General features: G+C 44.3%; 5 protein-coding genes and 3 long non-coding RNA genes across 20 annotated transcripts; 4 read left to right on the top strand and 4 right to left on the bottom strand.

Moving 5' to 3' along the window:
- Window positions 1-11,703: 11,703 nt before the first annotated feature.
- On the top strand, window positions 11,704-38,773 carry KCNS1 (potassium voltage-gated channel modifier subfamily S member 1). The gene is made up of 3 exons (XM_027829524.3): window positions 11,704-12,143; window positions 18,172-19,164; window positions 35,421-38,773. Exons 2-3 carry the CDS (start codon window positions 18,199-18,201, stop codon window positions 35,874-35,876), a joined length of 1,422 nt encoding a protein of 473 aa, XP_027685325.2. The 5' UTR covers window positions 11,704-12,143; window positions 18,172-18,198; the 3' UTR covers window positions 35,877-38,773.
- A 157-nt stretch (window positions 38,774-38,930) lies between these two features.
- Window positions 38,931-44,937, top strand: LOC122462754. Its single transcript, XR_006285503.1, has 2 exons — window positions 38,931-40,584; window positions 44,158-44,937. It is a non-coding gene; the product is annotated as an uncharacterized LOC122462754 (long non-coding RNA).
- Window positions 44,938-58,051: 13,114 nt separating this feature from the next.
- Window positions 58,052-134,244, bottom strand: STK4 (serine/threonine kinase 4). Of its 2 annotated transcripts, none has more exons than XM_007067297.4 (11): window positions 133,938-134,244; window positions 128,301-128,381; window positions 124,951-125,079; window positions 123,192-123,306; window positions 122,482-122,646; window positions 121,857-122,024; window positions 120,654-120,791; window positions 118,968-119,096; window positions 115,142-115,328; window positions 100,854-101,011; window positions 58,052-61,582 (listed from the first exon to the last, which is right to left on the bottom strand). In XM_007067297.4, exons 1-11 carry the CDS (start codon window positions 133,967-133,969, stop codon window positions 61,424-61,426), a joined length of 1,461 nt encoding a protein of 486 aa, XP_007067359.1. In that variant the 5' UTR covers window positions 133,970-134,244; the 3' UTR covers window positions 58,052-61,423. The 2 variants fall into 2 exon arrangements, with proteins under 2 accessions (XP_007067359.1, XP_043382614.1); XM_043526679.1 differs by lacking the exon at window positions 133,938-134,244 and adding an exon at window positions 133,427-133,513.
- LOC119567874 lies at window positions 98,848-118,969 on the top strand. Of its 3 annotated transcripts, XR_006285320.1 has the most exons (5): window positions 98,848-99,458; window positions 101,510-105,948; window positions 106,311-106,423; window positions 116,656-116,757; window positions 118,108-118,969. It is a non-coding gene; the product is annotated as an uncharacterized LOC119567874 (long non-coding RNA). The 3 variants fall into 3 exon arrangements; XR_005227819.2 differs by lacking the exon at window positions 98,848-99,458 and having other exon boundaries at window positions 101,011-105,948; window positions 118,347-118,969; XR_006285319.1 differs by lacking the exon at window positions 98,848-99,458 and having other exon boundaries at window positions 101,011-105,948.
- A 4,885-nt stretch (window positions 134,245-139,129) lies between the features above and the next one.
- On the top strand, window positions 139,130-149,956 carry TOMM34 (translocase of outer mitochondrial membrane 34). The gene is made up of 7 exons (XM_037915505.2): window positions 139,130-139,349; window positions 140,666-140,765; window positions 144,341-144,493; window positions 145,740-145,909; window positions 146,724-146,871; window positions 147,831-147,957; window positions 148,806-149,956. The coding sequence occupies exons 1-7, from the start codon at window positions 139,199-139,201 to the stop codon at window positions 148,908-148,910; spliced, it is 954 nt and encodes a 317-aa protein (XP_037771433.1). The 5' UTR covers window positions 139,130-139,198; the 3' UTR covers window positions 148,911-149,956.
- A 3,470-nt stretch (window positions 149,957-153,426) lies between these two features.
- Window positions 153,427-181,027, bottom strand: PABPC1L (poly(A) binding protein cytoplasmic 1 like). 9 transcript variants are annotated; one of them, XM_043527532.1, is made up of 17 exons: window positions 180,861-180,940; window positions 175,989-176,120; window positions 175,241-175,452; window positions 174,048-174,241; window positions 173,347-173,462; window positions 172,213-172,352; window positions 170,944-171,038; window positions 170,405-170,542; window positions 169,693-169,788; window positions 168,731-168,997; window positions 167,135-167,225; window positions 166,585-166,713; window positions 164,079-164,218; window positions 160,982-161,075; window positions 158,383-158,513; window positions 155,354-155,444; window positions 153,427-154,354 (listed from the first exon to the last, which is right to left on the bottom strand). In XM_043527532.1, exons 3-16 carry the CDS (start codon window positions 175,431-175,433, stop codon window positions 155,361-155,363), a joined length of 1,908 nt encoding a protein of 635 aa, XP_043383467.1. In that variant the 5' UTR covers window positions 175,434-175,452; window positions 175,989-176,120; window positions 180,861-180,940; the 3' UTR covers window positions 153,427-154,354; window positions 155,354-155,360. The 9 variants fall into 9 exon arrangements, 8 of the variants coding, with proteins under 8 accessions (XP_043383467.1, XP_043383466.1, XP_043383469.1 ...); XM_043527531.1 differs by lacking the exon at window positions 175,989-176,120 and having other exon boundaries at window positions 180,861-181,027; XM_043527534.1 differs by lacking the exon at window positions 175,989-176,120 and having other exon boundaries at window positions 153,427-154,370; window positions 180,861-181,012.
- Window positions 181,028-188,878: 7,851 nt separating this feature from the next.
- Window positions 188,879-207,552, bottom strand: YWHAB (tyrosine 3-monooxygenase/tryptophan 5-monooxygenase activation protein beta). Of its 2 annotated transcripts, none has more exons than XM_037915517.2 (6): window positions 207,320-207,552; window positions 196,590-196,891; window positions 195,358-195,481; window positions 192,982-193,145; window positions 191,301-191,396; window positions 188,879-190,768 (listed from the first exon to the last, which is right to left on the bottom strand). In XM_037915517.2, exons 2-6 carry the CDS (start codon window positions 196,881-196,883, stop codon window positions 190,712-190,714), a joined length of 735 nt encoding a protein of 244 aa, XP_037771445.1. In that variant the 5' UTR covers window positions 196,884-196,891; window positions 207,320-207,552; the 3' UTR covers window positions 188,879-190,711. The 2 variants fall into 2 exon arrangements, with proteins under 2 accessions (XP_037771445.1, XP_037771447.1); XM_037915519.2 differs by lacking the exon at window positions 207,320-207,552 and adding an exon at window positions 201,024-201,073.
- Window positions 207,553-218,435: 10,883 nt separating this feature from the next.
- Window positions 218,436-225,897, bottom strand: LOC122462807. Its single transcript, XR_006285615.1, has 3 exons — window positions 225,811-225,897; window positions 225,371-225,415; window positions 218,436-218,552 (listed from the first exon to the last, which is right to left on the bottom strand). It is a non-coding gene; the product is annotated as an uncharacterized LOC122462807 (long non-coding RNA).
- Window positions 225,898-268,550: the final 42,653 nt, after the last annotated feature.

Raw genomic sequence — 268,550 nt, 5'->3', positions numbered from 1 at the left:
TCTAGTTATAGGGAGGGCCTGAAACAGGGGAATATTGTGGTTATTGCTATTAATGTGTACAGATTTGGATTTTCAAAGGAGCCTAAAGGAGTTAGGTGCCCATCTTTGGTTGAACTTCAGTGTGATCTGGGTGCCTAACTCCGTTAGGGGCCTTTGAAAATCTCAGCTCTATGGCATAGTAAGAGCATAACGGGTAAAAGACATCCAGCCAATAAGAGGGCCATGCCCCAAAGAGCTCCAACTTTGCAGGGCAAGACGAACACCGTGAGAGTGGGGAGGGATGCTTCACAGGTGGGCCATCAGGTGGTTTTGGAAGGAGAAGAAGGAGGTTGGTTTGTCAGTGTGATTGAGAAACTGTTCCAAGTGCAAGGGGTGGAATGAAAGCAGGTGCAGCTGGCATGGAAAAAACAGGAAGGGGCTGAGAGAGCTGCATAGTGGGAGTTGCGATAGTCCGGATCTAACAGGCCCTGATGTTGATTTTCTGTTGTGCTTTTTCTCGTGGGAAACAAGTGAACTGAGAAAGATTCCAGGATAGACTGGAACTGACATTTGGTTTAAATTTGGCAATAGTTAAAGAGCAGAGCTGGGTTTCAGCACACAGAGAAAACCTGGAATAATCGCCATTGAAATGTCAACCCCAGGGCAAAGTAATCTTAGCTGCCTTCCCTATACACCGCCGCTCAACAGGGATGTACCATGGGGCAGCCCTGGCCAGCCACCATGCACTGTGGGGTAACGCTGCAAAGCCCAGGGGGCCACACTGTGTGGCTACCACCACATCGCCTGAGCTGTACTGTGGGACTGAGCTTCGGCAGCTCTGCTTTTCTCCTGCTGCTTGTGTCCAACTCCCAGCACCACCTCCCTGTCTCCTCCCATTGGGTTGTATTCCCCTCCTCAGCTGCCAAAATCTGCAGCTCTCTCCCCACCAACCCCTTCCAGGGACAAGTCCCCCACCACCCCTGCCTGAATCCCCCAGAGCCTCTTGCAGTCTCCAGGAGAAGCCCCCTGAAAGTGGTCTGAAAGAAGGGAGGTGGGGGGGGGGGTCTATCATCACATGGAAGCAGCAGCTTTGGTAAGACAATGCTTAAAGAGCCAGCTCAATATTTATGTCATTGACTTTTTGGCTGGGCCTGTGACCCCTTGAAGCCCTGCCCCCATACACCCTTTTAAGCACTGCCTGATCTCTCCCCCAACTACCAAACCCTAAAACAGCATTTCTCAAATGCGGCCATAGTGGCTGCATTTGGCTGCGAGGGGCTTTCCTTGCGGCCACAGCTCCCTGGGCTGTGTGTGTGTGTGTGTGTGGAGGGGGGGGGAGTAACAGCGCCTCCCTCTCCCTGTTGCTCCTGGATTCACCACCTTGGCGTTGGTTGCTGGGGCCGCCAGCAGGGGTTGGGCCCTGTCCCCCCTGAAGACACCAGGGGCACAACGCTGGAGGAGCAGGCAGCCAGTGAGTTCCCCACCTTCCCAAGGGCGATGGGACTCAGGCTTTGGGGTTCAGCCCTGGGGTGGCAGGGTCCCAGGCTCAGGCTACACGGTGGCAGGCCCCAGGCTCCAGCAGTGGGGCTTCAGGCTCTAGCCCCACACTGCCTCCCCAAGCCCCTCATCCAGGGCTTAATTTGTCCTCAGGCTTGGCCGGGCTGCGTACGTCTACTGTGAGAAGTGATACTTGTATGTGAGAAGTGATACTTGTATGTTTGTTAATGTCACTTTTCACAGAAGACTTAGTAGCTAGCAGTAAATAAATTACAATGATTTGGAACGTGTCTATGTGTACATTTATTTGTTTTTCCTGAAGCTAATTAAGTATTTTAGGGAAAAGTGTGAGAGCAGCCACCAGCAAGAGTTGGTGGCCACACCCTGAGGCCACCAAAAAATCTGTCCTGAGAACCCCTGCCCTAAAGCATGTGCCCATGGCAAGTGCTCTCCCACAACTCCCTTGCCCCAGACCTATCAAACAGCCCCCTAGAAACCAGTCTCCTAGGTACAAGGCTTTGCTCTGTGTGAGGTCTGAGTGATGACCAGACACAAGGAAGGCATCTGGGGCCTGAGACAACTCCCCTGGCAACTGATCAGCCTTCAGAAACACACCAGATGCTGTCTGCAAGTACCTGCAGCCTGCTGATAGGCATTTGCAAGATCTCTTCCAGGTAGTTCCCAGCCAGAAGGCTTTTGCTGCTGGGCGACGGCAGGACTGTGTGTGGACACAGATGTTCTCCCACATGTGCGCCGCATTTCCACTTTGCCGGCATCAGAGCTCGTATGTGAGGCCTGTCCATGCTCCATGTGACAGAGCAAACCTGTCTTTGCCTTTGTCCCCGCTGGGTCCATCTTGCTGCTCACAGCAGGGGCCTCCTAGCTGTCAGAGGCTCTGCCAAACTGACTCAACTGGGCTTCAGCAAGTTCCCTATTTCCTGCTCAGGTCCTAGTTGGGGAAGTTCTGCAAGTAGGAAGGTAAAACTGACAAGTGATGGGGTTCAAAGCCAATTTCCAGCAGCAGGAGGAGATTATCCTAGCTCTGACACCTAGCAGGGAAGTCAATGCCTCCCTCTGCCTCCCTGGAGGAGTCTCCCTCCGCTGCTGTAACACAAATGCCATAAAGCCATGTCCCTGCTGGCACACGGGTCCTTTTATGAAAAAAGAACAGGAGGCCTTGTGGCACCTTCAAAAAGTCCTCCTGTTCTTTTTGCGAACACAGACTAACACGGCTGCTGCTCTGAAACGGGTCCTTTTACGGAGCTCTCACCAAACCTTGCTTGGGATTTGTAAACATGAAGAGAGAACTGATCTGTCAGCAGACAAACTAAGATTAGTAAGAGCATGGCCCTTGCCCAGGGCAGTTAACAGCTGACAATCTCACACTGCAGACTGAACCACCAGCACATGGGGAACATCATTGCTAGCCCTCCATTCACCCCCTGCATCCTGCAGCTGCTCTGCTGCTTCCTGATGCAGTTTTGCTTATGCACCCTAACCCAGTAGCCCCTGACCCTCCTCAGCCCTGGGATTCATATTGATGATACAGTTACCTGTGGTGCTGGACCCAAGGCTTTGCAGAGAGTTGGGAGGTGATGCTGAGTCCTCCTTATCAAGCTGCCCTGCAGTGGCTCAAGAGCATAAGTACCAACCTCAGGGCAGACTGTTAAGAGGCAAGGTACAAATCCCAAATTGGCTGTGAGTTTTATATTTATTTCACCAACCAATTTTCAAGTGGAAACTCCCCAGGCCCTATAACAGCCTTAATATGGAGTCACTGACAATCCCCTTGGGTACTTCCATTCTATCTTGCCACCCAGGTAAACTTACCTTTGTGATAGGTGGTTCTTTATACTAAGAATCACAGCAATATCCCAGTCCCAAAGGACCAGTCACTTACCCTCAGTCAATTGTATCCTAGATCCCGCACCAAAGATAATGCTTGTAGCCAATCCTATAATAAAATGTACACATATTCCTTAAATAGGAAAAGGAAATAAGAGAGTTATTTATAAAGTTAAAGCACAAATGATACACAGATACACAAATGAGTTACAATCTTAAGTTTAACAAATTTATTTGAGCATAAGCTTTTGTGAGCTACTCGAATAAATTTGTTAGTCTCTAAGGTGCCACAAATACTCCTTTTCTTTTTGCAGATACAGACTAACACGGCTGCTACTCTGAAACCAATCTGAAATTTCAAAAGCTAATAGAAGCTTCTATAGTAAGCAAGCTCTATATGTCCTTTAGGGCTAACCCAGGCTAAGCACTGGGGTTCGCTTGCTTATACCTAGAAAACCTTGCTCCCTAGAGTCCAAGCAGCATAGAGATACCATTCCTTCTTGTGAGGGGTTTTTACTCCCTTCCCCACATGTGCTCTGAGCTGTAAACTCAGCTGATGGGAGGAATCCACTTTCATGACTCATCTCCCTGAGGTGAGGGGGAAGAGATGAGCAACAAAGTCTTTTGTCCTCTTTAATGTTCCCCAATGGTATGCCTGGTGTCAATGGGCCTTCCTTGTTGGCCAAGATGTAACACCTTCTGTTGGAGATCAGCACTTCACACTCCTTAATGTCTCTCTCCTGTCTGGTGAGTTTGTTACATAGTCACAGAGGCTTACAACACAAATGCTTAAATATTACCTTACAATATGGAATACAGATGCTATAAGTGAGATTAATGCAGGCAGCAACTCACAAGCAACAATAAAGTCTAAACACTAAACACATTATTATAATTCTAATATCTATTTTAACAATAGGTCAGGAAGGAATTTTTCCCCAGGTCATATTGGAAAAGATCCTGGGTTGTTGGTTGGTTGTTTTTGCCTTGCTCTGCAGCACAGGGCAGAAGTCACTTGCAGGTTTAAACTAGTGTAAATGGTGGATTCTCTGTAATTTGAGGTCTTTAAACCATGATTTGAGGTCTTCAGTAACTCAGCCGAAGGTTAGGGGTCTATTTCAGGAGTGGGTGGGCGAGGTTCTATGGCCTGCAATGTGCAGGAGGTCAGAGTAGATGATCATGATGATCCCTTCTGGCCTTAAAGTCTGTGAGTCTATAACAATGCTTGCACCACAGAGGTGACCCAGACTGGCTCCAGTTATGTATTTGCTAGTGTTCATTTGAGACATGCAGACCTGGGCATGAGCTGGCATCTGGTCTGCCAGCTTCCCTGCATCTACTTCTTCACTGACAGTTGTCAATTCCGCTGCTCCTTTCACAAAGGAAACTTGCAGGTGGAGGCCTTTGCTGGTGCTGGCAGTATGCTGGGCTCTCGTCCTGTCTTCCCCCCTCCCTGCTCTGCTCCCTCTTTGCCTTATTCATTTTGTGGGCAGCATCAGTGGCAAGGACAAGGACTGAATGGGGCCATGGAGTCTGAATGCCCCTCTTCCCCAGATGGAGTGTCTCCAGGTCCAGTGAGGCTCAGAGACAGAGAGGATGGTATGCGTGGGAAAGATAGTACATCCCTTGCACTCACTGTGCCTGTGTCCTGCAGGTATTTATCCATAAGGGACGTCTTTCATCAGCTCTGAATCCACTGAAAAGTTGCTGTAGGAAGCACAAGTGGGGGATGCATTTGGCAAAATCTATCCAGGGGAAAACAGCTGAGACTTTCCTCTTGGATCTGTGCTCTGGGGCTCCATTAATCTTTAGACTGTAACAGAGTCTGTTTTCAAACATACAGTCAAGCACCAAGTTAATTGGAGGCAGTCCTGGAACAGAAGATATGAGCTTATTGAAAACATAAAACTACTGGGGCATTTCCCACTTGCCAAATATCAGGATCAGTGACAATTAATTAGCAATTAATAATTTTAGTTTGAAATATCAGACTGCATCATCACAGATAGATAGGCATCCTCAGGCTGTAGACATGACTAACTGGGTGAGGAGAGGTGAGATTTGCACTGGTTGCACCTGAATAAACTCAGAGTCGTATGAAAATTGCCAGGGGATATTCCATAGGCCTGTCGATAGAGCTCAGCAAATAATTGATTTTGCAGTTGCGACGGGAGCTTGCAGGGCCCCTGCAGAGAGAACACTGGTCACATGGGGTCACATTTTCAAAAGGGCTCAGCAGCTCTCCCTTCTGACCAGATTTTCAAAGGGGCTCAGCATCCAAAGGGGCTAAGTTTTTTTTAAAAAATCTGGGGTACAATCTTCAAAAGTGCTTAAGTGACTTAGAAACCCAGTTCCATTGACTTTCAATGAGACTAGGCTACGTCCCCTTTTGAAAATGGAAGTCAGACTCCTGAGACACTTAAGTGCTTTGGACAATTTTACTCCTACTCCCTTATTCTGGTGCCTAAGTGGGAGCCATGAGCTTTCAAAGATACTGGCCGTGCTGCAGGCTCCCTTCCTTGCCTCCAGCTGCAAGAAAGAACAGATGGGAGAAGGAGACTGAATGAAGGGTAAATGTAGACATTCCAATCTACATATTTTCCAAAAATGATAAAACATTTATTGTGCTACAGACAAGCAAAGATACAGGAAATACTTTCCTATCATTACTGTTGTAGGCAAGGAATTGCTGTAGGTGCCCAGGGATGTTGTGCATTTGGGACTGGAAGGGGAGGAATACGACATGGTCCAGACTTTGGAAAAGTTTAAGGCCCTGTGATCCATGTCACAGCTATTGCCAGTTGCCAGGTAACAAGTCCAAGCGTGTCCCATGCCCATCACATCTCACTATTTGTACTACAGGAGGAGAAATGTCATTGATGCTAGCAGACGCTCTGCCTCTAATAGACAATCCCGACGAGAGAGTCTGAATGGATTTATTGATGGCCTCTCCTGTGGTTTCTGGTAATACTCTTCTTTCTCTGTGTTAACCGATCTCCTTACAACTGGCCGCTGAGCACAGTGAGAGCCCGTCATCTTCATCATCATCATTACACTGAAGGCACCGCAGATGGCCCGAAGCACTGAGGCAGGCCAGAGAGGAGCGAGCAGGGTTGTGTGGTGAAAGCTCCAGCACTTATTAAGGTTTGTGGCTTCTTCCAGCTTGTTTCCATTTCCTGGCTATTTATTCTTGTGGGATTTCCATTTATTTATGGTAATCAATCCTTGCAGCTTTGACGTTTCAAGGTCACCTTGGAGGCCCTAGTGCACTAATCCTAGCCAGGGCTTAAATTCTCAAAGAATATTTCCGAGTCCCACCATGGGAGGTGCCTGGGTCCAGGGTGTCAGCCCCACGGGTTTAAAAATATGTATCGGAAGTGCCACTCCGGACAGCTCCAGCTGAATTTAAGCCCTGGTCCTGGCCCTATTGAAGTCAATGGGAGTTTTGTCATTGACTTCAGTGGAACCGGGGCTTGAGCTTGGTCGGCTTGGAAGGATGGGTGGTTGAGCAGGTAAACTACTGGACTAAGAGTCAGGAGACCTGGGCTCTATCCCGGCTCCACCCCAGACTCCCTATGTGACCAAGGACAAGCCCACCGTGTGGCCATTTGCCTCTTCCATGCATTTCTGCATTTTCAGAAGGGGAATTAAACTCAGGGCCTGAGGAAGGCAGCTTAGCTGTGCATGGTCTGAAATACGTTATCTTCTGAACACTGCAGTTTCACAGCCTGGCACACAGGATGCCTCCTGTAGCCATAACCCCAAGAGACAATGAAGTGAGTCTCTAGATAACGGCATGGGGAGAAGCAAGTCTGCAAGCAGGCAGCAGATGTGTGTGTGGGGGGGGAGTAGAAGTGCAGAATATCTTTTTTTTTTCCAGAGCGATGCCCCATCATTACAGAGTGTGAGGGTTCCCCTGTGGAAAAGGCTCATGACAACACAAGGGGGGCAAACTGGTCTGTTGGTGCAGAGCCCAGCTGTCATGCGCTGAGAAGACTAACAAAAGCCATCTCCACTTCTGCCCTAATTTAGTTTTCTTGAACGGAAAAGGATTACTATTATTTTTACACCTAGATGTTAAAACCCAGTGTGCTAACTGAATGCCAGTTTGGTGATGGCTCTCTTCCTCACAAACTCCTCCTGCATTTTCAATTAGATACAGGATCCTTCTTCCCTTCCTGTCTTAAACTGCTGGGTTGTGGAGCTACATGCTGTCAAACGGTTGTGGCCTTTAGCCCCAGAGGTGGCTGCTTTTCCGTGATCCCTGTGTGTAGTTGGTAGGTCAGTTTGTTGCTTGGGAAGTGCTTTAGGATCCTTCTGTGCTGAAAGGAGTTATACAGATGCACTAGATTCATTTTTATCCTCTCCCCTGTATTTATTTACTGCTACATTACCATCGGCAATGGAGAGGCAACAAAGCCGACGTAAGCCAAGTGCTTTTTGCAGTGACTCATTGCATTCTTGTGATGGCTGCTTGCTTCAGACTATCCCTACCTCTGTGATTTGCTTCTAAACTGTAGAGAACACACAGGAAAAAGGCTTCTTCTCTCATTTCTGTGCAGGGAATTTACCATCCCTGGGGATAGCCACGCAAAGCCAGTGGGCATTGGTGGGAGGAGAGACACCTGTCCGCACAAAGGAAGAAGGGGGCAGACTTGCAAGGAAGAGACGGTAAGGCATTTTCAGCTGACCTGCTTTCGTGCCTATTTCCATCTCCACATCATCCTGAGTTAGTTCAGAAAAGTCATGCTCAGTACACATACCCACGCTGCACTGCTATACACAGTGGCATCTGGAGTACGCAAATAGAGAGCTCACAACGGAGAGGGGGGCCTGATTCTCAGTGACACTGTGGCCTCTGTTACCTGGCTCTGGCAGCATAAAGGGCCTGAAAGTGGGAGTAACTGAGTCCTGCTCACTGCAAGGCCCCTGTGGGGTGGGGTGAAAGGGCTTTGTGGAAAGAAGAGCTCAGACCTTGGTTTGCTAACAGGGGAGAACATTCTCGCCCACATCTGAGGCTGTGCAGCAATAGGGAATTTCACCTCAGCACAAAGTCTGTGCACCACTTAAATCCCAGTTAAGCCCTCAAGTCTCAGTTAAGTCCTTTGAGGGCTTGTGCGGGCCTTCTGCACAGGGGTGACTTTCACCCCAAATGTGCCTTTTCCTCGTCAACTTCTTATGCTCAAAGGGTCCACAGGGTTGTTGGCATCAATAGAAAGTATCAAGAAATGCCCAGGATTCCGGTGGCCCTTCCCAGCTTGAATCCACTGCCCCTTCCCTAGCTAGAAAGATCAAATGAAGGCAAGATGAGTCCTTTGCGGCACTCCAGAGTCCCTGATTTCAGACTGCAAACTCCTTGGGGCAACAATTTGCAGTGAAATCCTGCCCCATGGAAGTTGATGGCAAAACTTCCATTGACTTCAACAGGGCCAGGATTTCACCCCTGACATTTTCACTTCTCCGCAAAGCCCTGTGGGCACCGATGACTCTCCATAAATAAATAATAAGGGACCTGCCCCTCTCCACAAGAGTCACTGCCTCATCTGTCAGCTGGAGTGTTAGAAAGGGAGTTGGGGGGTGGGGCTTATTCTGGGCAGGGCTTGACGTTCTGCTTTATGCTGGAGGACTCTTGTCATTGACGGTTATCTTTGCTGGACGGTGGTTTTTAAGTAAATGCACCAGAGGCTACTGATGGGCAGTGCATATTTTACAGCTAAATACAAGAAAGAAATAAAACAACTCAATCTGGAGTATTCCCTCAAAGGGTCATAAAGCAGGGGCTTCAGGGCAAACTTCCTCTCCAATAAAATGGCTGTCTAAAAAATATTTGGAGGAAAAAGAAAATCCAACTTGACTATCACGTGAAAAGGAGACGCTGAGAAAACTGAATTTAAAATACATCCCTGATCCCACTCTCAGGGCTGGGGTATCTGCCACCATAATTAATTATATGTCCACATATTTATTCTGGGATGCTCTGTTCAGATGAATTCACATACATTTACTCCCAAGTTTCCAGGCTGCTGAGCCATCCCTAATTACCATAAAAAATAAATAACTTTTGCTTCATATCACAGCAGAGAGGAATTTCCCTTTGTCTTTTGAGGCCTCCCTTGAAGACTCCCTCCCCCCAGCTGCCTCCTTCCCACGTAAACAAGCGGGTTGAAACACACAGAGACACTGACACATCACACACGGAAACACACAGATCCCCCAACAGGAACGAGCTCATTCTGCTACACAGAACCGTTACACTAATGACTAACCCAGCAGAGTGAAATGTGCAAAACCCAGGCAGGCTCCCACCAAAACTACAATCCAGGACCAGTGGGACATGAAGCACACTGCAAACACAAAAAGGAGAGATGGCACAAAAAACGTGACCCAGGAGACATTGACAGAGATTGACTTTCTGCACAAACTACTTAGACTGTAAGCTCTGTAGAGCAGGGACCATCTTTTCATTGCACGCCTGTACAACACCTAGCGGCATGGGGCCCTTGTTTGTGTCTGAAACACAAGGGAGCAGGAGGCAGAGGTTTCCTCAAACAACCAGGAAGATACAAATACATTTTTTATCAAAAAGCAATAAGAGAAAACTGTGTCTAACCTGGAAGAAAGGTGAGAGAGGGCAGTGACCTGCCACCAGACTTGGAACAAAGAGGACATGGGATAAAATCCCATAGTATGAAGTCTCATTCTGGGCTGGTTGTGTAGAGATCACCTGTACAGACTCTCATAAATACCGACACAGCCACGTTGCATTCAAATGTAACCCCCAGCCCACACCTGATGGAGTGCTAAGATTTTTCTTTTCCCATCACTCTACCCTGGTAACTGACCTCTGATATAGGGTGTGGGAGTGTAACAGTTTCTGGGCCCTCCTGATTCATAGAGATTGCTCTGGGTGGCAAAGGCAGCCCAGTGAGCTGAAATGGGATGACTGCTATGCCTGGGGCTTTTCTGGATTCATTCATCCTACAACAATCTCTTCTTAAAGAGACAATGTCCTCCTAAGCCTCACCGCCTAGGTCATTCCAAGTCAGTGAAGATGCCTACCAAATGTCCTGTCCTGAGAGCATCTCAAACATGAGGCATAGCCTGGTTTCCCAGACATGCACAATGCTGCCTCATGGTTCTGCAAGATTCTAAATGCATTTTGAAGATTGCCCGCTGTCTTAACTCTCCTGAGATCACCTTTCCACCAGACACAGAGTTTAGCAATACATGGACAAGAACTGCTGCCAGGGTCACATCCTTGTGCTGGGTGTGCCAGTGAACGATGGTGACCATGTGCCTGGAGCCTGAACACTCTGGGATAGATGCATCCCTGGCATAACTGCAAGATAGTTTCACCCAGGATAAATTTGCTCACACTAGCAAAAGTGGGTGGAGGATTCCTCCTCCACCAGCACTAGACTAGCCCCTGGGTGATGCTATCTCATCCTGCTCAGAGCAGCCAGTCTATGGCAGCACTCCCAGTGCTGGGAGCTCAGGAGAGCTGCACTGGTGGTAGGAGGTTTTCACAAGCTAGACAAGCTGTAGTGTAGATGGCGGGTCAGATGACAGTATTAAAATGCCGGGCCATGCTCCATCTCTCACTGCTAGTACCACCTGCAGCTGTGCCAAGGGGGAATTATCTGTCCTAACCTTGCCAGAGCAGGCAAAAGTTTTATATCCTCACTGGGAATACTTAATCCAGACCTTTAATATTCATTGAATGTGGGGGTGGTGGGGGAGGGGCTGTCATTTCCCCTAAAGCCCCTGCAGGTTTGTTCACACATCATACCTGGTTATGCTGCCAGTGCCCCCGGAAGAACATGTTGAATGTTATGCATGTTTAGTTTTTCCAATGACTACTCCACTACATGCGTGTCTTATCCCTGTAGGGCCTGATCCAAAGCCCACTGGCACCAACGGGCATTGACTTTGGTGAGCTGTGGATCAGCCCCAAAGTCTCTCTGCCCCTCTCTCCTCCTCCTTTTGGTCGGTCGTCCCAGCAGATGCCCTGCCTGTTCCAGCCTGGGGAGCTGGCTCCTGGGGCTGACTTTTATGTCTGACACTTATTGGGGGCCGTTTGGAGACCGCAGCTTGGGGAATCTCTTTCTCTCTCGGATGCACAATCAGAAACAAATGCAGCAGCTAATGACTGCGGGGGGTTATTCTGCCAGAGACCCCTTACGGGGCACTTTCCCGTTCGGACACCCCCTGTCCGAATTAATTGCCCCCCTCCCCCCGGGGGGTCCAGGCTGCCGCCCGGGCACAGCACAGCTGTAATGCAGCAGGGGGCCTGGGCACCGGCTCCCGAGCAGCCTGGGTTCCTCTCGGGGATTTGCTGCTGAGCTCACAAGGGGAGATCCGCGCTCGGCCGAGAGGGGCAGATGGCAGCTCGGAGCGCGTCAAATGCCCCCTGATCCCTAAGGAGTTTTTTCTTGCAGTGGATACAAGGGGAACTTCCAGACGGTGCCTAGCACAGAGCTGTCCGCTGGCTCCTGGGGCGGACGGGCTGGGCTTCAAAAGGCAGAGGATGGGCGCGGGCAGCCCGCTCCCGGGGAGGCTGGGCAGGTGCCTCGCGCTCACCCCTCGCAGGAGCGGCCGGAGGGAGCCCGGAGCCGGCACCGCGCAGCCCCGGCGCTAGGAGAGCAGGAGCGAGGGCCGGCCACCTCCCAGCTCCGCTTGCCGGCCGCGCGGGGCGGCCAGACAGAGGCAGGGTCCCAGCATGGAGGCGCCAGGCTCTGCCCGGGCTCCCCGGAGAGGGCGCAGGGGCTGAGGGGCTGGTCCGGGAGGCGCACACGCAGCGCTGCGGCTTGCTGGGCTGTCAGGTAAGAGAGGGGCACGCGGTGCCCAGCGCCTCGGGGAGGCTTTAGGGGCATCCCCACCCCCCTGTGCCAGGGTCTCTGCCTCCCCTCCCCCGGGTGGCACCCCCCCACACACGCACCCTGTGCACGGTCTCTGCCTCCCCTCCCCCGGGTGGCACACACCCCGTGCCAAGGTCTCTGTTTCCCTGGGTGGCACCGCCCCACACACGCACCCTGTGCAGGGTCTCTGCCTCCCCTCCCCTGGGTGGCACCCCACACTCACCCTGTGCTAGGGTCTCTGTTTCTCCTCCCCCGGGGTTGTTCTCCCCCTCCCCCCCACACACAGATCCTATGCAGGATCTCTACCTCCCCTCCCCTGGGCAGCACCCCATGTGCCAGGACACCCTAGCCCATTCCCCAGGCACAGGTGGGCTTTAGTGGCAGCATGTTTTGCCCTCCCCTCTTGCCCAGGACTTTCTGGCTGCCCGGGGCTGTGGACCTTGAGTCACTCACATGCTTTCCATGCAGAGCCGCAGGCTGAAGGAGGAGGGGGCTCCCACTAGCAATCTCTGGCACTGCTGCTTCCCACCTGGAGCAGAGGCTGAGTAGCGGGGGGTGGCTCTGGGCTGGGGAATCCTGCAGTTAATGTGGGGATTCCCAAGCAGGGTCTGGTGCTTCCCCATTGCAGTGAGGTTGATACACATTTGCTGCCACAGCCATCTGGATGGGACCCCAGGGAGAGGGGAAGCCTCTCTGAGCTGGGGAGGGAGCAGGAATGCGGATCCCCAGTCCTTGGCCCTGGGATTTTGCAGAAAACCTCAAGCTGCTCATCCCCATCTAATGCAGCAGTCTGAGCACCTCTGCCCTGGCCCCTTGAGGCACCTGGCTGAGCCATAGCATCAGCCCCTGGGAGACTGCTTTCTCCACTGGGGTCCAGGGAACCTCCTAGGGCCTGATCCCAAAGCCCATTAAAATCAATGGGAATCTTTCCACTGATTTCAGAGCAGCAGGCCTCCAAAGAACAAAGAGGGTGCCCAGGAGGGCAAAGGTTGCAGCAGGGACTGTGTCCCCCTCCCGTCACAGGGAGTGCCCATTAGAGGCAAACTGCAGCTCTCCAGGCCAGGCTCCCAATGGCTTGTTGTGCATCCTTTGACAAAGAGAAATCAGTCAGGGGAAGAGGCAGAAGGACTCTGCAAAGGCACTTTGCATGTAATAAAATTATTGCTAAGAATTCCATGAGTGCTGCTGGACCCAAAGTGCATTTCCCCCAAATAGCCCCTGCAGATCTGTTTCCTTGTCTTCACACACTAGAAAAACAGCTTAAATATTGCGGCCATGTGTTTTAATGCAATCAGCACTACCGCCCTCTCCCCACCAAGGGACATTTTACAGGTGACTTTCATACCTACTGCATCGTAATTCACGTACCATGTAAACGTTTCTAGGATTCGACTGCAGCAGTTTGTCAAAAATATATTCACAGAATTTGCAGGAGTGAGGATTTAGAAGTGAGCTACAATGAAAGGAAGTGTGCCTTAAAACTAAAAAATACCAGCCTCGCTAACTGCTTCTGTTGGGGAAATTTGCTTTTAATCTCAGTCAAAATGGGAAGCATCCATGTGCTGGGCAAAGTTTTGAAAGCTATTAATCTAAAGCACACTTTACACTTCAAGAAAAATACATATATGCATTTACTTCAGGGCTGCGATTCAAGTTTTAAGCTTCTCAGCAAGTGCATAGTACAAATTTCATTCTTCCCAATATTTTCAGAGAAAAAAGATCTTGGCCATTTTAGAATAAATGTATATACCTTCTATTTGAAAGTTTTATTTGAAAAAAGTGTGTTGTCCAAGGAAACTGTTTTAGCATGTTGTATGGATGCACTTCATATATGTATATGCGATATATATCTACTGCCTCAGACACCTGCTTCAAAAAGAGAATGTTTTCACAAGATTGTTTTTTATTTAAAAGCACAATGCATTTTTAGCATCCATCTATATGAAACTGATGACTGTCTCCTTAAAACATTTGAAATACAGTATGTAAATTTAGCAAGAAGAGACCAGCATTATCCCAATGTATTTTTCCATTAAGGTATAGATTTTTGAATGAATACTTTAAACTAATGGGGAAATTTTGCAAATTTACACGTAATTCCAGACAGTCTCATTCGTATTCATTGTCCATTGTGCTGTAAAAAAGCTCTCCAAAAATCCACGAGAAAACAAAAGCTTATTTCTCTAAGTGTAAAACAGCTCCATGTCTTATTACCTGATATTGGAGATAGTGCTTAGGTCTTGGCTCAGGGCTTTTTTTTTTTTTAAGCTGAACATTGTCACTAATGTAAGTGCAAGAAAAAAAACCAATGAAACCCCCCAGGGAGAGCCATCAAAATATTATTTACCATTGCATTTCTAGACAGTAGAGTTAAATGTGGGCAGAACTAATGTCACCCATTAGAAAACTAACATCAGAAGAGACCAGTTCAGATTGTTCATGACACTCCCCCTACCCCAATATTTTCAGTGCAAGAATGGGGATTTTCCCTCTAATACAAAAGGCTTGTGATCTCCACAGGCCCATTTTTCCCAAGCTGGGAAATAGCCAGGGCCAGCCTATCGGATGCTTTAAAGGGTGATGCATACATCTCATATCTGAAGATATTACTACAAGAAGTTATCACGTGTAAAAGGAATTCTAAGATGGAGCACAGCATTCAAATGCTTTTGACACCATCCCTGACTGCAGATGCAAACCTCTGAGCCGGCACAAGTTGCCTGTTCCCCCGAGGGCCTGATCCAAAGCCCACTGAAGTCAGCTGAAGTTTCCATTGTTTTCAGTGACCTCTGGCTCAGGACCTCTGAGCTGCTGCTTCATGGGGTGTATGCAGATGCTCAGGCACGATGTCGGGCTATGTCTCTTCCCCACAGAAGCTTGAATTCACAAGCATCCTTCTGGAAGGAACCTGGATTAGTCATCACTTCGCCACAGATGGACTGCTAGGAAGTGTTCCATGGAGAAGACTATAGGTCATGGAAATTCCATTTTCTCCCTTAAAAGTAACATACCCCCACCACCTCCCCATGTTCATATTTTTTTTTAAATGTTGATTTTGAAAGGACTCGAAAGGAAAGACACTGATGCAATTAAGCTCTGAGGCTTATCACAGACAATCGCTTCCTCCAGACATAGTGAAATGTGAGCGTTTGTTTTATGCATTGATGAGCGTGTTTCTTTAAGGAGCTGTGGCTCAGAGAGACAGTAGAGTTAAAGGATGCCTTTGCTAGGCTGTTTAGCACAAATCTGGCATTAGTCTCTCTCCCGGACCCTCCATTTCAAACCTGCCTCTGGGTTTTATTCCTATGACTAGACATGACTTGTGAAAGGGGAACTTCCAAAGTCCCTTTCAGCTTTTTTTGTGCCTACATCTCTGTTAACGGGCACACCGTTACCCACCCAAGACAAAAAGGATCCTTCTGTAGCAAAAGTTGCAGGCTCCCTGCTCAACTCCAGGCTTAGGCCATGGCCATACGTGCAGTGGCACAGCTGTATCAATGCAGCTGTGCTGCTTCTGCAGCACATCTGGCGAAGGTACTCGCTGATGGGAGAGAGCTCTTCCGTCGGCGTAACAAAACCACCTCCATGAATGGCTGAAGCTCTCCTGTCAACATAGCACTGTGCTCACAAACGCGTATGTCGGTGTAATTTATGTCGCTTAGAGGGGTGGTTTATTCATACCCCTGAGCGACATAAATTATACCAACCTAAGCTTTCGTGTAAACCAGTGGTTCTCAAGCAGGGGTACGCAGAGGTCTTTCAGGGGGTACATCAGCTCATCTAGATATTTGCCTAGTTTTACAACAGGCTATATAAAAAGCAGTAGCGAAGTACGTACACAACTAAAATTTCATACAATGACTTTTTATACTGGTCTGTATACATTGTACACTGAAATATTTATATTCCAATTGCTTTATTTTATAATTATATGGTAAAAATGAGAAAGTCAGCAAGTTTTCAATAATAAAAAAGTGTGCTGGGACACTTTTTTGTATTTTTTTAGGTCTGATTTTGTAACCAAGTCGTTTTTAAGTGAGGGAAACTTGGGGTTACGCCAGACAAATCAGACTCCTGAAAGGGGTACAGTAGTCTGGAAAGGTTGAGAACCACGGGTGTAGACATAGCTTTAGAAGTGAGAAACATAAGCAATCCCTGCCTGACTCTCAAAACATTCTCACTGGATTTCGGAGACCAGTGGAAGCCACGTCCAGCCACTCCCAGCCTTGGTGTTTTGCCCAGTGACCTATGAACCCATTAGAAATCTAAAAATGTCAAGTTCTCAATGTTCTAAAAAGCACATGTCCTGGGGATGCAGTTGTGTAACGTGGCGGTGAATAAAGCTCGGCAACGTGGCTGAAGATGTCAAGGAAGAGCTTGTGTATAAACTTCCAATTGCAAACTCTTTGCTCCTTCCCTGTCGAAAAACAGGCTCCACACTCAGAGGGTTAATATTTAATGGATATTACTTGATCTCATTCAATCCATTTCACAGAGAGAAATCACAGGTTGGCAGCACTTACAGGAACCTCAAAGCATCAGTAGCTCCACTTTGAAGCCAGCAAGCTTTGGAATATTACATTGAGATCTTTTGAAAAGAAGTTCAGAGCAGGAAAAATACCTCATCAGCAATATCCCTGGAGTTGAGCCTCTACTATCGTCACTGTGAAGTGCTGTAAGGGAATCTCTCTCTGATCAGAGCTCCAACCATTGTGCTGCACAGCAGCGTTCACTATTAGTGCCCTGTCTTTCACAGGGTATATGGCCTCTGTGTGTGGTGTGTTTTGTTTTTGTGCAACTTGTGTGTTTTGAGAGATTCACCATGTGACTGAGGCAGAGGAGCAAAGGGACTTTTTTAACACCAGGCTGATCAAAACCATCAACGGAAAACCCTGAGAAACTGTCTGTCCATGGAGAAATTTTAATCTCTGAAACTGAGCACCAATCTAATGTCTGTTGGCAAGGAGACCAGCACTCCTGGCAAAGAGACCAGCACTCCCATCCCACCAAAGGACTACTTTGAGATAGGGTGGTGTGCATCTTGCAATGCAAACCCTTGCATGTAAGCTTGAAAGAATTCTAGTGTTAGATTTTGTGCGCAAATTCTGTTTGCCCTAGCGGGCTTTATGGGTGCAGATTCGGATACCTCTGGAATCTTTAAAAGATTCTGCAGGTGTTTGTACCAACAAAGGGCAGGTGCACAGTTTTGAGAGTTCACAAGCAGAAGCCAGGTAGCCATCCCTCTGAAAGTGTGTCTAGATGACTTTAATATCTGCACTTTCGTAATTTCTGATGTTAGTGGCAAATTTTCCACCAAAAATTTCATTGAAATAGGCACATTCCCATGAAACATTCTGATTTTGATTAAACTTTATTTTCTGATGGACGAGGACATTTTTTTCAACCAGCTCTAATAAGAAAGTAAAGAGTTCTTAAGGTTGTAAGGCTCTCTGACTGGAGAATTGATGAAATGGTGATGCTACAAGAGCTGACAGTATAAACTTTAATCTACAACGAGGAAGAGGGTTTTTAGTCATACTGTTTAAAACTCTTTTCTTTGGGGGGGGGGGGAGAGGAATAAACCCTATCCAGCGTCAATTGCTAATTATCACTTTGAACAGGGGAATCACCTCCATCCTTTCAGTTAAGGTGCTGGAGGTCACAGTTAACTCCCTTATGTCTCAGTAGTCCTCAACAAAACTGGAGGCTCACATTTTGAGGGTAAAAAGAAACGTGGGGGAGGGGAGGGAGGAGGAACCTCTCCAGAAGGGGGAAAATCTTTTCAGGCCTTCTGGGTAACATTATGCAACCCCCCCCCCAATTTTAAGTCCTTTGCAGATCATCTTTAAAAACACAGGGAAAATTAATCCACTGCCACCCAGGATGTATCTGGCCCATGACTTTTAACTGAACTGCACTTTTTTTTTTTTTAAGACCACTACATAAAGAGACCGTACCTCTTTACTTCAACTGCACTGTCTATTATCTACAGGCTAAACCAGCAGCAGCTCCACTGATCATGGTCAACAAGACCTTAAACTACTGGGATCCTGATTTTGAGGACGATGTCATCAACATTAACGTTGGGGGTCTGCGAAGAAGGCTCAGCTCCAGTGCTCTTTCTAAATTCCCCAACACCCGGCTGGGGCGTTTGCTGTCCTGCGACTCGGAGGAGTCCATCCTGCAGCTCTGTGATGACTATGATGTAAGCGCCAGGGAGTTCTACTTTGATAGAAACCCAGGCTTCTTCCTATACGTGCTGCACTTCTACCAGACCGGGAAGCTGCATGTCATGGAGGAGCTGTGCGTCTTCTCCTTCTGCCAGGAAATAGAGTACTGGGGCATCAACGAGTTCTTCCTGGACTCCTGCTGCAGCTACCGCTACCACGAGCGTAAGCTGGAGAGCCGGCACTACAACTGGGACGAGGAGAGCGAGGTCAGCAGCGTGGACACATCCCCCGACGAGATCTCTGACTTCAACCACGACCTGCTCCGCTACAGCACCCTGCGCTGTGGCAACTTGCGCAAGCGCCTCTGGCTCACCATGGAGAACCCAGGCTACTCCATCCCCAGCAAACTCTTCAGCTTTGTGTCCATCAGCGTGGTGCTTGTTTCCATAGCCACCATGTGCATCCACAGCATACCCGAGTACCAGGTACTGGACAAGGATGACCACTTGCTAGACGACCCCGTCCTGCACAACCTGGAGTATTTCTGCATTGCCTGGTTCACCTTTGAAGTGTCCTCCCGCCTGCTCCTTGCACCCAACATGAAGAAGTTCTTCAAGCACCCGCTGAACCTGATTGACATTGTCTCAGTGCTGCCTTTTTACATCACCCTCTTGGTGGATGTGACAGTGGGCAGTGAGTCAGAGCTGGGGAACCTGGGCAAGGTGGTTCAGGTGTTCCGGCTCATGAGGATATTCCGGGTGCTGAAGCTGGCTCGGCATTCAACTGGACTGAGGTCACTAGGGGCCACCTTGAAGGTAAACGCCACTCTATGTCCTTATCTATTGCTGTGGTGTTTAGGTGTGAAAGATATGTTTGGTATTGCAATAAGGTGTAGCTGGTAGAGGTATCTACAGTACTTCCACTGGGGTCCCAGCTCATGGAAGCTGGAAGGTTCCTGAGGGTAATGTCACAAATCTTGCAGTATACTAAAAAAATCTGGCATGCTAGACACTGTGTGCTCCCCTTAAAATGCCTGTAGCACTTTACATCCACACACACACTGCTCCCAAAGGTACACAGGCATTCACACTTGGATTTGTAGACATGCTTCAAGGAAAGCTAACGGCCATATGATACTCCACTATGCCAGTCTCTGCCAATAAAGTACCAGAGTGGTCAGAAAGCACAGGTGTAATGGAGCCAGCGGTGTGAATCGTTCCTGGCTTCATCTGGCCTGTGTTCTACGAGCCACACGGGCCAAGCTAGCCAGAAGCCACTTAATGTTCTAATAATATGGCACATAATGTGGAGCTCAGCTGTGTGATCTACTCCCAAAACCCAGCTTCTTCAGCTTCATTCTACTTCTGTCTCCAGCATGGCTGAGGGGGGGCCTTCCTAGGAGCAGGCTGCCAGCTTGCCTGAGGCCAACGCTCAAGCACTGGTGTCCCTCCCTCTAGGGAGATGAGGAGATCCTGGGCCAGGTCAGCTCAGTCGCTCGCAATGCTCTAGTGGTCTGAGTGACTGGCTGAGGTGGGCTTTGCTTGGAGTGGCAAGCAGGTGCCAAGAGAAGGCCAAAAGACTGAAGGTACATCCAGTATAACAGGGCCTGGGACACAACAAGAGGCCCAAATCAAGGCAGAAAACGTAGCTTTTTGACAAAGAGCTGGACTGAATTCTGGGCACTTTCCCTTCTACACAGTCTGTAGTCTCTCAGGCTGCAATTCTGAGGGCTGAGCTGGAGAACGCTAGCACCCTGTCCTGAGCAGGCCAGCGGGACACAGTCCAGACAGGGAGATGCTTGAGACACTGGCAGGATCTCTTTGAGCGGACCAGGATTCAGACACAGCAGAAGAGACAGCAGTTAAGCAAGTCTGGCAGGAAGAGGAGTCTGCAGACTAGGGGCCCTCTACAGAAGGTATGCAACTCTTTACTGTTCAATGAACTGATGGGGGCTGAGGAAGAGTTTTCGGAGGTCATTACAAACCCTGCTATTAGTGTCCGTATTAGGACCCTCACGAGGCTGAAATCTCCATCCCTAACCCAGTCTCCACTCTCCTCTTGGCCATACCAGTTCCCCCCTGCCATTCTCCGTTCACCACCACATAAATAGCAGCTGCTGAGGCCTGGCCCAGCCCAACCCAGTCAGTTCAATCCTGCTGTAATTCCTCAAGGTCAGCTCCCCACTTGCCTCAGGCTCCCAAGCATTGCTGCAATACAAACAATTAATCATAATAATAGCAATCATGTATCGTCTAAACAGTAGCGACTCTTACTGTAAAAAATTCCATATTGGGCACTGTGGCCAAAACCTCTCCTTTGAATTCCATCAGCCCACATGCCAGACAGAGGCACCTAAATACCATGCAGCTGTTCTCTTTACTTGCAGACACACTTCATTGTCTTTCTAGTTACTGTTCAGAAAAACAGTCCTACTCCCCTTTTGCCAGCAAAGTGATATACATCTAAACTACCACATCCCAGGAGAGTTAGGGGAATAACTATACTGCCCGCCCCACCTACTGTCGGACAGCAAATACATCTTTAGAAAGCTAATGGAGATACCAATTAATTTCAGCCTGTATTTTTCTCCAGGCCTTGGCAGCTATGTCCAAAAAAAAAAAAAAATTCATAAAGATTCCTTGCTATCAAAGTGTGAGGCTATGAGCATATTTGCTTCCACTCCCACAGAAAAACACATACGGATGATCCTCCTATATCCTCATCCATGTGAATAGTTCACCAGTGCAAATTTATCAGACTTCCCCCTTGTTTTCTCTCATTCCCTCTTGATGGGCCCCTCTGCAAAGAGTTGTTTTCAAAAGTCTGGTCACCATTATTAGTCATACAAAATTACCATCCCATGCACCCCATATTAACTTGTCAGTACCACATACCTTTATTTTCCTAAGTGTCTGTTAATTGCTATTGTATGCCCTTTATCTCTAGCCAAGGAGACAGTCAGTACCTTCCAAGAAGGTATTAGAATTCAAATCTGAACTGAAATTGTCACTTAGCATGTTTTTACAGCACCTGGTCCATGAGTTGGACTCATAGACCCACCCCTGCAATACAAATCATAAATCCTGGAATTCCTAGGGATAGATGGGGTATCACTGTGGCTTTTAACCCTTTTCATTTCTTATTTTTCAGTATTGTGGTCACTCCAGCACAGCATACACACCAAAACCAGCCTGGGGTCAGGAGGACTGGACTGACAGTGGTGGAATGGCTGCGAAACCTGAGAAACTGGGAAGACTAATTCTTGGACATGCACAGAGACAAAAATAGTTAGTGCTAGGGTCCCAGGGACCTATATTATGATCCCCATATGTGGTTCTGCAGTGTATGGTCGAGAGGCCCCGTACCCAGACCAGCACACTTGAAAAGTGGCGTGATTTAAAATCACAAACATGTTTAAAGGCCTGAAACACAGCACATGTCTTAAGGCCCATGTTTTCAAGTGGTTTTTAAGATTGCTGTTTCTAAAGTCATAGCTCTTCTTACTTAAGTAGATAAAAATTCCATTTCTTTCTGAAAACCTGTCTCAAAAGTGAGCATTTAGCTGAGGAATCTTGCAAAGGATGGCTACAAACATAATGTAAATTGTTACTTTCTTGGTTGCAGAATTCCAATAAAGCTGTAGATGTGGGAAAGGCTCCCTGAACTCTTTCAGTATTGCAGCTAAGTGTGAATGACAGCACAACAGAGCGGGGACTGACAGGCTCATTGTATGTTATGCAGGGGGTAAAGCCTGGGGAACTAGGATTTTCCTGTGCTTTGATTCAGCCTGAGCCACTGATTCGCTGAGCAAAGTCTCTCTTGATCTACTTGTGATCCCATCAAGTCCAGCTGTAACATTTGGGAGAGATTGAAATCTCACTGAAAACACCAAACTGCTGTGTCAGATTTTAAGTCTTTTTTTTTGCTGGGCACATAAATTACAAAGTATTGTTAACATTAACTTCCTCCCTTCTGCAAGAGCACACAGCATCAGAGGAATGAAAGCCCATTGACATAAGAGGGAAGTAGGGAGTTGGTATCATCTTTGGCAAGTGGACTGATTAGCATTAGTGCCACAGAGACATGAGTGGTGAGATTTCTGCTGTTTGTTATTGTAAAGAAACTCTGGATGTTCATCAAATCACCTGGGGCCTGATCCAAAACCCATTAAAGTAATGAGCCTTCCCATTGCCTTCTGTGGTCTTTGGATACAGCTCTTGGTTCTGACAAAGCCTCTCCAGGGGACAAAGGCCCATGGGAAAGAGGATCTGCTACAAGCCAGCCCCAGCCCCACTTCACCCCAACCTAATTGTCTGCTCCTAGCTATTGTACTTTATTCTGTCCCTCCAGCCTCTTTTATTTTTATTGGCTTTCTGAACAATTGGCCCTGGCATTCCATGCTGCGAAGAGGCTGCCTGCATGAAATTGACTTCCACAAGATGCTGCCAGCGAGGCAGCAGTGGCAGCAAACATCAGAGAACCTCTCTGCTCTAATTAGCCCCTTTCAGGGTTGGAAGGCCAATTTGTGATCTGGGATGCAGCTATCATGCAATACAGGGGAGGTGCTGTATCTCATTGAAAGTCAGTGGTAATGCCTAACTCAGGCACTTTTTAAAATCCCAGTAGGCATCTATCTGTATCTTTAAATCCTAAATACCCTGGGCAAGTCACTTAGGGCTAGGTTTACAAAAGTCACACAGGAAGCCTACAGCTAAGCCAGGAAGTGCATCCAAGTCTCCCGAGTGTCAGTCCCGTGCTCTATCCAGGAGAACATCCTTCCTCCCCTTAATTCTCACTTGTGCCTGGGTGGGACCGTGATTCCAGAGTCTTTTGCCACATGGGCACAATAGAATATGCCAAGGAGTGACTTCCAGTCTTCACACTGCAGTCCCTTTTGTTTATTCATTTGTATCATCACCCTAATGTCCTAAGATGGAAGCTGAGCTTGATTTGATTTTCCTTTATTGCATTAGAGAAAATATCTTGTGTGCTCTTTTGAAAAAGCACTACCCTGACTCACGTGAAGGCCAGTTATGGGCAAACCTCTCTGGCTTTAGGGCTCCAATTTCATCAGAGCCAGTTAGTTTAGCTCCAGTAGTTGCATAGTAGGGAGTCTTCTAAAGCAGCTGGTATTGGGGTGATTATAGTAATTTCTTCCAAACCGACCGTCTCTCGTGCACATTCACTTACTAGAAGCAGCTGTGTTCTTATGGAGTTACCAAGGAGCAATGCATTTTGAAAACAAACGACTGTGCGCAGGCAGCTGCCAATTTCCAAACATGACAATCTCGGATTCCTCAAGCCCCTGTGTTCTAGTCCTGGCCGCGGTTTGTAAAACTGAAATGTCTGAGTTACAGAATCACTCAACTCCTACTTTTGTTGCCCTCCAGTAACTCCCAGTAGCTAAACAGATACTCTTTTAAAATGTGTAAACAATTTTTCTCTTGATTGCTGCCAGGCTAGGGCTGTTGAAGGTGCTGCTATGCTCCAGCCTGGAGCAAGTGTTTTATAGCCAGTTGGTAAGTCCCTGAAAGTCAGGGGCTGCACTGCACACTCTGACCTAGCTTTCCCCACAGGATGTCACGTTGGCATCCACAGCTGCAGGTGATGATAGAGGAAGATTAGCTTGTTCCTCCTTGGAATTCTTGTCAGGAGCTGTGCAGTTTCTGATCGCACTCTAAGCAAAGCCTTGTTTGTACCCTGTTGTGGGATCAGCCTCCTTATTCTCTCATCTGGACCATGGACGTTCTTTTCCCAAGTCGCTTGCTCTTCTATGTTCTTTGGGAGCATCTATATCTGTAAACACTGTTTAATGACTAAATAGCACAGTCCAGTAAAACGTGTGTAAACACACACACCAGCTGCTGGACACCTGAACATCCACATTCTGATTTCCTTCCTCCAACGGGTGAAAAGCAAGTTGGCAGGTGCCACATCACTGCGCGCGCGCACACACACACACACAAAATCTGCTAAGTACAGTCACTAGTTACAATCAGAAAGCTACTGAACTGCACCAGGAACCCTCGCATCTGAGGCATTGGGCACTCTGACTAGCATCAGGTAAGTATACCTCTTAACTCAGCTAGTTCTTAATCGCTTAATGTTTAGCTCTAGGTTGGCTGTTTTTTCGTTTTCACAGTCTGCACTGATTCATGCTGGTTTTGTCCATCTCTGTGGGTATGTCTTCACTGCAGAGCTAGCTCAGGCTCTTACCCAGGTGTTGCCCATAACCATTCTCCCATTCTCACACACACACACACACACACAACACACACACACACCCCTACCTCTCACCTGAGTTTAGTGCTTTCAACCAAGGCAAGCTGGCCTGGCTGGGGGTTTGGGTTACAGCCCAGGTTCCACTTTCAGGCTGCTAACCTACCCACTTTGCACTGAGAACATAGGCTGACTCATGTGAATGCTGATAATCCTCCAGTGCCTACCCACAATTCCCTCTGTGGGCCCAGAAGGACAGAGAAGTTCTCCCACTATTCACTGGGAAAGGATCAGAGCAGCTCAGCTTACTACAGCACAAAGAATCATGGGATATGTCCCCAAGTGTCCTAGCAACACATAATGTGGGTGGTGTGGTACAGCTACAGTAACTCAGGTAGGGCTTTGCAGTGTGGCTGCTCACATCAGGCCCAGGCTAACTTGGGTGCTCAGACCCAGTTGCCAATCACCTGAGTGAACTCTGCAGAGAGAACACCCTAAGTTTCTAGCCTCACATTTTGAACACGTGGTGTTATGAGCAGCACTTTCTCCATAGGCAGAGTTTGACTTCTGCACTAGGGTGGGGGACAGCTCCAGTCAGGTCAATGAGGCCACCCATGAGGAGGAAAATTCCGTGCCTGCCCAAGGCTTGCAGTTCAGGGGGGAGCAATGCCCCCCACTCCTCCAAACTATGCCCATGACCTTATCTATAAAACGAACACACACAAATAATTTGTGATGCAGTTAGGACTGCTGCACTCAGAACATGTCCCTGGGTTTTGTCATCTGGCTATCCACCTGCACACACATCTCTGTACTGTCCCACATTGAAAACATGTCCCTTTTAGCAGTTGGGTGAATTTATATAAGGTAAGAAAACCAAGTGAAATTGCTTCCTTTTTGCTGAATTGTCCTTGCTATACTGACTGGCTTAGCTCCTTCTCTCAGGGCTAGAAGACAGAGTGGTTGCCATCTGCCCTGCATGCACAACTCCCAAGGTGAAATCTTGGCCCTGTTGAAGTCAATGACAAAACTCTCATCAACTTTAATAGGGTCAGGATTTTTTCCCCCCAGTTTCATTTGATTTTGGAGGTCTTCACTTACTATCATTTCTGCTTCCAGAATGTCTTCCCTTTCTGACCTGAGCCTTTTGAGTTGTAGTTGTTTTTACACATTCCCAGCAGATGGACAAACCACTTCAGAAGCCATAATTGGCTCAAATTGCCAAGCAAAGAAAATCCAGTCCTATGAAGGATCAACCATCTTGGATTAATCCTTCTTTAGTCTTTGGCATTTCCATCCTATAGGAAATTCCAATATTTTAACATTTGTTTTTGTCCCAAATCAATCTGTTGACTTTCAATCCTGAAATGTTTTGTGGAATGGAAAATTCTGAAATTCAGATATGTCAAAATGTTTTGGTGTTGTCTTGATTTGACATTAATCTGTGTCACTCCGAGCTGTCATGGTACCTCATGGGAGTTGTAGGTTGGGTAACTCTTGTCCCCATGGTCCTCTATAGGCCCAGCTACCTGTCCAGACTACATCTCCCATGATACACTGTGGTTAGGTGTAACTCATGATGTCCTGCAGCAGTCCAACCAGAGGAGATGACAGTGCACCATGGGAGATGTAGTCAAACCTTGGCCTACTGAGGAGAATGGGGGCCATGAGGCACTGCAGTAGCCCAAGCACACGTAGATCAATGTAGAACTGACCAAACATTCCAGTTTGGTTTGACCAACCAAAGTGTATCGATTCAGGTCAACCTGATGCACAACAAAATTTTTCATTTTGATTTTTGTAATGGAAAGTTGCATTTTTTTGGCCAGACATCCCATGGAACATTTTAGTTTTGTGGAAAAGGCATCTTCTATTTAAAAAACCAAAAAATTCAAAAATGTTGACAGAAAAATCCTGATCAGCGCTTGCCATCACTAACCCATCTGCCCTTGTGGTCACCCTCCTGGCCTCTCCTATCACCCATCATTAGGGCCCTACCAAATTCAGAGTAATGAAAAATGCATCACAGACCATGAAATCCAGTCTTTCGTGTGCTTTTACCCTATAGCAGGGGTTCTCAAACTTTAGTAACCCGAGGACCCCCATTTTGATTTTAAAATTTGCCACAGACCTCCAAGCCCCCTACTCAGCCCCAGGCCCTGGCCCCACTCCACCCCTTCTCCCAAGGCCCCTGCCCCACCCCACCTCTTCCCCCCCTGCTCAACCCTGCCTCTCCTCTGCCCTGCCTCTTTATGCCACCTTCCTTGAGTGCACCCTTTCCCCCTAATCCCTGCCAGCGCCTCCTGCACGCTGGGGAACAGCTGTTCCCCAGCACTGGGAGAGAGGGGGAAAGAGTTGATCAGTGGGGCCGGTGGCCCCAGATATGATTCCACCCGTTCCTCCCCCTCCCTCCCAAGGCCTCCTGCACTCTGTGGAACAGCTGTTCCCAAGCGTGCAGGAGGCAGGGGGAGGAGTTGAGGGGGAGGGCCCTTGGACCCCCTGGAGTATCCTCGCAGACCCCAGTTTGAGAAATGCTGCCCTATACTATACAGATTTCTTGTGGGAGACCAACGTTTCTCAAATTGGGGGTCTTGACCCAAAAGGGAGTTCCAGGGGGCGGTCACGGTATTCCCACCCTTACTTCTGTGCTGACATCAGAGCTGGGCAGTCAAAGCGGCTGTTGGCCGGGCGCCCAGCTCTGAAGGCAGCGCCCCACCAGCAGCAGTGCAGAAGTAAGGGTGGCAATACCATACCATGCTACCCTACTTCTGTACTGCTGCCTTCAGAGCTGGGCAGCTGGACAGTGGCAGCTGCTGACCGAGGACCCTGCTTTGCAGACAGCAGCGCAGAAGTAAGGGTGGCAATACCATGCCATACCATGCCAGCCTTCCTTCTGTGGTGTGCTGATAGCGGCTCTGCCTTCAGAGCTCCTGGCCAGCAGCTGCCGCTCTCCAGCTGCTCAGCTCTGAAGGCAGTGCTCCCGCCAGCAGCAGCGCAGAAATAAGGGTAGCAGTACCGCAAACCCACCTATAATAACCTTAAGAAGAAAAGGAGGACGGGTGGCACCTTAGAGACTAACCAATTTATTTGAGCATGAGCTTTCATGGGCTACAGCTCATGCTCAAATAAATTTGTTGGTCTCTAAGGTGCCACAAGTCCTCCTTTTCTTTTTGCGGATACAGACTAACACAGCTGCTACTCTGAAACCTATAATAACCTTGTGACCCCACCACAACTCCTTTTTGGGCCAGGACCCCTACTATTACAACACTGAAATTTCAAATTTAAATAGCTGAAATCATGAAATTTATGATTTTTAAAATCCTATGACCATGAAATTGATCAAAATGGACTGTGAATTTGATAGGGCCCTACCCATCATCATTGATCCATCCTCCTTCAATCACATACTGGTGCTCTCTTGCTAACCTAAGTGTTCAGGCAAGCAACAGCTGCTGAATGCTATCCTTACAGATGGTACAGAGATTGACTTGGTCAGCTACACTGGGAAGTTACTGTTGTGTTAGTTTTTCCCCATGTCTAAGCTACTGGGGCTATTCCGGTAACACATAGGACTGGAATGGAACTGCTTAGTCATTAAGTCCAGCCCTCTGCTATCACAGGTAGCCCTGTCATATAATCATGTTCATAAATTGCTCAAGCATTAGCAGTGAGCTCTTGAGTCTTATGTGACCAGTGCATGTTTTCAAGGTTGCTGAAAAGAGTTATTCTCTACTGCCATGCACAAAGACCTGTTAACAGTAAGGCCCAGCAGAGGCAGCTGTGTAATCCCCAGCACAGCACTTGATATTTAACACCAGGGCCTCCTCTTTCTTCAGCCCCCTTTCAGATGCTGGCTATAGGTTCTATCACGTGTACAGCACCATAGGTTAGCATGATGGTTGCTGCTTTCTTCCCTTCATTTATACCCTCAGGACTCAGTCCTGTTCCCAGGGCATGGACGCACATCATGAGCCCCTTGTAAGATCAGCTGCTGCATGTTTGTACTGTGCAGGCCCTGGGGTGCAGTGAGGTGCATGACCTGGTTATTGGAGAGCATGATCAGGCTCTAGATGGAGTTGGTCAGTTGTTACTGCAGAACAGGAGCATTGGTCATTTACTCTAATTCAGGGGGGGCGGGCAACTGCAGTTGCAAGGTGTTTCCAAAACAGCTGCACAGAGTTAAGGTGACAGCTACATTAAGGAGGTGCCTGGTGTATTTTGTAACTTAAGAAGCAAGTCTGGTTGCTGTACACAGACACCTGCAATAATGCATGTTGGGGCCCTTTGCTTTCTGGTATCTTGCTTCTCTGTGCTCCAGATCAGAAGGAAACACATTTTAAAACTCAGTTGTGTAAAAACCATTTCCTCCTGTGCTTACCTTCTGAGGAGTGAGGTTAGGGTCCTGGGATTCTGCAGCAGCTGATGATACCTGCCTACAATGCTGTATTTTAGCTATGAGTGAGAAACACAACACCCTGTGGGCATGAACACTGGCTTTAACAGATCAAAAGCCTTCCTGAGCATGGACAGGGGAAGTCTCACACTTCCACAGTCCCCAGCTGGTGTTTCTGCACTGTTGCCTTATCATTGATTTTCTGATTTAAAAAGTCAGAGCATAAAAGGATCCATTTGAATGAGCAGTTCTGTTGCGCACACATGCGATACTGACACACACACGAGTGATGCCATCACCTCTAAGTATCTGGGGTGGTGAAGTGGCACGGATTCCTCAGCATTGCATGGAAACCCCTGGAGAAGTCATGCTTCTTTTCCCGCGTCAGCAGGCAGAAACAGGGGGGAGTGGCTGTTGTCTCAGTGGTGGCGGTCCATCCAGTCCTCGCCAGTTCTGTGTTAGTTCAGTGTCTGATACACACTCTTCTCAGTGACAACAGTCGAGCGGGCATCGCCTCTTCTTTGGTTTGGAGACCTGAGCAAGGCAGAGCCAGTGTGCAGGTTGGATCACAGAAACCCCCTTGGGAACTGCCAACTGATGTGCCGAGACTACTTCTGCCCCGGCAGCTTGGGACTTCAGTGCCCTGCTTAGTTTGAGCCAGACCCGCTAGCCTGGTGCAAACCCAGATCCAGGTCTGAACCACATTCCACAAACTGCAAGCTTCATTAAAAGCAGCTTAATCTTTAACACTGATGCCCGACTGCCAACGGGGTTCAAACCCCAAATAAATCCATTTTATGATGAGTGGGAGGGGAGGGGAATTTCTTCTGTTTTAGCTACTATCTAGTGCTTTACTGGGGGTGGGGGGGTGTCAACTTCACAGGACAAGGAGCGTCCTGTGAGAGCCTCCCATTAGGAGTGATTCTGTTCTTGTGCTTAAGGCATCAGAGAGAGTCAAGCAGGGGTGCAGGAACAATTTGTAGCGTGGGGGTGCCAAGAGCCATTGAACCAAACTGTAAACCCTGTCTATAATGGAAACCACTTCATAGATGCTGGAACTAGGGGTGGCTTGAAGTCAAGTGGCAGTTTTGCTTACTTCCAGGGACATCTGGACAGACTAGGATTCTCTGACTTCTTTCTGGCTGGTTTCAGGCCCCGGAACAGCTTGGAGATGACGTTGGTCTGTGTGATGGATGGTCTCATTTGAGTGATGGATGGGAGACAGTTTTCCATACTGATAATGCCAGGTCTTTTGAGACCATTGATCGCTAGCCAACGTTGAGCTGCCTGTGTGGAGTCTGAGTAGCTGGGGGTGGATGGTGCTGTGCTGTGGCTGTGAGTGCTGCTCTATGGATAAACCGACTCCAGGGCTCTCAGGTCAGCACCTTTCACTGACACTAACATAGGAAAGAGCAGTACTGAATAAGACTGAGGGGGAGTGACTCCCAGCCTGAGAGGGGCTTGGAAAGTTGGGGACTGTGTTTGCGTCAGGGGAGCAAGTGTGATGCAGGGGGAGCAGGAAGAGAAGAAAAGCGAATGGAGATTAATCTCATTTTGTTTAATATCATTCTGCTGAAAGGTGTTAATAGATGCCATTCAGCAGGTCTCTGATCTATAAACTGTTACAGACCTGGTTAAAGCCTAGGCATCCTTCATTCAGGCAAAATGGAAGGAGCAATTAAATACTTCTTTATGTTGTGATAACTGAAACAATAGGAGGCTACTGTCCAAAGCACTGGGACACGCTGCAAAGCTTGAATAGGGCTCAGGCCATGTCTACATTACAGGTGCTGCAGCATAGCATAGGAGACACTTCCTGAAGCGACAAAGGGGTTTTCCCATTGCTGTAGGTAATCCACCTCTGCAAGCAGCAGTAGCTAGGAAGACGGAAGAATTCTTCCATCGACCTAGCTGTGTCTATATGGGGAGTTAGATCACCATAGCAACAGCTCTCTGTTGTGAATTTTTCACACCCATGAGCATCGTAGCTATGTCAAGCTAACTTTTAACTGTAGACCAAGCGTAAGCCATGTGGTCTGAGGGATTGCCCTAGGACTGGTTGCACATGCAGGGGTTCAGGGATTGATAGGCGTGAGAGAGAAAGCCAGCAGAGAAAGCAATGTTTCCAGTGTTTAATTACCACATTGTTAATAATTTGCACCTTATTTCCAAGCTGAATTTGCCTATCTTCAACTTCCAGCCATTGGATCATGTTATACCTTTGCTAGACTGAAGAGCCCATTATCAAATATTTCTTCCCATGTAGGCACTTAATGATTGTAATCAAGTCACCCCTTGACCGTCTCTTTGTTAAACTAAATAGATTGAGCGCCTTGCATTTATCACTCTAAAGCAGATTTTCTAACCCTTTAATCATTCTCATGGCTCTTCTCTGAACCCTCTCCAATTTTTCAACTTCCTGTCTGAATTGTGGACATTAGAACTGGATACAATATTCACAGAGCCAAATACAGAGGTAAAATTACCCAGATTATCCTGTTTACCTTTTAAAAAATATTGGCACACCATTAGCTTTCTTCCAGATTTCTGGAACTTCCCCAGTATTCCAAGACTTATTGAAAATCAACATTAATGGTCCAGTGAACTCCTCAGCCATCTTATTTAAAACTGTGAGATGTAAGTTATCTGGGTCTGCTGATTTACAAAGGATTAACTTTAGGAGGATGTTAAAACAGCAGCTACTGAGTAGAATGGAAAGAGTTATCATATGATATGACAACATCATTTGGTTCCCCGCCCCCCAGAGAAATATTTAGTGAACACTTCTGCCATTTCTGCATTATTAGTGATAATTCTATCGTTTCCATCTCGTATTGGATCAGTACCATTGTTAGGATTCTTTTTGTTCCTAATATACTTGGAAAAAACTCATTGTCCTTAACTCTGCTGGCCATAGAGTTCTCCTGGTTAGGAAAATGCTTTATTTCTGTCCAGTGAAACCTATTTCCAATCGACTTAAGCTAAACCAAACTAAACCACTCTTACACTGAAATGAATGTCCCACATGGCCTTTGGTACAGGTTTAATTATCAGTTTAAATTCACATCTTAAGTGATACCAGTGTGACTACCTTGTGTAAACAAGCCCAGTAGAAAACATCCCATCTTTAAAGATTTCCATCTTTTTCCTGTCCTGCCTTGATCTACCAAGACTCAGGAAAGGACTCCAGATCAGTGCAAGGTAACTATCCCTGGGGGCTGGTAAGTGACAATAGATGACATGCTTCTGTCAAAAGCAGCCTGCCCATGTTTAAGGAAGGAGGTTGTTAAAAGGAAGAAGCTGTCACTCTGCCTGTCAGCTCCCCTTGGGATCATACAGCAAACATTGCCAGGTGAATAGAAATAAATCTCCACCAAAAGCCTGAGCTTATTCAAAAGGTTTGAAAATGTTATCAGCCTCAGTTAGAGGAGCAAAGTGGGTTCATCAGTTCAGTCAGTACAGCTCTCATTAGCCATTTCTCCAACACCCAGTAGGATGGGGGCTTTCTCAAGTAAACAGCCCTTCCCTTGCTAGGTGCAGTCCCCCTCACTCCTATTCCTTCCCAAGAACACAAGGCTTCCTCTCCTGCCAACAACACAAGAAAATTATTTCAGTGGGGGAGAAACTTCCAATTAGAAGATATCCAGAGTCCTGCCAAGATAAAAGGAGAATGTGTCCAAGTGTAATTAGAGGAGACCGTATTATCAGGGGTGATGGGGGAAGGAGTGGGAAGCCCCTCTATTTAGAAGCTTTTCTGGGAAGAATATTTTTCCTCTCCTCCCCAAAGGCCGAGGAGTAGAAGCTGAAAGTAATGTAATGATTGCTATAAAAAGGTTAGAGTACAGTATTGATTCAGGAGGCTGCGTCCCATTAGCTCCAGGTGTAAATTACATACATATCCAGAGAGTTTATTTCCTGTAACCCTTTCTCTGCTGCATTGACCTCTGGATTCTTGTGCCTTGATTAGTTCCTCCTGTAGCAGCCTCCCCTCACTACCCTCTGTCTCCATGTTGTGTAGGATGAGATCTGTATCTCTGAGCTGTCTGCACTGCTCTGTGTTTTGACTTCCATGTGCTGTCGCTGTGCTACTGTCCCTCCCGATTTGTCACTTAGTCCCTGCCTATAAATAGCAGGCTGCCCGATAGCTCTCGTTCAGCCCACGTGACTCTGTATTCCTCCCCTCTGTTGAATCGCGCCCGCTATTTCCCACCTGACATGTGACAGCACGACATGCAGCGGTGACATTGACGGATTGACACGCTACGGACCTGGCCTGTTGGCATGACAGCAGCTCAGAGTGGTTGGTGCGTGTGCAAGGCGCCCTGCCCACAGCAGCCTCTCTTGAGACGTGCACATGGCAGTTGCCGAGCAGAAGAGTCCTTGTCCTCGACTCTTCTTTGCCCGAATGTGGCAGCAGTGCCAGGAGCACTGCCAAACCGTGCTGATGAAACCAAACCCTCAGCCCGCGGAATTAACAGGGCTCCAGCCTTGAACCTTGACCACCCCTTGTGCTTCCCACAGCAGAGGCAGCGACCCCAGGCCACAGTGGACCCGGGTTTGACTGTAAGTTGTCAGCTTCCAGCCATCACTCACTTTAAACTCCAGTGGAGTGCCAAGTCCAGGGGAGTGGTGGATACCCATCACCTCTAAAAATCCAGCCATGTACATTGAAGGCCTAAAGCTGCAGGTGGGAGCCTAATTTTAGACCCCCAGGTTTGAAAATGCCGGTCAGTGTTATCTGTGCTAAAGAAGTGAAGCCTACAGCATTTAAACCTCCTGTGGCCTTCACTCGCAGCCTACGTCCCACCTCTAAGCCTCAGGGGGCAGAGGAAACTGGAAGCACTGATAGGCTTGACAGTGGTATGGGGTGTATCGTACGGCTGGACTGAGTGGGTCAGGGGGCAGGACTGAGCTGCTGGTCGTGGAAAAGAGTCTCTGGGGCTATTCTGATCTCTGCCTGTGCCCCGCCTGCCTTCACCCCCGCAGTTGCACCTGCGCTTCTTTCACCCTCCATCCTCTTTCCAAGCCCATCACAGCTGCCCCGTCCATCTGCAGTTCCTGCTCACGCTGCAAGTTGCAGTGTGGGACCTTTGGAACAGCAGCAGTGAGCAGATGTTTGTGGGGCTCTAGAAAGCACCAAAGTCACAGAGACCCCATTAATCTAATGCAGGGGGCTTGCATCAGTTCTAAACTCAGACACAACTCCCCTCCCCCTGGCCCTCCTAGCTTGGGAGTTCTGTGAAGGCAGAATGCTCTGCTCCCGAGGACAGGGAGCACCCTGCATTGCTCCACAGCTCCCCAGGAACCTAACTTAGCAATGGTGACACACTGGCTCTAATCTTCTTCTGCCAGAAGGATGGATCCGTCCCTCATGGGGTCTGGTGGTATGGAGGGGGTACAAAGAATCATCAGGAGGCTCCCAGACAAGCCTCCCATGAAATGGCAGTGACAAACAATGAGAGAAAACCACACTAGCCTTGCCTGGCTCGTGCCCTTCTCTTGAGCTGTACAGCTGCTGGCAGGGCCTTGCTCATTGCCCAGCATCTGGCTCCATGGAGGTGCTTCCTTCCTATTATGAATGCAGGCTTACAAGTGGTAAAAGGGAAGAGAATGACAGATATTGATTCGCTACTGGGAAATCAATTGTGTCCCTGACAAATGCTACAGACCCCAGACAGGTTCGCATCTCAGCTGCATACAAACCAGAGTCTAGTCTAAAGCATCAGTGGACACTCGGGCCATTTGGACTCCAGTAGCTCAGTGCAGAAATTCCATGAGCGCTAGGCAGGAGACTCACTGGTCCCTCCCTGGTTCATTCCTCCTTCACAGTAACCCCACTGGAAATGGCCAGGGCTTGGCTGGTTGATCCTGCAATAGGCAGGAATTGGAATCAGCAGCGCAGCTCGAGTCAGAGCTGGAGAGGTGCCCCAGCAGGGCATGGATTTCAGGGAGCCTCAGTTGCCCCCATATGTAGCTCAAACTGGTGCCAGCTCTTGGATAGACGGCAAGTGAACACTCTACCCAGCAGCTGGCTGAAGACTGCCAATTGCAAACAATTAGAATAGCACGAAGCTCCCGCACCCAACAAGTGCAGAATTCTGTCTCCAGCTCGGCGTCCCACATTCCCAAAGAAATGCCTTTTCCCCATATGGTGGGAACCTGAAATCCTCTACTGGAATATTTAAGGTGCCCACACACCAGAGAGAAGGGAGAGAGACTGCTAGTTCTAATTCAGTGGGATGGATTCCCGCCTTCCCGTGACACCAAGGCAAAGAGCAAAGTTCCAGGGAAAGAACATGAGACACAAGGCAGGAGAGCCAGTCGGAATATTAGAGAACGAGAGGGAGGGATGTCGGAAGCAAGCCTGGTTTGTATTCATGCTCATTAGGTCTTGTTTTCTGGCCCCGTAGACAGCGTCAGGGCCTCTGCTGACTCTCCCTTTGCTTTGCCTTTCAGCACAGCTACAGAGAGGTGGGCATCCTGCTGCTCTACCTAGCGGTGGGAGTCTCCGTGTTCTCTGGAGTGGCCTACACAGCTGAAAAGGAAGAGGACGTTGGTTTCGACACAATCCCTGCCTGCTGGTGGTGGGGGACAGTCAGCATGACAACTGTGGGCTATGGCGACGTGGTGCCAGTGACCGTGGCCGGCAAGCTGGCAGCTTCGGGGTGCATTCTGGGCGGGATCCTGGTGGTGGCTCTGCCCATCACCATCATCTTCAACAAGTTCTCCCACTTCTACCGCAGGCAGAAGGCCCTCGAGGCTGCTGTGCGGAACAGCGACAAGAAGAAACCTGAGAACTCTGAGAATTATCCCAGCCAGAACCATGACTCAGAGGCTCTGGGGGACGCCTTCCAGGCAGAAGGCAGAGAGGATTTCCATGACCTGACCAGAGACGCCCTTCCTGCTCACTGACCGTACTGAGGCTAGAGAGTACGGCTCCTCTCTGGCACCTTCTGTCCTGGAGACGCATGGCAGCAAGGATCTGGTTTGTATGGTACTGTCCCTTCTCCCCTCACCGCCTCTCTCACTGGAAGTGAACAGGAGCGGAGACTGCAGACCTGCTCACACAGTGCATCGTCCTTCTGCCAGGATGATGAAGCTACCAGAACTAGAACAAGAGTGACTCTGTGGTGCCCAAGCTATCCGGACGTTCATCTGGCCTTCCTTAGCACTCCACACAATGTTGGACTTCATCCTCTGCCGAGCAAGGGCCATTCAGAGCCAAGGGCTCAAAGCAGTATGCTCATCAGGTGCCAGCTGTTTGTCATCTTGAGTGGGGCAGCACGCAGCAGCTGTACCCATTTGGGCACTTCTTGAATTAACCATATTTACTGTATTAATGGCAATGCTGTCAGTGCCCCCAAAAGGACCTATAAGCGGGTGCCAGGAAATTTGGAATTAAACATAATGCACTTAGAAAAGGAAACCAACGGAAGAAACAGGGAGACCTCAATGTATCCAACTAGCCTCCAGGAATGGTTCCCAAAGTCCTTGGTTAGCTAAGGGCAATCATCCTGCAGCCTAACGTTCTGTCACTGTCCATCATAATGTTAATGCCCAGCCCCTAGTCCCCTTCCCCGCCCTCCCCTAGAGAAGAAGTGAAATCCAAATTGCAATAGTGTTCACAATGGATAAAGTTGCCAAAGGAGGGGGGTGGAATTCATGGCCTCACAATGTCTTCTCTGCAGCACTGAAGTGCGATGAGTAAGCCCATCTCAGACCTGGCTGGTTGCCTTGTGGGTATACAGTCAGGGCTGATATAAACGCTGGGTCCCATCCTCCTTACAGCTTCAGTCCCGGGAAAAGCCTAAGCTGGTCATATCCTTTCAGTGAATAAAGAGGAAAAATAAGGGTGATAAAGTTAATGGGGCCTAGATACCATGGTGAGGGGCGTACCAGGAAAAGAGAGAGAGAGAGAGAGAGAGTTACATAGGATGTTCTGTTTTACTCCTAATGCATAGCTGAAGCTGGAATCGTCCTCAGGTGCCCTTGGAAGGACCCTCATCTCAGCGCATGCATTTGCTTTCATTAGTGACATGCAGTCATGACACTTGCTGTGTTCAGAGCATCACCCCCCCAAGGAGCAATGTTCTGGAGAGAGGCAGAAGGCTGGGTTTGCCCTGGGCTCTCTGACACCACATGGGAAGTCCTAGGAGAGATCTCAGTAAGGCTGTGAGATGACTTCATGTTTGCCAGCATTTCCCACATGTTCCCCAGCCTGGCACTGAGCCACATAGCATACCTGTGTGAAACTGGCATGGTGTGCATTGGCCAGACAGCCAGCAAACCCACTGCTCACACCAAATCTGCCCCAAGAGATGTGTAGAGAGTGTGTTTGTTGGCAGAGGTTGCCAGTGCTCTGATAGGAAAGCCCAGGAGAGAGCAGCTTTGCAAGAGATTTGACAGATGTAGCAAGAAGAGGCAATGTCATTGCTGTATGCGTGATACCCTAAAGCAGAGTGATAAACCATGTCCTGTACCTAGACACATGCTCCATGATCCCTATAGGGTTTTTTGCCTTCATTCTCACAGCTTTCTACCTCTGGCGAAATTGCCGAGTACTGGCCATTCCGCTGTGTGCAGTGACTGTCTGCTGCAGGCTAGTTACATAGTGAAACAAAACTCCAATGCACTGAACTGCTGGACAGGATAGTCTGCTGTGTCTGGGCAGGGCTTGTGAAATCTCCACACTTAGTTTTGGTTCCAAATTCAGCCATCTCTCGCTGACCCTCCCCACTGCTCTCCGCTGCCTCCTTGGATGTGCTCCAGTCCTTTCTAACTCTGTTACCCTCCAAGGCTTTTCAAACACCTCTGTGGCCCTTCCAGCACCCACCCCCCTGAAACTCCTCATTCACATGGTCTTGCTCCACTCCCCGCTCCACACCTGCATACAGAGAGTGGCTAACGTCCATCCCCAGATCTCTGCCGGGATGTGTTTTTGGTTCCAGAGACACATTTTCAGAAGCAGCCAAGGCCTTGTTTTGCTCATTCCGATCCCTAACTTTTAGAATGTAAGTTGCCCAGCACGTTCTTGCACCGTCACTATCTCCCTCCTGAACCCTGCTCACAAGCACAGGTGCTCATCGCTTAACACTCCTGCACCCCCATTCCTTATAGCAGAGTTTATCATTTAGCTTAGCAGAGCCCAGCTGGGAGCTAGCTCCAGAACACAGTGTGGACGTCCAATGGGTGATCTGACTGACCCCAGATTGAAACAAGAAACCAATGACTACCATGTGTGGCCTCCGATTTACCAGCTCACTAATGGATAGGAAATTGGGGTGGGGGGGGATTGCTGGCAGTTCCAGCCCTCAATAAGGCTAAGCCCGGAATGCAGAGGGGGGGAGTAAACCATCCCAGAAACAGTCCTTGTGGGTTAAGGAAGGTTGAGACACGTTGGCAGAAGGAAGAGAGCACATGATGAGGGTGGGGGGAAGTTCAGACACTGGTTGTCTGTGCGTTTAGCAGAGTTTCAGGCTCTGCCAGGCTGCACCTTTCACCAGCCACAACATTACTTGAGAAAATGCTAACTTGATTATGCTATTCCAGCCCTGGACTCCCTGCCCCCAGCTCTGCTGATGCCCCTCACTTCTGACTTGTACCCCCCTGCTATTCCATTCCTGGGCTCCAGCATGCAGCGCAACCCATCCTCTGCAATCCTGACCCGGACACACACACCCCATTGCAGTTCTGCAGTGTCCCTGTCCCAGTTGCCTGCACTTCTCAGGGCTGGGATGTGGTGCCAGGGCAATGAAGACATCAGTTCTCTAGTATCTCCTGAAAACTCATCACTAAGGCTAAGATTTTGTCTCAGGTACTTTTAGTAAAAGTCATGGACAGGTCACGGGCTGTGTGATATTTTATTGCCCGTGACCTGTCCGTGACTTTACTAAAAATAATCGGGGGGCGAGGGGGGCAGGGCTAGGTACGGGGGAGGAATGGAATCCCAGAGTGGGGGACTGACAGACCAAGCCCCCTGCCATGGCGGGGGCACAGCCCCGGCTCCAGAGCTGGTCACAACTGCAGGACAGGGGTGTGCGGCCCAGCTGCAGCCCTCAGCAGAAACCGCAGGGCTAGAGCTGCAGGGTCCTGGTTCCAGCCAGCCCCAGTTTTAGGGCAGGGGCGCACAGTCCCAGCTCTGCCTCCTGAAGCCGTAGAAGTCATGGAGGCCCGGTAAAGTCACGGAATCCATGACTGCTGTGACCTCCGTGACTAAATTGTAGCCTTACTCATCACTGATCTCTGCCCTGCCCGCCAGCAGTAAACAGGAATAAACACAGACAGAAGCAATTAAAAACACTCAGGGACACACATTGATCCTTGGTGTAACTCTACTGACTTCAGCAGAGTCACACCAGGCTGGGATTTGGCCTGTTGACTCATGTAAAAGATTTTCCATTCACTCCCACCAACTATAAGGCAAAAGAAATTATTGATAAAACATCTTAAACAGAATTTCCAAAAAAGGATCAATGACTCTCCAACAAGAGATGCAGTTCTGACACATCTGATGACATAGGTCAAGACACAGAAAATGCAGCTCACCATTGGACCAAATGGGAAACCAGCCAGTTACAAACTGGTAAGGGAAGTTCCCTGCATAAACCAAACAAGCCCACTATTAGCTCTCAGAAATAAATGAAAAATCAGAGCTGTGTGAGGGGGCTCATTTTAATCTGACCCCCGGTGAGTTCTCGGTGCCTTTGAAACATCCACTACTTTGGTTTGTTGTTTTAAGTGTAATGTCCCAGCCAGGATTTATGCACTTGCTTACCTTTGCAGGCTGTGAGTTGCTCCACTGATTTCCTTGGGGTAATTCACAGTGCATAGAGTTAAGCATGGGCGGGACTGGGGCCTAACTGTTTGAGTTTGACTAGCTAGGTGTCTTGTGCATAGGGGGAAATCAGGAGCAGAAATGATATAAACTCATGTCAACTGATGGTATATCAGTGCTAACTGCCTGTGATGGGGTGTTCACCCCACACCAACTCTGAGAGATTAAAATGGTACAGATAGGTCAAATTAACCCTGCAGGCCACACCTGGTGGAGAGTGGGCTTGATTGAAAATGACTAATGGCTGATGGGGAGGGGTGACTAAGGTATACAGCTAGGAAGTTTGTGGTAGAAAGGGGCTGTAGTGTGGAAGGTGGTAGTTAACCTATGGGTTAAAGAGGGAAAAGAAAGAAACCTAGAGAGAGAAGCCCTAGGATCCTGGCCCTGAAGGTAGGGTTTACCCAGAAGCATGGAGAAGAAAGCCTGTGGGAGGTGTAGTAGGAAGGAGCCCAGGGAAGGAAAATCAAGGTGAAGGATTGTGCAGACCTTGGCTGCAGATTATAGGGTCCCTGGACTAGAACCTAGAGTAGCAAGTGGGCCTGGGTTCCCCTACCAGCTGCTGGGAAGTGGCACAGGATTGTGGGAGATATCACCTTGCCAGCTGGTCCGGAGGGACTCTGTTGTCCCTGAAGGGGAGGACTATAGTGACCTGCCTGGAGGGCTGAGTCACGAAGAGGGAGTAACCTGAGTCCAGAGGCCAAGCCTATGGGGTGAGCAGCCAAAGGAGGGGGCATCAGACTGGATGAGAGCTAATCCCTGGATGAGACTCAAGGAGGCATCTCTGCGGTGAGTGTACCTCCAGGATACTGACATAGCTGGGCTCTCTACAGATCTGCCTTGTTTCCAGGGTGGCTTTTGGGTTTCTAGGTCATGTTTCTTGGTAACGTCATCAAAGGGGAAAAAATAACCAATTTGTCTTTCTAAAAATAAAAGCACTCCCCTCAAGCCACGTTCGAGTCCCCTGCGCTGGTCACGGTGTCAGACGCTGAGCTGCCTCTTCTGCTCTCCAACAGCATCAGCAGGCTAGGCTTCCTGCTGGGAGTGGTTGGGAAAACAGCCACTCAGACTGACAGGCCTCCCAGCGTGATGGAGGGTCTGAGACAGCCAGGCTGGCCCAGGGGTTTCTGAAAACGCAGTGCTAATCTCTGTCCCTGTTCGGGGCCTGACCCAAAAACCCACTGCAGTTGAGGGGAGTCTCTCCATTGGCTTCAGCAGGCTCCAGAGCAGGACCCCTGAGTGACTGTAATGAATTCAGTAGTGTTCCCCCTAACAAAGAACCTTACAGCCAGCAGATGGAGATTAGTTTGCTCACAAAGACAAGTGGTGCTCACGTGAAATTGTGCTAAAGGAAGCCAGCAGAGTTCAGGGGCTGGGGCTCGCTGCAGGCAGCCAGAGGCGGGAATGCTCCACCGCCCCTGCTCAGGGGCCTTAAGGGCAGGGTAGGCGAGACAGAACGGGGCTCCTCTGGGCCCAGCGGTAGGAGAAGGGGTGTGGGGTCCATTTGGACTGTATGGGTCATAACTGCTTAGAAGCTGCCCCCTTGGAGACTGCACATGGCAAAGGAACCCAGGCTGGCATGAAGCAGCTGGTTGGTGAGGGAAAGGCTGCTGTGTGGGTGATGGCGGTGAAAGGGATGCTGTCGCCCTCCGTGGGCTGCTGCAAAGCCAAGCAATAGGCCAAGCCCTCCTTGTGAGGCTAAAGTGAGCTGGGCTGGGCCCGGCCTTTGCTGCATTGGAGTAGACGGCGTGCTGTCTGGGATCTGGGCAGAGCAGTGTTCTTCTGGGCACCATGCACTGCAGAGGCCTCTGCCAGAGGCGCTCAGCTTTAACCCAGCCCCACTGGCCATGCTTTCTGGAAGCTTCTAGAGTAAATCTAGCCAGAAAAGTCCAAGTAGGAACAGACCCTCCGCAGCTGTAATCCCCCAGAAACCGGAAGTGGCAGGTACTCCCTGCACTGTCCCTTCCTGGGACTTCCTAGTCTTTGAAAGCAATTCCTTATGTCCCGTTCGACGTAAGGCTGGAGCCAGCATAGGGTGTATTGTACCACACATTTAGCTATTAGGGTCTTCAGTATCAAGAGCAGAAAATACAATTATGTGAGTGTCTCTCCCTCTACCCCTCCTCCCACCCAACGGGCACAACCTGTCCCAAACCAAGCCATTAACAAACAGCAAGGTTGACAGCTCTGGAAAGGCACCAACGTTTCTTGTTCATGGCCTGGGTAAAGGTTCATTCTTTCTTTGTAGAAGCCAGGCCCCCTTTGTAACATTTAGGGATCTGTAACCTGGGGCAACAAGCTAACTTGGTTCAGTTTGCTTTATAAAGGTTAGCAAAGATTTCCCTTGAGAGCCTCTTGTTCCATGAGACCCAGGGACAGACCGCCAGTGGGCATCAATTTGACATGGCTCCCCTGAGTTCAGAGCAATGACACTGATTTACACCAACTGAGGCTCTATCCCATTGTAGTTAAGTGCAGAAAATAGCTCTTCTAGAGCTTCTCTGCCCTCCTGTAACCACAGAGAAATGCTAATCTAACTCCCTTCAAATGAATGGGATTTGATACCCTTGCAAAGCATTAGAAGGGAGCATATCTGCACTGGACATGGAGACAATCATCTTTCTCAAGTGCAAAAGTAGCTTCTAGGCAGCCCCGGTGCCTACAGAGATGGGAGGAATTTGGGAAACCGCTAAAAGATTTAAAAAAACAAAAAAAACCCACAACCTGATTTAGGGCATTCCTTGCCCTGTATTGCAGCAAAGCAGGAGGCTTTATCACACAAACCCCAGCTCCGCATTGCTCAACTGCTAGATTAGTTGTTCTGTTTGTGTCCAAAGGCAACGAGCATTGTGCAAAGCTTAGAAGGTGGGGGTGGGTCGGGATGGAATGAGACTTCTGTGCTACTCCACACTGAGTGTATGAAGATGGGGGTGGGAGGGGTGTAACTGTATCTCCGTGCACTGTTAACACACCTATGCATATTGGGTCAATGTGCAGGTGACCAGAGCCAGCCATTTGTTTGCAGTGACCTGAGTTGCAGGAAATGTCTGTGCCAATCAGGCCTGCAATTGCTTAACTATAAGCCTTGAAAATCTGCCCTTAATGTTATAAATGGATTATATGCAAATGGAAATACTTTGATTGCATGCCCTCCACTGGAGCATACCAACAAGCATCATTTTCTGAGCCAGTATGGCCGGGGGGATCAAGGGAAGGGGCATTGGGAAGGTCAAAGCTCTAAAAATTTTCTTGTCGCTGCAGCCAATTTGTTTCCATGGCCTCAGCCAAAAAAAATTACATTACATTTACCTTCAATATTGACTTCTAGGGATGATTTAATCACTCTGCAGCCACCAAGATCAGGAAAAGCAGGTTAGAACTAAAGGGGAAAGTGACGAGACTAGACCTCAGGATGCATTAGAATTAATAAGTGGTTGTTGTTTTAACCTGAGATGTTCTGATTATAATTTATTGCCATCCATGGTGCATGGGCCTGGGCTCCCTGCCAAGCCTCCTCCTAAAGCCTGGGACCAATTGCTATATGAGCTCTCACCATCTACTTGTGAATGAACCATTGCTACAGGGACTCCTTGACCGGGGAATCTGCTTCCCTTTTATGGTCCCTGATCACTATAGTATCTGTGCACCTTGATGCTGGGGAGAGGGTGTTTCCCTGGAAACCAAGCAGAGCCCTGTAGAGAGGGGACTCTTCATGTAGAGGCCAAGGATGCTGGGTTTTAATAGGCAGCTTTCTTGCTGCAGAAACAAAGGCTGTAAATATCAAGCTGTATCTTTGGGTCTGGCTGAGCTGGGCTCAGTGTGGGATGTGAGGAGCTGGGAAAGTTGATTCTGAGCCACCTCTTTGTTCCTCTGATCCCAGGGTGGGCTGGGGAGTGGTCCAGCAGGGACCACTCTGCCAGCTAGAGACTGCTGGAGTGTCACATCCCTTCCAGCTCCTTACACTGGTAGAGAGGTGGGAGCTGGGAGTAGACGCCATAGAGCCAGCTTTATGCCATGCCAGAATTCCCCTCTGTTAGGGGACCCCAACTACCAGGGAGGGGAACTGAGGACTTGGCCTGTTATGTTTTGAGTTCACTAGCACAGGGAGCTGCCATGAGTTCAAGCCTAGAATCACTTTGGGTGCTAGGATGTTGCAGATTACTGACTGGACAGGAAATACAGTAAAGGCTGCAGACCGAGGGATCAAATAGACACACACACACACAGGGGTTTCCTATTAGGGTTGCTGATAGAAGAGCTCCTGGCTCAGTGTTAATCACACAGATATTTTTCTTATCCCAGGCTCTACAGTTTGAGTATTTGCTTGAATAGTGAAATGTATGTATTTTTTTTTTTTTAAAGTCAGATTTTTGGAGGACAATGTGGATGCTCCAACATTTAAAGGTCTCAGAACATAATATGGTCACAAATCCATGAAGCCCTGGTTGTCGTATCTGTGCAGATGAATAACCAAGGTGTGTAGTTTCTGCAATGAGATGTCCCAACTGGCCATCTGTGCACGCAGCTAGGGTAGCGCACACGGGCACACAACTGCTAACTGATTCAAAGGGATCAAATGTGCATGTGCACACTTATGCCTGTGCATGTGTGAAAATCTGGGCCTAAAACCCCTGCTAACAACCCCTGCCGATTTTCATTCAGCTGTAGGGATGGCAGCTCTCAGCAACACAGCAGCATAGGAGCAGCTGCTCAGAGGGAGGAGTTAGACAACGAGAAACAGCTGTTTAGTCCTTTCAAATCCACGCAGGAAGGACAACATGAGTGCATTGTAAACTGGTTCCAAGAGAGACACTGAGCGATGAAAGGCAGCTAGACTGATATTATTCATCAGAGTCTTCCAGTATGAAGAAATCAACATCGCTGTGATCCAAGCCTCACTCATTCTCCCAGAGAGAAGTGATCACTGAGGGATTACCCTTCTGCTCTGGGAGTCTACCAGCTCCTACTACACAATAAAAGAAGGGGTTTCCCTTCATTCAAATATTCCAGTAGCAAAATGTATTTAAATGTGAAAACCGTGTTAACTGAAAGAATTATGCAAATTAAAAAGCATGTAAAGTAATTTTATATCTATGCATGGAATGCAAACTGTATATTTTATTAAAGATCTAAGTGACCCACTCTGCAGCCTGGTTCTCTTTCTGGGGCAGCTCAGAGCTTTAATGTTATGCAAAATTAAATTGGCTTGTTTGGGCTGGGACCGTTAGGTTGGCTGAAACTTCAATAGCTGGGGGCAAACTTCCTATTTCCAGAATGACTTGATGGATACAGCAAACCAGCATATTCATGGCAATGCCCTGTTGTGTACCACGTGGTACACGGGTCTGATTCCTGATTTGCAGAGAGTCACAGAAGGGGGGTGCCTGTGACAAGCTCCTTTAAAAGCAGCCTTAGACATTTGTGAGTATTTACAAGGGAATGTCAGTGAGCTGGAACAGAGTGAGGTGTCTGTTGCTGACATCTAAATAGCTTGGAGAATCTGGGCCCTAGTCCTGACTGGGTTAATTCATCTTTTTCTTGCCTTCTTGCTAGGCCCCCTCTCTACACAGACACACCACGCACCCCAAGCTGTTTGGGCTAAACACGTCTAGTTCCATAGCATGGATACCTGTAAAGTGGAGTTAACATCCTGAGAGCTCTCCTAGGGCAACTGAATTAACTATAAAAAGAAAAGGAGACTTAGAGACTAACAAATTTATTTGAGCATAAGCTCACGAAAGCTGACTAACACGGCTGCTACTCTGAAACCTGAAGTAACTGTGTCTCTCCCACTGCCTTTCCCCTAGAAGGCAGGCTAAGGGACCTTACACATTGCTGAGATACTTAGAGTTTACCTCCTGGTAAATTTAGGATCAGCCACCCCACCAGTAATTTACACTTAGTTCATTAAACTGTCTGTGTCGTATCTGCAGGGTGTGAAATCATGGATTAGTAGTTCCAAAGCCTTGTGAATAGGAGTGAAGGTGTGCCAGGCACCTGGGTGTGAGACATGCATGGAAAGGATCCTTAACATTAAAAACTAATGTTGCATTTCCTAGGTATAAAGCAAGCCCCATTTGAACTCTGGCTCCCTCATCCCATGAAAAGGCTGTTCTGACTTCACAGGCCTATCAGAAGCTGTTGGAAACAAAGAAGCAATTTGCAGGGTTGTGTTCTCCTGGGGCTCTGTAAACTATCAGGAATGGAAGGCTTTAAACTGAGTGGTGGCTTCCTCCTTCTCCATCTGGTAAATGTGGTTCCAGAAGGCTGCAACTGTATGTAGCTGTTTCTCCTAGTAACCTGCCCTGCTTTAAAATCAACCTTTTATCCCAAGTCTGGTGGGAACCTTCTGACCTAAAAATAGAAAGGGCTAAATTTAAAAACAGACATTGTTGTCATAACCTCTGTTTCAGCTACTTAAACATAAGAACATCCATACTGGGTCCATCTAGCCCAGTAGCCTGTCTTCCAGCAGTGGCCAATGCCAGGTGCCCCAAAGGGAATGAACAGAACAGGTAATTATCAAGTGATCCATCCCCAGTCGCCCATTCCCAGCTTCTGACAAACAGAGGTGAGGGATACCATCCCTGCCCATACTGGCTAATAACCATTGATGGACCTATCCTCCATGAATTTATCTAGTTCTTTTTTGAACCCTGTTATAATCTTGGCCTTCACAACATCCTCTGGCAAGGAGTTCCACAGGTTGATTGTGCATTGTGTGGAAAAAAAATTACTTCCGTTTGTTTGGGTTTTTTTGTTTTTTAAACCTGCTGCCTATTTTTCATTTGGTGACCCCTAGTTCTTGTGTTATGAGAAGGAGTAAATAACACTTTCTTATTTACTTTCTCCACACCAGTCATGATTTTATAGACCTCTATCATATTCCCCCTTAGTAGTCTTTTTTCCCAAGCTGAAAAATCCAGTCTTATTAATCTCTCCTCATATGGCAGCCGTTCCATACCCCTAATCATTTTTGTTGCCCTTTTCTGAACTTTTTCCAATTCCAATATTTTTTAATTTTTTTTTAGATGGGCGACCACATCTGCACACAGTATTCAAGATGTGGGCGTACCATGGATTTATATAGAGGCAATATATTTTCTGTCTTATTATCTATCCCTTTCTTAATGATTCCTAACATTCTGTTAACATTTTTGACCACCGCTGCACATTGAGTGCATGTTTTCAGAAAACTATCCACAATGACTCCAAGATCTTTCTTGAGTGGTATCAGCTAATTTAGTCCCCATCCTTTTATATGTATAGTTGGGATTATGTTTTCCAATGTGCATTACTTTGCATTTATCAACATTAGCAACCTCTTTAAAGGCATCTTTGCAGTAAAAGACTAGTGGGTTTTATAGAAGCCACTGGCTCTCAACCTTTACAGACTACAGTACCCCTTTCAGGAGTCTGATTTGTCTTTCTTGCATGCCTCAAGTTTCACTTTTCTTAAACTACTTGCTTACAAAATCAGACTTAAACATACAAAGTGTCACAGCACACTATTACTGACAAATTGCTTACTTTCTCCTTTTTACTGTATAATTATAAAATCAACTAGAACTAGAATATAAATATTTTACTTACATTTCACTTTATAGTTTATAGAGCAGTACAAACAAGTCATTGCCTGTAGGAAATTTTAGTTTGTACTGACTGCTCTAGGGCTTTTTATGGAGCCTGTTGTAAAACTATACAAATATCTAGATGAGTTGATTTTACCCCCCAGAAGATCTCTGAATACCCTCAGGGTTGTGTGTACCCCTGGCTGAGAACCACTGCTCTGTTCCCAACTATTTCTCTCTGCGATGTGCTTATGTGTGAAGCTAGCAGATTAACCACTAATGGCATAGCTACAGTTTAGCAGCAAGGAGGCAAGAGCTCTCAGGCCCTCTGTATTCAGACCAATTAAGGAACTGGTCCCCCTGCTCCTGAACCATACCAACATAAAGGAAAAACTGTTGTTCCTTTGAGCCATGTGCCAGTCAGGCTAAGGTTTGCCTGATGTCCACGACAGGAAAAATACCTGCTGCCTTTCTTGTACCTCTTACTGACCTAGGGAGAATCACAAGATGGTAGGTAGGAAACGGAGAAAATAATACACATTGACATTCTCCTGCAGTACGTAGGCCTGTGAGAAGGCCTTGGATTTTTGGTGATAATAGTTAAACAGAGGAAGGATTATCCCGTGAGAGGAAGGAGATCCCACTGGTTAGAGCTAGCCTGCAATTTTTTGTACCTGAACCCAGGTCTGCCAGCCGCCCTGTGATACCTTGGGCAAGCCACTTAGGCCCAGATCCATAAAGAGACGTAGGCACTAAAGTCCCAGTCTTGACTCCGCTGTGATCCAAACTTCTGTCAAACCCCGTGAGTCTCTCCACTCACTCAGCACCTATGTCTTCAGTGGAAAAGTTCCCTTGGTGCCTTTGTTTCGGCCACTGGGCGTGTGCACTGCTGCCTCCCTCCAGGCAGCCAGATGCCCATCTCCCACCTAAGCCCCAGAGCAATCCACAAACGTGGGGGAGACAGGTGTTCGGCCACCTAAGTTTCCTGTGAGTAGGCATCCTCTGAGCGCACCTGTCGAAGCTGTTCCCGTTCAAAACCTGGCCTGAACAGGCGGTGCTGCTGCCCACTGTATGTGCGGCGTTTAGCCCAGGGCTTAGAACTCTCCCCTGGGTTCAGTTCCTTTCCTCCTTCTAGGGGAACTAACCCTGGGTCTCCACATCCCAGGTGAGGGCTGTAACTATTGGGTGGAAAGTTATATATCCTCTTCCTTCTCTAGCCATTTTGAGTAGCACAAAGCAGGCACCTGACTCATTCCCAGAAGAAGCACCTGCCTGCAGCCTGGACTTGCATGCCTATTTCTGAGAGAAGGGTGGGGCTTAGGCCACCTGCTCACAGTGGCCTCTCCCCTTGGTTCGTTTCGGTGGCTCCCCAGCTGGCGTGCTGGTTTTTGTGGATAGCATTGTAAGGCACCTCTTTCCCTGGGCACTGTACAGCCTGGCTGTCTCTCAGGCATTGTGCATTGCAGCGGTGCTCCTGTGACTCTTTTTTCCCCAGGCACTTATGAATTGGGCACCATGATTCTCAGCCTTGCAATGCTGAGTTCTCTTTGTGGATCCGGGCCTAAGCCTCTCTGTGATGTTCCCCGTCTGTCATGGGGATGGCAGCACTGCCTACCTGACAGGGTGTTACAAGGGTAAATACAGCCGAGCCTGAGATGCTCAGACACTGCAGTGCTGCGGGGAGCCATGTAAGTACCTCAGAGACCAAAGGAAACAGCAATCATAGATCTTGGACTCTTCAACAGATAGCTAGATAAGGCATTATGTCTGCCACTTGACAGTGAGGTGGCTGACTAACCCAGCTGAGCTATAGGTAAGTGTAGCATTAACCAGTAACTTCCCAGCCAGCAGCACCCAGGACCTAAGGGTGAAGGGGATTCTGTAGGGTGCCCAGGACAATGTAGAACACCCTGACAGTCACTCACCTTTACAAGCAAGGTGCTTTGCTCTGCACTCCCTGCACCTTATGCTCCGCGTCACCTCAGCCCCTGTCACGAAAGTGAAACCAAATGAAAATCTCTGTGGGCATCTACTACTTTTTGCCGATTGAAAACGGACTCCTGGCAGGCTCCCGGAATTACAATACAGACCTGACCCGAAGTTCAGTGAATGCTATTGCTATATTCTTCCTCTAGAGGGGCTGTGAGAACCCCAACTCTCGAACGATCTAGGGGACAGAAAAGCATCTAGATTCAGATACTCGTATCTTACTTCTGGACTTCTTTGCTTCCCCTCAGCTCATTAGATATTAAACCCAGCTGATCGGGGTCCTTGCAGATAATGAAATGCGGAGTAACTTAAACTGTACTAGAGATCAAGTAGCTAATACACTGCTGCCTTATTTGAAATATGCCTCCTAGGGCTCCAAACTTTGGCCACCTGGGGGTTCCTCCTGCAACCTGTACTCAGACCAGCAATTCTATGGACGTCAAAAGCATTGCTCACAGGAGGCAGGGGCGCAGGATCGGTCGCACAATGGAGCAGAAGGGCAGCCACCTTCTTTTCTATGAAGGTGTTGCTCATGGAAAATCCCAGGTGCCAGACAGTCTGCTGGGTGCATGATGAGCCTTGCGAGCCAGGCCCTGGAGCCTCCATGCCAGCATCACCATATCAAAGCCAAGCTGTGTAACGCCCAGGCTGTGGTCACCCCTGCTTTTAACAATAGTCAGAAAACCCTGTGTGGTCCATCTTGCTCATAGGTCTGGAAGTGCCTCCCCCCAGATAAACTAATAGTCTGGAATAATGACCGAGCACTGAGAGAGTGCTGTATACCCTCAGAGAACTGCACAAGCATCAAATAGTTACACCGTACAATGACCTGTGAGGGTTAACTATTAGCAACCCCACTTTGTAATTGTGATATAACAATCCACCAGGAATACCGTCCTTTTGTGTCGGTCTCCTACTCATGCTCTACAGCACAAGCTTGCCCTCTTTTATCGTAACTTTTCCCCAGCATACCTTTTTGCTGCTGGCGTTGTACAGTTGGCAGAATCAATCAGCTGTATCTCTGAAGTAGCCCTTGCTGCTTTCCAAAAACCCAAACCCACGCTCTTCTCCTAGGAGACTCTCTGCATTGACATTGACTCTTTGTCCTTAATGTTCCAGGCAGACAGCTCAAATGACAAACTCAGAAGAGCTGGAGTGGTTCCTGATACTCTGACTTCTACAGGACTTTGAAACCGCCTTTCTGGCTTCTAAAGCACCTGTCCCCAGGGAAGGAATTGCAATGTATAGGGAGGGAAGCGTAGGCCTCTACTGTTTAAAGAGTTATCAAGCTGTCTTTTTAGCTAGAATTGACCAAATGATTAGCAACAAACTGGGATTTAATTTTCACCTACTTTACAGCTAGAAAAAAATTATATATAAAAACACCTTGTTTAAATTCTAGCCTACTGTGCTCTATGAAATGACAATGCTACCCTATCTTTACCAGAGTTTCGAATGGAAAACCTGTCTGAACCCTAGTGCTAGAGCAAAACCAGTAACACCCGGGGCAAATTCTGCAGCCCTCAATTGAGCAAAACCACCATTGTCTTCAAAGGGCACTTTGCTCAGTTGAGAACCACAGAATGAGATTGAAGGATTAGGATGATTTGAGCCTCTCCAGCTCTTTGTGAGGATGCAAAGTGTTGTATTACTAAATAATTATATCAGGATTGGAAGCCTATTGGGAAACCCTAATGGCTAGCATACGAGATAAAATGTGTGGTGCTAGAGTTTGTCAGAGCTAGAAAGAAGTCAGAGCATGAAGGTTGGACTGTGTGACTCAAAAAAATAAGTGATTGATTATAGCCCATTGTGTTACCCACTATGCTTCACTGCATGAATCCAAGTGCAAAAACCAGCTGTAGGGTTGAAAGCATAATTTGTAAGAACAGTACCAGACTCGCTCGCTTTCGTGGGGCCCCTTAAGTGAATATTGTCATGATGGTGCCGTCTTCATAATTTTGCTAATCAAATTCCCTAATCTCTTTTCATAAGACTGATTGTATTTTCATGTGGTACAGTAGGTAAATCAATTAAACACTTTATCAAGTTGTTGCTACAAAAGCTGCTCTCCAGGCTGAGGAAAAAATGATTGATTGATATTGATTAGTTTGCCTTGAAATGATGATGAAAAGGTAATCTGATTAAGTGTTTTCTTCTAGCTAAAGGTTATAAAACTAAGATTAAAAGGAGAGTTAATTTAATTACCTTTTATCACGGTATTACCTACCTCAAATGCTCAAAAACTATGAGTCAGGCCCCGCAAAAACTCATGAGATTAAAAACAAGCAAATCCCACACATTTGGGGTTATTTGCTTTCTGGTTTTTGAGCCTTTAAATTGTTGCAGGTGGGTGACAACATCAGACTTTTCTCTACAGCAATGAGGGCTAGAAACTCCTTTTTTAATATGAAAGCTGAGATTCTCTTAGTCATGTCTCTCTAAGTGCCGGTGTTTTAAGCAAAACATCAGATCTCTCCAGCCTCCTAATAAAATTATGAATTAGCCACACTAATGTAGAAAATTCTGCTAAAGGAAAATATCTTTGCAGTTTATTTGCTTTATGCATTTGATAGCATTCCGTGTGTAGTCTGTCAGATTTCTCTTGTTTTTGTGTGCCTTTCACACAGCAAGGGGGGAGTGTGAACATAAAATAAATAGGAAAATTTTACTGTAAAACCACAACAGATGGTAGGGAGGACACGGGTGGGTGAAGTGGTCTTTACAGCTTGTTTTTGCAAGGTGCATATAAAGGAATACCCTAGCGCTTCTGGTAGAGATCATGCAGATAAACAAGTAGCTCTTTGCAGATGAGTGTGTTCTGTAGCTGAGTTCTCTGCATGCACAATGCATGGAAGAGTCCATTTTATACCATTGTCCCTAGCTCAGGACTCCTTAATTTTCCCAGAGTTGTATCTCAGTTTCGGAACTAGCTGTTCAGTGGTGGTGTGCTGGAGACTGCTGAAATCCATGCCTGTAACACTGGGATTCTTTTTGGTTTCCATTGCTGTGCAATACATAAGATTGCTGTTTCTCAAAGAAATATTTATATTCTCATGCAATCTTCAGGCAGGGTCTCCAAGAGAACATCTTTGGATGCAGTGGAAAAATGTTCAGTTCTCCCACGGTTCATTTGCTGTTTGCATATTTTCCCAGTATTTCTGTAGTCTTACACAATTCCATGGTATAGATATGAAATCAGCCCGTTGCCTGTGTTTTATCTCCAGTGGGGGACTTCTGGAGTCCAATAGCAATCAGTCGAGAAACAATGTTATTCTTTACATTTTGCATTTATTGCGATATAGTTGTAATACAAATATTCACTCATTTTTCTAGTGTTAAGGGAGTCCTCCCATGTGCATGGTTGCATGTGTCCAGTTCTATATCCGTGACATGAGTAATGACATTTTAAGCATCGGTAACAAATTTAATTAAAACCACTCTAAAAATTGACTAAATTTCAAGTTCTCCCTTTAACTATCTTTGAGGTTGTTGGATAGACCATAGGTTTAAGCTACTCAGGAAGCTGGCTAGGAAGAATTTTGGACTATTGTGTGTAAACATTCAACAGAGAGAAAACAGTACGACGACAATAATACAAACAAGGGAGCAGACAGAGCAGGATACTGCGTTCCAACAAACATGCATGCAACCAAATCATGAGTCCATCAAGATGTTAGACAGCTCCAAATCCCAGAACTGGAAGGGACCTAGAGAGGTCATCTAGTCCAGTCCCCTACACTCATGGCAGGACTAATTATCTAGACAATTCCTGCCAGGTATTTTTCTAACCTGCTCTTAAAAATCTCTAGTGATGGAGATTCCACAACCTTCCAAAGCAACGTATTCCACTGCTCAACCACCGTGACAGTTACAAAGTTTTTTCCTAATGTCCAACCTAAACCGCCCTTGCTGCAATTTAAGCCCATTGCTTCTTGTCCTACCCTTAGGTTAAGAAAAACAAATTTTCTTCCTCCTCCTTGTAACCACCTTTTACTTTTTAATAAAAGGGAAACTTGGTAAGTCTTTGGCATATTTTTAGCAGGATCATTCCTATATCCTGTGAATGGTAGCTAAGTGACTGCAGCGGTTTAGCATAAATCATTCTTATAGTTCAACTTTTTTAATGGTCAGGACATCCCCCATTTTAACAAACCACTTATTAAAAGGAAGGAGGCTTGGGATGCCATTCAGCTGCATTGACCAACCAAGTAGCCGGCAAAGGATGCTGCAATAAAGGACGGTGTTGGGCTGCAAACGCCATCCTAGCCACTATGGATGTAGAAGCCCTCTACACCAACATTCCACAAAAAGATGGACAACAAGCCATCAGGAACAGTTACGGCAAACCTGGTGGCTGAACTTTGTGACTTTGTCCTCACCCATAACTATGTCACATTTGGGGACAATGTATACCTTCAAATCAGCGGCACTGCTATGGGTACCCGCATGTCCCCACAGTATGCCAACATTTTTATAGCAGACTTAGAACAATGCTTCCTCAGCTCTCGTCCCCTAATGCCCCTACTCTACTTGCACTACATTGATGACATCTTCATCATCTGGACCCATGGAAAAGAAGCCCTTGAGGAATTCCACCATGATTTCAACAATTTCCATCCCACCATCAACCTCAGCCTGGACCAGTCCACACAAGAGATCCACTTCCTGGACGCTATGGTGCTAATAAGCTATGGTCACATAAACACCACCCTATACCGGAAACCTACTGACCGCTATTCCTGCCTACATGCCTCCAGCTTTCATCCAGACCACACCACACGATCCATTGTCTACAGCCAAGCTCTACGATACAACCGCATTTGCTCCAACCCCTCAGACAGAGACAAACACCTACAAGATCTCTATCAAGCATTCTTACAACTACAATACCCACCTGCTAAAGTAAAGAAACAGATTGACAGAGCCAGAAGAGTACCCAGAAGTCACCTACTACAGAACAGGCCCAACAAAGAAAATAACAGAACGCCACTAGCCATCACCTTCAGCCCCCAACTAAAACCTCTCCAACGCATCATCAAGGATCTACCACCTATCCTGAAGGACGACTCATCACTCTCACAGATCTTGGGAGACAGGCCAATCCTTGCTTACAGACAGCCCCCCAACCTGAAGCAAATACTCACCAGCAACCACACACCACACAACAAAAACACTAACCCAGTTAACCTAACACTAACTAAATTTGGTTAGTCTCTAAGGTGCCACAAGTACTCCTTTTCTTTTTGCGAATACAGACTAACACGGCTGTTACTCTGTAACCCAGGAACCTATCCTTGCAACAAAGCCCATTGCCAACTGTGTCCACATATCTATTCAGGGGACACCATCATAGAGCCTAATCACATCAGCGACGCTATCAGGGCCTCATTCACCTGCACATCTACCAACGTGATATATGCCATCATGTGCCAGCAATGCCCCTCTGCCATGTACATTGGCCAAACTGGACAGTCTCTATGCAAAAGAATAAATGGACACAAATCAGACGTCAAGAATTATAACATTCAAAAACCAGTCGGAGAACACTTCAATCCCTCTGGTCACTTGATTACAGACCTAAAAGTGGCAATTCTTCAACAAAAAAAACTTCAAAAACAGACTCCAATGAGAGACTGCTGAATTGGAATTAATTTGCAAACTGGACACCATTAAATTAGGCTTGAATAAAGACTGGGAGTGGATGTGTCATTACACAAAGTAAAACTACTTCCCCATGCTTATTTCCCCCCATTCTGTTCCTCACACATTCTTGTCAACAGCTGGAAATGGCCCACCTTGATTATCACTACAAAAGGTCCACCCCCAACCCCGCTCTCCTGCTGGTAATAGCTCACCTTACCTGATCACTCTTGTTACAGTGTGTATGCATTCGATGAAGTGAGCTGTTGCTCCCGAAAGCTTATGCTCAAATAAATTGGTTAGTCTCTAAGGTGTCACAAGTCCTCCTTTTCTTCATGCAGCTCTAGCATATTTATTTTAGGGGGAGCGTGGTGAAGTGGCATGGGCTGGGAGTGGAGGGGGAGCCAAATTCTATTCATATTTTAAACAAAAACTGGCTGTCTGCTGGGACTTTAGCCACTTAACAGGGATTTAAATCAATTTGTGCTTAGAAGTAGCTGACTGGCGTTTTGGGAGACTGAGGATATTTCTGCTGATCGTGCTTTTTGTGTTTGTTCATCAGAGCAGAGGCAGGTTTTGTTCTCCTTCTGGCACAAAAATAGCTGGATCCAAGAGCAAGATGGAAGAGTTGTCAAACATTGTTTCTATAGCCGATTCTAGCCTTCATCCCTTGTGCTCTTGTTTACCAGCACGAAGGGAGAATGTAGGTCACTGGAGGGATGGCTGGGAATAGGAGCATCCTGTGGCCCTTTCCTCTTGTGGCACCCGATAAAATGCTGAACTACCCAGGTCAGTATTTGAACCAGGAGACCTGGGCTCTCCTCCCTTCACAGAGCTCATGTGTAAGACTTCCCAGCTCACTATTAGAATGTGACCCTAGAAACTTATCAAAAGGTTAAAGGAGATGAGGGTTTCCTGTTAGGGCAACATTAATAGTTCTGGGAGTTTACATTTAATTTATACCTCCTTCAAGTCTCTCTAACCTGCTAGGTTGTGCTATTTGTTTTAGATGCACAGAAGGAGGGGAGAGAGGGCCCTCCTGCCCGTGTTATAACTACCAATCTTGCCAGATATTTCCCATTTACATGGGACAAAGCTCAGGGGCATATGGTCTAAGTACCAGCTCCTGGCTCATGAAGCTTCTTCTGCATTCTTGAACCTTTGCTAGCTACATACTTTGCAAAAACAGCTATGGATGGCAGTGTGAATGATGCTCCTAGATTAATCCTATGCTCGTGAACTAGTCAGTATTTGAGATACAACAGTTCGAAGGTGATGTCCATGCTACAGCAGAAGTTGCACAACTCCTATCTTCATTCTGCCCTTCCAAAATCTGCCAGTAACCTGTGTTCTGAATAGGCCCATGCTATACCCCATCTTCAGGCATTAGTCATTTTGCTGTAATACCTACAGTGTCCCCCACTCTTTAATTCGGGAATTGTGTTTAAATGCTCTGGCCTAATTTAATTTCTTCCAGCATGGCTAACCAAAGATGCTGACTCTGCAGCCAGCATCAATTCAATTTCTTCTGCTTCACTTTGTCATCCTTCTCTATTAGAGATTTTTTCCAACTGCAGCAGCAGTTCAAGGAAATGGTGTATAATACAGAGTGCACTGGAAAAGGAGGACAGCACAGTTTCTTTAATTTACTGCTAACTCAAATTTCAACTCTCAGGAATTATGAGTTAGCTCCCATGTTTTTAAATGACCCAATGGTCAGATACACCCCTCCACCCCCAAACAATTATTTCATTCTGTTCTACAGAGATAGAGGAACCATTAGGTTAATATGTAGTTTATAAACTCTGTATATCTAACATGTCCATCTTCCATCCCCAGAAACTGTAAAACTAAACTAACGAGGGCAGACCCAGGCCTTCTGCAGGGGACAAAGTATAAAGCTGGATAAAGAAACTCTTCCCTTGCTCACCAATGCCTTATGGCCCAGAACCACAAAAGAACAAGCGCAGGGATGCTGAGCATGGCCATACTTAGGCTTTGAGGATTCCATTGATTTACAATGCCCAAAAGCTGCATGTGTGTCTAGGTGCCCTTTTCTCCCCCTACCCCCTCTTCATTGGAGAGCTGTGTCTGAGAAACCCAACATACTCAGCAGGGAGCTGCCTAAACTAACCAGTGGGAGATGCTAATGAGGTATCCTGAACCCTGCCCCCCTCAAGGAGTTAAGCATCTAAGTCTAGGCTGGAGGGAGACACCTAGTTCTGCTTGCAAACCATAGCCATGAATCCTTCTCCTGGAGTCAGGCAGTTTAGACATCTAAGGCATTTGAGGCACCGGTGGCTGTGGTGGTCCCCATGCTGCTTCCTTTATAACTTTAGGGGCTAAGGCATTCCCCTGCTTCTTCCATAGCCTAGGTGAGTACTCATCTTCACCTGGTTTGAGGATCACGCTGGAGCTACAGGGTGGGAGAGGTGCCCAGATGACTTGAAGGAGGCCGTAGTTTGTATGCCCAGAGGCAGAAACTTAGGTGCCTATGGAACTTGTACAGCAAAAACGCAGGTGGAGAGTGTTTAGGTGCCAGATGAGCCAGGGTTTTGTAGCACTGAAAATCTCGGCTTCAAGCACTTAAGTCCCCAGCGTAATATGTCCACTTTCCCTTTGTGAAAGTGATCTTGGAGAGTGAAGTCCTAGGCACAGAGCAGGTACAGCAAGCAGCTGAGGCAGTGTAAGGTACCCCTCAGAGGGAATGAGTTCTGTCTCCATATGCACGTGCCTGCTGTAGAGACTAACAAAAGGTGCTAACTGATTTCTGTGGAAAGTGTCCAATAGAAACTGGACTCAACTTCTAGGTCACTGAAGAGTCATCCCCTGGTTAATTTATGGGCCCACTGCTGAACAGGAGTAGACTGGAACCAGTTCTCTCATGGCAACAGGTTCCACATCTTGTTACCAATTTCTGAACCAACCTATCCTCAAGAAAACTGCTCTGAAAGATCTGAGGATCTTTCAGTGTTTCTGGTGCTGACTCAAGCAAGCAAATACTGTACTATTAAGAATTTTTTAAATTCCACATAAAGTCAAGGCATTATGACTTTCAGTTAGGGCAGTTTATTTGTCATTTTGAACAACTAAGGCAAGATATTTGAGCAAGATTATTCAAACAAAATCTCCTGTATCAAACTCAAAGGAAATGTAATAAGTCACTATTTCATACATATACAAACTAATGACAATACTAATATATACAAACAGTCAGATCTTACAAAATAGCATTTCAAGTCAGCACTTTATGCCCGTATCACTAATTTGTTACAAAAAGTTAAAGCTACAAATTTCACATTATTAAGTCTCACGTAACTGACAGCATCAGCATCTTTGCAGGTTGGAAAGTGAAGATGAGTTTGTCCAAAACACTTTTCAGCAATGAATATGGACCCATAAAGCATGTGAATATAATTTCACAATGAAATGAACATATTACTTAAAAATGTTGCCTGAATTGCCTTTCCTCAGGATATAAGCCTCAGTTGTCACAGCCTGGAGGAATTTAAGGAGTGAGCATATATGAGGCTCCTGCAGGGGATCTGAAACAGGAATGTTTTCTCTAGTTAAAATGACCAGTTTCTGAAGGTGAAAAAATTCCCATATTTGTTCAAACTCCAAGAGTAGCAAATCTAGTTGTAAGCCTCAACTCTTATGGGGATTAAAGGCAGATTTAAGAGAAAATTAAACCATTGGACCACTTACTTTCACATATTTGGGTTCTTTTACTGGGATTTTTTCATCAGCAACCATTTCAGTGAAAGTTATTTCACTAACACGTCTTTAGTCGTAAGCACTAATTATAGCAATCAAGTTATGTACTCAGTAAAGTGAAAACTGAAGTCAAGCACCCAACTTTGGTGTTTTAAGTAAAACATGGGCTTCTCAATGTCTTCCTGTTGGTGAAAGAAGTTGTCTATCAGTGGTAAATATAGTACAAAGGAAACCATTCCTAACAGAATGGTCTACTTGACATGTAAGCAATGCACGTAGCTTGCTACCAAGTCACTCATATTGTACATGTGCATCATGCCGAAGGCAAAATGTATATGTACGAGAAGTAACTAAGCCATGAGCCAGTATTTAAAATTAAAAAATTGCATCTTGTCACTGGAAGCTTCATTTAACCAAGGGAATGGAATGAACATTAGCCCTAAAAAAAACCCCAACCCACATTTCAGCATCTTTAATAAATATTTTTGAGTGAGCAAACACACACATTGGATGAATTTTTAATAAGTACTGCAGATGGTGTGTGTATGTCCAGCATTATTAGTGTGCTGTATTGTCAACACAGGCACTTACTAGCCTGCATGGTTTGTTTAAATTGCCAGATTCTTATTACTAAAAGATTGTCATCTACTAACACAAACAGAGGTTTAAATTATTTAGCTTGTGCTGTGAAAGTGATTAACTCAATTTACTTGATTTCTTTCAAGATCTTCATCCTAGAAACTTTTGCAATATTAGAGGCTATCAAAAATCATAACTTCCCAACAGCTTGTTAATGTGGGTATGCATGAAATGTATTGTTCCCAGCTCGTGCCAGAACACATTGCCTAGGCCTCTCTTTCCTTCCAGAGTCTGCCTGACTAGGCTGCTGAGCTCTTGGAGTCAGTTATGTTAGCTCTGTCTATTTGCAGCTGAGGAATAAACTGAAGATATTAAAAGCCAGATCCTCAGGGGTGTAAACTGGCATGACTCTTATGCCAACGGAGCTCACTGATTTACAGCAGCTGAGGGTACAATCCCAAGAAACAAGGTCTAAAACTATAATGCTTCCACCGGCTATGACTGGAACCCTTCTTGTTACTAGAAGCGTTTGATTTCAGGAAACTGATATTTAATTGTGTGTGTCGTACCAAGGTCTGGTTCAGAAGGATGACATGAAAAGTAGGCCCTCCGTCAGAGAGAAAATACTTGAAATACTCGCTCTTTACAAACATTTCATTTTATGTGGAATAACTAGATACAACTACAAGTGGATCCTAAAATTAAATCCAACATTAGCTTTGCTCTACTGCTGCCAAAGCACAGCACACCCACTGTGAGGTCTCTGCATCTATAACTGGAGATACCTGGATTACTTTTTCTGTTTTGCTCTTCATCATGTCAGTGTAAGTTATTAAATCATTTCAAGGTAACCTGACTCACACTGATGGTAAGTGTACAATCTGGTGATTTTCCACAACTCGTTAATACCATGAAAAAGGCAGACTTTTCCATAGTTATCCCAGACAGAAAACACACTGTTTACCAGTATGTCCAGAAAAACTGGAAGAGAGATTGATCGTAGCCATATTAAATGCAGAACAGGTTAAGTTGGAACTTCAGTCGCCCAGCTCCTCTGGCATCAATATATTGTTGTTTAATCTTTTGGGTAACCTAACTTTATTTTCAGCTTAGCTTTTCTGCCATACTTGACCTCTAAGTAAAACATTATGCAATTTTTCATCTAGAGATGGAGGCTTGAAATTGTAAAGTCCTGTAAATCACCATAATTAGTGAAATGTTTAAATCCTCTCCTTCATGGAGCAAAAAATATCTGATTTCCCAAGTGAGTGTTCACACAGAACTTTTTAGCTCTCTAATGCTAGTAGGAACTAAATGAAGATATTTCCCAGGATGCAGATGAAGGGACATTTGCTGCGTTTTACATTGGAACTCTGCTTGGTTTTTGGTTTAAGTGAGAGACTTTTAAACTGCAGAATAGCATTTGATGGAAATAGAGCAACATGCTTAATCTACCACTATTAATTTATACAGTTCTCACAAGACAAAACTACGGTCTCAAAAAACATTTGCTTAAAGCGCACCGGGTAAGGCATGGGGCTTATTACAGGCTTTTTAAAAGTAAGATTTGTTCCTTTCCAAAGGTGGGAATAGTTTCTGCATCTTCTTGTCTACTCTTTTCAGTGACCTCTTCAATTTGCTAACACTTTCCACGGTACCTTAACAGTAGTAAGATAGTTAAAATGTTTGAAACTGAGCCCGTACAAAAAAAAAAAAAAAAAAAAAAAGAAAGAGATGCAGCCTTTAAACACCACAGTACATATTAAATTAAAAGGGAAGAAAATGGACTACTGAAAGTTACGTCAAGAAAATGAACCAACGTTAGTCTTATTTGTATCTGTTCCCCTGATTTAAAACAAGTTTAATCTAAAAACAGTAACATAACTCCTCTGAAATAATACACTTTCTATTTTAAATATATCCAACATTAAAACATACCATTATCCATCCATCAGGATGTCCCACTTAATGGCATTCCTGAGTTCAGAAAGGTGCTATGGAAAAATAAGTGAGCAGAAGTTTTGCTCCCTACTTTGCTAACACATTTCAATAGAAATCAATCTGCGTGGTAGTCATAAAAGCAAGGTTCTGATTGTTTCAGAGGGTGGACATTTATTCTACCAGAACTTTCAAAAGTTCTGCTGCCGACGTTTCTTGGCTTCGATGGCATCAAGGATTGGCTGCCGTTTAGACTGATACTTCTGGCGGATCTCTTCAATTTCCTGTTCCATCATGGGATCGAGGGCAGAGAGTCTCCTCTGAAGTTCCTCTACGCCCCAGCTCTTTAACTAGCAGAAAGGAAACAGAATGCATACCAACATCAGAGCCTGTGCAAATACTGGACAGAAAAGATCAACATTTCTGCAGGGAATTCTGCTCTGACAGATTATAAACATTCACACAGCATCCTAACAGTAGGCAGAAAAATGGTTCTGAACTAACCAAGGAAAAAGCAAGAAGGGGTAATTGAGAAACAAAAGGACAAATAAGTGACATGCTTGTAAAATATATGTGTGTGAAATATGGGTTACTATAGCCCTTTCCATTTACATAATCCGGAAGCAAGCACCTTTTTCTCTTCATAACCAGGATTACTGCCAATCATCCCCATGCACGTTCCAAATTTAAGCTGCTTCTTGAAGCAAGAGAGTGGGATCAAATACACATCACAACAGGTGGGCCAATTCCTAGGAAAGCAAAGAGTTGGTGCCTAGGCTTCAAGCGGTTATAAAACCCTTAGAAAGGAACCTCTCAATGTGTATGTGGCAAGAATTCCCACTCACTGTCTAGCTACAAGGAATTAAGAACCAGAGAGGAGTGTAGAAAATGTAAATTATAACCAGCTAGGAATAGTTTGCTGAGAGACCCAAAAAGCCAGAAGTCCCAGAGGTCAAACTTACTGATACCCTACGATGTCCAAAATATATCTTTCATCCCAAATCGCGAAGTAGAAATAGTACATTCATCTTTCTTATGAATCAAGTCAGATTCCAAGGCCAGGAGGGACCATTGTGATAATCTTGTCTGGTCTTATATATAAAACACAGGCCATAGAACTTCCTCACAATAATTCCTAGAGCAGAGCTTTTTGAAAAACATCCAGTCTTGATTTAAAAATTGCCAGTAATGGAGAAGCCACCAGAACCCTTGGTAAATTGTTCCAATGGTTAATTACTCTCATTGTTAAAAAGGTATGCCCTAGTTCCAGTCTGAATTAATCTAGCTTCCGCTTCCAGTCATTGGATTGTGTTATACCTTTGTTTGCTAGATTCTAGAGCCCATTATTAAATGTTTGTTCCCCATGTAGGTACTTAGACTAATCAAATCATCCCTTAACTTTCTCTTTGTTAAGCTAAATAGACTGAGCTCATCGAGTCTATGGCTATAGGGTGTGGTTTTATAATTCTTGTGGCTCTTCTCTGAACCCTCTCCAATTTATCAAACATCCTTCTGGAACTGTGGGCACCAGAACTGGACACCGTATTCCAGCACTTGTGCCAATTACAGAAGTAAAATAGCCTCTCTTCTCCTACTCGAGGTTCCCGTTTATGCATCCAAGGACTGCATAGGCCCTTTTGAAAAGAGTCGCAGTGGGAGCTCATGTTCAACTGATTATCCCCATATACATCTTTTTCAAAGTCACAGGATGGAGGACTCCATCCTGAGAAGCAGTATGGTCTACATTCTTTATTCCTAGATGTATACATATAGCTGTGTTAAGACACATTGTTTGCTTGGCCCCTTACAAGAGATCTAGATAGTCTGTATCAATGACCTGTTTGCTTCCTTATTTACCACTAGGGTTGCCATCTTTGTAATGGCTGGTAACTGGACCCACAAGGCCCTGCCCCACCTCTCCCGCCTCAAGGCCCTGCTTCCTTCTCTGCCTCTTCCCCACTTCAGTCATTCGCTCCTCTCCCTACTGTGCCTAGATCATCTCCACCTCTCCCAGCTGGGCTCCCTCTGCTCCGGGGCTGGGACAGGAGCTGCTGCAGCCTGACAAGGAGCTTGTGTTCAGGTAGGAGGCAACCTCAGCTGAGCAGGGGCTGGTGAGAGTTAATGACCCAGCACCTTCCCCTACTCCGCGATAACCAGGCTTTTGGTGTCCAGTCAGTATATCTGACCGGAGACTGCCAGGTCCCCTTTTTGACCAGACTTTACACTAAAAAACCAGGCACCTGGCAATCCTACATGGCACCTGGACACAGAAGCCAAAAACCAGACTGTCCGGGTAAAATCCAGCTGGGTGGCATCCTTATTTATTACTCCTACAATTTTTGTCATCTGTAAACTTTTTCAGTGATGATTTTACTAGTGGAATGGAAAGTGTTATCGGATATACATCTCGCTATATCTGAATAATGTGTCTTGTTCCTCTAGTGTAGCCTCTCATGTATTTGATAAGCCCTGAAAGATGTGAAATGAAAAAGTATGTATGGACCATGTGTCCACTGGATTTAGAGGACCAAAGGGATGTTTTTCTTTGTAAAATGATAGGAATTGTATAGCATAAGAAGGGAAAAGATAAGCACCTAACCAGGGTTTAAACTTTGAAATATTAGAAGAAATTTCATAAAATGGGGAACTTCCCATTGGTTTGGGCTAATATTGAAATACAATCCATGAAGCAAATCAAACAAAAACCCTCCGTCCAAGAGAAGCATTGAAGAAATTTGTTGTACACTGCCGCCATCTACTGGATACTGGCAGAAGCAAGAGAGAAACAGACCTGCAACTTGAGTGCCCAGGTGACCAGTGCCCAATAGAAAGTAAGAGAACTATCCTCCTCCAAGAACCTGGAAACAGGGTATATAAACTTCATGCCAACGCATGGACTGCAAAGTTTGCTGAAACTCCACAGCCAGCCTCTCCCTTTCTCCAGGGTTACAGGAGGAAGCAGAGTTAACTGGACCCACAAGCAAGCTTCAGAATTCAGACAAGACTTGGACCTGCCTTATGAACAGCTCTCCCCTCCTCCAAGATTACACAGGGCTAGGAAGTGGTGAGTTTGTTTCAGAACGTAAAGAACAGAATAATTCTGTATAAATAACTGAAAGTTGTCTTGAGTCTACATTGTTGAGTGAGACCTCAAGTAACCATATTTTGGTTTTTAAGTAAGTAATGTTACGTGCATGTTCCCCTTTGTAAGACCAAACAAACTAGCCAAAAAGTGACATAAGAAATAACTTTAAGCAATTACTTTTGATATTGTAAGTTTGTCCCTTTCACATCAAAGCATTCAACTATCGGGGATCACACTCTTAAAAGTGTTTATCTGAAGACTAGTACATTCTTTTAATCCTTGGAGTACTGAAAACATGATAAATGTATTTGAGGTACTAAAGAATTGAAAACTGATTATGGTAACTGAATGTAAAAAAAATGAGTACTGTGGCACCTTCGAGACTAACAAATTTATTTGGGCATAAGCTTTCGTGGGCTAAAACCCACTTCATCAGATGCATGCAGTGGAAAATACAGTAGGAAGATCCATTTTTTCATGTTGTGTGTGTATATGTGTGTTGCCATACCAACTGCAACGAGACCAATTAAGGTGGGCTATTATCAGCAGGAGAAAAAAAAACCTTTTGTAGTGATAATCAGAATGGCCCATTTCAAACAGTTGACAAGAAGGTGCGAGTAACAGTAGGGGAGAAAAAAATTAGCATGGGGAGATAGTTTTTACTTTGTGTAATGACCCATCCACTCCCAGGCTTTATTCAAGCCTAAATTAATGGTGTCCAGTTTGCAAATTAATTCCAATTCTGCTGTTTTCCAATGCGAAACTTAGGCTTGAATAAAGCCTGGGAGTGGATGGGTCATTACACAAAGTAAAAACTATTTCCCCATGCTAATTTTTTTCTCCCCTACTGTTACTCGCACCTTCTTGTCAACTGTTTGAAATGGGCCATTCTGATTATCACTACAAAAGGTTTTTTTTTCTCCTGCTGATAATAGCCCACCTTAATTGGTCTCGTTGCAGTTGGTATGGCAACACCCATTTTTTCATGGTGTGTGTGTGTGCGTGCGTGTGGATCTTCCTACTGTATTTTCCACTGCATGCATCTGATGAAGTGAGTTTTAGCCCACGAAAGCTTATGCCCAAATAAATTTGTTAGTCTCTCAGGTGCCACAAGTATTCCTCGGGGGTTTTTTTTTTGTTTTTTTTTGCTGATACAGACTAACACGGCTACCACTATGAATGTAATAAGAAATCTTGGTGATTTGCATTGTTCCTTGGTATAGCTGCTGTGCCCCAACACTGGTCTAACATGTTGCAAATTGTTCATAAGTTACACACAAACTTGTATTTATTATTTAAATCTGTTAAACAAATGGTTTTGGTGGTCATTTCAGCTGGTGGATTACTCAGAAAATACTTACCAACTCCCATCTCCCCAAAACAGCCACACACTTGTGTGCAATTACTTCTATAAATATTTGCACAACTCTTGACAATATTTTCTGCAGAACTTCTTGCAGGAAAGCATGGGAAGGGCAAATAAAATATGCAATAGAATTTGTGGTTTTATATGAACAAAATATATTTTTAGAGGTTAACTAACATTAATTATTTCTCTTTACTTCTGTTAAATGCAAATGGCACTCCTCTAAACGTTTAATTTTTAATTATGCAGCTATAGTGGTTGTTTAGTCATTTACCAACCAATACCACACAGTTAACACAATTATTTCCTATTAAATAATAATTTGCCTTATACTTCTAATGACAATTGCTGTAATTTCAGAGTCCTCAATGTACTAAAATGTTAAGAGAAATCCAGCTAGTTAATTAAGTGCTCAGCAAATTAGTTACTCCTTTCCTAGACTTTTCTTAGACTGTAGTGTGATAATTCTTGGAAGTCACAAGGTTATCTGTTAGTAGATCCAGCATGACTCAGTTTTTGGAATTTCATTAGTGTTTTTATGCAAGATAAGACATTATTTCCCACCAGCAACTACTTTAAGATCATTATTAATACATACATTATAACAATCCTAGCACAAGAAAGCTTTTTAGCAAGGACACAGAGTGATTTTGCCTATCTAGTATAAAAATTGTTCATTAGAAAGACAAGGTGTTCGCCATCAGATATATATACTTTAAACACGTTAATACAACTTTATTAGACAGCAGTCTAAAGCTGATGTATGGCACCTGTTATCTTTTCGTACTGATTTAACAATCTGTTTTAGAGAAGATAATTATTCAATATTCTCCCCCTTAGGAATCTGGGGAATATAACGTAGTTAAGTAAAGTCAGACAAGAGGAAAACATTAATTCAATGGCGAGTATGTAGATTAAATGGCTACATCATCTTAAACCTTGAAATGGCTATCATTCCCCACAGAACAGCCAGCATTAATATGACAAAACTAAAGTTTTAGAAATGACATGACACCTCATGCTTCAGGGCTTATGCCAAACTCTAACTACTAGAGATTAGGAGGTTTCCCTGGGGCGAGTATTCTCTATCTGCCTATTGCAGGGTTTCTTGCACCTTCTTTGAAGCAGCTGATGCTGGCCACTGCCTGAGACAGGATGCTGAAACAGGTGGATCTGAGTTGATTCAGAATGGCACTTTTTATGTTCCCAACATCACAGTACATGTGAAGTCTCAGACCTCATCTTCAAGGCTCTTACTGACACAGGCCAGGGACACTTAAGTAACCTCAATCTGGGATGAAGACCACAATTGTCAATTATGCCCAAAGCAACTATCTACTGCAAGCCTAATACTTGTTTGTGCTGGAGACATTCTGGGACCAGAACTCTCACTTTCAGAAACCAAGACCACACCTCACCAGCCTTCATCCAAGTGCAGGGTGTGCTTTTGACTTGGCTTTCACAAATAAAAGCACATAGCACTTCATAACAAAATAAAATCCATAGACTATTTCTCCCCTTGGTGAGAGGAGAGACATGGAGAAGGTACCATATACAACACATATTGCTTAATGCATCTCTGGAAGATGCTCAGACACCATACTGATGGGAAGGGTACAAGAACCTGAAAAGAGGTGAAAAATTGGAACAGCAAAGGTGTTGTGGGTCAATGTTGAGAGACGCATTGGTGGAGTGGTGGGAAGGAAACAAAAATCGCACCAACCCAAAGCTAGGGCTATGAGTCCTTCACTTTAATTTATAATAAAATTATATGGGGTTATCAATATAAGCCACATATCTTTGCTGAAACCCTATGCAGTTAGTTTTCAGAGTAGCAGCCGTGTTAGTCTGTATTCGCAAAAAGAAAAGGAGTACTTGTGGCACCTTAGAGACTAACCAATTTATTTGAGCATAAGCTTTCGTGAGCTACAGCTCACTTCATCGAATGCATCCGATGAAGTGAGCTGTAGCTCACGAAAGCTTATGCTCAAATAAATTTGTTAGTCTCTGAGGTGCCACAAGTACTGTTTTCTTTATGCAGTTAGTGTAAACCCTTTTCATATGTCAGTAATCTCAGTTGTAATGGATTTCAGATCCACTACAATCTGAATCCACTAATCTGAAAGGTCATTTTATTAAGACTGTTCCCTACCCACACTGTGTATCACTACCAAAATAAACTCCTCTTTTGCTAAAAATGTCATGGCCCCCATTCTGTTTGGGTAATTGGGGCCCCAATACAAACCATACAGACCATTATTTTCTACAATCTATTACATTCTTACCTTACACATATCTGTCATGGAGCAGTGTCACAAACTTCAGTATCCCATGAATTTATGCTGACTGGAATTTATTTTTCTTTAGGAAAAAATGCCAGAGGCAAAATGATAGGAAAGAAAGGAAAAATTGTCTCATGATGCACAGATATTTGGGGGTAGAGGTCGTCTCGTCCAGTCCCCTGTGCTGAGGCAGGACCACATATATATTGACCATCCATGACAGGTGTTTGTCTAACCTGCTCTTAAAAACCCCCAACAACAGGGATTCTACAGCTTCCTTTGGAAGCCTATTCTAGTACTTCACTATCCTTATAGTTAGAAAAACTTTCTAATTTCTAACTTAAATCTCCCTTGCTGCAGACTAAGCTGATTGCTTCTTGTCCTACCTTCCCTGGACATGGAGAACAACTGATCACTGTCTTTTTTTATTCTATGCATCCGATGAAGTGGGCTGTAGCCCACGAAAGCTTATGCTCAAATAAATTTGTTAGTCTCTAAGGTGCCACAAGTCCTCCTATTCTTTTTGCGGATACAAACTAATACGGCTGCTACTCTGAAACATGTCTTTTTTATAACAACCCTTAAAATATTTGAAGGCTTATCAGGTCCCCCCTCAGTCTTCTTTTCTCAAGATTAAAGATGTCCTAGGTTTTTTAGGTTTTTTTTTAAACCTTTATTCATAGGCCAGGTTTTCTAAACCTTTTATCATTTTTGGTGCTCTCCTCTGTACTCTCTCCAGTTTGTCCACAATCTTTCCTAAAAGTGTGGTGCCCAGAACTGGACACAGTGCTCCAGCTGAGGCCTCACCATTTCTGAGAAGAGCGGGACAATTACCTCCCATGTCTTACATATGACACTCTTATTAATACACAGCAGAATTATATTAGGCTCTCTCGCAACTGCATCACATTGTTGGCTCATATTCAATTTGTGAGCCACTATAACTCCAGATATATTTCTGTAGTACTACTACCTATCTAATTACCCCCCATTTTGAATGGTGCATTTGATTTTTCCCTTCTTATGTATAGTACTTTACACTTGTCTTTAGTGAATTACATCTTGTTGATTTCAGATCAATTCTCAAATCAATCAAGGTCATTTTGAATTTTAATTCTGTCCTCCAATGTGCGTGCAACCCCCTCCCAGCTTGGGGTCATTTACCCATTTTATAAACATGCTCTCTACTCCATTATCCAAGTCATTAGTACAAATATTGACTAGGGCCCCACTAGATGCATCCTCCAAGTTTAACAGCAACCCATTGATAACTAATCTGAGTACGGTCTTCCAACAAGTTGTGTACACACTTGATAGTAATTTCATATAGACAACATTTCCCTGGTTTTCCTATGAGAATGTCATGTGGGACTGTGTCAAAAGCATTACTAAAAATCAAGACATATCACATCTACAGCTTCTCCTCACCCCTAAGCCAGTGACCCTGTCAAAGGAGGAAATTAGGTTGGTCTGGCATGATTTCTTCTTGACAAATCCATGCTGGCTATTCCTTATATCCCTATTATCCTCTAAGTGCCTACAAACTGTTTAATAATTTGTTCCAGTATTGAAGTTAGGCTGACTGGTCTATAAATTCCCCAGGTCTGTTTCCCCAACCCCTTTTTAAAGATAGCTAGTATATTTGCCTTTCTCCAGTTCTTTGAGAGCTCATCTGTCCTCCATAAGTTCTCAAAGACAATTACTAATGGTTCTGAGATTCCTTCAACTAGTTCCTTAAGTACCCTCGGATTAATTTCATCAGGCCCTGCTGACTTGAATATAGCTAATTTATCTAAATATTCTTTAACCTGTTCTCTCTCTATTCTGGCTTGTGTTACCCTCCCCCTTGTTGTTAATATTAATTATATTGGAGTATCTGGTCTCCCTTATCATTTTACTGAAGGCTGAAGTGAAACAGATTTTAAACACCTCGGTTTTCTTGATGTCATCATCTTCTCTGTTACGTAGTAGACCTACACTTTGTCTCTCTCTTACTTCTAACGTATTTAGGAAACTACCTTGCCTTTTACATCCCTTGCTAGGTGCACCTCACTTGTGCTGTAGCCTTTCCTATTTTGTCCTTACATGCTTGTTCTAGTCTTTTATACTCATCCTTAGCAATTTGTCCATGTTTCCTTTTTTTGTAGGAGTTTTTTGATTTTTAGGTCATTAAAGAGCTCCAGATCGAGCCATATTGGCCTCTTACTATTCTTCCTATCTTTCCTTCACTTCAGGATAGTTTGCTGTTTTGCCTTTAATATTGTGTCTCTGAAAAACAACCAGCTCTCCTGAACTCCTTTTTTCCCTTATATTTTCTTCCCGTGGGAGCTTACCTACTAGTTCTCTGATCTCGTTTAGAATTACTCAAAATTAACAGCTTTATTTTTCCTGCAGATATTTCAAATGACCTCCTTACATCACACTGATACACAACAGGAGACTATCTGATCAGTGATGCAGCTGCTCATGAGGAAGTCTCACCAACCCAACCAACTGTAAATTTATACATTTGTCCTTCAAATTTTGTACATCGTTTGTAAAGAGTACGGGAATCACGCTTCTATTCTGACAAACTCCCATACGTAATCCAAACTGCAGAAAAAAGGGGACTAAATTGCTTTTCAATATCCCTGCATTTCTATATTAGATAAGGTGATGGGCACCTTAGAGATAGATAATTATACCCACGCCACCACTTGCTGAGAAAAGACTCAAGGCATCCATGATATCTCTTTGCAGTCAGATTAGGAAGACTTATAGATAACTTTCTACCTGATGCCATGTAATGTTTAAACCATCAATCTGCTTCTCTGAGTTTGTTTTTTCATTTCAATCCTTAAAAAATAGGGAAAAGATTAACACATCTAATTAGTCAAGTGAGGTGTCACTGCGATGTTTAATTTTATTGAATGTAAAAGATCCTAAGCAGAAAAAAAAATGAATAAATAATGGATCTAAGCAGACATGTTAGACATAGCCACCGGTTATATATCCAAGGGCACAGTGCTCTGTAATTTATACCTCTACAATTCTGCCAGCTCCAGAGACACTCTTATAACAGCTACTGTATTTCTAGCCAGACTATGCCAGATTTAAATTGCACAAAAGATTTAGCTTAAAAACACAAACTAAGAGTGGAAAATTACCACCCTTCCCCACTGCTCTAAACAAGTAAAAACAGGAGACACTAGAGTGCAAGTATTCCAATATAAATGATTCAAAATCCAAAGAGAGAAGCAAGCAAGCAGGGGTTCTATTAAATAGCATAGTGAAGTCCTTTTATTATCCAGAGAACAGGTACAGCAGTGATAGTGCAAGCTTTCCCTGGCAAGTGACCTTAATCCTGGTCTTCAGGGACCATTTCTAGGAGCAAGGGGAAAGAGTCATGTCTCATTTGTGACAAAAATGCCACTGATGGTGTCAACTGAGTTGTGCTGACATTGCCCACTAGGAGCTAGTCTGAAACCAATTTTATTTTACATGCTCTTTGCCAACAGCCCGTTAGCAATGTGAAGTCACTACTGATCTGGACCAGATCTGAACTAGTGACAGATGTAAAAAGGTTCCATAGCTTGTGACTAATTATATATAAATAAATAAAAGTTAGGAATAGAAAAGATGCAACTGCAATTTACCAGCAGCTTTCATACCATTTCCCCTACAGGCTAGCATTTCTACAAGCCAGTTCTCTGGCTCCAGTGTATGAAATCAGATTCAGACCAACCTGCACACGAGCCACAAAATGGTCTCTGAGGGCAGCTAAAACCTCTGAATTCCAATTCTTCTTGCAATTCTCGTTATCTGCTGACATTGAACCTCACCCCTCAGTTAGCACAAAGCCCTTTCTTAGCATCTTTGCCACGGCTCATGCCGTTTAAGATTTTATTTTTTAAAAAAATAGACTCTCTAAAGCCAGCAGGCTGTCAGGAACTCAGGTATGTGCAGTCAGGTCCAGTGGTTAGAGCTTAGGCAAATTGAACCAGAGTCAATAGCTAGGAACTGGGGGGCCAGATGAGGTGGTAGGAACCAGAAACAGGGTGGGGGTTTCTCCCAGCAACAGGTCAGGGATCTACCTTTTTACATAGATGACTTCCTGGCGCTCTTTCCAGGCTTAAATAGTAGGTCTGGGCCAATCAGAGGTCATGGGAGGAGCTGCCAGTCACCTCTACCATGGGCAGCACTTCTTGCAGTGATTGGTTTCCCAGGATGTATAGTGTGTTGACAGTGCCTCTGCCAAGGTTGCCTGGTGGAAGCGCTGCTCACCTGGAGCCCCACAGACCCAGGTTCAAGTCCCACAAATCCTTACACAGGCCGGTGTTGCATTTGCTCCACAAGAGCACAGCCAGTACTCCATTGCCGATAAGGGCACGTGGTTCTTTCAGCACCATAGTTCAAATTCACAACCAAGTACTGATTTTTGCTACAAAAGCAAACTACTGAGGTTAAAAAACAATCATTCCACGCTCCCCACACATACTTTCAGTAACTGACAATGGCTGAATAAGCAGTTTTATAGCACAAAATAAAAAATGCTTAGTCTTAGTAGCAAAACAATTGCACATTTTATTAATTATATTAACCTCTAAACTACAGTGTCAAATTCTTAACTAAGCTGTAAAATTCATTTTAGAAAATAAACTTTCCAGACAGCCTTTCACAAATGAATGGAACATGATATAGTTTGAACCAGTTACATCATAACCAACTGTCTTTCATCCTGGCTACAAGTGATTAATACAGGAATGCTTTATTTCTAGCAGAAAGGACATAGTTTAATTCCTTTCACAATTGGTTAGAGAGTTCTCATTTGATTATGTAGCTCTGTGCTTTGTCTCTATTGACTAAACTGTTGAGTTTTCAAAATAAGGTGTTATTCACCTCTGAAGTGCATCCTACATACAGTGCATATCAGCCAAACACAAAGATGAATGTACACAAATGATAGAACAGAAAGCTTTATGAAAGAACAGGAAGCCATAAATAAACAAAGTGCTCTTCAAAAAGATAAATTAAATTCCTAAAGTCAAGACACTATGAAGCCACAGAAAGATTGGTTAGAAATTGCAAGGATTTTGCAGTTTTATTAAACACCCAGCAGTCTTCCACTCTTGTTAACCTGACCATTATTCTTAGGGATCAGAGGGGCAGATTTACAGTTTCTCCATCTGATCATCAAGCAGCTTAAACCTAGTTTTAGCAGTGAACCTGTGCTCAAAACACATCCCAAAGTTGCTGCAGGAGGAAGGTGGCAGATAAGATTTAAGTAACAAATCCTAAAAGGCTGGCAGCCATGCAAAACCTTTTGCCAGAAACAGGGCACTATTAAAATCTCATGCTAGTATCAAGAGGTAAGGGAACAGGATGTTCCCAAAAGCATTTCCAAAGCCAACCTCAATAGCCACAGCTAGAACTTAGTTGCTAGTAAGATTCATTTTTTTCAGGAAAATACCAACAAAACCTAAATGTTGTTAGCAGGAAAAACACAGGGTTTTTAGTAGGACTTCAGTGAAAAGGTACTTGTACCTAGTGCACAGAGGGGAGTCCCCTTTCCTTCCCCAGTTACTCTTCCAACTTTCCATACACACTTTTCAATGGTTTTCAACTGATTTTCTCTCACATGCCTGGTTCTCACCTACCACCTTTTGCTCACATATTCTGACTGGCTTTTACTGTGCCTGGGCCTCAGTGTCAAACCTCCATTTCTGTTGTCTATAGAAAATAGGTTTTGCCAAATAATTTCATCAGGAGGTTTGGAAATTTCCAAGATTAAAATACAAGAGGAATAAAGCTGAAGCTTCATGGGGAAAGAACCTCCTGATGGTTGAAATACATCTGAGCCAGACAAGTAAAGCTAACAAAACGACATTTTTTAAACTTTTATTAAATGTATTTTCCATTTATGCTCAGTTTCACACACCAAAATTTAACAACCTTTGAACGCCTATCAACCATCTAAAATGCCCCAAGGAAATTCAAAACAGCGTAGATTTTTATGTCAGCAGGGTACTAAACTGAGTATTTGCTTGTGGGTATTAGGAGAAATTTAGATATGACTTGGGGGAAAAAAGTTACTCAAGCTATGCTAACTCATTAAATGCCAAAATGTGATCTGCTACTAGAGATCCAGTATCTTGAAAATCACATGCATCCAGCGAAGTGGGTATTCACCTACAATAGCTTATGCTCCAATATGTCTGTTAGACCATAAGGTGCCACAGGACTCTTTTCCGCTTTTATCTTGAAAATGTTATTACAACATGTTTTAGGACTGATATGGATTTTCAGATTAAGTATTGTTTCCTATATTTGTTCCATTAAAATCTAACACAATTACACAAAAAATGGCATGCTATAAATTAGAGTAGGAAGCTAATATTTGAGACCCATTAGTGATTTTGGCTGCTCCTATTTTTGGGTGCCTGAGCTGACACACACATTAAAGGGTTCCTGATTTTCAGAAAAGCTCTGCGAGTGCATCTGCTACAAATCAAACCCCTTTAAGGAACTGATCATTGGAATGGACACCCAAAAATTGAGGCACCCAAAATCATTAGTCACTTTTGAAAAAATCTTGCCAAAGGAATGTTACACTATAAAGAGGTTACCCAAATGTAGGGTGCAAAAAGGAAGAAGCAAATAAGAATGGTGTTAAGGGTCACCATCCGCAAAGGGTAATGCTGCATTAATTACTGAAGGGGAACAAATTGGGCACAAAACTCTGAAACCCTAAGGAGGAAAGAGTGATTGATTGTTTTGAAGACAGTGGACAGACTGAGCAGGGTGAAAACTGAGAAGAGATACTTGTACAAGGCCAAGTGCTATTCACCTTAAGTGACATTAGCGAGACTCAGCGGATGGGCAAAAGTTTGATTGCAGAATAGCCCAAGACAGGAGAGAAAGTTGACGTATTAGGAGCAGACAGCATGCTCAGGGAGCTTGTATGTGAAGAGAGATGTGACAGTAGATGGAGAGGCAGGAGGGGTCATAGGATGTAGGTTATAAATAGCATGCTTGTATGTTATATAGAAGTCACAACATATCCCGGTTCACTTTATGTCTTCATGGCACACAGATAAAGAACTTTAAATGTAGATTGGCAGGTATATGAACTCATTCAAAATAACATTTGGCATACATTTTAATTGTTACCAAACTATTTGCTTCAAATTTCAGGTCTTCATGAACTGGATATTTTGCAACAATTTGCAATACCATAAAATAAGTAAATCTCACAAAATATCTGAGCCTCTTGTACATAACAATACAGATCAAGCTGCCTGATCTGTGGCTACATTTCAGTGGCGGGTGAAGGGATTCCTATAAATAGTGTGTTAAGTGCTTAGAGATCCTTTGGGATGGAAGGCATTTCATGCAAGAGACTACGTGCACTTGTGTTTCAATGACCTTGGCTCAAAGAACTATATCATCAATACTATCAGGATGTTTTCCCTTTAATAAAACCTAGGTCAATACCTAGAAATTTACTATTCAGCCTCCTACTAGTCTGTTTTTGATGCTTATCCACCTACATTTTTGTACTTTTCATTCTTCATTTGTAAACCATGAATTTTATTCCTGGGCCACAACTGCTGATTTGATGTTATTCGTACACAATTTCTTTGCAACCCAACAAACTGTATCGAGAATCCAAACTTCAGTGTGTTACGTTAGACACTAAGACAGATAGTATGTAAAGTCTCAAATTTTCAAGTATAAGAGCTGTGACAGATGTAAGAGCTTAGGCCATTCTTGGTAGAAGCCTTTTGCAACCTGGAACAATGGTTAAGCATCATGCCAAATATATGCACTTTTTAAAATAAGAGTCCTTGAGTACAGCAAATTATTGAACAATGCTACCAGCTTGTTTTCTGAGGTCCCAATCAACCAGCAAAAAGTTTGTAATTCTTCTGGCAAAAATAAGGTAAATGCAGAGAGGCATTTCATATGCTGAGCAGTGGTACAGAATTCAGATCTTGAAACTGGCAAGATTTTGGCTTTGTTAAAAACAAGTATTTTTCCTCTCTAGCATTTTACCTGCATATATTAAACACTAACATAAAAATTAAGGTCTCATTCTCATCTACATCAAGACCCATGGAAACAGACATTAAATATTTTATCACTCTAGAACAAGTTGCCCAATGCAAGAAATTGTTTTAGAAATCACAAAACTGGGACCACTAATAGATTTAATTATAAACATGGTCAAACATCTGCAGTCAATCTTACTCATCTTGCCTTAAATACCACAGGGCTCGATTTTATGTATATTATTTTAAACATGCTAAATTAAGTCATGAAACGATATTACAGTTAATAAGCACAAACCACAGTGATCTGCTAATACTACTAATCTCGATTTTTTTTTTAAGCCTTAAAATGTCAGTGAAGTTTGCCTTCACATTATTGAGAATGGGTGAATGCAAACACTGTGGGATTTCTTGTAAGATTAAAATACAGATATTAATTTTTCAAAGGATTTGAAAAATAAAAATCTGAACAGCACAAGCTTCTGCTTTTAATGTAACTTAATTATTTAGGTAGTGTTCTGGCTACACACACTGTAGGCTGTAGCATGTGGTGTGATTCATACCATCACTTATGCTGGAATTTCCCAGAGGGAGAGAGGGCTGATACTAAACAGTAGGCGTAGACATCTCTACACAGAGTTTTTGTATTGCTTTAACTATAGTGGTTTAGAAACTGATTTCCCATCATGGAAATAAGCACTTTCACACCAGTATAACTGTGTCCACACTAGGAGTCATACTAGTTTAATTACATTGGTATAAAAATGACACCCTTAACTGAAATAGTTAGATGAGTCCACCCTCTCCACACACCCCCACCTCCCGCCCCAAAACAAAAACAAAAAAACCCACCTCACCCAAAAACCTGAGTGTAGACCAAACCTTACTGGCTATGAAGGAAAGAAAAGACATAGGTCAGCGTACTTGGAATCCTACTCCCAGCTGAATCAAGTGATGGTATTTAAGACAGATTGGTTATGTTACAACAGACCCAGGACACTTGGGACTTGTACATTTATGTCGGTTCTACTCTACTGTTCATGAATATGGGCTTTTTGCCACTGCAGCTGAATCAGCTCACTGACTCAGGGTTACACAACAAAGCATCCTTCTTCCCACTCCCTTTCTTCCAGGGCCCAAATCCATCATGAAACCTGGGGATTGCGGAATCATCTAAAATTTTCTACCTCTCCACTGTAAGCCAGTGGGCTTCATCACTGGTTCAGATACCAAAGAACACTCTCCAGGGATTCCAGTCCCTTTTCTTCCGGGATTCAGTACTATTTCTTCCAATTAAAGCTATTTAACACACGTTCAACACAATCATGTCCTTTCACCTCCCAGGGTCTTCTGCAGGGGTCTATCTACTCCATACAGGTAGACAATCCACAGGCCATCTGCCTGGGAGTCTAGACAAACATCTCTTCTCCCTTCTTCCTAGCCTGCTCCCTGTAGATTACATTTTGCAAGCCATCTGCCTGATAATCCTATGTAATTTGGGCTCTTTCCCCTGCTCCATGGTCTCCTGCAGAAGTCTACCAACTCCCTGCATGTCTCCAGCTCAACTGAGCTACTTGCTGGCTTTAAGAGGATCACGTGATCTTCAAGCTATCACCTGATCCTTTCCCTCACAACCTCAGTGGAAACAGTTGCTTAAATGAGCTGGGTTGCAGCCCCACCTGCAACACGTCTACACTGCAAAGAAAACTCATGGTATCGAGTCTCAGAGCCCAGGCTCCAGACCAAGCGGTAACATCTACATTGCTATTTTTAGTCCCACAGCCCCATGAGCTGGAGTCAATTGACCTGAGCTCTGAGACTGAGTGCCACAGGTTTTTCTTTGCACTGTAGACACACACTGTAGAGTCAGCTTACCTATGATATCCACTCTCCAGTCTCTGTCTTCCTGTTTTACAAAAAAATTGGAAAGGTCTCGTCTTTTGTTTCACAAGGGAATGGAAGGGGGGGAGGAGCCCTTAAAACCTTGAAATTTTTTCACAAAACTGAATTCTTGTTTTCTAGCCAGCACAACTTTGCAGTGTGGCTGCTCACATCCAGGCTAGGCTAACCAGGTGCTTAGAACTGAAAACCATTTTCTTGTTGGGTTAACTGCAGTGAATACATGCCTCAAAGTACATCTTCCAGAAAGGCATCCAGTCTTGATCTGAAGACACCAAAAGATGGAGATCCTATGACCTCCCTTGGTAATTTGAACAGTTAGAACAATCACCTTCCACTGCTTCAAAAGAAAAAAGCTTTATATTTCTAATTTGAATTTCTCTGGTTTTACTTTCAGCCATTAATCTAGCTAAGAAAGGCATAACAAGAATCAAAGAGCCCTTAGGTACAAGCTATTTGCCCCTTGTGAAGGTGCTCATACACCACAACCAAGTGACCTCAATCTTCCTTGATATTCACTACATTTTCACCACTTAGATATCTGACCTTCTGACCCCTTGTTATCTGAAAGGATTACTATTATATGCCTGTTTATGTTCAGATTTCATGTTTTCTGTATCAAGGACAGCAAATAACTTTCGCGCTCACCACAATTCTATTGTCCCTCCTATTTATATACATCCATTCTCTCCTTACAGGTCAGCAAGGCCCTTCTCTCCTGGATTATTTTCAGTCATTATGGGAATATTCCAGCCCCTCCCTGCCATTCAGTTTAATAATACAGAGACCCTGCCAGCTGGCAGGGAGGATGGTAGAGAGAAAAATGAGAGGATCAAAAGTCACAAGCATTTGTAGCTTTATAAACACAAATTCTCCTTTCACCTTTTTGACAGATTTATTTTCTTTGCTTTTCACCATTTGAAAGTTGTTCTATTTCCTCTGAGGGGAATGAGAAGCTAAAATGGCATCTTTGTTGCTGGCAAACAGTCAGAAAATTCCAAATACAGGAAGCAATTACAGACAGATCATAGTGGCCAGTAGTAAAGATCTGTACATTCACTACTCAGTTATTGTGAAGTGACTGTACATTGATTATGCAAATCAGACACCCACTTCCAGATTGTAGGGAACTGTATAACTGAGGAAGCACCATGCAGCGTCGCATCAATAACTAGACCATCACTGACTAGCTCGTATTAGCTGAATTCCATTTCAGTATTGATTATAATAATGCCTGAAACGGTTGAGAAAGGAGAGGTTCCTCCATCAGTGCTTTCATACAGCTGCTCCATATTGTTACTACTATCAGTAATGTACAGGAGTTACATTACAGGGGAAATTGGCTCAAACTCCATTCTCTGCTATGGATTATCAAAAAGATTTTTTTAAACACAGATTTGATCAGTACATTTTAATCATATGAGATCCAAGACCATTTCCTTTTTCAGTCTGAGCAAGTATCAGCGCAAGTAACCTGTGTCATATCTGAAAACACACGCCAGACCACTTCATCTAAACAAAGAAAGTGACAAACTCAATAGTTTTGTTCTGTAGCACTGAACTTCAAACATTTTAAAATCTAAGCTCCTTCAGGGACCTAGAAAGTAGCTGACTAATCCTAAAAACCACAAAGATAAGTTCTCACTATTTTTTCAGTAACTGAAATAGAACCCAAGCTAAGGTCATCTTGTCTGGACCAACAGGAGAGCTCAGCCTCTCTTGCTTATCCAGAAGATTTATTTTCTGGAAACAGCACTAAGAAAAGGTCCTTACACAATGATAGATTTCTCTTGCAATTTCAGATGTGTTCCCCCTGCCAAGTGATTATGATTTGTCTGATTTCCTTAAATAGAATCCTCAAAGTCTTTTTACATATCACAATAAATTACAGTAGCTTCTGCTAGCAGTAAAATTAAACATGGAGTAAAGTTCATGTCATGCCTTCCACACAACACTGCTTGAGAAAAGAACTCAGCAAGCTTTTACTACCCAAGAAGTGTTATAATTAAGTGGTAATGAAACTGTTCGCATTCTGCAGAGATTTACACACAGCTTCCATTTTTATCATACCCTGCTGTGAAAATGCTACTGGAAGACAGGCAACATTGGAAAATTTGTTCAAAAGCTCAATGCCTAGCTAGTTAAAGGAAAAAAGGAGAGAACAGAAGTTCACAAACAAGAACTACAAGAATTGAACCACTTCACCAGCTACAGTCCACACCCAATGGACTGACAGATTCTGCAATTCTCTGACCCACTCTAATTGTGCTGAGCTTCTGATAGGCTTAGAATCAATTCTATTTAGTAAAAGGCATAAGGCCCAAGGGATAACTTCAATGAATTATGGTCCTTTGTCCAAAGACCTGATACATTTTAAAGCTACAGTACACTGCAATTTCCACAGCTTTTTTTTTTCCCCATAAAGACTGATAATTGAGTTAAACAAAGCAGCTTAATGTCTATTAGAGAAGGCCCTGAGTTGGATCTGCTTGTGGTTTTTCCAAGCTTACTCTTAAGTACCAGTAATAGATTAGAAACAATCATTGCAATTTATATCTTTGCTCCCAAGGCCCGGAGTGTTATAGAAGAAGGATTGTACCCATGGGGCCATTTTGGAGTAGAGAGGCAATTCTAGAGTACAGCCAGAAATGCCAGTCTGATTCCTCTATCCACTACAACATTCAGTCAATTTAAGGTACTAAAATAATTTCATCTGAGTGCAAAAGGGATGAGAGTTGCTTGAAAATCCTGTAAAAAGCACTGAAAATGAACAGTTTATAGGGTATTTTAAAAGGAACAGCTTGAGCTTGCAGGAACATCGGAGATGGTGCTTGTCGTTGAAACAGGGACCAAATCTTTGAGATTTCAACCAAAGATTCAGATGACCTTTCAGAGCAACATCACCATATGCGGTCCCTTGTCTAGTTAATGACTATTTTCTCATGCCAAATTTTCATAAATTTTATTTTTGATCCCTAGTAGTCGTCCGTCTAACTATTTATTATGGCGCTGCAGCTATACACAAAACACGAAGGAACTAGACTAGTCACTTGCGAACACTATTTGTTTCAATAGAGAATGTTAGTTTTCAGGGACTTTAAGTATTTCCAACAGGTTTTTACCTCAATAGGTTCTATGTGGATCTACATCTTTCTTTCTACTCTAATGGCATTATAAATCTGAATTTTTTAAAACTGCTGTCCATGGAGTTCAGTATGAAATATGACAGGGCAAGCCTTCTAAGGAGCCCATTATTTGTTTTATTCCACCACAGCTAATTGGAAATATTCAGCTGCATTAGCTCCTCCATAAGTAATATCCTAAAAAAATCTGATGGAAAGCTGTTCAATCTTTCAAGACTCAGATCTAAAACCAAGACTCGGGAGGCCCTCATTCACCTCCTCTTCGCTGATGACGCAGCAGTGGCAACCCGCTAGGAGCCCATCTCCAAAACCTCATGGACAGTTTTTCCAAAGCCTGCCAAGACTTCAGGCTTGCCATAAGCCTAAAAAAGACGAACCTAATGTGCCAAGGAGTTGAAGCACCCTCCATCAAGATCAACAACTATGAACGTGAAGTGGTGAACGAGTTCACATACCTGGGGTCCACTATTGCAGTCAACCTCTCACTTGAAACAACTCAACATCCGCACTGGAAAAGCCACCACAACAATGTCTAGACTGACCCAGAGGGTATGGCAAAACAAACTGACAGAACACACAAAGATGGATGTGTATTATGTATGTGTTATCAGCACACCTTTTTATGTGAGCAAGACAGACCTCAGGGTGGATATAAAAATCAATGATGTAAAAAAAAAAAAAATTTAAAAATAGGATTTTTTTTTTTTTATTTAAAATGGATTTTTGATAAAATTATTTTTGAGGAAAAAACCTCTCATCATGGAATACGGATTATACATTCTAATTCTATAGTAGGAGACAATATATTCATGTAATGTTTAAAAGTTTTGTAAATGAGTTCCAGTAGTTCATGGATTAGGGACCCAATCTTATGGGGTTCCAGGGACTTCTGTATAGATTATTTAGTTTAATCTTTTTATCTACCCAATGGGACTCAGTGTTCAGTCTAGAAGATACCATCAGAGATGCTTAGTTTTGCAGTTCTCAAACTGGATTTGTGTCTCCAGAGATAACATCCTTGTTAAGAGCAAAAATGTTTTTAAATAAAATAAAATAAAATAAAATAGAGGTGAGAAACAACAGACCTCAACCCTATTGTCCCTCTGCAAATTTGTGTACACAGAGTCAATCCCTTATCTCTCTCTAAAAGTGCAAAGTTTCAAAAAATTCAATGAATAGAAGATTGTTGGGGGCGGAATAGATCTGGACAAGAAGAAGAAGAAGTCTGGAGATAAATGTGAGAAGGGAGGGACAGGCAGTAGAAACAAAAGTGAAACTGTTTGAGCAGCATATTCCAGAATTCTTGAGGTCTGAGTGTAACCTTCATTGATTTGAGATCTATCAGACAATTCTCTCACTAGAAGGGAAAACCTATAAAGGCAACAGGCCGTAAGAGAGACCCAGTTTGGGGATATTTTAAACAAGTTCCTCTACCTGTGGATAAGTCAGGCATGCATGCAAAATGCAAACAGTGCAAGAAAGAAATGCAACGCCTGGTTGGCCGAATGAAACATCATGAGAAATGTTCCCTCTCAGGAGAAAGCTGCGTTGAAGATGATGAAAGGAACATGTCTGAACATGCAGGATCTTGGTAAACTTTTTTTATTTCATTCTTCTTTCTTAAGGACTGCCTGTCTTTCTTCTGGACTATTCGTGAATTCTCATGTTTGAGCAAAAAATATAGTTGTTACTCTATGATACAACCATTTTAGATGCAGTTGTAATAAAAAATAAATAGCTGAAATACGCAGATCTTCCTTTTACAATTTCACCTTTAAAATAGTACTAAGTGTCAGTGAATGCAATGAGTAATACTAAATGAGCAGCATGGTGGTGGTAATTACTGGTAAATAACTGCATTGACTTATTTTGTTTAGGAGAATCCATCCTCAACATACAGGATTCTGAAGACTATCCACCTTCAAGATCACTATCATTTTCTATAGTTTCAGAGTTATCTGCCAATGATAGTGTTTCAGTCACATCATGTATGTCACAGTATATCACCTGTAGCAAAAATCTCCATCATCCAGAAATAGCCATAAATAAATTTGTGATAAGAACCAGCAGATTACAAAAAGAGGTAATTGATGAAAAAATTGCCCAGTTTGTTTATGCAACAAACTCTCCTTTCCATATGATTGAGAACCCACGCTTCATTAACATGATTCAGTCATTAAGACCAGGATACAGTCCACTCAACAGAGCAGATGTCGCAGGCAAATTGCTGGATGAAGTGTATGAAATAGAAATTGATCAGTGTGCAAAAGGTCTAGCGGGTAAAATTGTTAACCTGAGTCTTGATGGTTGGAACAATGTCCACAATGCTCCTGTTGTATGTGCTTGTGTGACAACAGAAGGAGGGAATGTCTTCCTTACAGAAACAATTGATACAATCAGGAAATGCCCACACAGCAGAATACTTACAAGAAGTAGCAGTAAAAGCTATAACAAAACTGAAAAAAAAATTCAAATGTCTAGTATGCAGCTTGGTCACAGACAATGCTGCAAATGTATCCAAGAGAGTCCCAACCTAATAACATACGGTTGCAGTACTCATTTGATGCAACTCCTCACCAAAGATTTCAGTGTTCCAGAAATAAAGGCTAATGTTGTTGAAATTGCAAAATATTTCTGTAACAACCACTTTGCAGCAGCTGCTCTGAAAAAAGTGGGAGGACCCAAGCGAACTCTCTCACAAGAGGTGTGATGAACTCAGGAGTGAACTGTTTTGAGCACTGTACCAAGAACTGGCCTCATCTGATGACAGTTTGTGAACAAAATCATGAAAAAATAGATGGCGCTGTCACAGCCAAAGTTCTCAACACTGGGCTTAAGAGAAACGTTGAACACATGCTGAGTACCCTGAAGCCTATTTCCGTAGCCTTGAACAAAATACAGGGAAATCGCTGTTTTATTGCTGACGCTGTTGAAATTTGGAAGGAACTGAGTGAGATCTTAAAAAGAGAAATATGCAATGACAGTTAAAATTACAAGCATTAAAAAAACAAATGGGACAAGCACTATCACCAGCACATTTTCTTGCAAATATTCTCAATACTCAGTACCAGGGTCAAACCTTAACTGATGAAGAAGAGGAGGAACTGGCTATGGACATGGACATCCAGCAATCCTCCCTCCATAATGCCAACTATAATAAACTTCAGAGCTAAGGGTGAATCATTCAAGAAATATGTTTGCTGATGTTTTAAAGAAAGTCACACCAGTGAATTGGAAGTCACTTAAGCACTTGGATTCAGAGACTATTGAAGTGATCATCTCACTTATAACAGCAGTAGCTTCTTCTGTAGAAAGACTATTCTCTTCCTTTGGACTAATTCATTCCAAATGGAGAAATCGTTTGGGACCTGAAAAAGCAGGAAAGCTTGTTTTTCTTTTCCAGATTATGAACAAACAGGAAAATGAAGATGAAGACGACTGAGTTAGCTACAGAAGCCAATATTTTAAGTTTCTCATGTTTACCTGGCTGACATAGTCAATTTAATTTTTTTAAGATTTCATTTAACTATTTTAGTTAAACAATTTTAACAAAAACAAACCTGATTTAAATAAAAATTGAATGCTTAACTAAATTCAAAAATTCATATACTTGTTTTGTTAAAATATTACATGTTTTCTGTTGAAGAAAAAATCCAGAATACATAATGTTGTTTTAGTTAAATAAAACAATTTAAATGTGTCTGGTGATGTTTTCCTCCTGATACAGCGTGGCAAGAAAATCCTCCAAATATTAATGATTAACTTGTTGAATTGGAGATATTTATGAAGTCATTGGGAGGTGAACTATCTACTTCAATTACCTTTGGTAAATGAAATAACCAAACAGTCATTCATTTTCTGATATAGCTGTAAAACTAATCTGAAAAGTTTTCAAAATAAATCACTTTAAAAATGTATAGTGTGTACCTTCTAAAAATGAAACCTACATCTCTATCTCTGAGTTGTGAAGAATATGTATTAAGGTTTTAACAACCAACAAGAATGCACTTGTGTAGAAATCCATGGTTAAATTGAGTCTTCCTGACTAGTGATTTAAATCAAATCCACCCTGATGGACCTTATAGTCTTATCAGGAAAAGGGGTTCAAAAGCTCTCCTAGTCTTGCCTTCGTCAAATCTTTGGAATCTCCTGGTGGGACAGAGTCAACAACACTGAGGTGTTCAAGCGGGCCAGTATACTCATCATGTGAGCACTCCTCAGAGACGCCTCCGCTGGCTTGGGCATGTGTGCCGAATGGATGATGGGCGCATCCCAAAGGACATTCTCTATGTTGAATTGGTATCTGAAAAAAGACCCAAGGGATGCCCAAAATTGCGTTTCAAGGATGTGTGCAAGACCTCAAAGAAATGAATGCGGACAACTGGGAAGATCACACTCAGGACCGCAGCCTTTGGAAACAAGAACTTAAAGGTCTCCGGAGTTCTGAGAGGAAGCTGTCTAACTTAGCAGAGGAGAAAAGAGCTCGCAGAAGGCAGAGCCCAAAGGGTCAAATCATCACATTTAAATGCGACAGATGCAGCAGAGATTGTCTCTCGAGTGCGTTTTTTCAGCCACAACCATTGCTGCCATAAAACCAACTGAGTAAATTCTTTACCTCTCCGGGGCACATCCCAGTGGTCTCTCAGGACTGAAGGATAACTACTACAGATAACAACATAAAACCTTAGCAAAGGGGCTTTAGAGAGATAAACGGGGAAGACTACTGAGTAATTACACACCTAGTACACCATTAGAATGAGCACAAGTTAGACTTTTCTATGCATGTGTCAAAACTGAACAAAGAAATAAAAAACATATTATGCGGAGTCAAACACAAAAGGAAGAAGAGAGGCATGGAAATGAGATTCAAGTATGTTTTGACCAGCCTAACACAGAAATTCAGATATTTGTCCAAACTAAACCGCGTACTACTTATAGACTGCAGCCAAGAAATGTTTTATAAATATTTTTAGACTAAGCTCCTTAGGCAGTGACTGTCTCTTCCTTTGGTTTGTACACCACCAAGTACGGTTTTAGCACTTAAATCAAAATAAATTTAAAAAGCACTTGTGCCAACTACCTTCTTCATAGAAAATTCACAAATAGGGCCAAGTGTCCCAAAACCAAAGATGTTTCCAATCTTCACAACTCCCACCTAACTACTTATCCCTCATGACTCACAATGGCCCAAGAGAACAAGTGGACCTTGTATAACCTTAAGGTCAGTAAGTCTGGGCTCTGAGGAAACAAATTCTGCACTAATAGACCCCTCCCTGAAAATACCCTAGCCCAGCCTCTTATGGTTGATCTAAGGAATTTTCAACTTTGTAACAGCTGATCAGCTGAGGTGCTAATGTCATATGGGAAAAAGGCATCTCTAAGGTAACCAGGAGCCAATCCATTTATAGCTTTGTAGGTTTAGTCCTGTACACAACATTATAGGACAGTGTTAGGTTCATAATACTTCCATTTAAGAGGGCTGATAGGCTACAGTACAGCCATAATCTAAAAAGACTTCACTGCAAACCATAACAGCAGCTTATATATTTTACATGCATTTTTTAATTCACCCAAAGGATACTTTTTAAATTAAGCTATATATCAAGCACAGACTGCTATATATGATACAGAAACAAAAATGTAATTTTGGCAGCAAGAATAAGTTATAACAGTGAGTGCTCTGCAATCAAATCAATGTCAGTTTGTGCCAAAGTGAAACAGCATGAATGAATGATGACTCCTATTTTACAAGATGTTTTCCTCCCAATGGGGGTAGGGGAGAGCAAAAAATGATTATCTTCCATGGCAGATATTTAAAAAAATATTCAAGCCACTGAACTACTTGACTTTTTCCATTTCAAATATTGCCACAAGGTTTTCAATCCAAAATGTGATGTGTCCCTATTTTGTGTTAAAATGGAATTCAGAGCTCTCAATTTTTTTTTTATAAAACCTACACACAAGAAGCTAGCTGTAAATCAGATCAGCAATTTGGAGCAACCATGAATTCGTTTATGTGGTTTGCAATGCAGGTTCAACAGTACAAATGACCTTGAAACTTTGGTCGCATTTAGCAAACAAACAAGAGATTGATTATAAGCAATAATGGACTTAGGAATCTTTTGAACAGGCAGGAGCAGAAGATATCAACATAGGACTGAATTAGTGTAGACAGTAGATGCAAACTATTGCAGAATCAATCTGGTAACACCACAGAGTTTTCACATATTTTTAACTAACTGATGGATTTGTGATGGAGATTCAGAACTGTTCACATGTACAGCACTTGTATTGGTCATTATGGCCCATATGAAAGCATCAGTTGGTAACCCCATGCTCTGGGTGTCCCTAAGCCTCTGAGGGTATGTCTACAGTGCAATTAAAATCCCACAGCTGACCCATGCCAGCTGACTCTGGCTCCTGGGGCTCAGTCTAAGGAGCTGTTTAATTGCAGTGTAGATGTTTGGGCTCAGGCTGGAGTCTGGGCTCTAGGACCCAGTGAAGTAGGAGCATCCCAGAGCTCAGGCTGCAGCCAGAGTCTGGTTATCTACACAGCAATTAAACAGCTCTTAGGCGGAGCCCCAGCTTCTGGCAGTCAGGGTAACAGGTCCCAGCTTCTGGCAGTCAGGGTAACAGGTAACGGATCACATGATATTTGCCCAGTTCTGTTCATTGCCTCTGAAGCATTTGGCACGGGCCACTGTCAAAAGACAGGATACTGGGCTAGATGGACCATTGGTTTGACCCAGTATGGCCATTTTTATGTTCTTACACCAAAGCTCATTTCTAATAGGAGAACAATTGATTAAGAGATTACAAGATATTCAATTTTTAATAAAAGCATCACTGATTAAAATTACTGCTGGAAAGGATGTGACAAACATGCCAGAAAGGTAGCAGCAGCACTTGCTTAAAAGAATCGTATGCAATGAGCAGGGATTGCTGGATAAGGAGGGCTGGGCAGGTAAATGGAAATGGCTAATTTTACGAGCCAAGACGTGACATTTAAAACCAATGAATAAAACAGTGCCTCAATAGAAAGATGTCTCATCTTATAATCAAACTTTCACAGTGAAGATTATATCTAGATCAGCGGTTATCAAACTATGGGTCAGGACCCCAAAGTAGGTCACAACTCTGTTTTAATGAGGTCGGCAGGGCTGGGATTAGACTTGCTGGGACCGAAGCCCTAGGTGGCAGGGCTCAGGTTATAGGACTCCTGCCAGGGGATGAATCTCTTGGGCTTTGGCCCCCACCACCCAGGGCAGTAGGACTCAGACAGACTCAGGCTTCAGTCCCCTCTCCTGGGGTCGTATATAATTTTTGTTGTCAGAAAGGGGTCGCAGTGCAATAAGTTTGAGAACCCCTGATCTAGATAGTATGCTTTACTGAAAGGTCTCCTTCAATTAGCAGGGACCCATCAGAGGGGTATAATTTCAATCTTGGGAATTCATAACAGTTCCTTTCAGCCTCTACAGTCTTTTAAGAAACAAGCTTTTTTCTTTTTTTTTTTTCTCTCTTTTTTTTTTTTAAACTTAAATCCTCTCCTTCTAAGTAGGTTGTAGCACGAGTGTTTTCCCATCAAAAGCAGCTTTTGCATTATGGATTCAATACAGTATAATCTGTATGTCTATTTTTTCCAGCTATGAATAGGGATGAAGTAACGCATAATGTAGATAGAAATATCCATCACTGTTTCCAGACATGACTAGTTAAAACCATGAATACCTTGCCAAATAAATTCACTTTATGATCAAAGTATGATTATTTTAAAAGCTAGTGCCTAAGCAGTATTTTCTATTCCAGCCACTGCCAGTGGGAAAGGGGAGTATATGATAGATGGAGAAGAGAAACTTTTGGACAGAGAAATCCCCCAAGATTCACTGAAAGCATTTGGTCTAGTCATGAAATATTCAGTGCAGTTGAAGAAAGTAATGTTTTAATGGAAGCTTCCTTTTGCCCTACTCAAAAACTGTAGACATTCAAGTGAATTCTTGATACAAACAACCTTAATTCATTGCATAAGGCTCTGGGTCAGAAAAAGTACATTTAAAAAATCAGAGTGAATGTTATTTTAAACACATGCTTTTCACAATGATTTAATTTAAGAATACTAAAAGTCATATAAAAGACCTGTAAATGTGCAAGATGGATTTTTTGTTCTAATAGGGATTTTTTTTCCTCCTACCACCAAACTGGATTTTGATACTTCAGCCTACAATATCCATTCAAGCCATGTGATGGGGAAGAACCAACAAAATAAGACTTCTTTGGGATCTTACGTATTTTTCTACACTAACAGATTTGGGATAAGCTTTCATGGGTAAAAAACCCCACTTCTTCAGATGCATGGTGCATCAGAAGAAGTGGGGTTTTTTACCCATGAAAGCTTATGCCCAAATAAATCTGTTAGTCTTTAAGGTGCCACCAGACTCCTCGTTGTTTTTGTGGATACAGACTAACACAGCTACTCCTCTGATACTATGCATTTTTCTGTCTCTGGAACCTTGACTTCTATTTTCCAAGCAATTTCATAAATACAAGTGAATTAAACTCAGAGGGCCATATCAGAGGCAGAAAAGTTAAGTGGTAAACAAGCTCAAAAACATCTCACACAAGGTCAGGGTGTGTCCCTAGATTGGTAGAGCAAAAACTCCATATAACAATGTAATTAAAAAACCTTGTCTGTACAACCAGCTCTACAAATGCATCCTTGGTGTGGTTTTTCACTATTTGAGATGGCTCTTCAGATCTCCTCCTAGGCCAGGTCTACACTACAGACCTATATCAGTATAACTACATTGCTCAGGAGTGTGAAAAATCCACACCCCCAAGTGATGTAGTTATACCAACCTAACCTCTCATATAAACAGCACCATGTCAACAGGAAAGCTCTTCCCATCAACACAGCTACTCACTCTCAGGGAAGTGGATTAACTATGCCTTACTTCTATCGATGTAGTAATGTCTTCACTAAAGCGCTAGAGGGCACTGCTGCAGCACTGTATGTGAAGACAAACCCTAGTTATCTAGCCTGCTACTGTCCTCGGGGTGTCAAAGTGTACAAAAAAAAAAACACACCTTCCTTCTCTCCTATAGTCCCACGCCTTTGATTAGCTCAACTTCCACAAAGTCAGGCAAAAGAAAGGAAAGCCGTAAGTGTCAACAAGAAGTTGCTAATAAATGCCATCCAACAGCAGTGTTCAGAAAGACAGAAAGGAAACTGAATGTACCAGGTATTGGTATACACCAATGTGTTCATAAGACAAATAACACCTGCACGAAGAACTATAATACATCAGACACTCTGGTCATTGTAAAGAAGAGCATGTTTAGAATGATCGATAAGCAATAAATCACTTGGTCTCGAACAGTTCCTCTTATATATCATTTGCAGTGAAATAAATGGATGGTTTCACTACACAACCACCAGATCATTAACATTCTTCTGAAAGCCATGAAGTTGCCAGTGCATCAGAAAGGAATATGTAATACAGCTTGAAGTTTTAATTAATAAAAATACTCTTAAAACTTTAAAAATTATCTTTCTACCTCTGCAGAAGAAACTGCACTGGGTTGTGAGCGACATGCCACTATGTTAGGATGCGAACAGTAGCTTTTGTGGAGAGACCAGGACTGAATAGGCTATGGAGCCTCAATTCACCTCTCACCCCATACACTAATGAGCCAATGTGGCTGGACCTTACGCTGCCCATGATGTACCTAACCTGAATAACTAGAGGATTCCAGCCTGCAGATGTTCTCAGTTTCACTAGAACTAAAATACAGTACATTGACTTTGCTTGTTCTGAAAACAACAAACTTTTCTTCTCCATTCACAATATTATTTGCAGACATCTCAGTAAGAGTTAAGTTCAGAGCTGTGTGTGTGTGTATATATATATATATATATATATATATATATATATAAAATCATAGAATCAAAATTAATATGTCTAGACAAAGGGGAGGGGAATCCACAATGGCACTTCATCAACAATTCTGCAAGAGGAAGCTACTACTAATCTCTAAAATACTTTTCCTTCTCTTCCCTGCTAGTAAAATTACAACTGTTCTTTTATGTTTGTTTTGACTTAAAGATCCCAGAAATTAGCGAGATACTAAATACAACAGATCCAAGACTACACTGCCACAAAGGGATACTGACACAGCAAGAGGGGGGAAAATGCTTTGTTTTTAAAACATGTTGAGATGTTCTCAGTATAAGAGCTCAGAAAAAAAGCGTTACATTCCTATTCAAGTAAGAGAAAGGGCTCACTTTGGGTTACATTATATTGCAGAAGGGAACTGACCTGGACAATATCAATTAAAAGCTCTGGACCAGAACTAGCTTACAGACGTGCACAGTTACAACAACTTCTATCATGTACACATAAATGGAGATGACTGCTTCTAAAACTAACAGAAGAGAGTTAATATTGCCCTGTGGAAATAGTCTTGTCTAAATATGCACCCTTTAAAGTAATTTAATTGAGAAAACTGAGATGGCACCATTAATTGCTTTCAGGATACATCTGTTAATTACAGTTCTGATACCAACTGCATTCCCAATGCATTGCAGGGAATTTTTAAGAGACACAACAGATGGGGGTACATTTGTTAAATTAGTTAAAGCAAATACATTTTACAAGTAATTTTTCCTTCAATTGTTTGACAGATTTCCCTTCATCACTTTGTGCATTATCTGAACAAATGAAAATCTGTGAGACAGTGAGGGATCGTCCTTCAGAATAGGTTGTAGATCCTTGATGCCCTGGAGAGGCCCTCAAGGAATTCTACCAAGATTTCAACGATTTCCACCCTACCATCAACCTCAGCGTGGACCAGTCCACACAAGAGGTCCACTTCCTCGACACTACAGTGCTAATAGGCAATGGTGACATAACCACCACCCTATATGGGAAACCTACTGACCGCTATACTTACCTACATGCCTCCAGCTTTCATCCAGACCACATCACATGATCCATTGTCTACAGCCAAGCTCTAAGATACAACTGTACTTGCGCTGATCCTTCAGACAGAGACAAACACCTACAGAATCTCTATCAAGCGTTCTTAAAACTGCAATACCCACCTGGTGAAGCGAGGAAACAGATTGACAGAGCCAGAAGGGTACTGAGAAGTCACCTACTACAAGACAGGCCCAACAAAGAAAGTAACAGAATGCCACTAGCCGTCACCTACAGCCCCCAACTAAAACCTCTCCAGCGCATCATCAAGGATCTACAACCTATCTTGAAGGACAATCCCTCACTCTCACAGACCTTGGGAGACAGGCCAGTCCTCGCTTACAGACAACCCCCCAACCTGAAGCAAATACTCACCAGCAACTGCCCACCACACAACAAAAACACCAACCCAGGAACCAAACCCTGCTACAATCCCAAGTGCCAACTCAGTCCACATATCTATTCAAGGGACACTATTACAGGACCTAACCACATCAGCCACAACATCAAAGGCTCATTCACCTGCACATCTACCAATGTGATATATGCCATCATGTGCCAGCAATGCCCCTCTGCCATGTACATTGGCCAACCTGGACAGTCTCTACGCAAAAGAATAAATGTACACAAATCTGACATCAGGAATCATAACATTCAAAAACCAGTAGGAGAACACTTCAATCTCTCTGGTTACTCAATTACAGACTTAAAAGTGGCATTTCTTCAACAAAAAAACTTCAGAACCAGACTCCACCGTGAAGCTGCAGAACTGGAATTAATTTGCAAACTGGATACCATCAAATTAGGCCTGAATAGAGACTGGGAGTGGTTGGGTCATTACAAAACCTAAACTTAACTTCCCCAATACTAATTTCTCCCTACTGTTACTCACACCTTCTTGTCAACTGTCTGTAATGGGCCACTCTCTTACCACTTCACAAGTTATTTTTCCTCCCTTGGTATCCTGCTGTTAATTGATTTATCTCATTAGACTGACCTCACACTTGGTAAAGCAACCCCCCATCCTTTCATGTATTTATACCTGCTCCTGTATTTCCACTCCATGCATCCGATGAAGTGGGTTCTAGCCCACAAAACCTTATGCCCAAATAAATTTGTTAGTCTCTAAGGTGCCACAAGGACTCCACGTTGTTTGAGCTAGGGATGTAAATATCAGTTAAAAAAGTTAACCAGTTAAACGATTAAAATTATTTCATTTAACAGGTTAACCATTAATTGAGGTCGCTGGGGTCCAGCTGGCGTGGCCAGGGCTAGGGTCTGGCTTGCGCAGCCAGGGTTGGGGCGCAGACGGCTGCCTGACTTAGGGTTCAGCTACACTTGCAAGTTAGAGCGCATTAAAGCAGCCCCGGGCGCCCTAGCTCACTACCCATCCACGCTGGCAAGGCACGTAGAGCGCTCTGATTCCACGGCTAGCGCGCTCCTGGTACTCCACCTCAGCGAGAAGATTAACGCTTGCTGAGCCTTGGCTGAAACGCCTGGGCGTCAGTGTGAACGAGACGTTGCGTTACTGCGCTCTGATCAGCCTCCGGAAACGTCCCATAATCCCCTGAAGTCAAGTGGCCACTCTTCCCATTGTTTTGAACTCGCTGTAGGAATGTGGATATCCCCTTTGAAAGCTCCATTTCTGACAGCCGGCATGCTTATTTGCTCCGAGACAAAGCAACCATTACTGTGGAATGCTGTGTGAGAGAGAGAGAGGCGGGGGTCGGGAGGGGGGTCTGCTGCTGTCTGAACTTACAAGACAGCATGCTGACATGCTCTCAGCCCCCACAAAAACCCACTCTCTCTTCCCCCCACATCCACACAACACACTCCCTGTCACATTCCACCCCCACCCCCGCCATTTGAAAAGCATGTTGCAGCCACTTGCATCCTGGGATAGCTACCACAATGCACTGCTCTCTGTGGCCGTTGCAAGAGCTGCTAATGTGGCCACGCCAGTGTGCTTGTAGTTGTCAGTGTGGACAGATTGCAGCGCTTTCCCTACTGCGCTCGATGAAGGCTGGTTTAACTCAAAGCGCTCTACATCTGCAAGTGTAGCTATGCCCTTAGTGTGGTGCGGCTGAGGTTGGGGTCCTGCTGCCCAGCTAGGCACAGCATGGCTGGGGTCTGGCCGGCCGATGCGGAGTAGCCAGGGCCTTGTTGGCGCAGCTGGGGCTAGGGCTGCTCCGGCCTGGTTGGAGCTGAGGCCACCAGGGTTAACTGTTAACTTTGGTTAACCGGTAAGCCTAATGCTTACCGGTTAACCTTTCACATCTCTAATGTAAGAAAATGCTGTGTACAGTAGCAGCTTCTCACAGTCCTTGCACAAACGTCTCCACAGAAGGCCAAAGGGGAATCATCAAAAGTCATCTCTGCTGCCTCACACCATGCATTTATGCTCCAGTGATTTACAGCAGTTTTATAACGGACTTGGTTTATGAAAGGAATGAAACACACACATACACACAGTTTACAGGAAAACTTGGAGATCATCAAGGAAGACATTCATCATTAGGCTCAAGGGGTGGGGCATGGAAGATGACAGGCAGACATTGGCTTTCAGTAATTGCAGGGATGGGAAAGAGCTTATTCACCAATACCTAGGCATGAACCAAATCAGATTGTTCCCAAAGAAGGTGGGTTATTTGAAGGGAAGAGCCATGAATTTTGTTTCTGAACGGCTGTCTCCTTGCCCAGCCACAGAGCTAAAACTTGCCAGTACAGGAATTCCTGATAGTTTAAGAGAATTTAGAGGATTTTAATGAGGGCTAACAGGCAATGAGTAAAGCTCTCCTGGGATCCCTTGAACAAAAAAGCATACCCATTTTCACCAACTGGATTTCTGCCAGGTATTCACTAGCAGCTCTGGAAGCTAGAAGTAGCATAAATGGCTAAATACAGCTGGGCTACTAACATAACTCTTAAGAGAAGCACCCCTAACAGGCCTTCAAAAGCACAGATATTGTGCACGTGGCTTCAAACAAACAAACCCAAATGCTCATTTGAGACTAAGGCATCAGGGGTTGACCCTAGTGCTAATAAATACATTCGGAGAGATACAATCAAAGATTCTGCTTCAATCCTAACTTTTTGCAGAAGAAGTGACATAGCTACAGGTGCCGGTAGGGAAACATAAGATGATATCCAAATGCTCTTGCAATGGTGTCCAACACTAAGTATTGGTTAAATTTGACTCACTTCCAAGAAATAACCTAGAATTTGTAGCCAACCTTTTGATTAGTGAGACAAAAGTAGTAATATATTATCTTAAGCAAAAGCTCAGCATTGCTATATAGAGCCATTTAGAATTAGACAGAAAAATCACATTACAGCAAAAGGATGCAGATTAACTAAAAAAAGTGGGGGGAATTTATTCTCATCTCACTCTCACCATTTTCCCCTGGAATCTGGCACAGCTTTCAATATCATAATGATGCCAAGAAAGCATGGAGCAGGAATTTATTATTGTGTTAACATAAAAAGACAAGTTTTCTGTGATTTAAAAAGTTAGATTTTTTTAAGTCAGCAGGTCCAGATAACTTGCATCCAAGAGTTTTAAAAGAGCTGCCTGAGGAGTTCCTGGACTGTTAATGTAGATTTTCAGTAAGTCTTGGAGCACTGGGGAAGTTCCAGAAGACTGGAAGAAAGCTAATGTTGTCCCAATTTTTAAAAAAAGGGACAACAGGATGACCTGGGTAATTACTGGCCTGTCAGCCTGACACGAATACTGGACAAGACAATGAAGCAGCTAATACAGGACTCAATTAATAAAGAACTAAAGGAGGATAATGTAATAAATGCGAATCAACAAATAGATTCTGTCAAACTAACCTGATTTTTTTTTTATGATTACAAGTTTGGATGATAAAGGTAATAATGTTCATGTAATATACTTAGACTTCTGTAAGGCATTTGACTTGGTACCCTGTGACTTTTGATTAAAAATTAAAATGATATCAAATTAATATGGTACACGTTAAAGAGATTAAAAACTGGCTAACTAAATCAGTCTCAAAAATGTAACTATGAACAGGGAATTGTTATCAAGCGGGTTTGTTTCCAGTGGGGTCCTGCAGGGATTGGTTCTTAGTCCTACGCTATTTAACATTTTTATCAATGACCTGAAAGAAAAACTTTATCATTGATGATTTTAAGTTGACACAAAAACTACAGGAGTGGTAAATAATGAAGAGGACAGGTCATTGATTCAGCTGGATCTGGATCACCTGATAAACTAGGAGCAAGCAAGCAATATGCATTTTAATATGGCTAGGAACAAAGCATACAGGAAATTCTTACAGAATGGGGTACTCCATCCTGGGAAGCAGAGATTCTGACAAAGATTTGGTGGTCATGGAGGATTATCAGCTGAACATGAGCTCCCAGTGTGAGATACTGTGGCTAAAAGAGCTAATGCAACCTGAGGACGCACGAACAGGGGAACCTCGATTAAGAGTAGAGAGTTTACTTTAACTCATACTTGGCACGGGTGCAAGCACTGCTGGAATACTGTGTCCAGTTCTGTGCCAACAATTCAAAAAGGATGTTGATAAACTGGAGAGGGTTCAGAGAAGAGACACGAGAATGATTAAAGGACTAGAAAGCATGCCTTATAGGAACTCGATCTATTTAGTTTAACAAAAAGAAGGTTATAGGGTGACTTGATTACAGTCTATAAATACCTACCCAAGGAACAAATATTCAGTGCCTTGCACATTATCAGCACTTAACAAGTAACAGGAAGTCTGGATGAAAATAATGGAACCCTAATCCAAGAGGACATTGCTGTGGTGTATAAATAACTTCACATTTGCCTGCTTCAGAGAAACAGTTCTAACCAGGAAAAGGTCAAATGTTTTTCCACAAGGGAAAGGGTAAAAATATCTTTTGTAATTAAATGTTGCTTGCTTGTAAACCAGGAGTCTCCAGTTTATAGAAGCTAGGAGGGAGAAACCATATAGGACTTAAGGGGAGAGAAATGTTAAAGCAGACTGTGCTAACAAACCAAACAGTATTTCAAATCACATTTCCTGAAGCTCAGAGAAACCAATATTTATCTCCAAGCTGACTGATCTGGTCTCTGCTTGGAACCATAGAGGTTAAGATGAAAAGCATGCTCCTGTCCACCTCTTCCCTCCTCTTCCCCTTCTGCCCCCCTCCGCCAGAGGAGCCCAGAGCACCCAGCCATGGCCTCAGTGCTGGGCAGCCAAGCAGTGTGGCCACAGTGCCCCCCGCCTTGGTGCGCCGGGCAGCCAGCCCCAGAGCACGGGGTGGCAGTACCCCCAGCCCCGGAGTGCCAGGCAGCAGGGAGGTAGCGTGGCCCCAGTGTCAGCCACCCTGAGTCCTCTGACAAAGCAGAATTAGTCCAGTGCTGGGTTCAGTCTAGGTTGAATGTGCTTTATATTACTAGTGAAAGTACTCTCACTTCAAGCAGTTTATGATATTGGGGCATTCAATTACTAAGAAGTTTAACAGATGAGTTTTGCCTAAAGCCCAACGTTAGGTTACGCTATTCAATTTTTTTAACTAAACAGGAGAGGTATTCAGCTTTAGGTCTTTGATTGGATTACATAACATGTTACTGTTAGTAACCCTCATTTAAGGGCTGCAGGAAATACCCTTGTGTATATTAAACATTAATGTTTGTTGCTTTCAAGTACTTATCCTACGTAAAAGAAAAACTAACTGGAGAGTCAGCTCAATTATAGAATTAAAATGCAAGACTGGCATATTCATGCATGGAGGGAAAACTGAACTAAGGAAGTGTACACTGCTTAGAAGTGAGATTTTTACAAATTAATGTATGAGGGGGACCCAAGCACTTTTAAATAATGTTTGATTTATTGCTTTCAAAATGCTTCCTTTTTGTGTTATCACCAAACTGGTAATCTATGTAAACAGCAATACTTCAGTAATAACAGAAGGCAGTAACCAAGGGCATATAACTGAGTCAAAACAGCTACTCATCACAGGTCTAAAAATATTTCTTCTCTGTTACAATGTTCTGAGCCTCTGTTTGCCAGAAGCCAGGAATGGGCAACAGCAGGTGATGATTACCTGTTCTGTTCATTCCCTCTGAAGCACCTGGCATTGGCCACTGTCAGAAGACAGGATACTGGGCTAGCTGGACCATTGGTCTGACCCAGTATGGTCGTTCTTATGTCACAGAACTTTCCTCTTTACCTTGTGCCTTCTACACTACACACATCCCTCACTGTGTGCACACTCCCAATGAACTAGATGTGCACTGATCCATAAGAGGACACCCCATTCTATGGTAATAAATTGGGGTCTTCACAGTTTTCAAGAAAGTCCCAGAATGTTTATATGAAAAATTTTTAGATGGATTTTGGTATCAACCTATTAGAATTAAAACAGAAGAAATCAATTTTTCCTCCACAACTCTTTTCAAGAGGAACGTGTATCCTTTACTACGCTAAAGTGTCTAGCTTCACATTGTTGGCTAATACGAACACCCATTCAATGACAGCATGCACACATGGAGAAGGAAAGATATGCAGCACCCCTTAAAGTAAAAGAGGGAGAGAATTATATTATGTCAGAGGGTGGCTGACCCTTTTAAAAGGAGTTGGGCCTAACCCTACCTGTGACTAATGAGCCACCGCCCAGCTGAGGCTGTGAGGCCAGATTTCAGGTGACAGCTTGAAGATCACCTGGTCCTCATAAAAACCAACAGGTAATAAGTAACTCAGGTTAGCGGGAGAGCTGCAGGGGTAGGAAGGCTCCTGCAGTAGTCCCCAGGTCAGGGGAAGAGGCCAGTTTATATAAAACTCTCAGGCAGATGGCCTGCAGTGCATAATCTGCAAGGAACAGGCTAGGAAGGAAAAGGAAACAGAGAGGCTCGCCCTGACTCCCAGGCAGATGGCCTACAGAGTATAATCCTGTAGAGAGTAGATAGGCTCCTGAAGATAACCCTGGGTCAAGTGGAAAAGGACATGTTTGATATATTTTCTGTTATTCTGAAGTCCTTGAAGAAAAGGGACTGGAATCCTGTGGCTGGAGTGCTCTTTGGTGCATAGGCTGGTAAATTAGCCTGCTGCTTATATACTATTTTTGTAAAATGTGTTTCTGAAGTGATTCTGAACATCAACAGTGGTGCGCAGGGGCAAAACAGGGCTTGTGTGTTACAAAGGGCTACAGGAGAAATGTGCGGTGGGTCCTCTAGTGGAGTCTCCATGCCAATTTAGGCTAAAGTGGAGAGACTGCACGATCTGTGCTTCCCTGGCTCCAGTGGCCCTATGAATCAGTGCAAGAGGCACAGAAGAACTGCAGATACTATACCAGCCTTGGCTGCAAGGCCTCCTCTGAAGCACTGTGTCATGACCAGGAGGTAGACTGTGCTTCCTGCATGGCTTTATGATGCTGGGGTAAATTTCAACATTAATTATTTCAATCTGATTCCTTCATATTACCCAAGATTCAAGGTAAGTTAAAACAGAGTACAATAAAACAAAAGCAGCTAACACAGAAAGAACTTGCGCTGAAATATCACTGAAAGAGACAGCTGAAAAACACCACAGTAAGGTGGATTATCCACCTTGCAGTACTGCTAACTCCAGAAATCATTCAAAAATCTTAAGTCTGATCCCCCAAAAAGTGAGATTGGCTTAAGAGTCATCATGAGATTTTAAATAAAATAAATTTTAGGTCCTGTTTTGCATTCTGGTTTTGAGACATTGAGGTTTGCATTTTCCAGCTTTTCTCCATTACTATCTATGAAGGCTAGAAACAGGTTTTGTTTTAAAAAATATGAAGGCTGAGATTTGCAAATAACGTGACTCCTAGAGGTAAAGCTTTAAGATAACACATACCAATCATCATGAGATTTGGCAACACTGATTCACACATGACACATTAAGGATTAATATTTTCCAATAGCCATGTGGAATTTTGGTTATATTTTAGCCATTACGCATTTCAAACAAAAAAGAATAAAATTACAAAAAGTTTATGTTAGTATCTTAGATGTTCTTACATGAAAAATATACCCAGAGGCTGTAATGAGTTAGCATTTAAATTCTCCTTGACTTTCTATTACAATAGAACCTCAGAGTTACGGACACCTGAGGAATGGAGATTGTCCGTAACTTTGAAATGTCCTTAATTCTGAACAAGATGTTATGGACTTCAGCCGCTGGGAGGGGGGGAGAGGGAGGGAGGAGGGGCTGCTGCCACAGGGTGGTGTGCAGGGTAATCAGAGCTCCAGGTGAGGGGTGGGTGAGAGCTTCTGCCCTTCGGGAGCACTAGAACTCAGGGATTTAGATCTTGGGGGAGTGCTGGGACTCAGGGCTTCAGCCCTGCAGCTCTGCTCCTGGTTTCAGCTGGGGGGGGGGGGGGGAGAGAGAGAGAGAGAGAGAAGGGTGCACGATGGGACTGAAACCGGCGCTCCCCTCATAGTTAAGCCCCAAGCCGCTATGCCCCCTGCAGGTCTGCAGCCAGGAAAGGAGCCGCAGGGCTGAAGCCCCAAGCCCCAGTACTTCCAAGGATCAGAAGCCCTGACCACCACTCCCTGCCTGGAGCCCTGACCCCCCCTCACCCTGCAGCTGCAGTCCCAACCCCTGCCCAAACCCCAGAGCTAAAGCCTTGAGGCAATGAAGGGTGTGTGTGTGGGTGGATGTGGGTGTGGGTCTTTGTCTCCCCCCCACTGCTGCAGGATTACTTCCGGTTCCACAGGGTGGCCGGTTGACCGGTATGTCTGTAACTCTGGTGTTTGTACCTTTGAGGTTCTACTGTACCTTCTCCAAATAAGAAACTTGTTACAGTAAGATTAACAGAAAACCTTTAAGGTGGCCGTATTACATTTCAAAGTATATACTTACACATTCGTAGTCTCCATCCTGTGGTACTTTCCAATCAGAGGAATTTTTTGTCTGGCCAGATGCATTCTTCCCAAAGCTATTGAGCTGATTCTCCTTTTCTTTTTGTTCAAAATATTCCAGGAATGATGGTTTGGCTGGCTGCATTGTTTCATCGCTCCCTGGAAATATTTAAAAAATGGTAAAACAATGGTCACTTCCGTAAAAATCAGAAACTACAGCATTTTATATTTCACCAAACAGAATCTGTCTCAAGCAATTAGTTCACTAATAATATTTGGCAAAGCTGACAAAGTACTATCTATGTGGAAAGCACTAGACAAATAGCTAATCTTCACGCCATTACTGTGAGAGAAGTATTATCCCCATTTGCCTCTGTTTCTCCATCTGTAAGAGGTTAAGAGACCACAGAGCCAGTTGCATCAGAGCCAGGATTAGAAGTCCAGAGGTTCTGACTGTTAGACCTGTACTGAGTCCATCAGACCAAACTGCTAAGTGACTGCTAAGATATGCACTAGAAGCTGCATACAGACTTCAGCCAGCTGGATGCCAGCTTATTTATTACAAACTAGGTTGTATGCATTATAAAATATGAAAAAAAAGGATATAAATTGAAGTTCAACAACGAATGAGATCAGAATCAAAATTTGTTTTACAAGTGAGAACATGCTACATTTTCCATTTGACTGAAACAGTACAGAAGGCCAGCTGCCACCACACTCCAAGAAAGCCCCTGTAAGTTCCTTTGTATAACGGTTACATACCCTGTCCTTTCCTGAAGGCGTGGGGAGGGACTATTAATTTTTTAAGGTATGCATGGGGTCGGGGAGAAATAGATTTTAAAATCAACACTTATTCTAGAAGATTCTTTTGCTAGGATATTTCCCTTAGTCAAATACAGGTTCTCCTACTGGGTCACACAAGTTAGATTGGATTAGAAATAAGGATGGTAACATGCCCTGCCTTCCTTCAGCCACATTTACATTTGGATTATGGTTTAATGTGATCTGTGCAGTGGTGCTGGAACTAGAGATACTGGAGGTGCAGCCGCACCCCTTGGCTTGAAGTTTTAACACCAAATACATGGTTTCCATCAGCAGCACCCCCACTATAAATATTGCTACAGCACCCCTGGAGCCATGTACATTTAAGCATGAATTCACCCAACCGATCCCCTCTAGCACACTGTCACCCCTGCTCATCTTATGTCAAAAGTGGAAGTGTATGGCCATACATTCAATTAGGACACTGACACCGTTTGAAACAGATGAGATTTGAGGTCTAGATGAGATGGGATCTAGGAGAAGCCAAGCCTTCCTCAGTTGAAGGATCATTAGGATGCCATATGGGGTTATGGGTCAGGGGAAAAGAGACAAAAAGTGAACAGACTGTAGCCTCAAAGCACCGGGGGAGGGAGGGGGAGAGGGGATTAGACAATATAAGAACTGTTAGAAGTAACAAAATATTGAAAGTTTCAATGTGGATTCTTGACAGTATAAAAGGATAGGACTGTCAAATTTAAGACTTACCTGCTAGTGCAACTGGTGCAGTTTCAGATGTTGTTTAATATGTATTCAAATTTATGTCCAGCTGACAAACAAGATTTAAAGCAGATAATACTTTGTACAGAGTCTCAGCATAAGAATAAAAATATGCTTGTACAGAAGATATACTATTGCAGCAAGCTACACCTTAGGATCATGAAAACTGAAACTGTATTTACAAAGATTATTCACAGCTAAATGCAATATTGCTTTCATTTATGATAAATTCCTGCATATGGTTTTTGTGCACATTACATATGAGTTAGTTCTAGAAGAGCAAGTCAACTAACCTATTTTGAAGACCCTGTTTTCAAAAGGGAATGTTATTTCATTGTAATAAAAAACACAGTTTGCTACACAATGCAAGAAATCTATCATGTCTAAATGCATTAAGCATTACAGAAGTCAAGTCTCACATGTCCATAAAAGCCAGCAACTCATAAATTCAGCTTCCCACAACAGTTACCCCAGGTCAAGTGCTAGTATAAATGGCACCAAAATTAGCCAAACATAAGCCAGGTCTAGACTGGGTAGTTAAGATTACACCATCAAGTGCCACACAAGTGAATTAAGTATAATTGCCAAAACTAATAAAAAATGGGGCTTAAAATACATAAAATAGTCTCTTAAGTGATTTGCCAGATGTCCATAAGACAATCTTTGGCAAAGAGTTTCACATTTTGGAGATATGTAGACATAAGCTTGTCAAAGATCTAAATTTTCCAAGAGACTGTATGCTATTAACTGGTGCTTTATTTTTGGTATCTGGAAATCCATACATGTTTAGTCACAGAAGTAATTCTTTAAAGTAAAACTGACATATTATATTGTAGAACTTCATTTCCAGATTTTATTTGATTATTAATAGATATAATGGTTTGAATTCTTGTACCAACTTGATATTTTAAGGACATCTTGTATGTTTACAGAAGTGTTAAATATAGAGTAAAGTGAACTTCCATAAAGCAATAAGATATTTTAGCATGATCCTTGGCTTCAGATACTGAAAGAGACAAAGGGGTGGCTGTACAAATAATATGAAAATATCATTACAACTCTTTAAGCAACACTGCAAATATCTTGTAGTCTTTCCTGAGCCAGCAAACAGCTGAAGGATGAAAATAAATGCTTACACATCTGCATCATAACAGACGTTAAGACAAATTATTTTATTCTACCACTGGCAATAGTTTCCTTTTTTAAAAAGCCTCATTGTACAGAATCAGATCAACAAAGCCACCTTCAGACAGACTGCATCAAGGTCAGAGTTGGAAACGTGTTTGCAAAGTAGAGAAATATTGTCCTATTGGGGATAATTACTGAAGTAGTATAGAACTCTAATTACCACTGCGGTGACAAAACATTTATTTAGAGAGTGAAGATACTCTACGCATACTCATTCTATGCAACTGCAAGATACTGTTAGAAGCAAGATGCACATTATAAATGTTAAAGTCAATGAATACAGAGCAACGTTTTATGTGGTGGAATTTTGTAGAATACGCATGAACTCACGTTGGACAGTACAATCGAAATGAGGTTTAAGGGGCCTAATGTGAGTAGCTCCAATTGAGGACAAGTTGAAGGAGGCTGGGCTACACTGGTACGGGCATATCCAGCGGAGACCCAAGAGTTATATCAGTGGGATGGCTCTTGACGAAAGATGGCTAATGGGGAGACCAAAGACTCTGTACGCAGACCAGGTATCAGTGGACTCCGGAGAGACCAATCTGCATGACAGCCGAGAAGAAGGATACAAGAGTCGCCAACCCCGAATAAGCGAAGTGTCAAGAACGAGGGGGCAGCAGCATGAACTCATCTGTGTAAACACACACACACACACTCTATAATGGTCTGGAGTTCTTTTTTAAAAATCTATATTAGAATGAACAGTCAAATTAGTGGTTTGAAAAAGTCATTTTTAAATACTCCTTCACAGAGTACTACTTGATTTTCATGAGCTTATATTCTTACTGAAAGATAATTTTGCTTAGATGTAGTTGCTGTACTGCAGGAATTAATTCAGAAAGTAACCTTTAATAAAATTTAAAAAAAAAATCTCCCCCTCTTCCCAGAACAGTAAAATTTTATTCTGCACCAACTAACTGTTGCTCACAGTAACATCCATGGGTAGGTGCAGTCAATCATATCACTAGTTACTTCAGTCATGGAAGGGTCCTTTGGTAACTTCAGTGAAACCAAAATTACACATTTCTGATGTTTAGTCAACTAAATTTCTGTTTCCACACAGAAGAGCAACATAAGGATACAAATAAAAGGCAAATGACTACAAGCAGGTTCTGGGTTAGATATTGATAACTCTACAATAGTTAAAAGAAAGCATGTACTGTACTTCTCATCCACCACTAACCATGAAGTCAGCTTTGTCCTTTGAGAGATACAATAACCTTCAGTCTTTAATAGCCATCAATTAAGTACATTTGTACGGGACATATTTTTAAACTTAAATATTGATTTACTGGAATAATTTATTGAACTGATTAAGATGCAGGTTTACTAATTGACGAGGAAATGATGAATGGAAAAAGACAGTAAAATGACAAATTAGCACAGCTCTGGGGATTTTTATAAATTTTAATTGCTACTATAATTTCAGAGTCAGGTTGCTTATTTAGAAAGATTGACAGAAATGCTCCTTGAGAAGGAAAGACAATACACCAAGTCAATGTCATTCTGGCATGGTAGATTTATTTTTGTAATCCTGACTTATATCGACGCCAGCTTTGCAGAAAGGTCATCTGCTATTAATTCAATACAAAGTTCACCTGTTTAATTCTGTTTAAGGTTTTCATAGAAACCAAAGAAGAAACTAAAAACTAAGTCTGGTTCTGTAAAGAAGGGTATCAGATATTGGCCACTGCTGGAGGAAGACACCAGACTAGATGGGACATTTCCTAGTATTACAGGTTATATCAAAATATTAATGTTTAACAGAAGTGAAAATGGAGGGAGGGAGGGAGGGAGGGAGAGAGAGAGGGAGAGAGAGAGAGAGAAAAAAAAAAAAAATCGCTACTGGTTATACTGTGGGCATTATGCATGTCAGACTGGAATAACTTCTTTATGTAAGCATATACTTAGGACCTTAAAAAAAAAAAGCCTTTTATGGAGATGAATCAATATAGCTCCTCTGGAGCTGTTAATGTTTCATCATTTAAATATGTAGTCATCATTTTAGGAGCCATATTAATTACAAAATGGAACACAATAGCTCTGTTGGAGCCTTTCCAGTCTATTACATGTTTAGGATATTTATTTAGCACCATCAGTGCTCATAGCACGTTATTGTAAAGTTTGCCAAACGAAGAATAAAGATCAGAATCCCTACCCAAAAACGAACTATGAAAAAAGAGAACACTCAACTGTGCTGTTGGTATAATTTCTTTGAAAATTGAGAAATATTAATGTTTAAAATCTATTTTGGGACAGATGTTAAAAAAAGAACAGCAGTGAAATGTCACTGCCCTGGCTGCTCAGGTGAAGGGAAGATCACAAATCATGTATGGCAAGTCCCCCCCCACCCCACACACCCAAAGGTGAGAATTTTAAGTCAGTGCTATACGAAGTACTTCATATTAACATTAAATTTCAAAATTACTGTTAAACATAGCCTTGTGTCTGGTAAATAGCCACTGCTTTGAATCTTCATTAGTGTTGCCCAATAAACTCTAATGGCATTTGGACGGGATTTTCCAAAACCAAAAAAGACTTCAATAGGAGTAGAAATAGGCCAAGGAACAATGCTTCTGAAAATTCCACCCTATTAGTCAAGTAAGCTTGCTGAGTAGTAAAACTATGAACGTAACAAGAATGTTTCTCTCCTACTAAAATAAATGGGAAATAGAAACCAATGCAATAGGAAAAAAATCCTTATTTTACTATTTTTCCCTCTTTATAGCGATTCCCGCCCCATCACCGAAAGCACGTTCCGGAGCTGTTACTGGCTATGAGAGAAGTACACCTATTCCTTCAAGAGCTGTAGCTCACGAAAGCTTATGCTCAAATAAATTGGTTAGTATCTAAGGTGCCACAAGTACTCCTTTTCTTTTTGCGAATACAGACTAACACGGCTGCTACTCTGAAACCTGTACTCTATAACCTCTTGTGTGTTCTTTAAATCTGTGTTCTGTTTTAAAGAGACCTATGCCTGAAGCATGTAGATTTTCTTCATTCCAAATCAGAGCTGGGGAAACTGCACTGCAAGTACATTAAGATTTTAAAATTAAATGTTTAACCTGCAGCCCTGCCAGTTTGCTAATGGACATGTTCATGTACAGAACTATAATTCTATCTAAAACCATAAAATGTTCGCTTATGGGGTTCGTAATATTATATTAGAGAAGTTAGATATTGAGCATGTGTATATTTTCCTGATAGGAAGACTAAAGATTATCAAAACAAAAATTTGATTATTTCCTCTAAACTTAATAGAAAGGTTTTTAATTAAAAATGTTGAGGATAAAAACGAGCTATTTCATTTTAAACATTACCATGAAGTGCTGAAAGCCCAAATGCACAAACATTGCACTAGTGCATAAACTGTCAGGACATGAATTGTTTTTGTTAAGTCAGATTGTATTTTTTGGTGACAAATGATGTCACCAGTGGCTAATTAGACTACAAACTTCTATATGAGGAACCTATCAACACAGGATTATCTTGGAGTTTTCCCACCAACTACACACAGGTAAGTACTTTGAAATTCTTGGATAGAAGATTGTAAATACAAAGTATTTTTCTTGTACTCTGTCTTTCATCATGGCTTAGACTTGTTGTATCGAACTATTTGATATGCCTATCCACTGAGAATGAGAAACAGTTTGACAAAATCTGAGTAGTTGGGCATACTTTCTGGAATTACATACTAGAGTACTAGGAAAGAACTTGACTGACTTTGTTAGACAGACTTTAGTTTGCTCATGATCCTAGTAAGCTGCAGCATCTAGACAAGTTACTAGAGGACTACAATTAAATTCCAGAGAGTGCGTGATTTGTGATAATGCGCTATAGGGTGGCAGGAGCATGTACACCAAGGACTTTGGAAATAACTTACTATTTGTTTTGTGGTAGCATGAAGAGACCCAAAGTAAGGATCATGGTGCTCCACATCCAGGAATACAGAGTCCCTGTATAGAAAAGCTCCTGATCAAACTTTGTGAGGATGTATCATGTTAGTTTTAACTTTAAAAATCAGAAAAGCCATTGCTGTCTTTTATAGTTTAATTCAAAGGTCTAAGCTAAGCATTTAACAATAATAGTGCCCAATGATTACGTACAATAAATGCCTAATATGCAAATTTCAAATGGAAATTGTAGTTCTGTTTGCATCAAGCTTTTCCTCAAGAGAACTATAATGGAAGTTTAAAAGCCACTTGGGATAATTTGTACAGAAACTAAGAAAGATTAACAGAACTGCATCATTTCATTCAGCATAGCAGAAAGAGGCAAATGTATTCAACTACAGCAAAAAGTATTCCACCTTTAATTAATTTCCCACCCTTTAGTAACATGAACTGCAATTCACCCACATGAAGTGCAAGGCATGCAGCATTTCACAACTCCTTAAATTTACACTGATAAGTCTTCCCATGATTATGAGAAAAATTTTCTCAGTCCCAAATGAAATCTAAACCATGCCTGGTGGGTCCTGCCACCACTGCAAAGCAACAGAGAACCATTACAATTAATTCAAAGCATCCAAACTAATTTATTTTGTAAACTATAAAGTATCTTATATTCATTCAAGAAAGAATATTTGTTCGTAATGACACAGAAAAGTCTATGGTACAGGTATTAGAGGAATCTTTCTATAAAATGATAAAAGGCTCTGTGCATGTTCTGTGATGCAAGAAAGCTAGTTAAACTGAGGACCACCCTTTCTGACATCTTCCTTTAGTATGTTTTATTAAGAACTATGACAATATTATACTAGCCCACAAGCAAATGAAGGGACAGAGGCTGCTTTCCTCCCCATACATCACCACAGGATTTTCTGACAGGGAATTCTTCTCTCTCAGCTTGTTTGCTTTAGTCATTGGACTAAATACATGAAGGCATTGGAGAGAAAAGCAGAAAAAGGGGAAACAGTGACAAGTTCTGATTGGACAACTCATTCCTAGCCCATATCATAATCTTACCCAGCAGCAACTTTACTTGGATGTGTTGCAATCTTTTGTATCCAGGGTCTCGCACACAACAATCTAAGGATTTTGATTGGTATACAGCTGAACGAGAATACAGACGTGTCAGCAACTCCTTTTTTAATGTTTGTGGCCATAAAACTTACCAATGCTTAAGGCAGAAGCTAATATTCATACACCACATTTGTTGCTGTTCTTCTGGGAGAAAAATCCTCAATAGCATAAGTAATGGCTAGTAAGAGGAATTCCGATTTAGAAGTGGCACTCTTTGATCAAAGTACTTTAAGATTTTATTTGAGAAACTATTTGTTCCCAGGAGGAGGACATTTCCTCCACAGTTCATTCTGGTCCTCACAGGAAATAAACTCCTAATTATTCTTAGAGGAGACAGGTAGGTCAGAGCTAGCCTGCAGATGAGATTTACTATTTTGGGATAAAGTTGTGTCTAATCATAAATAATTCACCTCTTTCCTCTACATCTTTCAAGATACTGTTGTGGTATATGGCCCACTGTATACTACTCAGTACTCCATTACTCATGATCCCCATCTTGATCAAGTCATTGCCCGTGTCCAGAAAACTTCTTCTAGTTTCTATCACTGGCATTCATAGATACACAGTACTGTAAAAGCAATAAAGGCACTCAGCTGTATACTTCCAAGATTGCTACATTAAACACTTATATGTCTGCTTCCAATTTCAGAATGCTGGATGGAATTTATGTTCATGTATTATGAGCTTTATTAATGGTGAGGCCATGTACAATATTCAGCATGCAAAGAACTGAAAGTGGACAAGTGTGTAGCTCAGACTCCAATTGTGTTTTAAAATGGGTTACAATCTGTTGGGTAATGCCTTCAGATTCTCAATGTGTTTTAGAAGACATTACTCTACTGTTAAAAAACACACCACTTTCTTGTCAACACCATAATGGCTGTATATGTACTCCCACTGCTAGTCTACATGACTGCACTCACAGCTACATGACACGATATTCCTGTTGCACAGATGGGAAGTAAAACAAACAAAGAGCAGTCATCTTCACCAGAAGTATTTCTGGTGTGTGAAGGTGAAAAGCAATACAGACTATAACTACCACAGGGAAATATGCCCAGTACTGAAAGAAAGTTCTCATTTGTGGACATTTATATTCACCATGCATCAACAGTATAGCGGGGGGAAGGAAGTGTCAATTTAGGTATTTATATAATGCTCATCGCAATATCTGAGGACATATTGCTAATAATGCTTTATGTCCCAATTACTTCTAAATGGTCCAATTCATTTTAGATATAAAGCTATACCACTGAAAACTCAACCTAATACATGAACTGGAAGTAGTGTTATGGAAAATCATCTTCTGAAGAATAGCAGAAAAATGCCAATGACATACTTCTGCAATAATCACATCATCCATTTCAATACCAGGCAACTAAACAACTTCAGACACTGACTGTCATAAAACCACCTAGAGCTGCCTCATAAGTATAGATAAATAACGCTTTACTCATTTGCAACAATAACCGAGTGTAACACCTAGTGGATGCCTTCTAAGCCAACCACATTTAATTATGCTGTGCATTTTAAATTACAGTTTTTACATAGCAAATTAATTGCTTTACATGAAAAATTAGAGTTCTAACTAGTGAAAGGCCTATTGAATGTTGGCACTTAAATATTTCACTTTAGCTAAGTTAAAATATCAATATCTTGTACATTTAACACAAGACTACCAAGACTATAACAAGTTCAGATGGCTCTTCTCACCTAAAAAAATTGCAGAGTGCACGCACACCACTTTCACTCATTAATGAAATGCTGCCATCTCTAGAATAGAAGGTGGCTTCTTAACAGAGCACAATCATTTGCCAGCTTAGGACATAGGAAGAGATTTCAAGTGTAATTGGAAATTCCAGGTGAATTCATGTAATCATTGGATTTGGAATCTAGCTAAGACACTGAGGCTAATGCACCTACGCAGTGAGGCGTGCTAGAGGATCTTTAACTATCACAAACGGAGACATATTTTACATCATATCCAAATGACAAAGGGCATAGCGCTATTAGAGCTGCTAATGCCACACTGCTGCATTTGTACGCTACAATAAAGAGCCTCACTTGAGATCACTTATGATTACAGCCCAAGAAGGCAGTATAGTTATCTTACCTTCCACGTCAGGTATGCGTCTACTCTTTAGACCTAAAAAGCTCCAAGGTACCAGTTTTCCTCATCTCAAGTCCTACCCATTTTATGGGCAAGTAATACAAGCAAGATGTGGATGAGACAAGATTTTCAATAGTGTCTACCAGCACTACGAATACTAGCAAATGGCAGGAAATATGTCTACTGACAAACATACACACACAAATAGCCTGGGAGATAAGAGAAGAAATTTTAATAAATTAAATACACTTATCAATTGCATGAATATTAGTGAAATTTATCATTAAAGAGGAAATGACAACTTTTTTCCCCCACTAGCAATTTGAGCTCATGGCTGGCTGAAGTGTAGTTTAGTAGATGTTTTAATAAGAAAGGACAATAAAAAGATTTGTTGTGGCTATACTGAAATAATTATTCTGGTCTCTGAGCAGAACAAGAGTTCCTTATATTACAAATGAGTGCCCTTCCTTAGTGCTTCAGAAGGCTAGCTTTTAAATGTTAAAATTAAAGGTTGCTCCAAAGCAGTTAAACTCATATCAAGTAAGCTCTTAACAATGGATTTACAACAACAACAAAAAAAGATGTGTAGCAGTGCAGTTTAAATAGTTGCAGTTCTCAGAAAAATCAAAGACTCAATGGTTAGTGCACAAAAGACTAGGATATCTAGTGATATGCTTGTTTTGGGGGGCTTTTGGGGGGGGAAGGGGGTTGTTTTTTTTTGCAAATGTTTGAATATTTTGTTTTGAGTATCTCTTTGGAAAAACAACCAAGCAATTGTAAAATATTTAACCAGCCAAAATTAGTACATGATGGATTTTGGTACTTCTGTATTCAACCCTATACACAACAAGTACATTTAAAATCTAGTATATTTAAATGATCAAATCCTTTAAAAAAAAATTTCATCTAAGAACAGAAGGTATGGCTCTCAAAGTTTCATCACACATAGTATGAGTTGCTGGAGGAAACTGTTTCCCAGAACTTCCATAGAAAGCCTAGTATTAAATATGACATTTCAATGTCTCTCAGACCCTTTTTCATTTAAAAGGCAGGTTTTTTTGTTTTGTTTCTTTTAAATGGTACAAGAACCAGTTTTAGGCACGCAGGAGTTTCAGGCTCCTGGGAAGATTCTACTCTACCACTGCTGCTATGTAAAAGAATTTAGATCTTCATACTGTATTCACCTGAACACTCTTTACCATGATTTGCTAGACCAGTTATCATTTGAAAGACAGATCACTTTTAATGCATGAATTAATGAAAATTCTCCAATTCCAATGCATTAAAATTACCATTATTTCACCCACTTAAGATTTTGAAAAATCCTTCCTCAAAAGAGTTCTGCTGCTGGTTTGATGACTTTTTATAGCTCAATCAATTTAACTGAACTTCAGAACATTAACATGGAAATAAGTTGAAAAAATGGAGCATTCGAGGCAATTCACAGGAAAGGCATTTGCAAACTCTTAAGAGATTATTGCTTAGCCATCTCCCCAAGAAACAGTTATATAAAGGAATATTAATATGGACAGCGCACTGGGCTGCACTTAGGAATTCAATATTATTCTACTGGAGGAGGTGGAGAAGAAAGGAAAAGGAGTTTAAGCTAAATTTTAACCTGATATGGTAATTTTCCAAATGATGAAATCAACAAACCAACTGCACTGAAGATATATATATATATATATATTTTTAAATGTAGGTACTCCTTTGACAGCAAGAGCAAAAATGCTGAATGAAACCAAGCTGCTCTGGATCCTCTTGAAATTATGGCATTAAATGTACATGTACATGAAAGTAGTGTGCAAAAAAGTGACGTTGCCACTTGCACCAGGAACCTCACATTCATTCCTCAGACTGAGGAAGTCCTCTGACACTTCCAAATGTTTAGAAGCTCATCTTCCAATTCAAGCAGCAGCTGCCAGCAGCCTGTTCTGGAGCTCCCTCTTCTGGTTAGATGCTAAGACATATCCAACAACTGCAGTAGCCATTGTAGGATGTCCCTAACCACAAAATAAATGCTGGTTTTAAAGTTGGGTGTTTCATCTGTGAAAGTAAAATAACCACATACATCCTCTACAGAGAAAGTAATTGGAGGACAGAACTATTTATTTTCAGTTTGTAAGGACCACAAACTTTTGAGGTGAAGGTGAATGTAAGTGATGGTAAGTGAACTGAAATAGGCCAAAAATGAAGGGGTTTAGCATTGTTCAACTTTGTAATTGATACATTAATTCACATCAAAGAGCAATTCCCTCTTCCATCCAAGTTTAAACAGAATTTTGGTAGCATTCTTCCCTTAGTGTGAAGTTAGTGAATAGTTAACAAGTGATAGCAGAGATGCGGGGAAATACTCAAAAGTGAAAGACTGATCATAGGCTTTTTTCTTAGAACAGAAAACAAAAAACCCTTTAGATTTCTGCTCCCTTGAAAACTTGAAAAGCCATATTACTCAGATTCTTTAAAAGGAAAAACTCAATATGTTTTCTGTTTCTGAACAACTGGTATTCACACCTTAAACAGCCCTTGCCACATCTTCTTGGGCAATCATTTAAATTACAGTAAACTACTGTACATAGATGCCTGATTTTCCATCTCTCTCCTTGTCACAGACTATTATCCCGTTTCAGTCATGCTAACACTGAAATGCAAGTCAGCTTTGATAACTCCGTTTCCTTTCTTCCCATTGTTATAAAGCAGACTTCCCCTGTTACTTATGGCTAATCAATATTTGCCAAAGTTTGAAATTTCAGCAGAAAAGCCAGAGTTTGCAGAGCTCTATATCGATTTGTAAGCATATTACTATGTGCTCCCTCTTCTGTGAGAAAAAACTGTCTTCACCGAGAGAAGATGGTGAATCTAAAGAGCCAACAAGTGGAAAAGAGTTTTCATTTGACAGAACTAAGGAATTCCTGGGAAAAGTACTTCTTCTTAAGTGATTTGTATAATGTTTATACCCAATTATTCTTAGCTGGTCTAATCCAGTGGTCTCCAACCTTTTTACTCCCAAAATCACTTTTTGAATTTAAGGGCAATCCAGTATCTATCCCGCCCCTTCCCCAAAGCCCCACCCTGCTCACTCCATCCCTCCCTCTCTCCCCCACCCTCACTCACTTTCACCAGGCTGGGGCAGAGGTTTGGGAGTAGGCGCGGGCTCTGGGCTGAGACCGAGGGGTTCACAGTGTGGGAGCAGGCTCCGGGCTGAGCTTGGGGCAGGGGGTTGGGGTGCAGGAGGAGGTTTGGGGTGCTGGCTCTGGGATGGGGCTTGGGTGAGGTTCAAGGCTAGGGTGCAGTCTCCTGCCAGTACTTACCTCAGGCAGCGTCGCAGCGAGGCTAAGGCAGGCTCCCTGCCTGCCCCGGCCCCATGCCGCTCCCGGAAGGGGCCAATGCACCCCCTACTAAAGTCACAAATCTTTGTATTGATTGTTTCCATGGGAGTTCAGTAACTGAGAACTTAAACTCAGATCACCAGTGCTTCTTTTTTATATTTTAAAAAAAGAAGTACTGTTGCACTTTCTCCCATGTCACCTCAATGCCTGGGAGGAACTCCCTGTAAACATCTGCAAAGCCATTGCATTGTCCTCCTTAAATCTCTCCTCTGCCACAATGCCTACAAAAAACACCATCTCACCCCCACACCCATACCCTCCCAGATAGTGCTAGACAGCTGGTGTGCTGTGACTGCTACTTGTCACATTGTCCAGTTTTGTTTTGTTACCACCTTGCGTTCTCCCTGTACGTTATATTCACCGGTTGTCTCATTTTATACTCAGATTGCAAGCTCTTCAGGGCAGGCATCATCTTTTTGTTCAGTGTTAGCACAATGGGCCCTGATTCATGACTGGGAACCCAAGGCACGCTCACAATACAAATAACCAATACTACTTTACTTTTTAGAAGTAAAATCTCTCTAATAAAATGCTTGCATCTACTGAGTGGAACCAGGACAACAGAGAGCACCCAGTAACTTCAGACAGCACATCTCCTTAGAAACAGGAAGTGAGGCTGACATGCCATAATAGAAAAAACATTAACTGAATTCAAAGTTACAAAACCCAGGATGGAGTTTAACTAGTAATTTATAATTATTTAGTATTTTTTATCAAGGGAAGTTAGAGCAACACTAAGAGTATCTACAATAAATAGCATAGTGCAAGTACATAAAATTACCATAAAACTAATATGTCCCATTGGCAGAGCAGCTTGCTGAAAGCTATTACTCACTGTAATTAAAACATCCTTAGCTGCCATACAGAAGACATTTATTGTAATAATCTTAACTTTCCATTACATTTAGCTTTCTCCCTTCTGCTGACATTTTATCCTACTACGGCCTCATTGTACTTTTTGACCATTTCAACCTTTTCATTTTCATCTGTGTGTGAATTAGGGACTAGATAATCATTAAAAATAAGGAGTTCTTACTCTTCATGGTCCCCTCTTCTTCCTCTTCTTCCGTGTTTATTACCATTGTACCCAGCTGGGATTCCAGGGTTCCATCATGTTCTATCATGGTATTGGCTCCATCACTCATTGTACTGGCAGCTCTTATAGTACCAGTCTCATCTCCACTTGTCCGCACCATGGTACCCGAATCTGTTTCATCTTCTTCCTGTAGGAGGATGCAAGACATGCATTTACTGATCAGAGTTATCTTTTTTTTTTTTTTTTTAAATAAAAAAGAGTGGCAACATTCAAAGGGAACTGGTACCAACTTCCAATATTTCTTTGGAATCAGAGTCTTACAAAAATTTTGTAAAGTCAGCAAGATGTAACAAATTATGCCTTTTCTTCTCTCCTTCCTATTCCCAAATGGGTAATGAAAGATCTTCTCCATTCCTTTTCCTCTAGCTTTATCTATTGTTAGAAATATGCTGGGATGACCACTTTGCAGACTGAAGTCTTCCACTTAACTACATAAGAGTGATATTAGCAGTACAAGCGTCCCAACACAGCCAGCTGGCATCTGAGCCCTGACCCAATGGCCTATCACTAGGAGTAATTAAGTTGCAATATTCATTCAGCCCTTACTGTCTCTAAGGGCAGGTCTACACTATGGGGTTAAGTCAACTTAAGTTACGCAACTCCAGCTACGTGAACTTAGGTCGACTTATTGTGGTGTCTACACCACGCTGGGTCGATGGGAGAAACTCTCCCGTCGACTTACTTTATACTTCTCATTCCAGTGGAGTATCGGAGTTGATAGGGGAGCAATCAGCGGTCGCCTTAGCAGGTCTTCACTAGACCCACTAAATTGACCCCCGGTGGATCGATCCCTGCAGCACAGATGTGAAGACAAGCCCAAAGATTGCCAGATACAGTTGACCTAAAATTCCATTCTGAAATGATCTAGAGATCACTGAACAGTTTTTAGATGGCAGCAGTATTCAGTCTAGTCTATAGCGTGTATGTGCACGCTGAAGAGATAATGCCAGACTTTAGAAGCTGAGATTTAAAATAGTTTATCACTAGTAATAAACTCTTAAGGAATTGAAATAAACTGAATTTGCAAGCCTTTAAAAAAAAAAAAAAAGAAAAAGAACTGTACATTAAAATCAAACGCAGTCATTTTTTTCAGAGAATATTTTTTTCCATTTGTTACCACACATTAACATTGTGACAGATATTGCAATCCCACGCTGCATCTTCGGGAGAACATACTGTATGATAGTTATGATTGGGTCGTGTATCATTGTGGGCCAGGGACTGTACAAAACTCCACAGGGAGGAGGGTTGCACAGCTTCACCACGAACTAAAAATAGTGCGGGGTGATTAAGGTGAAACACTCAGATTGTAAACACTAAAGAGGTACCAACCCCAGGGAGGCTTGCACATACTAGTTCAAAGTCGGTATTCCAGAGGCTAACAGACAAAGAAAGAGCTTTTGGTATAAAAACGCTGCATTTAAACTGACTCTTGACCCTTCTCTCTGATCCAGCAAATGGACAGGACCTTTGAGCAAAGGGGATCCCAACCCTTGTGGAAAGTCTGCAAAGACCTGGGGCCCAGCTAAGACAGAAAGACTGAGGAGTGACCTCTGGTAAGCTTTAAGCATGCATATAGAAACTTCTGTTTTCTCTGTAATGCGTTTACCTTAAGATAAAGGTGGTTGCTTAGAAAGAGCAGTGTGGTAATTTGTAACTGCTGGCAATATGCTGTTCACAGTCTTTAGAGAGAAAACAACACTCAGGCACTGGCCTTTAGGCACGCTGGCTTGCTGGGTATAGCACAGTAAAAGGCCGGGAGCTGTACAGCTTTAAAGGTCAGAAGGGCGCAGGACAAGGACAAATTGCTTCAGTTTTCCCAATAGCAAGGAGGCAGAAGTGAGCATGTACGATCTTGTGCTCGGTGTGGTTCGTAGCACATGTTCCAAGCAGTTGTGGTGCTGACTACTGTGCCTTGCATAAAACTGGTCACCAAATCCAGTCCGCCCCCAAACTATTGCTCCAACACAAGGCCTGCAGGGTGCTATGAGCTGCACTAAGCAAGAGACAAGTGCACACAGATGCCCACTTCTACCTCCCTGCTGTTGAAAAAAAATCGCAGCAGTCTGGTGGGGGAGGGTAAGACTCAGCGGCCATGCATATTCGGCGTGGGGGGAGGGATATCAATACTTGACACTGCCGTAAATTTAATAAAAAAAATCATCCATGATGTTCACAAGGCCACTTGTTATAAGTGGTAAGCCCCCAGTTGCTGTGTATATGTGATTGTGGCCCTTCTGATCCAAGCTAGTGTCACAGGGCTAACGCACACACTTCTCACAGAGCTACAATACAAGGTCTCACCACTGTCAACATGTGGTAGTGCACCCTGCCCTCCTCCACTGCCTCCATGTCTGAGGCCTCTGTCCCACTAAGGGTGCTGGTAGTTCACAGCCGAACTTCCTGAACACCAAACCAAGAAGACTGGGAAAAAGATGAACTTCAAAAGTTAATTGGGGGGGGGGGGAGATGAAGTTTTACTGCAGGTGGGCAATAAACTCCCCCTCCAGCATTGTGAGAAGCTGCAGCAGAAAACCTACAGTGCCATGGAAGCTCTTGGTAACTCTTCCCTTCTAGCAGCAGTAATGTGGCAGGGCAGAGAGGCCACAGGAAAACATTTACACTAGAGGAATCCTTCCACCTCCAACTATCTGGCACCAGCTGTCAGTGATGCGATCACAATTCAGACACATAAGCAGCTGCACATAACCTTAAAGTCAATATCATGGTGACACTGTGAGTAAAGATTACTTCCATCCCAAAGCACAATGCAGCCCTAACTTCACAGTGAGGAAACACTGCATTTAACATACCTATATTTCATTGCAAAGCATGCTATTCAAATCTAGCTTCAGAAGAGGCTTGCTCTATAGAATAACCAACCGTCTGTTGTCCATTTTATTCAGTCAGGTTGAAACTGACGGAGCATGCTTCAAGTTGGCTTTTGACATGCTTTTGAAAAACCACCACTCACACTACAACACTTATTCAAAAGTCAAAACATAACATATGAACAAGCAATTACTTGGTCTGCAACTCTGGACTGAAAAAATGCACAGAACTCAAGCTCACAGCACTACACCATCAAAAGAAGTCTAAGCACACATCCCCTCTCCTTAAATTTGTGTCTGTTTCTATTGTACAGTATGAAGTTTCTATAAAGGGGTTTCTAAATCAGGAAGATGGTATGAAGAAAACAACATACTTGTGTTATATGGCAAAATAGAACACACTGAAGACTACAAACAAAAGGCCTCTCTACTATAGGAAAAACTTGATCCAGCCGAGAAAATGTATTTGAAGTCTTCTACAAATTTATTACATATCTTTAAAAGTATTTTCTTGGGCTAGTAACTGTCCTGTGGTAGGTGTTGTGTCTACGTTCCGCTGACTCACTAAGGCAAGTAGCTCAATACGGTTGAATATAAAGGAGGTGGGAGTGGGCTAATAGAGAGCAGCTACAGGACATGAGTTGAGCAGTCCTAAGCTAAAAAACCCAGGAAAAAATCAACGCTGGAATCAGTGACTGAGCTGAACACTATGTAGTATTATTATTAATTTCTGTGTTAAAGCAGCCAGTGGGGTCCTAATCCAAGACTAGGGCTCCTAGGTGTTATGATAATACAAACAATGACAATAATCAGGAGGGAGGAATTTTAGACTCTACCACATATGTGGACTACTTTAGAGCAGTTTGGGAAAGGCACCAAATCACACATATATCAGCATCAATATTTTAAAGTTATTGTGCCCATTAAACACTCACTGAGTTTTCTTCATCATCTTGATCCAATTCACGCTGTTGTGCTTCCTGACGTTTCAGTTTAACGTCCATTGCCTCATTAATCAAGTCCCGCAGGATTGACGCTCCTTTTGCGCTTTTAACAAATGGATGCTAAAAAAGTAGATATATTTTATAAGCAGCAAATATGAAGACAAAGCAGTAAAACGCTGTTACCCAGAGCTATGCCTATCCCTGCTGAATTACAGTTGGTGTACACAACCAAGTAGAAACTTTATAATAAACTTTTATTTCATAATTTATCCTTTTAGTGATGGAGAATGAGAGACCCATACTGAGTCACACTAAAAGGGCATTCCTGCATGACCCTGCATTCATACTTTATTTCTGAACTGTCATATCTAGAAATGAGATAAATTCATAACACCCAAGATAACACTATGGCTATTGCTTTCTAATAAGAGGCCAACAGTCTGCCTTCATTATTTGCCTTCTGCTTCTGACATTCTAAGGATCAACTGAAAAGCCACAGAGATAATCCCTTGATAGTGCTTCAGGAACCAAGATGCACCTCTGTCATGGAAAGGAAGAGGTACTTTAGAGGAAAGAACTGGGGCTCCTCTAACATGGTGCAGAGGGCAGGTAACCTCCATCAGCTCAAAGACAGCAAAAGGAAGGTTAGTTATTAAAACGCAGAGAGTGCTTTAGAAATTGATTAGCTTTGCTTGGATCTCTGTAAGTAGTAGCCTCTGAGGCAGAGGTGGGCAAACTACGGCCTGCGGGACCATACTGCTCAGCCCCCGAGTTCCTGGCCGGGAAGGCTAGACCCCAGCCCCTCCCCCGCTGTCCCCTCTCCCCTGCAGCCACGCCCCCGCGCAGGCAGTGCTCTGGGCGGCCGGGCTGCATGCTCATGGAGGGCAGCGCAGCAGTGTGTCTAGCTCCAGCCGGGCAGCGCGGCTGCCAGACATGCTGCTCTGAGCGGCATGGTAAGGGGGCTAGGGGGTTGGATGGGGCAGAGGTTCGGGGGGGGGGGGGGGGTGTCAGAGGACAGGGAACGGTTGGATAAGCGTGGGATAAGCAGGCGGCCTGTCGGGGTCAGGGGTGTGGATGGGGGCAGGGCCCCAGGCGGTCAGCGGACAAGGAGCAGGGGGGCTTGGATGGGTCAGGGGACGGATAGGGGATGCGAGCCAGGCTGTTTGGGGAAGCACAGCCTTCCCTACCCGGCACTCCATACAGTTTTGGAACCCTGATGTGGCAGCCAAAAAGTTTGCCCACCCCTGCTCTGAGGTCACAGAACAACTAGAGGCAAATTGGGATAGCTAGGAAATGGAGGACTTTGACATAACATAATCAGATATGGCTCTTTCCTAAGCATAGGGTCAGTTAAAGGATAAACTGTATGGCTTAATAGTAAGTGCCAGGATTTCTCTTTCTCAAAATCTTGAAACACTGACAAAAGCCTGGGGGCACAAAGATGTGTGTATGAGTATGGGAATAGAAAGTAGGAGATGGTCTAATTTCTAGGGAAGAAACTAAAGGTTTAAAGACCTCACGCAACTTGATCTTACACTGTACAAGTTGTACAGGGGAAGCACGAAGGGAAACCAACTTCTCAAATTGCACAAATACTCATTGCCTGCACTGCGGTTTGTTTAGTTAAGAACTCCCTCTGATACCCTCTGAAAGCACCCCAGGTAACAAATACCAAACCTGGAGAAGCTGTGTAGCAGTTGCTCTTTGTTCAGGGCTTTTCACAAGACACTGTTTTACAAAGTCCGTAAAGTTGTCTGACCAGAGTTCTGGCTTCCGGAATGTTGGAGGAGGATTTGTAGGAATCATAAAAATTGCCTGATAATAAAAATAAAATAAGTATTGTTCTAGAGTTCACTGATTTTGGAAATCTTTAAGATAAAAAACACAGAACAGACATAGATCAGAGCATAGAGACAGACCCTTGCAAAGTTATTCATGTACCAAAACCCTTTTAAGTCTTTATGCCAATGCTATGTATATTCCCCTCCGAAGAGAACAAGGGATTTGTACTCCGCACGTTTCCTCCTATGGCAAAGCCACTATTTTGCATAGAGGGTGACATTTGCTATTTTAAACCACTAAAAGTCCTTTACTAAAAATGAAAGAAAAACAGGTGCATAATACAGGATACCCACTGCATGGACACATTCCACCACTCAAGAGATGGAACTCCCAAAAGAGGTTTGCCTCTGAAAAGTCCCGTTACCCAAAAATACCACGGTGGAAAGTAATGGAGTAACAAAATGGTGGGAATTACCAATGATCTTGTTCCTTCAGAACATCTCCTTACAGGAACTGACCTCGAACAAAAACACTGGTGTACACTAAATCTAGTGAGAATTAGGATGGCAAAGATTGGAAACAACATAACCAAGTGGAAGCGGAGGAATGGACCCCACAGGCAAATGTGGAGACCCTAAGCAAAGACTGGAGCACTGACTGACACATTGCCCTCTAGCAACATGCTGTACTCCCAAGGAACTATTCGAGATAAGTGATAACACCAGATCTTGGCTGAGATTTTGGACCAATAAGCTATGATGATGATGACCTGAAAAATTGTGTTTACTGGTGGCTGTGACAAAAAGATTCACTTTGGATCAAACTCAAGACTACCTGTTTCCACGCATGCATATTCTGAACAAATCTGCTAATTTCGCATGCCTTGACACAAAAGAATCAAGTTGACAGATTCTCCTTTGAATATTTTTTCCCCATTTTACTAAATATTAAAAAGCACAAGTTAAAAAAAGAGCTTGCTCATTTTCTCTAGGTTAAAAAGCTAGATAGCATCTTATAAAATGTTTATTCAGCTAACTGCCAACAGAGGCTACCTGCATTCTGCAAGAGAGCTATATTTGAAGAGGCCTCAGTCCTTACCCTCATTGGATGAATATCTGCATATGGTGGTTTTCCTTCAGCCATTTCTATTGAAGTGATTCCCAGTGACCAGATATCTGCTACACAGTTATACCCTATTTCTTGGATCACTTCTGGAGCCATCCAAAATGGGGTTCCTATAACTGTGTTCCGTTTTGCCATGGTATCCTAAAATGGAAAGGGGTGGGGGGAGGAGGGGAGAGCAGAAGAACAGACTATTTGGCAAGCAGAAGGAACAAGTTTGCCAGCTATTCGTTAATAAACAACACTCTCCCTAAAGATTATACACAAAAATCATTCAGTAAGACTGAAATAAGGAATTTTGCACATCAGGATTGAGATGCACTGGCAGAGCTGTGTGGGGACTCAGTAGAAAACAGTAGATGTTACTACAGTATGTGCTACTACACACAACTGTTTTGGCACTTTAGTTCTCTGAACAAGAAAGCCAGAGTGTCGGCCCGCCTGTCCCTCCTCTGGGCCCCACTGCAATGCATGTGCAATGCATTCATGTAAGTGCTAAACAATTGAATTTAGCATAATCTCTCCAGTAAGTGTTTCACTTGTACCTGTAGGCTGAATGAGACATTTCTACATACACAACCCAAGTAACAATTTTACTCACTGTAAGTTGGCCTGCTACCCCAAAATCTGCAAGTTTAGCATGTCCTTCTGTATTTAGTAATATATTTCCAGCTTTGATATCTCTGTGTATTTTCCTCATAAAATGCAGATATTCTAGTCCTTTGAGGGTTGCTTGTACTATTGTAGCTATTTCCTCTTCTGTCAACTAAAGGGGAAAAAAAAAGCAGTTAGATTGGTATCTCATGCTGAAGACAGACATTTCCTTGAAATACAAATACAAGACTGCCATACTAACTAGCAGAAAATTCTAGGCAGTTCCAGTTACCAAGATATAGTGTTATCTATACACAGTACAACTGGTTTACTTGGTCTTCCTTCATGTATTTTGTGTGTATGGCCCTTTCACAGGTAACTTGCTATTACATGACCAATGTGACTAGGCAAGGTCAGCTATAAAAATCCCAGCACTGAAAAATCAGGATTCTATTTTTTCAGACATACAGATCATTTTAATCAGAAAACATTACATTAATCTTGAAGGATCAAGTTAGCTACCTAGCTAAACATCCTGGTTTCCAGGAGTGCTGGGCACTTGCAGCTCACAGGACAGCTAATGAGAGCTCGGGAAAAATCAGGCCAAAGAACTACGCATAGACTACTACAAAGCTACTTACTATAATATGTAATATTTAGAGTGGATACTTAAAACATGACATTGTATAAATATGGATTGTAAGGGGAAGGACATACTGTTTTATTTCGTAATCGAATTATATCGGACACAGATCCAGCTCCACAATACTCCATGACTATCCATAGGTCCGTGTTCTTAAAATAGCTGCCATAATACTTGACTACATGGGGACTATGGAAAATGAGAGAGAGAGAGAGAGAGAGAGAGAGAGAGAGAGAGTCAGTCAGATATTATTGATGAAAGCAATTTTATAAATAGGAGCACAATATAAAGCACAGCCAAAAAAAGATGCTAAGAGTTCAGGGTCAGACTTGGGATCCCAGACTTAAGGCGATATAAGAGTTTGCAGGAAATGCTCATATCCTGCATTTGGGGATTTCCTCTTAAATACCATAACAACCATTCCTCCCAGTTCTGCAATTTAGTTCCGAGACATGATGCATTTTACTAATCTAATAAGAGTTAGGTCTTTACAGTACACTAGATCAGTTTATCTTATCTACAGCTACTTCCTGGCTGCCCAGGAAGCAAAAACCTACTCTATATTAACATATCAGATCATGAGAATGACCCTCTGTCCTTTAGAAAGAAGCCAAAGGCTGTCAAAAATGGAACAGTTATAAATGGACCAAAAATAAACTTACTCTGCTCTATGAATGACACTCTCTCTTATGTAAGAATTTAAATGTTGATATCAGAAGAGTTAGTCACCATGTAGGAGTCTCCCCAGAATGTTTGTGCAGAGAACAGAGTTATTCCATGATTCACTATCCCTACTGCTCACAAGTGTCGAGCAGTTGGGCAAAATGAAAGGTCCCATTTTAGGCCTTCTACTCTCTTTTAAAAACAAAAAACACTCAAAGAAGCCTAATGAATTCTGTAAATTAATTCACAGAATACTTTATGAACTGGTTCTAAAAAAGTTACATTTTATTGAGTCAGACAACGATTACCAGAAGGAAGAGGGAATAGCTGTAGAAGTGTACTCAGCAGAATTATAAATCATTGTGTCCATGTTTTAGTACTGCAAATCTTATTCATATTAAGCTTTGTTGCTTGCTTGCTGTTTAAAAAATAAAGTTCCTCAGACTGGAGGCTTAACACTAGACTAAGTAAGGACTTAGAAATGGTATGTGGCTTTTAAGTATTTAACCAAGGGAAACACTTTTGTAGCAGGAGGGCAGTTGTGTATATGATCTCTTCATAAGCTTTTCTGCTCAGACAGTTTTTTCAAAGGAAATGAGTGAAATCAGTGGGAGATACACAGGGCCTGGTCTTTCATAATACAACCACCCTACTTGTGCAAGAGGAATTTTGAGTGTCCTCCAACTTAGTCATGTATTTTAATGCACTAAAATCTGCACACGCTAGTGATGGCTCTGCAAATGAGAATTCTGTCACCTTTGCAGACAGCGCACTAGCCTGTACATATGCAAAGTGAAACACATAAGTAGAACTCAGGTGGAGGCATACTGAGGTGGTGGGGGGAGGGGAGGGGGAGAAAGAAAAAAACAAAAAAAACCATGCATACATCGCCTGCTCTTTCGGTTTTCCAAATGGCACTTATTGTAAACAAATGTAGATAGTCTATTAAACTAGACTGAGGAGAAGCCAGCATAAGAATATTTTTTAAAAAACGCAATGTAAATCATGTCTCTTTGATAAATGTTGGCTAGTCCACCTCAGTGCAACAGCTGGTCTCACTTCTGACAAGTGTTTAATACAACACAGTGTTTCCTAGATTCAACTGCTAAGCAGATCACATGCAATACTTTTCTTAAGGGGTTGCAGATGGGATTCATTGCATGCACTTACCTGTCACATTGCTGCATTATGGATATTTCTTTTATGATCTCCTGCAGGTCAGACTCAACAGGAACCTGTTTAATTGCAACAACTTGACCTGTTTCTTTATGAATAGCTTTGAATACACTCCCATAGGATCTGTAACAATCAAAATGTGAAATACTAAATACAAGCAATACAACAGGTTAAAAACTGGCACACTTTCTGGTTTACACTTAGAGGTGCATCATAATCTGGAAAAAAGGGAACATTGTTTAATGACCTCTCCTACTAAGAATATCTTAATAGTTGATTTTTTGAACACCACATCCAACTTGGACATAATAAAACAGGAGTATGTGCAAAACTTCAGTTAATCTACAAGCTCCTGGTGCTATAGTAACAATGAGAAATACCTAGGAAAGATGCTAATCACCATTCCCAATAACCTTAAATACACCTTTTTACCCAAACTCCAGCAAACTCATTTGTCTAAACTATTTTCAATATACATTTAACTGAGGTGCAGTAAAAAACTGGTCTATACAGGTTTTTATATCATGCTCATCACCATAGTAACTGAACAACATGACTATATATCTGTCACTTGTTGGTTCTCTCATCCTCTCCCCAGAGGGAGAAACATGTGCACTGGAGTGTCTTCTTTTGGTAGATTTTTCTGTCTGTTTGAATACAAGATATATCTGTTGATATATGTTTATATTAGAGAAGGCAAAGTGAAAAAAGTGAGCTTTGAACTTGGAACGGAAGGTGGTGAGGTTTATGATAGTCCTTAGTGTCTGATCGAGTTCATTCCAGTGTCTTGGACCAGCCCCTGAGAAAGTTCTGTCTCCCACATAACAAACTTTATTCTTATTGTTGAGAGTTCCATTGTGCCAGAGGAGTGAAGCTGTCAATCACAGTCCTCATCCCAGAGCTTTAGACCATCTTGAGCAATACTACATACTTTTATATATAGGCACATAGTATAGGAGTTTCATATTTTGCATGTTTAAAATTATGTTTTCATCCATTTCCAAATAAGGTACAGCAACAATTTCCTATAATGCATACAGAATAACTCTTGAGAAATGAGTGGATGTCATGGCAATAAACTTGCAGGCAACAGGGAAGTAAACCCAACTGTCACTTATATCCATCTAATTCATGAAGTACAGGGATGGTGTCCAGATTATCTCAGATGGAGGTAAAGCACTGCAATAGTTTCAAAGATGCAGGAAAAAATAGGATAACACAGGGACTTTGTTCCTAAATGAATTAATGCAGCATGGATTCTCACAAGACACGGTTCTGACCATAATATAGAGAAATCTTCGGGGCTTGATGGAGACGTAGCCAAGAAAGTCTCTATTTCACAGCACCACACAGTAAACATTGTATAAGATGTTCTGAGATAAACAAATTAGAAAGACAAAGAAATAAGATGGGTTTGCCCCTACACTCCAATATTACGTTTTTCTACAAAATCAAAGTATTTGGATAACCCTCTCACCCCAAAAATTAAATCAAGTTATTGCTTCAATGAACAAGAGGATCTGAATAAGAAATTTCCTTTGAGACAGCAGGGCTTGGAATAAATAAGTTATAATTTCTTATAAAACTGTAAATAAATACAAAAGAATTAACATAAGAATTAACTTTTCTGAGGCTTTCCATTTTTTATTACCAACCTCTCCTCCAACATTAGTGTCTACTATAACTATTCCTAAATCTTGTCTCAAACACAGTTGTCTGTCTCCACTGATATACTGTAATTCAAATAGACCAAATATGTTCCAGCTATCTTGACGAAGAAAAACTTTTCCAGCATAAGTTTGTACACTGTCAGAGGTTTAGACTTCAACATTGTATTTGGTTATTGCGGTTTCAGAATTTCACACAGCACTTAACTGTTTAACTGGATGCCAGTTAGTAAGAATTTACAGTCCATCCATTTTGCCAGAACTAGATATTATTACAGGGCACTAGTGTAGTGTCAGTTTCATGGGTTCATCTTGAAATAGACTACTAAGTGTACAGAAGTTGTCTCTCATGATTTGTTCAACATATCTTATTCAGTCACAGTATAGGATTAAAAAGAAGAGCCTGAGCATCAGAATGCAAGCTAACCTTAACTTTTATGTTTCTTCTAGTTAGCATCTTCCCCCTAGACTCCACTGAACTTCCAACAAGGGGTTTTAAGATGAAAAGGAAAACGTTTTAAATTTCAGTTTTCAATGTTCAGCATTAATACAATTCTTCAGGTTCTCCACTTAGGAGTAGGGAAGTATTTTTTTTCCCCCTCCTACACTTTGTGGGGAAATATGCCTCCCACTCTTGCTATTCTAGTGTTATGTATTTTTTGCTTGCCTCTGTGTCTTGGTTTACAATTAATTTCTGGTTTTTATATTTCAGTAACGAGGTGATGTTTTCTAGCTATAACCTGTACATTAAAAACCAGAAAAACAAAAGGGCTACTGTGTGTAACGCCCAACAATTGAAATGGTCATTTTTATTCTCAACAATTTAATTCTTCTCTTACTTAATTTATGTTCTACATTTTAATATTTGGATTAAGAGTTGATAACAAAAAAAAGTTAGACAATTTACAACTACTTATGTTTTCTGATTCCCAATACTTTCCACTAGGAATGCTGATTCTTTGTCTACTTTGATTCAAATTGAGCTCACTTCTAAAAGGTATCATTAAAAATGCAGCTCCAAAGCCAACACTCCCATTCACTGAATGGAAATACTGAACTAGCAGTACGTATGTCTATAAAACAGTTTTGATACTGTCTTTATTGTTTTATCTAGTAAAAAGTTTGTTTATATTAGGGCTCTATCAAAAAAAATATAGATTTTATTTCCTGACAGTGTCCCTTCAAGCATTTTTACAGTTCCCCAGTTTAAAACTGGTGTTTACACAACTCAGAGCTTAGATGTAGGTGCTCCAATTGCAAGAAATATATTCAAAATGCCTCCTGCCTCAAAAAAATTTCTCTGTTAAAAACAAAAAAAAAAACACAACAGGTCTTCACAAATAGTTGGCCATTACGTGTATATGTTCTTGGACAGGTTTACATTCTCCATATTGTCTCAAGAAAAGGAGTACTTGTGGCACCTTAGAGACTAACCAGTTTATTTGAGCATGAGCTTTCGTGAGCTACAGCTCACTTCATCGGATGCATAGCATATCGTGGAAACTGCAGTTTCCACGATATGCTATGCATCCGATGAAGTGAGCTGTAGCTCACGAAAGCTCATGGTCAAATAAACTGGTTAGTCTCTAAGGTGCCACAAGTACTCCTTTTCTTTTTACGAATACAGACTAACACGGCTGTTACTCTGAAACCTGTCATATTGTCTCAGACACTCACCCTTCTCCCAGCTTCTCCAGCACATCAAATACTTCTTCTGGTTGCTTGGTCAAACTATCTTCATCTAATTTCTTCAGCTGCCTGTATATATATAAAGATGTAGAAATCAAAGAGTTTAAGATTCTGTAATTTGGTTATTTCTGAGAACAGAACTTTAAGTAAAACTCATTTTAAACCATGCAACTCCGATAATTTGACAAAAATACATTTTATCTTAACAATATAAAATTTAGTCTGCTTGAGGAATAAAATACAGTGGTTAGATGTAGTGTGAAGTAAACCGCATTTAGCACAATCTGAACACCAGGTAGTCCTATTTCTTACTACTACAAAAGGTAGTACAGGGGGGCAGCGTTTTATCAAGCACAAAGATCTACATTTCCTCTCAGTGGCAGGAAACAGTAAGTAGTTCAATGGGGGAAGGGATAGCTCAGGGGTTTGAGCACTGGCCTGCTAAACCCAGGGTTGTGAGTTCAATCCTTGAGGGGGCCATTAAGGGATCTGGGGCAAACGTTGGGGACTGGTCCTGCTTTGAGCAGGGGGTTGGACTAGATGACCTCCTGAGGTCTCTTCCAACTCTGATATTCTATGATTCTATGTAGTATCAGAATATATTCTGGATCATTTCCACACCATTTGAACATCATGATGTCCATACCTATCGAACAAATCTTCAACAAGCTCAAAGTCTTGTGGCATGAAATAGTTTAGAAAAAGCTTGTACAAGAGCCCACACAAACATTATTAAATTTATTTTCATGCCTTGGGGGGGGGGGGGTGCTTTGTGATGCACAAAGAAAAGGTTTGTTGGGGGAGGTCTTTTCCTTGCTTATTTTTCACATTTTAAATTCAGATTTTGTACATCTTGGAAGACTATGAATGACTGGAGAACTGGTAGGATAATGACCAAAAAAAAAAAAAAATTAATAAAACTGAAATCTTATTAACTGAGATAGAAAGTGATTTTTAGTCACACTGCTTAAGTCTCCTATAGTTGAAACACTTAGGAGCAAAGATGCCTGAGTTAAAGATTCCTATGCTCTTTCAATTTTAAAAAAAACCTTCTCAATCATCACAAAGCAGCAAGAAAAGCACAAAGCTGGTCTTTGCAGGTTACTTTTAACATACGCTACATACAATCACTACAAGGTTCCGAACATTCCTTAAGGCCACAAGTTCTCAAAACCAATCCTTTACAATCCACTAAGTGACATATAATAGCCACAGGAAAAGATGCATTGCCTCCATTTAAACCCAAAACAGCTCAGTTGTGGATCCAAAAGTCAAGCACAACCCCGTTATCAGCCAATTTTGATTCCCACACTTAAGCCATGTTTAGGATGAAGTATGTGCGTAAGCCTATAACTTACAAATAAACATCTGATGGCTTCTATGAGCTGGAGTTACTACACATCAAGACAGCAAATACAGTTTTTGTATTTGTGATACTAAGGTGGCTCATCAGACGCTAGTAAAAAATGTAAAAAGCTTTGATGAAGTTTTTGAAAACCAGGAATAGAAGCCACGCTGTGCTCATTTTCTATTATGTTTATATACAAAAGCAATATAGCAGAAGCAGTACACACATGCGTTATGTACAATGGCTTCCTGAAATGAAGAAAATATTACAAACAAGCAGACTCAGGAAATGGCGAAATACTGAAAGTAGTCACTAGCTTCTCTGCAAAGATAGGCATTAAACCAACAGAACGTTACTTGTTTGAAAGAAAAAAAATCAGTAAATAGTCACCATATAAGTCACCATTTCCAAGCAGCGTGAAATGTGGAAATCTAAAGGACAGATACTATACTAAAAAAAGCATCTAGTATGAGACCCAACCATTAAGTATCAAGCTAGAATTTTAGAAAATCCAGGCACTACACAAGTTCATTAGAAGCCAGCTTAACTTCTGGTTTCAGAGTGGCAGCCGTGTTAGTCTGTATTCGCAAAAAGAAAAGGAGTACTTGTGGCACCTTAGAGACTAACCAATTTATTTGAGCATAAGCTTTCATGAGTTACAGCTCACTTCATCAGATGCATCTTAACTTCTGTTTCTACTGACACCACCAGAATACTCAGATTCTGAACAAACTCAGAAATTCAAGTTTTATTTCATCATTACTAAAAAGTTCTGAATCAATGATGAGTGAGCCAATTCATTTAGAATATCCTGTATTTTACAGTGTACATTTTTAGAGAGGGTTGAAACCATAAAACCAGCATTACTGTATGGACACGAACACTCCAACACTGTATGGACACCCACTCCATCTGGGTCAAGTATAGTTAAATGTTTGCATAAACAGTTATATAATAAATGCACATTTCTACTAGTAGAAATGTTACTCCATCATTTAAAGAAAACAACTGCTATCTACACCACAGAACAAAGGAAGCTGCCTTTTCACTTCATCATTCAAATATACCGTTAGAAGCAGCTGCAAGCTACAGATAGTATTTTGACAAACTGAAACTTCATTCAATTGCTGAGATGCCTCTAAAATATCCCCTATCTCGGGTTGCTCAAGTACAGCCTGCAGTGAAATGATAGGAAGGTAACAGCTTTATTCAAAGGTTTCACTGAAATCCCAAGATATAACTGGTCTTCACATCCAACAGATACTGCTGTAGCTGACACAAATAAGATAAAGAACACTGAGGGACATAAGTAACAGTATACAAGGTTCTGTGCATAACTGTAAAGAACAAACGTCTTGTCATCATGCTAATTAGTTTGCACTACAACTAAACATTTTGACCATTTAATGGAATAGCCAGGAGTGCAAAGAACTAACATAATTTCACTTTTTGCCAAATATACATGCAATAGTGACCTTTACTGATGTATAACTTATTATTAAGGAGAGACATCTGCAATTAAACATCTAATTCATTATTGACTAATTATGCCTGATTCCCCCCCCAAAACCAATTAAAAAAGCAACCTGACAGCAGACTTGACATCTCTTAGTACAAAAGGTGGGGGGGGGGGGTTGTTTTTTGAATGCAAGACTTATGCTTCCATTTTTCAATAGAAAAGGTTTGAGTCATTTGTTTTTCCACAACTTGACAGGGTTTCCTCAAAGGGTGGAGGCCCAATTATGCTAACGTTGTTTTCACAAATTCCCATCTCTGCAAGCCTGATCCCACTATTAAACTAATCTAGTGGCAAAAAAACAAAAACCAGTTAATGTTTTAATATTCCAGGCTTCTACCCCCCTGGGGTTCTCTTTAAAGCAATTTGATGCCCCTCATTCATTCAAAGTGTTGCCATTGGTTATGGTGTTCTACAGCTAGTCTCCATCTCTCCCCCTCTTTTGTTCAAGTTCCTCAATCTCACAAATGGACATAAGAAAACTGAAAAATTCTAAGAACATGTGGACCAAGCAGATCTAACCTAAAAGATAACACTGTGTGTAATGTCACAAGAGATGTACGTTAATGGAAACAGAAAATTACCACAATTACCTGCAACGGCCACCACAAGCGTGGCAGAATTGTTTCTAAGGTATTTTTAAAGTGCATACCTCCTTGATCTCTAAGCGCTCATTTGTTGGGAAGCCAACTTTCCCAAATGTCAGATAAGACATGGCAGTTATGAAAGGTATGATGGAGTTCATGTGTGTGCACGTGTATAACAATAAAACCCTTAGGTACTCCCTTAAGGACAAGAGAGTCTCTAAATCATCATCACCACTTGACAGACTTAGTGTATCAAGGTCCAGAAATATTCAGTTTCTGGATGCACAGAAATGTAGACTGAAATTTATTTGTGACTAACCAATTAAACAGACATAGCCAGTTATTTCATTGTGTAGCACAGAATTTATCACCAACAGGAAAGTCCACTGGTTTGTTTCCCTCAACGAAATAATTTAGCAACAACTCCAAGCACCATACTCTCCTAATTAACTGATGTTCCATGCAAAAGAAAAATTGTAGATACATCAGTATCCCAGCCAGTGTAGTCTTCCCTATTGGATTACAGTAAAGAGGTACAATAAGATGATACCAGTTTTTCTTTGCTTCTTTCTATAATTGTAGCCAGCTTTTTTTTAAAAAATTGTTTTTCTTGGTACCTTGTATATCAGAGATATTTTGATTTTTTTTTGTTTCCTTAAAACTGCAAAAAAAAATATTCTTAAAAGGGGGTTATAAAACATTTCTTTGGGTCTCCCACTGTGTTTTTGGTTGTCTGTTTAGACTGTAAACGCCTCAGGGAAAGACGACTATCTTCTGAATCTTCTACCATCCTGAACAGTGTCACAATTTTAACATACCCGTTTGATGGTCATAAGACAGATGCCTTATACAGAGGTATCTTTGCTGAAAGATATGTGGCTTTTGTTTTCAAGGTTTGGTGTCCCTAACCCCTGTTTGACAGAAGCTGGGAATGGGCAACAGGAGATGGATCACTTGATGATTACCTGTTCTGTTCATTCCCTCTGAAGCACCTGGCATTGGCCACTGTCGGAAGACAGGATACTGGGCTAGATGGATCCAGAATGGCCATTTTTATGTTCTGCTTACCACAATTACATTAAGTAGTTTGCAATTACTCCAGGTTACATCTTTCTTGTGTAATATTTAACCTACGGAAAAGTCTTGAAGTGTCTTACCATTAACTTAGGCTTGAATAAAGACTGGGAGTGAATGTGTCATTACACAAAGTAAAACTATTTCCCCTTATTTATATCCCCTCCTACTGTTCTTGTAAAGTACTGGAAATGGCCCACCTTGATTATCACTACAAAAGTCCCCCCCCCCCCCCCACCTTGCTGGTAATAGCTCACCTTTCCTGATCACTCTTGTTACAGTCTGTATGGTAACACCCACTGTTTCATGTTCTCTGTGTATATAAAATCTCCCCACTATATTTTCCACTGTATGCATCCGATGAAGTGAGCTGTAGCTCACGAAAGCTTATGCTCTAATAAATGTGTTAGTCTCTAAGGTGCCACAAGTACTCCTTTTCTTTTTACTGATACAGACTAAAACAGCTGCTACTCTGAATCCTATTCTTAGCTTTCTATGACTTGTGGGAGTGTTAGAAATTCATCAAGGGATGATAAACAAGTGAAGGGAAATAAATGCAATATGTACAGAGCCCAAGTATAATAATTACCTGGATAAATCTAACACTCCCACTGCAGTAGGGTCCATGCACCAATATGAGTGAAGCTGTAGTGACACATGCTGCCTGAGGGAATTTTTAGCCTGCGGACAAGAGTCCTGTGACGCTGGTTGCTATGTCACCCATCCCACGGCTCCCTGCTCTCTCTGGGAAAACCTGGTATATCTAAGGGATGAGTCACTTATGAACCTGGGGTGATTTTAGAGGATTTAACCTTTCAGTGGGCAGGTTCTTTATTTACATTTCCCACAACGCCACCCACCTCATCTCCCTCCCCCGCCTCCCACACACCGACCCCCCACCCCGCCTCCCACACACCGACCCACACCTCCCCTCATACCCCCCGCCTCCCACAGACCGACCCCCCCCCGCAACCCTCAACCTCACACAGACCGACCCACACCTCCCCTCATCCCTCCACAGACCGACCCACACCTCCCTCATCCCCCAACCTCCCATGACCCAACCCCTAGTCCCGACAGCCGCAGCCCAAGCCCCTCACCGGCGCGGATTGCGCAGCTGCACGGTCTCCATGGCGCCCTAGTGCAGCAGGGCAGGGGGCGCGCTCATTCTTCCATGACTCCAGCCGCTCTCTCCCGGCGCTTTTCCAAAGACACTTCCGCTTCACTTCCGCCTCCTCTCCACACGCCGGAAACAAGGGGCGGGGTTATCGTCGCATGGTCTTATAGAAATCGCTGCCCCGCCCGCCTCCCGCGGCCGCAGGGGCGTGGTCCCTCCACTCGCTCCGCCCCTCCCCACTCAAGGGGAGGTGCGGGCAGTTCTCTTGTTCATCGCTGCGGGCTGCCTCAGAGTCAGCCACCGGAACAGGGCCCTGCATTAAGGGCTGGAGCAACAATTTCCCAGCAGCCCCAGCGCCTCCACCTATTTTGCATACTAGTTTACATATATTTAAATATCCAATCGGATGGGTATCATCCTGATTGCATGAGGCAGGCGCTTTGAGGCCCAGAACTCGGGAGTATGGACGCCAAAGCCCTTTTGTCTCCGCCCTAGGAACCACCCCCATCCCTTCAGGCTCTGCTCTGGGAGCTGGAAGTAGAGCCTAGCAGCCCTGTTTTCTGTCCCTCTGCTTTCCCATCCAGTCAACCTTCTCCTGAATGCGCACCAACCTATTACGGTTAGTGGGGGACAGAGGACCTTAGCTTGCCCAAAGTTAATGGCCCTTAACCAGTGGAGAAGGGCCATTGAACCCAAGTAAATTGTGGGGACAACAAATGAAAAAAGGGGGACAGGAGTTATGGTTAAAGGTTAAAAATCAGGGAACTGGAAGGGCAGCCTGAGCAGAGAACTCCCAACAGCACCCACTGCTCCTTAAAGGTGTCTAAGGAGTCAGTGGATGCTGCCCAGAAGACCTCTGCTCACAGGCATAACGTAACAAGGGATCAGAAATAAGCCTCACAGTTGCACAGCACCCCACCATCCAGCTTCCTCCTTCTGGTGTGATGGATGGCTATCTTGGCTAGCACCAGGATAAAGGTGACAAGGAAGAGGTCTCACAACTTTGTGGCCCCATGGATGGGATGTGCATAAATGAGAAGGTGCAGGGAAAAGTGGAGCTAGAATCTCAGTAAGAGGTTCTGAAGAAGCTGGAAGAAGGGCTGCAACCTGATGCGCCATACATAAATGTGCACTAGGGTCTCCCTCTTGCTGCACAAAGGACAGGTGTCAGGGGAGTTAGTGAACTGCACCAGGTACATACTTGGGCTCATGTCCCTATGGAGGAGCCACCAACTCTCCAGCAGGCCATGGAATCAGAGTGGAGTACAGGCTGGCCACTGGGGTGAATGTGCTCCAAGCTGCCACTGGGGAAGATGCTCAATTATTCACACAAGAGAACCAGTTTTCAGAGTAACAGCCGTGTTAGTCTGTATTCGCAAAAAGAAAAGGAGTACTTGTGGCACCTTAGAGACTAACCAATTTATTTGAGCATAAGCTTTCGTGAGCTACAGCTCACTTCATCGGATGCATACTGTGGAAAGTGTAGAAGATCTTTTTATATACACACAAAGCATGAAAAAATACCTCCTCCCACCCCACTCTCCTGCTGCTAATAGCTTATCTAAAGTGATCACTCTCCTTACAATGTGTATGATAATCAAGTTGGGCCATTTCCAGCACAGATCCAGGTTTTCTCACCCCCCCTCTCCCCCCCCCCCCCACACACACAAACCCACTCTCCTGCTGGTAATAGCTTATCTAAAGTGACCACTCTCCTTACAATGTGTATGATAATCAAAGTGGGCCATTTCCAGCACAAATCCAGGGTTTAACAAGAACGTTTGGGGAGGGGGGGTAGGAAAAAACAAGGGGAAATAGGTTACCTTGCATAATGACTTAGCCACTCCCAGTCTCTATTCAAGCCTAAGTTAATTATATCAAATTTGCAAATGAATTCCAATTCAACAATTTCTCGCTGGAGTCTGGATTTGAAGTTTTTTTGTTGCAATATCACAACTTTCATGTCTGTAATCGCGTGACCAGAGAGATTGAAGTGTTCTCCGACTGGTTTATGAGTGTGACTGGTGTAGTTCATGAACACTAGCTCCAGAGGCTAAAGCGAATTGCAAGAGGAGGGGCAAGGCTCACCATGTCAGCCCAGGAGAAGTGGCAGCTCCCCTCTGTTATTAGCAGAAGAGGGAGTAGGGTGACCAGACGTCCCAATAAAATCGGGACTCTTCCGATTTTTAGTTTTTTGTCCCGTGTCCTGACTGATGCATGGTTGGGACGCCATTTGTCCCGATGTTGCAGCTTTGGCCACTCCAGCGTTTTTTTGTTTTTTGTTTTGCTTTGGCAACTCGGCTCCGGGTGCTTTTTTTTTTTTTTGCTTCCCCCATGTGTCCCGATATTTTGTCCGTTTCTTCTGTTCACCCTAAGAGGGAGTCAGAAGAGACATATTTACTCTCTCTTCTCCCTTCCTTTAATCCTTGATTGGCTCTGATTCTTGCATTACAAAGTTAGCCCCAAGAAATGAATAATACCAGGTTCCTGTTTACAGCATACAGCAGTAACAAAGATTGCTCCTTGCTCCATATTTATGTAATCATAGAATCATAGGACTGGAGTGGAGGGATCTCAAGAGGTCTTTTAATCCAGTCCCCTGTACTCCTGGCAGGACTAAGTATTATCTAGAGCAGGGGTGGCCAACCTGAGCCTGAGAAGGAGCCAGAATTTACCAATATACATTGCCAAAGAGCCACAGTAATATGTCAGAAACCCACCATCAGCTTCCCCCAACCTGCCTGCTCAAAGCACCTCCCACCCACCAGCAGCCCCGCCAATCAGCACCTCCCTTTCCTTCCGCATCAGCTGTTTCGTGGTGTGCAGGAGGCTCTGACCGGGAGGAGTGAGGGCATGGCAGGCTCAGGGGAGGGGGCAGGAAGGAGTGGAGTGGGGGCAGGGTCTGTGGCAGACCATCCCTGACAGGTGTTTGTCTAACCTGCTCTTTAAAATCTCTATGATGGAGATCGCACAATCTCCCTAGGCAATTTATTCCAGCGCTTAACCACCCTGACAGTTAGGAAGTTTTTCCTAATGTCCAACCTAAACCTCCCTTGCTACAATTTAAGCCCATTGCTTCTTGTCCTATCCTCAGAGGTTAAAGAGAACAATTTTTCTCCATCCTCCTTGTAACAACCTTTTATGTACTTGAAAACTTTTGTTATCGTGTCCCCCCTCAGTCTTCTCTTCTCCAGACTAAACAAACCCAATTTTGCCAATCTTCCCTTCCAATCATTTTTGTTGCTCTCTTTAGGGCTTTCTCCAATTTTTCCACCTCTTCCCTGAAGTGGGGTACCCAGAACTTGACACAAAACTCCAGTTGAGGCCTAATCAGCATGGAGTAGAGCGGAAGAATTACTTTGTTAGTCTCTAAGGTGCCACAAGTACTCCTTTTCTTTTTGCAAATACAGACTAACATGGCTGCTACTCTGAAACTTCCCATGTCTTGCTTACTGTTGACTCAAATGGCCCATCTTGATTATCACTACAAAAGGTTCCCGCCACCCCCGCTCTCCTGCTGGTAATAGCTCACCTTACCTGATCACTCTTGTTACAGTGTGTATGGTAACACCCATTGTTTCATGTTCTCTGTGTATATAAATCTCCCCACTGTATTTTCCACTGCATGCATCCGATGAAGTGAGCTGTAGCTCACGAAAGCTTATGCTCTAATAAATTTGTTAGTCTCTAAGGTGCCACAAGTGCTTCTTTTCTTTTTGCGGATACAGACTAACACGGCTGCTACTCTGAAACCTGTCATATTTAGCTTGTGATCCACTATGACATCCAGATCCCTTTCTGCAGTACTCCTCCCTAGGCAGTCATTTCCCATTATAGTAGAATACCAGCTCTGCTATAGTTGAGATTAAGATATTCATAGATTTTTAAAGCCAAAAGATATCATTATCTAATCTGACCTGCATTACACAAAGAACCTCACCCAATACTTTCTGCATCAAGCCATAACTTCTGTCAGAGCTATAGCATCTCTATTAGAAATGTAGCCAGTCTTGCTATAAAGACTTCAAGTGATGGAGAATTCACCACATTGTTCAAATTTTATTCACTATTCAAAATCATTGCGCAAACAGTCCTTGGTTTGTAGACTGCAGGGAGGGCGCTGGTGAGTGTTGAGCCGCATGGGCTGCAGCAAGGGAACTGGTTGGCAAGGGCTGTAGGGGCCATGGAGAGGGGGCACTTCCACTGTATAATGATTACACTTGGGAATGAGGGGTTCCAGGAGCTGCAGCAAGGTAGCTAGTTGGCTTCCAGGAGCTGATATAAATGAGGAGGTGGGCTTTGAACTCCACAGGGATTTGGCAAGGGGGTTGCTGGTGCAGAGCACCAGGGGGATGCAGCGCAGGGCTAGTGAGCGTTGGGCACCCATGGGATGAGGTGAAGGGGCTCGTGGGTGTTGGTCACCAGGGAGATGTGGCGAAGGGGTTGGTGGGCGTTGGTTACCAAGGGAGTGCAGCAGAGGCTACTGGGTGTTGGGCACCAGGGGGTTGCAATGAAGGGGCTGGTCAGCATTGGGCACCCATTGGATGCCGTGAATGGGCTGGTGGACATTGGGTACCCGTGGATGCGGTGAAAGCGCTGGTGAGCATTGGGCACCACAGGGATGTGGTGGGGTGGTGGTGGGTGCTGGGCACCAGGGGATGCAGCGAAGGGGCTGATGGATGCTGAGTACCAGGAGGATGTGGCAAGGGGGCTGGTAGGCATTGGGCTGTGGAGAGTGTGCAAGTATGTTTTGGGGTCCAAGGAACTACAGTGAGGGGCCAGAGGGTGCTGGGGAGGTGTGGTAAGGGGGAGAGAGGCATGGAGCTGGGGGTTCACAGTGACAGGTATGGAGCTGAAGGCAGGGGGCTCAGGAGAGCTGTGGGGTGAGGGCTGACAGCACGGAGCTGGGGGTGAGGGGGAGCTGTGGGGTGAGGGGTGACAGCACCAAGCAGCGGGGGGTCGGGGGAGCTGAGGGTGAGGGGAGACGGCACAGAGCAGCGGGGGTCGGGGGAGCTGGGGGGTCAGGGGTTGACACGGTCTCTCTCCCAGCCCCCTCTCTTGAGGCCCGCCCTGTGCCGGGGAAGCGGAGCCCCCAGCAGCGGCAATTCAGCGGAAGGGGCTGGCAGCTCCCGGCCCGGGGGAGGTGCTGGAGGCGGGGAGCGGGCGTGGCCGGGGCGCAGCGGGCCCCGCCCTGTGCCGGCCGGCAGGAAGCCGCAGAAGGCTCTGGAGCGGAGCCCGCGGCGCATGGCCGGGGCTGGCTGCTCTCCGTGCTCCATGGCCCCCGCGGCCCGGGTCTCCGAGCTGCGCCGCGCCGGGAACGAGCAGTTCCGCAACGGCCAGTATTGTCAGGCGGCCGCGCTCTACAGCCAGGCGCTGGGGCTGCTGGAGGCGGCAGGTACCGGCCGGCCCGGCCCTGAGCCGCGCACAGCAGCAAGCGGGCGGGACTAGGGCCCGCGCTGGGGCTCGGGAGCGGGGGCGCATCTGTTCTGCCCAGTGGTGAGGCATGCGGGTGCGGAATTACCTTCCTTCCTAGCTACGCCTCCCCTTGGGGCCCGGGGTATGAATCCGCCCGCCCCCAGCCTCCTCCCGGGGTGCTGGTACTGGGGGGTGAAACCACCTTTCCCTCCCCTAAAATCACTGCTCTTCCCTGGCCTGTGGAGTTGGGGGGTGGGGGGGTGAAGCTGCCTCTCCTCCCCCCCCCCCCCCAGCCCGTGGGTGCAGAGCCGCTTTCGCTCATTCTTTTGAGTGGTGGCAGCCTGACGTCGTCCCAAGTGGAAGATGGGCCCCATGCCTGTTCCTTGTACATGCTGGGGCCTCAGGTAGGTAGAGGCCTTGAGCCAGGTAGATGCAGAGCAAAGGGAGAAGATCCCTGTTGTGTGACCCAACAGCTGAGCCCCAGATCCGGTATTTATATGAGTGCCCACTCAAATACAAATCGCCAGGTTGCAGTAGGACTTCATCCACTCAGCTGCCCTGGGTGGCTTTAAATAGTTTCATATAAGAGACAGCAAATGGATGCCCCTTTAACTGCCTAGGTGACAATATGCCTACGGGGCACCAGTCTGTGCCCCTACATGGAATAGCTTTATGTACCCATACAGTATGACATTATTGCCCTGTGTGTGTACTCTTGGTCTGGTAACAGAGGGTAAAGGAACAAGCTACAGTTCTTTAGGCTCCAAACTTGCCCTGCCATAAAGTTATGAGTGCTTTTTGAAACTCTTCTGCAAGCCAGAGCATTTCAGTAACTCTGGCTACCACCATATGCTGTCTCTGCCAACTGCACCATTAAAAATGCCAAATTACTGAGTCATATATGGACAGGTGAGAGAGTGATGTGGGCTTGGGAACAGGGCAGTTCTGAGCTCCAAGCCTATATCTGACCCTAACTTTGGACTTAACCTTTCTGCTTCCCTCTCCCTATCTGCAGAACAGGAATGATGATGCTTTTCTACCTCTCAGCAGGCATGAGGATTAATTAGCTAATGCTTTGGAGATGAAAAATGCTGGGTATTATTGCTGGTACTGATAGTGATATCAGCAGTAAACCTCTCTGTTCTCTTTCCACAGCTGTGACTTCAATACCTGTAATATCCACAGCACGTGGAGTCTTGCTTTTTGCAAGAAACTTCAGATGAGTTGGCTTTAAGGTCTATTGAATAAACTGTTTCACACTTCACGGTTTGATTTGTTTTCTGTCTCTGCTCTTAGGGGAGAAGAATGCTGAGGAAGTGAGTGTCCTCTATTCAAATCGAGCTGCCTGCCACTTGAAGGATGGAAATTGTAGCCTCTGTGTTAAGGACTGTTCAGTGTAAGCATCTTCTGTCTAGAGAAAAGCTGTATTTTTGTTTTGCATGATACAGGATTGAATATAGTATCTGCTATATATGTCCCCTGTTACTGCGTGATGATATTTTGTCCTGGCATATGGATGTTAATCAATCTTTATTGGTCTCTCTTCTACTCTCTTATGAACATTTTTACCATGTTGCGTCAAGTAGGGGCAGAGTCTGCTCTACACACGGGTGTAACTGAGAACTAGATTTGGCTCATAATTTAGAAAGAGTTAGGCCAGGGACCCTGGTCGCCTCCCATCCCCAAATTCCTCTTTCCCAAACATTTGTAATGGAATATGGTATGGTAGAGACTTGCTCCTCAGTAAGCAGCAAATTTAAGACTAAGGCTATGAAATCCTAGACAGGCTGGAAAAGCCCACATAGCTCATCTAGGTATGCCTAATGCCCCACAAAAAAAGTGTTCTTAGCTAACTTGGGTTAGCTAACCTGAGTTAACTCTGGTTTAAAATAGCAGTGATTACACAGCAACTTGACATAACCCTAATCTGCCCCCCTCCATCTCTGCAGGAAAACAGTAGCCAGATGCTCTTGCCTTTAGGCAACAGTTTGTCTGTATAGCACCAATAGCATGTTACATGTACACGCAGCTCTGAAGACAAGATTCGGCCTTAAACAGCTTACCACCTTCTACGGCTAGTGCAGTGGGATTCTGTGGTTGCCACGTCAAGATTTCTTTATAAATCTTAGAAATGCAAAGTTTAAAATGTTTGAAGTGATGGTGTAGCCATCTTGGTCCGAGGATATTGGAGAGACAAGGTGGGTGAGGTAATATCTTTTACTGGACCAACTTCCGTTGGTGACAGCGACAAGCCTTCAGATTTAAAATTTTTATTAAAGCGAATGTTAAAATAATTATATAATACATAGGTTGAGAAAAGAGTGTCTGTACATCTGGGTATAGTGCTTAGATTATCGACAAATACAAAGTTTGTTTTGAAAAGTCATATGATACATAGAGTACATAATCAGCAATAACCCAAATTTTAGGTGAATAGATTTAACAATACAGTTTAGATATTAGAATCCGAATACTCAGATACATCGCTCATGAAAAGTTGTACAGAGATTTGGTTGTGGAAAGCAAAATATATCAATAAGTGGAAATTGCCCCTCAGTAATTGAGAATTCTATACAGTGCTCTTCTTTAAGTCTGAGAGAGGTATTCTGAGTGTCACGGTTAAATACACGGTGGAACAGATTGTTAATACATATTGTGTACTACTTATGCTTACCTACACCTCTGTGTAGCTCAAAAGCTTGTTGCTTTCACCAACAGAAGTTGGTCCAGTAAAATATTACTGCACCCACCTTGTTTTTCTCTAAGCTTAAAATATGACAGTTGAGCAGTTTTTTCAAATAGATTATTCTGGTGTGGATTGGTTAAGAGCCTTCTGCCTACCCTAGTGTGTTTCATATGCAACTGAATGGCTATGTACATTGATAGGAACAAAGTTTAAAACCTTTTTTAATGCAAATGGAATTATTTTAGCAGTGTGGAGTACCTGTTGCAGCAGGGAATGAGCCATTAATTTTATTTGGAGCAGAATACTTTTACATAACCTTTCTTCTTTGCTAAACAGTATGGCTGTCAATTAATTGCAGTTAACTTACACTATTAGAATAGAATACCAATTGACATTTATTAAATATTTTTGAATTTTTTCTATATTTTTCAAAAATATTGATTTCAATTACAACACAGAATACAAAGTGTACAAATAATATAAAGCTCACTTTATATTATTTGAACTGTAAAAATGGCAAACAAAAGAAATAGTATTTTTCAATTCACCTCATACAAGTATGGTAGTGCAATCTCTTTATCATGAAAGTGCAACTTACAAATGTAAGGGTTTTTTGTTACATAACTGCACTCAAAAACAAAAAAATGTACAACTTTAGAGCCTACAAGTCCACTCAGTCCTACTTCTTGTTCAGCCAATCGCTAAGAGAAAATAGTTTGTTTATATTTACAGGAGATAATGCTGCCCGCTTCTTGTTTACAATGTCACCTGAAAGTGAGAACAGGCATTTCCACATGGCACTATTGTAGCTGGCGTCGCAAGATATTTACGTGCCAGATGGTCTAAAGATTCATATGCCTCTTCATGTGTTGGCCATTGTTCCAGAGGACATGCTGATGATGCTCGTTTAAAAAAAAAAAAAAAAAAAGTGTTAATTAAATTTGTGACTGAACTCCTTGGGGGAGAATTGTATGTCTCCTGCTCCGTTTTACCTGCATTCTGCCATATGTTTCATATTATAGCGGTCTCGGATGATGACCCAGCACATGTTGTTCATTTTAAGAACACTTTTGCTGCAGATCTGACAAAATGCAAAGATGATACCAGTGTGAAATTTCTAAAGATAGCTATAGCACTCGACCCAAAATTTAAGAATCTGAAGTGTCTTCCAAAATCTGAGAGGGATGATGTATGGAGCATGCTTTCAGAAGTCTTAAAAGAGCAACACTCTGATGCGGAAACTACAGAACCCAAACCACCAAAAAAGAAACTCAACCTTCTGCTGGTGGCATCTGACTCAGATGATGAAAATGAACATACGTCAGTCTGCACTGCTTTGGATTGTTATCGACCAGAACCCGTCGTCCGCATGGACGCATGTTCTCTGGATTGGTGGTTGAAGCATGAAGGGACACATGAATCTTTAGTACAACTGGCATGTAAAATATCTTGCAACACCAGCTACAACACTGCCATGCAAACGCTTGTTTTCACTTTCAGGTGACATTGTAAACAAGAAGCAGGCAGCATTATCTTCTCCAAATGTACACACACATGTTTGTCTGAGCGACTGGCTGAACAAGAAGTAGAACTGATTGGACTTGTAGGCTCTAAAGTTTTACTTTCCTTTATTTTTGAATGCAGGTTTTTTTTGTAGATAATTCTACCTTTGTAAGTTCAGCTTTCATGATAAAGAGATTGTACTTGTATTAGGTGAACTGAAAAATACTATTTTTTTTTTTTACAGTGCAAATATTTGTAATAAAAATAAATCTAAAATAAGCACAGTACACTTTGTATTCTGTGTTGTAACTGAAATCAATATATTTGAAAATGTAGAAAACATCCAAAAATATTTAAATAAATGGTATTTTATTATTGTTTAACAGTGTGATCGTGCAATTAAAAAAATTAATTGCTTGACAGCCCTACTAAATGGGCCTTTGTGACTGTCACTGGGAGAAAAGTTTAATATTTTCTTCCTTTAACTACTGGCTATATTATCACAGAAATTAGAGATGGAAACCTTCACCAAGTCCCCACTACTGCAGGATTTGTTCCCTACAATGCAGTATGTGAATACAGTTTGAAATATAGCCACACATTTCAAGACTTTGCCTTTGAAAATTTGGGTCATAGACAGTTAAGACTCAACAAGCTCCCAGGTGATATGGTACCCATGTGGGAGAATCTGATATTAAAAAACTTGACCTTCTGACTACCTTTCTGATGAATTTAGCTCAGGTGGCCCAGTGAGCTGTGTTGCTTTCTCTCCACTGATCTAGTGCTCTGGACCTGGTCCCTTTTGGAATCAAACCCCTACTGAGGCGGGCAGCAGCCTATGAGGCTCTGGAGAGATACCAGTTGGCCTATGTGGACTACAAGACTGTATTACAGGTTGATTGCACTGTACAGGCTGCACACGATGGTGTCAACAGGTAACTCCTAACTCCATACTGTTACACAGACCAGAATGAAGACTTGAAAGTACAGCAGAGCTCATTCAGCTGCCTCTGCGAATCTCAGCCCCACTTAGCTGGGACGATTGCTTGGGAGCAGGTTGGGTGCATTGGAATGCTTTGTAAATGGCATAGATCTGATTGTTATGCAGCCTAGCACTGTTTCTGTGGTTTGAGTTCTTTGGTGATATTTGCTGCCAGCACGACAGCTGTCTGTTCCCGTCAAGTTGCTACTTCCCTTTATTATAGCTGGGGAATTATTCCATTTGGCCATGGAAGTTTTCCATATTTTATATAATGTTTATTTTTAGGCAACTAACCAATTACAAGTGGCCACATTCCAACCTGAAGCCTCCTTAGTACCTTTCTGTTCCCAAGAGCAGGTCTATATGAACACAGTGTGTTCTACTAAACTACTAAGCCTCTGTGCTGCTCCATATCTTCTTATGTTTCACAGCACCGGTGAATTCTAGTAAATTCATAGCTCCCATCCTAGCATATCTTTTTGCTTTTGGTATTGTCAATACTGAGAAGAGACACCTTTCATTGAAACCCTTTATGTAGAGCCTAGCTTTGCTTTTCACAAAGGGAGAGAGGAACTGAGCTGACAGAAGTTGGCAAAAAGGGCCCTGGAGAAGAAATATGGAGAATATGTAAAGATAATTCATTTTAAGTTTCTTGCGAAAGAGTGTATACCATTAAATTAAAAACTGCTGTTTGTGGTAACTGGATAGTCTTCTCTTTTTTTAAGCTTCCTTTCTGAATGGCATTACAGCCACAGACTTCCTCTGTTTATCTTCTTATTGCCCGGAATATCTGATCTCATGAAGAAGCATGGCCTTGTGGTTCAGACCCAGAACTGAGATTCAGGAGGCCTCAATTCCAGTCCTGGCTCTGTTACTGACTCACTGTGTGACCTTGGGGACAAATCACTTAACCCCAAAGCCTCTGTTTTCCCACCTGTAAAATGAAAACACATCTACCATGAGTGTGTGTGAGGTTTAAGTCATCAAGTGGCAAGCATTAAAATGACAGTTTTCTTACCCTAAAGGCACGTTTTCCTAGCTATACGCAGTTAGCAGGGTTGCATGCACAGCAGTCACACAGTATTTGCCTGCAGATGCTCAGTTAGGAGCCTGCCTGTTGAAACTGAGCACTGTCCTGGAAAGATGGCCTGTTCTGCCAGCAGACTTGGTAGCTACACAGCCTATATCTCTATTTCCAGAATGACAAAAGCCCTGTTGGAGAAGGATGGCCTTGAGTGGCGCCAGAAGCTCCCACCAATCCCTTCAGTTCCTGTTTCTGCTCAGCGAAGATGGGACTTTCCTCCTGCAGGAAGCCAGGCGGCTGCCCCAAGACACAAACCATATGAAACTGCATCTCTAGAAAAACAAGGTGAGCCTTTTCCATGTTTAGATGGCACATGGAGTTGTGGGACTGAGATGGGACAGTAAAGTACAAGGCAAATGCTAAACTTGGTCTGGTGCTTAAGGCATTGGCCTTGGTCTCAGGAAAAGTGGTCTCTGTTCCTGGCTCTGCCACAGACTCCGTGTGTGACCTTCGCCAAGTCACTCAACTGCTCTGTACCTCAATTCCCTGTCTCTACAACGGGGATAACATAATACTTCCTTTCTCCCACCATTTGTCCATAATGGTAAACTCTTTCGGGCAAAGATTGTCTCTTACAATGAGTTTATCCATTGGGGTGCTGTTCTTGCTTGGCACTTATATTTTATTATAGTAAAGCCTATAATAAATACTAATAAACCAGTCATTCCATTCTGAATCATGCTGCGGACAAGCCACCAACTTGGGATTCTTGAATTCTGCTGAACAAGGAATTGATGGGATTGCAGCTTAACCCTGATTTAAGTACAATTCAGAGAGTAAAACCAGGTGTGTGATTCTTGCCCTCAGCCTTCTGTGACCTTGATCCTTTCAGGCAAGTCTAGCCATCTCTTATTTTCAGTAAATCTATGGTGCCCCGTGGTAGCACTCAGATATCTAGGTGGGTTTCTGTCCAAAGACAGTCTTTCCACAGTACAGATTTCTCTGAGAGAATTCAGGCTTTTCTGTGGTTGCTTAGGTTTTCATACTTAAAAAGTAGGGTTTTTAATTAACTGTATTGATCATTGCCGCTAACAAATGTGACTGCTTAAAGCTCTTTCATTTTTACGTAGCACTATGTTCTCTCAAATACAACTTCCAGTGCCTACTGCTGCTATGATTGAAAGAGCAAAAATTTTGAAGCAAGAAGGAAATGAACTTGTGAAGAAAGGGAACCATAAAAAAGCTATTGAAAAGTACAGCGAGAGTCTAAAACTCAGTAACCAGGAATGCACAACTTACACCAACAGGTAATGTACAAGCACCGATTTACCATATTTCCCTTTGGGGGGCTCTCTTTAAGTAATTGCAGTAACTCTTATCAAGTTTGGACCCAACCCTGCTGTCTGATGCCCACACACAGCTCCCACTTAAATGAACGGGAGTAAGGTGCATGCCTGAGGGTAGAATTTTACCTTTAATGTTTATCAGTGTTGTGGTCAGAATACATAGCTTGTGCAAGTGTGTGGGAGATTAGGGGAAGCATTTTCTCCTCATAACAGATGTTTGCTCTGCAAGTGGAGATGCCTTTATTTTCCAGAGTGGCTTTAAGGACCCTGTATGGAAATTCTCAGCTTAAATTGTTCGGTTTTTACTTCTTTCAAATCTTTAGTTCTGCTTAGAATGTTCTGTTTTTGATGGTGCCTCCTCTCCACTACCTACAAATAATGGTGTAATGACTTATCGGAAACCTTTACTGCTTGTGGTGCATTTGAAGGCAGCTGCAGAGAACCGAGAACCTTCCAGGACAGTACACATAGAAAATTGTAACCTTAGAAATTCTTAAAGCGACAGCTGGGGACTGAAAACTATTTAAGAAAATTATTAATTCTTACAGATTTGTGGAGCAATTATTTTATCGTCTCCCCTTTTAACCAAAACAAGTTTTGAGCTCAGGAAACAAGAAGATCCTTGATAGTACTTCATTCTAAGTTTATAGAGGAGGCTTTTTTATTAAAGGGAAGCTTGTGACTGGGCAGGGGTTGAGATGAGACCTGCTGTGGGTACACACATGCTGTATAGTGAGATGCTGTCTAGCCTTGTTTTGAAAAACCTTTTTAATCTCTACCAGTCAGTGCAGGGTTTGTACAATGAGACTTTCTCCATGGAAGAAACCTGGCTAAGATTGAATATAGTGCCCCAAAGCAGGGATCATTGTAGCCCACCACTTGAAGCCTAAAACCTTTAACTACCATTGTCTGTGCTCCAGAGCGCTTTGTTACCTGTCTCTGAAGCAGTACAAGGAAGCAATACAAGACTGCACAGAAGCTCTGGAGTTAGATGCTAAAAATATTAAGGCGTTTTACAGACGTGCTCAAGCATTTAAAGAACTAAAGGTAAGTAACTGCAAACAAGTTTCAGACCCGTTTCAGGACTGGGATAGAGAAGCCATGTTCTCACAGGCATCACTGAATCTTGAATCCACAACTGTGGAGTTTCCACAGGCCTTTTATAACTTGCCTCTGTGCAAAACTACTACAAATCTGCTACCTGACTTGGAATGTCCCTTCACTATGTACCACACCTTAGGCTAGTGATTTCACTGTCTGACAGCTCCATGGATGTGTGTGGATCTTTCTTTGGGAGAAAAAAGACCTGAATCAGGGTGTTTTGTCCTTTTTATAGCTGTCCTGCAAGTCAGGTTTTCTGGAAACAATGCTTGTATTACCAAAAACTTACAGTCATGGTTCTTAGTAAGTCAGTAGCAGCTACCTTCACCTTTGTGTGGATTTCTCATTTGCTAGCTTCAGGTTTCTTGGCGTCTTGAGTTGCCTGATAAATTCCTGAAAACAGCTAGATCCTGTGTTTGGGGCACTGAAAATGACTATAGAGAGAGGTTTTGGCAAACAGCCTAGATCTTAAACTACAGCTAATTGTGGCGTTCTGCACTATTTAATCAGTTAAAGCAGCTCCTGTTATAACATGTAATCTAGGTGTAATATTAGACTGTGACACTGGAGCAGGTTAATGCATCAGCTTCACCTCCCGTATAAACAGAGTGTCTTTCTAGTCCCCAATTTATGTGCATTACAAAACAGCTATGCAGTTGTCAGTCTCTTCTGTGAGAAGCACATGTGAAGTAGAAGGGGCTGTGGCAGGTAGTCCTTCAGTGTGTGAGCTTTTAAAGGCCAAGTTTCAAAAATGTTTGCATTTTCAGTATTCTAAAAATGTGTTTTGCTTCTAGGATTACAAATCAAGCATGGCTGACATTAATAGTCTTCTGAAAATTGAACCAAAGAACATAGCTGCACAGAAACTACTGCAAGAATTGAACAAGAACTTAAAATAAAAAGGAGCATGAAATCTGTCTGCTCTTTACTGCAGAAGACAGGCTTTCCTTTTAATACTGATACAGGGGCCCAACACTGTAGGGCCAGCTCTGAAATCTACCATCCTGATTTGCCGAGTAGTAGCTAGTTCTCTACTGCTTAATTACACATACATCAATATGTACCATCTATATCAAAACTGGTATCTCCTTGTAAGATCTTTATAAATTTTAAATGACCCTGTTTTTGAGAAACATTCAGGTTAATTTCCTTGGTATAAGGTAATTTTGTAAACTCATTATTTATTTAAGTTAATCTGTCTGCCAAGATGGGTGTGGGGGCTAGGGCTCCTCTTCTGGCTGGGGCATGTCTTCAAGAGCAGTAAACTGAGTTTATGGTAATATGTGCTCAGAGTGGAGAGAAGCAGATCTGCTGTGTATACTGCTTCTGCTTGCTTAAACAAGCCACTTACAAGGGCTGCTGCATGAGAAGTTAAAGGCAGGGTTTCCCTAGCACAGTTCCAGACTCTCTTTTAAATATGAGGTGAGACCTCAACAAGAATAAATGACTCAGGTGTTCCCTGTCTTAGCTGGTGCCTTCTGGCCCAAAGCTGCTTTTGTTTAGAGTAACTGTTTGGAAGCTTGCAGCTGCTTCAACATAGCTCTTATCCCTCACAAAAACAGGCACCAAGTCTTTAATTTAAAACTGCCTTGGTACTGTATTTGTGAGCTATCTTCACTGCACTTGAAGTTTGGGTCCTAGCAGCTTTGAACCTTTACAACTTCTATCTAAATGTTTTAGCTTCTGTTTGTGTCTTGATGGCCAGCTGCTGTTACTGCTGGTACAGGGAAGAGGGTGTACGATGGTATCCAACATGAGGCCTCTGACGTGAAGAACTATCTTCCTCTATTAGACTTATGAGCATGTTATACTCTGATTCTTCCCCATCTAGTAGTGGTAATGAGTTACTTTTAATCTTGAGATCTAAATAGATAACAGGATGACTTGTTTGGCAAAGCTACTGTATGAACAATGCAACTTCTATTAAAAGCCAGCATATGTTACAGCTCTGTGTTTTTATTAGAATTGTGTATTTGACACAAGGCTCTGGGTGTACTATGGTTACCATAATTGTTGCTGGGACAGGGAGTATTTCACCACCATAAAGTACTATTTTATTTGTCCTTATGGTCAAGGAGCTTCCATAATTCAGTGTCACTGCAGAAGTCTCATTTATGCACTGCTAAAAACACTATTTTCCAAACTTCTATCCCAGTGTATGGTTAGGATGTTAGATTGTTGCATGGGCAAAAGAGAAGCCTTGCAGTTTAGCTACAGTGTAAAACAGAAGTGTTGACAAATCTGAACTGGAGATGTTTCCAGGACACTAACTACAAGCAGGGGTTGATTACTTACATTGAAGTACACTTAAAGAGTCTGCTTTTCCAACCTATCGTTCCCCCTGCAAATTGAAGAATATGCTATTTTCATTCCTAATCCCTTGTAGGGTTGGTGTGGCATGCCCTTACTTTCTCAGGACAGATCAGTATTTTAGATTCTATTTACCTCTACCTTAACTGAGTTCAGGAATTAAAAAATGCTCTCATTGTGTTAATGGAATGAGAATGTAGCTGGAAAAAAGCTTTTGGAGAAGGCTGGGAGGGAGGTGCTGCTGCCTTAGCTGGGTCTGTTCACTCCACAGCCACACAGCTGTGCTGTAACACTTCACCTTCCATTGTAAAATCACTGCTTGCCTTTGTAGCTGCAGAGATAACCTCAAAAACAGGAGCTGCATGCAGTGATGTCTACAGCAAGCCTAAAACAGTAGGTCCAAGAGGCCCCGTTCATCTCACCATAGGCTATTTATGCTATAGCTATACTATGGCTATGCTACTGGAGACACAAGTATCTACTGTTAAGTTTCATCTCCCTGTGCTGCTAGGTCTGCCTGCAGCTGCCTCTTCATCTGCAGTCTTTCCTAAAAGAGGGAGCTGATTGGATAACAGCACCATGTTCCTCTACTGGCCCATAGACAAAATGCCAGGCAGCAGGTGGTTAGGGAGCCAGTTAAGAGAAGTGCATGCTGGTTAGCTGGACTGCCTCACAAGCCCCAAGGTACTGACCTACTGAGGCTGGCTATAATCTCCTTTCCTTGGTACATGTTGGGGGGAAAGAGTTTGAGTCAGGCCCCCCATACAACTTTGGAAGAGCAGAGGCTGACACAGTGAAGCTGCGCTACTTGGAGAGAAAAGCAAAAAGAAAAACCCATCCTTAAAAATAAACTGTCAATGAGTATTTTCCAATGAGCTGCAGCTGGTGGTCAGGGGACAGAAGTGAAGGGTGGTGTATGGCTGAGTAAATTGATATTGCCATGCTAGTTACAGGTTGGTGCTATTGAATTTGGTCTCACTGTTGCATGTTATACATGATCCAGGCTCTAAGGCTGTAGGCCAGTAGCTCTCAACCTTTTCAGACTACTGTACCCTTTCTGGAGTCTGATTTGTCTTGCGTACCTCAAGTTTCACCTCACTTAAAAACTACTTGCTTACAAAATCAGACAAACACCACAAGTTTCACAGCACACTATTACTGAAAAATTGCTGACTTATCATATAATTATAAAATAAATATTGTACTTGCATTTCAGTGTACAGTTTATAGAGCAGTACAAAGTCATTGCCTGTAGGAAATTTTAGTTTGTACTGACTGCTCTAGGGCTTTTTATGTAGCCTGTTGTAAAACAAGACAAATATCAAGAGGAGTTGACGTAGCCCCTGGAAGATCTCTGCGTACCACCAGGGCTACGCCTACTCCTGGTTGAGAGCCACTGCCCTAGGCCATTACTGTTTGGTGTACAGGTGCCTGTTACACTCTCTTTACCACAACCCAGCAGTGTTTAGATGGGAAGAATCAGGCAATCAAAAATGAAACAAACAGCTTTCTATTACAGAGCCTAAGCTCCAGATACTAACTGTGAACACATACATGCTCAAAGCAGAAGGGAGCGCAGTGCATTCATGGAGAAGCTTTTCACAGAAATTAGCTGAAGGACCCCATCAGAACACAGGAGAAAGGGAGCATCAACTCCTGTTAGGCCTTGAGCCCAGGACAGAATAGGCTATTTCTGCTAAAGCTCAGGAGTGGCTCTACCTAGGAGGTAGCAGTTACACTCATTCTTACAAGTTGATTGCTGCTTATAGACCTTAGCTTCCCTCACATGGTTTTTAACATCTCCTCTCCCCCTTCAGTTGTATGCAGTAAGCCATACATCTTTGCCATCTCTGACTAGGAGGGACATAGTTTAATGCTAAGTGTTTCTGACCACCAGTTCAGTTCCAGCTCTGACTAGGATGTTATAAGTAAAAAGGTGCATTATTAATTACTAACATTTCTGCAAGCAACAAACAGCCTTTGCCCAAGAGAGTCCAAATATTGAAACAGCAAAACTGGCTGCTATTGAGAAGGGAGGATAGGATGAAGAACATGACATGACATACACACATTTGTAACATACTTAAGAATCCTTTGGTACAAAAGGTATTATGTAAATGTAGCAGACTAACCCAGTCACTGCTATTGGAAACCCTCCCGTTCACAGGAGTTGCCATACTTGATAGACCTTGGCTCTGATCTAGTCTAGTATTTTGTCTCCCAGTGCAGCCAGTGCTAGATGCTTTACAGAAGATGTAAGAATGTCACACTAAGCAGATATGAAGTAATCTGTCCCCCACATTAGTTCTTGAGCTCAGTGAGTCGCACAATTTGTTTGCCTTTGTTAATAGGTATTTTCCTTGATCAGTTTTGAATTTGCATTTCATCGAATGTCTCCTTGTTCCTGTGTTAAGAGGCAGGGAGAACAAACTCCCACTCTGCCATCTCTTCAACATTCACTTTTCCATATTTTATATCCCCTCTTATCTACTTTCTAAGATTAATGATCCCAATCTTTTCAGTCTCTCGTGTTTTTCCAGTTACTCCCCCCACCCCCCATCACTCTCATGGCCCTTTATTTCTGCAATATCCTTTTTGAGATGGAGTGACCAGTACACTCAGTATTCAATATGAGGCTGCACCAGTGATCTCTGTTACATGGAAAATAAATTACATAGAAAGAATGTTAAGGTTGCAGAGTCAAGCACTCAAGTTAGGAAATGCCAAAATTTAAGGTTGACAGTACAACCTTATTTTAGCACCCTATGTCACTGTGCATTCATTAGTCTATAATTCCATGATCACATTTCCCCCCGCCCCAAACAGCGTTCAGCAAAGGCAGACACCCAGCATGGAACATGCCGGACTATAGCTGTTTGGGTGAAGTTACAAGCAACTGAAGGAATGTGTCAGGCAACCTTAATTATAGGCAGCACTACCTGCTGTGCCTAGAATAATGGTATCCTGATATTTTCTATATTGGACATTCCATTCTTTATGCATCCTAACATGTTTGCTTATTTTGACCACATCTGTACATGGAACAGAGGTCTTCATGGAGCAGTATACAGTGACAAGTAGACCCCTTTCGGGACTGCATGCAGCTAAGTTAGAACCAAGACATAGTGATTTATTTTTTTCCTCTCCCGTACACATCACTTTGCATTTATCAACACTGAGCTTCATTTGCCCATTCACCGAGCTTGGTTACATCTCTTTGAAGTTCCTCACAGTCCTCCCTGGTCTTGACTAACAGACAACTGTGTCATCTACAAATTTTGCTGCTTCATGGCTCACCCCCCTTTCCAAATCATTAATAAGATACATTAAAACACTGGACCTAATACATAATCTTGGGCAGCCCGCTGTTAGCCTTGTGCCAGCATGAAAATTGACCATTCAGTCCTACTCTTTTCCATCTGCTAGTCAGTTTTCAGGAACACTATAGGCCTCCAACCCACCCATCCCTCCATTATTGCTGAAGATCAGCCTTAGGTCTAATCACGTACTGCCATTTATACAGAAGAAACCATTTCTTCTTGAAAGAACGACAGTGACGAGCACATAGTGAAGGCAGATGTATCAGCTGTTTATGGTGTCAACTACATGAACAAATAAAACATTACAGAACCCAAAGAACTTACTAAAAATGACAAGCTCTGATGATTCATCATGTCATGGAACACTACAACTGAACCAATCGTGTCTCCCTCCTCGCCACTCACAAGGAGAGGCTGTCATTCTACCACGTGCCCCCCTTATTAATATTTTCACTACCTGCTCTCAGTGGTGAGGATTGCCAGAAGAGAGCTCACATGGACAGTGTTACATAGATGCAGTTCATTTATGGGGAAAAATCATTTTGCAAAGTTTTTGATGCACAAAGAAAAAGTAACGTTGGGCTTTGAATGCAAGTCAGTGTCACTGTCTGTACACAGAAAAAATAAATAAATGCTTCCAATATATGTGGTGATGCATGTCAGGGTTGTAGTTGCTTTATCTTCAGAGCCAAGTGTTCTTCAGAGTCCCTCCTCTACAACAAATATACACTTTAGACATGTTAGACACAGAAGCTCAGTCTAAATTAGCCTAGAGTTCACATGCCAATACTGAACTTGAATTAAGTGACCCATGAGAGCAAGGAAACTGCATGACCAAACTTTATCTTACAAAGGGGTGCATAGAAGTTCTGGCCATTTCTTTTCTGTTACCAAACAGGAAAGCTGGAAGCTTCTGCTGGAGTTGTACTGGGATGGGGCATGATCACTGCTAATGGATCCAGATTAGAGGCTCTAAGATTCTAAGAGGATAACAGGGGTCCTGCCCCACAGTTTTAGAACCGCTGGCTTAACCTAAGTGGGTCAGGACCCTGTTTTAATGGCATTCGACTTGCTGGGGCAAAAGCTGAAGCCTGAGCCCCACCGCCCAGGGCTTCAGCCCAAGGGCTTCAGCCCTGAGTGGTGGGGCTCAAGTTACAGCCTCCAGGGCTGAAGCTCTTGGGCACTGGCTTTGTCCCCCCGCTTGAAGTGGTGGGGCTCAGACTTTGGTGGGGCTCGGGCAGGCTCTGGCTTCAGTTTCCCCTCCTGGGGTCATGTAGCAATTTTTGTTGTCAGAAGGTGGTCATGGAGCAATGAAGTTTGAGAACCACTGGGTTAAGCTATTCTGCAATCCCATGTAAAGGCATCAGGAATGATTTCATCAGATTCTATGAGGGCTACAAGGAAAGCCAGATTGCTTTATTTTTCACCTCCAAGTTGCCTCCCCAGATTTACATTGAAATTAACCCATTTAGCATTAATTTTTCTCCGGTACAATCATCAAGTTTTGGAAAATAGCAGGAGGCATCGGTTCATATAAAGGAATTAAGTTTGAAGTAGGGGTCCAAGACAAAAACACACTCATTGCTTTCCCAAGTCCACCTTGACTAATCTTGACAAGACTTCTCTGGCGCTCACATTCCAGGCAGAAAGGGACCCTTCTCCACATTATACCCTGCCATGAGACCAGCTTCCACACAGCCTTCCACACCTACCTGGGTCTCATAGGAGGAATGTTGCAGCACTGCTGTTAAGCGATGATTCGGTAGCCTGGTGTGCTTGGAGCACTGCAACCGCTTCCTCGATCTCACAAAGCAAAGCACAAGGTGGAGAGAAGTTTAGTTGCTCTGACACCTGGAAGCTTCCTACACAGGTAACAGTCAGGATACTCAAGGCTCCCAACTTGACCTTAGTATAGTTGTCCCTTCCAAGAGGCAAGTTAGTTAGCAGGGCTGCTATGTTTAATCAACATCGCATTTAGGTTAGATTATTTTTATTTTGAAGTCTGATTCCCCACTGCCTCAAAACTCCAGAAGTCACACTCAATTTGGTAGTCTCTAAGGTGCCACAAGTACTCCTTTTCTTTTTGCAAATACAGACTAACACGGCTGCTACTCTGAAATCACTCAGACAGTAGATGAGCCTACTATAGCCAGTTCCTAGGTCTATGTGGAGTTCTGCCTTCTGTAATAACTTCAGAGGAGTCCCCCAACTACCTTGAGCACGACATGGACAGACAATGGCAGTCCTGACTGAAAGGATGGCAGTAGCTATCAGCACGTGCACCCCACATGCTCCTGCTGATCTACTCGGCAGACAACAACCCACCTCCCTTTTCATACAGCTCTGCGCAGTTGGGGCACTTTGATGTCTTCTGAAGTGCCTGGTACTGGCCACTGAGACCCACTTCCTAAGTAGATGAACCAGCAGTCTGATCCCCCCTGATAAACCCCCGTGTTCATTTAAAAGGGAGACACAGGTGAAAAATATTAATCCTGCCTCCAGTAGCAACAGAATACAGCCAATCCGTTCAGGACAGAGGTTTTGATGGGACCCCAGGGCCAAACGTACACCAGATTTGCAAGAAAAATATGAAAAATTTCACACAGCCAGTATTTTACCAGCTCAAAATTCAGAATAAAGAGGTTGCTGCTCAGACTGAATGTGTCAGACAGGATTGGAGTTTGCAGCAGCCTCAGATTTAGCAGATTCATTTTCATGCTATCCAGGCTCCTTTATGGGCTCTCTCTTATGTGAGTGATATTACAGGACTAGAGAAAGCAAAGTGTGGACACCTGATGACCTACAGCTTCTAAAAAGTTCTAAAGGAAATAGCTTACAGCAGAATTTGCCTTCTGAGAGCATGTTGCCCAATGACTACAAGTAAAGTTGCCAGGATTTTGTATTATTACAGACTGACTGAATGGCTTTTGACACTTCTTAGCACAACATATAATCGTAGGATATCTAGGAACTCAGCTGTGTGTGAACAAAACCCTATAAACCTGCCCTTGTGTCACCTTCACTTTATGATCATGGTCCTTGGAATCCAGCAAGAATGGTCTCATTTTCAAGAGAGGGAGCCTGGAGTTACTTCACTTGTTCAGGGAATATGCAAGCCCATAGTTTGGAATATGCAAATCTCTATCTGATTTGGTCTCTCCCTTTGCTTTCTGTGCTTTGCCATGTAGCCGCCAGCCACTTGTCCACAAAGAGGTTCCAGACACCCTCCAAATAATTGAGAGCCAAGTGGTTCCTTTAAGGTTTTACATGTGAACAAAACAGTCGTACTTAGAATATCAGACTAAAATGAGTACAATGCAAGCTGCTTCTGTCACGCGTGCTGGGAGACTGGCGGTTTCAGGGGGAAGCATGTCCACATCATACAGCCAAAGCACAGTTTGGAATGGACACACCCACATCAGAGAGATTCCAAACTGGAATAGCAGGGGATGTTTGCAGGACGGAGATGCAATGGCCAAGCTGTGCGGGGGGCGGGACCTAGTACAGCACCAACACATACACTACGTGGCTGTAGCCAGAGCTGATATTTTCATAAAGCACTGGATTCACTCAAAATGCCCCAAACATTTAAGGACTGTGCATACAATACAGAGTCTGACCCCCAAACCCAGGATGAGTTTGACATGGGTTAAGTGAAGGATTAAAACATGAAAAATATGTTGAATAAGACCACCAAACATTCAGACACAACAAATCTCTGTCTGACTTCTGAATATCCCTGTGCTATCTTCACTGTGGGACATCTCTTTGAAGCAAGTCGCATACTGCTCCAAGTCACTTAACTCTCTCCAATCCCTCTGGTATCTTCTGGTCTCAGCTCTGCCAGCTTCTGGTTACCCCCAGCCAATCTGACTTCATGAGTTCTCTCATCTCTCCCTACATGCACACTGACTTTGGTTCTCAAGAAGGCCTAAGAATCCTGGAGTTTCCTTATGGGAAAGAATCAGCCAAGCTATCATCCGTTCTTGATCACTGAGTATTTTGTCTCTAACAAGAGGGATTTAAAAAAAAAACAACAACACAACCCTTCAGTTAATTGATTGTCAAACTTCACAGCCTTGTAAAGGCCAGTGTGGCCATACCTCAGAAGGTTCCAAACATTTGTAGCCAGGAACAAACATGGAGCGTGTCCAGGCTAGCCTTGATGTACTAAGTTCCTAGAGCTAATTGGCAATCAGTTAATGAGAGGTACAAAATGCTCCTCAGACAAACTCTGAAAGAACAAATCCTTGATTCTGCTTCTGCTGAAATCCTTATTTCTGCCTCTACTTCTGCAATATCTTCCCAATGTTTTTAGAACTCTGCTCTCTAAACTTCCAGGGCAGTCAGAATGCTGCAGTCTTTACCGTCTTGATCCAGAAAACTAGGACATTCCCTGCCTCAACTCCCACCATGCTTCCTATCCATCTCCAAATGGATTTCAAAATTGGTCTCCTAGCTTCCAGAGAGCTGCTGCACTCTAGCCTGGCCTCTTCTCCTCCCACAGTTCTGGAGAGTGAGGGGAAGGGGTTGCATTATCATTTGAGCTGCTTATTTATCAGGAGCTGTATCTGCTTTTCCATCTCTCACCCTAAAACAATGCTGACCCTTACCTCCCTGCAGCCCCTCTGCACACACACATTCGTTAGCAGCTTTACTATTTGCAGCACCAGATTCTTTCCCTTTGTGACATGCATTGCATTGGAAACATTCATTCTTTAGAGCGTTGGCTACTTCCTACCTTGGAGTGGAGGGATTCTGGTGATTCTAGCATAAGTAGCAGCTCCGAGTTATCGATCTCTAGCAGCATTCCTGTGATCTTCCCAGCCAATGAGGCGTGCATGGCATGGATTAGGGGGTAAAGGCGTTCACCTGGTCACAACATCAAGGATAGCCTTACACATTATGGAAAAATCCAAGGCAACTTCAGACCTTTTTGATTCAACATCCTCTCTCCAGCCCTACCCAGCCTGCCCCCGCACAGAATGAGTCCCAGCTCCGATCTTCTCTCATCAGGGTAGGAGGGGTACAGATCAGGGAGATCACTGTTCACACACCAATGCTTTGCTGCAGAGGTGTTTGCAAGCACCCAGATCCCATGTTCCAAGAAAGCTTCCAATCCCTGCTGGGGGTGTGAATGCACAATCAGGACCTTTACCACTTGTTACATTTTCCTTGACATTGAACCACGGTGAGAGAATCTGGTGCTAAGATGAGGGGCCAGGAACAAGGACTTATACCAGGCAGGTGCTGTGCAAGCTTCTCCTACACAGCTCTGCCAATACCCCTCAGTGCTGGGCTCCTCACACACAGCTTTGCCAATGCACCTCAGTCCCGAGCACAGCCACGTGCCTCCCTGCAGTTGTTCCATTCTCGGGCCTCTCTTAAGCAGAGAAGGGGTTTGTAACATGCACAGATTGGGATCTGGACGATTTCAAGACTGAGAGTGAGCCCGGTGGCTTTGAGAGAAAGCTGAAATCAAAGCCCGCTGAAGTTAAAGGGCTGATGCCCTGACTCACTGTGCCATTCGGCTTCCCAAGAACAGAGTCAGACATGGCTGCTAGCCAGGCACATTGTGCAAAATGGAGATGGTGTCAACACACAGCTGCTGAGACCTGTTCTACTTGTATGCTGAATGGGGCCGATTCTGGTTCCCAGCCTTTTGCTGCTTGAACAGGTGAGAAACTGAGTGTAGCAGCATCTCCAGCTGCAGCTCTTCAATCCTGCTGTTTCGCACTAGTCCCCATAAATCTGAAAGCCTTGGATTAAAATGTTTTTAGCTACGAGAACAGGGTGATGCTTAGGAGACCACACATGGAAAAAAGTTTGGAAGACTCTGGGTATTAACAAGAGGCATAGTTGCTGCTTCCTTTATAGTCTGTCATTGGGACACGCAGGCCAGAGCCAGAGCCAGAGCGCTAGAAAAGAACTATGTCAGCTTCTCTATCCTGCAGGAGCTGTGGTCACATCTGCAAATGGAAGTGGATTTGGAACAGTTACTCAGGTGCCAACGTCACTAACACCTGTGAAGTGCCATCCAGGGCTAAGTAATGTTGTGTGAACAGCAACCAGTTTCACTGGCTGGAGAAAGGCAGCTTTATCCAGGTGCAGAGATACTAACCAATTAGTTGAGTGAGGAGCCCCATAGAGTTCCTCCCCCAAGACTGAGTAGAGCACTTGCACTGACTTTATTGGTAGCATTTCTGGTTGGCATCCTTTCGTCTGTGAGAATTGGTAGTGTACCTAATGCGCTGAAAACAGGCCAAAAAAGGTTGCAAAGACCATGTTTTGGTAGAGCCACGAAAATAACCTGAGTCACTAGCATTTCTCTGGTGGAACTAGAATTTAGTAATCAAGAAACACAGCATCAAAGCAGATGGCAGCTCAGGGAGAGCTTCCTGGATGCTGCAGAGAGAACACATGCAGGGAGCAAGGCTGCTGGCTGAAACTGGATAGCAGCAGCCACCTGTTGCAGCTGGGCTGTATTGAAAGTGCAGCAAGCATTGAGAAAGGGAGAATAGCACATCTCCCAGTCCCCGTCATGGTGGGTTGGAAAAGGGCAGTATGGAGAATATTAAGAGTGTCTGTTTCTAAGGGAGCTTGCTTGGAGTGCCAGTCTAGTGATAAAGGAATGGTCTCTGCTCAATTCTATATCTGGCTGGCCCAAGTACCTGAGACAAGTGCTCTACCCATGGAACCGACAGCCAGGCAAGTCTCTCTGTAGCTAAGCTCTTTAGAGCCTAACAAGCATCCGGATGCAACGTCTCTGCACAGCTTGTGCTCATGCACCAGCACCAGCTGCTCAGTCAGCGGGAAGTCCCAGACTCCATGTGAAACTGAACACTTTGGCAGAGCCTGATCGCCTGCTAGAGACAGCCCCTGTGAGGTAAACAGCTGATTGACAGGCAACAAACTGTTCACCCAAAACCTGACAGGAGCAGTGAAGCGTGTCTTTGAAATTCAGGGGCGCCTGAAACATTGTCCCCATTGTAACCTGGCAGAGCGGGCAGCGTGGAGCTCTCCTTCGTGTTCCGAGCTCACAGGTTTTCTCTTAGCCTGGCCCAGGATGCAGTGACCCATCGCACCACTCCCACAGGCTATGGTACAAAGCACTACAAGCAAGAGCACTCCACAACACAGCCCAGATTTAACAAGGGTTTGTTTCTGTTGCCTTGGAGACTATCGCACAGGCTGTGGAAATCCCACAAGTGCCACATACGGGGCTAGGAAGAAACCTTGGGCTTGTTGACGTGCAACGCACACACAGTGCAGCAACAGCTCCAGTAGGTCAATATCCTCATTCTACCAGGGTGTAAAGGAACAGCTTCACCGGCACCTACCTAGCATTTGCTTCTGCTCCTGAGGAGGAGCTGCAGCGAGCATGGATGCAGTCAGAGGCTCCTGCCCATGAATATGAACAGCAGGTTCTCCAGCCTGAACAAAGTACAAGGGATAGAATCACTCAGAAGGGCAGGAAGCAGCATTTGGGCTAATCAAGGCGTGCAAGTCATATTTTAGAAGCAAGGAGTCAGGGAAGAAGGGCACAGTCTATTGGGAGGGCTTGGTAGTTACAGCCTCTTTTCATCTGGGGATCCCAATCATTAACCGTAACCCCTATGAGGAAGGCAAGTCAGGGCTGGATGAAGGCAATCTGTGGCCTAGGCACATCAGGAGGCCTGGTCTGCACCTAACACGTAGGGTGACCTGCCTATGTCACTCAGGGCTGTGAAAAATTTCACAGCAATGGAAAACCCCCTTCCACCTATGCAGGAGGTGCCCACGCTCCAGTGGCTGCTGCAGCACTGCTTTGTAGCTGTGCCTCTGTAGCACAGACCCGGCCCGTGTCCCTGCCCAGAGAGGCAGGGCAGCAGCATGGGGCCCACTTATCAGCCCCCCCACTAGGGGTGGCAACAGAGGCCTGTTCTCCCCACCAAAAGGCAGGAGTGGCAGTGGGGGGAGGCTTGCTTACCCAGCAGCAGCCTGGATGTGTCTGTGGGTGAGGGGTTGTGCCTGCTGCCCTCTCCTGCCACACAGCTCTCAGCTGGAGCGGTGCTGGCAGTGCCCCTCAGAGCAGTGGGGTACTCCACTGACGTGCATTGGGGGGACTATTCACACCTCTGCAAGCTAATGTGTACGGAGCCTAAAGCAAGGAGACTTTGCTGCATCGGTTATACTTGACTCATGTTTTCAAGCTTTTATTCACAATCACGAGGCTAGAAAGTTAATTTCAGCTTTCATTAAAAAAAAAAATAGTGGTATAATCTCACAACTCCAGCAGCTGGGTCCCTAAGCAGGAACCTGTAGTGCCTAGGTCTTAATCCAGCCCCAAGGCAAGTTACCCCCATTTTGCAGATGAGAAGCCTGAGCTGTGCTGATTGTGAGCTGCCCATGGTCACACATGAATCAATGGCAGAGCCAGAAGTGGCCCCAAAGAGCCTGGAATCCCAGTCCCCTGCCCTCATCACTAGAGCACAGCTCCATTAAATCACTGGCTTCCTTCAGGGCCGCCCGCACCTGGGCTTCCCAGACAGCATCTCTCTAAAAGGCACACACAGTTCCTGGCCAATGGGAGTTGCAGAGTCAGCGCTAGGGGCAGGGGCAGCGTGTGGAGACCCCTGCCCACCCCCAGGGGCTGCAGCAGGGGTGGTAGGTTTGTAGAAATTTTGGTGGTGCCCAGAACCCCCCCCCCCCCAAACGCCACCCCCCTACCTGCCTAAGGCTCTCTGAGGGAGTTTGGGTGGGGGGGAGGAGGTCTGGGGTGCAGGCCTTGGGCTGGGAGAGGGGATTGGGGTGCAAGAGAGGTACAGGCTCTGGGAGGGAGTTTGGGTGCAAAAGGGGTGAGAGGGTCTGGGATGCAGGCTCTGGGACTGAGTTTGGGTGCAGGCTCCGGGCTGGGGCAGGGGTGCAGGCTCTGGGATGGAGTTTGGGTGTAGGCTCTGGGATGGGGCAAGGAGTGGGGGTGTAGGAGCAGGTGAGGGGTGCAGGCTCTGGGAGGGAGTTTGGGGTTGGGCGGGGGTGCAGGGGTGAGAGCTGTGGGGTGGGTCTGGGGATGAAGGGTTTGGGATGTGGGAGGGGGCTCAGGGCTAGGGCAGAGGGTTGGGGTGCGGGAGGATGAGGGCTCTGGCTTGGGATGAGGGGTTTGGGGTGTGGGAGGGGCTCAGGGCTGGGGCAGAGGGTAGGGGTGTGGGTGGGTGAGGGCTCTGTCTGGGGCTGGGGATGAGGGGTTTGGAGTGTTGAGAGGCTTAGGGCTTGGGCAGAGGGTTGGGGTGAGGGCTCTGGTTGGGGGTGCGGGCTCTGGGATGGGGCAGGGCTGGGGATGAGTTTGGGGTGCAGGCAGGCTGACCCAGCGCTGGGGCCAGAGAGGAGGACTCCCCGCAGCCCTCTCCCCGCCAGCAGCAGTGAGCTCTGCGGGAGGGCCCCCCTTTTTCCCCCAGCAGCACACCCACCCCGCACCTCTGTCACTGCACATGCTCCTAGGGCCCCTCTCAGGTCCAGGAAGCCCCCTCACCTCCCCTGTGGTGGGTGCCGGGTGGGGGGGGCCTGCCATCACATGTGCGCCTCCTCCCCTGCTGCTGCCCCTCACTGTAGCCTCACTGGGGGTAAGGGATGGGGCTGCCCCTTAACCAGCGTGGGGCAGGAGCGGTGATTGCGGGCGGGGGGGCCCCCTGTGCTGGTGAGGGTCCTGCCAGAAAAGGGAAGGGTCCGAGGTGGAAGGGCAGGGTAAGGGCAGCCTGCCCTGCCAAGAGTGATTGGGGGACACTAGGACCCTGCGGCGGCAGTTGATGCCGGGAGCCAGCAGAGCAGAGTGGAGCTGCAGGGGAGAGGCAGGATACTCCTGGGGCAGGGAGGTGCCTGGGGGCAGCAGGTGTGGCCACGGGAGAGACCTGTCCCCGAACATTGGTGGAGCCAGGCCCCGTGGCCCTGAATATTGCTGGAGCCTGGACACCACGGGCCCATATAACTCGCTGCCGCTGGGCTGCAGGGATGTGCCAGCCACTTCTGGGAGCGGTACAGGGTCAGGGCAGGCAGGGAGCCTGCCTTAGCCCTGCTGCAACGCTGGACTTTTATTGGCCTAAAATCTTCTGATTTGGCTTCAGTATCCTCCAGAAGATAGAGCCCAATTCTGAGATACCCCCGGCGAAACCGGGAGGGTTGGCAGTCCTACTCAAGGTGCGACTCCATCCTTCCTCCACCTCCACCAGAAACTCTCTAGCAGCAGCAGCAGAGTTCTCATCAAATGCAAATGGGAACACCAAAGGCCTTTCAGAACTTGGCCACCATCTTTGCCCAGCAGGGGCTCAGGAAACAAAGGCTATTTTTGGAATGGCCACGGTTCAGCATTCTATTCCGCTTCTCCCTCCCTGTGACTCTCGAGCAGAACACTGGGCTCTGCCCCAGCATCAGCACCTCTAGGACAAAATCCTGTCAATGGGTTACCTGTTGTACCAGCATAGGTGCCACGTTTCCCATCGGCTGGATGTTCCTCACCGCTGAGGAGTACTTATACTGTGGCACGCCCCGCAGCAGGGCTGGTGAGGTGGGTGCACGGGCACCAAGCGTCTGGGTCCCTATGTTGGCTGGAAGAGACACAGGAACATTAGCAAGGAAGAGATGTGCCAATATGCATGTGCACAGGCGTTAACTCTACACCTGCCAAGAGCATGAAAGTAGCATGCCAAGCGGGGCAGGTAAAATACGCCCCTCAACTTCAAAGCAACGTGCGAGTGCCATTCAAGTTCAAAAAGGCTACGTGCTCTCCTAGCACAGGGTAATCAATCAGGGGAGTGGGGGGGATGTCAATGAATGGACCTGTCTTTTTCATTCCCCACCCACAGATTGATGCCTCTCAGCATCAGCAGCTGAAGGGCAGCACCAAGCCCTGGTACCAAGGCGCTTGCCCCAGGCCTCCTACCGCAAATGCATCAGCGAGGATGGCACAACGGTGCTCGCTCGCAGCAGGAGCCACAGGCAGCATGCTGTCATTCGTGCAGGAGCAGGAGGCTGCCCTCCTCCTGCTGCCTGCCTGACTCCGCAAAAGGAAAGTACAGAAAAAGGACAAAGAAAACTGAGGAGAAACAACATTGATGGGCCCCTCCAACGCCCCACCCCCTCACCCCCATGCTCGTGTGGGCTGTATCCATTTCACATGGATTGTGGGGCCACCAGAACTCCCACTTCACCATTTGGGAGCAGCATTACAGCTTCCTAGTGCACCCTTCTCCAAAAACTCATTGGGGAACCACTTTCCATCTCTTCAGCTACCAGAAGCCCAGAACCCTGCCCAAGAGAATGGACTCAACAAAGTGTCTCTGACACCAACTGCTTCACATCATCTGCTCGTTTAAAGACCAAGGGCCAAATACAGAAGCAAGTCTAAGTGCCACAAAGACAGAGAGAGAGAGAATTTAGGCCAGTGCAATTCCTGGTAACTCCAGCCAGTAAGTTACATATCTTAGACCATCTGAGACTTGAACCTCCTACCAACATGCAGCTTCTGCCTCACCCCCTTTACACATCACCTAGAATTTGGCCAACTAAGTCCAAGTGTGAGAGACTGACCTGGTGTAACTCACACATTAAGGAGCCAGAAATGCAGAGAGTAGCAAAGAAAGCAACTAAGTCCTACATACACATCACCCCCAAAGCTGGCCCTCAGATTCTGCTGTTGAATCTGCTAAACCTCCACCACCACATCATTTATGCTAGTGAAAAGTGACTAGGTAAACTGACTGACAAGCCACTGAGTCTCTCTCATAGGTATCCTTTGACTTGGATACCTAGCACAAGAGGCCAAGACAGTCAAACCCCATTCCCCAATCCTGCAGAAGCAAGAGCTGCATGTCAGTAGATGAGCCCAGAAGGGATGAACTAGATGCAGTCATGGGCAGGCACTCACTGCTCAGAGGAAACCCTGAGAGCAACAGCCAAATCAAATCTAAAGGCACAAGATTAGCACAGAGCATTTTCAGACCATTCATCCCGGTCAGTCTCCACCATAAGCACTGGCAATTTCTATTTTACTTGGAATCTCAAAACCTTTGTTGTTTAACTGGAGCCATTAAAAACCACTTCCTTTGTCCAGGGAATCCCTTCAGATCTGTTTTTGCCTGGAGAACACACTTTGTCTGAATGTTAAATCTCGGACTGTGGTCATTACTACTGAACAGCACATGGTGGGGCCGATCAGGATCAGGGTCCTTTTGTGCTAGGCACCGACCCAAAGACAACAACATTCCCTGAGAACTACAAACCTTCACTAGACCCGCTAAATCAACAGTCAATCCTCCGGTAAGTGTAGACAAGCCCTAAGTCCCTTGAGTCCATTGGGGACACAGCACGCTATGCCATTCTACTGCAAGCTTTTGGGGCAAAGTTCTTACCTACACTCCAACTTCAAAGGGAGAGAGGGCAAGATTTTCAAAATCCTCCACTGCCGCCCCCCCACCCCATTAATAGGCTCAATAGAATTTCTATGTCTTTATTTTTATAATTTTGACAGGTAATTTCAATGTTTACTGGGAAAGATTAAATAATTTCCCATACCTGTGAAAATTTAGATGACAGTAGATGCTGAGATTCAAAAAGTTAAGTATTATAACCATTACAAATTGTCAACATCACATGTCAAAATAGACAAAGTCATTAGCTGGAAATCAAATTCTAAAGTTCTCAAGCAGTATTATTCTAATTTTGCCTATCTGCAAATTTTGATCATCATCAGTGGAAATATTTCTCTGTCAGTCTGTGTGTGTACTGTGAAATCGAGGTTTACCGACATTTACCGACAAAAAATCTAATCCTCCCAAGCCTACCCATGAACAACTGCACAAGCCAACCCTTCCTCCAAAAGGCAGAGAGAGAGAGAAACAAAGAAGATTGGGGCCAAAACCCTCCTGGACACGTATTCACTAGATACTTCTAGTCCACTGCCTCCTTGACTTACCCACTCTCTGGGCATGCGGTGGCACTCGGGGCACCTGGGTGGATGCTTGTCTCATGGTGCTGATGTTGGATAGCAGGCGCCTGGGTGGAGCTGCTGCCCTCAGGATTGGGGTAGCCGTGTGGTAGGTGGCTGTAATGATTGAACACGCTGTAAATTTCCCGATGATAAAGACATGGAAGGAAACATCTGTGCTGGGATGTGAGCCCGAACAGGTAGTGTTCACCGGTAGGGTGAGAGAACGAAGGGTTTGACACGCAGACAAGAGGGGAGGCCTTTTCTCTTACTCGATGCAATGCAGGCAGCTTTGCCTCCCAATGCTTATTGCCTGCAGGTGACCCACCAACCAACAGGTTCCCCCTAGCTGCATGGTTTGTGCTGCTTTTAGAGAGCGTTCAGTCCTAAACTACCCCAGCACCAGAAGGAAAACACCAAAACCACACACCAAGCTGTGCAGAGCAGACACAAAAGCACGCTGTCGCTCCCCTCCACCACACACACACTGCCCATCACAGGGGGCCAGAGGGGGCACAGCAGATTTAGATTCACTCACAGGGAGGCCTGGAGGGCTGCGTGCTCCACCGAGGGGCAGGACGGACTGGGGCAACTGGGCTAGGACTGTAGAAAGTAGCTCTGGTTTGTGGCTATGAAAGGAGCAGAATACAGAGTGTCTCACTCGCCAGTGTGAGTCAGTTACTAGAACCCTATAGCAGCAGCAACAGAGACTAACTCAGGAACTGCAGACGACTGGATGAACGGATTGAAGCAGAGCTCAACAGATCCCTTCATGAAATTGGCAGCAGCATGATTCAAACGCTTCCATAAGTTACCGACATGTCTACAGTCCCAGGACCCATTAATGCCCAGTCTGGAGGCTAGAGAAACGTTAGTACCCAGGTAAGCAGGCCAGTCAGGGCTAGGATATCCTGAGGGACTGGAGTCATTAGTAACTTCTGGCACAACGATAAAGGGGGAAAGCCCCAGATGGCAAGTCTGGTGAAATTTCTAGAGGGAATCACAGCTCTGGGGTTAAAAGCAGAGGACAGGCCTGTGATAATTCAGATATTTAAACACCAAGCGTCTCAGTAATCTCTCTATAATGCCAATCACGCCAGTGCATTCTAGGCATTTATACCACATGCAGTGCCATGTCCTCAAGTGTTTTACAGACCCATTTCCTGTTGCCTCCCTTCCTGTTGCCTGTACATCTTCCAACCATCCCATTCCTCTGCTCCTCCCACTCACCTCTGCACCTTCTATGCCACCCCAACACATCAACTCACTCCCTCTCGGCTAAAAAGCAAACCCATTCTCCATGTGCCTACGCCTGCATCACCCTTCGTCTGCGAGGCCTTTCAACAATAATCCACTCAGTATGCCACTCACAGGAAGCTCACTTGAATCTCACTGTCTGTACAAAGTGGCCAAGATTTTTTAAAAATGGGTGCCCAACATTATGGATCCGGGTGCCTCTTTAGGTATGTAACTACATGGCCTGATTTTCAGAACTGTTGAGAAGGCAGCAGCTCCCAACACTTCTGGGGAACACAAAAGCAAAAACAGTCCGTTCATTTAAGGGTCGACACATGGACTTAGGAGCCAGGTTTAGGCACCCAGTTTTGAAAATTTTGCCCATTGTGTTTACACACTGTACTATGTACACCAGTTAGATTGTAAGCTCTTCGGGGGCAGAGACTCTTCAATGTCGGCAGTGCTGGGCATGCTGACAGTGCTCAACCAACAACACAAGCATGCGGGGCAGACCGGAGTCAGGTGACATGTGGCACAGTAGCCCATCTGGTAAGCAGACAGATGATCAGGACAGACTCTAACGGTAACCAATTCTGCATCAGCTTGGTGTGTCAGGGGTTGAAGGACGGCGAGGCTGAGCGCTTGGAACAGAGCAGGACTCAGGATGACACCTGTAGCTCTGACATCCCTAGAATGACAATCTTTGGTTTGTCACCTTTAGGGTCCCAAAACAAGATATTTGGTTCAATTATTCTCAGTGCTGAAGATGCTGAGGTGCCAAAGAATCAAATACACCCCTCCCACCCCAAAGACAGGTGAGTCTGGCCTGAGGCAAGCTCCTCAGACTCCCTATTGGTCTGCTGATGAGCCCCTCCCAGAGGGCTGGATGGAGCCTCACCTGTGGGATGGCAGGCAAGAAGTACCCTGTGGGCGCCTGGAAGGAGCCAAGGAGAGGGCCAGGCAGGGCCCTCATGGTGGCCAGTCTCTGCATATACTGGTTGGTGAGAATCGCTTTTCTTTCCTCCTTTCTTTGAGCGAGGGCGACGTACAAAGGCTTGGTGCTGACGATCCGTCCGTTCATTTCTGTCACGGCCTTGGTAGCCTCTTCTGGGGAGGAAAAACATACAAACCCAAACCCTTTGCTGTGTCCACCCTCTGTCATCACCTAAAATTAGATTAGAACACAACAAAGTCCACTGAATGCCAGGCACTCCATCCGCATATCACACAGAGCTGTCATCACAGGTGGGGACGTGAGCAGGGAGGGAGACAGTGGACAGCAGCCAGCCTCAGAGGCAACCGACACTGTGGCCTGAGGCTCTAGGGGCTGTGTGGGACTGATTTCTTTCAAGCAAGGTTGGAGGCAGGAGCCCTGGGTGCAGCCATCATACAGTGTAAGTCACATGTAATAATCAAGGGTGATTTTTTCTAAGTGTCTATTTCTAGCACCTATTCCCAGCTGACTTCAAAACACAACAGCTCTAGTAGCAGCCTAGCATGCGGTCACATGCGGTTGAGGTGGGGGACACATCGGAGCTGGATTCCTGACCCGAGTTCCCTGGGCTAGCAGGGGCTGTGAGCACTGCAGGGGCTGTGAGCACTGCAGGGGCAGCAGATAAGAGTCTCCCACAGCAGCAGGGAGTATTAGTGATTTATTTGCATAATCTGAAAAGCTACAGGCGACAATGCAAGCCAGTCACAACTCAAGGGCTGGGGACTGAGGCTTACGCAGATCCAAAGTCTAGGACTTGCTATGTTCAGTACCAGTGCCCCATAAAGCACCACCAGATCGAGATCAGTGACCGTTTAGGATCTAATGCCTTGTGAATTAGACTCCCCGTGGTAGCCCAGTTCTCTTACCTTTGCACTAGTAATGGTACCATATGGAGAGAACTCCTTCCTCAGCCGCTCATCATCAATACCATCATCCAGGTTCTTCACATATAAATTCACTCCCTAAGAACAGACAGTGCTATAACTAGATTTCTCCAAAAAGGTACTGCAAACATCCCAAAACTCAGGATGGCTACAGAAGGCCCACAATAAATGTTCCATTAGGAACTTGTCCTGCTGTGTCTTACTGACTCCTTCCCAGAAGACCATATTTGCAACTTACTCTATTAATACAAATCCTCCCTTTTTTTCTGGGCATAAAAGTATGTGGCAGATATAGTGAAGTCACTGACTTCCCGTGGGGGTTTAGGACCACACTGGTTTTACACACTCCTCACTTGTAGGTGTCGCCTATAAGTCATGCCCCGGAGGAGTGTGTAACACAGGGAACTGGACTGGCTCCTTTAAGGATCCAGTGCCACAAATGCAGATATATGAAATCCCAGCACGCTGGGCAAGCAAGAAGGCTCATTTCCCTGAGAGAGATGCTGGCTGCCGTTGGGATTTTCAACAGTGCTCACTCAGCAACAGCCATGCCTTTGTATCTGGAATGCCTGAAAGCTTCCCTTTGGGACTAGGAGGCTCAGCAGAGACATCCCATGCTGTTACTCCATCTGGCAACCGTGCCAGAGAGCAAACAGGCACATGGCATGAGGCACCTCCACTTCTTTCCCATTACCTGGTATCTGCTCACTCTTTCCTGTTTGATCTGTTCAAATTTACGCTTCAGTTCACTCTGACGCTCCATCCTCTTCTGAGCTCGGCCAACGTACACCATCCGGCCATTGATCTGCTTCCCGTTCATGTCTGCCACAGCCTGCCAGGAGATGATCCCAAGTCTAAGCACAAAAAGAAACTACAGCCCCAGCACCTTTCCAGCCCCCCTTGGTGTAGGCTTTATTTCCCCCCACTGCTATTAGAGATCTTTCAAAATAAAAGGTATAAAAGCAGCTTTGCTTCCAAGTTTGGATTACAGGGCAGATAAGAGCTTCCCTTTGCCTAGGATGACTGCCCAGACAGACTCACTGGCCACCCAAATACACGTTGTTAACAAGAAGCTACAGGACTTGGAAGTTATGGAATCTTTCACACTAACAGATCGGCTAGTTGCATTTCAGCAGCTGGCACCAGTCAGCTCCTGCTCATGAGAATAAAGGCCCAGCCAGGCCCCTAAATGTCACAGATTCAATTAAATATATAAAGCAAAGACCCTCTTGCCTTCTGGGCTTCTTCGTGCTTCTCAAAGTTGACAAACCCGAACCCTTTCGAGCGACCGGTATCGTCCATCATAACTCTGACGCTCAGCGTCTTCCCTGCAAACAGAAGAGTGCAGTGCCTGAAAACAGCCTGGAGCAGAAAGATACTGTCCACCAAGGTCTCTGCTCACAGCTTGAGGCAATCACCCCTGCCTCCTCCACCCAAAAATCTCCTACTTTGTTAGACCACAGGCCAGTGCTGAGTGATGTGGGGGCAGTGGCAGCAGCCCAAGGAGATCCACATGTCAGGGTGACTCCAAAAATACACTGGTGCAGAATGGGGGCGATGACAAGTGTCTATTGCAGTGTGGACGTTCCTCTGCCAGCTAAGGCATCCTGACTAACAGGAGTGACACAATGCTGGTAGATACACGCACCCCAACTCACTAGCTTGGTTTCTCCAAGCCCTCCCCACTAGCAAGGTTCACACAGGAGCTATACAGCCAGACGAGTCATAACCCAACATATCTACTGGTTGGCACAGCAGACCTGGGTTCTGTTCCTGATGCCCAAGGTTACACAGTAAGACACAAGTTCTGGTGCCTCAGGTTCCTCATCTACAAAACTGAGACAAATATTCCCATCTACCTTAGTGTGAGGAATCTAGTCACAGAAACGCAGCCTTTGAGAAGCACAGATGAAAGGCACTACAGAAATACTAGATTATTTAGTATTTCTCAAGCACCAACAGTGTGCTCAGGACTCAACATCGAACAGACCTTGTTCCAGGAACTAAGGAGACAGTCACAACCCACTGAGAGACCCAGAGGAAAGAATAAACTTTTGCTTTTAAATTCAGATTAGTAATTTAAAGAGATTTAAAGGACATTTACCTTTCTGTAACTGGATTCCATTCTCAGGCACAGCTCTGAGAAGTTCTACTGACTCACTTGTCTGGGGAGGGCAATTGTTTGTGGTTTGCTTTGAAAAGCAAGTTTGTTTTGAAAAGCTATCAGTCATCCTCCATCATCAGGGTCAAGAGCAGGTAATCAGTGATTAAATTAATGACAGTTCTGCAAAGCTGCACGAGACCACTGCAGTCATTTGGAATGACTGGTGATCTCCTCAGCTGGGTTTGTTCTTGGATAAGTGTTACCACTAAAACTATTATATAAATAAGAGAAGAGATCTAACTCCTCACTCAGGCTCTTCCCCTTGAACATACTCCTTGGTCCCACTGCCTCCAATTCACCATCCACTGTGCAGATTTTGCTGTAGAAACGCTACTCACCAAACTTGGAGAATATTTCCCGCAGTCTGTCATCATCCATATCATCCCCAAAGTTCTTGATATAGACATTGGTGAATTCCATGGCCCGTGCCCCAAATTCTGCCTCCCGCTCTCTGCGGGATTTAAAATGGCCGACAAAGCTGCAGAAAGTAAACGGAGGAACGTGAATCTTCACCAGACATCCATTGGCCAGGGGAAAAAAGACATGGGAGCCCACTGGTCAGCAGAGTTGCTTCTAATGGGGTGACTGTCGCTTTATCACTAGTAACAACTGTGTATTTTTGCATCTCAGCAACCTGAGCAGATCCTACTTGCACACTCCCCCTATCCCTACAGACACTGACTATTGTTACTTAACATTAATGCTGCAGTAGCACCCGGAGGCCCTAGTTAGTACAGGGCCCCCTTCGCTGGGGGCTGTAAAGACGCAGAACAACAGACGGTCTCTGCTCCAAGGAGCGCACAATCTAAGAGCCATCTCATACCAGGCATTGCTCAGGGGATCTCACCGGATCAAGCAGATCTTAAAGGAATTCAATTATTTGCCTTCTCTCCCTCCTAGATGGCGTACGGTCTGCCCCTCCCCCCTGCAGGGCCAGCTCCACCCTCAGAGGATCCCTGCCCCTGCATCCCAGCTGGGCAGTAGTGGCAATACACAGGCAGCGATCTAGAGCTCACTAGATCCAAGAATGCGGAGGTCCTTCACAGGAGGGGAGGGGAAGAGAGGACTGGAGAAGGCTAAATCCTCTTTCTTCTACGTTATCTTAAACTGAATTCTTAGGGAGTCAGGGCCCAGTACAGAGCTCTGGACATCTGCAGTGCTGCATCACCAACATGATGTATGCCTGCTCTCACCTGGACTAGGGATTTGTTCGCCCTGTGCCAGCAGTTCTCAGCCTCCATACAATCCTACCAGGATCATCAGCATAACTCCAAAGCCCAGTGAAAAAAGGGCAGAAACAGCATAGGCCCTAACAAGGAACATGTTTGCCCACTGAGCAATGCTGATTATGCTACACCACACTGAGCAAATACCGACAACCAAGAGTCTAGTTACTATACAAAGGCCACATTCAGAGAGGGGTATTGAAGGGAGAAGCAGCATAAAATGAGGATCCCCCCCTCCCCACTTACACCTTGCGGTCATTGAGCAGCATCCCATTCATGGTGTCAATGGCCCGATTTGCAGCCTCATGGGTCTCAAAGTGAACAAAGCCATAACCGCGGGATCCGTTCTCATCACAAACCACCTGCCAAGAGAGAGGCAGAGCCAGACACTGAAGAGCCCTGAAAAACAGAAGGCAGACCTCCCCTGCCTCCTACAAGCCCAGGCAGAAATCCCTAGCAGCCACCCATGCCAAACCCAAGTCCCATTGCCAAGGAACATTCAGCCTCACTGGCATCTGCTTTTCACCAAGCTACAATACCTAGAGCCCCATGTTCATGGCACACTGTCACGTGGGGAGATAAGAATATAGGTCACAAGCTCAACTCCCAGAGTTGACAGAAGCTGGAAACACCATTGAGGAAACGTGCTGAGCCCCTGAGACAGGAAGTGGTCTGCACTGCTCTCAGGAGATCCCTTCTAGCCGAGTCAGAGTGCATCAGCTCTGGAGCAAGTTGCGTCCAGCTTCCTTTGCCAGTGGAAATAAGATAGCAGCGGTCCTCCCCAATAACCCTTTAAGTCTTCTATTCACTTAGCGGGTGAAAATTTAAAGAAAACCACACAAAGCGATGCAAAGAGAATTCAGATCTCAACCAGTTTGACAACCCTTGTAACAAAGTGCAGGCAAGTCCTAGGATAAATCTTGTTCTTGCAGCGAAAACATACGTACCTTGCAAGAAAGGATATTCCCAAAGGCTGAGAATGTATCGTACAAGGCTTTGTTGTCAATGGAGTCATCCAGATTCTTGATAAAGACATTTCCAACCCCTGATTTCCTGAGGCCAGGATCTCGCTGGGACCACATGATTCGAATGGGCCGACCTTTGATCACTTCAAAATTCATGGTGTCCAAGGCCCTCTCAGCTGGCAGGAAACATGCACATTTATTATGAACAAGTGAAGACAATTACAAGGAGAGAAGAATTGTGACATGGCCTGATATTCCACCTTCTGTAACACTGGCTGTCTGCATGATCAAATTGTTACAAGGAGCAGGGAAGCGTTATTTTCTAGCCTCAGCGTTGGGAAAAAGACCCCATTAAATCACAACCAGAGAGGCAGCCTAGGAGCTATATTGCAAGCCAGGTTCCAAGCCACTGTAGACACACCAGACAGTTCTCTAGTAACGTACAACGGAGGAGTCAGGCGATGGGCTCTGATCATGTAGCCAGCCAAGGCTCATCTACAGGAATCTGAGAATCCTTCTGCCCATTAGCCATTCACAGTAAAATGGAACAATCTTAAACCTGGCTGCCCAAGTTGTTTCTGCTTTGAGCAATAGAGGATTTCAGTCTCCAGTGCTACCGACCTGGCACCCTTCACCAGCTGTAACCTCATTCCAAAAATCAAAGGTGTCTTAGAGGTTTTGCCATTCACTTCAGCAACATCTTAGTTAAAATGAGAACAAATCCCTGCCTAGCAGTTCTGATGCTAGAAAATGAGAGTCCCGTACAGTTTGTCACTGTCATCGTGAACACACACACGGCAATACCGCTTTCCCCTGCTCTGCTCTCAGAGGACAATCAAGTCAAATGTACCTCTGAGCACTTGGAGGAAGGTTATTCATGTATGTTGACTTTTTCACCTGGGTACAAAACTCACCTGTAGGGCCCCTGGTGTCTCCCCTCCCACCCTCTATCTAGGCGCACACATGTGATCAGACACTCAGATACCACGCTGACGGGCACCATGTAAGAACCCAGGATAGGTTTAGACTAGATCCAAGTGAAAACAAAGCATTAAGTCAGCATTTATTTTAAACCTGGTAGCCTTAACGTGACCCATGTAATCAGCCCTCACACCCCATCCCAAACCACAGATTTAAAAAACAACTTTCCATAGGTTAAGTTTTATCAGGCTTACCATCAGCAGGCTGCTGAAAATTTATGTAGGCATAACCGAGCGATCGACGCGTGGCAACATCCCGACACACTCTGATGGACATGATCGGTCCAGCAGGTGAGAACTTCTCATACAGCATGGCTTCGGTCACATCTGTGTGAAGATCTCCCACATACAAAGAAGCTAATGGATATCCAGGGCCACTAGCGTTCATGGTCGACCACAAAGCTTAACTTTAAAGTGAAGCAAGACCTAGTTACTGTCTGTGGCACAGAGGATATTTTTGTGCCAAGATAACAGAATATGGACTTTGGTCACATGCAGCAACCACCAATTAAAGTCTCATCCCAAACCCCCAGTTGCCTAGGAAGAAGTTGGCTGCAGTGCAGAATCCAGAATCCATACGTTCTCTCTAGTAACGCATCAGAAGTGAACTACCCTCCAGGTATACCACAGACCCAGTATTTTCAATAAGGCTTTGCTCTCACTTATATTGATAATGAAAAGCTTGACAGGTTTATGTACATTACCAGAACCCTGTTCCCCATCTGGAGCAAACTATAAAGACAATAGGCTACTTAGCTGGGGTGGTGTTCATTATTTTAAGAGATGCCAAATGGAATTTCATTCCACAGTAAGCAAAACAACCCAATGGATTTATATTATAATCCCTTATACAGTTTTCTTCCCCTGTTCTTCAGACAGAAAAGCAAATCCAAGGACCATGGAGGGCATTTGCTGTAATAGACATTTCCTATGAAGGTGTTACCGTTCGTAGTATGACATCATAGCTTTCAGTATCACTGTATATTGTACTGTTCCAGGGTGACATCACACTGCAAGATTCACTGTTGCTGAAGCAGAGTGCACTGGGTGCCATTGTGCATGTTTTGTCATAGATCTAGAAGGATGTAGGACAAACATACATGCTGTAGAAGTTGGAGGCTGGGCAAATGGCCTCTTAAGGAAAGGCTAAATAGTGCGGGGGGGGGGATTTAGGGGAGTAGGGCAAAGTGGCAGAGCCTGTACAACCTTGGACAAGTCACACACTCTGTGCTTCCCCTGCTGTACAACGGAGATGACACTAATACTTCCCCACCTAAGAGGGATCCTTAATGGAAGGTGCTAGAGAAATTCACAATAGTGCCACAGATACCCTAGCAATCCCTAGCAACCCAGCCCCTCACTTCAGAGGACCGAGGCCCAAACAAAACTATTCCACATACCACTCAAACACTAGCAAAAAGGAAACAAAGGCTTTCAGGCAGAATATCAAAGAAAAATAACGGACTGAAATAAATGGCTGGTGATGAGGCACCAACCAGTGTAACCAATGTTTCTAGGCATGGTACAGCCACCATTTGTTCTGGTACCATGGAGCAATGCAGTGAGAACAAGATACCAGGAGAGGTTATCAGGTCCAAGAATCACTTCACCTCCAACCCACCACATGACCTACTCTTATCAAGAATGCTGGAATCTGATGTCTGGGGGGTATCTTCTTCAACTGCACAGTTAACTTGGGGTCTTATGCAGGTTTTAACCTTCACCCTTTAGCAGCCACACACAAAAACTTGTGACATGGGTTTTCAGTGTCTTAAGCCCAGGCTAGCTCTGCTTTAACTCTGGCTGGAACACACCCACTTTGCAGTGAGAATGCAGACATCCTCCCCACATACACCCCCACAAATCACTGGAATGCTGATAATCTGCCAAACCCCTTCCCACAGTTGTCCCTGAAGAACAGACAAGTTCTCCCACAATTGACAACTGACTGGGAAAGAATCAGAGCATCTCAGCACAAAGAACCACTGGATATATTCCCAGACACACACAGACAAGTGCAGAAACAGTGAGGATGCAGTAATGCTGCTAGGGCTTTCCAGTGGAGATGCTCATTCCTGGGCTAAGCTAACCCAGGCACCCCTCACCTGAGTTGAACTGTGCAGTGAAGACATACTTCTAGAACAGGGCTAGTCAGCAGGTGGACTGCGGGCCAAATCCAGACCATCAGACGCTTTTGAACAGACTCTGAAATCTTTTTATTTATTATCATTGTTATTTGTTTGTATTATTTTCTCTGAAGTCTGGACCCTGACTCTACCTTGATCAAGAAATGTGGACCTTGACAAAAAATAAATTGATTACCCCTGCTCTAGAGGTAAACCAAGTGGTAGTGGCAGAATTTTCTTGGTAGCACTTCCAGGCCCCCGGGATTCGCTCCCTGCAGAAGTACTAACCTAGCCACTTCCAGAACTGCAAGATATAGGCCTTTGTCCAAGTCTTCCCAACTGATTAAATCCTGATTGGCTGGTAAAGATGCAAGCAGCGGGGAAGAGTCATGTTGGTTTCTCTCACTGAGATTTTTAAGGTCTCAACTTAAATGTTACAAGGCTCCTTAGATAACACAGTGATGGGTGCCAAATCAATGTTTGAAATAAATATACATATAGTACAGCACATGATTATTGTATGTTAAATACTTGAAAAATCATCTACCAGCTCTGAGTCTCAGCCAAATGCTAATATCTGGAGAAGTTTGCATCAGCTCCCAAACTCAGTGCCCCTGTGTGACATACCAAGAGATTCTAATTTCTGAAGTAACTGAAAAGCACCTCCCACAGCCCTCATGCAAATATGTTCACCCCCACAAACGTAGGCTCAGGAAGGAGGTGTTAACAGCCCTCTACAGCTGGTGAGAAGGCTGCTGTTTTGTAAGGCCTTTAGCCATGGCGGGAGGGAAATTTTACAAAGGGGATGCAGAAAGCACATTAGAGAAACCCAAGAAGTGGAGGAAGTGAATCGCCATTCGTGAACTTTATTACAATTCCATCTTTAAATTCTGCTGACAGCCACATTTGGGGCAATGGAATAAGCTTCTTCGTCTGTGTGGACAAGTCTGGATGAAGCTGGAAACATGGCATAAGCAAGACAACTAAAACAAATAAATCAGTACACTGGGAAGGGGAGAGAAGGGGGGTGGGAGAACTAGGCAATGAGAGAGCAAGCTGCCTTTTCAGATCCATCCCATTTTGCCTGAGGATGCTATGAATAAACAGGCCAACAACAGTTCTGAGCCATGAAAAGTCACATTGTCAAATTGTGTGTGCAGCCAGCAGTAAAAGTGCAGCCCATCAACAACTAAGCTAAAGATGGTGGAGATGGGGTTCCCACTCCAGCAAATAACAGAGCCTGCATCAAGACCACCCTGAAAGCTCAGGCAATCAGGAAAGAAACTTCACCTGAGAAGAGAATAAAACTCAGCCCATGAAATCAGTCAGGTCACAGCAGAAAGAAACCTGGTCCCCATGTGTTCAGAAGTGGCCTTTAGTCCATAGTAAAAGAGAGTAGACTGAGACTAGAACATGTAAGAATTTTGGAATTCTAGTCTCCAGAAATGGTCCCAGCCCTCACTGCCCGAGGAAGTTGAAGTTCACTCTGGCCTTGCCTATCCACTGACCATTGCAAGTCCCTAGTTGTCCTCTTCCCCCATCAGCCAGTAAGAGAGAAATCTTGGAAATATGGTTCTGTCTCCTCTAGCAGGGAGGCAAAAGGAATTTCCCCAGCACTTCTCTGGTTCTTTTGGTCTGTGAATCTCAAAGCACTTTATAAACCTTAGTTAAGTCTCACAACAGCCTTCTGTAGTAGGGAAGTATTATCACTTGAGGAAAACCTCAGGGAAGTGACATGCCCATGGCCACAGAGCAAGTCAGTGGCATAACTGGGAATAGGACCCTTTAGTGCTAATGTTCCAATCACTGAACACTTCCTCTCTGGTGGAGGAAGGCCTAACATAAATCACACTCTCCCTGAAGAGAGGAACAAAAACAGTGAGTCCCCAAGGGAAGAATTCAAAGCCACATTAGCAACTCTGGAGCCTTTCCAATAGAGTATTTGGCAGAACCCAGTCAAGGAGCAGTGTGTGGAGGGAAGAATCTAACCCAGTGTTCTGCAAAGCTAGGATTTACTTCTGTAAAATGATCTGTATTGCACTCTCATTTCACATCGGCTTGGCAAAGGAGATTTGTAGGATTGGGGCTCCTAAAGCCAGTTGAAATAAGTTCAACATCAAGGGCCCATCCGAGCCATTTGTGTTCTCTCCCCCTCAAATCCACTCATTCTTGCAGGAGATTGGCCACTAGCTTTGTGGTTTCATAGCTTAGATAGCTAAGTTTACGTGTACGTAAACAACCTCCATTTTGGAGACAGGGGTATCTACCATCTCCATGTACACTCAAGTATTCATATACTTCAATGTTTGTACCATTTCCTTTAGCATGACTTCTTTCCAAGGGATTTTCTCCTTTCTGAAGAATCTGCATGCAAACAGATCTAAATGGACACTTCATCACAGTTGATTGTTGATGTGTTGGAGAATGAGAGATTTGGGGTTTTCAATATTATAAAGCGAGTTTAAATTTCACAGCTCAAGGGGAAGTCCAAGGAGTTAGAACACCAGGCTCAAGATCATTTTCTACAATACTACTACCTTGAAAAGACCCTTTCCTCAATACACCAACCCATCACAGGCCCATAAGCATCACAGGAGCCGCATGCTTTCAGGTTCAAATTTTACACCATGTGCCTTCAGTGGGATCGCACAAGTACTTGAAAGGGAAGACTGTCCAAGTCACAAAGGGCAGTCAGATACCCAACTTCCATTGACTGTCAGTCACAACTGTGCCAAACTTCCATTTGTGCCTTTGAAAACTTTCCCCTAAAATCCTGTGTTAATTTCAGGGTTTCATTATTTAATATTTGTGACCCAACAGAATTGTCAAGGTGTGTTCCTGGTTTCTCGGTAGAGTCAGAAGCAGTTAGCTTGACTGAGAAAAATCTCAGATACCAGAGAAGCAGCAGAGGCTTTTAATAACTTGGTTCCCCACCTGCAGAATTTGCTTCCCATTTCTGGGCTGCTCATTCCTTACAGTCTATCTCAGCATTTATACCAATGAAATCTCCATTTGCTGTTGCTTTCAAAAGCTGGTGAGATTCTGATGCATGTAAATGAGTTTTTCGGCCAAGTGACTTTTCTGGGTAAGACACAGTAGGAAAGCATTTATGCGTTTGGTAAAAGCCTATTTTAGGCAAGGAAGGAGGGGACCCGCAGGGATACCCCACCTCACCGCTACTGCTGAAAATGCACCACCCACTCCATCAGGTCGGCTAGTTTCAGCATCCAAGATCCCCCTAGAACCATGCCGGGGATCAATTCCTCCACTTGTCCACAAAGCCCGCGCCCCCTAGCATAGCGCGACAGCCCTGGTAGCCAGCATTTAAGAACTACCCCCACCCCAGCACTCCCGGGAGTGTGTGTGTGGATGGGGGAGCGGGCCTTCTACAGCTTTTTAACAATGGACTCAGGAGGCTGCAGGGGGCTGGAAGCGCTCACTAGACCCCTCCGCCCGCTGAGCCGCAGGAGCCCCCTGGGACAGCGGGGCGGGCTGGCACCCGACCAGCCAGGAGCCCTGGCACACCCCGGAACCGCAGCCCCACCCGCTCGCTGCCTGCTTCGCCCGCGGCACCGCCCTGCCCCGTGGAGCTCCGCGGGCACGCAGGGCTGAGCGGAGGTGGGAGCCGGTGCAGCGGAGCTCATCCCCACCCCGCGGCAGCCTCCTCCCCGCGGGCCGCCCACACTCACACGTGGCCGTCACGTTCTCAGACCCGGCGGCTCCCGTGCAGGCGGCTGCGGGCAGCGGCGCGCCAAGCTCTCAGGGCTCCCCGGGCCCCGCCCCTTCCCTTGCCGGGCAGGCGGGGCCGGCGGCCACTCCCCCACCTGGCCGCGCAGCCAGCTGCAAGCGGTACCGGGGCGGAGGCTCCAAGCCCCGCGCAGCCAGGGGCGCCCCCTCACTCTGCGGCCTCCCTGCCAGCTCATTGGCCCTCCCCGGCCCGGGGCCAGGCTAAGCCCTGGGCTGTGCCAGCCACCCCCTTCCCATTCAGCTGCTGCGCACGCTCTGACCCATCCCTGGCTCCGGCTACTCCTCCAATCCTAGCCCGGGCGGTCCAAGCCCCAGGCTGGTGTAAAGCACTTGGAACAGCAGCGGAGGGGTGCTCGGAGAACCGGTTGGTTGGGAACCAGTGTTCAGGAGGGCTTCTGCTACCGTACTGTGGTGACAGGCATCCTATGTGGCCACAATCGGAGAAGGGTCGAAGGTCTTGTTAAGGAAGAGGTTGGGTTCTGCTTCCTGCCCTACCCCAGGAATCCTGCCCGAGCTTGGGAAATGCGGTGAGGAAGAGCTCTGTGTAAGCTCAAAAGCTTGTCTCTCTCACCAACGGAAGTTGATCTAATCAAAGATGTTACCTCACCCACCTTGACCTTAGGAAAGTCACCTCTCCCTGTGGCCGTTTGGCTCCTCATCTGTAAATCAGGGACTGTTACTGCTCTTCTGTCTTACTGAGGTGTGATGGGGCATTTAGATATTATGGTGATAGGAGTCAAAGAGAAATATAGAGGGAGATAGAACTAAAACAGAGTCAGGTACCCCATTAATCTTTTCTCAGTAGCTGTTCAGCATCTCTTTCAAATGTAGATTACATACCGAGGAGCAGGAGATGTGTGGAAATGTGCAACTGAACCACAGGGATTGAATTTGTTCCAGCAGAGGCTTAAGTGTGCCATTCACATTGAACCATCAGCTCACCTATGGGAACCAGCTCCTTTGTACCCCAGTTTATCAGAAGGCCACTGGATGACTTACGATACTTTGAGAAACCGAACAAGGCAGGACAGAAAATCCACATTTAAATACCACACCTTTATAAAAGATACCAAAACACTCTGACTGAAATGAATGGGAACACTAGGCTCAAAATCAGTTTGGGTTACATGAGCTCACCCACCCTTCTAAAAATCAGGCCCTGTATTTATCTGAGATCATGAAAAAAAGGGGCCAAACTGTGCCAAAAATAAGAATATGTGAATGACAGTCCCTGCATCCAAGGAAAGAACACACTGTCTTAATTGTTACAGAAAAGGCATATAGAGAATTGTAGATTTATTAATACTAGTATTTATTCCCTTAGATTGTAAACTCTTGGGGGCAGAAACTGTCTTTGCTCTAGGTTTAGGCAGCACTTAGTGCAATGAGGTCCTGCTCCACAGATAGGACTCCTAGATGCTACCACAAGACAATAAATAATAGTAACGCAAAAACTGAAAATCCTAGAATTTACTCCCCCAGGAGTTCACCTTAGATTCAAGGATATTGTTCCTTAGTTCCAGCCATCTGCCATGCGGCTGTGGGGAGAGGAGATTCCCATTAACCTAAAAAACTACAAGGACATGGTTGGGATGAGTGAAGTTTGAAAGGATTTTATTTCATGTGATTTTTTAAAATTATGTATTGCTGTTGAATTTCCTTCAGACATCCTGCCTTGGCCTCTGACACTGACAGAGCTCATAAGCAAATGTTTAGGCCTGCTGAGTACATGACAAGAAAACCAAGGAAAGACCAGATGCTGCAAGAGGTGCTGGAGATTTAAAGTGGTGTTTTTCCTTTCCAGTCATATACCAATAGCTATCCAACATGGTTTTAGTGGGCAGTACATTACCTTTTTTAGGTGACACACAAAACTCCTTAGCACTTGTAATTAGACCCTATGGACTTTCTGTAAAGAGTACAGGTGTATTAAAGCCAGCAAGCTGGTTCTAGTCTAAAGTGGGTAATCATGTTCTACCTACTTAAATACAATTGCACCTAAATTAATGGTTGGAAAAGTTATTCTTCCTTCCTAAAAGAAAAGCTGAGACGGTGCTGCTGCAGAATGGCAGCTGCAGTCCACCCTAGCCCTAGTCGCATTGCAGTAACGAAGCCAGAGGATAGGAGTCTCATACACGAGTGGGTGGGTGAAATTCTGTGGCCTGCAACATGCATGAGGTCAGACTAGATGATCATGATGGTCCCTTCTGACCTTAAATTCTGTGAGTGCTCAATATTTGTGGCCAATCTACAATATTTAGTTAAAACTCCTCAAATGCATTTTCTGTAAAAACAGCCACTAAAAATCCAGAGAAGCAGTAGTTAAAGCAAGATATGCAACCCTTAACTCACACCTTATCACCTAAACACAGTGACACCTCTGCTCCATAAACTCCCTTTCAGGCAACTAGACAGCATGTGAAGAAGTAGATACGTGCAATCTCACAGTACATAACCTGAGCTCTGTATCTAACCTCATACTTTTTCCATGTGTAAATATGTTATAGACTTTAGCCCTACTTTTATGCCTATAGGTAATACATCTTAATCCAGCACTGAGGTCAAAGTTCATTTTGTGCATTTGAGCTTGGCAGTGAGGAACTGGATGTGTGTAATATTCTGACTTTGAACAGGAATTTGCTGTGAAGTTGGGAAGTCTTTGGGTTTTCTGTTTGAGTGATAAGATGCATCAATTAAGGATGGCATTAATATTTAACATTAGCTTATCTGGCAACTTCCCAGAATGTTAATTGCAATTGACACTGCAGAAATCTTTAGCAGCACCACAGAGAATGCTTGAAGTGCTGTCTCGGCGCAAAGATGCCATTCCCCACAGCAATGCTGCCTTTGCTCTCCCAGTTCACCAGAGGAATGAGCGAAAGCAGGCAGGAGGGGGAGAGATGACAGTGGAGCATTAGCACTTGCCTACATTCTCAACCTAACAGATCTGCATGGGCTCAACCAGGATATTTCCTGTGCTGTGAGCCATAGCAGCAGAAAAATTGGATTCTCCTTCAACACAGCCCAGTGTGGCCCTAGTGCCTCACAACACCATCATCACTATTTGAGCACTGCACTTGGACCATGGCCTAGCATGAGGACCAAAGGATCAGGGGGCATGTAACAGGAGAGCCCTCCTGCTATGGCTTCCCGCCCAGGGATTTCCCTTTTCCAGCAAGCCATTGCAGGTCTATGGGCTTAAAGCAAGGAGTATAATAATCTCCCCTCTTTTCTCTTCCCATTCTTTACCTTCTTGTCCCCCTACATACCTGTTCACTTCCCCATTGCCTCTGCTGACAAGCCTGCCTCCTAAGTTCCCAGAGGCAAGGATGGGAAGGTGTCATCCCTGAGGCAGGCTGATCAGCACCAGCAAACAGCAGTAGCTGGCATTATCAGGGTAAGAGGTAGGAAATGTACAGTATAAATGCTGTAACAAGAGTTGAGGATTTAAGTCCAGATGTGTCTACAAGGAGTGGAGAAACTGGCAAAATATCTGATAACTATTAGGGCTGTCGATTAATCGCAATTAACTCACACAATTAACTAAAAAAAGTAATCACCAATAATCCCTGTTTTAATCACACAATAGAATATCAATTGAAATTTATTAAATATTTTTGGATGTTTTTCTGTATTTTCAAATATATCACTTTCAATTACAATACAGAATACAAAGTGTACAGTGATCACTTATTTTTTATTACAAATAATGGCACTGTAAAAATGATAAAAGATAGTATTTTTCAATTCACCTCATACAAGTACCGTAATGCAATCTCTTTATTGTGAAAGAGCAACTTACAAATGTAGATTTTTTTTTTTGTCACGTAACTGCAGTCAAAAACAAGGTAAAACTTTAGAGCCTACTTCTCAGTCCACTCAGTCCTACTTCCTGGTCAGCCAATCACTAAGACAAACAAGTGTGTTTACATTTATGGGAGATAATGCTGCTGGCTTCTTATTTACAATGACACCTGAAAGTGAGAACAAGAACTCTTGTAGCCGGTATCGCAAGATATTTATGTGCCAAAGATTCATATGCCTCTTCATGCTTCGGCCATCGTTCCAGAGGACACTTCTATGCTGATGACGCTCGTTAAAAAAGTGTGTTAATTAAATTTGTGACTGAACTCTTTGGGAGAGAATTGTATGTCTCCTGCTCTGTTTTACCCCCATTCTGCCATATATTTCATGTGATAGCAGTCTCTGATGATGACCCAGCACATGTTGTTCGTTTTAAGAACACTTTCACTGCAAATTTGACAAAACACAAAGAAGGTACCAATGTGAAATTTCTAAAGATAGCTACAGCACTTGACCCAGGGTTTAAGAATCTGAAGTGCCTTCCAAAATCTGAGAGGGATGACGTACGGAGCATGCTTTCGGAAGTCTTAAAAGAGCAACACGCTGATGCGGAAACTACAGAACCGGAACCACCAAAAAAGAAACTCAACCTTCTGCTGGTGGCATCTGACTCAGATGATGAAAATGAACATGCGTCAGTCTGCATTGCTTTGGATCATTATCGAGCAGAACCCATCATCAGCATGGATGCATGTCCTCGGGAATGGTAGTTGAAGCATGAAGGGACATATGAATCTTTAGTCCATCTGGCATGTAAATGTCTTGTGACGCTGGCTACAACAGTGCCCTGAGAACGCCTGTTCTCACTTTCAGGTGACATTGTAAACAAGAAGCCGGCAGCATTATCTTCTGCCAATGTAAACAAACTTGTTTGTCTGAGTGATTGATTGGCTGAACAAGAAGTAGGACTGATTAGACTTATAAGCTCTAAAGTTTTATATTGTTTTGAATGCAGTTTTCTTGTATATAATGCTACAGTTGTCAGTTCAACTTTCATGATAAAGAGACTGCACTACAAAACTTGTATTGGGTGAATTAAAAATACTATTTCTTTTGTTTTTTACGGTGCAAATATTTGTAATAAAAAATATAAAGTGAGCACTGTACACTTTGTATTCTTTGTTGTAACTGAAATCAATATATTTGAAAATTTAGAAAACATCCAAAAATATTTAAATAAATGGTGTTATTATTTAACAGTGTGATTAATCACAATTAATCATTTGACAGCCCTAATAACTACACATCTAAATGGAGGTTAAATCATTCAACGCAAGATTAGTTGGGGTTCAAGCACTAATCTGTCCCACTAGGTAGGTTTTAACACTGTGCTTCTCTAGCAGAGAAGGTAAAGCAGTTCAATGGAGTGGGAAGACATAGGTCGGTACCATTAGTGCAGGGGTGGGCAAACTACAGCCCGGGGACCGCATCCAGCCCTTCAGAAGTTTAAATCTGGCCCCAAGCTCCTGCTGGGGAGCGGGGACCAGGGCTTGCCCTGCTCCACATGTGCTGTGGCTCCACGCAGCTCGTGGAAGCAGCAGCAGCATGTCCCCCCTCTGGCTCTTAAGCATAAGGGCAGCCATGGGGCTCTGCACGCTGCCCCCTCCCCAAGAGCTGCCCCCGCAGCTCCCATCAGCTGGCACTCCTGACCCCCTCCAGCGTCCCGACCTCCTGCCCCAGCACTGATCCCCCTCCCACTCTCCAAACCCTTCAGTCCCACCATCCTGCACCCCAGAGCCTGCACCCCCAGCTGGAGCCCTCACCCCCTCCCGCACCCCAAGTCCCAAGTTCATGAGCATTCATGGCCCGCCAAACAATTTCCATACCCAGATGTGGCCCTTGCACCAAAAAGTTTGCCCACCCCTGCATTAGTGTGACAAGAAATAGCATTAAATGAGACTGCCTACTCCAATGGATGCCAAGATGTACAGAACCTCTCAAAGTAAAGAAAATGCACAAGTTCTCTGAATCTTCTCAAACCTCACCTTATATTCAAGTTGTAGGTACAGCACAGTTACAACTGAATCTACCATATTGAATCCTCAAGAGCATGGAAGAAAAAAGGAACACCATCAGAGATAAAAGATTTAGAATACTTCCCTTGTGGGTTTTTTCCCTTGGGTGAGTGTGTATGTGTGAGTGACAGACAGCACTTTGAGAAAGGGACCTTCAGAGACTTGAGGGGGAAGTGTCTTACCACAACCCACATAGCTACAGAATGCCATTTAAATGGAGCTGAGGTAACTTGAGTCTGCATAGCTACTGTACTCCCTAATGTTCTAAAAATCTGAACAGTACAAATATGTAAACAGGTGGCTTGTATGTGGATGGAATTTATGTGCCAATATTCTTCCAAAGTAGTAAGTGTAGTGCTGCAGGGTAACATCAAAAATCCCTCCCACACTCAGGCTCTACCTTGCTTTGAGAGGCTTGCCGAAAGTAATTCTGCTCTCCATAATTGTGTCAGATGCTTCCCTAGATATTAGATTGGTTCAATCCTTTGTACAGCAAAAAGGCCATTACAACAATTGTAAAGCTAAAGTAGGATAGAATGCTTTTTTCATCCCCAGCCAACCTGCTTTCAGGGTTCAGGATAAACCCTGGATCATGAAATAATTTGACTGTTACTATTCACTGTGAGCAAATTTTCAAAATGTGGCCTCCATTTATGTGTTCAATGTTGCACACACACTTACACATTTAATTTTCATGCACTACCATGAATACCTGTGTGTAGTGTAAGTTTTATTAGCTGTGCATACAGCTGATAATGTACAAAAACAGTAAACTGACATGCAAATAGAAGCCAGCTTGGGGCTATGATGGAAAGCAGGACCTACATTTACAAGTTTTAGATTATTAGCAATATAAAGGTGCATGGGTCTGTTAGCAAGCTGTGGGGGAAGTGGGGAGAGGAAGGCCATCCGAACTTGGATAGTTTTCCAACAAACTACTCAGCCTTAAATAGGAACTTTTGAATTTATTTCCAGACACTGGAAAAAAATGTTCAGGAGTGCCTAAGGTAACTTGGGCACAGAGCTTAAGTTTCTTTCATTGAGAAATAGGCGCCTCTATGCCCCAGTCACCGAGGCACTTTTGAAAAACTGACCTTATTCTATTGATCACACCAGAGATATGACTAGAGGAGACTGGGGGTAAGATGACATCTTTGTTAAGATCTTTTGTGTGTGACAATTATAAAATAGGGAGAACCATCAAGAGTACTTACTACCATTATGAAGAATGCTTAGTCATATTTATGCATATTCCCCAGATACATACTGTTTGAGGCAAGGGATTCAAACTCCATGCACAAACATTTGTCATGAGAGGTCACAGCATTAGGCTAGCTGTCCAGTATAAGTAACTTCACTGCAATGTACCTGACAGAATATGATTTGGGAAAGAATTACACTATACCTAAGCATTTTGGCAAACTAGCATAAGTGTGAAGCATAAGAAAAAGCTCCACTATTGATTAGTCAGATTATAACCCTCTCTCCACTGACTGATCCCCACCCTTCCAAAACTGTTGAGCTCTGGTCTTGCAGTCAGATGCAGAGCTGTGGCTTCTGTGATGAGAAATTAATTATTGAAATTTCCAGGGACTGACTGACAGGTACACACAGTGCTCTCAGCATCTGCTACGCAAGCCCCATTAACAAGTAAGATAGGAACCTAACAGTAGTACCCAGGTCAGAATCTTGTGTGTATTAGCCATCAACAGAAGTCACTGCAATAGATGTTGTTCATATACTGTGTTTTCAGCCATTACCACACTCAATGAGTCTCAAATTAAATAAGGATATTTATAGTTCCATTTCTTCCTCCTCTCCCCCACAACATGAAAATGTACAGGCATGCGCCTAACAGAATGGACATCAAGCAACAGAACCAGTGTCCTCTACTACAAAGTGAGTACTGTAGCAGAGTTTTTTCATTTTCTTAGTGAAAGGAATGATTTAAATATTTGTACCACTTAATTCGAGTCAAGTCTCACAGAGTCCAAATTCTGGACATTACAATAATGAGGTGGTGATTCTACTACCATAATTTTCTGTTGCCACAAGTGTGACAAAGATAAAAAACCACAAGGAACTGATAAATTTTTTTTTATTATTCACTTTTGAATTCTTTTACACTTTCCTGATTATTTTGTGTAAGGTGAAACTAGAACCGTTTAAAAGACATACACAAATCTAGTACATCAATAACCAGGTATTTCTTTTTTGCTATACTATTCTCACAACCACGTGTGTGCTAGCAATATAACCGTCACAGAAGCAAACTTTAGGCAGAATACTGGTCAGTAAAAACAAAGCGAAAAGAGCTACCAGATATACAGACAGGCTCGGTTCCACATTCATCACTACTGCATTTATCAAGCGCCAAGTATTAACTGCACTATTTGTTCAGCTAGTAGAGGGGAGTTTTAAAATCAGTGCATGAAATTCTCTCTCCAGGAGACAGATGGACAGACAGACAAATGGATTCTACAGCTAAGTGAAATGGTAAAGGGATGATACTGGGAGACTGATAGATGACTATTCCTAATCTTTTCCATTGCATTATTCATGCAACTCTTATGAGGTCTTATCTGACTGGACCTGTTTGGGAACACAACTAAATGAGGACATTTGGAGTTCTAATATCACAAGTTCCTAACAAGCATTACAAATGTGTAAGGTCTGCATTCCAGTACGAAATAATGGGAAATCTTGAAAATTTTAGGTAATACCAGGATCTGGCTTAAAGTGGCAGACATTAAGAGCTGAAGACTACAGCAGCACTGGCAACTCTCAGACATCTGAGTGAGAGACCTGTCCAATAGCACACTCATGTCTCTCCATCACCCTGATATCACTTATAATCCACAAATAATGGAACATATGTAGGAGTCCAGAAATTTTTTAATGAAGTTTAAAAGCAGGTGAGAGGGTGAGGATGAACATCAATTCAATGGGAGGAAGATTTCTATAAAGTGAATTCAAAGATGGCAGAGTGGAATATTAGAAATTTTTCCAGATAGAGTTCAGAGTGGGAATACCCAAGGAGATTTTAATTCTCCTAAGTGAAATGCAATCTTTGCATTATTTTACTCTTAACAGTATTATCCAAAAAACTAATAAGGCCATTCATACAATATTAGTCTTTTCCTGTTGCAAGTTGACAGTAATGCACTAAGAAGTCTTACTAGTAAAGAACAGTCCAAGTTGTAACTAAGTAATTTATTGTTGTGGGAAGGGGTTTTAGACATGCATGTTGTATGAGCACTGGACCATTTTTCAAAGTCAAACCCCAATTACTTGCCAATGTAATTTGGAAACCTAGGCTGCTATACTCCCAAAAAACTGAACTCTCAGAAAAGTAAGATTACTTAAAGTGAGCTTTTGACTGAAAGCAGTGCACCAAACTTGGTTAAAAATGTCTATAGAGTGTGCCTGTTAAACTAATTCACTGAAGTGTGTTACTGAACTGGAATGCCATACAATGGATTGTTTTCCTTCCATGCCCCAGTGTCACAATATAATTTTTATAACTTTCTGTACAACTTTACAACAGAATTGTACTTCGACTATTTTGGTGCCAGATTAAGCTTTCCAGAGTTACATAATTAATATCTAGTTTCTACCAGGAAGAGTTTTGTAAAGTCAGCTGCAATTACAAAACCCATAATCACAGTGTTGAGTTAAAAATATAAACACGGTAATCATAACTGCAAATGTTCATAATAAGTTCAGAATGCAGCTGTATAACCAATCTCCGTTTTAAGTACACAAAACACCAACCAATTGTTTTTACCCCACAGACAGTTTTTGCTACGTTGAGGTTGTGAAAGTCGATGTACTATTCTTTTTGCTTGTCGCACAAAGGGATATATGTGTAGGATACAGAGTGACATTGAACATATAGTGAAGCGTGACAGCCATTAGTTCTCTCCCTCCCCAGCATCCCCTTCATCTCCCTGGTTTTCCGATGTCCATAGCTGTAAGAAAATACAAACACATGTTTATGCTGAAAGCATGCAGTTAATTACATTTGTCAGGAAAGGGGAGATGGGGTAATTAGCTGTAGGTTGTGCAATTTTCTTAATGGAAGATTATTAAATGGTTGAATTTAGTGGCAAAGAAAGAATAATGAACTAAAAACAGAAGGCTGGATGGAGGCTTAGGAACAGAAAGCAAATGAAGCTTACAGGCAGTACGCACTGGAGGAAAGTTAGCTTTTGGGAAACGGTCAATAAAAGTGCACCTTTCAATGACAATTGATTGCGGAAAGGCTTACTAACTTGTGCTAGTACAGCAACTGCCATTTTATTTAGCATACAGAGGCAATGGATCTCAGATAGGTCCAATTACACAAGTTGGTGTGGTGGTTTCTCCATAAGAGAAGTGATTTGTAAAGCAGAGGAATATACAAAACTTCTCATGATAAAGCCTATTTATTGGAGCCTGAAAGCCTAACATTTACAACAGTGACAAGTTTAAAGTGTAGTAGTTTGTCCCAGTGATACTTACAGTAAGGTTGTCCCTTAGTAGCTGCATGATCAGAGTGCTGTCTTTGTAAGACTCTTCGTTCAGTGTGTCCAGCTCAGCTATCGCTTCATCAAAAGCCTGAAATAGGCAATATAATTTAACAGAGCAAAGACACCAGATTTTCAAATTCTGTACTCATCTGAATTCAATTTCATTTACACAGATAATTTTTTTCTTAAATTTTCCCATATTACATTTAAAATTCAGTGGGGGGGGGGGGGGAGGGGGGACAAAAAAACAAAGACGAAAAAACTAGGAGTATTTTTCCTCTCCCCAAACGAAAAAAGTACTAGCCAGGCTCAACTACAACAAAGTGAAGACCAGGCCACTGGCCGACTGGAAGAATTCTATTTTGTTACATGAGTTTTAAGATTAATTCTTGAACCAGGCCTACTTCCCAGACCAGCATAGAATACTCAAGAAGTGAATGTGCTCACTCCCACAGAATGGACTGCTTCACATGGCTCAAAACCAACCCAGCCACCCATTTAGAGTGTCTTCACTAAAAATGGAGGGCTCAAAGGTTTGAATTAGAAGCAGTGGGCATGTAGAGCTAAAGCTGAAAAATCAGAGGTACCTTCAGGGTCATATCTGCTGCACATAGAAAGGCAACTAAAGACATAGGAAACAGTGTGACAGTGGAAGAAACAATGTACTTTCCACTAAAGACTAATATGACCATAGTTGCCACCAACTTGTTTTATAAAATCTTCCATCAAAGTCCACGCAGCATGTTTGACAGCTGCCATGAATAAGGCCCCTTTTTCTGTTTAAATAGATTTCTATCACAAACACAACCGCATTTCTAAAGCAGATTGATTTACAGCCCAATAACTTAAATAGCTGAACTAACAGTAGTAAGTGCATTGCAAGGGAAAAATCTCTTCTTGCTACAGAATATTAGGATCCTGAACAAAGTGCACTGTACGTATATGCTAAGTAACTCTGAATGCCATCATTATCCAAGCTGTTACTTGACAGTTTTCAATTGAAGTAAGTAGAGGTGAACTAATAAAAATACCACATGGAGCTATTCACCTCTCAGAAAGAGATTTGGTCTAATTTTAAGGAGAGGTAAAAGACAAAAACGAACTCACTTGTGATCTATTTGGGCACAATTAAACCATCAAATAGTTTGCCGCACCAATCAAACCAAAGCAGTTTTGGTCTTTGAAGAGAGACTGGGATGTTACAAGTCATGAATGGAGAGCACTGGTAAAGTCACACTGGAAAAACTGCCCCATCAAATTTTTGAAATATGGTCAACTAAAGACAGTGTTATTATTTTCAGTTTTAGGAGCTCTAGATTAACTCAAACATTTTAAAATTTCCAAAACAAGTACTTTCTGGGAGAATCCTGTGAAAGGTGTGAAGAGGGCAGCTTGTCTTATTCCTCACAGGGTAATTGTCAATAGTCTAGTATGCTTTTGCTGGTTTATGTGAAAATATATTAAGATACAGATATTAGTGTGAAAGGAGGCGAGCAGCTCTGAGGCAGGCATCCTCCCGCTGACAGAGTACTCTTGAAGGAGAATCTAGTTGTTTTTAGAAGAATAGATCACTCAAAATTACCTTCAGAGGTAGTACTGTACACCTTTAATAGTTTTCACCTTCAATAGTTTCCTCCCCCAGACAAAAATATTGATAAGATGAGTCTGCTTACCGTCTTTGCCAGACTACAGGCTTTTTCAGGGGAATTTAATATCTCATAATAAAAGACAGAGAAATTGAGAGCCAGACCAAGCCGAATGGGGTGTGTAGGTTGCATCTCTTTCTTGCTAATTTCAAATGCCTCCTGGTAAGCCTGCTGAGAGTTTGATACCGTTGCTGTAAAAAGCGATTTCAGTAAGATTAATACATGGTAAGTCACTACATCTCTTATTTTATCAGCGTGTATTTAAGGTAAGGATTATTTATTATCATCTTAGTCTGGGCAATTTAGGAACTTTGGACATCTGGTAACAATTCCAATTACAAGGTTAATAAATATCTACATGTAAAAAACAAGCACAGAGGGATTTCCTTCAATAATTGTAATGGTAAAAATCTAACAATAAAACTAAGCTATTAATGCAGGAGTGCTCATAAGATTTAAAATGCAACAACCCAAACAAAGATTAAAAAACCATCAAAGTTGTGGTTAGTACTGTTGAACTCAAACTGCATTGTGTTTAAAAGCTAGAAGCCAACAGAGGAACAGGAAATAGTTCTGGAAGGTAAACGCTGAAGAAAACTTGGGAGGGGGAATTCCCTAATGAGCCATTCCCTAATGCTTCTGAGAAGGAAGGGTCCAAGAGGCAACCTCTTGTCCTGAACTCCATGGGTTAAAAATTGGGAGTACAGAGGAACTGTGAGTGCCCCCTCCCCAGGCTGATGGGTAGCACAACAAACTCTAGAGGGACTGTGTAGCCCTGTGATCCTGCTCCATGAACAGCACTGACTGCCCACTGACTTCCAGGCAGAGTTCAAGGTGTTAGTTTTAACCTAGAGAACTCTAATTAGTTTAGGACCTGGTTACTTGAGAGTCCACCTATCAAAATGGGATACCAAACTTGCAACCAGTGAAGTTACTTCAGCTAGATCCCCTGATATAATTAGGAGGGTACGACTGGCAGGGCATTTTCCATGAGGAAATAATGCATTCCTCCTCTCAGGCTACCAGATCCTGGATTTGCTGAACTTTCAGACAGGTGGAAAAGCCTTTTCAGGGATGGGAGGAGAGACATTTGGGGACAGAGCAGGCTGAGTGAGGGATGGCAGTGTGTTTGGCTTGATGTTAATTACAGAGACTCACCTATAATGGGTTTTTTGGGGGTGAGGGGGGGCGGTTTGGTCAGAGCTACGACACTGGCAGACCACGTGCCAGCTCATGCCGAAGCCCTAGGCCTATTCACTTGTGTATTAGTATAGATCAAAGTGATTGTTAAATGTATAAGAGTGTACTTTATGTTTTAACTTCATGAAAATGAATTGGATGTTACTTACATTGTTTTCACGTATCTGTATCCTGTTATAACATAGTAGCAAACATTTACATTGTGTACACCCCGTAACTAAATAACCCAAATGAGAAAGAAGCATTATAGAATGCAAATGAAGAACTCTAACAGAAAAGATTTAATTTCAAAGCAAGTGCTCATTGTGTGATGATGATGATGAGAGGTCAAAGACTCAAAATGTATTCCTCACGCTCTGTCAAAGAAAAAAAACATGTGGGTAGTGACACTGTCAGCTTGCTTTCTGTGAGAAGAAGCTATAAGTATGGATTCAAGGAAAGATCCTGCACCTCTGGACTGCTTGGACTAGTATGGGAAAGTGTACTAGATGCAAAGCAGAGATCCCCAGAGACAACCTGGTTATCCTGAAAAGACTTTTTGGAAACTGGAAGTTTATTACATCACTGCCACCATTTGGAATTACAAACTGAGTCACCTGTACGTATATTTTACCTGTTTTAACCTCTCAATAACAAAATTTCCTTTTCTTAGGTAATAAACCTTTAGTTAGTTTACTATCTAACTGGCTACCAGCATGGTCTTTGGTATAAGATCTAGAGTACCAACTGACTGGGGGGAAGTGACTGGTCTCTCGGGCCTGAGAGCAACCTTATGTGGTGTGATTTTTGGTTTAAAGAGACCTTTTCTCACAAAGTCCAGTTTGTCTGTGTGGTAAGATAGACTGGAGAGTCTAAAGGGACTATCTGTGACTCCATGGTAAGATCGTTATAGTGATCCAGGAGTTCACATATGTCACTGGCTTGGTGAAATCTAATTATAGAACACACCACCAGCTTGAGGTGTCTTCCCTGTTTTCTGACAATCTGCCCTGAGGAAGACACTCCAGAGAAGCATGACAAGAGCAACTAGCACAATGCTTGTTTTCCATAGTTAGTGAATGTTGAAATCTATATAAATAAATACTCCTCACTGAAAACAAACATTTCTCTCCATACTTCATTCTGCTTAGTGGCCATTTGACTTCTGATCGGGGGGAGGGGAGGGGCGGGGCGCGCGCGCAAAAAGATTTTAACTCTACCTACTTTGTTTGCTGTCCCCAGATGCCACCTCCGAAAGATATCTGAAGTAATCGCCTTTCATTTTCAAATAGAAGACCTTGCTTTCTGGCTGTGTAGCATTGACAATAAGGTACTTATCCAAGAGTTCCTGAAAGAGGAAGCATCACAGATGCTTTTGTCATGAAAGTCACAGGAGTGATAAACCTACACACACGAAGTTTATTATCCACTACCAAAGCGCAGAGAAAAATCCACTGGGGAGTGGGAAACTTGCCCTGTTGAGGACCTATACCATTCATTTCTGCAAAATTTCAGCTCTCAAAAAGTTGATAGCCCTCCTGATTGCGAGGACAGCTTTTCATATGCAAACTGATGCAGTGCTGTGTTCATGAGTTCGCAGGTACAGCGCTCCAGGGCTTCCACTGCTATTCGTAATTTTGCTGCTGTTTGGCAGCGTGAGATTCACAAGAGTCTGATTACTTTCACTGCTGCTGTTTAGAACTGTGGACAGCAATGAAGTTGTCTAAAGCTATGACTAGCAATAGAGGCTGCACTTGCGTATTCAGAGGAACAGGACTCAAAAACGGTTGCAAGAGGAGTACCAGGAACCCTCTCCCCTCCACATGCATTAGGGTCTTGACTGAGGCAACCACAAAAGAGCAGAATCCCTCAACCCCTAACTTCAGAGAAGCCAGGAAACTGGTGTGGGGGAAAATGCTAGCTCCTCTCCTGTCCACAAAAGAATATGGGTAGAGGCTTAAAATTTCAGGTGATTAAAAGACATAGGAGCATCTATCACCCACTCTCCCCCACCAAACAGGAACAGCACCCTGCTAAGAATCCGAGCACCCGAGTGTAAGTGATGGGCTTCTTGCCAGGGCAGCTGGCCACAGATCTTTCTGGTGTCTTCCCCCTTCTCCCCCAATCATCTTCCATATTAATCTCTGCCTAACAGGTTTTGTGCCTTTGGCTAGTAGATGGTTTTGTTTTGATATTTGGTAGGTGATAGCACTTTAAGAGAAACTGAATACAGTTACATGAAAGAAACTAGAAGACTCAATTACTAAACCCAGCCAAGTTCTTTACCCAGAGCCATAAGAAATTATCTTCCTGCCTGGATCTTTAGCATCTCAGTAAGTGAGGCTCCTTAAGCCCCCCTGGCAATTGCTGCAATGCTAACTACTGTTATTTTTGCTGCTGGATTATTACCAGAACATCATTGCAGATATCCTGCAATTCAGCCTCAATTTTCTCACCAGAACATCATTGCAGATATCCTGCAATTCAGCCTCAATTTTCTCACGATACTCTCTTCCCATCTGCTGTTTCTTCTCATTCCTCTCCGTTTTCTGTTCAATGCTGGAAATTACACGCCAGGAAGAGCGACGGGCACCAACCACATTCTTATAGGCAACAGAGAGTAGATTCCTTTCTTCATTGGACAGTTCATGTCCTTGCTCAGTGACAGCCTTCATAGCAGCAGCCATGTCATCATAGCGCTCAGCCTGTTCGGCCAGTTTGGCTTTCTGTACCAGCTCGCTTTTATCCATAGTTATTCCTTAAAAGGAGAAAAAATAATTTATCTTGATTGCACAGGTTGTGGAAAACAAATGATAAAGGTAAAAGGGGATACAGTATAAGTCATGATCATAAGTCATAAGTGGGAAGTCTGTCTTCTTCCCGATCAATGTAGTGAGTTACTAGCAGGAGTTTAACTTTATATTTTGGTTATTTCACTAAGAGCAGCATAGAATCATCGGACTGGAAGGGACCTCAAAAGGTCATCTAGTCCAGTCCCCTGAATGCATGGCAGGATTCAGTATTATCTAGACCATCCCTGACAGGTGTTTGGAGATTTTTAAGAGCAGGTTGGACAATGACAGAGATTCCACAACCTCCCTAGGCAATTTATTCAAGTGCTTAACCACTCTGACAGTTAGGAAGTTTTTCCTAATGTCCAACCTAAACCTCCCTTGCTGCAATTTAAGCCCATTGCTTCTTGTCCTATCCTCAGAGGTTAAGAACAACAATTTTTCTCCCTCCTCCTTGTAACAACCTTTTATGTACTTGAAAACTGTTATGTCCCCTCTCAATCTTATCTTCTCCAGACTAAACAAACCCAATTTTTTCAATCTTCGGTCATAGGTCATGTTTTCTAGACCTTTCATCATTTTTGTTGCTCTCCTCTGGACTTTCTCCAATTTGTCCACATCTTTCCTAAAATGTGGCGCCCATAACTGGACACAATACTCCAGTTGAGGCCTAATCAGCATCTTCTGTAACATCTAAGGATCACAACCAATCACACTCCTGGAAGAACCTGAACATTACCTTCTCAAATGTCACATTAATACTAATGTTATGTCCAATCATATCAATCTTTCCCCCGCCCCAGATTTCTCCTCCAATCCTCTTTATCTTACCATGACCCCAATCTAACAATACCAGAAGTCTGAGAGGAAAGGTTGCATGTTCAAACAGTTGCCAAAAAAGAAAACCAGGACTTGTTCATGTTACAGTATCCTCTAGTACTCTTCCATGACAGGAATAATGTTCTTAGAGCAGGAGTATCTGAAACACTGGACAGCTCCTGCTGTCATTGAGCAACCCTCCTTTGCTTCGATGCAAAATGCAATGCTTCTGTGGATACTTAAAACAGCAAAATAAAGCTGCAGTGTTTGGTACCAGAGAAAAATGTTTTTATACTGCCCTAACAGGAAAATTATTTCTTATGTCTGTGTTTCTCTACACATGAGATTTTTTGAGACAATCAACCCTGCTATCCTGCAGCATTTTCAATGTCAACCATATTTTAATACAGAGATTGAGGGAGAAAGGATGTGGCACATGACAGTCATGCAATTGTAAAGTAATTGCTTATGTGGAAAGAAACATTCATCTTTTTTGAAATGCAATTTAGCAGCTGGAAATAAGGTCAGACATATGCTATATGACCAACTCTCCACTGAGCACAGTTTAAGAACTTCTGCCTCAGGAAAATGGATGCTGGAGTTAGTAAGGAAAATGGCTTTTCCTCACTGCTATGTTCTATGTGTCTGCAAGGCACAATGGTAACACGTAGACAACTGGTTTCAGAGTAGCAGCCGTGTTAGTCTGTATTCACAAAAAGAAAAGGAGTACTTGTGGCACCTTAAAGACTAACAAATTTATTTGAGCATAGGCTTTCGTGAACTACAGCTCACTTCATCGGATGCATCCACTGAATGCATCCGATGAAGTCAACTGTAGCTCACGAAAGCTTATGCGCAAATAAATTTTGCATCCAACGAAGTGAGCTGTAGCTCACGAAAGCTTATGCTCAAATAAATTTGTTAGTCTCTAAGGTGCCACAAGTACTCCTTTTCATTTTATGTATGCAACTAAGTTTGAACAAAGGACTTGTGTGGTATATGCACGGTCACCTTATGGATGTGCCTGTTCTGTGAGCCATTGGATCAATTCAGATTTTTTGCTGAAAGAAGCCATCCCAGAAAATGGAGTCCTCTTGCACACGTAGTTCTGCATTAAGTCTAGTTCTCTTTCAAACACAGCTTTTAAACCAGTGGAACCTGGCACTTTTAAAAGGTGCCAAATTGATATTAAGATTGCCGCTCTCCCCAAAGACAAAAATAGGTACCAACAGTGAGTTAACTTATTTTACTTCACTAACATGGGTCTGTCTTTGCCAGGAAAGCTCGACTCTAGGGAGACATAGTAGTTGGTTTGTATCACTGGCTACTGCAGACTCCAAGTGAGCTCATCACTGAGCCTGCCAAGGAACCACCGGGTTTTGATTTATTTCGGAAAGACTGATGCAGATTGAATCACGTCAGGACATCTCATGGGATATGTGGACAAACCCTCTTTAAATGGAAAATGAGGCAAACACCTGTATGCAACTGTGGTCACCAGGCACAAATGATGGAGCACATCACATCTGAGTGTCCCCTTCGTTCTTTTGCCGGGGGCCTGCAGCAATGTGCTGGCTATCAAACTTAGATATAAATTTGTAATCATGTTACCTACCCAAGACGTATGAAAGAAGATGACTCCAAGTAAGGATGCCAAGTGAGAGACAGGTTTTTTTGGTAATGCACACACTTAAGCTACATTTGCACTACAAGCTAGAGGTGTGATTTCCCTGCTCGCTGACACATGCTTGCACTAGCTCTCATTGAGCTAGCATAAGTATAGATAGCAACAGATATCTGGATAATGATGATGATAATCTGAATAGGATAATGGCAGTGGAGCCATGGCTTAGCCATGATGAGGTTCAGGTGGGTTTGTACTCGAAACAGCTAAGCCATGTCTCCACTGCCACTAACACTACCGCAGCTCTGCTGCTATTAATATTTGCACTAGCTTGACAAGGGCTAGCACAAGTACGTATACGCGAGCAGGGGAATCATACCCTTAAGCGCACAGCGTAGATATAGCCTTAATAAATATACTGCCTAGTAAAAATGTACGTTGAAAAGACAGATCAGTCAAATAGCAACATTTTTTGGTCACTATTACGACCAGCATGAACCAGTTCAGATGAACTAATGATGTAGAGTTGCAGTGCTCTGTATTTCAAGTCAACAATATTCCACCACCTTCTTGCCGCATCCCAAATTGCTAGACTTTCAATTATGAAATGAATTCAATTTACATGCTTAACACAGTAACTAGTTCACAGCTGGGGACCCCCTAACTTTCACTGTTAATTTGAAGATCAAAGTATATCTATATAAACAGTGTTTTATAGTGTATGAAAGCCAGCCATAAATACTAAAATATCTCACATAACTGTATGACTCCAATTTCCTCAACCTGCACTGCCTCTTGAGGCATTTCCATTGTAGTCACCTTTAGGTTTACCACAAACAGTTTACACAATACCATTACCATATGATTTGGATTTTTGTTTTGAAAAATAGTCTGCATGCTGAAATTTAGAGACAAGTAGTTCTAAAGAAGTTTGCATTTTGTTATTAAAAAAGTGTGTGTTATATTCGATCTGTACTTTTTCAGTAGCACAGCACAAGTAGTGCTATGGATCGCAAAACAAATCACCTGTGCAGCGTTCAGTTTAGGAACTGTGGAGGGTTTATTAACACGATGCTAATATGATATATTTATCTTTAAATGCAAGTCCCTTCATGGCAGTCAGTGGGTTCACTTAAGGGCACATTAGGGAAACCACAGAGGGAATAGGGAAGGCATAGAGAAGGTACAGAAGAAAGTCTGACAAAATTGACTGTTCAACCCAAACGCAAGTAGAAGACATACAAAACATGTTATCTAGCCTTAGTTATTGGACTGTCTAAATTATGTGTACATCTTAAAGACAGCTCACACTACTTATTAAAAAAGTCTGACTTCAATAAGAACTTCATTAATTGTGTACATTTGTACCAGAGTCTGAGATGCCAGTGTTGGAGCCTCAATTTATTCGTTGATTTGACTACTTTAACTTGTCCTAGAATCTTTCATTGTTAGTAGGTTTGCTACAAAAGTATGAAGTGCTGTTCAGTAAAACGAATTTAACATAACAATTCAAATACCACAGTGTTTTCTTCCAAGAAAGGCATTGCCCCACACCAAAATGTGGATAATCTGGCAGTACACACCTACCATCACTCTCACTGAAGGGTTTGCTGTATAAAGGAACACTGTTAGAGACTTGATTCTCCATTGCTTACCTTGTTAGAAGCTTGGAGAAGGGCTTTGCAGGGCTATGATGACTTGGGCTCCATAAGAGGGAAGTGTTTGCCAGAAGGAAAAAAAAGACACAAGGAAAGGAGTGATGTTTGAAAAAAAACCCCAAAAAAGCCACTATCAGTTATAGCTGGTCCCTCCCATAAAGGAGCTGAAAGTTATGTCCTTCCTAACAATAGATTAGTGTGCCACAGCCTGGAACAAGCATCTCTGGGATGCCTGGGCTGGACATGTTCTTAGGCCACAAACAGAAGTCACCAGTGGTGATTACCTGCAATTAAGAGTATGGCTACACTTGCAGATGTAGAGCACTTTGAGTTAAACCAGCCTTCCGAGAGTGCAGTAGGGAAAGCGCTGCAGTCTGTCCACACTGACAGCTTCAAGTACACCGGCGAGGCCACATTTGCAGCACTTGCAGTGGCATTGGGAGTGGTGCATTATGGGCAGCTATCCCAGCATGCAAGTGACTGCAACGTGTTTTTCAAAAGGGGGGGCAGTGGGGTGGAGCGTGAGAAGGAGTATGTTGTGTGTTTGTGGGGGGAGAGAGAGTGGGTTTTTGGGGGGGCTGAGAGCATGTCAGCATGCTGTCTTGTAAGTTCAGACAGCAGCAGACCCCCCTCCCGAACCCCGCCTCTCTCTCTCACACACAGCATTCCACAGTAATGGTTGCTTTGTCTCTGAGCAGATAAGCAGCCGGCTGTCAGAAACGGAGATTTCAAAGGGCATATCCGCATTCCTGCAGCGATTCAAAAACAATGACAACAGTGGCCACTTGACTTAAGGGGATTATGGAACATTGCCGGAGGCTGATCAGAGCGCAGTAACGCAACACCTCGTTCACACTGGTGCTGTGGCGCTCCAGCGGGGGCACAGCAAACATTATTCCACTCGCCGAGGTGGAGTACCAGCAGCGCTGTAGCCACGGAGTCAGAGCGCTCTACGTACCTTCCCAGTGTGGACAGGTAGTGAGCTAGTGCACCCGGGGCTCCTTTATTGCATTGTAACTCGCAAGTGTAGCCAAGCCCTTAGAGCAGTACATTCAACAGCGACTGTAGTGAGAGACTGACAGGAATTGTCTAATGTAGCATAGATACTTTTGGGGAGGGGGGTGGGGCTGTTGCAAGTCATAGCCATGGAAGAGTTCTGAGAACAAGGCTTGTTAATTCTAAGTAGAAGGTGAGAGACACTAGTGCTTTTCAGATTTTTAAGAGCATGCCAAACCAGGGCTTAGAACCCCTCCAAAAGGCAATGACTGCATCCTATCTCTGATCAAGAATGCCAGAAACCAGAGTGTTCAAAGCCAGTAAGCACTCAGATACCAGAACTTTGAATCTAACGCTCCTATGTATTAGCCACTGAAGCCATCACCCTTCTTCCCACTCCTGCAAGCTGAGAAAATATCTAGGTCCTGTCTAGCCTAGGGTCCAACACCACAACCAGGTCAAGTGATCTTAAAGGTATTAAACTGTGTCTACAAGGGAATTAAAAGGTTTCAGCTGAGTTTGCTTGCTCATGTAGACATGGCCTGGATTGGACTTCTTTTTAATAATTGTACTGCCAGAGGTAGGTATCTGTAAAAGACACTAGTTTATAGCTGCCCCTGGCTCCTTTAGGTGAGAGGGGAAGTAAGGAGCAGGAGAAAGCCACAGTCATTTTAGAAAGGGCACCCAAGGTCAAAGTAAACCCACAGGACTTGCAAGCAAGGACAAAGGTGGTGAATTTGGGATTTATGTAAATTTTAATGACAGTTGAGATAAAAATGTTTAGACACTCAACATTCCCCACCAGATTACAAGAGATCTATGATAAACCATATTTTAAGGCCCAAGTTACTTGACAGTGATCATGCCTGCTTTTATAGGCTCTGCTGCTTCCAACCTTCATGAGCTATTCAAGACCAACAGTCAAATCAGATCAGATGTAACTGCATTTAAACACTGTAGAAAACAGATGAAAAACTGGCACTGAAAAATATCTGACTTACATAATATATTGAACTGGCAAAACAGTACTAATAAGCCTTCACTGTCCTGAAGTTTGCTTTCAATGACCTGTTCTTTTGATGCTAAATAGGTCATTGATCCTTTTTTAATAGTTTTAATGCTTGTTAGGTAGAAATAATTAGACAAACATTTCTCCATTAGAAAAGATTTGGGAAAGAAAGGATGCAATTATTGGTTTGCCACATACGTCAATAAGAAGTCAGGTAGAAAAGTGGGTTAATACACTAACCTTTCACTTTTGGAGAAATTAGTTTAAATCTAGATTTGGTCACAAGGGATAAGTTTGGTAGTTTCAGACTCATATGCATTTATTCCCATCACAAAACTGCTACAAAATTTAGTACTGGAAGAGCAGAAGAATAGTATAGGAGATATTTGCAGATCTACCTACCAAAAGTGAACAGCCCCTCAAAATATCTGATTTGGTTTTAGCTGGTGACATTAATGCGGCAATTCACCCCAAAATGAAAAATCCCTATCAATTACATAGCATCCCACACTCCAGTTTCATAAGTTTGGAGCCTAGATGGGGATTCAAAAGGAGGCAATTGCCTCCAAAACAAAGGGAAAGGCTTCCTTCATAATTCAGTCATGTGCATGCTAATGCAAGAACAACTGTAGTATTGACAAGAGACAGTTTGGATGATGCAGATGATATCCACCATACAGCTCACACAGCAGACACCACTGCTGATATGTACTCTTTAAATCAATGCATTCCTCAGCTCCCTACAAATTAAATACAAGAAGCCTGTTTGCCTTTTAATACCGTTTCCCCCCCCACTCAGCTAGAGTTGTGTTCTTTATCTTGACCTACGGATTTAGGAGTGGTGAGGAAGAACACTGGAAACTAAATATAGATTACTCACTGACATCAGAATTTCTCATTCATTGCCTTTCCACAAAGAAAAAAATCCATTCATCACTCCAAGCTAATGGAAATAAAGTACCCCCCCATGGTAGTATGTATTATTAAAAAGTGACATATCAGGAAATTGTACATTCCCAGTAAGATTTTACCCAAACACAGAAAGCTAGATTTCTCCTCGATCACCATTAGGTTGACCAGTAAGATTAATAAAACGCACTTTCCATATTCTAGGGCTTTAAACAGGTAGCATAACACATGGAATATCCTCTCCAACCTTGTATTATGCAGCCTTACTCTCTTCCAAAACCCTCAACAAAACTCATTTCTTTCAGTTAGCTTTCCAATGTGCCCATCACCTAGGTGACCAGATAGGAAGTGTGAAAAATCAGGACAGGGAGTGATGGGTAATAGGCACTTATATAAGACAAAGCCCCAAATATCAGATCTGTCCCTATAAAATTGTGACATCTGGTAACCCTTCTGCCACTCCAAACACTGCCCCAAAATCTTCATTAAAACTTTGAGAGAAAAAACTGACAATAAGTAAGCCTTATGATCTCTTTCTGCACAATCACCTTCCTATATATACACAACCCTTTTCCCACATCTTTTTGTCACCCCTTGCTATGTTATTTACTTAGGGCGTGTCCTCACAGGGAAGTTAGGGTGAAATAAGCTAGGTTGTGAATTTAAAGCCCAACAGCTATTCCACTCTAGCTCCGCACATTAGGGTACCTTTACACAGCAGTCGGGAGGTGTGACTGCAGCATGCATATGCATTCCCTAACTAGCTTTGATCTAGCTAGCTAGCTAAAAATAGCATTGAAGCCAAGGCAGCACAGGCTAGCCCTTGAGTGCAAGCCCTCTGGGACACTAGATATGTATTCAGGTGACAAGCCCATGCCACTGCAGTTTCACTGCTATTTTTAATGGGCAAGTTAGAGCCAGGTATGGCTACATGTGCTGCAGTCACATCTCCCAATTGCTGTAGAGATATACCCTAAAAGAGTGTCTTTTTTTCAATTTAGCTTAATCCACTTGCAAGGTCGATTAAGCTAAATTGGACAAAGACACCCCTACTACAGAATAAGAGTGTCCATATGTGGAGCTAATGCAGAATAGGTATTGCATATTAGCTATTCCAGGCTATTTCCCCGTGTAAACAAGTAAACGCCTTGGAGTAGGGACCTGTCATTCTGTCCAAACTATTATGCACATCTATAGTGCTATATAAATAAAGGATACTTACAAGTGGAAACAGGAATGTATATAATGTACTTAACATGGTTAGATTTTTGTTCCAACTATTATAATCATTTCTGGCTAGGGTCCAGATGAAAGTAGTGAGTTTCCCCAAAAACATCTTCCCTCAGGTGTAAAACTCATGCCAAAATAAATGTGTTCATATTACAGCAAATCACCTTCACTAATATTAAAGTGAAAGTATTTCTATTGCAGGATGGGATAAGACTGTAGCAAAATAAAAAAGCCATACCACTGCAATGCATTAGTTTTAATGTAATGTGTATCGGGACACTAGCCTTCTGTCTGAAGAACATAGTTCCAAACCTTATTTATGTGCCAGTTGTGTCTTCCAACTCAGTCTCATCCTAGTCTATTTGTGCACATAACAAAAACCACACACTTAGCCTGCTCTGCTTAAAAGCTAGTGAGAACCAGAATAGCAAGGATATTGCAGGTCAGAAGATGGTGCACTGACAAAACTGAGTGTGCAAGTCTGTACTGGACCCCGTTTGCTTTAATGGTGTTTCACTTCCTGCATATCAAATTAACTCAAAATCTAAATATAGGTACGTGGCCAGGACACTTCATTTGCAATCAGCTATTTGCTAGTTGCCCACCACTTTGGGATCTAAGACCCAAAAATAAATAGTGTTTTCTCCCTCTGGAAGGGTGAATTTATACTTTCAAGGTTTTTTTTTTTTTTTTTTTTTTAAATGGACTCTGTTCTGGGGAACTATCAAAAAAGATACATCCTCCTGCATAAAATGCACTGAGACAGTTCGTGACACTTCTGATTTAGGTAACCTAACCACTCCTAAAGCTATAAAAGGTTTACAGCCTTATAAATGTTTTCAAGCTATTGAAGTTACATGTACAGTATAATTTAGCTTTTAAAGTATTATATATCTTTCAATTTGCTTCCTTGTTTGGAACAGTTACTATAACTTCAAAAAGACTAAATGAAATAAATTACTACATTTTAGTTGGAATCTTCACTCAGTGGCACTGTCTGCATGGCACTGATACTTGCACTATACAAGATAACATCTGTGGATTACAACCTCATCAGGGCAGTTTATGGGTTTTTCTAAGAAGTCTTAGAAGTTGTGCCTGATGCCCAAACCAGTATTCTTTCCTCCTCGTGCCTGCCTACATTTAGTTCTGCTTTGTGTCACAGCAGAGGCTAGTAATAAATAATATACCATCTTTGTTATTTGTATTACTATAACATCTAGCAGTCCTAGTCATGGACCAGGACCCCATTGTGCTAGGCACTGTATCTGTGCTCTTACACCCACCTATTATTCTATAAAGGTATCAGGGCTGCATCCTTACCTCCTCCCTATTTGTTTGAAACAACACCACGAGTACCTATGTGAAAAGGATGCTATGAAGTGCCATGGACATTATTGCCATCTCCTGAACACAGCAAGAGATTTTTATTCAAGGTAGCCAATGCCTGCAGCACAGGAATCTGATCTGTGTGGAGCAACATGGCGGGGGCCCCCAGTGCAGGCAGCTGGGCATCCTGGCCCACGACAGAGAGATCGCAGGGAGCCTTTGGAAGGAGAGGCCTAGAATCAGACCGCAAGGGGGAGGCTCATTTCCCAGCCGGCAGGAGCCGAAGGGTGGCAATCACAGCCAAGGGAGCAGCCCCTGCCAGCGACGCCTGCTGCACACAGGTGTGCGAGGCCAGCCTAGCCCTCGGGGGAGAAGGTGACTCAGCCTAGGTGGGGCTGGGCTGAGGGAGGCTAGAGAAGGCGGTGCTGCCAGCTCAGGCCCTGCGGCAGCCTGGGAGGAGGGGAGTGGGTCACACCGTTACCTGAGCGGCTCCACTTCCCCGCCCGGCTCCCCGGAGAGACCCGAGCCACTGCAGCCCGGGGTGGGGGGCCACCCCCCAGCGCGGCCTGCGAAGGCCTCTGCCCGCCGCCTGCCCCTCCCACCCCGGGCCCTGCCACCCCCGAGAGAGGGAGGAGCTGGGCCGGCCGAGGCTAGGGGACCTGCCCCCTCCTACTTCCGCGAGCCCTTGGGCCTGTCGGGCCGCGCAGCGCCCTGCCTCCCCCACGGGGAGGCGGGAAGGGGCGAGGCCCGAGGCCTCTTCGCGACTCCCACCCCCCGTACGCTGTCCTCGGGGCGATGGGGATGGGCCCGAGACCCTCACCTGGCGGAGGGCTCACACCTCGGTCCCGGGCGGCTCAGGAGACTCCGAGAGCGGCGGCCGCTTCGCTACCGCACACACCCTGCGGCGGCTCCAGCACCCCCTTCCGGTGCCAGCCCCACGCCCCTTCCGCTGCCGGAACACGCCCCATTCTCCCCATTGGGCCAGAGGGGCCGCGGGGCGGGGCGGGGCGGGGTGCGTGGGCGGGGAAGGAAACCTCGGCAGCTATGGCAACCGGGGAGGTGAGGGCTGGGTGGGTGCGCAAGGAGGGGATAGTGCAGCTGGGCAGGCGGAGAGGGGATGGGGTGGTAGAGGGGGGTGGGGCTGTGGGGAGGCTGAGAGGGGATGGGGTGGTAGAGAGGGGTGGGGCTGTGGGGAGGCTGAGAGGGGATGGGGTGGTAGAGAGGGGTGGGGCTGTGGGGAGGCTGAGAGGGGATGGGGTGGTAGAGGGGGGTGGGGCTGTGGGGAGGCTGAGAGGGGATGGGTTGGTAGAGAGGGGTGGGGTTGTGGGGAGGCTGAGGGGATGGGGTACTTGAGAAGAGTGGGGCTGTGGGGAGACTGAGAGGGGTTGGGGTCGTGGGGAGGGTACGAGGGGATGGGGTAATTGAAACAGGATGGGAGGTGAAGGGGAGCTGATGACATCATCATTGATCTCCCAGGCTCAGACCTGCACTCTGTTTCCTACTCTGTCCCCCTTTCCTCACGCCCCATCTAGGCCATATCTGAATCTTGCTGCTTTTCCTTAGTGTTTCCAAGCTCCAGACTTTCCCCTCTGCCTGTGCCTGTCCATGCCCTCATCCTCTCCCATCTCAACTACTGTCTTGGCCTCTTCTCTGGCCTGGCCTTGTCTTCTGCAACCTTACTCCTCTCAGCCCCTTTCAGAACATTGCTGCCAAACTGTCTTCCTAGCTCAACTCTTTTATTGTGTTTCCCTCTCCTCGCCCCCAACTCTTTTATTGGGTTTCCCTCTCACCCCCAATCTTCAAAACCCGCCACTGGTTCCCCCTTTTTCATCACATCAAACACGAGTTTAAAGTCTGTACCGTCAAGGCTCTTCACAAGTTAGTGCCTCCCTATTTATTATTTTCTGAACTCACTGATTCATAACCACCCCTTTCACTCCATTGGAGCCAGCAAACTCCATTAGCTGCCTGTCTGCTCTCCCATAAGAGCCTTTAGCCTTCCATGTTGCCCTGTATGCATAAAGAGCCCTCTCCAAATGGATTTGTGTAGCCATCTTCCTTCAAACCCGTTCTAATGCAACTCCAATGATAAATTGTCTAATGATAATGGCTAGGCAGGTGGCCTGTTAGCAAATGATTAACATCGCATCTCTTGCTATTTCTTTTTAAGTTTTCAAACTGAGCACTTTGCTAGGATACAACATTATATTTCTATTACTGTCGCCTTTTTCTCCCCCTCCATTGTGTTCTTCATCCACCTGCACATTCTTGGTTCTGTTGAGATTGTAAACTGTTTGTCTTTTATGTTTGTGCTTCATTCAGCACAAAGGAGCATTGATCATGAGTGGGATTCCTGGCCACTACAGTATTACTAGGAGTAATAACAAGATGGGATGGAGGCTTAGGAAAAGTGGGGGGAGTGTCACTCTCTGAGTGGTTTCAGAGTAGCAGCCATGTTAGTCTGTATTCGCATAAAGAAAAGGAGTACTTGTGGCACCTTAGAGACTAACAAATCTATTTGAGCATAAGCTTTCCACTGAATGCATCTGATGAAGTGAGCTGTAGCTCACGAAAGCTTATGCTCAAATAAATTTGTTAGACTCTCTGAGTGGTAGCAGCAACAGCTCCTCTCAAGCTAGAATGAATTGTCTACACTTTGGTTTTCTTGCCATAGTCTTCCCACTATTGCAGTTACTGGCTGAGTCCATCACTGGGAGCATTAGTGTAGGCAATGGAAAATTTATGGCAAAAAGGCCTAATGTAAACAGAGTTGAAGAGGCAGTAATGTTCTTGCATCATGGAATTTTGACAAATCACTGCAAACCACTGTCATCCCATTATGAAATGACTGCATGCTAACTCCAGATGGCATCATGGCATGTTACCACTGCGATACTGTGTCACACATCTCGATATGGCATCATTTTGCATCAATATGGCATTCAGAGAGCACTGCATCACATCATTGTCATGTTGCTTCCAGTCATTGCACTGTGTTGGGTGAGTGTATCCTGTTGGTTCAAAATGTAATTATGTCATTTTGAAACATGTATAAACACAAGACACCATGATGTAGTGTAAGAGTCATCACATTAAGCTGACCTGCCATTATGATGGAAAGCAATGTAACAGTTCTGTGTCTCAAAGTGTTATCATGAGGCATCAAAATGAATTGCAAGGGGAGCTGTGGGCTCTCATGTGATTTCTGGGATGCCTGAATCCCATGAACTCTTCAGGCTGCATGATCATCCTTCGTAAATTCTTATTATTTATTTGCGGTAGTGCCCACTATTTGCTAGGTGCTTTACAAACATTTGAGGACAATCCTTGCTTAGGATGATCCCACAAACTCCAATTTGCAGAACTCCAATTGACTTCAGTTGGGCCAGATTTTCACCAAAGTTTGGATGCTTGGTCTCAGTCCAAAGCTGAATTATTTTGGAAGGAAGGAAGTTTATTCAGCATTCATAAGTTATGAATTTGAGAAAAAAATATATTAAATTGCAAACTTCACTAACTCAACTCAATCAACTCACAGTTTAGATTTGAAATCATTTGGACAAACAATAATAACTTACCCAAAAATACAGCCTCAACAGATGAGCAGCTAGGTCCTCAGCCTCAGCTAAATATACTTGGAGCCACTCCAGCAGCACAAAGGGACTTAAAACTGCCCTAAAGAGGTAGCTGCGCATTCCTGTTACAGAGAAATCCCCCCAGTGGTGTAAAGCTATTATTTCCTTCTCCCCTCCTGAGTTGGAGATGTGTCTGGGAGCGCGGCTACAGCACACTATTCTGGCAATTCTGGGTTGACAGAAGCAATGTTCCCTCTAATTTTTTTTCATCCATGTGCGGAATGAATTTTGTTATGTGCACCAGTATCAAGGTAATGTGCAGATGTGTATCACAAGTAGAAACAAATAACCTAGATATAATATATATTTTAATAAGTTACTATAGGGATAATTACTCCAGCCAGGCTAGGTTAAGCATTTTAGAACTAACTACTCAAATAATTAAATTTAAGCCTAAGAAATAAAAATTATGAAATTCGTAAACCAGTCAAAAAACTAAAATAACAGCACTTTGAAAGAATACAATTACAGAGACTATATGTGCATTGCAGGAAGCATCAAGAAGTAAAAAGAACAATAATACAAGTATGTGTTGGGAGGTGAGTGAGAGAGATGGAGTGAGTGTGTGTGAGAGAGACACACACAAACACACTGTGTTGTGTGTGAGAGAGAGAGAGACATGCTGTAGATCAGCACTCACCATGTGAATCCTGCTTGTTCAGATACAGCAGCAGCTGCCAGCCAGCTCCGTCCCACATCCCACTCCTGAGCCCTGTCGTGTTCTTCCCCCCACCCCGCTCTGCGGAGATGGGGTATGGAGGTGGGTGGGGGACACCCTGACATCAGCACCCCTCCTCCCCGCCGCTCTGCATAGCTCCGAGGAGCAGCTGGCCAGGGGTTCCAAGGCAGAGGCGTTGGGGGAGGGGCACCTGAAGTGCACAGCACTTGATAGACTGCTGGGTGGCTGCAAGGCCATGCAGCTTTGAAGGAATTTAGGGCACAAGGCCCCTTAGGAGGCCATTCCAGGCAGTGTAAGTTAGAGCAGCCCTGTGATTGCTCTAATTTGTGCCTCCAGGGACAAGGGGAAAAAGTTGTTTAACAATAGCAGCAGGACAACACATCACAACCTTTGTCTCACAAGACAAAACTCTACTATGCTACTAAACAGAATAAGATAAATGAAATGGTTCTCAGCTTGCATTAGATAGTTCCAAAACCTGTTTGAGGCACTTTTGGCTTCGGTAATTTAACCATCAAAAGACATACAAAACAACAAGGATCTTGAGCTTAAACTGCAGTGCAGTACATCTGGAAAGATACTTATCTATAATTTACATACAGTGTAAATAATATCTGCATATTTACCCAAGTAGAGCAATTCAGCATTGGATACCCATGTACCTGACAATACCTTTGTATTTGTATACTGTTCCAAGTAACTAGGCACCTGTATGTAATATCAGACCTTTCACACCTTGTGGCGGTCTCCTCAGAAGAGGGTTGAGGCAGGCATCTGTAGGTAGTGGCATATGTGGATGGAACAGATGTTTGCTCTTTTGCCGCCTATAGCATAACCTGTTTTTGTCAGTCCTCTTCCCAGGACTTAATAACAATGATGAAATTAAACGATAGTCCTGTAATAAAAGGTAGTTTGCAAATGGTACTGCTGATCCAAGTCATTTCCAGCAGATGGCACAAGTGTCTTAAATGTTAATCAAATGTATGCTGACCTTTCTCAGTAACAAAAGGCATTTGAGGAAATATACTGTCTTCTGAGGGTATAAAAGATGAGCCTCCAGTTTAGAGCAGAACTCTGTACCTAAACTAGGGATGTAAAAGGTTAACCAGTAAGCATTAGGCTTGGATTGGAGTGGCCTCAGCCCTGCTGTGCCAGTGAGACCCCAGTCCCGGCCGGAGCAGGCCCCTGGCTGCGCTGGCGGGAGCCCAGCCCTGGCTGTGCAATGCCGGCTGGACCTCAGCCCCAGCTGCGCTGGCTGAGCCGGCAGGACCCCAGTACCGGACATAGAGGGCCCCCAACCCTGGCCGCGCCAGCCAGCAAGAGCCCAGTCCTGGCTGCACGGTGCTGGCCTGCCAGAGCTCAGCCCCAACTGCACCACACTGGCTGAGCTGGCAGGACTCCAGTCCCAGCCGGAGCAGGCCCCCAGCCCTGGCTGCGCCGTGCCAGCTGGCGGGAGCGGGCGGGAGCTCAGCTCTGGCCGGCCAGACCTCAGCCCCAGCCACACTGCACTGAGCCAGACTCCAGACCCCACCGTGCCAGGCCCTCCCAGCTACCTTGGTTAACCAGTTAAACAAAATAATTTTAATCATTTAACTGGTTAACTTTTAAAACCGATATTTACATCCCTAACCTAAACTGGTCACTAATCTTAGACATGCCATCATGATGTGTTTTGTATACTCAGATACCGTGGTGATGAGCATAGTACAAGAATTTAAATACACAGAATCGTCCACAAGTATGTGTAGAGGATCCTGTTAATCAAAATGAATATTTGTGGAGCACAAGACCTCATAAGCAGTGTACCCAGCTACTTGACCTAGCTGAACTGTTCAACTCCCTGCCTGGGAGCTAAACGCTTTCCCTATGACTACCTCCTGTGGAGTGAATGAAGGTCATCCTGTGAAATTTAAAATACATTTAAAGAGAACCAAACTCTAACCCTACAGCCAAAATTTGTCCTGGTCTTGGTAATCATCTGTTTGGATTCTGCTTCTCTCTGGCCTACCTGGCACACCTCTCACTCTCCTCCATTCCATTTAAAACCCCACCATCAAACTCATCTTCCTCTCCTACTGTTCTGACCATTTCACCCCTTTTTAGTCCCTGCACTGGGTCCACTTCTCCTGCACCAAATTCAAGCTCCTCATCTCACCTTTAAGGCTCTAGGCCAGATTTTTAAAAGTATTTAGATGTCTAAAGATGCAGATAGGCTCTTATTTGGAGTTTCATAAGCAATGAGACTTGGGGGACCTGACAGGTTTCAGAGTAGCAGCCGTGTTAGTTTTTATCTGCAAAAAGAACAGGAGTACTTGTGGCACCTTAGCGACTAACAAATTTATTAGAGCTTATTAGTCTCTAAGGTGCCACAAGTACTCCTGTTCTTTTTGGGGGACTTGAGTGTTTCAACACAGAGCATTACAGTGCCTAACTGTTAGGGGCCTAGAAAATCACAGGAACAAACACTGTGATTCCCAAAGCAGATTTAGGCACCTAGGCTCCCTGTACAATACAGGGGGGAAAAGAGGCACTTTACAATGTGATCCATGGAAGTCAGCATGCTAGGTGGGGAGTCACCTAAGCTAGCCAATGGGAAATGCCAACAAGAGGGGTATATCCTAAGGCCAACAGCTCCAACATGAAAGATGGAGGGGACACCACATCACGCTATCCCAAAGCTCAGTGGTGAGAGCACTGTCCTGAGAGATGGCAGAGCCTTGTTTAAATCCTTTCTGCCAAAGAGATGGAAACTAAACCTGAGTCTCCCACATCCCAGGCAAGTGCTCTAACTATGAAAAGTGAAAAAATGGGTTGACAGCAGCAGCAGCTCCTCCTGCTCCAGCCAGATTTTGATTGGGACCTGATCTGGTAGGCAGCCTCTGAGCATGCCTACCGGACTGGGCCCCACAGGGGACTTAGGCGTCCATATGTCTAGTTTCCCTGGTTTGTGAATTGCTCTAGGGCTTAGGTGGGAGATAAGCATCTGGCCACTTAGAGGGACTGCAAATGCCCACAGGTGCTTACGGAAGTTTTACAGGGAAAATTTAGGAGCCAAGTAAGTTAAAGTGTCTACAGAGTTTGGTGGGAATTTTATGGATCACTGTAGAGCCAAACTGGGATTTAGGTGCCTACATCTGAGACTTAGGTGCCTAAGTCTGGGGTTTAGGCATCTAAGTACCTTTGTGGATCTGGGCCTAAGTGCCTAACTCCCATTTCTTTCAATGGGAGTTAGACACCTAGGTGTTTTGAAAATTCCAGTGGGTGCCTATCTGCATTGTTAGGTCCCTAATTACCTTTAAAAACCTAGCCTTCTGTCCCTGTTTTAATCTCATCTCTTGTCTCCATCATGCTCTTGTCCAAGCCCTAAAGTCTGCCAAAACGGCTTCCTTTTCTGCCCCATTTGTTTTCCTCTTCTACACAAGCTTCTGTGTCTTCTGCAATGCTGCCCCATGTCTTCAGTGTCCTGTTGTCTTATCCAAATCTCCCACAAAGCCCACCTTGTCACACAACTTCTTTCCTCATTTAGCTTCCCGCTCTAAGCTCACCTCTTTCCACAATCTCTGCAACAGTGACTCACTCCCCTATGCTATCTTTCAAACTAGCTACCTGTATAATAATTTATTTTCTATATTCCTCCCTTTTGCCTTATGTTAGTACTCTCTGCATCATGCCTTGTCGTATTAACCTGGACTGTGAGTGCTTTGGAGCAGGGATGGGGGCCCAGATCCTCAAAGATATTTAGGCACCTAGTTCTCTTATTCCCCCCTGTAAAGTGCCACAGACCTCAACTTGTATCTTGTTCTCAGCCTTATGCAGTCTGTCAAAATAAATTATTCAAAGCAGTGTGCATGAGGCACAGGCCAGGCCTCAATCTATTATGAAATAATGGGCTCCTTTGAGGCACAGTGGCCATTGTCTCGTATTCTCTGCTTGGTGTCCCCCTCTGGATGCCTTGTTTTGGCCCTATGACCTTCATTCTCATCCCTGGTTTCTTATTTTTTGCCTCCCACTCCCTCAGTTTTGCTCTGGGTTTTATAGTTTCTCCCCCTCAACGGAGGGGATCGGCCTTTCATTCTGGGTGGGGCCAGTCCCTTCTTACTTGCAATAGGTAAGAAGTGATGAGATTAGGAAGACAGGTATTCAGTTTGGACCCATGTAGTAGCCACTCCCCCTCCCATGCCAAGTATATTGGATTGAATACAGTGATATACCAGAGGAGAGCTTTGCTTTGACTTTTAACAGTCACTTTCTGGGCTCTGCAAAAGGTGCCAACAAGTATAGAAGTGGAGATAGGGAGAGACAAAGATTTAATTCCCTGCCAAATAAGTTTCCACAAGCTGCTTTGCAAATTTTCTAAATAGATGCACACAAACAAAGATCAGGAACATGAACAGTTGCACTTGCCAATGTCCTAATGCCCAGGAACTGATTTACACTCTCCTCATAACTTTAGGACCAATGCATGCCATCCCTCCCTTCTCATGGAAGGGCAGGAGCACTGTGCTGCAAGTCTGTTAACAGAAAATCAAAGGGGTAGACAGATTGCAACCATCAAAAGATTTGCAAGTGGAACAAGTGACTAATAATCACTTATTATTACTGGTAATAACTGAAGGCTAATGGTCTTCATTTAGCAATTGTAAGGCTGCGAGTTTGTCATGGAGGTCACAGAAGTCACGGATTCCATGATTTTCCGTGACCTCCATGACTTCTGCAGTGGCCGGTGCACCTGGCCTGGGGGCAGCTCAGGCAGCCGCTGTGCCAGCTGCACAGGCCGCTGTTGGGGCAGTCTTGGGACACCATGCCACTCTGCCCCAGCAGCAGCAGGAATCTGGGTTAGGGAGGGGGCAGGAGGTTGGTGCACAGGATGGGGTGAGGTGGGCTCTGGGAGGGGCTTACCTCAGGGGCTCCCTGGAAGTGGTGACATCCCCCTTGCTGCCCATCCCCCAGCACCAGTGGGGGTCCCGGCGGAGCTGGTCACCACTGCTGCCCCCAGCACCTGCAGTGCCCCAGGCCACCCCCCCACAAGATTTAGTCAGGGGTATATAGTAGAAGTCATGGACCGTGAATTTTTGTTTACTGCCTGTGACCTGTCCATGACTTTTACTGAAAATAGCCATGACTAAAACGTAGCCTTAGCAATTAGCCACAAGAGATTGTGAGCTGCATAAAAGGAGTGGCTGGGCTTATAAGTGAGGAGTGAGTTATGTGAAAAACGTGTGGTTTTTAAACTGAGTTTTTAGTTAAACTAGTGCTAAAGGCTAAGTGGGATGTATTTATTATGGGTTAGCTTAAATTGATTCGGAAATGACTTCAGATATTCTAATTAAAACTTAGTTATTTTGAGTTAAGAGTGCCCACACAATTGTCTGTGCTAACTACATTGGTTTAAAAAATGATGTTAGTGAAACTGGTGCAACTTTCTCTTGTAAACAGGGCCTTTGAGACATGTCTTTTGGTTGAGATAATAGGGAAGGTGCCAAAATTCTGATTATACTGGCATGTCTATGAGACTGCTGTCTTTGTTAGATTTTCATGTAATCCAAGAACTGTTTATGTAGGAAAGGGCAGGGACCATGGGTAGTGGGTAGCATAGGCATGGGAAGGCTGTGCCTCTCCAAACAGCCTGGCATGGTCCTCCCATGCTCCACCCCAGGCCTCCTCCTGCTTGCTTTCAGTTCCCTTCCCGCTGGGCTGGGGCAGGCAAGCTGGGGCCAGTGCTCACGCCCACCTGGTGCTGGGGCTGCAGGGTGCTCTGGGCTCCAGTGGGGGAGGGGAGTGGAAAGAGTGGGGCAAGGCCTTGGTCGGGGGGGGCACAGAAGGGGCTAGCCTCCCCCAATGGCACCAACTTCCCCACATCCCAGCCCAGGGCCCTAATAGCGGCAGAGTGGTCTGCCATTGGGTCAGTGGGGATCCTGACTACAACATGCTGACCTAATCTCTGGCAGCGCTGCAGCCAGCCTGGGGTCAGTTGCCCTGGGACACTTCCTATATTCCCCCTTGGGTGTACCTTGCAAGGGTCGTCCTCCGTCTCCCCAGGGTACACTGCAAGCCAGCCTGGGGTCAGTTGCCCTGGGACACTTCCTATATTCCCCCTTGGGTGTACCTTGCAAGGGTCGTCCTCCGTCTCCCCAGGGTACCCTGCAAGCATCAGTCCCAGCAACTCCTCAGCATCTGACATATTTGGCTATACGGGTAGCTCAGGGCCCTTCTCGGGACAGCAGAAGTCTTCTGTGTCTACAGCAGGGAGAACGCATCCAACTTCTTTGGCAGCTGCCTCCCAACTGAGCTACAGAGCCTGCCTTTTATACTTCGTGTTCCTGTCCCACCCCTCTGCTTCCAGCGTGGAGATCGTGGCCTTCCTGGTTCTGCCCATCACCAGGGGGCGGCTGTTCACGGGGCCGTGAGCACGGGCATGTACTTGGCGCGGTTTACCCTACTCCCAGATACCTGCCCCTTTTGCGGCATGAGGGAAACCCTGGTGCACGTCTACCTGGAGTGCGCCAGGCTGCAGCCCGTATTCTGGCTCCTCATGAATATTTTGTTGAGATTTTGGTTGCACTTTTCCCCTCACCTCCTTATCTATGCATTCCCTGTCCATGGCCCCACTAAGTCAAGGGACCTCCTGGTCAACCTCCTCCTGGCCCTGGCTAAAGTGGCCATCTATAAAACTAGGGTGAGGAGGTTGGCCGATGGAGTCTCCTGTGACTGTGGGGCCTATTTCCGATCCTCCGTCCGTTCACGCCTCCGGGCAGAGTTCCTCTGGGTGGCGTCCACTGACTCCCTTGACGCCTTCGAGGAGCAGTGGGCGCTGTCCGGGGTTCTCTGCTCGGTGTCCCTGTCCGGTTCCCTTCGTTCGACCCTTTGACCGCACTCCTGTCCCTGTTGTTCATTAGTTGTCCCCCGTAATTATTTGGTTTTCCAGGTCCTGTGGACCCCCCTCTTAGGCGGGGGGGATCCTTTAGCAGTGGGTGGGCTTTGCCCACCCACTTCCTGGATCCCAATAAGACCAGGGGACGGCTGGCTGCCTCTCACTGTCAATCTTGGAGGGTGGCCACGCCTCTTCACTACAGAGGCTCACAGAAAGGATAGAATATTGATTCTGAGGAAATTCAGTTAGCTCGTATCCATGATTCAAAGGAGATTCATCATGTTCAAGTTGGTAAATAGTAGCACTGTGTTTAAAAAACAAAACAACCCCTCAATGTAACAGAAAGATGACTGGCAGCCAATGCGATACCATAACTTTTATGGTTGTTGACAATGACACACTCAGTATGTGCACATGATCCAGTGTAATGCTTGGGGAAATTTAAACCATGAAATGAACAAGTGTTTTTCAAAGCTGCTGAGGCAGCAACCTTCAACAAACAATTTTTCAAAGCACAGGATGCAGAGGAAGCCAGAGGTAACTTCTCAAACCGTTTACTTTATTTACTAGCTGTTCTGACAAGACCTAAAAATGAATTCCTTCTTATTTTAAGGTTGCATGGCAAGAGTTATGTGGAGAGATACTTCTTATCTATTTAGTAGCATCAGTAGTGTTCTGCACACTGATCTCTTTTCTCCAGAGTCTGGATCTCCAATAACAATCTTAATGTAACTCCAAGCTCTTCTGAGACAGTGTGCACACCAAATCTAGGATCTTTGTAACTTCTTGTGAAAATGGGCTTTGGCTTGCTCACAGAATCGTCTGTTGTCCAGGCACCTCTGATGTACAATTTCAATCAGAAAAATGGCTATGGAAAAATAAAACAATCTTCCTCTACAGTTCTTCTCCCTGGGTGTAATAGTGTTTCTGTTTAGTTTTATGGCTAAGTAAGTATTTCACTCTTGGCAGCCTCTTGGGGTGGGTATGGCCTGGCTTGGTAGTCTCTAAGGTGCCACAAGTACTCCTTTTCTTCCTGGGGAAGAAATTCAAGGACTCAGGACTCTGAGAAAGATCCAGGGTGTTGGCTGGATTGATGCGTCTTTCAGGGGGCCACTAAGCTTTGATGAATCTGGGTCCTATTTGACCTATACCATAGTACTGCAAAGCCACTGGGCTGCAGCCCCTCAGTATAAATAAGAGGGAGCTGCTGGCATGGCATTCTCTGTGAGGGCCCCTGAACTCTCACACTGAGAGTAAGGCACTACTCAAGGTGAGCCAGCATGGCAGAATCAGACCCTCTGGTGTCATTTCACATGGTAGGTGTTTGCTATGTACAAGTGACTCAATTAAACCAATTAAAATGGAGTGGCAGTGATAGAAGCAGGCAGGGCCCAGATGTCAGAACACACAGAACAGACAGAACCTTGGGGCAGTATGTATGAAAATGTTAATGTTTTTACCTTTAGAATTGCCAGTGCATTACCAAATTTTACATGTTAATATGCTTAGAAATACAGGGAGCCACTGCCGAATCAAATATTGTGAATAAATCACAGAACTAGTACAGGTTTCAGAGTAGCAGCCATGTTAGTCTGTATCCGCAAAAAGAAGAGGAGTACTTGTGGCACCTTAGAGACTAACAAATTTATTTGAGCATAAGCTTTCGTGAGCTACAGCCCACTTCATCGGATGCATGCCAGTACGTGCCAGAACTAGTACAGTGAGAAGTGACCCCCAAAATAGATAAGCTTAAAATTTAAAGGGATATAAAACCCATCAGTGTATAGGGTCTAGAAATGAGGTAATCTGTGGCTTTATTCTCATTGGCTCAAGGACTGAACTAGTTCAAGCTTTTAATTAGTTTCCTGTCTGATTCCTTGCAGGCAAGAACTCAAATCAGGTAACTTACATGCAAGAATGATCTCAACCACTAGATGTCCCAATACTATAGTCAGACCCTGCAAACGATTAGCCTCTGCATTTAAGCCCAGTGGAAGATAATAAGCAAGATGAGACAGAGGAGACCAGGCAGGATGTTGATGTTATCAAGATAATTTGTCACAGATCAACCATGCAAAGTGCTTTGTGTTGATCTACATGAAAAATGCTATGTTCTATAGCTTTACATTGTACATGCTTTATCTATGGTTTGGTAGTTTAATTAAGCAAGCTGTTATTGTACACCACCTAGCACATCTTTTATATCTCTGCATTTCTGTTTAGCATTTTGATTAGAAAGGCACATTTGCTTCTAAAGATGAGCCTGATTCCATGATACCTCACACAAAAGCCATGTGAAAGTGGGAGAAAACCTCAAAGTGGGGAAAATAAAAATGGCTCTGAAGCTAGAGATTTCTCACTACAATAATGCTTTGGAAATTGAGCCACCAGTGCTGCATGCACCACATGAGTATGTGAAAGCATGAGTGAGAGGGGTGTGATGACAAGTCAGATGCAGACAGCATTCATCCCCATCTTGATGAGAAATTTACAATCCTTTCAGGGCTCTTTAACACAATTTCCCTCTACTAACCTGTTCTTTAAACATTCTATTTCAAAACTATGTTGATGTCCACAAAAATATGTCTGTTTTCTTCCACTACTATTCATTATAAAGCCTAAAGGTATATTTAGATGAAAACAGGATTTTTTAACTATATTTTTAATTTAAGCACAAAGCATATCATCATAAACAAAAGCTCATGAACTATAAAAGTCACATGAGTCATGATGCCTGTATGGTAAACAAGGAATACGAACTGCCTACATTTATACAAAAAATGATTGTATTTTTTTTAAAACTGAATAGCAGTTCCATCCTCAGTCCTCAAAAATTGGCTTCTACTTTCTCCACTCCAATTAAACTGCTCTCATCAAGGTTTCTCATTACTAGGTCTGATCACAAAATTTCCAATTTTTAAATTCTTCAGTGAAGAAAGGACAGATTTTGCCAAACATTTTTTGGCCAGCTCTACCAATGGCCTCTTCCTGACCAAAGTCAGGGACCCTTCCCCATCCCCATCCTCTCTGCTGTTCTAGATACTGTTGATCATACCCTCTTTCTTGACATCTGTCCTGCTTTGGCTTGCATAACACAATCCTCTGCTGGTTCTCTCCTCTTCTCCCTTTAGACCCTTTCCTTAAGCTGATCTCATCTGCTCACATGACTTCAACTGTCTTCTCCATGTTGATGCCTCACAAATGCACATCTTCACCTGACTCCTCCATCCGGTTCCACATCTCAGGTTGTTTCTCTGGCATCTGCTCAAGGATGTCTTGCTATCAACTTAAATTTTATGTATCCAAAAATCAAACTTGTATTTCCTCCCAAGCTCTCCCCATTACTGTTACTGTTGTACACACAGCCATCTTCTGTGTCATTCAGTGAGGCCTGTGACCTTAGTATCCTCTCGGACTTCTTCACCCTTGTCCACACATCCAAATCCTGCCACTTCTTCCTCAACACTATCTCTATGATCTGGTTCTTTTCTAGCTAGTCAACTACCTAAAACGCTTGTCCAGGCCTTCAGAATCTTAATTACTAGTCCCTCCTCTTCCTTTCCAGCCTCTTGAAACCCACATTGGCCTCTCCCAGTCCGCACCAAATGGATCCCTTAGAATCACAATCATATTAATTTCCTCTGACTTCCTCTACTGGCTTCCCCTTCTCCACACATCAAGTTCAATATTCTTGTCCTCCCTTTAACGACTTGCATAACGCCTCCTCCCTCCCCACCTAAATAATCCACTCTTGTGGGGCAGGAAAGACTAGCTCCTGTCTAATTTCTAGCCCACAAACCATTTGGAGACCTTCTTCTGACAAAACACCTTGTGCAGTTTATTTACAATGTTCTTTCCCACCACCTTTACAGACTATGCAGCCTCGTATCAGCAGTACCACGGAGCATTTGGCTCGTGAGGGAAGGAGATCACTCACATCTGAGTTTGCAAGTCCCTCTCTAATGCATCTTTGTGCCTTTTATACTGTGACACCGCACCCCATATTTTTCACAGTGATATTATTGATATGATTATGACATAATTATGATGCATTTTGTACAAGATAAGTCATGTGAGGTGTCATTGAAAAAGTTATGATTTGCTGAATATTATTATCCTATTTGTGTGCATGTATCATTTTTGTTTCTGAAGTTATGAATATTGACTAGGGATCTTTATTTCAAATGGGCTTACTCTGGAAAATGCCTACAGCCAGCCTTTCAGATACAACAGTGAAGAAGCCAGACGGGGCTGATGGCCCGTTAACAAAGACAATGGCCTGTGGAATAGCTTAACCTTCCTGTGGGCATTTTGGCAAGCCTGTAAGCAATGGCTGCTATAACACTGCAAGGACATGTGACCAGGCCACATGATTCTGGACTCCATCTTGGGATGTCAGTATTTGTCCACAAACCGGTCTGGGAACCAAGTTTTGAAACAAAGGTTTCCTGCCATATGCTAAAGCTATATAAGGCAGGGAGTGACATCATCTATGGTTCTTCACTCTCCACACAAGACGACACCTGGAAACACTTAAGGAACAAAGACTGAACTGGGGGAAGTGCTGGACCCAGAATAAAGGGATTTCTAGCCTGTGTATGAAGACCTGAGAAACCCAAGCTGTAAAGCTAATGCAGCTTGTGCCTTAAGAATCTACACGTCTGCCTGTACCATCAGTTAGGGTGAGAATCTGCTATTCATATCCAGTCTAGTATATTAAGCTTAGGTTGCATTTTTGTTTATTTGCTAGGTAATCTGCTTTGATCTGTTTGCTATCACTTAAAAGCTATTTTTTGTAGTTAATACACTTATTTTATGTGTTAATCCAAACCAATGATCTTTGACTGGAGTGCTTGGGGAAAATCTCTGCTTGGTTACCGCAAGTGTGTATTGTTCTCTTCACATTGAGGGAGAGGTGGACCAGGTACTAAACCCATATACTGGCCAGATTTGACCAGGGCAGGACGATACTGCTCTGGGGTCCTAGGCTGGGAAGCTGGTGGTTAGAGAGACCTGCGTGTAACTGCAGCTGGGTGTGTCCCTACTTGGGTGAATGCTGGCAGGGGGGCTTTGCAGCTCGTCACAGCAGCACAGTGTGAGAGGGAGCCCAGGCTGGTGGATCAGAAGGCTCAGTGATATCCCAGTTCCAGGTGGCACCCTGGGTGGGAAAACGGTCAGATGTACCCATTGGGCTAATGAGTTAATTGGCCTATTAACTCTCTCCAACCCATCTCAATCTATCAATTGGGCACAGTCGTGGCATTGGAATTAGGGGCGCAGGGGGTGCTGCAACACCCCCAGGTTTTACGTGGGGTCCTGGCTGTGCACACGGGATCCCAGCTGCTGGCCCTGGTCTGCGCGGGGTCCCAGCTGCCGGCCCCACTCCCAGCTATGCACACAGGGTCCCAGCTGCTGGCCCCGCACTTGGAGTCTCGGCTGCCAGCCCCGTTCCTCACCGCGCACGTGGGGTCCTGCATCCCAGGTACTGGCCCCATTCCTGGAGGTCCTGGCTGCTGGCTCTGTGCCCAGCCCCACACACAGGTTCCTGGCTGCCAATCCCACACGCAGGGCTCCACTACTGGCCCCGCATGTTTCCCCAGCCGTGGCTCCAGCCTTGGCCCCCTTATCCCTGTCCTTGTTCCCCCCGCTCCCCAGAGACACGGCCCTGCTCCTGGCCTCAGCTCTGCGGGAGTGTCGGGGGAATGAGATAAAACGTTTGGAGATAGTGGGGGTGCTGAAAGCCAGCAAAACTATAAAGAGCATTCCAGCACCACTGGGCACAGTTCATATAGTCAGGTGTGCTCTGGGGCAACTAATTGGAGTGCTGACTCAGGTGCTGGTGCCATTGGCATCAACCCTCTCCCAACCCTTCCATTGTCAACAGTGCCATCCTTGATACCCTATTTGTCTACTTCTTCCATACCACCCCTGCCCTGGGAAGCCCAAGGCTCCTTGCTGAACTGGTCTGCACCTCTATTACCCTCTCCTCATGCAAAGCAGTCCACCTCAATCATGATGACTAAAAGAAACTAGCCACATCATTCAATCGAGGAAAAGAAACAATACCATGACTTATGACCAATCACAATTAAGCAACTCAGCTACCTTTTTAAGAACTCATTCCAGAAAGTAAAAAAATTCAGAAAAGCCTTTTCTGAACAAATTCAAATAATGAATAAAGTGGAGGAGGTTGTGCTATGCTCACAGAAGAGCAAGCAGAAAGGAGGCTACGTTCATCCAGTGTACTATTTGATGCAGGTTATTCACTCAGCTCCTCTTCTGGGTGAGGACACTGTGATCCAATAAGCAAGATTTAGATAGAAATGGGTGGGTCAAAGGGCCTCTTAAGAGCGAGAGCTGTAAAGGGTGTAGCGAAGCAAAAATTCACTGGGGTGGCACCTCCTTCTGGTCATCTTGGGAATTAGCTCTTGTCCAGCCCAGAGTGCCCTCTGCAGGCAAGTGTCTTCCCTGCTGCTGGCCCCGTGTCCCTCCTGGACCCTGGTGCCCTTTACCTCGGGGTTCTGCCCCAGCAGTACCCCCACGCTCTACCCCCAACCCTCTACCCCCACCTCGCCTCAGTGGCTACTGCCAGTTGTCCTCTAGCCCCGCTCACTGGAGTAGACTGCAGTCTGTAATGGCCACTCATCATTGGCAAGGGGTTAGGACCAGCTGCCTCTGCCTATTCCCAGGCTGCACCTCTATAGCCCCAGTACCTCTGTAGGCCTTCAGCCTGGGTTTTTACCAGGCTAGAGCTCCCCAGCTCCCTTGCCCTATTCCCCAGCACTGCTCCAGGTCAGGTCAGGTATGATACGATACGGTACGGTACAGAACGGTACGGTACAGTATGGTACCTTCCTCTCAGGCAGCTAGCCCTTCCCACTCCAGGGCTAGAGTGAGACTCTTTCAGCTCCTGGCCCCCAGCCCTCTTATCAGGACCAGCTGGGTTCTAGTTGAGCTGGCCACACCTGTGGCTGCTTCCCCAATCAGTCTATCTTGGCTGCTTTTAACCCCTGTTCTCCAGGGGTATCTCCTTTATTTCTTTTCATTAGACAGTGGAAAGTATGGGTAGGGTCCTTTGTGCCTAGTATTACTTGGGAATGAATGAGCAGAGGAATAATGAACCCATCAGTAAGAAACCATTTATTAATGTTTTCTTTGGCAGAAACATCTATCCTTCCCTTTCTCCTGTGCCTTTCACCTTAACTACAATTCAGTCATATTTAGCAACAATTTCTAGCTTAGTCATTCTATCAGGCCCTATGTGATAAATCAATGCCCTGTGAAGGGAATATGCTCAGCAATATTTGTAATAGTTTGGGCTCTCATGAGATAAAATTTTCATGGCCCTTGAATAGGAATAAACACAATTATATACCCACTGTCAGGAGTCTATATCCCATCTTGGCAGTAAGATGGACTCAGTGGTCAAGAAAGGCCTTTTCCATCTTTAACTATGCTGATCCCATAGTTCTTGCTATTCCTTCGCAAGCTCCTTGTGATCACACTTTTAAATTCTTGTCTACTTAAGGGTATCTTAATATCCACCTCCTCATTTCTTAGAGCTTGTGTTGCTGCTTTGTCAGCCATTTTATTTCCAAGTATTCTGATATGCGCTGGAATCCATGCTGTTGTTACACAGATACTTACTTGTATTATGTCCATAGTTAGGAACATTATTTCACTTACCGTCATTTCTGCTTTCCAGAGTCCGTGTTCTGATTGTCATAAGGCCTGACGAGGAATCAGATAAAATAATGCTGCAGCCGGTCGCACATCTCTAATCCAGCTTAGTGCCAACATTATTGCTGTTACTTCAGCTGTCAGATTGGTCACCTAATTCGATAGCCTTTTAGATTTCTGGATTCCAAGACTAGGAACACAGAATGCTGTACGCACTCTGCTGTGTTGTCATCTTTTGATCTAGCTGTATAGACTTGACAAAACTGGCCCCATTTTTCAGAAATAAATTCAGAAATTTCATTGGTCAAGATGTGTGGCTTTTTCCTTCCCTCGTTTTTTTCATACAATTCCAAATCCACAAATGGGGGAATAACTGTCCAGCTGTAATTTGATTTCCCATAACTAAAAATGTTTGGTTCTCTCAAAAAAAATTTTTTTGTACATACCTTGTTTAGCCATTTTTTTTAACCCTGATGCTATGAGGAAGTCTGTAGCAAGTCATATAATTTTTCCTACTAAGCTCCTAGTAATCCCACCTCTTCTTCCTCACTACCTTCCTGATTTTATACTATACTAGCCTAGCCGAGCCTAGCCTGGCCCCGGTTTCATCATCAATTAGACTTTATCAGCCCTGACTCTCCTCCAGGTGCAGCCGGTCACAGGTTAATTGGAGCCTTTTTACCTACTTAGGTCTCTTGTGGGGTGGATACCCTAAAGGGTCTAGTGTAAACAAGCTAAAAAGGAGTGTGGTCCTGTGTGGGATACCCATGGAAGGCATGAAGGGACAAAGCAGAGTCAACCCCAGCATGGATAACAGCTGTTTACATTGTTACCTAGAAATCTACCCTGGCCATGGACAGTATTGAGGGAATGTTAGTGAATCTGTTCACGTTACCTGGAAAGGTGCAAAGAAGTTCCATCACTGACAATTTTTAAATCAAGATTTTTCTAAAATATCTGCTCTAGGAATTATTTGGGGGAATGTGTTGTACAGGTGGTCAGACCAGAGGATCACATTGGTCCCTTTTGGCCTTGGTGTCTATGAATCTGTAATAGGAAGAAGCAGGCCATAAAGATGACTTATTCCAAGGCTTGCTTGTTCTTGTACTTATAGTTCCATGCAAGTGTATTAGGGACACTAGAAGTAGGAGCACTTTGGAGCATATTACTACCCGATGCGCAGAGCATTCCCCAGGCAGGGTTGGAGTGGGGGCTGTGCAGAACATCCCTTTATTGGAGCAACCCCTATTCTTACCCCCTTCACCTAACTCATTGTTTATACTACATTTCCATGAGGAAATTTACAATATTGGAGAAATGTTAGGAGCTGAGTTAAAGGGTAAATGGTTTAAAAAACAAACAAACAAACAAAAACGATAACCAGCCCCCTCCTTCTCTCCTTCAGGAGTTCCGAAAAAAAGCATGGGCCACATCCTCATCTGGTGTCAATCATCCTTGCCCCACTGAACTCTGTGGAGTGATGCTAATTTACACCAGCTGAGGATCTGGCCCAATGACTCTAGAAGCACAAAATCTGCTGCCTGCAGTGAGCTGATGTAGGAAATGCAGGTCTCCTGCCATCAATATCTCGTACCCCACACACAGCCTCTGGGGATTTGCAGTACTGCTGCCGTGCATTTTCGGATGAAAAAATGTAAGAATTTGGCTTTTAAAAAATCATTTAAACCTCCCATGGGACAGATTTTATGGCTATTAAAATATTTGGGTTCTGCTCTCCAGCTTGCCCTTTGCTACCGAGCACATGCTGTGCATAAGTAATGAGCCATTTTGCCAACCCTGAATCAGCCCAATATTATTTGGTTAAATCTGTAAATATTGTGCACTGGGTTATGAGAACCTTTGGCATGGAGGATAGCCACACAGAGCTTATCTCCCCACACCCCCTTTGTACCAAGGCTGACCATTCTTCCTTCTGACCGTTCTTAAGAATATAGACAAAAAATTGCGACCTTATCTGACAAATGCAGATTGTATTTAAATGCTTTTTTCTCTAAATTTATTATTCCTCTTTCTTTCATTTTTCACCTTTTTTTTCTTTTGACTTGTATGTTCACAGAGCTTATTATAAAGAGGTTTCATATGAGCAAATGTGCAAATGTGATTTATTTGAGCAGGTGAGCTCAGACCAGCCGTAAAGTTATACCATTCCAATCTTCACATGGCTGTTAATATAAAACAATGCTGTAACATTTTTCTATGCTGCTCACTCCTCCATTACATTGCTGTATCCTTCACAGTCTTGCACAATATACAATTTAAAAACCCAAACAAAGAACCCAAATTATTTGTGATGTCACCATTCTTTGATCATTATTTCCTGATATTTGTATTGCTAGTTATTTATTGTGCTAGGCTCTGTCCACAAACACAACCAAAAGATGGTCGTTGCTCCAATAAGTTTATGATCTGAGCATACAGCAGGTGATGCAAAAGCTGGATACAATAAACAGTAACAGTGAGACAATTTTTGATGAGTGTAGTAGACAAGGAGAAGCTAAGTGAATTCTTTGCGTCAGTCTTCACTGCAGAGGATGTGAGGGAGATTCCCACACCTGAGCTGTTCTTTTTAATGACAAATCTGAGGAATTGTCCCAGATTGAGGTGTCCAATAGAGGAAGTTTTGCTACAAATTGATAAATCAAACAGTAATAAATCACCAGGACCAAATGGTATTCACCTGAGTTCTGAAGGAACTCAGATATGAAATTGCAGAACTACTAACTGTGTTATGTAACCTATCGCTTTAATCAGTCTCTGTACCGGAGGACTGGAGGAAAGCTAATGTAACATTGATTTTTAAAAAGCTTCAGAGATTATTCTGACAATTACAGGATGGTATGCCTATCTTCAGTACCAGACAAATTCGTTGAAACTATAGTAAAGAGCAGAATTATCAGACACACAGATAAACACGATATATTGGAGAATAGTCAACAGCTTTTATAAAGGGAAATCTTGTCTCATCAATCTATTAGAATTCTTTGAGGGAGTCAACAAGTATGTGGACAAGGGTGATCCAGTGAATATAGTGTATTTGGACTTTCAGATAGTCTTTAACAAGGTCCCACACCAAAGGCACTGAATCAAAGTAACCAGTCATGAGGTAAGAGTGAAGGCCCTCTCATGGATCAGTAACTTGTTAAAATGTAGAAAACAAAGGGTAGGAATAAATTATGAATTTTCACAATGGAGAGAGGTAAATAATGGGATTTCCCAAGAATCTGTACTGAGACCAGTGCTGTTCAACATATTCGTAAATGATCTGGAAAAGTGGGTAAACAGTGAGTTGGCAAAGTTTGCAGATGATACCAAATTACTTAGGACAGTTAAGTTCAAAGCTGACTGTAAAGAGTTACAACGGGATCTTACAAAATCGTGTGACTGAGCAACCAAATAGCAGATGAAATCCAATGTTGATAAGTGAAAAGTAATGCATATTGGAAAACATAATCCCAACTGTATGTACAAAATGATGGGGTCTAGATTAGCTGTTACCACTCAAGAAACAGATCTTGGCATCATTGTGGATAGTTCTCTAAAAACATCTGCTCAATCTGCAGTGGCAGTCAAAAACACTACCACAATGTTAGGAACCATTAAGAAAGGTATAGATAATAAGACAGAAAATATCATAATACCACTGTATGCATCCATGATACGCCCACACCTTAAATACTGCATGTAGTTTTGGTCACCCCATCTCAAAAAAGACATATTCGAATCAGAAAAAGTACAAAGAAGGACAACAAAAATGAATAGCGGTATGGAACAACTTCCATATGAGGAGAGATTAAAAAGACTGGGACTATTCATCTTGGAAAAGAGACAACGAAGGGGGGATATTATGGAGGTATAAAATCATGAATAGTGTGGAGAAAGTGAATAGGGAAGTGTTATTTACTTCTTCACATAGCACAAGAAACTGGGGTCACCCAATGAAATTAATAGGCAGCAGGTTTAAAACAAGCATAAGGAAAGTACTTCTTCACACAACGCACAGTCAACCTGAGGAACTCATTGCCGGGGAAGTTGTGAAGGCCAAAAGTATAACTGGGTTAAAAAAAGAATTAGATGAGTTCATGGAGGGTAGGGCTATTAATGATTATTAGCCAAGATGGTCAGGGTCATAACCTCAAGGTCTGGGTGTCCCTGAGCCTCTGAGTGCCAGAAGTTGGGACTGGATAACAGGGGATGGATCACTTGATTATTGCCCTGTTCTGGTCATTCCCTCTGAAGCATCTGGTACCGGCCACTGTTGGAGACAGGATACTGGGCTAGATGGACCATTGCTCTGACCCAGTAGGCCTGTTCTTATGTTCACTGCACACCAGCTACCTAGTTATTGCCTTGCTGGCAAAGTCCCCCTTTGCCTTGAAAGGAACTAGCCCACACCAAATAAAGAACAATCAGTCATCCATCTGCAAGAAAGCAAAGAAAGCCTCAAGCCCTCAAAGTCCAAGCTGTGCCCAGTAATCAACACAAGGAAAGTTAATCAGAAATAAAATGCCAGGTTTATAAAACCAGTGCTTTCTTGGGTGGGGTGGGCACTGCTGACAGAAGAGGTGTCCAGATGACTGGGAATGATTCTTATGTGGCAGTACCTCAGAATCAAACGCACACCATGTGCCACTGCACCATCAGTGATCCTTGTAGAGGCTGAACACTGAGCTGCTCATGAGAGTGAGGATCCAAGGCCCATAATGAAAACGAAACCTCACTGGAGTCCAAGTGTAGTGGATTTAGAAATGCTCCGGACAAACCACACAGTGTCAGTATGAAATAAGGGGACAAAAAAATCTTTCAACATAAAGGCCACGGTATGGTAAATCCATTTAGCATCTTGCTATAATGACAGAATAACCTAACAACAATAATCCATTTAACATCTATAGTCCCTTTCAATGATTTCAAGTACAATGCAAACCCTAATTAGACCATATAACCCTACAACACAAGGTAGAGATAACATTACAATCCCCAGTCTGAAGGAGGAACAGAAGTGAAACACCCAGAGTCACACTGGAAGTCAGTGACAGAGCTGGGAATAGAACCCAAGGTCCCTGACTCGCCGATCCCCGCTCTCATCCTTAGGTAGCAGCCCCTAATGGTTATTGTGCAGGCTGCACTTCCCCAAAGTGACAGCAGCCCAATAGTCTCCACATTCCAACTTTAATATGATGCTAAATGAAACAGACGGTGAGAATCAGAAAAGATAAATCTGCCCCTTCTGGGGAAACAGCAGATGATCATTTTGATAATGACACTTCACCCGAAGGGGAAAGTGCCACCGTTGGATCGCTGTATTTAAAACATCAGCCACAGCAAATCAGACAGATATAAGAGCCTTGTCTAGTTCCTCAAACTCCTTTTTGGCATCTGAAAGTTCTTATGGTGCTGAATCCCTGTGCTCTTTTCAATTATGTGATCAACTCCTTGTATTGTCTGCATGACGGAGCATGTTCATTACCAATATAGGACAAACAGATCAGCAGGCATTGATTCACTACATCTTGTTTACCTGGTGTTAGTTCTGTGTGGAAAACGTCACGTCCCCTTCTGCCCACCCTGAGATGGATCAGGCTGCTTCAAAGTCTATGAAATACTGAAACTATTGTGGCAATTGCAGAAGGGCAGTAATCTCCCAGGGTACTCACTAGTCAGGATGGGAAGCTGTTAGCCAACGAAACACCATGAGCAGCTGGGTGAGAGAGCCACTTGGGATCCGTGTGAGAAATAAGCAGGCCCAACCTAATCTCACTCTTGGAGCATTATCTTTCCAACACTCTAGAGTTTGAGACAAGCGACTGAGAGGAACCGGCCTGGATTATTGCTGCTCCTTTTAGAATAAATCTGCAACAGGCATCTTTCTTAACAGAAAATTTCAAAGATGCTTGGCATGATCTGACTCAGACTTTGCAGAAAATGAAGCCAATGTTTATGAGATGCTTACTTTGTAAGTTCCTTTTGGACAGAGAAAATTGAATGTTACATAGCACCTTTTATACACCAGTGCTTTACAGTAATGGGTTACAGCCCCACTGCACAGTGATTGTCTCTACAACCAGAGCAGCAGTGCTATCCTTCACAATAGTTTACACACAGCTCCAGACAGTAAGGGCTCAATTCTCCAGTCTTGCACCTTGTGTCGTCCTGTGCAAAGTGAGTGTCAAGCACAGGCCCATCAGTGCGGTGGCCTATCACAGCTACTTAGTGTAAATGATGACACAAGGTACAATGCAGTGGAGAATCAGGCCCTAGATCTACTCTTCGGTCTTGTCTACTGGGGGGCACTCATGAAAGCTAATCCAAATGAACTAAAGTTGTAACTTTAAAATGGCTTAATTAAATCACATTAAACTCCTGTATGGACGCTCTTATTCAGAATTACAGTGGCCTTAATGCAGTTTATCTTAAATTCGGAATAAGAGCATCCACGTAGGAGTTTAATGTAGTTTAACTAATCCACTTTAAAAGTTAATTTGGATTAATTCCACTTTTGTAAAGAGGATGGAGTGTTAGGCATGATAAGAGTGATAGCCTGCTCTCTGGAAGTATGGAGTGGGACCTTTCAGATTCACCTGGGCAGCCCACAGATGGGGAATGCTGTAACATCTTTCTCTGAAGGGTGTCACTGGCGAGGGCAGCAGGGTACCTGATCATCACGATGGTGGAGTGATAAAGGGGGACAAAGACCACTTTCTGAAAAAGATAGGTGGGTTGTCTACACATACTCTAGTTCCCCAACATCATCTTCAATATATAGTTAGTAGGCTTTCTCTGGGTATTAGATCCGCTTGTATGTGTCCCAGGTTCTCTCTCATAGGGTTCATTCCTCCTCTCTTCTCCTGCTGTGCTCCTCCTGAGCACTGAAAGATATGTACAAGAGCTTGCATTATAATGAGCCCCAGACTCCTTCCATTCCCATAATGTTTTGGTAAGAGGAGATTGATAGTTAGGCCTTCCTACTCCTACTCATTCCATGAAGCAAGCCTTCCCTGGTCCTCCAGGTAAAGACAAGTATCCTTAGTATGCTTGTTTCTTTTTCCACCTGAAACCAGATTACCCCAGCCTGATAACATTGAAGGGGTTCAGCCTTGGAACACTAATAAACAGTGTAGGAGAATAAGTCTAGTTTGTGCAAAAGCATGGTCTTTTCTTCTCCAAAGCCCTTTCCTATTTCCATCTGACAGCCTGTTCTGTCATGGCCAAGGCTACGATTCTGTCACGGGTTCTGTGATTTTCTGGGACTTCTTCTGGGGTAGGGCTGAAGCAGCACTACACAATAGTTTAAGACAGGAAGTCAAGAAGAATAAATATCCAATTGAAACTGCAGATAGGCAGCATGTAATGACCTGAGCTGGGATTCAGCCAGGATTCCAAGGTTAATACTGCTACGCTAGCAAATGGTTGGGATTTTATGCCTTTTCAAAAAGGCAACACCACAGCATCTCTACATACCCTAGCACCATACTGGAGTTTCAGTTCAATACAAATTCAGAGGAGGAGAGTGCTCCCTCGTGTATTATCAGCACCATTTCTTGCAGCACCTGGCTGTTCCTTGAACTCTCCCATCCTTGTACTAACCCTCTTTAGGTTATATATGCTGACATGCTCAGAGTGCAAGGTTGTGGTTTGGCTGCAGGCAAATCTAATGGCTTGGATTTATCTGAACATGTGAGGGCTGGAGTTTTCATGAGATCAGACTTTATTTTGCAAGATTTCCAGCTCTTTTTGGTTTTGCCAAGACATAAATCTGACCAGAATAACCTTTTTTTGGACAACATCTTGGAATTGCTGCTTGAGGCTGGAAGTTCAGAATGAACTATACAGAGAACAGCTGTGGGCTCCACGTGTCTGCCTACGAGCAATGCTAGTCCAGAATCCTCATAATGCTGAGTTCTAGGGGCACATCCCCTCCCATCCCCATCCCTGGCACAGGGTGTGTGGCAGGGCAGGCAGCATAGGTAGACTTGGAAGGATTAGATTTGTATCTGTAAATGTTGGTAAACATCGAATTCACTGAACACACCTGAACTGCCAAAAGAATATTTCCTTCGATAATCATCAAAATTTACAGACAGGCAAAGTAAGAAAAATACTGCTTGAGAACTTATTAGAGTTTGATTTAAGAGTATTTACTTTGTGTGTTTTGACGTGATAGTGACAATTCGTGTTTTAGCGGTTAAAATGCTTTCACTTTTTGAATCTCTACGTCGTTACCATCATTAACGAATTATTGTCTGACCCTCCCTAGTGTCTGACCCCTCCATAATTTCCCATATGAAAATTTAAATAGACAATTTAAAAAATGCTTAAAAATAAACTTCAATATTATCCATTGAAATTATAAAAGATAAAAATTGAGTTCTGCCAAGCCTATATATGGAGCAGTGTAGGCCTGCTTACTTTGGCTGTATGCTGCTCCTCCTTTGTGGTTTATGGAACTTATGGGCTGCTGTAACAGCTGTAGGGAGAGACTGGGGACAAAATCAGTCCCAGCACAAGCTGATGAGGGTTCAGTGCAGGAATCACTGGGTGAAACCTCTGGCTTTTGTCCCATAGGAGGTCAGACTGGATGATCATAATGATCCCTGCTATCCTTGAAATCTGTTGATCTATCACTGACTCCCTGGGGCAGCACTGAGGCAGCACTGTCTTGAGTACTCAGCAGGGGACCTGGCTCTGGAACAGGAGTTCGGTGAAACTTTCAGCCAAAACTTTTTTCATTGGAAAATGCAGATTCAGCAGTGCTGAAATGTTTTATAGATTCGTGTCTGTTTCCCCAAATGGTTCCTGTTGGGGAAAAAATATATTTGGAAAAAGTAAAAAAACTTTTGTTTGTTTCAAATGATGTTTGTTTTAACATTTTCTAAATGAAACTTTTCAATAGTTCAACTTGAAATGACTTTCCATTTGAAATTTCTTTCAGTTTGAATTTAAATAATTTAAACATTTTTCTTAAAATGCTCAAAATCAAAGCAAAATATTTCATTCTAGCCAAGACAAAAATCTTTTTTGACTTTTTGGTTTGCCAAAAATTTCAAAAATTTTAGTTTTGTGTTGACCCAAATTTGTTTTTGAGAACTGTCAGCAAACAACAAGCAAACTCCCACAGACCAAAACACACCAACTCAAAGTGGCACCAGACCCTGGCAAAACAGGTGTAAAACCCGAAGACATATCTTCACTGCTACAATGATCAATATCACATACCTTTCAAGATCCATGGGTCCTACATATGCCTATCACAACATGTGGTGTACCTCATCCAGTGCACTAAATGCTCCCAAAACAACATGGGTGAAATCACACAATCACTGGGCTCTCCAGTGAACTCACACAAAAAAATGATAAGACAAAAACTCCATGTCACACAGGGGCAAACTCTTTTCACAAAGCGATCACTCCATATCTGACCTCTCAGAACTCATCCTCAAAGGAAACCTGCATAACACCTTCAAAAAGCAAGCCTGGGAACTTAAATGCATAACTCTTTCAGACATCAAAAACCACGGACTCAGAGACACTGGTTTTATGGCTCATTACAACAATTTGTAACACACATCATTGTCTGCTAACACTAATTGCTCACTTCACTTTAAGTGGTCTCCCACAACATGCATTAACCCCTTAATCTTAACAATCTGGCCCAACTTGTATTTAGCTCAGACATTCTGGTTTCCTTCTCCAGACCTGAAGAAGAGCTCTGTGAAGCTGAAAAGCTTGTACCTTCAGAACAACAGAAGTTGGTCTAGTAAAAGATATCGCCTCACCGACCTTGTCTCTCAGCAAACCAAAAAATGAGCTATTTGCACAGCTCTAATAGGAACTAAAGCCTGTATGCCCTGCCAGGAAGAAATATTGGGGAACTGCTGCTAAATTGCACTAAATTATGGGGAATTTACAGGTGACGGGGCCTGTAAAGTTCATGAGGTGCAACCAGTCCACAATTATCTTGCTGTTTAGTGCAACCAATCCACAATTATCTTGCTGTTTAGTGCAACCAGTCCACAATTATCTTGCTTGCCCTCCTTTGTGTTCTACTTGCTTGTCAGTTTACAGCAATACAGTGTTCTGCTCTACATCTTCCTTCACTTGGTGGCATAAATAGTCTCCATCTCTCCCCTTCCTGCTAACATCAGCCCATATTCAGTCACACTCTTCAAGAACAATTTTTCTGTTTCACTGGTAGTCTCAGCTTCCAAAGTTAATTGGGGCTGGTGAGGTAAAAATAGACCTTGGACCAGATGGAAACTGTCCTGATTTATAGCTAGCTGAGCCATCACATGTTCCATTTGTACTCCTAACAAGGGCACTATTAATTATTACTCTGCCCTGAGAGATCGCATGCGGTCTCACAGTGATGCTATCAAGAAGAAGCTTTAAATATTGCCGGGTCGCAACATTTTGCTGAAAGAGCTAGGCTCTGAGCTGACCCACCTGTTGCTTATGGTCAGTGTTATATACAATGGTTGTTTTAGGGTGTGCTTGAAGTGTTTGGGCCAAATACCCAGCTAGGGAAAAAATCGGTGTAGCTCTGCTGAAGGCAGTTGTGCCATGCTGATTTACACCCACTGAGGATCTGGCCCTGTGTCTGTAAAACCAAGTCACAGCAATAAAAAAGGGATTTTCTCCATAGCAAGACTTTATTTAGTTGCCACTTCAGTGTCCTTTCCATTCCACCATGTTCTCTGAGAACCACACACATGCCATGCGCATCAATCCCTTGGATGTAGAACAGGCCCTTCAGATGGGGGACAAGCACATGAAGGGGTTTGTTTTGATTACGCTTCCTCGGGAAGGTCTCCTATCATTCTCCCCTTGCCTACATTCAGAGACACACTAATGAGCTTCAGAAGGGGTCATGTGAAGCCATCCTCAAACAGTAGGAAAGCCTCTGACATGAGACTTTGTACATATGGCAGAGAGATAAGTAAAGGGGAATCCTGGATGCTCACACTCCATTTAGATGCTATATGGTTTGGATCTACCATTGCCTTTGTCTCCTTATATGACATACCAGCTGCAACCTTCCCTCCCACTGCACCAGCTGAGAAACATGGAATGAGCCTTCCTGAGAATGCAGCTTGTCTTTCTGGCCTGCAGAAAACCCACAGAATATGCGCTGCACCTCTCTTCCCCTGTGGGTCACACAGAGAACCAGGAACGCAGCCTCTCAGAAAGGTTAAACTCCCCCAAGGGCCAGTGCTGATTCCACTGCCCCGTTTGTGTGGACATGTCAAACTTGGAGATGAGCTGTTGCATTCAAAGAACCAGGAAGAAAATGGCTGCAGGGCTCGATGGGACAGAGCAGCCCATCAGGCTTGTTGCATCTTCAGTTATTTAGGGCTTGTCTTCATACAAAATTAACCCAGAAAAAGGGAGCATGAAAAATTTAAAGCGGATTAAATATGCCTCATTAACTTCATGTGTGGATGTTCTGAATTAGCTTAAACTACTTGTTGCAGGGTAGGTACACTCCGTCATGGGGACTGGGTCATGTATAGGGTGAAGAAGGGAAAAAGTACTGAATAGCAGTTTTTCAGGTCCTATGTTCATGACCCTGACTACAAATGTGGTAATACGGCCCAGTGGCCAGAGTCTGTAAGCAGCCCTTTCACTCAGGGCAGCGTGGCCCAGTGGCAAGAGTCTGTAAGCGGCCCTTTCACTCAGGGCAGCATGGCCCCAAAGGCCAGAGTCAATAAACAGCCCTTCAACTCAGGCAGCATAGCCTAATGGCCAGAGTCAATAGGGTAGCCTACCTCTGTGGGATTGTGTGGCCTATTGGCCCGCTGGGGGAGTATGGTGCCACTCAGGGGTTGTGGTGCTCAGAGGAAGGCGACTCAGGCCCTCCCTGCTCCTCCAAGTCCCAGCCCAGGCAGTGGTGGGGGTGCTTACCACCGAGTCAGCAGAGATCCTCCTGAAACACACTGACCGGTTCCCCTTTTCACTCACCAGAGAAGATTCTAAGTCCCCTGGGCTGCTTCCTCTCCTTTCTCCCTCGGCGATGCTCCACGTTTCTCCCACATCTCTGGGGTCCTCCAATGGCCTAGCTCCTGCTGGTGGGGTCTTTTCCCCTGGCTCATCAGGCAGTCTGGAATCCATCTGGGCCTCTGCATACCTTGCTCCTAGGGTCAGGGCCTGCAGCCGCTCCCGGGGGACAGCCTGCAGTCTGCGTCCTCTCCCATCAGCAGCCTGTCTAGACTAGCTGTGGGGGTGGGCTGCTTCCCTTTATACTCCGTCTCCAGGCTGAGCATGGCCAGCAGAGTCGGAGGGGCAGGGTTTCCTCAGCCTGCACAGCACAGTTAACCCTTTCGGGACTGGTGTGGGGTAGATACACCCTGTCACACTACTTTTTGGAATCCGATCTACTTTATGGATTAAGCTAATTCAGAATAAGGCACTCCTATTCTGGAATAAAAATATGCACAGATGGGATTATCAATCAGGAATAGTTCATTAGGGGTAACTACTCTAGAGTAACTGCCCTATGTAGACAAGCTCTTAACAACTGCTTTCATGCAAAAGCCAGCCTGTTTGTTCATAAGAAGTCGTTCAATAACTGCTGTAATGTGATATAGCAGTAGTCACTGAAGCAATTTTAAAATATCACACAGCTGTGAGATAGGTCAAAAGTTTTTTGGCTGTTGAAATTATGATGCATGATACACTTTGTACAGGTGGGTCAACAATATTGAAAAGTATCTCTGGTGGCTTGTAGATGAAGGTTATGGCGATCTTATTGAGCTCAACAGTGAGATGTTCAATCTTATTCTCTTCTGTTTTTAGGTAGATGCACTCCTAATGCTTGGCTTAACAAATACAGTGCTGCCATATCGGCTCTGTGGTCTCTCAACAACCAACATCACTCCTGGTATCCTGGGTCATTTGTCCTGTAATCCTTAGTGAATCTCCTGTAGGCAGAACATGGCACTGATGTTTTGCGCAAATATTAGCAATCATTTCCCATTTAGGAGCTTACTGTCCTTCAACATTTATGGAGAGAACAGTCAGCGTTGGTTCCAAGCAGGACCCTTGGTGTCTGGGCTTGGGTGGAAGTTCTTTTCGTTGAGGTCTTCCTTTGTTCCGTAGCATCACATTAATAAGATGTGGGAAAGTGTTAGTACAAGGTGTTTAGCAGGATTCGCAACCTTTAAGGCTGATAGGGACCATCACAAGAAGGCTCCTGCTGTGGACCCCTGTTAGGCACTGTACATACAATAGTAAGAGGCAGTCCTTGTCCCAAAGAGCTTGCAGTCTAAATAGACAAGACAGACTAAGAGTGAGAGAAAGTGAGTATTATTATCCCCATTTATATACGGGAAACTGGGGTACAGAGAGATTAAAGGTATGGTTTACACTGCAAGCTAGGGTTGTAATTCCCATCTTGAGGAGACATACCTGTGCTAGTTCTGATTGAGTTAGCATGCTAAGAATAGAGTGGAACTGCAGCTATGCAAGCCACCCCAAGTACATACTGGGGTGTTGGATGGGATCATACTAAGGGCGGCTTTCCCCTCTGACTACCCACTGTTTTTAGCACACTAGTTCAATCCAAACTCAAGGTGTAGACATGCCCAGAGTGACTTGCCCAAGGTCATCGGGGGAGTCAGGCAGAGCCAGGAATCAAATCCTGTTCTGGTCCAGTCCAGTGCTTTAACTGCAAGAACAATTCTTCCTCTCACACTATGCTCGTAAATAATAACAATAACAAAATGTTAATTCACGCCTAACGTGTATGCTGTACAATGAGGTTATACTAGTTACAGGACGAGGCACTAGTACAGGGAAAAAGGCATGTACGACAAATACTTTCCCCCCATGTCCTAAGCTTGGAGACTAGAACTCCCATCATTTAAGAAGCATTCATTCTAAGAATGCCTTTCAGACACCCTGATCTTCTGGAACCTACTGATGAGTTATAAAATGAAAACATGAACCATAGCCTTTTCACAACAATAGATTCCGTACATTCATAGCAGTGCTTAGCAGAGCCAAGGTCTCTCATTCTTTCCACACACATTTTCATTGTTGTACAAATATTGTCAGAAGCTAAGAAATCTTTTTAGGAGCTGCTTCTGAAAGTTCTTGTGTGATCAACTGAATAGGCAGTGCAATTACAGAAGCCATGATTTAAGCCCAATTAACCTGATAAAAGGAATCAGATTTACAAACAATATGTTGAGAACATTTAATCTTGCAGGGAATTCAGATATGTGTGGGGGAAGATTGTGTTTTGGATTAAGAGCCAAATTGTTGCATAACTTCCCATTCATTCTTTATATTTCCAGTATTACCTTATTATGACTGTTCTGAGATGAGATCTTGTTTTTATGATATTCATTAATCTAGAAAAGTAGCTCAAATGCTCTCAGATGGGCAAAAGACAAACAAAAGAGATTTGGATCTTTTCTGAAATGCTAACTCCGTAAAGCTCACACCACTCGCATTTAATTAAAAACGAGTAATTTTCCAGACGACACAGAAGAAAAAAAATTCTAATTTTCACAGTATTCCTAAAAGGCACAAAAAGATCTAAACGTATCCATGTGTGCACACATGCTATCCAGCACAAATACCACTTCCCCACCCCCATGTATGCACATGCTCCCAGGCACATATGCACCCCCTCACACACACTCACACATATGACAAACACACCAACACATGTGTACAGTCACCAATACATGGACAACAGCGCATTTTGTTTAAAAACAACAACGCTCTTCTATTATTTTAAGTACAAATGCCTCATAGAAATGTTTAGGCCTTGAAGTATCCAAGTGGCTGTATTACAATTAATAATACATAAAATAATAATAATAAATTAATAATAATAATTAATAATACAAATTAAGCTCAGTTCTGCCTGTGTGGAGGATGTGGATAACTCCCCATTAACACTGCTGTCCTCATGGTGTCCGCAGAACTGGAATTAATTTGGAAACTGGACAGCATCAAATTAGGCCTGAATAAAGACTGGGAGTGGATGGGTCACTACAAAAACTAAAAATAAATTTCCCCAATCTAATTTCTCCCTACTGTTACTCACACCTTCTTGTCAACTGTTTGAAATGGGCCACCCTGATTACCACTACAAAAGTGATTTTTCCTCCTGTTGATAATAGCCCACATCCCCTTTAATTGAATTGTCTCGTTAGAACTGACCCCCCATCTTTTCATGTACTGTCTCTTTATATCTGACTGTATTTTCCATTCCATGCAGCTGATGAAGTGGGTTTTAGCCCACGAAAGCTTATGCCCAATAAATTTGTTAGTCTCTAACGTGCCACAAGTACTCCTCGTTCTTTTTGCTGATACAGACTAGATACAAACTAACACAGCTACCACTCTGAAATCTAGTCCCCACACTGTAACAGCTTGGAAAGAGTTAATAGATGGACCAATTACACCTCCAACTGAGACTAAGGAGGAGGCCAGTTAGCAACAGCTGACATAACAGGCAGCAGCTCAGGCAGAGAAGGAGGGCTGGTAGGGGACTGAGGAAGCTCCTCAGTAGTAGTCAGTCACATGAGGAGACAGAACTCCAGAGCAGGAGCTGAGTCCTGTGAGAGACTTTGGCAAACAGGGAAAAAGTAGGGAGCAGCCCAGCAAAGTGGCTAGACGTAAGGTGCTGTGTAACATGAGGGAGGTTGCTGGGCTGGAATCCAGAGGAGAGGGTGGGCCTGGATTCCCCTCCCCAAGCAGGAGGGGAAACACAAGCCTTGGGATTATTTAAAAGAAACACAGGCTGCTGAGTCCCAGATGGGGGCCAAAGGGCTAGCGTAAAGGCCATTAGCCTTTTGGGTTTTTCTGTGGGGACTTTTCTGTTACCCTGAAAGGGGACTGAACTTGAAGGGTGACCTGCCCAGGGAGCTGGGCCATAGAAGCTCCAGACTGCTGCAGGACCAGAATGGCAGAAAACAGAGGGCACCAGAGTGAAAGAACTTCATCAGTGCTGCTACCTAATTAGGGTGGGTGCTCCAGGGTGAGTGTCCCCTGCTACATGGACAAGCCTTTATGAGCTGCCTTCCAGAGGTGCTGAGCATCTGCAACTCCCATTGGGGTCAGTGTGAGCTGTGGGCATTCAGCACCATTGTGCTCTACCTGGGCCTCAGTTTGCCTATCTCTATAATGGGAATAATGCTTAATAGGTTGTTTGTAAAGCACCTTGGTCCAAATCCACAAAGATACTTAGCCACCTAAAGTTTTCACTCAATTGTGATCCACAAAATTCCTGCCGAATCCTGTAGGTGTCTAAATTTCAAGGTAAATGTTCCCTAGGAGCCTACGTTTCTGCCTCTGGGTATTTGTACTGCTGGCTCCCTCTAGGCATCTGGAAACCTGTGTCTTGCCTAAGCCCCAGAGCAAGTCACAAAGTCGGGGAAGATAGGTGGTCAGCTGCTTAAGTTACATGCAGGCCCAGTCTGGCAGGTTGTGTACCCTCTTCAGAATCTGGGGGTGGGGCTGCTACTGTGACCCTTAGCCCCACGGTTACACTATTTCCCTGGGATACAGGAGAGCCAGGTTCAACTCCCTGCTCTCTGCCAGAGGTGAGTGGGATGGAAGGAGTTGAACAGGAGTCTCCCACCTCTTAGATAAATGCTCTAACCACGGAACTATGGGATATTCTGACACGGGGCCCTGTCAGGCTCGTTGAAGCTGTTCCACTGTAGATAAAGGGCGATTGGAGCATGGGGACTGTCTGCAGGTCTCTACCTCTCAGGTGGGTACCCTAAGCACTGGACTACAGAGTCATTCCTACTCTTTCTCTGGCTCGGTGACTACTTCAGTAGGGATCTACAGTGGCATAGCTTCAGCAGGAGAGACTGAGGGAGCCCCCACATCAGAATATCCCATAGCTCAGTGGCTAGAGCATACTCCTGAGAAGTGGGAGACCCCTGATCAAATCCTGCATGCCAGAGAGAAGGAAACTGAACCTGGGTCTCCCAGATCCCATGGAAGTGCTCTGACCACTAGGATAAAAGTTAGTGTCAGCTCCTTTCCTAGTTGCTGCTGCCGCCATTTGGTGTGGAGTGAGGCAGGCGCCTAAGTCATTCCTGCAAGAAACACCTTAGGCATGGAAGCTGCCTGGCGCCAGGAGAGGGGTTTCCGTTCGTGCATGGCTAATCAGAGCTAGGTGCCTCTTTGTGGCCGGGACTTAGGTACCCATCTCTGTGAGAAGGGCGTGGCTTAGGATATACCTCTCCCATTGGCTAGCTTAGGCAGCTCCCCACTTAGCATTCTGGCTTTTGTGCATCACATTGTAAGGCACTTCTTCCTGTGCATTGTATAGGGAGCTAACTCAGGCTTTGTAGATCTCAGCAGTGGAGGTGCTTAAAAGTTAGGCACTCTGATGCTCAGTGTTGCAACACCTAAGTCTCTTTGTGAAGCCTACGCCTTGAGGCCTTTTCATACAAGGAGCTACATAAAGGCAAACTATATTCCTCCTTTTATCCTTCTCCCATGGGAACATAGTCCCCTAGTTCCTGGATATAGCTTTAAAGAGTGTCACTGTGCATTTTACTGCCTTTAAGAGTACACTGAAATTCACACCCAATATTTCTCTTAAGAAGGCTCCTTATTTAATGTTTTGTCATCCTATAATTAAACAAAAATAGCAGTCTGAGTGTCTGCAGTGAGTCTAAAGCTCAAAACAGCCCTATTAATAATTGCTTTGAATAATAAAACACAGAACAAAATAGCAGTTTACAGGTTAGATGGAAAAACTTGTAAAGCTAAACGTTGTAAAATTCCACAAGATTCACTGGTGAGGGCTAGTGTCTAGCAATGTATTACACTGCCACTAAACTATGGGCCTTATTCACTAGCACACACTACTCCCCCTTGTTATCTGCAACCAAGGAGAGCTGCGGTTATGCTGCTTGTGTTCAGTGCCAACTGCAGAGCAGATGTTACCTATAAAGAGATTTAAAGTGTCAGCAGCAAGAGGAGCTGAAACCTTTAATGAGGATAATGGGGCACTGTCATAAATATAAAGGGAAGGGTAACCACCTTTCCGTATACAGTGCTATAAAATCCCTCCTGGCCAGAGGCAACATCCTGTTACCCGTAAAGGGTTAAGAAGCTCAGCTAACCTGGCTGGCACCTGACCCAAAGGACCAATAAGGAGACAAGATACTTTCAAATTTTGGGCGGGGGAAGGCTTTTGTTTTGTGCTCTTTGTTTACGTGTTTGTTCTCTCTTGGGACTGAGAGAGGCCAGACAGAAATCCATCTTCTCCAACCCATCCTAATCCAAGTCTCCAATATTGCAACCAGTATAGGTAAGCCAAGCAAGGTGGATTAGTTTATCTTTTGTTTCATGTGAATTTTCCCTGTGTTAAGAGGGAGGTTTATTCCTGTTTTCTGTAACTTTAAGGTTTTGCCCAGAGGGGGATCCTCTGTGTTTTGAATCTGAATACCCTGTAAAGTATTTTCCATCCTGATTTTACAGAGATGATTTTTGCCTTTCTTTTTTTTTAATAAAATCCTTCTTTTAAGAACCTGACTGATTTTTCCATTGTTCGAAGATCCAGGGGTTTGGGTCTTTGATGATTTTGTAACAAATTGGTTAGGATATTATTCTCAAGGCTCCCCAGGAAAGGGGGTGTGTAGGGCATGTGGGATATTTTGGGGGAAGACGTCTCCAAGTGGTCTCTTTCCCTGTTCTTTGTTTAAAACTCTTGGTGGTGGCAGCATACTGTTCAAGGACAAGGCAAAGTTTGTACCTTGGGGAAGTTTTTAACCTAAGATGGTAAGAATAAAGTGAGGGGGTCTTTTATTCGGGTCCCCACATCTGTACCCTAGAGTTCAGAGTGGGGAAGGAACCCTGACACTAACAGCCAAAGTGATCAGGTTTCCCGGTTCTTAGAGGACATTTCAGAAACCATAGACAAACCCTGCTGGCATCAAAATGACTATTACGGGCACCTTTGGGCTGCAGCTGTTGGGGAGGTTCAGTCCCTGTTTCTTCTATAATCTCTCACCCATCCCAAACTGCATGTCCATGCCTGAAATGCAGCCTGTTGGCACAAAAGACTTATTTTCTCTTTTGCATAAAGGAAATAGAACAAAGTTCTCCTCAGAGTTTCCTCCGTGCAGCTCTCCTCAAGAGAGCTCTCTTGGTCACTGTGATTTTAACACATGGTTGACGGCAATGGCTTTATCCCCTAGTCAGTGATGAAGTTTGATTCACCTGTTTTTGCGGGATGGTTCTCAGGTATTAGGTGGTGGAGGGCCACTCACCAAGCATGCAGTGATTAATGCCTGAAAGGACAATGCATTCTAGCCTGGCCCTGGGGCTTCCTGCTCTTCTTAGGACAAGGTGCTATGATGCACAGTGGGGCCATTGAACTGGGGTTATGCTGCCTGACATGCTGGGGAGGCATCTCAGGCATTAGCATTAGTTTGCCTTCTGATTCTGAGCTTGGGCCTGGCAGTTCTGTCATTCACCAGCCAACGTGTATCTGCTGCATCTCCCCCTCCCCCACGCTCACCTTGGCCCATCACTGGCTGGTACAGTCATGAAGAGTTCACTGACGGGCATACTCAGGTTGTTCCACCTTAATATCTTCTCTGCTTCCTACCCCCACTCTGCTACTTTCCAATCCCCTTGTAGGAAGCGGTCGCCTTAGAGATGGATCAGAACAAGCAGTCTGCAGCCAAAACTTCTGACATTCCATCTTTGGGCCGTGGCAGACTCAACGGCACATCCTTGAGACCAAAAACTGTGGGCAAAGCCATTATTTCACTTACCCCGGACTCCAGCTGCTTCAATATTTGTGTGCATGCATCCCTGTGTGATTGAAACAAGGCCCTTTAGGCCTGAAAGCACAGATCTCTACAGCTTGAGCTAAAGAGCTAACCTGTAGAGCTGTGGCTTTGTGATGGACTCACATCCTATGTGGATTGGGCACAGCGGGGGGCACATAACACACACTGACCACTAGATTACACATGTATATGTGTGTGTACATGTCTGTACATGTGCATGCACACCAGTTTGTGTTTGAATGCGATTGTATGTGTAAAGTAGAACGCTACCTTTTTATGTGCCATTTACTAAGGATATTACATTTAAACAACTATCAATAACACTGTAACAGCTAAGACACACAAGTGAGTCTGACAGGGGAGCGCATCATCATTTTGCTCTTCTCTTTGACCTACTCTTCATCATCACCCCCTTCTGTTATCTGCTCCTGTTGCTCAGCTCTTTGATGGTAAACTCTGGTGTTCCTTTGTTCTGCGAGCCCCATGCACATCTGTGGCACTCTGTACATAATAGATGCTGATGGATTTATTTAGGCTTGTGTGAAATGGGCCCATCCGGACACATGTTGTGCCCAGCCAGTCTGTCTCCCAGGCACGTTGCATCTCCAGCATTTCCTCTTCTTCTACAAGGCAGATAGGCTGATGTGTCGGAGCAAACCATACATGGATTCTGTTTCATTTCTCCAGAGGGAAAATTAACCACAGCATCTATCTTTTGTCTGACTACTAAATCCGAACGCAGACATCATTTCTTAATTGGAAACAGTCATATTTGTGCAAGATGCCTATTTGATTTATATTTAGTGTCATTAAATGTATCGCTGAGGCCAAGAGCTGGGAGGCAGCCATTGGTGACAGGGAACTGCAAAACAAAGTTTGCCTCCAATTATATCATGCCCAGAAGGCAGGAACGTGCAGTGGTTGGGGAGGGCTAAGCAGCTGCTTTCTTCTCTGGGAGTCAATTTGGTAGCAAAGTAGCTTGCTAGTTGCATTAGCCTGACTCGCTCGTAGACCATCGATGGATTCAAGCTGAAGTACTGGGAGTAAATAGGGGTTATATGCAGAACGAATTCCTATCCAGGGGAATAATCATCTAGACTGAGCTCCTGGTGAAAGCGATTGAAAAGATGAGTGGCATGGAGTCTAAGAGTATGTCTACAGTGCAACTGGGGATGGTGGTGATTGCAGCAGACATAGCCATACCTGAGCTAGCTTTAATCTAGCTAGCTCAGGTACTGATAGCAGTGAAGCTGCGGCATCATGGACAGTACAAGCCTGCCTGGAACCTAGGTAATTACTCAGGCAGCTCTCCCGTGCTGAAGTTTGTGTGGCCATGGCTTCACTGCTATTGGTATTTATGCTAGCTAAATCAGAGCTAGCTCAGGCATGTCTTCTCCAGCTCCAATTACAGCCATAACTGTGTTAAACGTAAACTACTAAAAAAAGGGGCGGGGGGAGTTTAAAAAAAAGCCTTTGATTGCAGTGTAGAAACACCCATGTAAGAACGGCCATACTCGGTCAGATCAATGGTCCATCTAACCCATGATCCTGTCTTCCAACTGTGACCGGTGCCAGATGCTTCAGAGGGAATGGACAGAGCAGGGCAATTATTGAGTGATCCATCCCTTGTCATCCAGACCCAGCTTCTGGCAACCAGAGGTTTAGGGACATCCAGAGCATGAGGTTGCATCCCTGACCATCTTGGCTAATAGCCATTGATGGATCTATTCTCCATGAACTTATCTAATTCTTTTTGAATCCAGTTTTACTTTTGGCCTTCACAACTTGCCCTGGCAAGGAGTTCCACAGGTTGACTGTGCATTGTGTAAAGAAGTACTTCCTTACGTTTGTTTTAAACCTGCTACCTATTAATTTATTTGGGTGGCCCTTGGTTCTTATGTTACGTGAAGAGGTAGATAACACTTATCTATTCCCTTTCTCCACACTATTCATGATTTTATAGACCTCTATCATATTTCCTCTTAGTCTTCTCTATTCTAAGCTGAACAGTCCAAGTCTTTTAAATCTTCCTTGTATGGAAGCTATTCCATACCCTCTAATCATTTTATTTGCCCTTCTCTGTACATTTTCCAATTCTAATATATCCTTTTTGAGATGAGGGGACTAGAACTGCACAAAGTATTCAAGGTGTGGGCACACCATGGATTTATATACTAACATTCTATTTTCTGTCTTATTATCTATCCCTTTCCTAATGGTTCCTAACGTTCTGTTAGCTTTTTTGACTGGTGCTGCACATTGAACAAATGTTTTCAGAGACCCCTGGGTATTAGCTCCTGTAGAAGGGTGACAGGCCTAAAAGAACTAAAATATGAAATGTGCGGTGTGTTGGGTCAGACTTCTAAAGTATCAAAGGGCAGAAAACCCTATTTAAGAAGAGCAGGTCCTTCAGAGAGGTTTACTTGTTATGCCATCTGCATCCCACCTGACTTCTGCTGAACTGGGTAGCGTGAGATGGCTTGAAAGGCAAATGGAGCGGATTGTCCCCAGTGTTGGTAAGAGCCATTAAAGGAGAAGGTCACTCTCCTCCTGGTACATGATAATATCCAAATTATGTCTCATGGCAGTGATGGCTGCACAATTCCTGGGGGAGTTAGTCACTTGGTCTTTGGCCTTGCTGCATGTCCCTCTGGCCCAACCAGAGGCAATAAGGGCTCAGTCCAGCAAGGTGCTGAATACTCTGTCCCTGATGCAGCAAAACACTTAAGCACATGCTTAACTTTAAGCAGGAGTTGTTCAATTTAGGTCAATCAGGAGGCAGTGTGGTGTAGTGGCTAGAGCACTAAACTGGGAATCAAGAGAACTGGATTCTATTCCTGGCTCTGCCACTGGCCATCTGGGAGACCCTCGGCAAGCCACATCCCCTCTCTGTGCATCAGTTTCCTTATCTGTGGAATAGGGATAATGATGCTGACCTCCTTTGTAAAGTGCTTTGAGAGCTGTGGATGAAAAGTGCTTGATTAAAAAGCTTGGTGTTTTTATAACTCACATGCGTAAAGTTAAGCACAAATTGGGTCCAGCCCCAAATACCCAGAAATGTACTCTTGGGGCTGACAGCTTGAGGACTAAAACACGTGCATACCAGACAGACCAAGCTGCTGGGGCAGAGCTATTCTGTGCTCAGTGTCAATGTCGGGAGAAGGGTGTGCCTTTTCGGTTCTCCAAGCTGTCCTTGGTCACAGTCACAGGCCATAAACTGGGACTCTAGGTGCCCTGTCGGGGACTTGCGCCGTTGTTGCTCACAAGATAAGGAAAATAAATTATTTGTCTTGTGTCATCTCTTAAGGCAGTGCAGCTGCTACACCTGCTGGGTTTTCTCTGCTATTTAATGGGTCACCGTCTGCATGGAATCTGTTCTGAACTCCGGCTGCGTTAATAGCACTGCTATGCTGCTTCCAGGTGGGACTCTTTGCTTTCTGGTGCTGGAATTCATTTCTGGCTCCTAAGCTGTATCATGAATAATATCCGCTGAAATGGTCAATTTCAGCTTGGTGCAAGTTCCCAGGGAGCTCCCATTACCCTTCCCTCATTTCACTTGCTACAGAGACATTGTTGCGGAGACATAGTAGGGCCTGTGTGCTTTCCAAGGTGCTGACCACTTCTCCAGTGCAATCTCCCCTCCCCCATTTATTGGTGAACAGGAGGGCTGATAGTCCCCCACCCTGTTTTAGAGGATGGATGTTCACTCCATTCTCTAAAAGGCTGTATAACAGGGGCAGCCTTTCTACCTAAATACCAAAAGGAGTACTTGTGGCACCTTAGAGACTAACCAGTTTATTTGAGCATGAGCTTTCGTGAGCTACAGCTCACTTCATCGGATGCATAGCATATCGTGGAAACTGCAGAAGACATTATATACACACAGAGACCATGAAACAAAACTTCCTCCCACCCCAGCAGGTAACCAGCAGGAGAGTGGGGTGGGAGGAAGTTTTGTTTCATGGTCTCTGTGTGTATATAATGTCTTCTGCAGTTTCCACGATATGCTATGCATCCGATGAAGTGAGCTGTAGCTCACGAAAGCTCATGCTCAAATAAACTGGTTAGTCTCTAAGGTGCCACAAGTACTCCTTTTCTTTTTACGAATACAGACTAACATGGCTGTTACTCTGAAACCTACTTAAATACCACCATTTAAGGGGCAGTGGAATGTAGATGGAATTCATGTGGAAAAGTGGCATCCCTGGAATTTTAAAAGCCTTGGCTCAGGGCCCTGCTTATAGTTTCATTCCCTTCTCCCTCATCAACACTTCCCTGGCAGAAACCAGGGCCCTGCATTTGTAGCAGGCTGAACTATAATACCCCAGACCTGGGTTTGTATTGTAAGTTTGATTTTGATTGTGTGGTCCTCAGAGCAGGGACTGTCCCTCTGTGTTCTCATGCACATATCTGGTGCTTCTGACTGCCCTCCAGCCTCCTGATCTCTGGACTGGTGGAAGCCAAGCCTCTCTCTCTTATCTTTCGGGGCATTTATACTACATTCCTGAAAGGAAAGTTGCATTTAAAAGGAGAAGCTATCACTTTAAGATTAAAGGGTTTCCTAGTCCTGCTTGCAGGCTAGGGAGCTCTGTAGGGAAGCGCGTGATCTGGGTCACTGTCTCATGCAAAAAGCCAGCCTAGAGCAAGGTGGGGTGAGTAGTGCCCCTCTGCCTTAGGGAACAGCCAAGTTTCTCTGTTGTGTGTTCGAGTTCTGGATTCTCGGAAATAAAGCAGTGTTATGTTGCAACCTTCCAGGAACAGTTTTTTTGTTTTTATCTAACTTCTCTGTGTCTCTGACATAACAAGAACTTACCCCAGGATGCTATGGGGCGAGAGGGACCACACCGCATTATATGCAGTGGTCCCTTCCTGCTGGGACAGCACACTGCAATTTCAGGGGGTTATGAATTAGATTAGAGAAAACACTGGGAAACACAAAGTAAGGACGCATCCTGCCCTGACCAGGATACGGACAAGATGGGCCATTGTGTCTTCTCCATCTCTAACTGCTGTGATTCAGTGACTCCAATCTGTTTCGCTCTTCGGGCCAGACTCTCAGCCCTTTGCTGGGGGCAGTCACTGTGATGGGAGCCGCAGCTTTCAGAAGGCTGAGACTAGCTATGCCAGTGCTGGTTTTTAATTAGAGAGAGGACTGGCTCTCCCAGCAGGAGGAATGTTTGCGATTTACAGTGACAGAGGGAAGTCATTTCATGTTTTCTGGCAGCCACGCTCCTCTATTATCAATAGCTTAATCACAGGCTGCGAAGAGAATTGGCTTTGCATGCAGAGCTGCAGGCAGAGACTGTACACAATACAACAGGCTGTAGATCAATGGGGCCCAATCTTTGAGGATCCTTTCCAGCAGAAAGCGGGATCACTGGGCAGTCACTGCAGATGGGTAGGGGGCTGAGGCAGCCACACAATTGGCCCCTGTGGATACTGAAACACAGAGGAGGCACTTTGAAACCCTCCCACAACTACAGGTCTGGCCAAATTGTGGGTCAGTGAGCAGCACCTTTCCTACTGCTGCATCTTGGTCATTGCTGCCTCAGAGAGCCGGGAATTTCTAGGACCTGCTCAGGCAAGTAGGACGTCCCAAGAGGAGGAGCAGGGGAAGAGGGGAACATCTGGTTTAGAAGTTCTGCACACAGTGATACAGGGTGGCCTCTGCAGGATTGCACTGGGGCCCTTGTTCTCTGGAGCACTTTTGTCAGCCGGCCCGACCTCTGGTGTGCGCTAAGCCTGTCTCAGCTGACGGCAGTTGTTTTCACACCTTGCAGATGTCAAATATTTGTGTCCTAACTGCTGTGATTGTGATGGGTGTAACAGCCCGGATTGGTAAGGGCAACCCTCTAATGCCGTCTCCATGAGAACCAAGCAGGCTCTGGTTCTGTACTAACACACCATTAGCCCTTTACACACAGATTTGCCCGCAGATTCTCCTCGCCAGGAAGGTGGTATTCGCCCCTTTTCACAGGTTGTGTAACAAAGGCACAGAGATGTTAAAATGACTTGCTTGAGGCCAGGGCCATCCCTAGGGGGGTGCGGGACCCAGGACATAGGTGCCGAGTTTCTAATCTGCCTAGGGAATGCTCCCCCTGGCTCCGTCCAGGCCTCGCCCCCACCCCACCCCGTCTCTTCCCCACCCAGTTCCACCCTCTCCCCCGAGTGCACTGCACCCTCGCTCCTCCCCCGCCCAGCACCTCCTGACGCAGCAAAACATCTGATCAGTGGCAGGTGGTAGGCACTGAGAGAGAGGAGTAGGCACTGATTTGGGGGGGGCCCGCCTCCTCACCCCACTCGCATGCCTCCTGCCTCATTCCCTGCCCACCTCCTCACGAGAGAGCGCAGGGGCCCCCAGAGCGTGGGGCCCAGGGCGGTCGCCCTGATTCGCCGTACCCAAGGGATGGCTCTGCTTGAGGCCACATGAAATCAGTGTCAAAGAGCCAGAGTTAGAACTCAGCTTCCAGCCCTGTGTGCTACACTTCCCTGCTCTGTCTGAACTGTCTCCTTTCAGTCCCTGCTGACACCTGCCTCTGTTTTACTGCCATGTGCAAAGGGTCCCACTTTCCAAAGGTAGAAGGCCAAGTCTGCACACAACAGCACATCACAGATTTTGCACACAATTGCTGCAGCTGTGCAAGCAAATTGGGCAAATGCATGTGCAAAAGGCTACTCCTAGAGGGCGTGTCTATGCTGCAATTAGATGCCCGCTAGGAAGGTGCCTCATGCTTATTTGTCAAGGGCTGAGAAGGTGCTTGGTATGCTAAGGATATGTCTGCACTGCAATTGAAACCTGTTGCTGGCCCGTGCCAGCTGACTTGGGCTCGTGGGGCTCAGGCTATGGTGCTTTTTAACTGCAGTGTAAATCATAGACTCAGAGACTTTAAGGTCAGAAGGGACCATTGTGATTGTCTAGTCTGACCTCCTGCACAACGCAGGCCACAGAATCTCACCCACCCACTCCTGTAACAAACCCTTAACTTATGTGTGAGTTATTGAAGTCCTCAAATTGTGGTTTAAAGACGTCAATGTGCAGAGAATCCTCCAGCATGTGACCCATGCCCCACGCTGCAGAGGCTCGGGCTACAGCCTGGGCTCTAGGACCCTGCGAGGTGGGAGGGTCCCAGCACTCGGGCTGCAGCCTGAGCCCAATCATCTACACCGCAATTAAACAGCCCCTTAGCCCTTCGGGTATCCATTTTGTAAACAGTGGCCCCCTAGTGCCATGATCTCTCTCCTGAAGGCACCAGCTCATTCCCCCCAGTGGCACTGGCTTCCTCCCCATGCAGTTGCTGTTGCTTCAGGTGATTAATTCAATGTGAATAATTTCCTAGCAGATGATCTGGCTCACGTGGCTCCTAATATTTCTCAAGAGAGCTGGGTGAAGTGTCGGGGGTGGGACAGATTAGTCGTGCTGCTGCAGGTGGCAACGGTGGGTGCAGGAACATAGCTGAGAAAACAACGGACAGCAGTGCTCAGGCTTCAGAGCCCCACACGTTCCTGGGGAAGTCTGGTGAAAGCCCGACAGCCAGACAGTTAAATCCCTCCACTCTGTGAACTAGGGCCTGCCCCAGCCTCCAAGTGAGGTGTTCCCATCAACGCCGCCCTCTGAATGCTGGACACTGGCCTGCAGGTTACTTAATGTGACAGGCACACCAGAAAGGCACAGGCTGGCAAATTAGCATCTCTCTATAGAGGGCACTTTAATCATTCAAGCTGCTCAGGCCTCAGTCATGGCTCTGGCACAAGCCCCGTACTGGGGCTGGCTTAGTAGAATTTCTGTTTGTTTGTTTTTTATAATTTTGACAGGAAATATCAATGTTTATTTTTAAGCATTTTTTCCTATTTTTATCGCTTTTAAGTTTTCAGTTGTGAAAAATTATGGTTTTAAGCATTTTTTCTGATTTTCAATTATTTAAATGTTCCCAGTTGCAGGAAATTATGGGGTGTGTGTCAGACAATCATTATTTAATGACAGTAGATGTTGAGATGCAAAAAGTTAAAGCTCTATAACAATTAAAACACAAATTGTTGACATCACACGTCAAAATGTACGCAGTAAATACCCTTAAATCAAGCTCTGATTTCTCATGCAGCATTTTCTTACTTTGCCTGTCTGCAAATTTTGATTGTTATCAAACATATTTTTGTTTTGGTTTGTGTGTACGGTGAAATAGACACTTACCGACATCTACCAATAAAAAACAAATCCTTCCAAGCTTATCTAGGGGGCAGCACATTGCTGCATTGGTCCAAAAGCAGCCGGCAAAGCAGACTTTGACTCAATGGCAAAATCTGCCTAATTCCCCCTGCTCTGGGGTGGGGAGAAGGACATCCTCTGATCACCCCTATTCATGCCACAGCTTACATTTCACCTGGCACACTTACAGGGTGCAATGCCCGGCATGCCAAGGTTCTGCCAAATCCCTGCCACCACTCACCTGCATAGGAGGGGGAGTAGCAGCTCTGTGCAGGCTGTTTCCTCCTGGCATGGCTGCCTGCAGTATGGCTAGCCAATGCAGGGGGAATAACCTTATGCCCCCTTCTCTCCTGCATGGGGATGATGGATGGGATACAGTCTGATCCTAAATCTATCTATCGCAGTGTTTTATAGGGCTCTCCATCACCCTGGTTTCTGTGCACCTTCCATGTAAAATCAATAGCAATAATACTGAAGTTGATGGTAGACTTCATGAAGTCTCTGGCATTTTTCCCATTTCAGGGTCAAAACCCTGTTTGGAGTAGCACTGTTGGGCTTGCTAGTTTAGATTTTAATAAATTCCTCGTTTTTGGTTGGGATGGGGTAACGAGGGGGGTCGGGGTTTGGAATGTCACTCTGAGCATGGACGAGCTTTCTCAGAGGAAGCTACCATCATCACTACTGGGCCTTAGCCAATTTACAGCAGCTGACAGTCTGGCCCAGCTTTATTCTTTATTCCTAGTACAGGGCCATAGACCTGCATGGTGCTTTGCAAACCACATAAAGACGGAGGCCCAGATCCTCCCAGGTATTTAGGTGCCTAACTTTCTTTCAAAGGGCATTAGATACCTAACTACCTTTGCAGAAGATGGGCCAGAATCCTTGCCCCAAAGAGACGTCAATCCAAGGGAGCTGGGAACAAGAAGAGGAGGAACAGACACAGGGAGGGGTTGGGAGAGCGAGCCAAGAGTGATGACAGTACGATGCTGCGTTGGGGTGAGGGAGGAAAGCAGCCTCTCGGTGGCTGCACTTTCCATGTGCATGTGAGGTCTGTGTGTTATAGTGTCTGATGAGGCTCTTAGAACAAATAGCTTGGGAGAAGGGACCCAAAGGATTCATGGGAAGTCGGAGGCAGCAGATGGAGAGGAAGGAGTCCCGGATGTGTGGAGGAAAGGTGTGGGGAAGATGGGTGAGCATTTGGGGCTGAGCAAAGAGAGCCTGGAAGGAGCAAAAAGACAACAGGAACCCATATAGAGCTACTCCAGGGCAGCAGCATTGCTGAGTGGCTGGAATAGCAGTGTCCCCCCGAGAAAGAAAGGGCTCTGATTCTCCAGCCCTTACACAGGCTGCCTTCTCGTTTAAGTCACGAGTGCAGGATGAGGCCTGAATCCAGTATCATCAGCATATTGGGTCTCTGCTATCCCAGATTGTGCTGCAGAAAAACTAGAGCAAAGCTATGAAATGGGATGAGATTAACAAAGCAGTTAAATTATTCTAAGCTAATAAAGCGCCCAGTCCAGATGGCTCCACAGTGAATACTATTAAAGAGAAGATTCTGGGTAAATTAGGAGATCTGAGGCTAGCGCTTTTAATTTGGGCCCAGAGGCGCCTCTGCCAGAGGCTGGAGGCGTGGGCTTCAAACCTGGGGTGGTCCAGGGACAGAGAGGGGCAATCCTGCCTCTCAGGCCTCATCGTGGTGGCAGGTGCAAGTCACCACTCACCTACTCCCCAGCTATCTCTAGGTGCAAATATCACCTGCTCAGCTTCCTGTCCCCAAAGCAGCTGCTCCAGCTCTTGTGCTTCCCCTTCTCTTGCCCATTCGCTCTGCATCTTCCATTGATTCTGCTTCTTGAATTTGCAGGTGCTTCCCTGCCAAAGCCATTCACAAGCTTGAGTCCCACACTCACAGGATTAATTCCCCTGTGCGCTGTTGAATACATTCTGGTTAAATACCCAGTGCTGTCCGTGCTGCCTACCTCCCCTTTTCTGGATGGGGAAAATGCACTAGATTCTGTGCACTGAGACTTCTTAGTGAAAGAATTAGAGTACTAAGGGAACCTGAAATTGGTCTTAATCCTTTGATCTGTCCAAAATTGTTATGTAAATCCCCAAACATAAAACATGACCCACCCACCAAACGGAGTGGGGGTGGTGGGGACTCAGCCTTTCCAGGTCACGTTTTCTGCAGTGACTCTGACCACGGACATAAGCCCTGCAGCACCTACCTCTCCTTAATTATTGAACCTCTGGCTGAACTCAAACTCACCTGATTTGACTCCTGAACAGAACAATGCAAGGTTGGAAGGAAAGAACTATATATAAAATCTCCCTTCAGATCCCACAAACGTATGCATGTGACACTCCCCTGGCTGAGGCAGGAGAGAGCCTATTGCGGGGCACTGCATCACATAAAGGAGAGTTGAGAAATAACACTCTGCATTTCTGGGGATCTTCCTTCTGAGGATCTCAAAGCACTTCGCACACACGAAGGGCTGTATTTTCCAGAGGCGGTCTCCAACTGTGCCTGAAATACTAGCACATCCAGACTTGTGCCTGCAATAAACTGTGGTTGTAAATGGCAGCAATTAGACATCTATCTGTCCGCGGGACAGTGCAGTCACAAGTACTTAGGGGCACAAATGTAAAGGCTGGGTTAAGGCCCAGCTAAAAACTGGGCCTTACTACGTTGTTATTCCTCCTAATCCCACTGCGAGGTCAGGGAGGGATCTACAAGCAATCACAGTGGTGGAACATGACAACGCTCATTCTGTGCTGCAACGCTACACAACAATCTAGGACAGAAAGGGATGAAGAATAGTGTATCCTTTGAAAGCCCAGGGGGCATTTAGGGATGCAAAATGTTATTACCTGAGCTGGAACCAGGCCAAGAAAGGAAGTTAACAGCACATCATTATTCTGAGGGGAGTAGAGAGAAAACGCGCGAGGAAGGAAGTAGATGCTTTTGCTGTCAACTCCCTCCGTAGCTTTCATTAGGAGGAAACTGCTCATGGGTTTGAACTCAGAATTACTCTAACGAGATGTAGGAGCTGCTTATTTGTTTTAATTAAATATGAAAGAAGCTGTCAGGGTTCCAGGAAGCGAAGAGAGTGAGGGAAGGGAGATGGGGACATTATGAATTGAAATGTCCTATTAATATCACCCCCATCAGATGAGATGTGATTAACAATCCAAAGAAAAATGAGTAGGAAATGATACAAGAGAACTGAATCCTTCTCTCTGCAGCCCACGTCCAACTTCCTTCACCAAAGCAAAGATTTAAATCTGGATGGCGATTGTCCTCTCCACAGGACTTACCTGCTGGATCACTGACAGGGGGAGGCTGTTCTCTCAGGAACACGGCTAAAGGAGCAGAGAATGTAAACTATTCAATTACAATAACTCAGACACCTCAGATAACAAGGGTCATTGAATAACAAGAAGTCTCTGGCAGACCAGATGGTGCAGGCAGTGGTAATCAGAGATGGAGCCCTTCACTTTGATAGGGTAGGGTCCTGAATCTGATAGTAGATGAAATGCATTCCCTTTCGGTGGTTGCTATGAAGTGCACTGGTGGATTTCAGCACAGTGCTGTGAGCAGATCTCCACATCCCAAAACCTTGCACCATATCGCCTTGTCAACAAGCTTGTTACACAGAGGCACCTATCTTGAGGGGTAAGGAAGGGCAGTTCAGTCTATATGGCCGAGTCAGACCTTAGTGTGTCAGCTGAGAATGGCAGCTAGCATGCCAGCTGTAGATTACAGAGAAACAGCGTGGGTGAGGTAATAGCTTTTGTAGATATATTTTGTTGGCTATCACAACCCGGCAAACAACATTGTAGGTTCTGTGATGTGGACATGTGCCCACTAGGAATTGGCCTGTGACCCACCAGCTACTTTAACAGCTGTGAAATGGTGGAGAGTTTCTCTCCCTGCTAGCCGGCGCTAGAGTCGAACCCCAGTGACTTAGAATTTTGGCTGCCCATAAAGAAGATGAATTTGAAAATGGCGATAGCCCATATTATATTTGGGATCCGATCACTAAGATGCATTAATTCTCTCTAGAATACTGATGTCTGCATGGTCCTCCTTCTTTCAAGCCCCATCTCTAAATGTCACACATTGGGCTTTGTCTAGACTAGGGTAACTAACTAACTAACATGCTAACTAACATGTTCCAGAAGCCCAGTACAGCCAAGGCAGCACAGCTGTTAAAATGTGCTAAGCAGGTCTAGAATCCCCTAGGCTTTAACTTGACCAGCATAGCACATGTTAAAGGCAGTGCACTTTGTCCACATTAAACTTTTACAGTGTGTTAGCTAACAAGTGCTAACATCACAACTTTAAACTCTTGTCTAGACAAGGCTTGGGTGCTGGAGCTCTCTGCTCCCCCTCCCCCCGGTGCTTCTACTTCAGTGCTCCTTCCCCCTGCAGCGATCTCCACCTCCGTGATGCTAATACCTTGCCAGTGTTTAGATTTGTACCTTTCAGCTTTTGTTTTCCCTGTTGCAGTGTTAGGAATGGTTGGACTTTGGTTGCTTTGGCATTTGCTTGAAATTCCATGCAGGGCTTTGACAGTGATTGTGTAGGAGCCATCAGACAGTGCTGGAGAGAGGAGACTCATGCATTGCGTAGCCTTTTGTTCTTCAATACCCAAATGGGTCAGTCTGCACTAGGAACCGCATGCTAAACAGGATCTTTTTACACTGAATGCATTTTTAGTTTCCAGGTTATAAACCCCCTGAAAATGAAGTCCCATTAACTTCTTAAAGCACTAACTGTGCACACTCAGCTCGTCTTTAGAGCAGGGGCTGTCATTTACTGTGTGTTTGTACAGCACCTCGCACAGCAGGACCCCAACCAGTTAAGACCCCTAGACATTACCCCAGTAAATGTTAAATGATACAATCCTCATGCTTTGTGTTCCATCCCAAAACTCCATCTATCATAAAGGCAGAGGGTCCATGTCCATAGACCCATGCATCCAGAGGGCACTGAGGGCTCTGAGAAACTCAGGGTATGCCTACACTGAAAAAAAAAGAAAAAAAAAATCCCATGGCAATGAGCCTGAAAGCCAAGGTCTACAGACTCAGGCTTGTCAGTCTCGTGCTATGGTGCTAAAAGTAGCCATGTAGGTGTTCCAGCTCGAGCTGGAACTCGGGCTCTGAAGTCCAGGAAGTGGGGCTACCTAGCTCCTGTATCCTTCTAGCTTCTTATACTCTGCCCATCCCCATGCTCTCTGAGCACCCGGAGTCAGCATAAGGCTGCATCTGGAGGGCAAGGAAAGATGTCTGATATTTTTGGAATTGCATGTGGCCGTTCTGTTCTAGGACCCCGAGTGGGCTGGGTGTTGCTCAGAGGGACAGTGGACCCATGCGAAGTTTTGCTTTTTTAGCTCATTTCAGATGGCCCTTTTTTAAATTAATGTGACTAGTGTGTGCTCTCAGCACTGAACTGCAGCAGCTTCTGCCCAGGAATTGATTTGCCATGCTTGAGATGAAGGAAATGAAGATTAAATGTTAAGCTATTTGTTCAGTATCTCTGTTACGTAACCAGACTGCACAGATTAAGGAAGGTGACCTCCTGGAGTACAAGGGGCATTTACTGACCCATTAAAGCAAATATTACACTTCCTGAGATCTGGCACCATGCTTGCTCAGGATGAAGGAGAAAAGGGTGGTGACTTCAGGTTGGATGGAGGGGTCTGGTTCTCTTCTGCAGCAAACTACAAAGGCTGAGTTGCCCTCCTCAGTTACCTCAGTGTAATGAGCTGCACAGTGACAGTAATAAGAATGGAGCGGGAGGTTTATTCTCTTTGTGAGATCAAGTTCCCGTGACATTTGTCTTCTCCCACTGTCCCAGGTTGGACTGGAATGATCAAGAACCTTCAGAACAGAGTGCAAACCTGCCTCTTTACCTTAGCTTTCCCACATAGCAGAAGAAAAAGACCCCTATGAATGGGGCAAGGAAGAAATAAAACAGAGTTATAACTGTTGGCACTTGTAAAACACTGGCACACCCTGGAGATGGGTGTGGTATATATGCCTAGCCAGACAGACACACAGAAATCTGGCCACCTAGGACTTTGTGATTGTTGTCACTATGCTGCATCCCATTTACTGGACCATCACAGTGTCAGCAGGGATAGAATTCAGATTCTTCGGCTCCCAAACCATCAGCTTCTATCACTTGCTCTAAAGGAGACTTGCCATTAGCGGTTAGCAGTATAGGGCCTATGACATACAGCTGAAGAGTTCTGATGTTGTCCCAGAGAGGACAGTAGGACACATACACACTAATCAGTTCATTACCTAATATAAAGATTCCATTTGTACTTAGCTTCAAGAGAAATTTCCTCATACAATTCATTTATAAACCAGCATGGCCACAGCTGTTAGTTACTTGACAGGGAGAGTCACAATTGACCAAGAATTTTAATTTTAAAACTGTCAGTTTATAAAAGGAAAACAAAATATGGAATGGGTGGAGTTTTGTAATGCAAAGCTGTCACCATATCCGTTAGTTAAAAGGCTTTTGACTGACAGCAAAGTTTGTTAGACTTGGATCTGACGTCATACCCATGCATAACAAGTTGTTTGAGTGGCAGCTTCACAATGGGAACATGGCAGCATCAGCAGCATCTGTGTACTTGTTATTTCTCCTCTTACCCCTGGATTTCACACTCTGTGAGCCGAAAGAAAGAGCAGGCTGGCCCAGCAGCACTAGCCTGCCTGCAACAGAACTGGCTTCTTCTGCTCTCATCTGCAGATCTCACGTGTGCAGAATGAAACCAATGAGCATTCTTTAATATTTACTGGGTGCTATGTGGCTGCGGAGCTGTAATGGAACTATCTTGGAAATGGAGAGGGCAACTTGCCCACAGAGATTTCAGCCTGGAGCTATGCACTCTCTCCAGTTGCTACAGTCTAAGTCCTTAGTGTGTTCCCCACTCTGGCTGTAACTGAAGCAAGACAGCTGGAGGAAGGAGACATGGGTTATTCCAAATTGACACTTAGTGTAACAGAGTGGACTTTGGCTCTATACTTCCTATGCACAATCAGGAATAAATTGCCAAAACTCATATCAGTGCTAAACGTTGGCGATGGCTGACAAAGGACCCCGGCCCCCCTCTGTGCTTGCTCAGTTTCCCTTTGTTACTGTCTCTGCTGGAGGGTTTGGGTAGTGGCTGTAAACTGGGCCACAGTTAACTTCAAAGGTGAGATGGGGCCTGTCCAATCCTTAACCTTGAAACACGTTCTCCTGGTGAGAAAGATGCTCCACGACACAATCCCTGGCTTCCTCTGCAAAGCATCTGTCCCCTTTCTGAGCTGTGATAGGATAGAAGCAGGCGAGGGAGTGATAGATCTGAGGGGAAGCCCACAGGCCCCCTAAAGCCATAACCCTTAAGTTTATTTCATACCTGTGATCACATTCTTATTTAGTTAACTTATTTCAGTGTCTGCCTGGGAGGAACTTCCGGAGGCAGCTGGAAAAAGACAGTGATGAGGTCTCCACATAAACATGCTGTAGACAAAGACACAGGTACCCTCTCCCCCAAAACTGGGTGTCTTTGGATGGTGTCTCAATAGACCTTTCGGAAGATGGGTAAGAAAACAGCCCATCCCACTCCTAGCAAGACACCTCTACACTTGCTCCCCACTAGAGAGAGTTTCAAGCCTGCAGAGAATGGGCCAATCATGCACACTATCCTCGTGTAGGGCTGACTTCAGTGAGTGCGGGACTGAACCCACTGACCACAATTTCCCCCTGTCTCAGAGCTCTCTGAGTGTGCTGGCCTATTCCTGGTGTTAGCTAAAGCAGCCTAGTGACCTTCTGCTAGGGATGATTGTCATGTCATGTCCCCTCCCTCTGCTGGCTCAGTTGGGGGTAGGGGAGCTGGTCCAGGAGCTGGCTGTGCCAGCATTACACTGCTGGGACATTCTCCCCCCGAGAAGGGGCATTCTCCTCCGGCCAGACCATAGTGGAGAATGTGGCCCATTGACTTTAAAGGGTTTAATGGCAAAAGGGAGCAGGATTTGTACCAGTATCATTAATGTACAGGGTAAGGTGAGAGATGGCCTCTTCCTGGGGCTGTCACTTGCTTGGCTTTGTTTCTCTATTTCAGAACATTCTGTTCTTCTGCTGCCCAGCATAAAAGAGAGAAAGTGGCTGTGTCTCTGTCTCATACAAGGGTGAGGGGTCTCAATTTGGGCTGAAAACAGGGAATATGTCCTCATTTATACTATACTCACCACTGTGGTATCCGCGTTTCCAATGGGCAGCTCTGTCAGACTATGGAATACTCTTCCAAGGCTAGGGATTGCAGAACAAGCCCCAGCCCCTTGGCATGTCTAAAATTGGACTAGACAAAACACAGGTGTAGATACTGTAGGAAACAATTCTGCACTGGCCACCAGGAGATTTATCTATTTTAGAAACCTCTTCGGCCCCAGTACCATTGTATCTGAGTAGTTCCCAATCTTTAATATATTCATCCCTACAACACCCTGAGCTAGGATAGTGGCCATTATCTATCAAATGCTATTATCCCTGTTCTATAGATGGGGAACTGAGGCACAGAAAGACTAAGTGACTTGCCCTTGGTCACCCAGGCAGTCTGTGGCAGAGGAGGAAATTGAATGCAGGTCCCTTGAGTCACAGGATAGTGTCCTAACAGTGGGTCATCCTTACTCTACTAGATGTGCTAACATGACTGCTTCCACTCTATTGTCTAAAGAAAAGGAGTACTTGTGGCACCTTAGAGACTAACAAATTTATTTGAGCATAAGCTTTCGTGAGCTATAGCTCACTTCATCAGATGCATTCAGACTAACATGGCTGCTACTCTGAAACCAGCACTCTATTGTCTGTGTCTCTATGATACTACCCTACACAGACCGTATGTTCTGTACGTTATTATTAGCTGTAGCTAGGCGCTGTAGCTATGGCCCAATAGCCCTTCATGCTAGGTGCTGTACCAACACACCACAAAAAGATATTGCCCTGCCCCAAAGAACTTACAACCTAAATAAACCATTTGGGGAGGATAACAATTAAGATATAACAAAGTTGGGTGCTTTTATATTTAAATGAATTCAAGTTGGCTGGTTTTTTTCACTTGGGATGATTGATCTTGTGCCTGTGGGGTTTTAAGCGGTTAAAAGCACATTCTTTTCAGAAAATCAGCACTAGGGATTTGTGGAAGGTGGAAGTTGCCTGCAACTCTTGCTGTGGCAGGGCCTGAGCAGGACAGAGCCAAGGTCTCAGGCAGATTGGGGTGCAGGCTCGGGAGCTGTAGAAATGGACTGAGAAGAACCTCTCTCTAGATAGGATATATCTCTCCGATATCTTGCATATCAAAACAGTCCATTGTGAGAGCATCAGCACATCAGGCAGGGATTGCATCTCTTTCTGTTTTCTGTAAAGCACCAGAAATATCAATGGCACTTCATACAAATGTTTCATAAAATAGGAATAATAATAACAACAGTGAGAGGTTTGTGTGACTCTGGCTTTGGAAATACCGGTGCCACCGAACATATTCCCCCCTTTGGTTTGTAGACAGATGGGTACATCCGAGCTCTGAGATACCTGATTGCTGTTGAAGTGGTTTAGTCCATCTGTTTAATGCCATGGTAGCTACTAAATTGTTTCCTTGTGTTTGCTCTTAAATGGGGAATTATTGCCTAGGAGATTATCCTGTGTTTATCTCGCTTTTTTCCAATCAGCCTTATTATTTCCTCTTCCTCTCTGTTCGACATAGGGAGGAATGTCCCAGGAGTTTGTGTTCTAGACTCTCCGGGCCAAATCCCGAGGACCTTGCTGATTTTGTTTTACCCAGGCAATCTCTCTCTGACGCCCATGGGGCCAAGTAATAGGATTTGGGCTCCTTAGTCACTTAGATAAATACTAGATCAAATTTTCAGAAGCACCTGTGGTCCTGACTAGATGAGTGTAACCCTTTAGAGAAAGGTTTCTGAGGCAAAGGCAATTGTGAATTCACAATTTTTTTTGTGACTGTTCTCCAATATTTGCTTAAATGTTGCTCTTCCCATGAACTTTCCTGCCACTAAACTCATTCCTGAGGATCCTGACAGAGAGCAAAGACAAACAGGCTGTAGGAGTGAGTCCTATCCATTTAAAAAGTCAGAAGAATATTCACTGACAAACCTTTGCAATAATTGCCCTGATCTCCTCAAGAACCGGAACAAAAGAAGAACGAAGAACTCCCTTGTCATTCAGCTGGTCTGGTCTGGGAATGCTGAGGAAGGTAATGATGACACTACTCAGAAGGAACAAGCAACCTGCGTTAAAAGTCAGCTTGAGCTTTCCTTGTCTCTGTAAAGAGCTGGAGTGCCTGGAACTAGTAGCAGATTATTTTTAGAATCTTAGCCTATTTTGCAGCTCCCAGGAGCACAAAACCTGGATTCTTGCCTCCACTTTTCTTTGATTTTGCTCTGTCTGCACTTCTGTTTGCATCAGTAGGAAGCCAGAATGTGCACGTAGATTCTCATGTCACCTCCATTCTGATGTAACAAAAACATCTGCAGAGTATTATTATTTGTGTCACAGCAGTGCCTAGTAGCTGTAACCGAAATCAGGGCTCCATTGTGCCAGGTGCTGTACAAAGGCAGCGTAAGAAGCCATCCCTGCCTTGAAGATCTTAGTCTAACTAGCCAAAGGAAGTATTATATTATTCCCATTTTTATAGCTAAGTTACTGGGGCACAGAGAGTTACCCAACATCAGACAGATTATCTCTGGTTGAGCCTGGAGCTGAATCCATATCCCCAAGTTCCAGTCCAATGCCTTAATCACAAGACTAACCTTCCTCGCAGGCATCAGACACACAGTTACAGTATAAATTACACACAGACTAGAACTCTTGCCTTCAGCACCACACAATGGAGGCCTCCATCATTTGCACTAAAAGAGAACTCCTTTACGCTACTATCTACATCAGCTCTGTCATCCATTTTATGGACTATAGCCACTAGAGGGTGACATGGCTAAAAGCCAGTCCTTTACACTGCTATGGGGCATATGCCTGTGAGAGAACAAAGGGAGGGAGGGAGGTTCCCGCAGGAGACTTAAATCCTAGAGCAGGCTTGCAAAATGAACCAACCAGAGACTTCTGGTGCAGGGAAGGAACCTCAACCAGCTGGTTCCTCATAAGAGAGCTGAAGTCAGCTCTGAGCACGGTAGCTGCAAGTTGAGCCCAGAGTAGGTCACTGCCTAAGAACTAATAAAAAAGACCCTGTGAAGGACCCTTTTTGTTCCCCCAGGCTCTGAGGTAAGAGCCAGGCCCTGGGGCAGACTTTTGGGAGTTTGAGTTTTACTTTTGAGTTTGTTCTGTGTGAATAAACACAGGCCCCAGTAAGGGTGTTGTGATTGGACAAGCAAAGTGTGTGGTGTCTGTAAGAGCCGAAAAGGACCTGGAAAAGGGAGAATTGAAGGCAGGGGCACCCCTGACCCTGAGGGGTTGCATGGGTGACAGTCAACCAGTTTACAATGTCAAAAGGTATCTCTGCTCAACCAGGAGACTGATATGACCAGCGTGGTCTAAATGTGGCCATTGGATTTTCCACACAGCTCTCATTCTGGGCTACCTTTTCCCTGGATCTTAAATTTCCCTTTGGCTAGTGATGGCTGCTCTTATCCCATGCTTCCATAGCCTCTCAGATTGTTTATTAATGGGGCACCAACCAACTTCCCTGACACTGTCTCAGAGGATTGGATAGCATGTCATTGTACTGCTCTCTCCTTTACCCATTCCCAGCTCAGAACTAGAGCAGGTTGGAGAAACTTCAGTGGAACCATATTCTGTTGGAATATGCACTTGCGTCAAAGTCAAAGTGCTTCATGAAACTGGGTTGATTTCTTCAGAATTCCATTTTGGAAGAAAAACCAGAAAATAAAAAGTTCAAACACTCTCAAAATATCCCATTTTAACATTTTTGGAACAAAATATTTTGACTTTTTTTGTTCTGAATTTTATTATTATAATAGAAAAAAATTAAAAATACTTGAAATCGAAACAAAGTTTTGATTGATCCAAAACAAAAGCTTGGGGGTGAATTTTCCTTCATGGAGAACTTTGAAGTTTCTGGTTTTCGTTCTGATTCAGAACAAAACCTGATTTTGAAATCTCAAAGTCCTTTGTAAGATGAAACTTCTGTCCTCCATGCAGCCCCATTCAAAACTCCACAGTGTTCCCATCAGCCCATTTCATTGAGATTGAGGGGGGACATGATAGCAGTCTTCAATACTTGAAAGGCTGCCATAAAAAAGATGGAGAAAAGTTGTTTTGTCTTGCCACAGGGGGCAGGACAGAGGTAACAGGTTCAAACTATAGCATAGCAGATTTAGATTAAATCTCAGGGGAAAACTTCCTAACTATAAGAAAAGTAGGACAATGGAACTGACTGCCTAGGGAGGTTGTGGAAACTCCTTCACTGGAGGTTTTCAAAAGGAAGCTAGATAGCCATCTGTCTTGGATGGTTTTGACATAACAATTCCTGCATCTTGGTAGGGAGTTAATGACCCTTTCAGTCCCTTCTAACCCTATGGTTCTAGTTTTCAAGCCATTCATGTATACAGATTGGAACTAATCCACCAAGTGTAGAAATCACGCAGGGGTTAGAGGCTGGTAACCAGATTTTGGCCTGTTGCTTCAGGTACACTGTTCTCTGTGTCTTGGGGCTCTCCTGCGCATGTGGCACCCATCTTTGTTGCTCTCTGACTGTGAAACCAGAAGATTAGAGATGGGCCAGGATCAAACCCCTAGATCTACCTCCAACAAACTTTGCAGCTCAAACCCATTTCAGCAGAAGACCGCATGAATATTGTGGGGGAACAGCACCAAACAGCTAGAGTTGCAGGCTGTCCTGCGAGAAAAGTGTGGTGAAATCCTTCATCATTGTACAGCAGAATCTTGGATTATTCCTAGAAGGAGCCACGCAGAAACCCCCCTGCTTATCCTTAAGGGGTGAATGGATTCTGTTCTCTCTCTACAGCTCTTTTCAGACAGGCTCACTGGGGAGAGGGTGCAAAATGCCAGAATTTCAGAGCAAAGAATGTTAGTCAACAACTGAAACTACATTAAAGAGCCAGCCCATGATTGCACAGAGCAGAAATATTAACCTCCAACATAAGAGATGTATCCTCTAAAGAGAAACTAGCATGACTCATGGTTTGAGAGCAGACAGCTTGAGGTTGCTTAGGTCCTTCAGCAGAATTGTGTTTCTTTCTCCTCTGTGAGGACGACAGAGGCAGGTTCTCTGCGATATTCATTGCACAGAGCGACTGCCATATCCTGAACACAAGTATGAGAAGGAGCTGAGCTGTTTTGGTCTCTGCTGTATTTGACTGCGACACACACTCACCTGGAACAAATGGTCAGGCACTAGCAGAAACAAAACAGCCTGAGGAAGATTTCTCAGTAGTAGGCAAAATTATTGCAAAAGGCACCTTCCAGCAAGGAGGAGTATCCAGAAAAACCATGAAGTTCTGTATAACAACAGCCTCTGCATTTTAATACTAATCTTGCAGTCCACTTGCTATGCCCCGAGTGGAAGGCACCTCAGTGCATTGGAGAAGTCCCCTTAATACGAAGTAGCACCACCAATTCCTTCCAAAAATCAAACTTCCATCTACTTCCATCTATGTGTGCCATAGCCAGGGATGGGAAATCGAGGCAGCCCTAGGTTCTATGGGCTTTTACACAATCAAACTTGTGGGGCTTCAAGCAGACTTCTGTTAGCCCTGTAGAATGGCTCTGGGGGAAGTGGCTGATGGTGAGCACTCCATATCAGGGCATACTGAGCATTATGGGGTGGTTAAGTGGCCAGCCTTCTCCTGTTGGCTGACTCCAGAAGCACAGGCTTTGATCTGTCATGGTCAGAAGCTAACTGAGTGAAGGCCTCGCACCCAGCATGAACCATTCAGGCCCAGCTCCGGCATGATCATTCTCTGCTCTGAGCCCCTCTAGAGCTGGATAGGCAACAGCCTCAGGCCCCCTCACTGTTGTGCTACTTCCTTGTCAGGGTGCTGGGAGCAAACCCTGCAAGTCTGATGTGCAGGAGGTGGTGTTTTCAGCCCTGCAGCTTCTGGGATACTGTGCCTCCATGAGTAGTGGTATTGCTGGCAGTGACTACAGAAGTATTTTTAGGAAAACCAGGGTTCCATGCAGGAAGCTGGCATTAAATTACCCAAACAGCTCTGTTTACAAATAAATATCTAGTGTTTCCTTCGAAAGCCTGAGGCTTTTATAAAAACCGGCCAGTAACTTTAACTGGCTTTCATTTAAAGTGGCCTAGTTAAAGGGCCAAAGCCTCAGGAGACCGTTGACCCAGGAATGCTTGGCAAGTAATTCAGGTAGAAGCATCTACTCTGCAGTTAGTCCTATAAATCTGAGCTAGGCCTGGCCTCTAGAACCAAGCCACAGAAAGGAAAACCAAACAGTGGGTACAATCAGGGATCTGCCATGAAACCACTGGGGTAATGGAAATGGACCATGATGGCTGAACCTCTGTTCTCAACCTGCTCCAGCTGAGATGAGCTCAGCCAAAGGGAGGCAACCCCCCGCCAAGACCAGCTCAGCCTGGCTCCTGCCAGCTCAGCCAGGGGGAGGAGACTCCCATCTCAGCATAACTCCGCTGAGGGGTTTCCCTTTGATTCACCTGCATGTAAAGCTGCTGCGTAGGGAACCACATGGGTCTCAGCTTTATTATTGGCTATGGTCATGTGTGAGGCACACAGTGAATCCACCTTTGTGTGAAGGGTTAAAATAATGGGTGACACCTGCCCCTAAGTGCCTGGCTCCCACAGAGGATCTGATCCAAAGCCCTGTGAAGTCAAGGGAAAGCCTCCCAATGGCTCCAAGAGAGTTTGGAGTAATGCAGAAAACAGCTGTGACATTCCAGTGCCCATGTACTGCCGTTGGTGTGTTTCTTTAGATCATGCACTTTCTGTAGGTGTCTGAAAGACACAGCTTCACGTCTGTGGCACCTGTTCAGAGGGATGCTAGCTGTAAGGACCCTTCTCACAGCAGGTGGCTAAGTGCAGGGTGACGCCTCACACAGCAGCACCTACAAACTGTGGGTGAGGGACACAGGGTCAGGTTTATTAACCCCTTTTCTCCAGATCATCAATAAAGGTCAAAAGCAACTGGAGGCCTAGTACAGAACCT

The sequence above is a fragment of the Chelonia mydas genome, chromosome 13, assembly GCF_015237465.2.
Source record: "Chelonia mydas isolate rCheMyd1 chromosome 13, rCheMyd1.pri.v2, whole genome shotgun sequence".
NCBI classification, from domain to species: Eukaryota; Metazoa; Chordata; order Testudines; family Cheloniidae; genus Chelonia; species Chelonia mydas.
The sequence above is the reverse complement of the archived record's forward strand: the minus strand, read 5'-3'. Positions and strand labels throughout refer to the sequence as shown.

Coding starts and splice junctions, on each gene's coding strand:
- KCNS1 (XM_027829524.3), top strand. CDS start 18,199: ATGGTCAACAAGACCTTAAACTACTGGGATCCTGATTTTGAGGACGAT. Junction 19,165..35,420: donor CACTAGGGGCCACCTTGAAG/GTAAACGCCACT, acceptor TTTGCCTTTCAG/CACAGCTACAGAGAGGTGGG.
- STK4 (XM_043526679.1), bottom strand. CDS start 133,464: ATGGACCCTACTGCAGTGGGAGTGTTAGATTTATCCAG. Junction 122,025..122,481: donor GGGTAGCAGGCCAACTTACA/GTGAGTAAAATT, acceptor TTTCCATTTTAG/GATACCATGGCAAAACGGAA. Junction 61,583..100,853: donor AGGATGGAGACTACGAATGT/GTAAGTATATAC, acceptor CCTTTCTGCTAG/TTAAAGAGCTGGGGCGTAGA.
- TOMM34 (XM_037915505.2), top strand. CDS start 139,199: ATGGCCGGGGCTGGCTGCTCTCCGTGCTCCATGGCCCCCGCGGCCCGG. Junction 140,766..144,340: donor TGTGTTAAGGACTGTTCAGT/GTAAGCATCTTC, acceptor CCACTGATCTAG/TGCTCTGGACCTGGTCCCTT. Junction 145,910..146,723: donor TGCATCTCTAGAAAAACAAG/GTGAGCCTTTTC, acceptor TACAACTTCCAG/TGCCTACTGCTGCTATGATT.
- PABPC1L (XM_043527531.1), bottom strand. CDS start 175,433: ATGAACGCTAGTGGCCCTGGATATCCATTAGCTTCTTTGTATGTGGGA. Junction 171,039..172,212: donor GGAAATATTCTCCAAGTTTG/GTGAGTAGCGTT, acceptor TTCTGTTTGCAG/GGAAGACGCTGAGCGTCAGA. Junction 164,219..166,584: donor ACCGCATGCCCAGAGAGTGG/GTAAGTCAAGGA, acceptor TGTCTCTTCCAG/CCAACATAGGGACCCAGACG.
- YWHAB (XM_037915517.2), bottom strand. CDS start 196,883: ATGGATAAAAGCGAGCTGGTACAGAAAGCCAAACTGGCCGAACAGGCT. Junction 193,146..195,357: donor ATCTGGGGACAGCAAACAAA/GTAGGTAGAGTT, acceptor CGCTTTTTACAG/CAACGGTATCAAACTCTCAG. Junction 191,397..192,981: donor CCTGTAGTCTGGCAAAGACG/GTAAGCAGACTC, acceptor TGCCTATTTCAG/GCTTTTGATGAAGCGATAGC.